Source organism: Sarcophilus harrisii, chromosome 1 (assembly GCF_902635505.1).
Source record: "Sarcophilus harrisii chromosome 1, mSarHar1.11, whole genome shotgun sequence".
Taxonomy (NCBI): Eukaryota; Metazoa; Chordata; class Mammalia; order Dasyuromorphia; family Dasyuridae; genus Sarcophilus; species Sarcophilus harrisii.
In genome coordinates, this window is record NC_045426.1 from 234,066,223 (window position 1) to 234,354,580 (window position 288,358).

General features: G+C 34.6%; 3 protein-coding genes and 1 pseudogene across 6 annotated transcripts; 1 reads left to right on the forward strand and 3 right to left on the reverse strand.

Annotated features, from left to right (window-relative positions):
* Positions 1 to 40,483: 40,483 nt before the first annotated feature.
* On the reverse strand, positions 40,484 to 41,713 carry LOC100924367 (annotated as a pseudogene).
* Positions 41,714 to 65,647: 23,934 nt separating this feature from the next.
* CDO1 (cysteine dioxygenase type 1) lies at positions 65,648 to 80,373 on the reverse strand. 2 transcript variants are annotated; one of them, XM_003761273.4, is made up of 5 exons: positions 79,859 to 80,373; positions 73,749 to 73,826; positions 70,399 to 70,553; positions 68,423 to 68,592; positions 65,648 to 66,776 (listed from the first exon to the last, which is right to left on the reverse strand). In XM_003761273.4, exons 1-5 carry the CDS (start codon positions 80,026 to 80,028, stop codon positions 66,747 to 66,749), a joined length of 603 nt encoding a protein of 200 aa, XP_003761321.1. In that variant the 5' UTR covers positions 80,029 to 80,373; the 3' UTR covers positions 65,648 to 66,746. The 2 variants fall into 2 exon arrangements, with proteins under 2 accessions (XP_003761321.1, XP_031794538.1); XM_031938678.1 differs by lacking the exon at positions 79,859 to 80,373 and adding an exon at positions 76,578 to 76,600.
* An 18,737-nt stretch (positions 80,374 to 99,110) lies between these two features.
* Positions 99,111 to 106,724, reverse strand: ATG12 (autophagy related 12). Its single transcript, XM_031938702.1, has 5 exons — positions 106,587 to 106,724; positions 106,087 to 106,350; positions 103,509 to 103,645; positions 102,818 to 102,880; positions 99,111 to 99,377 (listed from the first exon to the last, which is right to left on the reverse strand). Exons 2-5 carry the CDS (start codon positions 106,235 to 106,237, stop codon positions 99,318 to 99,320), a joined length of 411 nt encoding a protein of 136 aa, XP_031794562.1. The 5' UTR covers positions 106,238 to 106,350; positions 106,587 to 106,724; the 3' UTR covers positions 99,111 to 99,317.
* A 184-nt stretch (positions 106,725 to 106,908) lies between these two features.
* AP3S1 (adaptor related protein complex 3 subunit sigma 1) lies at positions 106,909 to 190,635 on the forward strand. 3 transcript variants are annotated; one of them, XM_031938692.1, is made up of 7 exons: positions 106,926 to 107,131; positions 146,650 to 146,741; positions 152,547 to 152,658; positions 161,042 to 161,113; positions 180,211 to 180,318; positions 183,692 to 183,732; positions 190,033 to 190,155. In XM_031938692.1, the coding sequence occupies exons 1-6, from the start codon at positions 107,063 to 107,065 to the stop codon at positions 183,725 to 183,727; spliced, it is 489 nt and encodes a 162-aa protein (XP_031794552.1). In that variant the 5' UTR covers positions 106,926 to 107,062; the 3' UTR covers positions 183,728 to 183,732; positions 190,033 to 190,155. The 3 variants fall into 3 exon arrangements, with proteins under 3 accessions (XP_031794557.1, XP_031794552.1, XP_031794545.1); XM_031938685.1 differs by lacking the exon at positions 183,692 to 183,732 and having other exon boundaries at positions 106,931 to 107,131; positions 190,033 to 190,635; XM_031938697.1 differs by lacking the exons at positions 180,211 to 180,318; positions 183,692 to 183,732 and having other exon boundaries at positions 106,909 to 107,131; positions 190,033 to 190,635.
* The last annotated feature ends 97,723 nt before the right edge of the window (positions 190,636 to 288,358 follow it).

Consider the following 288,358-nt stretch of genomic DNA (forward strand, 5'->3'; position numbering starts at 1 on the left):
AGAGTTTGAGATGACTATAAAATATCTAGTTCAAAATGTTCAATAGGTAGTTCATGATATAAACCTGGAACTTAAGAGACAAGGACTAGATATATAGATCTGAGAATTATCGGCATAGAGATGATACTTGAAACCATTGGAGCTGATGAAATTACCAGGCGAGATAATGTATATAGAGAAGAGAAGGTTCAGGATAGAGATTTAGGAGACACCTATTGTTAATGGGTATAACATGAACAAAAATCCAACAAATCAACTAGAAAGAAGAACTCTGAGAAAGCAATGTCACCAAAATAAAAAAATGAAAGAATAGGAAGAAAATGTCATTGATAGTATTAATGCTGCAGAGAGGTCAAGAAGGATGAAGATTGAGAAAAGGCCATAAAATCTGGCAATTAAGAGATCAATAGTAACTTTAGCAAGACCAGTTTCAGTTGAATAATGAGGTTGGAAATCAAATTGAAAAGAGTTCAAAAGAGAGTAAGAGAAGAAAAAGAGTAGAAACTAAGCATGGATAGCTTTCCCAAGATGTTTAGACAATAAGAGGAGGAGAAATATAGGAAGATAGCTAGAAGGGATAGAAGGATCAAATGAAGATGGATTTTTATTTTTGATGATAGATGACACTTGGGCAAATGTATAGGCAGTAGAGAAGGATCCAGTAGATTAAGAGAAAGTAAAGATTGGAGACAGTATGGCAATGATAGTGGAAACAATCTGCTTTTGGGAATTTGGAAGGAGGTAGACTCAGAAATTCATTCCATTGGCAAAGAATAGGCCACTTCTTCATCAGAGACTGGAAAACCAGAACATAGTGGGGGTTGATATCAGTACAATATGAGAAGGGGAGAAGAGGGTTCTTCGGTTTTGTTTGTTTTGAGTGAAGAATAAGGTTCTTAGAAGTGAGTGCAAGGGATAATGTTGTAAAAAATTACCCTGGCATGGGTTCTGTCAATAAAAAGTTATTAAAAAAAAAAGAAGAATAAGATTCTTAGCTGAGATGGTAAGGGAGTGCACATGCTACTAGAGGCTTGGAAAAAGAAGAGATTAGTTAGAGTTTGGTGTAAATGGGACAAAGAATGAATTAGGAGGAGTGTAAGGTTCTTTTGCAGAAATAAAGACCCCAGTGGGGAATTCTTTCAGTAAGCAAAGAATTATTTAAGTGAGTTAGGAATTAAGTCTGAGTCCTGCTGACGTAAAGGCTCAGTTGTGAATTAATTCTATCAGTAAGTAAAGAATTATCGCAGAGATTTGGAGGCTAGTTATGAAGGAGTTAATAACTGGCACCATCTGAGTTGACTTCTGGGACAAATAGCTCAGCCAGCACTGACTTTATTTCTGAGCATATTTGAGGTTGGTCCAAGGTGACCCAGGGAGCTATGGCTCAATAATAAGTCTCATCCTTCATCTGTAGGATCTCAAAATAGCCAAGTAGATCTGAAATGCTGTAACAAACAGAAACCTTTTGGTTTACATTAGGGCTCACTCAGTCTGCTTTACTCTCAGATACTCACAAGGTCAATCATGAAGCTGTCCCAGCTGCCTCCAATAACCTGAGGCCAGGCTGGAATTTATCCAGGCATTCCTCTATCAAAAAATGTTACAGTTCTCTGTGAGAAGATAGTACAATACAAAGTCCCAAATAATACTGGTTACTATATTGTTACTTTCCCTGTAGCACAATAAAATACCAAATGAACTCCTATACTTTGTGTCAAAAAGTGCCAAAGCAATAAATATGTTATCTGTTACTTTCCTCCTTTAAAAAAAAGAGAGAAAAAATATTTTTTTTACAAATATGCCTATGTGTGTATCATAAACTTAAAATGTTTTTTTTAAATAGATACATTTTGTTTTGATACAACCAATATTTTTGTGAAATCGTGAAACATTGACTTTGGAAGATAGGGCTCCATCTAATCAGAATGGTGGAGCTGAAAAAAATGAGATGATTTTTATTATACTGTGGTATTTTGATGGATTTGTAGTTTTCATCTGTGTCCTTATCTGTTCCATGAATGCACATTATGTGAAACCTGGCTTGCCTTCTTATCCTGTATATTTCTTTTTAATGTCTTTGTATAAATCCTCTATAAAGAATTCACCAGATGTGCTGGAGGCCTTTATCTAGTTCATTTAACACCTCTGCAGGACCGTGAAATTGAAAAGCTTATTCAGATAATATATTATAAGAACTTAAATTTTGCTTTCTTCACCTACTGAATTCCTTTCCATCTTTTAAAGCTCAAAAAAGCCACATTTTCATGATACCTTCCCTGCTAACCCATGGCAGTAAAAACTTTTCCTTTTAAGACTTCTGGAGTCATTTGTTTAGCAATTTTCTTTTCTTTTTTTTTTTCTTTTTTTTATTTAATAGCCTTTTATTTACAGGTTATATGTATGGGTAACTTTACAGCATTAACAATTTGTTTAGCAATTTTCTAATGCACTTATTGTACATTGTTGCATAGTTCGTTATCTCTGTATGCCCATATATATGCCAGATTGGAAATTGTACAAGGGAAAGGATTATTCTGTCTTATTTTCCCTAATTTTCATATAGTAGACATTTAGTAAATGATTACAGAAAATTTTCTTGATGTAATGTCATAAAGCTTCCAAGTAGTCTACAATCATTTAACAAATATTAAACTCCTACTATATGCCAAGCACTGTGCTAAGCACTAGCCTATGATGAAAAAAGCAAAAATAATTTTTGCCTTCAAAGAGCTTATAAATTAGAACATACAAGATAAATATAATATAGATGGAAGTTAACCTTAGAGAACAAGGTTCTAGCACCAAGGTGACCATGAATGCTTTTTCTTACTTTCTTTTTTTTTTCTTTCTTTCTTTCTTTCTTTCTTTCTTTCTTTCTTTCTTTCTTTCTTTCTTTTTCTTTCTTTCTTTCTTTTTTCTTTCTTTCTTTCTTTCTTTCTTTCTTTCTTTCTTTCTTTCTTTCTTTCTTTCTTTCTTTCTTTCTTTCTTTCTTTTTCTTTCTTTCTCTCTCTCTCTCTTTCTTTTTCTTCTTTCTTTCTTTTTAAATCTGTTTTTGAATTTTACTTTTTTCCTAAAGAAAATAAGAACCACGGAGAAAAGAAAATGAAGTTTCTAGCTCAAATGCTAAGTTATACTTTTGTGTTCTTTCCTTCTTGATTTTTCATAGCCATACTTCAATATTTCAAGGATTTGTGATGTTATTGAGGTATGCAGTCCCTCCAATGAAATATATTACAACTCCTTTACAACTTAACTCTCTGTCTGAGAGTTGCTGTAGTCAAAAAACTCGTGATTCCATAACCAATGTGATGAGCCTTTCCAAACTTAGGGTGAACTTGATAACACACACAGTCCATTCTCATGCTCAGGCTCATAGCCTTTCCAGCTTGGTAGAATCTGCTAAATCTTTGGTTCTGTCATCAGTCTTTCAGATAGGCAATGTTGCCTCCATAAGTTGGTGGCTGTTGTATAGCATGTCAGAAACAAGGTTGTTTTCATCTTCTTCTATGTAGATGGTAGTGTTGTTGAGATTATGGGAATGCAGTCAGACTGCTCTGCTCCTCAGACAGGGCCACCAAAATGATGAGGTATGTGAAGTAATATCCCAAAAATATATTGGGATTACAGGCTGGTGTTGCAGATTGTCTCAAAAATAATTTGTAAACTTAGGCTTTCTCCAAATCAAGAAGCAAAGCTTTATTATGCTACTAACAGCAGCCTGGATCCATAAGTTTAAAGTAGACTAGTCTCAAAAAGGAATTAGCAGGGAAAGGTGATGATACTATTATCTGGTAGGTTAATCCTAACAGGAATTTAGCACCCTAAAATGAGTTAGTCCAAGTATGTTTTCTTGTAGAAGATGGCACTTGAACTGAATCTTAGATGAAGCCAGAGCTTCTAAGAGATGGAGGTTAGAAGGGAGAGCTATGGGATAGTCAGTCCAGGAGCATAGAGATGGGAATGTGGGATATAAGCAACATTAAATAAACCAGTATGGCTGAATAGTGGAATGCATGGAGGGAAATCATGAATAAGGAGACTGGAAAGGTAGGAGGGGTCCCTGTTGTAAAGAATTATACATGGCAGAAGACTATATTTGATCCTGGAAGTTAGAGGAAATTAATGGAGTTTATCGAGCAAGGGAGTAACATGGTCAAAACTAGGCTTAGGAAAATCACTTTGCAAATGAATGGAGGATGGATTAGATGGGTAGAAACAAAGTATAATTTTTTTATACCTTCTGATTTCAATAATGATATAAATCTTCTTTTGCCACAGCTCAAGATCAAATATCAAGTATCAATATTAAATTAATATTTGTAGCTAGTAGCTAGTATAAAAAAGTTATGATTTTTAGCATCTTCATCTCCCTTCCTAACCCTTAGTCCCACTTCCATTGTCATTGAGGAAATAGATGAGCCTTGCATAGAACTGAGAGGCATTTTGAATTTTTTTTTCTATTTGGTTGATCACTATGACTAATATGATTATGAGGAAAGAGATGGCCCTGGGCTCTCAAAGGCTATGAGAATAGAAGACAGACTTTGACATGTTCTACCAAGCTGTAAAAGCTTTGAGCTTGAAGCAAAAACCAGAATATGTGTGTGTCTTGTCTCAGAGCTAACACTGATGAGCAACCTTCTGATACTGATGAAAGCAAGGCCAACTTTAGGATAAGAAACATTCAATGTTTCATTTGATTCATGCTGAAAATCTTTCTAGTTTGCCTTCTATGGCATAACATTGGGGAACAGAGAGGGTCACCTTTGTACAACACTGAAGATACTGGAGAATGATTTTTGTGGAAGGACTTCATTGTATTTGTATATTTATCAGCAAAGATAGATCTAACATAATCATACTGTATCCTAAAATGGTTTATTTTCCTAGACATTAATTTTTTCTTACTATACAATCTAAGACTTGATAATCACGTTGTCATTTTATGCACATTGTCCTTCCTTACCTAGAATCTAAGCTTTTTGAGAGAAGCATTCATTTTTTGTCATATTTTAAAAAAATCTTCTCACAATGCCTAAACAGTGTTATCTCAATGAAATGCATTTATGTAATCTTTACTCCCTCTCCCAGCATAGTGAAATGTGAAATGCATACAACACCATAATTAACTAGAAGTTTAACAGCCATTCTTAAAATAAATAGACAAAGAATATGAGTAGTTTTCAAAAGAATTGTAAATTTTTCATAATCACAAGAAAAACACAATTCCCTATTATTGTTCTATATGAAATGATTAGCAGGATGATTTCAGAAAAGTTTGGAAAGACTTACATGAACTGATGCTAATTGAAGTACAAAAGAACATAGCACACAGCAACAACAAGATAGGCCAATTCCAATAGACTTGTGATGGAGAGAACTATCTGCATCCAGAAAGAAGATTATGTGGGGACTAAATATGGATCACAATATAGTATTTTCACTTTTTGTTGTTTGTTTGTCTTTTCCTCTTATTTTTTCCCCTTTTTGATCTGATTTTTCTTGTGCAGCATTATAAATGTGGAACATGTTTAGAAGAATTGCACATGTTTAATCTTTATTACATTACTTGCTATCTAGGGGAGTGGGGAGGAAGGGAGGAAGGGAGAAAAATTTGTAGCACAAGGTTTTGAAAGGATGAATGTTGACAACTATCTTTCTATGTATTTTGAAAATAAAAACAATTATTTTAAAAACCGTGGTTCCCTCCCCTTAACTCTTTCTGAAAGCTATAATATATAAGAAATAGTATTTTCTTAGGAAAACAATTCAGCACAACTGATCTATTGATTGCTTAAATAGTCTGAAGACATGTGCATTATCTAGTTCTTGTGGACTTCTCACTTTATAAAGGGGTAAACTGGGAATGTCTTCTCATATCTCTTTTTTCAAATCCTTTTTGATCTTTGCAGTTTTGCTATATTTACTTTTGACTTTTTGGTGTGTTATTTCCATTTACGTTATTGTGATTCCCGTGTATATTGTTTTCTGGGCTCTTCTTACTTCACTCTACATCTGGTCATATAAATCTTTCCATGCTTCTCTATATTCCTCATACACATAATTTCTTACAATATAGTAACATTTCTTTACATTCACATCCTACAATTTGTTTAGTCATCCAGTGATAACTTAGTCTGCTTAGTTTTCAATTCTTGACTATTACAAAAAGCTGCTATAAATATTTTGGGGGCATGTGGGGATTTTTTTCTTATTGATGATTTCTTTGGGATATAAATCTAGTAATGGAGTTTCAGATTCAAAGAGTATGGACATTTTAATTATTTTATTTTCTTTTTTTTTTATTTTTATTTTTTTTATTTAATAGCCTTTAATTTACAGGATATATACATGGGTAACTTTACAGCATTAACAATTGCCAAACCTCTTGTTCCAATTTTCACCTCTTACCCCCCACCCCTCCCTAAATGGCAGGATGACCAGTAGATGTTAAATATATTAAAATATAACTTAGATACACAATAAGTATACATGACCAAAACATTATTTTGCTGTACAAAAAGAATCAGACTCTGAATTATTGTACAATTAGCTTGTGAAGGAAATCAAAGATGCAGGTGTGCATAAATATAGGGACTGGGAATTCAATGTAATGGTTTTTAGTCATCTCCCAGAGTTCTTTTCTGGGTATAGCTAGTTCAGTTCATTACTGCTCCATTAGAAATGATTTGGTTGATCTCGTTGCTGAGGATGGCCTGATCCATCAGGACTGGTCATCATCTAGTATTGTTGAAGTATATAATGATCTCCTGGTCCTGCTCATTTCACTTAGCATCAGTTCGTGTAAGTCTCTCCAGGCCTTTCTGAAATCATCCTGTTGGTCATTTCTTACAGAACAGTAATATTCCATTAATTATTTTATTTTCATAATTCCAAATTGCTTTCCAAAATTATTGTACCATTTCACAGCTCTCCAGCAAGATACCCATCTTTCCATAATCTTTTCAACATTGAGTGTTGCCAAGTTGTGGTCATTTTTATGATTTTTCAGGGCATGAGATAAAACCTCAGAGTTATTTTGATTTGTATTTCTCTTATTATTTGTGATTTAGAACATTTTTTCATTCTTTTGAGAACTGTTCATATTCTTTATTTACTTATTTATGAGGAATGATTATTAGTTTTATATATATTTGTTAGTTGTTTATATGCCTTGGATACCAAACTTTTATCAGAGAAATTTAATACAAAGATTTTCTTCCATTTGACCATTTCCCTAGATGCATTAAAATTTTCAAGTAATCAGCTTGTAGATGGTAAATTGCATTTAGCTATCCACCCATCTTCCACAATTATCTTTATTTCTTGTTTTGGTTAAGAAAACATCTTCTATCCATAGTTGTATGAAGTGTATAATCTGGTTCTCTTCTAATTTTTTAAATAGTATGATTTTTAATATTAAGGTTGTGTATCCATTTAGAATGTATTGTGGAGTGGAGTGTAAAGTGTGGTTCTAAGCCCAATTTCTGTTATAGTAGGTTCTTAATAACTATTTGTTGAATAGATGAATGAATAAATAGTTACTTTCACCTCATGCCAAAAGATCTCAACTACCATTCATCTTTTGACCTGAAGAAGGAACTGCAGGGATTACAGTTGTTATAGGAATCTTTCAACACTATTTTGGTTTTATTTATATGTATATTTTTTCTTTTTCTTTTTTAGGGAAACATCTTAGCATCTATTTTTTTTTTAAATAAATAAGCCTAATCAAACAAAACAAATTCATATGTAATAGAGACTACCATGACCCTCACTATCTAGAAGACTAAGTAGGGTAGATTTCAGGATTCTCTAGTTATCTTTAAGAGGGTTGAGGGCATCTGGACTCTCTGCAATAGTGTTCTACTGATTTTTTCAGGTGTAAAGCACAATTCCTGCACTCTAGTTCCATTTAACCACCCACAGTTGGATTAGCTTTTAAAAAGAAACATTTACCTCAAAAAACTTAATTACAAACACATAAACTAACTCTACCAAACATGGGAGACATTATTCTCCTCCCTTCTTGCACCATCTCAGTTTCTGGGGAGGAGAAGGACAATAGGTTCATAGTTTAGCTCTGTTCCTATAGAGCAAAGTCCCAGTTCCAAGTACAAAATCCCATTAGGTCCAATCCCAGGCACTCTGGCTTCTCAGAGCATTTATTCTGGGCTGACAGGCTGCACTTTTCTACCTGCTATTCTGACTCTAAGGTCACTATAGCTCAAAGCTTCAGACATTGTGGGTATAATCTCTGGCACCTGAAACTGAGGAGGATAAAAAACACAGAACAAAAAAATCTCTAGTCCTATTTCTCAGAGCTAGGATAAAAGAATGAACAGAGGAAGCCACGAAGTTCTTTCTCTTTTTAATGGTTCAATTAACAGTCTGATTTGTACATGAAATGGGATCTTCATCTTCTGGACACAACAGATAAGAGTAGCCAAAAAAAGAGTAGAAAAGTGAAACTGGATCACTATCACCAGTTTTAAAGATGTCAATAGTCAGTCAAAGGACACTACTCTCATTTACATGGTAGTGGAGGCAGAGGCCTCCATATTAGCTAAGCTGGACAAATTCCAAAGGCTTCTCCATGTTAGGAGAATTGGGCCTGCCTAGAAAAACTTGGATTATGCACACATTTGCCATTTCAAAAAAATATATGCCTCAAATGACTTTATCAGGAGGTGGGTAGCACACTTTGTTGTTAGTCCTCTTGAGTTGTGATCAGCCATTACAATAATCAGAGTTCCAGAATCTTTTTTTAAAAAGATAGCATTCCCCTCAATTGCATGTCAAGACAATTTTTTAGCATTAATTTTAACAAAATCTTGAGTTACCAATTGTTCTCTCTCTCTTCTTTCTCTCTTCCCTCTTTCTAAAATGGTAGACAATTTGACATAGGGTATACATACATTTGCTATGGTGTAGATCATATTTCCATATTAGTCACAATTGTGAAAAAGAAATAGATCAAAAGGAAAAAAAACACAAAAAAGAATGAGGTGAATAAACTTTGCTTTAGTTTGCATTCAGAGTCCATAATGTTCTTTAACTACATGAGGATAGCATTTTCTCTCATGAGTCCTTTGCACTTATCTTGAATAGTTGTATGGCTGAGAACTAAGTTGTTCATAGTTGATTTTCACACAATGTTGCTGATACTATATACAATGTTTTCCTGGTTCTTTTCATTTTACTTTGCATCAGTTCATATAGATTTCTCTTCCAGATTTTTCTGAAATCTGCCTGTTCATCATTTCTTATTGCAAGATAGTATTCCATTGCATTCATCTGCCACAGCTTGTTCAGCCATTCCCCAATTGATGGGCATACTTTTAATTTCCAATATTTTGCCACCACAAAAAGGGTTGCTACAAATATTTTTGCACATATAGGCCCTTTTCTCTCTTTTTTTTATGATCTCTTTGGGATATAGACCTAGTAATAGGATTACTGAATTAATGGATACACAGAGTTTTATAACTTTCTGTGCATAGTTCCAAATTGTCTTAATTTTACCACTTCCTCTCCAACATTTATCATTTTTCTTTTTCTTTCATATTAGTCATTCTGGCAGGGTTGCGGTAGTGATTTATTTATTAGAAGAGAAAAAAACATTCTAATCATTAAATGGTACAGGATTTGAACTCAGGTCTTCAAAGTCCAGTCTTAGATATTTATTAGTTGTGTGTTGGCCTCAGTTTTCTCATCTGTAAAATTGGGATAATATAAATTTTGTGATATATTTCCTACTAATCTGCTATCCCATGTTTCATGATCTCCAGAAATTCATCAAGCTTCAAAATGATGTTAATTCTGAAATGAATGTCTCTTCAATACCTTTAGCCCTTCAAGCTCTTGTTTCCTGTGACTAGAGAGGGCAAATAGTGAACCTCAGAGAGATTTTCCATGATCAGGAGGAGACAGTGTAATCCACCTCATGATTGCTCATCCTGAATGTAGTATTTACCAGTGTCTTGCCCTTATTAAGTGCTTAATAAATGTTAATGTACTGTTAATATAATTGTTAACTATTATTATCATAGTCATGTTTTTAAAGTGATTTGAATATCCAGAAGAATTTTTAGGGCTGAAAGGAATCTCCTCAGTGCAATTCCATCAAGATCAGATATGTTTTAATTTGCATTCTCTAATCAAAAGTGATTTAGAGCACTTCTTCATATGCCTGTAGATTGTTTTGATTTTTTTCACTTAAAAATGTCTGTTCAAATCCTTTGACCATTTATCAAAAAGAGAATGGCTTATATTCTTATAAATTCAATTCTCTATATACTGAAAAATGAGGACTTTATCAGGGACAATTGCTGTTTCCCTGATTGTTTACCAGCTTTCTTTTTTTTTTTTTTTTTTTATTTAATAGCCTTTTATTTACAGGATATATACATGGGTAACTTTACAGCATTAACAATTGCCAAACCTCTTGTTCCAATTTTTCACCTCTTACCCCCCCCACCCCCTCCCCTAAATGGCAGGATGACCAGTAGATGTTAAATATATTAAAATATAACTTAGATACATAATAAGTATACATGACCAAAACATTATTTTGCTGTACAAAAAGAATCAGACTCTGAATTATTGTACATTTAGCTTGTGAAGGAAATCAAAAATGCAGGTGTGCATAAATATAGGGATTGGGAATTCAATGTAATGGTTTTTAGTCATCTCCCAGAGTTCTTTTTCGTTTACCAGCTTTCTCATTTCCTTCTAAACTTGGTTGAATTTGTTTTGTTTGTGCAAAAACTTTTAAATTTAATATGATAAAAATGATCTATTTTATATTTTATAATGTTTTCTATCTCTTGTTTGGTCATGAATGTGTAACTCACTTAACTTGTCTTTTAAGAATTTAGATACCACTTTGTTCATATATATTGAGTATTCATATTACTTCTTTGTTTCTGGTCCCTTTTAGCAAGATGTAGTTTCATTCTCTTTTATCTCTTTTAATTAGTTCTAGTTTTGTTTTTGCTTTTTCTGAGATCAGGATTGCTACCCCGTTGTTGTTGTTGTTGTTTTTTATTTATTTCAGCAGGAGCATAATACATTCTGCTCCAGCCCCTAACCTTTACTCTCTCTGTGTGTCTGCTCCAAGTGAATTTCTTGTAAATGATATATTGTAGGATTCTGTTTTGGATCCACTCTGCTCTCTGCTTCCATTTTATGAGAGCCTTCATCCCATTAACATTCACAGTTACTATGTATTTCCTTCCATCCTATTTTTCCTCCTGTTTGTCCTCTCTCTTTGATCCTTTCCCTCTTCACTGTGTTTTGCTTCTAACAACTCCTCCAATCTGCCTTCCCTTCGGGCTGTCCCCTTTCCCCTTTTACTTAATATGCTTCCTTCCTACTTCTCTCTTGGGTAAGATAGATTTCTATATCCAATTGATTGTGTATATTATTCCCTCTATGAACCAATACTGATGAGGCTTCAACTAATGCCATTATCCACCCTTACAACTTCCCCTCCACTATAATAGGCTTTTTTTCACCTTTTCATGTGAAATAATTTATCCCATTCTACCTCTTCCTTTCTTCTGCATCCAATGTATTCTTCTTTATCATCCTTTAGACATTTTATGTCCCTTTCCTCAGTCTTATACCTTTACCCTCTGTCTCTATGTATATTCCTTCAAGTTGTATATACTAATGTTACAATTTTTAAGAATTACAAGAATCAGCTTCCCATATAGGAATTTAATAGTTTAGTTCCATTGGATCCCTCATGTTTTCTTCCCCCTTTTTCCTTTTTAGGCTTCTCTTGGATCTTGATTTTGGATACCAAATGTCATGTTCAATCCTGGTTTCCTTAAGAAAGCTTAAAATCCTGCTACTTCATTGGATGACCATTTCCCCTTGAAATGTTATGCTTAATTTTGCTGAGTAGATGATTCTTGGTTGTAGTCCTAGCTCCTTTGCCTTCTGGAATATCATGTTCCATGATGTTCAGTCCTTTAATGTTGCAGCTGCTAAGATCTATGCAATCATGATTGTGGCTCCCAATATTTGAATTGTTTCTTTCTGGCCTCTTGCCATAATTTTTTCCTTGACCTGATAGTTCTGTATTTTGACTATAATATTCCTTTGAGTTTTTTATTTTGGGATCTCTTTCATGAAGTGATCAGTGTATTCTTTCAATGACTATTTTGGCATCTGGTTTCAGGATATCAGGACAGTTTTCTTGATTATTTCTTGAAAGATACTGTCCAGGTGCTCCTTTTGATTATGGCTTTCAGTTGGGCCAATTCTGACATTGTCTTTCTTGGATCTTTCTTCCAGGTCAGTTGTTTTTTCAATGAATTATTTGGTATTTTCTTCTATTTTTTTCATTTAAAAAATTGATTGCTTATATAGATATTTGCTTCCACTTGCCCATTTCTAATTTTTAAGGAGTTGTTTTCTTCAGTTATCTCTTTTTCTTTCTTTTCTATTAGGCCAATTGTACTTTTTAAAGAGTTGTTTTCTTCAGTGGATTTTTGTATTTTCTTTTCCATTTGTTCAATTCTACTTTTTAAGCAGTTTTCTTTTTCTAAGCTGTTGACTCTTATTTATAATTCTTTTATATCACTCTCATTTCTTTTTCCAATTTTCTTCTACCTCTCATATGACTTTTAAGTTTCTTTTTAAGCTCTTCCATGAGTTCTTTGGAGTTTTGACTATAAGCTTTCTGAGCTTTGTTTTGATCTTTCCTCTCATCCTAATAACTTTTATGATTGGATTCTTTTGTTGTTGTTGTTTGCTCATCTTTTTCCCCCTTTTTCTTTTTCTTTTTTTTTTTAATTTGAGTCCTGCTTCTGGGATGAAAGGGGTGCTTTCTCAGGCTTCTTGTGTCAAAGGCTGTAGACCTTGGATGTTGCATTGATGTTTCCCTGAGGCCCATAGGGATCCCTTATGTCTAGTGCTTCATTGAGGGGTGAGGTGTTTGGTGACTGGTGTTTCTGGAAGCTTACCTGCTTTTCTGTATTTCCCTGGAGTTACACTGAAGAACATAGTTGTCTGATCACTTGTCCAGGGTTATGCTGAAGTATATGAAGGTCTGGCTGATAGAAATTGCCTGTTTGCCTTGACTATTGAAACAAGTAGTCATCTGGCCATTGAAGGTTGCCTGTTTGTCTAAGACTACACTAAAACACATTTTGTAGTCTTTTAAAGATATTTTTCTTTACAATTATTTATTCTCCTGATTCTTCTTGCTTTGCTGTTTCACGTCATATAAATCTATCCAGGTTTTCCTGAAACCTATTTTGTCCTTTCTTGTGATAAAACAATAGTCCATTACTATATTTACTTTTTAATGTGAGTGATTTTTTATTAACCATTGCTTTCTACAAAAACGAAAGATGCTCTTAAAAAATCTAATCTTTAATTCCCATCTCAACCCTTAATGGGGAGTAAGTGTTCCCAAAAAGAATGTATCATGGTTTACATGAAAACCAAGATTGCCAAGTCCATTTGCATGAAAATTAGATTGAGGTATTCCTATTTGTTACTCCTGGTTGAATCCAAAGTCCAAAGTTTCACTACCCTATAATCAACAGGGTTTTTTTTTTCCCTTATAGAAACAAAAATCAGAAGTAACTATTAATATTAAAATAATTATCTCAGTCCTTTCACTATTCTTTAATCCTTAACCTATCCAATTTTACTTTAGGTTTGGGGTAGGGAGTTCTATTGTTAAACTAAAAATGAGCTTGGAGAAGAGTTTGAAAATAGCACATAGAGGTTCTTATTTCTTCAATCCAATCTAAATTTTAAATTTATTCAAGTTTATCCAAGTGGTATGCTACATTATATATATGTATATCTATTCTGAAAAAAAAACTTGCTATGAATACATACATTTTATCCAATTATTGTCAATTATTGATGGGAAAATTTTATAATCTAACTACAATAATATTGGGGCAGTTAGGTGGTACAGAGGATAGAATGCTGGCTGTGGAGTCAGAAAGACTTGAGTTCAAATCCAGCCTCAGACACTTACCAGTTGTGTGATCCTGAGCAAGTAATTTGACTTTTTCACCTCCATTTCCTCATTTGTAAAATGAGCTGGAGAAGGAAATGGCAAACTACTCTAGTATCTTTGTTAAGAAAACCCTAATTGGGGCCATGAAGATTTAGACATGACTTCTTGATAAAATAACGAACAATATTATTATTGACAATAATATTAACATTAATAATTATTTTTAATGGTTTGGTACAGTAGACAAATGGAGAAAAGACTTATGCCAAAAGTGTCTGAGTAGTTCTAAAAGGAGTTGAAAGTCCATATTGTACTGGACTAAAAAGGGCCTGGGGCCACATTGGTTTTGTTTGTAGAAAATATCCATAGGGAAGATGTTTCTAGGTTGGGAGACCATTCTGTAGAGAGAGAGTGGAGTGAGCATGCAATTTTCTTACTTTGCTCTGCCCTTGACTTCCAACTTCTGACTTTTCTCTGCAAATTGTCAGCATTCATCTGACAGACTCTGATGTTACCCATTGCACCATTCTGTAGAGAGAGAGTAGAACAATGGCTGCTGCTAGATCCACACAGATCCATCAAAAGTAAAGATGACTGAATGATAGGAACTCTGGATCCCCAGGACAGTGAACTTTTGCTTTGGAAATATGGTACTGTGAGTCTACAGTGATTGTGAATACAATTAAACAGTTCAGGGGAAGGAAAATAAGATCTTCAGAGAATGGTAGGTCTTTGCTAAAGAGACTTGGATATAAGTACATTCTTTGTTCTTTACAAGCCTTCAGTAAATCTGTTTTCTGTCAAGCTCTGGAAACGTAATGCTTGGGACTGGGAGCAGGGGAAAGACATTAAAGACATGAGCTAGGTTCTGATGTTACAAGGGGAAACTTCAGAGTAGAAGTTTTAAATCACTGAAACTATTATTAGAGAGAATTCTTCTTCTTCTAGAGAATTATTATTATTATTATATTATTAGTATTATTATTAAGAGGTCTCCAAGATTGAACTCTGTCCATCTGTCAGAAGAGAAGAGCCAAAAGGCTCTATTGGCAATACATTATACATACAATTGGTTTTAATACATTTAGTAAATTAACACATTTAGTAAACATTAAGTAATAGCCCAAGAATCAAAAATTCCTTTACTGGAACTTATAATACTTAAAAAAATATGCATTGAAAAAAGCTTAGCAATTCTAAGTTGAGAATTATCTGAATATTTTACCAGTGGAAATCTTTCCCCTTTGAAGCTGGAGAGGTAGTGGTGCAGAATCTACCACTATTTTCAAAGGAGTATATCTCTGTTAATTAAGTTCATTGCGACAAGTTTGCCTAATTGGTCTTTGTTACATGGTTTTATATAAGATAATCAGATAATTATTGTTTATGTTATATATTAATATTAAATCTGATTTTATATCATAAATATTATATAGAATAATCAGAATCTAAAACTATTCTATACATTTAACGATTTTAATTTATAACATCAGATGTTAAAGGATTTGAAAATATATGGGACTGACCTACTGGATTAATCAAACTAAAATTACAATTCTTGGGTAGTGCCCCTGTGATATCTTTGGGTGCACTATGGTGTTGTCTGTTAACCCAGACTGTGGGTTGAATGTAGAGGAATATTGGTTTCAAAAGCACCTTAAGTAAGGCCATGTATCATAATATTGACTATACTTTGGGGAGAGCTCAGTTGTAAAAGTATCTGAAAATTTGCCTCAAAGCATCAATTTTTCTTTTTCTTTTTTTTCATAATTATAGCTTTTTATTGACAGAACCCATGCCTGGGTAATTTTTTACAACATTATCCCTTGCACTCACTTCTGTTCAGATTTCCCCTCCCTTCCTCCGCCTCCTCCCCCAGATGGCAAGCAGTCCTATACATGTTAAATATGTCACAGTATATCCTAGATACAATATATGTGTGCAGAACTGAACAGTTCTCTTGTTGCACGGGAAGAATTGGATTCAGAAGGCAACAAATAGTCTGAGAAGAAAAACAAAAATGCAAACAGTTTACATTCATTTTCCAGTGTTCTTTCCTTGGGTGTAGCTGCTTCTGTCCATCATTGATCAATAGGAACTGAGTTAGATCTTCTCTTTGTTGAAGAAATCCAATTCCTTCAGAATACATCCTCATACAGTATTGTTGTTGAAATATATAATGATCTCCTGTTTCTGCTCATTTCACTCAGCATGAGTTCATGTAAGTCTCTTCAAGCCTCTCTGTATTTATCCTGCTGGTCATTTCTTACAGAACAATAATATTCCATAACATTCATATACCACAATTTACTCAAGCATTCTCCAATTGATGGGCATCCATTCATTTTCCAGTTTCTAGCCACTACAAACAGGGCTGCCACAAACATTTTGGCACATACAGGTCCCTTTCCCTTTTTTAGTATCACTTTGGGATATAAGCCCAGTAGTAGCACTGCTGGATCAAAGGGTATGCACAGTTTGATAATTTTTTGAGCATAGTTCCAAATTGCTCTCCAGAATGGCTGGATGTATTCACAATTCCACCAACAGTGTATTAGTGTTACTGTTTTCCCACATCCCCTCCAACATTCCGCATTATCTTTCCCTGTCATTCTAGCCAATCTGAAGGTGTGTAGTGGTATCTCAGAGTTGTCTTAATTTGCATTTCTCTGATTAATAATGACTTGGAGTATCTTTTCATAAAAACATTGATTTTTCATTGAAAGTTTTTTCAAAAATATATTTCATTCTTTTCCTGCATTTATAGCTTTCTCTCAATTAATTGTTAATTGAGTCTATATTTTAATGGTTTCATTAGTTTGTGAATTCCTTCAACTCTAGATATTATAAAATGGGAATAGAAAATAAAATTGATCTATAAGACTTCCTATAGAAGTCTTAGAAAAATAGGAGAAAAGGGAGAAGAAAAGGGATATATTCTACATATAACTTGAAATTTAATGTTGAAATATAAGATTGTTATTAGATAAATGAGATTTCTCCTTTTAATAATTTATATCAATTTTATTTCAGTTATTTTAAAAATGGATAATTGTTAATTTTTCAAAAGTGCCATGATATATATTTAAAAATCATTAAGTATTGAATGTGTCCAATATTTAGTTTTATATTTGCTACTATGAGATACTACATAGAAGTAGAATAAAATATGGTTCCTAATTTTAAGGGAATTGCAATTTAATCAGAGGCAAGAGCTTCCCCGCAAGATAGTTAGGAAGGTTTATTTTTTAAAAAGAAAAGAATAGAAAAAGAGAAAAAGGAAGGAAGGAAGAAAATGAATGAAAGAAGAACTAAAGGAAGGTAAGGAGGGAAAAAAGAGAAAGAAAGGAAAAAAGAGGGAAGGAAAGAAAAGAGAAAAGAAGGAAAGAAGAAAGAGAAAAAGAAAAGGTTAGTAGATCAAGAGAACACTTTTTGTCAACTAGGGAAAGTAAGAAATAATGTTGCATGAAGGAAAGGGGACTGAAATTGGAATTGAACCCTAGATTTAAATCCTGGATCTGATACTTAGAAGTTACATGATCTCAAGTAAGTGACTTAATAGTCAAAGCCTCAGTTTTCTCAACCATAAAATAGGATTAACAATTTTTGTATTATTTACTTTATAAGGCTCATAGAATAGCAAAATTTCAGAGTTAGAAAGCGCCCACGTGGTTACTCTACTCCAACCTCTATCTGAAAAAAATCCCTTCTAAACCCTAACTGGTGGTCTGGTCATACAGTCTTTGCATGAAGATGTTCAAAGAAGGAGAAATCCCTGCCTTCTGAGGCATTCCAGTCTATTTTTTGTAAGCTCTGTTGGAGAATTTTTCCTGACATCAAGCCTAAATCTGCCTTTTTGAAATGTCTACATATTGCTCCTTATTCTATCTGCTGAGGCCAAATACAATAAATCTAATGTCTCTTCCAATGACAACTTTTCAAACACCTGGCAATTATGTCTGCCCTTTCTTCCCCCCCACATCTTTTCTTCAGGTTAAACATCCCTAGTTCTTTTAAATAATTCTCATATGGCACAAACTCAAGGTATGTACTACACCTTAATCCCTTTTCTAGGGATGCAGAGACAAAAAGGGAAACAATCCTTGCTCTCAAGGAGTTTATATAACATTGAAGGAAATAGCACACACATATGTGAATATAAGCTATGTGCAAAGCAAAAACAAAGCAATCTTAAGGATGTAACAATTAGGGGATCAGGAAAGGCCTCATGTTCATACTATGTTTGGTGTTTGAATTAAGCTTTCTAGGAAGCTAGAGCTTTTTTAAAGTTGGAGGCAATGTGCAATGTGTTCCAGGATTGAGAGAAATTTTGTGTAAAAACATAGAGATGGGAATTAAAATGTGGTAAATGAGAAATAGTAAGTAGGCCATTCTAAGGAATAAGAAGTAGCAATATAAGCCTAAAAAAGATAGGAGCCATATCATGAAGGGCTTTAAATTAAAAAGGAGTTTGCATTTTTCTTAGAAGCAATAGGGAATCAATGAAATTTTTTGAGCAATGGTGTGACATGGTCATACATATGCTTAAAAATAACAATTTACTGGTTGTGTGGAGAATGGACTGGAGAAGAGGGAAATTTAAGGCAGGGAGATCAATGGGGAGGATATTTCAATGGTTCCATTTAGAGGTTTCATCAAGAGAATCTGAGGCAGAGACATGGTCATTTGAAAAGAGGGAAGGGGACAGATGTAAGAATTGATAAGACTGAGCATCTGATTTGGTATGGAGTGAGACTGAAAGAGATGATGAGAGATGTCTCTGAGACTGAAAGCCTGTGTTGCTGAAAGGATAGGGGAATCATCAATAAAAAGAGGGAAAAGTAGATATTATGGGAGAAATAACAAATTCTCTTTTGGCATGTTGGCTTTGAGATGCCTTCAGGATAATAAGCAGTTGTAAATGTACAATGAATAGTCGATGATTTTGGACCAAAGCTCGGGAGACAGGCTAGAACTAGATCTGAGAGTCATAAATATGGAGATTATAATTGAACACATGTTATGTGGGACCTGATAAGATCACAGAGGGAGGATACAGAGAGATAGAAGAGAATAAGTCTCAGGGCAGAGGCTGGTGGGGGGGACACTCACAGTTAAAGGGTGTGTGTGAAACATGAGTGAAGAGCCATATAAGAAAACTGAGACAGAGTGGCAAGGCAGGTAAAAGGAGAACCAAGAAATATATAATAATGTGTCACAGTAACACATGGAAGAGAAAGTATACAGAAGGAGGTCAAATGCTGCAGTCAAGAAGGATGAAGAATGAGAAAAGGCCACCAGAGGTAAGAAATCAATTTGTAGAGCTGAAAACTGAGTGAGACTGTGAAGGGGTGGGGATATATAGAATAATATTTTAAGGAGTCAGCAGGAACAAGTTAAAAGGTTATTTTTTTTAAAGAATAGCAGAGACCTGAACATGTTTGTAGGAAGAAGAGAAAAAGTCATTGAAGATAGAGAAATTGAAAATGAGAAAGAAAAAGGGAAAGTAAGAAAGCACTGACATGATGTCTGTTATGTGTAAGGCACTAAAAGCTTTGTACAGTTATCTTATTTAATACTCCTATTTATCTCGGGAAGTAGGTGCAATTGTTACTCCTATTTTACAGTTGAGGAAACTGAGGCAAACAGAAGCTAAAACTTGCCTAAGTCACATAGCTACTATGTATCTGAGACTGGATTTGAATAATGTCTCAGAGGTCTTCACATATTCCAGCTTGGGATCAGTCTTTTACTTGGGGAAAAAATGAAAATTTCTGAGGCAGAGAAATGGTAATGTTGGTATTGGAGGAGAAAGTGGAGTAGATAAAGACCAAGAGTCGGAGACAGAGTCAACAAGACAGAACCAGAGATAGACAGAGGTAGAAAGTCACAGAGATACAGCAGCCAAGAAACAGGTTGGGGAAGAAGAGCGGGAGAGAGATGAAGAGAGAGAAAGAGAGAGAGAGAGAGACAAAAGGAGAGAGAGAGAGAGAGAGACAAAAGGAGAGAGAGAAAGGGGATAGGTAGATGGGAAAAGGAGGGAGAGATTTCTGGGTCAGGATCTCATTTCAGCAAGCAACAATAGGCTTTTAAAAATCTCACCTGCCTACTGGCATGTATTAATGACATGGATTTTCCATTTGAGAAAATTGCAGAAGAGTCCTGTGATGCCAGAGCCCATTCTAGGCAAACAGACTGAGCAGTCACCGTATAGACAAAGAAATCCCAAGTTGTGTTTCTATGGCAACTGTCACCTTACACAGGTCTCACATGCAGTAAAGTTATTTCCTGAAACCTTTTGCATGAATGAGCCAAAAAAAAAAAAAAAGTTGTTTTTAAACTGGTCAAGGACTGAGAAGCCACAAATTAGGTTTCCTAGCTTACATGTTAAAAAAAAAAAATCAAGCTTGAATTAGAATTGTTTCTTTTGTTGTAGTTAAGAAGCTAGCTTTGACATTGACATTGAAGTAAACATGCTCTGAGAGTTTGTTTGACAAATGATGTGGAAATATGGATGCATTTCAATTAGATAATCACATTTAGGATAAGTCTGAAAGGCCCAAAGTCTGTCCAGACTACAGAGCACATCATGTCCCCTGTTTTATTTTGCAACCGTTTCATTTCATTTTAAAAGGCACTCCTTCCAATGCCAAATAGGATATCGGAAACTGGACTTTCATATTATTATAGGATGAAAGTTACAACAGAGTTTGAAATTACCTTCAAAGTGCCCTTCCAAATAGCTAATAAACCACTCACATAGTTTAAATAATGATTCATACACACTGATCAAAAATACTAATTGAATTTGCTTATTATTACAGCTGATGCTTGAAAAAAAGTGAGGTGTTTAGTGCCTATAATTTCCATTTTTAAAAAAGTCATTCTATTATTTCCTCTCCAACACACCTGTAATTCTTTGAATTATATCCTTTCTCTCATAATACCTGCTGTTGGGAAAGGATCCAGTATCAGCTTTTACATTGTAGTAAACATTTGTTAATGACTTTTCTCAGAATATCTGCATCTGAAGCTTCTGCTTTAATTATAGAATGAAATATTTTGTCCTTATTAAAAGAAATTTAGATACATGTGAGGCAGATTACTATCAAAAAGATAGTTTTTGGTTATATTTCTCCAACCATAGCCTCTGAAATTTTCTTTCTTCCAGTTTCATTTTATTTTCAACTCCAGATTTTCTCTCTCCAACCCTCCCTACTGGCCCTCAGAAATCTTCCTATATACTCTGCTTATGTATCTGATTTATTGCTCATTACATATTTACAAGTGGGATGATAGATAGATAATCTTTTATCTATTCACTTCATTTATATACTGCATATATTAAGATCCTAGCATAAGTACCACACAGAATAGTAGAATTTCTACCTTCAAGAAGTTTGCAATAAGTGTATAAAAGGAGATAAATAACCTTCCTTTATTTGCTAACATACTCTCTACTGTGTTCTCTTTCTCTCCTGGATCATATATTGTTCTTATTACTAAGATTAACTATTCCATTTGCCCTCCAGCTTCCTCTAAAAACTTGTTCTCTTTCATATATCTTCAATCTTTCCTTCTCCACTGACTTCTTTCCCTCCATTTACCAGCATGTTCCTTTCCTGAAGAAAAATAAAAGAAAAGCCTATCTCCATACTTCCCTTCCAGCACAGGTGTCTTTCCTGACCAATGACTTCAATAGACTGGATCATGATTTTACTCTTTCTTAGTCTTTCTATTTCTCCTATACTCTGCTACAAGCAGATTATACTTTCTAAAGCACTGTTTTGATTGTATAATTCTCATGTTCAATATTTTCCCACTGTTTACAGAATAAAGACCAAATCCTTAGTCTGGCATTTTAGTCCCACCATAACTACCTTTCTAGTTTGATCTTTTGATGCTTCTCTATTTTAATATGTTCAGTCCACATTGGACTGCTTACTATTTCTAAGAAACTTCTAATTTTTTTTATTTCTATGCCTTTAAAATTTTTATGTACCACAAATCTCTTCTTTCTCTTTCTATTCCCCGCCCTCCCTCCCCCACATCTGAAAAATCTTATCCACCCTTTGAAATCTACTTTATCCACAAAGGTATATGGGGTACTCAGGGAGGATTACCACTTCTGGTGTGAGGGCTTGCTGAATTCTTTTCAGAGCTGCTCATCTATCTTTGATGTCCACCTCTCACTCAACTCTCACCTGAGGCTCCAAGTGTGTGCACTTGGGGCTAAACCAGACTGAAGTTAACTGATAGGCCTCAACCCTGTTGGTGAGTTAAGGGTATGTCTATTCCAAGCATGTGAAAGACTTCCCCTGGTGGAATGGATGGATAAGAACAAGTTATTCCAACAGTCATGAAGGTGGCTAAAGCAGTGACTGTGCAAACCAGGCCATTGCCAGTCACCTTGACTTTTGTCCTGCTACTGGACTTCAGTGATAACCCTGGAAAAGAGAGTAAAAATGAAGACATCATGCAATTCTATTTCACTTAAATCCAGTTCATTTACAAGTCAAGATATCATCCCAGGATGTCACTGGTCCTCTATAAAAATGAAGGATGGATGAACAACAATGCTTCATTCATAAACTTCCTATTATGTAATTATTTTGGTACCTTGAGCAAGCATCATATGACTTTGGGCAAGGAGGAGGAATAGAAACTGCAGGGTACCAACCCATGTGGGGGAAGAAATTAAAACAGTATATGATTAGAGAGACTTTCCACTCATGAAGAACAAGGAGAGATGATATCCTAGGACAAAATTTCAGCATCCTAGGACAAAGCCACCCTTGGACCAGTAGTGGCTGTAGGTCTGTCTTGTCTATTAGATTGTGATCTCCTTTATCTCTTAGCATATTGCCTTGTACGCAGTACATATTTAATGTTTTTATTTTGAATGGGATCTACGATTTCATATACATAGGAAGGTCTGAGGGAGGAACTCCCTCTATCAATGCAGGTCTCTGAAATTTCTAGTCTTAAAAAGTTCCCTGAGGATATTGAAAAATTACATGACTCGCTCCAGTCAAAGCTAGGCTATATTGGAGATAGAACTGAAGTCCTGAGACCAGTTTTTTTTTTATTTATTTATCAACTGTGGTGCCATATTGCTTCTCTGTTCAAAAAATGTGGTAAGTAATTTTTTTTTGTTATCCTGTGATTTAATAAGTTTGGGGATTCTCAGTGTAGAAATTCTCCATTAATGGAAAGTAGGAATTTGACTGTAATATATAATCTTAGACATTTGTCATGGGAACTAAGAGGTTAAGGTTATGGGACATTATCATGTGTTTAGTATATGTTAGCACCAGGACTTAAATTCAAGTCTTCCCAACTCCAAAGTTAGTTTTTTTCATTATATAATATTATCTTTGAATAAACAGTAAATAAAATAGGGAGCAGACCTGTAATGAGAGGCTTCCCTCTACCGACTCAGGTTGGCACCTGTTCTGCAATTTGTGGTCAAGGTTAGATGACTTGCCAAAGGTCACATAGCTAATATGTATCAGAGGCAGGCTGTGGATCCAGGTCTGTCACTCTTTATCCATTATGCTCTTCTGGGCCTCAAAAAAAGCTAAAAATAAATAAAGGATTAGAAATCACATAGTGTTTGTTGATTCTTGCAGTTATATTTAAAACTGGCTGCCAAAGTGTTCTGAACATTGAATGAGGTTGACTGAGAAAACATTTTCAGTGTTCCAATAAGTCAGAAATTGTCAAATAAAGGAAAGAGCCTAGACCAAATATTTTTGATGCTCATAGTTGGCCCATTACATAACCTACCACATCATAATGATGGATAGTGGAAAGAGCACTGGATTCAGAGAGAACAGGATGCCTACTACTTGAAATTCCTTGACTTGTTTTTCCCAGTTTTCAATTTCTTCAGTGTTTATTTTCCATCTTTCTCCCTTATTGAGCTCCCTTCAAGAGTTACCTCCAAGTTCACAAAATTCTTAGGTTTAGCATCCACTCAAAAATCATAGCTCTGAGCCCCTACTACAGTTCTTTCACCAGACTGACCAGAATAATCCTCTAATATAGAGTAAAAGACATTTGAATAATAAATAATATAGCAAGAGACATCTAAGTGACAAGTGAGTATAGTTGGGTCTATATCAAAAAGATCTGAGGTCAAATCTGTCTTCAGACACTTAAAACTAGCAGTATAAGTCTGGGCAAATATCATTAAAAAACTCCCCAAAACTCCTGTTAGCCTCAGTTGTAAAAAGGAGATGATAATAATAGTATCTACTTCTCAGGGTTTTTGCAAAGATCAAATGAAATAAATTTTTGCAAAATGCTTGGCACAGTGCTTAGTACTAGTAGGATATATGTGTATATATAAATATATATGCTATAAATGCTAGCTATTATTATAAGTAACAAAGAAAAGTTTCTAATAATCTAGAAGCATGATCTCCCACACTCATGGTAATCATTTCCCTATTTCTTCGCTGTAAGTCCAATCTCTGTCCCCTCACATTTACTACTTTTACTATGGAAGAGAAACCCCCAAAGAAGTTAAGGATAGAGTTAAGTGGGCTGATAGACTTGAACCTCTGGTTGGGATACTTTCAGAATCCTTCTAAGAATTGTGTTATCCATTATCTTAGTAGTCTACACCATGCTGTATTTGCTAACCATTACCATTGTACAATTGAAATTCATCACTTTGACACCAATTTATCAGTTAAACATCAATCCTAAATAAAGATTTAAATATTTTCAAACCTTAAAATGAGTGCCTTTCAGTATGACCTACTAACTGGAGTAAAACTTTTTTCTTGGAATGAATTGCACATTTTTATAGCTATGAAGGTGAGCAACAATTTCTAAATCTTTGGACTAATAGTATTAAATTTTTTAATTTAACATGATTTTCATTTCTTTTCCTTTTTGAAGAACTCAACAATTCTGTCTGGTTTGTGAATACACTTTTCATGAGTCAGACTTTACTCTGATACTTGTTTAAGTAAGAAGCAGAAAGAATCTAAATGTCCACTTGAACTTTAGCCTCCTCAACTACCAGGCCTCCTTTCTGCCCTGAATACTCATGGTTTTCCTAGTTAATGGACAAATCTGTTAGATGTTGCAGTGAGATGCAAATAATTTTTTCCCTTGGAAGATGTAGTTTCCAATTGGTAAGAAACCTAATAAAACATCTACTATTTCAAAGGCAATTTGATATGGTAGATGATGATAAATTGCAATTATAATAGTCAAAGAGCTTACAACTACCAAGGCTGCTTTTATTTATTTATTTTTTTTGGTTGAGGCAAATGGAGTTAAATGACTTATCCAGGGTCACACAGCTAGGAAGTGTTAAGTATCTGAGGTCAAATTTGAACTCAGCTCCTCCTGACTTCAGGGCTGATGCTCCACCTAGCTGCCATGGTTGCTTTTTTTCATTGAAAGAGAATTTATTTAGTTTTATTTTGATTCCCTCTGAAACTTTTATGTACATCAGGTTCATCTATCAAGAATGGAGGGAATGGGCCTCACTGTATCAGGCCTAAAATTGGATTATAAAATGGAAGTCATCAAATCATATAGTATGGCTAAGAAATAGAATGGTGGCTCAATGGAATAGGTTAGATACACAAGACACAGAAGTCAATGACTATAGTAATCTACTGTTTGATAAACCCAATCACTCCAGCTTCTGGAATAAGAACTCACTGTTTGACAAAAACTGCTGGAAAAACTGGAAAATACTATGGCAGAAACAAGAAATAGACCAACATCTCAGACACTATCCCAAGATAAGATTGAAATGGTTTCATTATTTAGACATAAAAAGTAATAATATAAGCAAATTAGGAGAGCAAGGATAGTTTACTCTTTTATGAAATAGAGAACATTATGTAATGTACATTTTGATTACATTAAATTTAAGAGGTTTTGTACAAATTAAAATCAATGGAGACAAGATTAGAAGGGAAGCAGAAATCTGGGGAAGTTTTTTTTTTTTTATTACCAGCGTTTCTGATAAAGGCTTAATTTCTAAAATATATAAAGAACTGTATCAAATTTATTAAAAAAAAAACAAGTCATTCCCCAATTGATAAATGGTCAAAGGATATGAAAAGATAATTTTCAGATGAGAAAATTAAAGTTATCTATAGTATTCTGAAAAAAAAATGCTCTAAATCATGATTGATTAGAGAAAATACACATTGAAACAACAGATACCATCTCACATCTATCGGATTGGCTAAGATGAAAGGAAATAATAATGATAAATATTAGAGGGGATGTGGGAAAACTGGGACACATGCATTGCTGGTGGAGTTGTGAACTCATCCGACTATTCTGGAGAGCAATTAGGAAATATTCCCAGAGGTCCATAAAACTGGGCATATCCTTTTATTCTAACAGTGCCACTTCTGGATCTGTATCCCATAGATCACAAAAGGGGCAGGGGGCCACATTTGTAAAAATGTTTGTAGAAGTTCTTTTTGTGGTGGCAAGGATTTGTAAAATGAGTGGATGCCCATCTTTTGGGAAATGCCTAAGTTATGGTATATGAATGTAAATGGAACACTATTGTTCTGTAGGAAATAATGAACAAGTTGATTTCAGAAAAGTTTGGGAAGACTTACATGAACTGATGTTGAATGAAGTGAGCAGAACCAGGAGAACATTGGACACAGTATCAGCAAGATTGTCTGATGATCAACTATGATAGACTTAGCTCTTCTCAGCAATACAGTGATCCAAGACAATTCCAGTAGTCTTTGGATGGAAAATGCCATCTGCATGCAGAGCAAGAACTATGGAGACTGAGTGTGGATGGAAGCATACTATTTTCGCCTTTGTTGGTATTATTGTTTTCTTATAAAGAGGTTTTCCCTTTTTGTTGTGATTTTTCTTTCCCAACATATGGAAATACGTTTTAAAAAATGATTGTACTTGTAGAGCCTATATCAGTTTGCTTGCTGTCTTGGGGAGGGGAGAGGTAAAGGAGAGAGGAAGAAAAAATTAGACCTTAAAATCTTATAAAAATGATTGCTAAAAACCATCTTTACTTGTAATTGGAAAAATAATATAGCATTAAAAGAAAACAATTTTTTTAAAAAGAATGTAGAGAAGAAAGGACTCTAATGAAACATTCTTTTGTTTGGCATTTAAACTCTCATAATCTGTCCCCTTTCCACTTTTCCATTATTTACACTTTGATTCTCCAAATACTTTACAACCAGTTATAGTAGCGTATCTTTATTTCACTCATGCTGCTCCATTTTTTCCCTCCAATTCTTTTTTACTCATGACCCTCCAATTCCCATCTTCATGTCTTGACATTGGCTGTCTTTCATTCATGGAATGATTTTTCTTCTTGCCTCCACATCCTAGAATCCTTGGCTTCCTTTAAGACTCAGTTCAAATATTCCTATATGCAAAAGGCTTTTCCATTCTCTTCTATCTGTTAATGCCTTTTTGTTTAAAGCTACCATTTATCTTTTTTGCATGTATCTTGTGTGTACACATTGTCTCTCCCAAAATGAACTTCCACAAAAGAAGGAATAAAGAGATATTTAATGTATGTAGAACAAGTATAGGATCGTTATTTACTCCTTATACATAAAAGCAATGTTTAACTCACACAAGACCCACAAGTACATATTTACAGAAAATTAAACAACCAGTATCAATATTATAATTGTTGTTATACTATACTTAAAGGTTAATATTTGAGATATTAAAATATGAAGCATTTTGTGGTACTGCTGAATTACCATTTCACCTTCACCTTAACTCTGCACTGTCTAAATAATTTTCTCCATGTCCATGCCTTCTGACAAGCCTGGCTAGAAGTCTGGCTCTTTCCCTATTTATTAATTGCCTTTCTGATAGAGAAATCACCTACTGCTACCAATCAGACCCAAAATTTAGACCTAGGAATGTCAAACTTCTAGAACTCAACAAGGTTGCTTCAAAAACCGGATACATCAGTCTCAGGATTGCAGTTCAGTAAGCTATATATAGGAAAGGAATACAAAATGTAAAGGGGCATCATAAGCCCCAGGATACATGCTCAGATTGCTTAGCTTGCTTTAGCTGCCTGCTCCTTTATCACCTTTGATGAGAAGTCCCAGTGTTATATCATCTTACTTGAGAGTCGAAGGGGAAGAATAACACCTGAAGAGGTGTGGTTTGTTCTTCATTTCTGAGGTTCAATGACATGCATTAATGTCCTGACTTCTTCATGAAATGGATTTAAGTGAAGCAGAGTTGTACAAAGCATCAGCCTCATTCTCAGCCAGAATTATTGAACTTCAGGGGCAAGAAAAAAGTCAATACAACTGGTGATGGTTTTGCTGTCTTCAATGCTTGATCAAGATCTAGGTACTCCACAGCCCCTGCTTTAGCTGCCTCCATGGTTGTCAAAAAAATTTGTTCTCAACTGCCTGTTTTTCTGGGGAAGTCTTCACATGCTTGGGATATACATTTCTCTAATTCACTGATGGGGTTTGAGGCCTGTCGCCTGAGAGGGTGGGGTAACCTGAGAGAGTGGAAAAGAGAGAGAGGTAAGGAAAGGAGAGGAGAGGAGAGGAGAGGAGAAGAGAGGAGAGGACAGGAAAGGAGAGGGGAGGAGAGGGGAAGGGAGGGGAGGGGAGGGGGAGGGAGGAGAGGGAAGGGGAGAGGGGAGGAGAGGGGAGGGGAGGGGAGAGGAGAGGAGAGGAGAGACACAGAGAGGCAGAGACACAGAGAGAGAGACACAGAGAGAAAGAGAAAGACAGAGAGACAGACACACACACACAGAGACAGAGAGAGAGAGAGAGAGAGAGACAGAGACAGAGAGAGACAGAGAGAGACAGAGAGACAGAGAAAGGAGACAGAAAAGGGAGAAAAGGGAAGAAAGGTGAGAAGGTATCTCCTTTTTAACTGATGCAGTCACTCTCCCACTGCCATCATAGGACTAATGAACCAATTAAAGGGATTGTTTTACTATCCCAAAGCTCCTGAGTCCTTTAGTGCTAAGCCAATCTACTTGGTTGTCTGGAAGCAGACATAGCATATCCCCCAGGGGTGCAATCCCCATTGATATTGAAAACACAGAAGGCTCATAAATATGCATGAACAATTCTATATAATTAAAATATAAACCTATAACCAATCATACACTTGGATACTTTTCTGAAAGGCAAAGGCACATTTTGGGAATACCAAATAGATATTTTACTTCCTCCTTTGTCACGTGCTGTCCTATACAGATTCCAAGTACAGAGCTCTTGGCAAATGAGAGAATGGATTGAGCTTTCTTAACCTTTCCAACTTCAATATCCTTTTGGCAGTTTCTCCTGGAGGTGGTGCCTCCTCTCCCCAGAAACAGTATTACTTCATCATTTCCTATTGGACAGCTAGCACAGATTCAGAAACTCTTGACCTCTCAAATTCACAAGGTTATTACTAAGATTATAAACATCCATTTCCCAGAATATACGGCCCTGACTCAGAAAAAGAAACTCCAAAGAGAAGAGGTATCTTGGCACTTTAGGAATGGTCTCAGGTTTGCCCAGCATTCTGGAGGAAATAGGTTTGGCTCATATTGAGGGTCTTCAAAAGGAAGAAGTAGAAAGTCATTTATTGGTACAGTGTAAGTCGGGTAAAAAATAGTTTTGTCCTGTGTACAGAGTACACATTATCTTAAAAATTTTAAAATTTTAATAGCATTTTATTTTTCCAAATACATGCAAAGATAGTTTTCAACATTCACCTTTGCAAAACCTTGTGTTTCAAACTTTTCTCCTTTTTCTTCCCCTCCCCAAGACAGCAAGCAATCCAATATAGGTTAAACATGTGCAATTCTTCTAAATGTATTTCTATATTTGTCATGCTAAAGCACACACTGTCATAGCCATGTGTTCACCACCATGGCTCCAAGGTAGCCATGACAACCATGATAGCCTCCATGACTGCTGGGGTGGGACAAAAGGAGAGAAATTTCCTCCCCCAACTACCCAGAAGTCCCAAGGAAAGCTGGCACAGTTCCAAAAAGAGGCGGAGAGAAACAGAGCCTTTCTCCTTTTCTTTAAGCAATACTGAGTGGATTCTTCTTTTGACCCAATCTTTGCCACAGCCTCATCAACTCTCCCCAGGCATGGAGACCAGTAAAGGATTCTTGTGTCATCCCAAAACACAAGTTGTTCCACACAGAACCAAAGTACGTGTCCATTCTTGCAGAACCAAAAGGCATCCATATCTCTTTGGGAAGTGTCCTAGTTCAGCAAATCAGGGGGTCTTTTGATTGATTATCCTCCATTTCAGAAGTAATTAGAGAGGAAAGGAGCCCTAGGACATTTTGTTCAAATCTCTCATTTTTACAAAAAAAGAAAACAACATACAAGCAAGCAAACAAACGAGACAGGCACACAGGTGAAATGATTTGTTCAAGTTTAAAGAGAAAGTAAATGGCAGAACTGTCTAGAAAATTCAGACATTTTCTAGCTGTGTGACTCTAGGCAAGTCATTTATCCCTTTTTTGCCTCAGTTTCCTCATCTGTAAAATGAGCAGGAGAAGGAGCTTACTCCAGTTATCTTTGCCAAGAACATCCCAAATGGGTCATGAAGAATTGAACATAACTCAACACATAGATATATAGATATAGATATAGCTAGCTAGCTAGAGATATCTATATCTACACACTCACACACACACACACACACACACACACACTCAAATGTTTATTTGTCCCTTTCCTTCCACCAAAACAATCTTAGGATCTCTTACGTTCAATGTTGCTCAGGTGAAGACTTTCAGTCCAATAGATGTGGGAGGAGTTGCAACTTTAGATTTGTGTCTTGGCAAACAATGTTGGGTGGCATTTTCCGCTCCCTTTTTTTTCTTTTTGTTGAGGCAATTGGGGTTAAATGACTTGCCCAGAGTCACATAGCTAGGAAGTGTTAAATATCTGAGGTCAAAATTTGAACTCAGGTCCTCCTGATTTCAAGACTGCTTTATCCACTTTGCCATCTAGCTGCTTCTAGGACAAGAGTTCTTTTTTATTAAAGTTTTTTATTTACAAAATATATGCATGGGTAATTTTTCAACATTGACCCTTGCAAAACCTTGTGTTCCAAATTTTCCCCTTCTTCCCCCTACTCCCTCCTCTAGCTGGCAGGTAGTCCAAAACATGTTAAAATATATGTAGAACAAGAGTTCTTAACCCTTTTTATGTCATGGACCACTGTGACAATCTGGTGAAACCTATGGACTTCGTTATTTCCGGTGGTCCTGTAGCCAGAATGCCAAGTCTGGCCCCTTTTCAGATACTTACCAGCTCTATGGCCTTAGGCAAGCACTCTGCCTCAATTCAACTGTAAAATGGAGATCAAAATAGTATTTACCTCCCAGGGCTGTTGTGAGTATCAAATGAAATAATCTTTATAAAGTGTTTAGCACAGGGCCTGGCACATAGTAGATGCCTTATTTCCTTTCTTCCTTTAAAAAAATCATAATGGAAGAAAATGCCAGATTTCACTTAGAATTGAGTAACAACAAAGAGGTATGTTTTCCCAATCTAAATTCATTAGACCCCTTGAACTCTATCAATAGACTCCAGGTATAGAACACCTGACCTAGTGTTTCTTACTGACTTTGCTGATTAAAAAAAAGAATGAAATCTAGTCTATGAGGAACATAGCTGACAGATAAAACCTAAAGTTATGACTTAATAGAGAGTTAGAATAAATCCTAAAGGGAAGCATGGGAATCATGAAAAGGTGTCTGAGAGCCCTTCCTGAAATATAGATAAGTAAGGAACATGTCAGAAAGGAGAAATTATATATGATGTGACAAGCATATGATTTCTTCTCCTTTGTTATCTTTCCTAGGAAAGTTACAAGTTGGCAGTAGATATGAATAATTCTTTTGGACTTGGGAGAGGCAGGTTTTTTTTAAGTAGACAAACTAGATATCTTTTGCAATCTTGCCATTCTGGAACAGTTTTTAGTAACACTATGAGGTGCTCAGAACCATATATCCTGAAAGGCTCTGCTATTATTGGTTTACTCAGCAGTGCTGGAAAACAAACTCTGTGTGAGTAGGAGATAAATCTATTCTGTTCTTCAAACAGCTTAAAAGGGAATTCAAACCAGGTAAGGGAACAAGTGAAAAAGTCAATAACATAGGAATGTAGACACAAATATATTATGTAAGAATTGATACCTAAGAAAAAAAAGTGTTTTATGATACTCAGTGGTATATTGGTGAATTAACAACCAGCTCTCTGGGGTGGTAGAGAATATAGATATGATACACTTTTATGTTTAAGCTGCATTATCAATATTTTCTTCATCGTTTTCTTTAATCTAGATAAACAATAAAACAATGTCAAGTTCTAATTTGTAGCATTTGAGGCTTTCAATATTTCAACAAATATTTAACAACCAGCTCTAACAAGCCAGTATGATTCCAGCACATTACTGGTTGTGCTCCTCAAAGAACTGATATAATACAAGTATACATTAATTATATGTTACGTGTTAATTAATATTACATATCATTTAGGTACTTGTTAGACTGATAGATGTATACTTCAAAAGAAAGCCACAGAAGTATATATTCAACAGGTCAGGTGAACGTTGTTGGCCTTGAACACTATCTAATTTTTTAATTAATCAATTTTCAAATTAATACTGACTTGTAATTTTTTAATTTAATTTTTTCAACTATTAAACATTCATAGCTTCTTCCTTTTACCTCCTTCTATACTCACTGAAAAGGAAAAAAGAGGAAAAGAAGCAAGGAGAGAGAGAGAAATGAAGAAAAATTTATTAGATACCTACTATGTGCCAGGCACTGTATTATGTGCTTTGTAAACATTATTTTATATGATCCTCACAACAACCCTGTGAAGCAGGAATTTTTTTATAGCTGAGGAAACTGAGGTAGACAGAAGTTAATTGTTTTATCCAGGATCATACAGAAAGTACATGAGGCTGTATTTGAATTTAGGTCTTCCTAATGGCCCAGTCCTATCTCTATCTATTGTGCAACCTAGCTATCAACCTAGATAAAGGAAGGAAGGAAGGAAAGAGGGAAGGAAAAAAGGAAAGAAGGAAGAATGAAAAAGGAAGGAAAGGAAACAAAGGAAGAAAGACAAAGAAAAGAAAAAGAAGCAAAGTGGAAGAGAGAAAGGATAAGGCGAAAGGGAAGAAGAAATAAAAGAAAGATGAAGGAAGGAAGAAAAATGTATGTATGTATGTATGTATCACATGCATAGTCAAGGAAAACAAATTCCAATTTGGTCACATTCAAAAAGGTATCCCTTATTCAGCATGTTAGGCCACCTTTTTTTCTGTTATGAGATGAATTGCTTTCTTCTTTACTAATTCTCTGGATTCATGGTTAGTCATTTAGTTGATCAAAGTTCTTAAATCTTTCAAATGTGTTTATTTTTAAAATAGTGATTATATAGTATAAATTATTCTTCTGGTTCTGCTCACTTCCCTCTGCGTCAGTTTGTACAAATCTCTCCCTGTCACTCTAAAATCATCTTTTTTCCTTTCTCTTTATAGCATAATAGTACCCCATTATATTCATATATCACAATTTATTAAGCCATTCCCTAACTGATAAGCATTCTCTAAGTTTCTAGTGTTGGTTATTTTTGCCACCACAAAGAGTTACTCTAAATATTTTTGTGTGTTCAAGATCTTTTCCTCTTTTTTTGATTTCCATATTGATTAACAGAGGCAGAACTAGGATTAGTAGCTGTGGTATAATAAGGCTGGTGTGTGAGAGAGATGAAATTCAGGATACTTTTTTGTTTTATTTTTTATAAATATGAATATTTTAAAAATTACTTCACTCTGTGTGGGACATAGGTATTTCACCTTATGGTTTCTAAAAGCAGGGATATGTTGGAGTCAGCTTGAAAGAGATCAAGAGATCTCTTAACACTAGAGATTAGAGAAAATGCTTCCCTTCTCAAATCACTTGATAATTTATAGATGTTCCTTGGAGCCTGGCCAAATTTCCTGTGCCTTTTTGAACACAATTCTCCATGCATCCTTCTAGTTCTAGGGGCCTTTTTACACTTAGTTTAAGGTCTTTTGCTTGACTAATTGAGATGTGCTCTCACTTACTTAAGTATTCTTTCCTTTCCAATCAGCAAACCAGGCCTGGAAACAAAGGTGTTTTTATAAAGAAAGAAAAAAGCAATTCAGCAAAACATATTAACAGATCGATCATGTATGACAGTATATGCAGTATTCTATATGATAGTCCCCCTCCTTTGACAAAAGAGGGGGAGGTGCATTTTCTCAACTTTTCTCTGGGGCCAAGATCTTCAAAATGTATTTTAAATGGTAGAGTCCATGATTCACATGAAATTTAGTTTCAGCATCCCTGTTTTCACTGTGAGCATTTTCATCTCAAAAATCAGCTTTATTTATATTATGATGTCATTGGTCCTCTGAGAACAAAATATGAGTAACAATAGCTGAAACAATAGATGTAGGAAAATGAGAGAAAACATGTTAAATGATGCTAAGATGTTAATAATGTTAATAAATGTTAATATAAAATTTAAGTGTTGTGCTTACAATTTTTTTCCTTCAGAGAGTCAGTTGTTACAATATCTATCAATATACCCTCTGCCTAAAAGAATAAATTCTGAGAGTTTGAGAGCTCTCAAGGATTATCTACTCAAATTATGCTTACTACTTATAGCAACCCTGACAAGTGATGATACAGCTCCTACTGAAGCCCTCTAGCATTAGGGAGCTCACTCCCCATCCATGACAACCAAGCCATTTTTGGACAGTTGTATTGGAAATTTTTTCTTTATGTTGGACCAGTCTGCTTCCTTGTTATGTCAACCCTTTGGTCTTAGGCCTGTTTTCCAGGGCCAAGAAAAATAAGTCTAATTTATGTTAGAATATCAGCCTCCAATGAAGTCACACAAAGAGAACATTTTTAACAAATACCTTGTTCTGGCTCTGTTAATTATGGTTCTCTACACTTCAACCAGAGCAAACATGATATGACTGCTCTCCCTGGTACATCTTCTTCCAAACCCCTATTTAGTGTCAAACCATTTTTGGCCCCTAAATGTCTCATCTCTTCTTGACTTTCACTCACCAATCCCATCATTTAGGTTCTTCCTTAGTTGCCCATCTAACTCCAGAACCTCCATTCCTGGTCCAGTGTATCAGCATTATTCTTCTCTCTTTAGAGCAGTCAAAAAATGTATCAGTGAATTAGACTGTAGCAAACTCTTCTTCTTTGAAAGCAGGGCTTGTGTGTAGAACCTGACATTGATATTTCACCAAGTAGGGAGCTGTCTAAACCATGCATGCAAGCATACTTCCAAGGGTGTAGTGGAACCAGCTCACACTGGCTTGCAAGAGCTGGTGTTGAGTTTTTAGGGAACACCATAAATCAAAGTCTGATTTATTGTTTTGTTGACTCTCTAGTGTTAAGAAAGTGATGGAGAAAATGTTAATGATATATGTCAAATTTAAAAGTGTTTTTTATGTGGGTAGCTAGTTGATGCAGTGGATAGAGCACCAGCCCTGAAATCAGGATAACCTGAGTTCAAATCTGACCTCAGACACTTAACACATCCTAGCTGTGTGACTCTGGGCAAGTCACTTAACCCCATTTCCTCAACAACAAAAAAAGTGTTTTGTTGTGTCCAGTTTTCCAGAGAGCCTGCTTTTAAACATCTATGAACACATCCCTGCGCATATTCCCTGCCTTCCAAATTCAGAACTAACAGAAATTTAAGATATGCAACATTGTTTTAACCAAATAACATGGTTAAAAAAAGGTCCTACCTTTTGAAAAGAAAGCAACACATAATCTTTGCTTTACAGTGACTTTCCCTCCCTCTACTTTCATAATCCCAAATCATGTAAATGGTGATAATTATTGGCTTTAATGACAAATAACTAATAGAACTGTTAAGAGTGGGTGATCTGATTCTAATACTAGAATCCCCCAAATCTATGAATGTCACTGGCATCCCCTAATCAGGGAATCTCAGGTTTAGGGCCAGACCAAAAACAGGGATGCTGAAACTAAATTTCATGTGAATCATGGACTCTACCATTTAAAATACATTTTGAAGATCTTGGCCCCAGAGAAAAGTTGAGAAAATGCACCTCCCCCTCTTTTGTCAAAGGAGGGGGACTATCATATAGAATACTGCATATACTGTCATACATGATCGATCTGTTAATATGTTTTGCTGAATTGCTTTTTTCTTTCTTTATAAAAACACCTTTGTTTCCAGGCCTGGTTTGCTGATTGGAAAGGAAAGAATACTTAAGTAAGTGAGAGCACATCTCAATTAGTCAAGCAAAAGACCTTAAACTAAGTGTAAAAAGGCCCCTAGAACTAGAAGGATGCATGGAGAATTGTGTTCAAAAAGGCACAGGAAATTTGGCCAGGCTCCAAGGAACATCTATAAATTATCAAGTGATTTGAGAAGGGAAGCATTTTTCCAGAAATTGGAGTACTGATGTTCTAGTACATTCCTGGAAGGGGATTGATGGGAGGGGGTGGAACCTCAGTTTCAGCCTTGTCCAAGTTTTCTTCCCATCCCCACACCTGCATCTCTGATCAGAGGAGGACCATAGAACTCCAGAGTATCTAGAAAATCAGACTCAACCATTATATTCTAAACAGTATTCTAAGATCAATTTATGGTAGTGACTGTATCATCAGGAGCCAAGGACACGAAAGCCAGGATAGAGATTATACCATGCTTAAAGAGAACTTTTTAAGCACCTCATAAATAGGAGAATACTTCTGTCAAACAGTAACTGCTGATTACCTCTTGGTCAGATGTATACTCTAAACTTGAGCTCACTTTCTCTTAGATTTTGTGTGTACCTGTGGGGGAATGTCAAATTTTGGGAGTCTGTTTTTATACTAACTGCTCTTATTGTCCCACCTTAATAAATGCCCCTTCTAAAAGCCACTTAACATTGGCTGACTAAATGATTCTCAATTGACACTCTTTCAGGGAAGCACACATATTGGGGCTCAAGCCAATAGCATTAGACAATGCTTATCATACTATCAGTTGAAGATTTCATTCATTGTGAGAGAACTACAAAAAAAATTTAACATTTCACAATACAGGTATCTTGAGTCTAAAGGGAGAGAATGAATTGATAGGGTTAAAAACTTATATGGTTAGGCTGAAATCTTTCCATAAGCCTTAGAGAGATATTTTTGTATTTTAGCTCCTTGTAGGCATAAGGTTCATGAATAAAAAAGCTTGCTGTTTTCAACCACACCTAAAATTATGAAATCATTCTTGATTTTCTAGTCCACTACCTCATTAGTATATTTTAAATTGTCCTTTAAAGACACAGACCTTAATGACTAAAGTAGTCAAATGAATAGAATTTGTAACAAAGTAAAATTACTCTATATTATCCTATGCTTCCATCAGGTTTTTCATTTGTTTGCAAACATTTAAAGAAGGAAAGAAAGAAAGAAAGAAAGGAAGGCAAAAAGAAAAAAAGGAAAAAAGAAAGAAAGAAAAGGAAGAAAGAAAAATCCCAAAAGGCTTCTTTCCAATTCAACCACACCATAATAGCCAAGGCTGGGACAACATTCTAAATACAGTAGAATCCAGATTCTCTGGGGGGCTGGGTGTAACTGGTTTAAAGGGTGGCTACAGTTCAAGTGAAAGAAACTTGAGAATAATCTTTCCATAGACTTAAGGCTAACCACAATGAAGGCATCTCTTCATAGAGGAGCATAATAATTAGAGCCAGACACTAAAAATAAATCTAAATTAGTTTTTAACTCCATCATTTTATAGACAAGAAAACAGATGTCCAGAGATGTCCTTAAATGTCTTGACCAACATCACAAAGGGAGGGCAAAACAGCTGGATTTTGAATTATTTTATCTCCAAATCTAATTGTCTCTCAAAAGAGATGTTTTTTCTCAGTTTACAGGGATGCAAGTGAAAAGATAGATATCTTAGGTGGGTAGCTCCTACTCATTATATGCTCTACTTAAAGAAATTGTTAATTTAGAGAGGACTTTGGGAATATGGCAGACTAAGTCAGAAAACTTTTGGCTCTCCAAATTTCCTCCACAAAAAAGAAGATAGAACATCACCTCAGGAGCAGAAGAAAAAATTCACAACCGTTGGGCAAATCAGTTGTCCTAAGAAAACTTGAGAAGACTCCAGAAAAGATCTTACCTCCAGGGGTGGAGATGGGGCCTGAGTGAAGTGCAAATTCCTCCAGCATGAGTCTATGTATTCAACGAAGAACAAGCCTTAAGCAGCTGGGCTGGGAGACAGCTTCAGCCTCATGAACTTTTACTGCAAGAGCTGTGTGGTAGTTAGAAAGCTGAATAAAAAATGGAAGGACCTTCCACTGTTGAGGGATCCCAAACACAGCTATGTAGATCAGATGTGTCCCAGGTTGTGGTTGTGAGGAGATGCTGCTAGCACATGCCTGGTGAGAGCAAGAGCAGAAGGGCAGAGACCCTGATGACTGTGGGAACTTGAAGGAGAGTAGAGTCCCTGGCTTCAGTTCTAGGTTGGAACTAACATCTTGGTCCATAGAGACCAAGCAATGTGCTCCTCTCTTTCCATTCCCTAGGATGAGGGCTCTAGTAGGGCCTGCTTCTAATAAGAAGGATTAAGCTCCTTTTTTTACTCATTGGTTCATTAAGTCCCCAACCCTGGCACTCTGGCAATGATTTTCCTTATGGCATAAACCAGGGATTCCTCCAAAGGGGAAAAGTTAAAACAAATATACAATATGAATTTGGATTTTAATTTATTTGGATTTAATTTATTCACATATCACAAAAACTAACACCAGAAAAAAAAAGACTCAAAGGATACATTAACTGGAGTCAATAACTTAATAGGATTTAGTTAGTTAACTTGTAACTGCTATTAAAATAGTTACAATCTATACTAGCACCAAGCAGAAAGCTCTACACACTTTAAAACTTCAAAGATTTGTGATACCAGGGTACAAAAATTACACTTTTTCATAATGAAAAGGAGTTTTGCAAGACTGCAATCAGGTATTTAACTTTCACTTAGGTTCCTGCAATACAATTCCCTGCAAACCTCTACATGCTTCTGAATTTTGTGTTTACTTGTTGCTTATGACAACTAGCTGTTCCAGGGACCACCACCAAGGTCATTCTGCTTGATACTACATGCAGACTTTTGGACCTTTCAAACTCGTAAGATTGCTTCCAAGCCAGGACATAACCATCCTAGGGGTACTTATTTACCAAGAAAGAAAAACTCACTCCTTATCATTATGATACCTAATCTGTTGCCATGTCTTTCATTTCTACCTTTAAACTGTCTCCTAGAGTAATGGTCAAATGGATAGGATTTGCAATAAAATAAAACTAGCCTACAATCTTTTGTGTTTCTACCAGATTTTTCATCCAATCATTTCCAAACATTTATAGAAGAAAGGAAAAAAAAATCGAAGCTTCCTTCCAATTCAATCACATCACAATAGCAAAGATCAGGGGACAATGCTATAATCATGCTATAGTAGAATCTGTTCTCTCCACTTATATGTACAGCCACAACTCTAGTTCAAGCCTTCATCACTTGTCTAGACTGTTACATTCACATTCTAACTGATCCCCTTGCCTCAAATCTCTCCCTACTCCAATCCTTCATTAAGCTACTAAGGTAAAATTTTTTAGCATGTTTAGCGTGACCATATGCCCTCCCTGATCAATAAACTCCAGTGGCTTCCCATTGCTACTAGTAGCAAATACAAAATACTCTTGTCATTCAAAATCTTTTATAACTTAGCCTCCTTATTTTCCCATCTTTTTATAACATTTTCCAGAGCACACTCTTTGATTCAGTGACCTCCTAGTTTATCCCCTGGTGTCCTTTTGGATCTGGACATTTTCCCTAATTATCCCCCGTGCCTGGAATACTTTTTCTTCCTTTTCTCTGACTACTGATCTTCTGGTTTTCTTCCCTAACTCCTCTTAATTCTAGTGTCTTCTCTCTGCTAATTATTTCCAATTTATCCTGCATATTTTTTTGTATATATTTGGTTGTATGTTCTTTTCTCTGTTAGATAGTAAGCTCTTTGAGGGCAATGACTGCCTCTTGCTCCTTTTTTGGTAACCTCAGTGCTTATAGTAACTGCTTAATAATGCCATGATTGAGAGTAATCAAAGCAGTGACAATTGATATGAAAGAAGTCAGAAAAACTATAAAAAGGCAACAGAAATTCAAAAAGTTTATCAGTGTGAGGTCATTTAAAACAGGGTCAAACAATACAGCACAATCCTTATTCTTTTTTTAATTTAAATTTTTAGGTTATATATCTATATTCATTTCTTACATATTTACATGTGAGTTATGTCTGAAGAGAATAATCATCTCTGGCATCATTGGAGAGGGGAAAACCATGAAAAAAAAACAGAAGAAAATAAAAAGGTGAAAATAGTATGTGTTGATCCACATTTAGTCTCCATAGTTCTCTCTGGATGTGGATGGCATTCCTCCCCCCCCCCTTTTTTTTAAAATGAGCACTTGTTTCACAATATAACCTGGCTGAAATATCATCTCCTGTGGACTAATCAAACAGACCAAATCCCATGTCTTCATCAGACTCCTCCAATTCTTCTTTGGCTTCCATGTTGGCTGGTTCAGCAACAGCAGATGTGCAGCAGCTGGAGTGGCAGCCTCAGGGGGCTGAGGAGTAGGCCGGAAAGGCCTTCACCTTTTCAGTAAATGGGATGGTATACTCAGTCTCCATAGCTACTTGTAGCTCCACTTGTAGCCATTGATGATTGAGTGGGGTACTGATGCAGCAGTTGAGTAGCTAATCTGTAGAGAGACACTGACAATGTTATGGACCCTCTAAGAGCTGAAGGTGCCAAGTCCCCTCCATGATGTCCAACACTTCAGGGCTGTAGATGCTGCCATTGTCAAAGACCTGTAGAATGATCAGCCTGAAGGAAAATGGGGAGATGTTCAGCATATTTAACAATATAGCCTTGCTTCTACCCACAGTAGCAGCCTTAATCAGCTGCCCATCACTCAGGATTTCAACGGTGTCCCTGGAAATCTTAATGGTGAGACTCAATGCTTGGAAGAAGGAAATCTTCTCAGGTGCCAGACCAGTGCTGGCACAATGATATCATATTGGCAATTGCAATGGCACCAGCATGGGCAGCAACTGGCACTTTATTGACCAGAAGCATATCCCTAATCTCGGTCAGATCTTCCTTGGGGAATACAAAACTCACTTTCTTCCGAACATGAGGAAGCAGTTTCTGCAGGGCAGGGTTGTTTTCCAGATGTTCTCTGGTTTGTGCATCATGGTATTTTTTCTTATCAACATTACAGTCTTCCCGCAGAGGGACATTTGAATCTGCTGCATCTACTTGGAACCCACATTGTCTGCTCCTACAACGAAGCATTTGGGATAGTCATCCAGAAGCTGGGTGATCTTGAGGAAGTAATTAGATTTCCAGGTAGCCCTGGACATCTCTAAGGTACTTCAGAGATTGCCATGCAGGGTATAAAGATGATATTACTTGCACAAGGAAAGCTGGGGAGAAGTGGATGGCATTTTCTATGCAAAGTTTGTTGGAATTGCCTTGGATCACTGAACTGCTGAGAAGAAACAAGTCTATCATAGCTGATCTTCTTACAATCTTGTGGTACACAATGTTTTCCTGGTTCTGCTGGCTTCACTCAGCAGCAGTTCATGTTTTCCAGGCTTTTCTAAAATCAGCCTGTACGTTTTTCTATAGAACAATAATATTCTATTACTTTCATACACTATAACTTATTTAACCTTCCCTAATTGATGGCCATCTACTCATTTTACAAGTTTTTACCTCCACAAAAAGAGCTGCTACAAACATTTTTGCACAAGAGTTCTTTCCCCTCTTTTATAACAATCCTTGTTCTTGATTATGACCTAGGGTCACAAAAAAGGTTAAATCAATAAAGAAATCAGGAAAGATTTAATTTTGAAAGATTCCCTGTAGAAATGATTAAATTTAAAAAAAGGTTTTATAATAAATTTTAGAGTGATAAATTTTCAGCTATTTAGAAAACTTTGCTATAATCCAGTCTGAATTATTTCCCCAAAAGATCTGATTTGATTATATTATACTAGGCTTCTCATATTCATCCAATCTATACGCCTGTTTTGTATATGCGTAACACAATGAAACAATTGTCTCCAGAATATTTTTAATAGTTATGACAGCATTTAGATTGACTACATTGAGTTTTCATCCCAAGTTTTAGAAAAGACCTAGCCTATGACCTATGACTTCTGAAATCAGTCTTGGCAAGTCTTTAGAACAATTAGATCAGGCTGGTATTCTTGCTCTGTTTTTAGGTTTGTTAATTCAAGTTTTTCAGTGATTCGTTCCATTTCCAAATCTGCTGTTCAGATGAATTACATTCTCTGGAGGTTCTCTGCCCCCTCCTCAACAATATATGTTCTACTAATATATAGCAAAAATAAATGTTAAAGGTGTTGTCTTTGCTACTTGATAAAGAACTGTGAGACTCAATTTTTTCCCCAGTTCTATAACTGATTTAAGGGAAGTCTCTCTCTCTAGTCAGGTTCTGATTCCATATCTACTGTACACTGAAAGGAGAGGATTATGTTTTTCATTCTCAGTTTTCTGAAGTTAGAATGAATCTTTGCATTGATCTGAAATCTGATCTCCTTTCCAGGTCATTGTTTGTTGGTTATTTTTCTTTTCTTTTCCTTTTTTTCTTTTTGTTCTTTTTTTTTTTCTTTTACAAAATTGTGTTTCCTCATTGGTTTTGCTTATTTTAGTCTGTGTGAATTCATAAAGATCTTCTGGAGTTTTTTTTTTGTCTAGATTTAATCATGTTTTTTATTTCTTAGGGCACAACAGGAGGAAGTAGATAGATAATAAGCATTTATTACTTTGTTCTAAAGTTTCATAAGTTATTTTAATTGATACTTACAATAATCCTGGAAGGAAAGTACTATTTTTTCCATTTAATAGAACAGAGTAAACAGAAGTAAAATGATTTGCCCAGGGTTACAGTGTCTGAGGCTGTTGGATTTGAATTCAGGTTTCCCTGACTTCAGATCCTACATTCTATCCATTATATCACAACTGCTTCTGGCATTCATAATAGCATTCCATTATCTTCATATTTCACACTTTATTTTTCAGTCATTTTCTAATTATCAGGTGCTCACTCCCCCAACCTTCAGTTTTCTTGCCATTACAAAATGTACTGTTACAGATTTTTGGCCAACCTTTATGTGTTTCTCACAAAGGTAAAAACCTGAATTTTATGTGGAAGATTTTGGATGGAATTTCTATATTGTGTTGACTGAAAATATAATAGCTCAGGCCAGACTCAAAAGCTTAAATCCTTGGATCTATTCAGGGACCTTATTTTAAAAAAGACACAGTGTTGTTAGTGTATTCCCCACTGTGTCCCTTTATCACTCAGAGCTTTCAGCCTACATAGAAAGATGGTCTCTTTCAGGATGGTGGCCCTGTAGTTAGCTCAAAACAGCAGCCTCAGAGACTAATAAAATTGTTCCAACTATATGGGTGTTGCTAGTTGGCTAATCTTTCTGGCATCTGGCTATGTTCCCAGACTCTGTAGCTCAGTCTTTTTTTTTTTCTTTCTTTTAAAGAATATTTTTGGTTTATTATTTTTATTTTCCCCAGTTAACATGTAAAAACAAATTTTTGGCTATATATGTACATTTAATTTTTCACATATTTCCATATGGATCATGTTTGGGGAGAAAAATCCGAGCAAAGGGGAAAAATCAAGAGGGAAAAAAATAGAAGAAAAAAAAAAGTGAAAATAGTATGTGTTGATCCACATTTAGTCTACATAGTTCTCCCTCTGGATTCAGATGGCATTTTCCATCCAAAGTTTATTGGAATTACCTTGGAACCAAGTGTATCACATGAACAGCTGAGAAGAACCAAGTCTATCATTGATCATTGCACAATCCTGCTGTTGCTGTGCATAATATTTTCCCGTTTCTGCTTGTTCCACTCAGCATCAGTTCATCTAAATCTTTTAAGGCCTTTGTAAAATCAGCCTCTTTGTTATTTTTAATAGAACAATAATATTCCATTACTTACCATAACTTATTCAGCCATTCCCCAATTGAGGTGGGTACATTTTTCAATTTTTTGCCACAATAAGAAGAGTTACCTATAGCTCAATCTTCTTTTTTTTTTTTTTGCTAAGGCAATTGGAGTTAAGTAACTTGCCTAGGATTACACAGCTAGGAAGTGTTAAGTGTCTGAGGTCAAATTTGAACTCAGGTCCTCCTGACTCCAGGGCTGGTGCTCTATCCACTGTACCACCTAGCTGCCCCTATAGCTCAGTCTTAAAGCGCCCATTCAAGGCAAAGCAGTTACAGAAATCAATCAAAACATGTTTAATTCATAGTTAAAACTATCAAAACATATGCAGTTTTTTTTTGGAGAGGAGGAAAAGAGTATCACAAAGGAAAACCGGATGCTACCATCTTTTCTTTGGAAAAACATTCATTCATACAATCTTAGACATGAGAGGGTCCTTGGAGATCATCTTATCCAGTCTTCTCATTTAACAAATAAGGAAACTGAATGCTGGAAAGGAATTTGTCTTAAATCAGTTATCTAAGAACCAGGGCTTCTAATTCAATATCCAATAGACCAATGCTATCAAATTCAAGTTGAAAGGAGAAGAAGCAACTAAACTGCATGTAAAAATCTCTGTTTGGTTGCATATTGTCTTTTTTTTTCTTTAATTTATTTAATAGCCTTTTATTTACAGGTTATATGCATGGGTAACTTTACAGCATTAACAATTGCCAAACCTCTTGTTCCAATTTTTCACCTCTTACCCTCCACCCCCTCCCCCAAATGTCAGGATGACCAGTAGATGTTAAATATATTAAAATATAAATTAGATACACAATAAGTATACATGACCAAACTGTTATTTTGCTGTACAAAAAGAATCAGACTCTGAAATATTGTACAATTAGCTTGTGAAGGAAATCAAAAATGCAGGTGGGCATAAATATAGGGATTGGGAGGGTTGCATATTGTCTTAGAAAATCACATATTAATATTATCTACATTCTATTATGTTTTATTAATTTTAAAAAGTATTTCCTAATTATATTTTTAATCTGTTTCAGAGACACTCAACACTATTTATTATTGCTGAAATGAGGCTCTGTTTGAACTTCTCTGTACTAGAGAACATTTGTTCTCCTGCATTTTGTTTTTCTGCAGTGAAGACGTGACAGCCAGTCAGAAACAGTTAGAACTAGAATCTGGGCTTTCTTTCATTTAGAGGCCTGTGGTCTTTTCCACTAAGCCAAAATGTATATCTAGACCTTATTATTTTGCATCCTTATATCATAAAAACACTTTTAGAATCAGCCTCATGATTCCCATGAGAACCAACTCTTCAATTTTTTATGTGAGCATTTAAATCTTTTTTCAATCATGTCTGACTCTTTGTGAGCTTATAAATTATCATGGCCCTTTAGTTTTCATGAATTAAAACTTAATAGCAGCCCCTCCATTTTTAAAGCAGGACTGATGAATAAAATAATAGTTTGGCAGTATGGAGGTATGGGCTAGTAGTCAAGAAGAGCTGAGTTAAAATCTGATCCTAGATGCTTACTAGCCATGTGTTCTTGGGCAACACACTTCTACTTGCCTCAGTTGCCTCAACTGTAAAATGGGGACAATAATAGTACCTGTTTCCTAAGGCTATAGATGCTACATAAATACTTGCCATTATTATTATTATTATTATACTTCTGTATTCCTTTGCAAAACCATAACTAAAGACATCATTATTTATGTTGCCTAGTGCATGTTATCTAAGGACCCATCAATAAATACCTTCTCAAACTCAGTGCCAGGAAGTTTAATTCTCCAGATGAACTTGTGTTTCATCAGATAATGGGAAACATACAGCATAATGTGAAGATCAAAGATCTTAATTGTATAGGAATTAGCAGTGTCTGACATAGTAAGGACTATATAAATGTTTGCTATTATTAACAGTTTTCACTCTGGAGTCTAAGCAGCCAAGACATTCAGAATTAAATTCAGTGCTACAGAAGCCCCATCTATTCTACACTGATGACTAAGTTTCCTTAAAAGCTATTGAAACTGCTCTTGAAACTTAACTGATCCAGGAAACCAAGGGGCAGACCACAGACATAGATTCCTAGTGGCCTATGTAATATCAAATGAGATGATATTTATATAGCATAGAGTCTGGCACATAATAAATGCTATATAAATTATAATATATAATCAATATATAATATTGGGTTCTATATAAATTATAATTATATTATTAATATGTAATTATAATTACTATTAGCCTAAGTACAAAAGCTAGGTGATACAGAGTAGCCTAGAGAGTGCCAGGCCTGGATTCAAGAGGACCTGGGTTCAAATCTGACCTCAGATACTTATTAGCTGAGTAAATCACTTTACCCTTATTTGTCTTAATTCCTCATCTGTAACTGGGGAAACACTGGAGAAGGAAATGGCAAAGCCTTCCAACATCTTTGCCAAGATAACTCCATGAACAAAGTCCATGGGGTCACATAAAACTGGACACGACTGAATGACTGTACAACAACAAGTACAAAAGCTGGCCCACGAGGATTCCAGGAGCTCTCCTCTCAGACTTGACCAGAGCTTTTTTTTAATCTCTTGTGCAAATATGACCAGACCAGAGCTCAGGAATCTCTTCCCAACTGAATGTGCCCAAGTACATCCTTGTTGGATATACTTCTAGGCTTTGGATAAGTAAACTTCCTTAGTTAATTGTTAGATGTTCTACCAGTATCTCTAATCACATTGCTGAATTTGAGCCAATTGAGAAATCTGAGGACTAGCCTACAACAGCTGGCATTGATGGGATTCGATTGGCCTGATTGATCTGAAGGAGAAGAAAAGAGAAGTAGGAAGGTGAACTGTGGGTGATTGGAGACTCTGCTACGGGAGAACTGACCCCACGGGGAGCTGTGGTTCTAGTGGGACTGGCTTCATACTGTGAGATATCTATCCCCCACTGATCTAAGGAGGTTCCTGAGTCCAAATTATCTTCAGATGAATGATCTGTGAGTCAAAAAGCTCAGCCAGGTCGGGGGGGGTAGGGAGAGGTGGAAGCTATAAGGACCTTTTAAGCTCTCTGGTTTCAGCACCTGGAATTGCTGGGGGTAGCACTCAACCTTGGCATTGAGGTCAAAAAGGGTCACAAATTATTGCTATTTTATTATTATTGTTTTCAGCAACCTCAGACTCCCCATGACCCCATTTGGGATTTTCTTGGCTAAGATACTAGAACAATTTGCCATTTCTTTCTCCAATTCACTTTTTACAAATGAGGAAACTGAGACAAACAGAGTTAAATAACTTCTCAGGATCACACAGCTAGTAAATGTCTGAGACCAAATTTGTACTCAAGAACATAAATCTTCCTGAGCACAGGTCCTGCATTCTATCATACTACTTAGCTGTTTGTATTGTTGCTCAGGTTCCAGCAAAAAGGGGCAACCCTAGTACAGTATGCAGTGTTCCAGAACCTGGCAAGAGTGGGCAGGACCACTGCCAGATATAACAGAATAGGCAACAAGGAGGACTCCAGCAGCAGCAGACAACAATGCAGATCCAAGCAGCATTGACATGGTCCACAGCAGCAGTGGAAAGATACAGCAGAATATGAATTCTAGCAGAATGAACACTTGCATGGGGAAATCAAATCAACAAGCATTTATTTATTTTTATTTTTTTGATCTCCTTTTTAAATTCTATTTTCCCCAAATACATGCAAAGAGTGTTTTCAACATTTATCTTTGCAAAACCTTTTATTCCAAAATTTTCTCCCTTTCCTCTCTCTTGCCCCCTCCCCAAGATAGAAAGCAATCTGATATAGGTTAAATATGTGCAATTCTTCTAAACATACTTCCATATTCATCATGCTGAACAAAAAAATTCAGATCAAAAAGAAATAAGCAAGCACCAAATAAACACTTACTATGTGCCAGATATCTTACAAAGTACTGGAGATAGAAAAAAAGGCAAACAAAACAAAACAAAACAACAGTCCCAGATCTCAAGGAGCTTACAATCTAATAGGAGAGAAAACATGTAAACTGTCAATCAATAAACAACAATAACACTGGTTATACAAAGAAAGCAAAATACAGTCCCTATTCTTAAGGAGCTTGATGTCTGGGATTAAAATATGTAAAGAACTATGTTTTATTTTTTAAAACATTCATTAAGCACCCTGTATGAGACATTATACTAAGCATTAGGAGATACAAAAAAGGCAAAAGACACAGTCTCTATGTCTTTCAAGAAATTCACAATTAATGACAACATACAAACAAATATGAACAAGCTATTTATAGGATAAACTGGAAATAACCAAGAGAGGGAAGATACTGTCATTAAGGGGAATCAGAAAAGGCTTCCTTTATACCAGGGCTTCTAAAACCTTTTCTACTCATAACCCCTTTTTGCTCGAGAAATTTTTTATGTGACCTTGGGTATATGAAATAGAAATCAAATATTTACTGATAATAAATCATAATTTTACCACCCCCACATTCATTTATGAGACCCCACATAGAATTGTGAACTACAGTTTAAGAAGCTGGGCTCTATAAGGTGGGAAGGAAGCCAGGGAAGGCAAGAGGCAAGGATGACAAGAGATGAAAATGAAGAGGTGTGAGGAACAGTTAATGAAAATTCCCAGTTGAGAGATGATAAAGTGTCTTGTTCAAGGAGCAGCAGGGTAGCCAGGGTTACTAGATCACAGAGTATTTGGAGTAGGGTGGGATATAAGGTAAAAAAAATATTGTAAATTGGGGAGAAGGTTTTGAAGGTTTTGAATGCTAAACAGAAGGTTTTATATTTATTCTAAAGGTAATAGGGAGCCACTAAAATTTATTGAGCAGGAGGGAGGGAGTGTGACAAAGTCAGACCAATACTTTAGGAAGATCACTCTGGAGTAGAGGATGAATTGTAGAGGGGATAATCTCATGGCAAGATCATCCTGCAGGCTATTGCAATAGTCCAGCATAAAATGACGAGGGCCTGCACTGGGGTGCTGCCAGTGTCAGAGAAGAGAAGGGGGCATATGTAAGAGGTAGGGCTTGGCAGCAGGTTGGTTGTGGAAGGGGTAAAAGAGAATGACACTTCTATTGCCAGTCTTTGAGATTGGGAGGATGAGTACTTCAACAGTCATAGGGGAGTTAGAAAGTAGAGGAAGTAGGATCAGGAAAAGATAATTAGCTTAATTTTAGATAAATTGAATAAGATCTCTCCTAGACATTGTTTAATATGCACAATAGGAAGTTAGAAATTTGGGACTGTAGATCAGCAGAGAGTTTAGGACAGGATGATTAGATTTATGAATCATAAACAAAGAGATAATATTTGATTCCAAGGGAGCTGATGACATCACCAAGTCAAATAGTATAGAAGGAGCAAGAAAATGAATTGAGGACAAAGTTCCAAGTGGGTCACCCAATGGCTTATCTCATATATATACATATATATGTATATATATGAGATTATCAGTTATATATATATTTAACTGATAATTAGTACAAAGATCTAGCAAAGGAGATTAAGAAGTAGCAGTCAAATAGAACCAAAAGAAAGTAATGTCACAAAAATCTGGAGAATAGAGTAAAAAGAACAGGGAAATCCATAGGCTACAGAGAGGTCAAGGCAGATGAAAACTGAGAAAAGGCCACCTGATTCAGCAGTGAAGAGATTGTTAGTAACTTTGAAGAAGGCAGTTTTAGTTGAATAACAGGCTGAAATTCAGACCCTAGAGAGTTAAGAAAGTGATATGAAAGGAAATGGAACCACCTATTGTACATTTCCTTCCTTTACGAAAAAGAGGGCAAATATGGGACATTGGTTAGAAGAGAGAATTTCAGTTTATTTGAAAATTGGGAATACCCAGACACGGCAGCCTCTAGAGCAGGAGAGAGTGAAGAAAAAGATATATAAGAAAGCCAGAATGATATCTGCTAGAGAAGATGGGAGTGATTTGGGGTCATTGTGAATGTGGAGGAGTTTGCCTTGACAAAGTTAAGGGCTACTTCTTTATATGAAATGGATGAAGGAAGAGAAAATGAGTGCTGTATGATGATGAGGAAGCTCTTAGTGAATAGTCTCAATTTTTTCAACAAGTACATACATAATACACACTAAAGCTTCTTAAATTATGGTTTGTGACCCCATATGGGATCAGTGACTGAATGCTGGTCACAAAAATCAACATATTGATCAACTCTGAAAAATGTTGAAAATGCTCTAAACATCCTACAATATTAAATATTCCACAAGATGTAATTCTTTATGTAAAAATAAATAAACACATCCATCTGATTAGTATGCAAATTTGCTTTCATCTTTAATAAATTAAAAAAATTAGATATACACTAAAGAATTGTTTTAAAATAAATTTATTATTTATTATTAGTAAATGTTTAGTTTTTATGCCTATTTTATATACTTATATACCTGAGCACATAAAAATTTCTCATGAGAAAAAAGGTGGAGAAAAATTTAAGAAGCTCTGATATACAGTTTATATATATATGTATATATATATATGTAAAGTTAATAAAAGGTAATTTGGGAGGGAAGACTTTACCATTTGGGGAGAGGTACAGTAAGGAAAGATTTGATGCAAAATATAATTTGGAACTGAATCATAAAGAAAGAAAAAAAATGCTATGAAGTGGATAAAGGATTGTTCCAGACACGAGTGATGGTCAGTACAAAGTTATGAATGATGGAGGAACAAGGAGGGGGCCATTTTGTCTGGTTTAATAATGAGGAGAATAATGATAAAGCTGACATTTGTATAGTTTACTCTGTGCCAGGTACTTTACAAATATTGTCTCATTTGATCCTCAAAACCCTAAGAAGTAGGTGATATTATTTTCCCCATCTTATAGTTGAGGAAACTGAAGCAAACAGAGGATAAGTGACTTGCCTAGATTTATACCGCAATCAAGTGTTTGAGGCCAGTTTTGAACTCAGGACTTTCTGACTATAGGTCAGAATTCTATCCACTACACCACTAGCTAGTGTTTCAAGGGAAATAATGTCCCAAAGGACTGGAAAAAATAGCTTAGGGCAATATAGTAAAGAGAGGTGTAAGACAACTGATCTCTACCAGGGATCCGTACCCCCTCAACATAATTTAAGCTAGTTTTTTTCTACATGGCATCAAAGCTAGGTCATGATTTGGTCAGAAATGGAGCAAGGCTGAAGCTATACCTCCCTAGTAGCCTCTGGCTCTCTTGATGTGGCTTTGGGGTTACTGGGGGCATAAAAGTGCCTCTCGTGTGGGATTGGGACTCCTTCACACTTAGTACTCTTGAGGCTATGAGAATCATCATGCTTTGTCTCAGGACCAGACTTGTTTCTTTGGAGTGTTTGGAGACATCTCCCTGAGCCAAGTGTTCCTGTAAATTTATTGATTGTCTTTTCTAAGTTAGGACTAAATAAACATCTTTTTATTTACTTCAGTAACCTAAGAGTGTCTCATTCTGTCCCAATGGGTACTGGCCATAGTCAGGTCAACAGCCGTAAAAAACAGAGGGGTTTATATTTTATCCTGAAGACATTAGGAATTCATTGGATTCAACAGAAAAAGGAGGAGTGTCATATAATCAGATCTGGGCTTAAGAAAAATTACCTTGGGAGCAGCATGTAGAATGGACTGGAATTGTCAGAGATGTGAAGAAAAATCAGTTAGGAGGCTGGGGCCTCCTCTAGGAGGGAGATGAGGAGGACCTGAACTAAAGGGGCAGCTATGTGAATGAAAGGAAGGCATGAAATATGAGAGATGTAGTGGGGTAGAAATGACAAGATCTGGTAATGTTATATAGAGTAAAGAGATGAAAATAACATGAAGAGATGAAAATTATGTAGAGTGAGAAACTAGAAAGATGGTAACATCAAAAAAATAAGGGAAAATTTAGAAGAAGAGAAGATTTTGGGAGAAAGAGCATGAGTTGTTTTGAAAATATTCAACTTGGGATGTCTCTGAAATAGTCAGTTTGGAATGTTGGAGATGTGGGACCAAAATCTAGGGAAGGGAATTATGCTGGATATAAATAGAATATACATATATATGTGCTCCATAGAAGTATATCAACAATATACTTATATAGTATATAAAACCACATATAAATAGAATATACACATATATGTGCTCCATATAAATATATCAACAATATGCTTATATAGTATATAAAACCACATATGTAAATATATATATATATATATATATAAAATTATATATTTATATATGTAGATATATGAGTTCATACAATTAGGAGAAGAATAAGGAAAGATCAATTATAAAATTGCAGAGATGAGCATCTCATAGGAAAGAGAGGTCAAAGGTGTCAAATATAGCAGACAGATTAAGAAGGGGGAGAATTGAAAAAGAACCATCAGAGAGATTATGTTCTCTAGATGCTCCTAATCTGTATGACATTAACCTATTTTCACTAAGCCCTAGGACAAAGCAGAAACTCCTAATTAAAATCCATAATAATGCAAACTATCCAATTAAGATATAAATCTACTATACAATTAAGAAAGATCAAATAGATTACAAATGCCTATTGTTCAGACTATGAAATCCAGTGAGATGACCAATCTAAAGAGCCAATACATCAGAATATAGATCATGTATATAAGACTGTGTTAGTAAACATTTTTAATAACCAGCTCTCTGAAAAAAAAATATGTAAGCATGACAAAATTCTAAGTTTAATTTATATAAATAACAATTTATATAAATAAAATATAAATAAATCACTTTCTTAAGTATAGACAATCAACAAAGTAACAAATAAAGCCCTGATTTGTAGAATTTGCTGATTTTTTGATATATAAATGCTGACACTGAAAATTTAACCAATGGCTTTCAAAAATTGGTATGAGCAAGCTTCAGCACATTGTTGCATATATAGATACTTCTGATAGACAAAAAGACATTCTAATTGAAATAGAAGAAGAAAACAAGCTGAATGGTTCTGGGGAAATTGAACAGTGATTTTAAGAACCTCAAATTTTTCCCTGAAATGAAGACCTATCTTTTTAAAAAACCAATATTTTTCTAGGGATGTTAGGAGCTTGTCAGTCATATGAGAGTGACTATTATGGTTTCTCAAATTCTGGGTAACCCAAAACTGCATCATGGTCATGAGTAGGTCATAGGGTATTAATAAATTATATTAATATAATGCTCTAAAGTTTACAAAACTCTTTATAAATATTGTTACGTTTTATATCCACAACAACCCTGAGAGGTAGGTGCTGTTATGCCCATTTTACAGTTCAGGAAATTGAAGTAGTCAGCAGTTAAGTGACTTGTCTATGATCATACATCTAGGAAGTGTCTGAGGCTGAATTTAAACTTGGATCTTCCTGGGTTTTTACATGCCTCTACCAAATTATATACTTATATAAATATACATGTGAATATATTGTATATAAAATAATATAAAAATATATGGAATATTTTCATACAGAGGAATGCATATATCTGGGAATCAACTGCAAAGAGATCATAAAAACATAAAACTTATAGATGAAGACAAGCAAGAAAAGAGATGTTTTGCTATTATTTATCCTTTGTTTTCAAAGAGGACCAAAGATATCAGTGGATACATAGTTAATTAGAAAATGAGGTAGGAGAAACATATATCAAAAATCAAAGTAACCAGTAGAAAAGTTTCTTGCCTCATTAGTATCCATGCAGTATCAAGAAATCTAGAGTAAGGGACTAAGATTGTGGGGGAACACCTCATGAGTCTTTGCAGAACACGGGCAGAAGTCACAAAATATGAGAAGATGTGTATAGGTTTGCCACTGGAAATCTGCTTTGATAGGATAGATCAAATATATGGATCAAACTACGGGTGGGATTAACTCTATACTTAGGAACACTGACTCCCAGATCTGTGGCTTTGTTTTGTTGGATTTCATAGGATCCTTCCTAACAAACTTGACTTAACTTTGGCTCAGGTAGCTCAGGTGGCCAGAGCATGATGTCACTGAGGACTTTACCTCATAGTCTTGTTGCCATTCACTAAAAGGATAATCCTGTCATTATGGATTGTCTCATAAGTAGGAATTGTGGGTTGCAAAAACAATGGAGTAAGTGTTTAACAAAAGCCCACATAATATCTGGCCAAGTCCCTTCATTCTTCTGGCCTTTAGTTTTCTTAAATACAAAATGAGGGAGTTGGACATAATGCCATTTAATCACTAATTAAGATTTATTATGACTTGTTAATTTTGTGTCCAGAAATTCAACACTCAATTATGCTACTATAATGATGGAAAAGTATGATCCCCACTAAAGGGATGTATTTTGTCACAGTTTCCAGGAACATAATGGGAACCAAAAAACAAAGGAGAAGGTATGTGTGGCAAAGGTGGAAAGGACTTGCTTATTGTGTATGTAAAATTCTTCTCTTTTTTGAGAAATATTTAGGGGGAGTCAAAGAAAGTTGAAACAGATTCTTAAAGGAAGAAGGGACTTTTGCAATCATCCATCTACGCAGCAAGGATAGCACCCCTGACAGGTGGCCATAAAGTCTCTGAAAGGCTACATAGAGATACTTTATGGGGTTTTGTAAAAGGACTGGACTCAGACTCATGAAAGATACAGAACTAACCCTTTCTTTTTTTTTTTTTTTTTTTTTTAATTTAATAGCCTTTTATTTACAGGATATATACATGGGTAACTTTACAGCATTAACAATTGCCAAACCTCTTGTTCCATTTTCACCTCTTACCCAACCTCCCTAAATGGCAGGATGACCAGTAGATGTTAAATATATTAAAATATAACTTAGATACATAATAAGTATACATGACCAAAACATTATTTTGCTGTACAAAAAGAATCAGACTCTGAATTATTGTACAATTAGCTTGTGAAGGAAATCAAAAATGCAGGTGTGCATAATATAGGGATTGAGGAATTCAATGTAATGGTTTTTAGTCATCCCCAGAGTTCTTTTTCTGGGTATAGCTGATTCAGTTCATTACTGCTCCATTAGAAATGATTTGGTTGATCTTGTTTGCTAGGATGGCCTGATCCATCAGAACTGGTCATCATCTAAGTATTTTGTTAGAAGTATATAATGATCTCCTGGTCCTGCTCATTTCACTCAGCATCAGATGTCGTAAGTCTCTCCAGGCCTTCTGAAATCATCCTGTTGGTCATTTCTTACAGAACAGTAATATTCCATAATTTTCTATATACACAATTTATTCAGCCATTCTCCAACTGATGGACATCCATTCAGTTTCAGTTTCTACCACTACAAAGGGCTGCCACAAACATTCGTGCACTACAGGTCCCTTTCCTTCTTTATAATCTCTTTGGGATATAATCCCAGTAGTAACACTGCTGGATCAAAGGGTATGCACAGTTTGATAACTTTTTGAGCATAGTTCCAAACTACTCTCCAAAATGGTTGGATTCGTTCACAACTCCACCAACAATGAATCAATGTCCCGAACTAACCCTTTCTAGTTATGAAATAAGGAAAGTCATTGAACCTTCCTGTAAGGCTCATTTTCCTTTTTTAAAAGAGTAGTAGTGATAATTAAAATTTATATGGTGCTCACATATGTTTTCATTTGGTCCTCACAACAATGCTGTGTTGAATAAATAATCCAATACTCTGCTTTAGGTGCTAAAAATATTTTAAGGATATAAGAGATTCATCTTGACTTCAGAGTAGAAGTTCTATACAGTTTCTCTCACCAAGCTGTAGAAAGCAAAGTATTTTTTTTTAATCTTTTGGGAAACAAAATTAAGCAAAGGCAGATGGTTCAAGGTAGATGAGGCAAAGTTGGATGGTATACAAGAAGAGTACCTTCCTTTCTTTGACTGGTTCCCAGCCTCTTTTCTCCCTTTTTATCCCATTTCATTTATGAGACATTTCCATCAGGGCCAATTTTTTTCTCTGGTAGTTTCCTTTAACTGTGTTTGATGTGAGATTCACTAGAGGAAACAAGTCCATTTAGCAAAGAATAAATTTCAATGACAGTGACCACAACAGAAGCAAGCAAAATAATCCTAACCTAATCCAAATAGTCAGCCCTCCCAATAACCCCAGCTCATTCCAGTGACCTACCACAGTCAGAGAAGCTTAAATATCTACTGTGCAATAGAATATTCTCTTGAACCATTTACAGTGATTGAAGAAATTGTTTTCAATTTTTAAAAATATGTAGTAAAATTTATAATAAAAAAGCTAGAAGCCAATCTTAGCTTGAGTTTTCTATTCTGAGACAACTTGATCCATTAGAAATATGATAAATAAATAAAACTGGCACAGACTGAGTTGACTGTTGCTAGGCTTACCTTCTATCTATAATGCTTCTCAGAAATGATGGACTTGAATACTGATATGCAGGAACATGAATGAATGAAAAAAAGGATTTTATCAAATACTTACTTTTTGTGCTGAGTAGAGAAAAGGTTAGACACCCTACCCTCCTGTAATTCACACTTTAATTCATGGCTCTATTCTTTTGGGTAATTCTTGCCCCACAGTTTCACCATTCATCTATAACTTCTTTGTTTTGAATACAGTTCCATAGTTAGGAGATTCCAACTATACTTTCTATAGCTTCATTTTCTTGTGTGAAATGTTTTGGACCATTCACAAACAGGCCAGGATCTGTTTTATATGTACCTCATCAAGTAGTTAATATATTTACAGCATAACATAATCTGGAGCAGTGAAGATTACTATGCTTGTTTGTTGATCATAACACGGTGGCAATAAAGTTGAAGAGCCTTCCCACCACAGAGATAGTATGTATTGCTGGAAAAGATAGTTACTAACCATATGTATTTTCTTATCTTGTCCTTAGAGAAAACTAGACCTATAGTGACCTTTGGAATATATTACCTCTTTTGACATGATGTTTTTGAGGTATATTGAGTGAATTATAATAATGCAAAAGAAATAGAAGGGAAATACTAAAGGAAGAGGAAAGGAAAAGCAGTTGGTTTATAGCCTCAGCTAAGACCAATGAACCAATATATTGCCTTTATCAGAATCTTTTTATAAAGTCACTGCAATCTATCAGAAGATTATTAATTTGAGGCTAGCAAGTACCTTAGGGGCCAATGCCAGCTCTTTCACTAAACAGATGAGGAAATCACGTCCCAAAGAGATTATCTGACTTGCCCAAAGTTATAGAAGTAATAAATGTCTGAGGCAGGATATGAACTCAAATTTTTTTATTTTACTCCTTCATCTAGTTGCCTGCCCAGGGAACCAATAGGGTAAGAAGGTATTCTGAAAAGTTGAAGTATAGAAATAAGTAAGAGAGGGGCTCAATAACCAGTAGGCAATAACCAAAGGTTCAATAACTAATAGGCAATAACTAGGGGTTCAATAATCAGTAGGCAACAACCAGGAGCTCAATAACCAAGCGATCAGTTGAATCATGGGATGCATGGTAGAGAAACCATTTACAATGGGGAGCAGAGATTATATGGCAAATAAGTAAGCCCAGTAGAGAACAGTGCCCAAAGAGAGCAGGACAATAACATTAGCAGAAGATATCAGCAGCCCTGGAGCATCAGAGACAAGAACCTCCTCTCCACATGTATGCACTGGATACATGTATTCCTTAACTATGTGCCTTTTGTTAGTGATCTTTATGTGTGTCCACTTTTCACATTGGTAGTATATTTGTGGGGCAGTGTGTCTCAAGTTTATGGGAAGAATATTGTATTACTACTAAACTTACTATGCTATTTTGTCAAAAACTTTTCTTTAAATTAATTGTATTCTGACTTGTAAAAGTAAATACATTTTAGGGTTATGATTTTAATCAGATCTAAATCTATAGCATATCTTGAGTATATACAGTGTTTTTTAACATTCTCTCATATGAGAAGGAATGTTCCATATACTCTCTCGATTGGAGTTTGAGCATTGGTGGTGATGGTAGTGGTCATTTGATTTGCTTGGTACATAATATCTCCTGCCTATGGCTGAAGCAGTGTTCCATGGCAAAAATTATCTTGGTTCCTAAATATGTTGTTCAGTTCTATTCCCTGCACAGTACTTGGCATATAGTAAACAATGCTTGTTCCTCTCCTGTTCCCCCACTGGTCACGTCCTTTTGTCTCTATGTTTATCCCCTTCCCCTGTTTCTGCACCAGTTGCCTCTATGAATTCACATTTGCCTTCTAGGCAGGATATTGTGCATAGAAGAACAATACTTTCTCAGAGAAGATTCTTCAATAAATGAATTTCTCCTATTAAACATATAGTGATGTCCTTATGTCAACATTACAGGCATACAGTGCTTTCTTAAGGGAACAATCTTCAAATGGAACCCTTACTCACTTCCCTTTGGGGAAAACCCACTTCCATTCCTTCAATTTCTATCTTTCCCTTTTGCCACCTCTCCCATTCTCCTGTAGCCTCTTTCATTGCTGAGAGACTGCAGGGGTCATCATCTCTTCCAATAGTTATCATCCATCATCTATACCCCTTTATATTCCACCTACCATCTCTATGTACCTTCTTACTCTGTAATTCTGTCCTGCAGAACAAGGGGAAAGAAAAGAGAATAAGCATTTATTAAATACCTACTATGTGCCAGGCATTATGATAAGCACTATATAGATATTTTCTGTTTTCCTCATTATGATAAGCACTATATAGATATTTTCTGTTTTCCTCATAAGTACTCTGTGAAGTAGATGCTATTATGACAGTTGAGAAAATTGAAGCAGAAAGTAAATGACTTAGCCTTAATCAGATGTTAGTAAGTATCTGAGGTCAGATCTCCCTAACTCTTGATTCAGTGTTCCATCCACTGTACAATTTAGCTAACACAAAATATGATGATTCGCTTTTGAGAGATCATGAGATTTAGTCCATGATGCTTTACTACTGCTTCCCTATATTCACTTTTCCCACTTCTTTAAATTCTACTTGCATCTTTTCCCCTTTCTATGTATTTTTTTAAAAAAGAATCTCTTGAGCATCTTTATCATTTCCTTTTTATCTTGTCCTTTCTCTTTTTTAAATATAAATTTACTTTCCTTGGTAATTGCATTTAATTATTTTCTTGTATTTCTGTTTTTCAGAAAAGTTGCAAGTTGAATATTTTGCTTTGGTGCATTTCTTTTTCAGGTGCCTCAAATGACTCTCTTTTGTTGAACTTCCATCTTTTTTCATTGATGATTAGATTTTTGTTTCCAGGGGATGCTATTTGGGAACATTGATTAAGTTCCTCTACTTTTCAAAATATATGTTTTCGTTCCTTTCTAAGTCTTCTAATGGGTACCAAATGATCTTGGGCTATTCAAATTTTCTTTCCTTTATATTTTAAGATCTGTTTTCCAGTTATTTGTTTTTGGAATTGCTAAATATTAACACTGTGTGTTTTGAAGTCTGAAGCATACTTTTTCTTCTTCTGGAGATCATCAGTGAATTTTTTCAATTGGTATTTTGCTTTCTGTATTCAAAAGTTCTGAATACACTACTACGTGTATTCAGTGCCTACTATGTAGCAGGGATCATACTAAGCACTGATTTGGAGAAACTCTGTACCATTCAATTTTTTAATAGTCTTCTGAGTTTTTTAATAATTGCATTGAGAGTTAAATCTCTGGCATGTATTAATTCTTTATTTCTTCTCATCAATTTTATTTCTCTTTTGACCATTCCAGAATTCCTTGTTTCATATGATTCTATAGTATTTTGTATTTAGTCAAGAATTTGGTTTTCCTTTGTCATGCATTATTTGTTACAATAACTTTATAATCTCTTTAGTAACTTACTAATTTAGGTCCCTCTCTGTTGATTTATGTGCTGTTCCTCTGAATTTTTATTGATTTTTCTTCCTCTTGAAATGCATATTTTTGGCCTTTTTTCTTGAGTTTTGATTGAAGAATATCTCAGTCATTCCCTTTCTGACTCCCCTCTTCTACTTTTGCTGGTGAGTAAACACTTTGGAGTTGCATTTCAAAGCTCTCTCAGCCTCTACCCATGATGGAGAGTTTACACTAGCCTTGATCCCTGCCCTTGTCTCTGGGTGGACAGGATGGTATCCATGACTGCATTTCAGTCCTTATCTTTAGACCTGGTCAACTACTCACACTGGTCCTCCGCTCCAGTTTCTTTTTTGGCTTCCTTTATCAGGTTGATTTGAACTGATGTCTTTTACTTTTTGTGGTGAGAAAGTTACAAGAAGAATCTCTGAAGTCTTCTTGGTGGTGGTGATGGGGGGGTCCAAGCATCAGTATAAGTAGAAAATAGCATTCTCCTTGTTCCTCCTAAAGCCCTGGGTTGCCTTAAAATTTATCCAAAGGTTTTATTCCATTTTTATATAGACCACCTTGGATTAGAAATCCCAGAGGTGCCTCTGTCCCTTCTAAATCTCTTAAGATTCCACAGCTTCTCTTTTCTTCCCCAAATCCTAAAGCTTTTAATCAAGGTCATACACCACTCTCCCTTCATCAGTTCCATGATTAAAGCAAAACTTCCCTTAATGGGACATCGATGAGGAAAAGACTGGAAGATTTCTACCCTTCTAGCTGGCAACAGGAAATTCCTGATTTGATTCTTGGAGTGATCATATCCATAACAGGGCAGCTAAGTAGCTCAGTGGATAGCTCTCTGGGAAGGGAGTCAGGCACTTACTATCTATGTGACCATGAGCAAGTCATTTAACCCTATTGTCCTTAGTTTCCTCATCTGTAAAATGAGCTGAAGAAAGAAATGACAAACCATGTCAGTATCTTTGCCCAGAAAACTCCAAATGGGATCAGAAAGAGTCAAATACAACTGAAAAACAACTATACTCATGACGACATTATATTCATGCAAACTCCTTAAAAAAGCTTTTTTTGTCTTTCTAGTTTCAACAGCACACTGACTTGTACACAGTAGATTTGTTATAGTTATTTGTATTATACATATTACATAATATGTTACATAATCTTACTTTTCTTGAGGTCAAGGGACTATGTTATCTTTCTTTTTTCTTTGTATCTCCAATATTTAGTACATATATTGAACATGGCAGTTAATTAAATAAATATTTGTTAAATTGAATTTTTGTTTGTTGGGACATTACCCTGTGGGACTCAGCAGATATTTAAGCTATTGAGAACAATGAGAATCAATGATTTGACAGGAAGAAATATATGTGGCTATTTCTTTCACTGAAAAAAAAAAGTTTAGAGTTTAAGTTGTTCAAGGGGCATTTATTTATCTCCTTTTAGGTACAAATCACTGTGGTAAATCCAGAAGATACAAAAAATAAGAGAGAGCACAATCTATGTCCTCAAGAAGGAAATCCATAATATGTGAGCATATATGGGTCAGGGGAAAGGGTAGTGATAGAATGTCCACAAAGAATTCATACATGTTAGGATATAATTGAGTAAACAGAAAAGATGGGGAATAAAACCAATTGCACTAAGAATTTAAGTTTGAAGGAATTATTTCTAGCTAAGTGATCCAGGAAAAGCATATTGGAAGGCATGGTGCCTGCACTAGACTTTACAGAGAAGAAATGACTTCAAAAATTCAAAATGTGATGGGAGGAATTAATTTACAAGGATGGATGGGGGGGATGATCATGGAGGTAGTAAAACTACCATGGGAGACAGAAAGCAATCCAGGTTGAATGAGGTTAGTAGTTGGAGTGGTTTAGTGGATAGGTTGAGGGTCCTAGAGTTAGGAAGACCTAAATCAAATCTGACACATACTGGTAGCTTCCCATGACTATTTGTTGTAGAGAAGGTGCTGAGTTGCCTTGGTAGAGGGAGAGCCTTCTTCTGGATTTCCTAAGTCAATGTAATCACAGATCAAGTTCCTTTCTCTAAAGAGAGCTTGCATGTCATTTGTTGCATGATGAATTGGATAAATGACTCATTAAGTTATCCAAATGTATTGCATAAATAAAGTTGTAAAAAGCTCATAAAACAATAAGAAAATTTTAGACTTGCAAACTGAAAGGAAAGTTTGTTTTCTTACTCCTCATATATACTTCTGAAAACATAGCTAACAACTAGAATAATTTAAAAATCTAAAGAATAATCTAAATAATATATTCATATCCTTGAAGAAGTTATTTGTTTCTATGAAAGTTAGTGACCTACCAATTTTCTAACTTCAAATATGAAGTTAGAAAATAACTATTGGTAACAATAAAAATGGGTTAGTTATAGGGTAGTTCAGAGTTCATACTTTTTCTTTGTTTAGACCTGTGGTGTCCAACTCAAATATTGAGAACAGTAATATATATATATAAGACTATCTTCAGATAACATATTAATTTAGTTGTAAAATTTAATGTTATTTATGTTTTGTTATATTTTGATATTGTTTGTTCTTTGTTCTCAAAGACCATGACATCAGGGAGGTGCTGCCATGACATGCAAGTGAGTTGGATTTAAATGAGGGAGGGCTGGGAAAAGTCACCTGCCTCACTTTCCCCTCCAGAGCCATCTGTGTCCAGTGGCAAGAGATGGCCCTATTCATTCTGTTAAATATTTCCAAATTATATTTTAATCTGCTTCAGGCATCAAACACTTGGCTGGATATTTGATACCTCTGCTCTAAACAATACTTAAAATGTGCAGTTTTCAAGAATAATAGGATTATCTAGCTACATAAACACTGAATTTGCACCTAATTTAGATAACATGCTAAAAAGTTAGTATATATCAGGTCTAAAATAAGTTTCCTTCACTGAATTCAAGACACTGAAAATACTTGTGAATGATAAATCATGGAAAATGGAAGATATGATATTGGGCTAGAGGAAGGCAATTAGTTTTTAGAAGATGGATTCTTCCAACTATAGTGCCATCCAATAGAATTGTAGAATGGAATACTAGGAGGAAGGAAAGTTTTATGGGTTCATACATAGAAGGACCATAAAATCCAAACACTTCATTTCATAAACGGGGTAAATGCAGCCCAGAGAGGTTAATTGATATAACAGCCATTCAAATAAAGCATCAGACAGGGGTTAAGTTGCTAAAGAACCCAGTAATTGCAGTCTTTTCCCAGTCCAGGAAAAGACAGAACTGAGTGGTTTTGTTTGGACTAGTTGGAGTTATGCCAGCCTGGGAACTTTTTTGAATGAGTTGGCAGGATAATAAAAGAGTGAGAAGGTGGCAGCAGTGACAAGGATTGAACAGCAGCAGATGGAGGGTGCTTTCCAGGAGGCTGACTCTGAGTCTTGTAGTGACGGGAACCTTTTCTTTTCTCTTTCTCTGGCTTATTAATTAACACTGCCTATGAAGAGAACTTATCATAAAATAAAAGAATTAAGCCTAAAAAAAGTAGTTGAAATGATGGAGGGTCTGTTTCCCCCTTGTTTCTCCACTGTTTTATTGCCACATAGAAATGAGTATTGTTTCTCTCTAAATATTTTAAAATTTTGCTTATGGTTGATCATATTTTAGTAATACCGAGGTAAGATGCTTTTTATTTTGTCTTGATGTCTTTGCAAGAGAGTGTGGATAAGGGGGAAAGTCTGTGGAAAATTGATTGCCCTGAAGGTAATTGGCTAAAAATGCCTCATTTGCAAGTTGGCAATCAAAGGACTGTCTGGAAGCTTAGAGCTTTTATATGTTTTATTAATGATCTCTATTTTTAAACTCTCTAACTTTGCAGAGAAAAGAAGGCATGTGGAATAGAGACCTTTGCCTTACACTGAAACCCTGATGTGCTAATAATCTCTTTATCTTCCACCTAACAGGCAACTTTGAATAAAAGACTTTCAAAAGTGTTCCCCACTCTCATGAAAAAGTAGAAGTGTGGGAGTAGAGGTGGGAACCTTGAGAATTCATACCCTAAGTCTGTCCTAACCAGTTGAGACATATGTGATTAAGGAGAATTAGTCCTTTCTCTCTTCCCAACCATTATCCATAATAATATTTGCTATGAAAAGTAATATAAAGTAGTTTCAAGAGGTAGAGAGCACAGTACCTGGGGACATTCAGGAAAGGAGTGTGACAGTATCTGAGTTGTATTTTAAAAGAAGTTAGGGATTTTTAAAGGAGAAACTACATTTTCTACATGTGGGAGTAATCTGTGCAAAGGCATAAAGACAGGAGATGATGGAAAGTCATGTATGGGAAATGGGTAAGAGGCCAATTTGACCCATGTAGAATGCATGTGAAATGATGTAATGTGACATAAGTCTAGAAAAGTAGGCTGTAAACAGCCTGAAAAAAATTTTAAATGCCAAATGGAGAAGTTTATTTTTTAGTCCAGAGGGAAAAGGAAGTGTAGGGGAATGCTGAGATTGTGTTTTAGGAATACCAATTTGATCTTTAGATGGAAGCTGAATTGGGAAAGGAGTGTTTAGAAGTAGGGTAAACAATCAGAAGGCTGCGGAAATATTCCTGGTGACAGATGATGGAGGCCTCAATGAAAGTGGAGTTTATATGAATAAAAAAAGGGAGTAGATGTGAGAGAGGTGTTGCAGGTAGAATTGCAAAGATGTAGTAATTGATCGGATGTGGGAGTAAGGATAGATGAGAACCTTGAGGTTGCAAACACAGGTGACTCAAGGGAAGTCTGTAGAAGGGATGGAGTTCTGAGACAATATAAGTCCCATCTTTAAAGATGTTGCATTTATGGTGCCTAAAGGACATCCAGATGGTGATGTCCATTGGACAGTTGATAATGTAGTAGTGGAGTGCAGAAGGAAGATTACAGTTAGATCCCTGAATGGAGATAACCAAACCCAATTCATCAAATTGGGAAAATAAAATTGTATCTAAAGCTTGATTGACTGAACTGGGGAGGCATCTCATCACCTCAAGGTGAGAATGTGCAACACTAGCAGCCACTATGACAGTTGAGGGATCAGTTTCTCTGAGGCAGCTTGTATTTTGCCTCCTATTCCAGAACTAGCCTCTTGGGCTGAATTTCTGCTTCTATAAAAGTTTCCATTTTTTTACACTCTTCATATTTTCAAAACTTAGCATAGAATCTGCCACAAAGTAAGCACTTAATAAGGGCATGTTGACTGTCAACTTTTTACTTGTATTTTGGAATTCCAAAGGACCCCTTGTATCAATCAAGTACTGGGTAAATTAGGTACCAGTAACCAAAAAGTATTGTAAAAATTTTGATTTGTCAATTCTTTCTTCTCTATTTAAACTCTTTCTACTCCTAGGAGTTGTCCTCTTCCCATCCCTAAATTTGCTATTCCCAACTTATTCGGGTAGGGGATGGGAGTTATGAGGAAATGGGGACACTCTTTTTTGAACTGGCTTCCTTCTCAGGATAGAGTAGGACCTGAAACTTAGGAATGAGGTGCATAAAATTCTTGAGTTCAAAACTATCTTTATTGCAATCTATTTAAGTAAGAATTAGTAACAACATAAAAGTAAGCAGGACCTTGCTTCAAGATTGAGTAATAAAATTCTAATAATGTTCTAATCTTAGTAAACAAATTCTAGTTGAATTTTGGGCTTGTCAAAGATATTTTTAGCCATATTAGATGTAATGATGGTAGTAAATTGAGGATAGAATTTCAGGTGAGAACTTCTTTTTGGACTCTATGTCGGGGGGGGGGGGGTAGAGTTGTGGAGAGGACTATCTCTTTAACTTTAACCTTGCATGAAGACAAGACCAAAGTTAACTTTCTCTTGTAAAACTGATGACAGTATGTTTGTGCTGAGTAATCAATAAATCCTTGGAAAGAATTTAGAGTATCTTTATATATAGCCTCTTGCCAGAATAACTAACAAGAATCCTGAAAATCTAGTGTAATACTCAAAAGGTGTGTGTATTTGTTGGACTCCTAAATAGAGAAAACTATTCTAGGAGGAGGGGAGAAAAGTATAACTTATAATCGTAAGTGATAAGTAGAAGATAACCTGGTTGATAAGGTTCCTTTTTGGAATAGTTGGAAAGGCATGGGACCATTCCAAATTATGTTCAAATTCAGTTTTATTCAAGTTAACATGACAATTTTGGTAGCAATACAAAAAGTATTTTACATAGGTATTTGGTCACATTAAAACATGCTTGTGATTTCTTTTTGCTGTGAACTTCATCTCCATCCTTGTCATTAATTTCACAACCAAAGGAAAAATTGACTTAGGTGTCTCTGTACACAGTGATCTATGCACAGAAAAGGAATTTGTGAAGATGAAAACCCAACAAAATCTACATTCAAAAAACAATTCTCTTGAAAACATTTTAGAGAACATAAAATGTGATGAAAATCTGTATTCTTAATTCTCAAGATAATAAAGGTAGGGTTATGAGGTCTTAGGCTTGGTTTTATTGCTAATCACTGCTAATTATGATGGACAAAAACTGTTGTCAGGACTTCACTGCCTTTCCTAATTAGGAACCATGAAAATAAGAGACATGCCTAAGAGAGCAACTGATTAAGCCTTCCAACTATAAAGACCATAGCAATAGGATTTCTCCTCTCCAGTATAGCCTGGCATTGTTTACTTAGAGTCCCCTGTCATTAGCATTCATTCAAGATAACTACAAGCAGCCAGAAGTCTGCCCTAAAATATCTCTAAGCATCTTATTCAAAGGTACTATTGGACAATAAGTGATTGGTGGTTCTTTGTCCACAATTAAGATTTCAGTGTACTTTTAAAAGAAAAAAAAATAAAAGGAAAAATACTCTAGTAACTGGATCTCTTTAGTTGTTCTCCAAGGAACTTGAAGTTGCCTAGAAAAGAAAAAAAAAAGATACTTTCACTAGATATCCTCAACTTTTTTTTTTTTTTTTTAAAGATAGTCTACCTAAGAGACAGAGAGAAGAAACTTCAATCTATCAATACAGCAATAATGTTTTTCTTCAACTAATGATCAAAGTACAGAAGACATCCTTTCAAGATTGTGACAATGTGGCGAGACAGATCAGCATAATTTTTCTACTTAATAAAGGGTAGTCTCAAGATAACTATGTCTTATAGCAGTCCTTGTTCATATACTATCTAGCAGTTAACACCCCTACCTTAGAATATAAGCTAGTTTTAAAACTAGAACTAAAAACTATTCTTATAAGTCACCAGTTATTTCAATAGACAAGAGATGTGTCATAATATATTAGTGTAGGTTGCCATTGGAAAGTTAGGTGGTAGGTCTTGTTCCTCATATTTCTGGTCAGTCTAATAGCCTAAACAATAGATCTATTCTGGGAAGTTTTCAGTCAATAAAGTATTTCATTGAGATTTTTTCATTCCTTATCTTTTTTGACCTCCCTGCAGCATTGTCTAGAGATAGGGTTTCTCTCTCAAGAAATTTAGAGGATTTGAATTAACTCTTTTATTCTACTTCTGAATTGACAGATTTAAAGTTTCCATCCTTCTCCAGCAAAACTTGTTTATGGAAGGTTTGAAAGCCTTTTTTTCTAATATAGGTCAGAGTTGTGAAGTCAACAGGAATTAAATAACAAGGATGAACCAGGTGATTAATCTAGACAGTTCAAGGAAATGTTCCCCTAGAAACAAGAGCTTAAAAAAAAATTTGCAAACTTAGAAGTGATTATTTACCAGGAATCTTCAACACTGTAAAAAGTTTGAAAATGTTCTCTCCTAAATACTGTAAAGTTTAAAAATATTCTCTAATACTAAAAACTGAATGAAATACAAACACTAAGTCTGGAACGCAAGGTAATCATTTCTACCACTAATGATTTTGAAGCTTTGGGACAGATTTTCTCACTACTATGTAGAACAAATGTGAATGGCAAATATTGAAGAGAATATATTTCTTTAGAACCACTATGGTGATATGAGGGCAGTGAGGTAGTGGTTAGAGATAACAGGGTCCCTGGAATCAGGAAGACTTGAATTTAAATATAGCCTCCAACACTTACTAATTGTGAGTCTCTGAGCTTAATTTAACCTATTGGCAAGAGTTTCTCCTTGTAAAATGGGGATAATAGCACCTACTTTCCGGATCTCTTTTGAGGATAAATGAGACAATATCTGTAAAATGCTTTGTAAAATCTAAAGCATTATATAAATGCTAACTATTATTATGATCATTATTTTTATTATTATATAGTATTGATTGTATTTTAAAAACAATTCTTCTCACATATAAATAGACTTATGGCTAAGCTCTCAGTGCTATTGAGAAAACATGAGAAAAAGAACAAATGTGGAACTTTTAAAAAAAATTCTATAGTTAAAGACAATTTTAATCAATTTAAGAAAATCTAAATTCCTTCCCAACATGCTAAATAAAGCAATCTTTAAATCCAAGGTACAAAGTTTTGGTAATACTTGGTGTTATCATATTCACCCTAATTCAGGATTAGTCAAGGAATTTAAACTGAGAGACTAATTTCTTCAATTTCATACTTACAAATGGAGTCCTTGCTCCAAATTTGCTATAAAATGTCATCGTGACTTTATTCTTATGTCCTGTTCTTTGGTCAAAGGCATGGCAAGTGTCAAAGGGTGGACTATACAAATGAAGGCTAACAGCAGGTTCTGTATGACTTATGTTCTCCACCCGATGTAGACCAATAGAATCTAAAGAGGAGACAAGAAGAGAGATTAAATTAAGCATTCCGATCTAGTCTAAAGGTTCAAATCACATGCATTTCAATGAAAGTTAGAATCATTCAGAAAGATTCTTAAACCATGAATGTCTAGGAAATTTCAATTAACTTCATGATCTGGTATAACCTAAGAAACTAAAGTTATAATCATATATAGTCTTTGTCTAATTGGTGATTTTTTTTCCTTCGAAGAAGTTGCTTAAAAAAATTAAAATGCATACATACATACCTTTTTAAGGTGAAAAGCAATATTCCAGTTTCTACTGTTATTATGTAGAATTAAATTTATAGGCCAGTGAAAAGTATTATTTGTCATGACATATACCTAAAAATAACTATCATTAAAATCTATCTTTGGTTTTAAAATCCAACATCTAGCATCCATTAGGCTGCTATCATCTTTTATCAAAAGCTACCAAAGGACAGCTAAAGGAGACACTATGGAGTCTATTTGGTCAAGTATCAATCTGTTCATTGGCACTAAGGGAAATAGTTTTCATCATGTCATATAATGCCTTCTCTCTGCCTCCAAAAATATTACAAACACAAGCTGGTGACAGAAGTTGGAAAGACATTCAAAAGCCATTGTTTTGGACCTCATGTTTATTTCATCATCTTAGAGAAATAATCCACACTCCTTCAACATGCACCAATCTGAATGTAATTATAACTGGCTTACTAACATCTTATTTCTCTAACTGCAGGAATGTAAAGAAAATAGTCAATGCAAAAGTAGTAGAAGATAAGTTACTGGTATCTGTGGAGGAGAAGCCCAAGACAACATTGCTATTATTCATAGCACAGTTTTATTTTTAACTTTTCCTTCCCCCCAAATTTAGTCAATTGTTAATTAAGGTCTGTTGATTCTATCCCTCCATAATTTTTTGTTGCTGTTTAGTTGCTTTAGTCATGTTCAACTCTTCATGACTCTATTTGAAGTTTTCTTTTTTTTGGTAAAGATACTGAAGTAGTCTCATTTCCTTTTCTAGCTAATTTGATAGATGAGGAAACTGAGTCAAATAGGATTATGACTTGCTGACAGTCACTACGGCAAGTGTCTAAAGTCAAATTTGAACCCAGGAGAAAAGTGTTTTCTGGTCTTCAGAGCCAGCACTCCATCTATTGCACCACTTACTACCCCTTGAAAATATCTTAAATTCTCTCAATAGATAGCATAGTTGGGGCAGGTAGGTGACATAGTGGATAGAGCACCAGCCCTAAAGGCAGGAGGACCTGAGTTCAAATATGACCTCAGACATTTAATGCTTCCTAGCTGTGTGAGGCTGGGTAATTCGCTTAACCCCAATTGCCTCAGGGGGAAAAAAGATAGCATAGGTCTCTTTAAACAGTTGTAGCTGAAAAAAGAAGTGCGGTCACTTTCAAAGTGGGAAGTGTGTATCTTCGTGGCAGTGTGAATTCTGCCAAACCTCAGGAGTACCAACTCTCCATGGACTGGGTTTTTTTTCCTCCCTCAGGCATCCAGGAAATTAAGCCAAAGTTTCCAAATATTTTCCCAAGGACAGCTTCCTTGTCCCCTTTTCAAGGAAAATTAGCTTCATTTATATAAAGTAGATGTCATTCCTACTATAATAGATATACCTGAATTCACAATTTCTCTAAAATAATTTTAAGTTGTTTTCTAAATGCTTGGAATTCTAGGAAAAAAATATGTCTAAATAACCTTCATGATAGATTATAGTGATAGTATTTCAGGACTAACATTATAGAGAATATCCTGAGTATAGGGATAGTAGGGAAGGCAAGTGAGTAAGTTTACCATTGATATAGGCACACTGGTTTTCCCTCAAAATTCTTTCGGATTTCTTCACCATCTCATTGGATTTCTTGTCTGGCCATGCAAAGAGGGTCTCCTTGAGATTTCCTTGAAGCATCTTCAGAAAACAGTGGGAGTCTGTATGATCATGGATACTGCTATATATACACACAGAGAATGACAAACTCAGCATATTGCTTGCTACACAAAAGTATTTAAAATAGGAAACAATGGTGTATAACAGGAGGTTTGAAAAGCAAAAACTCTTCTTCAGAGTATAGCCAACAATAAACTTATTCCCCATTAAGCTACATTATCTTGAATTTTTTACATTGTTTTTATGTTTTTGTATGGCTTAACCAACATTATTCAGATTAGACTAAGCATGCATGATATTAAACCACAGAAATCAGAAAAAATGGAACCTGGTATTTTAGATGCAAACCCAGGCTAAATAGCAATACAAACTAGTTTTAGAGAATTTCTGAAAGAACGTTTCTCCATTTACTTGGTGAGAGAAAACTAAAATTGAATATCAGAATAAATACTTTAGGATTGTTCAAATTAACTTTTCAAGGAAATAATTAGGTATATATAGTAATAGATCTTTGAGTTTAGAGGTAAGGCCATTTTTGGTACTGATTTTATATTGTGAGACCCTGAACTGGATCTAGAACTAAGGTCAAGAATGCAGAGGGATACAAGCCCCTCTCTATAAACTAAATCTTTCTATTAGGCAAGATGAAACTAGAATATATCTTCTATATGATTTAAGACATCATTTCTCTTCTCCCAAGTGAAAGGAAGAAATTCAAACTAGCTTTAAGTTATTCACTATTTTCCCTCAAATTAAAAAACTTTTAAATGTGTTTAAAGGGATATTCCTTTAAAAAAATATGAATAGTTGGTGATATCTTCATACAGAAAGGTTATACACAGCAGAAAAGAATAACTAGCAAAGTCACTGATTATCTTACTGCTATTTATTTCTAGGGGGTAAAACATTAATTAGCTTGTCAGACTTTAAGTCTTGTTTAGGGTTGTTTCCATAAAAAATATTGAATTCAGACCTTTACTTAAGACAAAGAATGAGAAGACGGTTTTCATCCAGTAGAAACAATATTGGACTGGGAATTGGGGGAATCTGGATTCTAGATTTATCTAGAAATTCTGGGTTACTATCCTGGGGCATTATCACTGGCAAACTTTTTGGAATTTGTTTACTTATCTAAAAGATGAAAGGAGTTAGACCAGATGATGTATAAATATTTATCTATAAATATTTCATGTAATTCTATGAAAGTTTTGATTTCCTAGTGTGAAATGTAGACCTACTTATGAAAAAAAAGGAAATGGTTTCTTTTGATTAAGGATCATGAAGTCAGGATGTATTAAAGATGAATAGTGAATCTTGGCTTTCCTAACTTGCCTGGCTCTCTATCTACTATGCAACTCTCTTAAAATGTCTTAATATTTAAAAAACACAACATATTAGATAAAGAAATAAAAAATTTAGATGGAAAAGAGAAGATTTATGAGAGATGATAGGTTTTTCCCCCTTGCTTTACACAGTCTTTTTATCCAATTTTCTAGTTTGTAGGTTGCCTGCATATAATTCTAAGAAACAAACAGGTTAAAACTAGAGTGGCTCCCATTTGAATAGAAATTCTGAGTCTACAGGAGGAAATAGTTAAGTTAGTCTTTTATCACATTTGATGTACAACTGATATCTCAGTTGATGCTTTTATTATGGCAAATGGATTTATGATATTTACACATTTATGCTCCATGCTGAAACTTTCTGTGTTGACTTTTATGAGAAGTTTTGGCTATGGCACCTTTATAAGGTCACACTACCCAACTAATCATACAGTAGCTTTACTGGAATGGCTAAGCAAGTTGGAGTGTGTGAGTTTAATGGAATATTATGGTGCTTTAAGAATCAACAGAAAAAATGGGAAGAATTATATGAAGTGATACAGAGTGAAGTAAAAACAATCAGAAAAAAACACATGACAACATCAAAAGAAACAAAAAAACAAAACAATTGAATTCTGCATAATTATAATGATCAAGTTTACTCTTGTAGAAGAGTGCAGAAAATATCCATCTTCTCTTCATTGTAAAAGTAAGGAACTATGGGATGTGGGACACTGAATACATTATTAGACAAAAAAAAAATGTATTGGTTAGAGCATTGTCCTGAGATTTCATAGAGAGCCTGTAGATTTAGTGGTCCAAATTTTGGGGGGTAGGAATGGGGTAGAGGGGAAAAGGGGGAATGGAAGTGAGATGGGAAGTGGGGAGGAAGATGGAGTAAGGCAATTCCTGGCAGGTAAAGGTCAACTTAGAAACCTAAGTGATTTTTATATGGTGAGATCAAGCAAGACCAACAATCTTTCCAAACGTGAAACAAAATATGGGGCCTAGCCCTGGCACAAAATCCTGATTTAAGAACTAAGGCTCGGAAATACGAGTAAACTGAAGATATTATCCAATATTTAAAAAAAAATCACTGTAGATAACTACTTCCACCCCCCCCCCCAATCTAACCAATCTAACTACATATTGAAACACTTAAAAGAAATTAAATGAGATTTTTTAAAAAATGAAATAAAAACGGGCAGAAAAGAATTAGAAAGAAAATTAATAGCTTAGAACAGAAAGCATGAAACCTTTTGCAAATAATCCTCTAACTGAACAGGATACACTAAACAGAAACCAATGACTTTATAAGGTGCCAATAAATATTAAACTTAAATTAAAGCACTGAAAAAAATGAGGTTAAATGAAAGATAAATTAGGTATTAATGAAAATGTAAGGTACTGTGCTACTAAAAACAACTGATTTGGAAGAAAAGGAAAAACAATCAGTGGACTCCTAGGAAAAAAATCCTGAAAACTATATTTCAAGTAAAAAATGAAAAGTAACTAGCTCTATTAGAGTCAGAGGACAAAGTAAAAATAATTAAAAAAAAAAAAAAAAAAAAGAAAAAATGACTCTACCAATCCCCTCCTGAAAGAAACTCCTAGAGGGAAAAAAATATCTCAGGAATGTCATAGTTAAAATTCAAAGCAAAAATTGTTTCTCAGAAAAAAGGCATATAGGGGCAGCTAGGTGTCACAGTGGATAGAGCATCAGCCTGAAGTCAAGAGGACCTGAGTTCAAATCCGCCCTCAGACACTTAATACTTCAGAGCTGTGTAACCCTGGGCAAGTCACTTAACCCCAAATTGCCTCAGCTAAAAGAAAAAAGAAAAAAAAAAGGCATACATATCCAAAGCTTCAAATGTACCTTGCTCAGCTCCTTGAATCAAAATATACTTATTAATAAGCTTTTTCAGATTTATTACCTGCCATGTCCTTCACCCCAACACAGAATCATCAGGTTAAACTTTCCATTTCCTTGATCCACAAGATTTCGGGTGTACCTAAGAAAGAAATGTCATTAGTTTAATATACTTTACTAAAGAGACAATGGAACTAAAATAAATGTTTTGGAACCAAACCTCAGAAGTACGAGGGAACTTTAGATTTTTCACTTCAATTTTTCAGATTAGGAATCTGAGAGACATTAATTAATTTAAGGTCATATGGCTTCTAACTGGCCTATTAGGGACATGAATTTGTCCCTTGAGTACAAGTTCAGAGCTCTTATATTTTATTAACCCTGTGCCATTAGTCTCTTCTCTTTCTCTCCTTTCTCCCATTTTGCCATCACTCTTAAAGTTAGAAAATTTTAAATATTTTAAGTGAAAATCACTTAGTTTTTATTTCCAATATGGTACAGTTATAGTACAGAAAAAAATTCTTTGTATCTCATTCTTAGATATTTAAGAACTTTCTCTGAGATACCGAATTTCTGGAATCCAGTTTTACTCCAAGGAGAAGGGAATGAAAGGAGAAGGGGAAGGAGGTAAATTCCAGAAGTCTGCACTTGATTTCTTTGACCTGATAAAGAATAGAATGGAGCGGTAAAGAACTTTGGGAATATAAATTCCCAAAGTTCTTTACCGTTCCAAGCAAAAGTGTTGCAACTGTTCTATGTAGTAGAACAAGGATTTAAGAAACAATATATCATCAAAAAGTTCTTTTAGTATTTAATTTTATAGAATAATCGATCATTGTGTCCTAACAAAACTAAGTGTCCTTAATCAGAGTTGTGTTTATTTAGTGAACTGATACAAGTTGGGGATGGGGTGGGGAGTTAAAAGGAAAACACTTAACATATGGGCCAAATTGTCATGGAAATGACAGGATCACAAAATAGTTTATTTAGGCTTATGACAGAGTAAAAAAGAAAAACATAAACACACACCAAATTCTACAAATTTTCGCTGCCCCAAGAACTGTTTTTAAAATTCTAATTCAGGAAAATTTTATTATAAAAAAATTCTTTTAACTTCCCGAGTTTCAGTTTAGAATGGAAATAGATTGTCCATAGTGATAGAGGCTTGAGCTATGCCATTCAACTTTGATGTCACTTCTGCTTTAATATTATTTAAAAGCTACAAGAAAAGTGGGTCTTTGTTCATAATTTGACAATGTTAAGTGTTGAGTTCTTTTTTTAAAAGACCTGTTTCAATGATACTATGCACAGCTCCATGTAATGTCATTTAGGAGAACTAACACTTTTTCCAAAAAAGGCATTTATTAAGCAGTTAGCCTATATCATATGTTAGCTAATGTAAAATAGCCTCCTTGGAGAGTTCATTATTTCTGTCCAGATATTTAAAAGGACATTTACAAATCTATTTTTGTAAACAAAATAGAAAAAGCATGACAGAATCCGTTTCCTTAGAATTTATCATTAAGAATTTTTTTAAACCTAACTCAGAGTTGTAGTTAGGATCAAGGATAATGTAAACAAAAGTACATTGCAATTTTAATTACCTATTTGTATCTTTAATTACAACCTAGCTCTTAATTATATGATCTCAAGTTCTAATTGTTTCCCAGATGTTAGTCATGTTTTCTCTACTGGGAAGTAAATACCTCAAGGGCAGGAACTGGGCTTATGTAGAATCCTTCCCAGCATAAGACATCTAGATCAAAATGCCCAGACCAGAATTTTCAAGCAACTATTTCATAGAATCCAAGGATTTCACTTAGACTGGAAGAAACCTTAGAGGCCACATAGTCCATTTTATAGATGAGGAAAATATTCTTGAAGAGGTTAATGTACTTGCCCCTTCATAGGGATGCTTCAGATTATTAATGAACCATTAATTATTGAATTGTTACCTATGTCAAGTATTTAGAAAGTACTTGATTGCTGAACCAAGTTAAGTACTATGGGTATTCATATGACCTTGAGAGCTATTAATCTTTTCAACTGTTGCACTTGGCTAAACCATATTAAATGAACTTAACAAGAAAAGAAAGTCAAAAGACTATCAATAAGTAATTTGTAAATACCTCTAGTTCAAATATAAATACTACCACAATATACTTATGAATGTAAGGCAGGCTCTAGGGGGTAACTTCAAGATGTCATTTCAATGAAAGCATTTATAGAGTGCCTATTATAAACCAGACATTGTTAGGAACTAAGGAAACAAAAATAGAAAATTAAATAGTTTCTGACCTTAAGTCACTTACATTTCATTGGTGTGGGTCTCTGTGTGTGAGAGAGAGAAAGATATACATAGATAAATAAAATTCTTTTTTTTTTGGGGGGGGGGGAGTAGAAGGAAAATACAACAGACCAATTACCTAGGGGGAAAAATTAGGAAAGATTGTCATAAGAGATGGTCACTAGTAATGAGGTGAGACCTAAAGGGAGTCAAGATTCTAGCATTCGAGAAAGCCTTCCTTCAAAGTAAGATATTAATTATATACAACCTAATTTTTATCTTTCTAGAAATTAGTGAATATTTTAAAAACGGCTTTGAACACTAGCAACAATTATACCAATTAGATAGAATTTGCTTTAGGGTTGTGGTGGTGGTGGTAAGATGGAAATGGTACTAAACTACTCTAAATACATGTGTACAAGTTCACAGGACAGTGCTGGCTGTTTAAATATATAAAACTGGAAGAGAACCTTCCTGTGGATCAGTGATTTTACCAATGAATTCTGACCCCTCCCTATCCTCTATCAAAAAAGGAGTTTCTGATGGACAATCTTCTATGTCAGGGCTCCAAAATAACCACCGTAGATCTTCATCCATTCTGCCTACCTTTCACCAACACCACCACATTACTTCCGTCTCATCCATCAGGTCTATATGCCTTAGATACTGAGCAGCTCACTGACTCCAAAGTGGCCGGTTTGGCCAAGGCCTGGGAGTGTCAGGCTCTAGAACTGCTTGATTGGTTGTTGCTGCCCCACCCTCTCAGTTCCGCTAAGAGCCCTGGGGGAGAAAAGAAAAGGCACCCTTTTGGAATCTAGTGGCTGCTGACTTAAGCTGCTTACTGCTTCCACAAAACAAGAGGTACCCAGAAAACTCTTAGAAAAATAAAGATGATGTACAGACACTCTCTTTAATTTAGCAATCCTACCACCAGACATAATCCCCAAGGAGATAAAGAACAAGGAAAAGTCTCACATATATAAAAACCACTTAAAACAGTACCTTTTCAAGATAATGGTGGTGTTTAGAACCACCCCATTAGGCTTCAGTACCCAGTCTAGGTCAAACAGTTTTTGATTGAATCAAATAATCAGAACCCAGTGTGGACAGGGTCTGGATTGAGAAACTAAAGGAAGCATGAAGCAAAGGAAGTACTTGTGTTGTGGCAGACATAGGAGATGTCAGTTGTCCATTGACTCAAGAAGAGATTAAGAAATTGGGGCATCTGAATGTAGGTAAGAGTATTGTGCCATAAGAATAATGAGTCTTAAGAATTCAGAGAAATTTGGGAAGTCTCATCCAAATTGATGCAGAAATAAGCAAGCAGAATCAAGAGAAAGTATGTAATGAACACAACAGTAAAGGGGAAGATAACTCTGAAAGACCTCATAATTCTAATCTTTGCAATGCCCAATCATGATTTCAGAAGACTGACATTGAAGTGTAGCACTGTCTGTAGGCAAAAATGGTAGATCATGGGTGTTGAAGGAAGCAAAAATTGCCAGGAATGGTGAGTGCATCCATCTGTTTTTCCTGATTCTGCTGCAAAGGCCCTTAAAAGTCATGCAAAGTCCAACCTGCTCATTTTAAAAGCAGAGGAAACTGAGGCACAGAGAGCTCAAATGACTCACCCAGAGTAACAAAGCTAGCAAAGTATTTGAGTCAAAATTTGAATTCAAGAGGCAGCTAAATGGCAGTGCACAGAGCATTGTTCCAGTAGTCAGGAAGACTTGAATTTAAATTCATCCTCAGACATTTAATACTTACTACTCTGTAACCCTGGGAAAGTCACTTAATCCCAATTGCCTTTGTTTAAAAAAAAAAAAAAAAAGCCTGAATTTGGATTTCTCTGATTCTAAATTAACTCCTCTATTCTGAAAACCATGTTGTTTACTTTTACTTCCTCGTTATAAGATAGGAGCGGGGTATGGAGATGGGTGAGAGAAAAATCCAGGGGAAGCAACAGTGAAAAAAAAAAAAAAGAAAAAAATCATTAATAGAGACATAGAGAAAGACACACATACACAGAGACAGAGGAGGGAGATATATACAGAGACAGACAGAGGAGGGAGACAGAGACACAGAGAGAGACAGAGGAGACAGACACAGAGAGAAACACAGAGGAGACAGACAGACACACACACACACACACAGAAGAGACTCACAGAGAGACAGAGGAGAGAAACACACATACAGTCAGAGGAGGAGACACAGAGGAGACAAACACACAGAGAGAGCCAGAGGAGAGACACACAGAGAGAGCCAGAGGAGGAGACAGAGAGAGAGAGAGAGACAGAGGAGACAGACACACAGAGACAGAGGAGAGACACACAGAGAGAGACATAGGAGGGAAATACAGAGATAGACACACACACACAGAGACAGACAGACAGACAGAGGAGCCAGACACTCAGAGACAGAAGAGGGAGACACACACACAGAGCCAGAGGAGGGATTCACACACACAGAGAGACAGAGAAGGGAGACACATAGAGCTAGAGGAAGGAGACAGAGAGAGACATACACACACAGAGAGAGAGAGAGAGACAGAGGAGACAGACACTCAGAGACAGAGGAGAGAGACACACACACAGAGGAACAGAGGACGGAAAGAAACATACAGAGAAAGCATGAGGAGAGAGACACACAGAGAGAGAAAGAGACAAAGAGATAGAAGAAACAGACACACAGAGGGACAGAGGAGGAAGACAGAGACAGAGACAGACAATGAGAGCCAGAGGAGGGACACACACAGACACACACACACACACAGACACACACACACACACACACACACACACACACACACACACAGAGAGAGAGACAGAGAGACAGAGAGACACACACACACACAGAGAAGACAGAGGAGGGAAGCACACACACAGAGGGACAGAGGAGAAAGAGACATAAAAAGAAAGGATGAGGAGAGAGACACATAGAGCCAGAGGAGGGAGACACACCAAGATAGAGAAAGAATGAGTGAAGGGAGGAAGAGTGTGTATTTTGTTCTGATAGTTCAGATTCCACCTCATCCAATAGGTGGATACTGCACGTTTGTATAGGTCTAAAGGGGTACTGATCTAAGAAGTTTCTGGAGCCGTTTAGCGGCCCTCCCGGGAGCCCTCTTCAGTGGTCCCACCCCAAAAGAAAGCTTCGTGCCAAGCCCAAGCTCTCAGAAGTAAGCCTTGAGCAGCCTGGAAAAGTTGGCAGAGAATTTTCTTCATCCCAGACTCTGTGGTGAAGTATAGCACTGCCCTAAAGAGCAGAGACCCTGCTTATAGCTCCTAAAGTAACTAGAGAAACTGAACAGAAGCCTGGGCTTTGGCACAGTCCAGAAAACAGTAATGGAATAAGGGGAGAGACTCCCTCCCTTCCCCCATCCCCACCCTCCAAAAAAATCCAATCCGGGATACATTTTCTCTCATTCCTCTATAACCAAAGATATGGGATGAAGTCAAAATCATTGCTCCTTACAAGACCTGGCTTCCTAATATTTGCCATAGTTATTACCAATCTAATCTGAGCGCAAATCACTTCATCCTATGGCCTCAGTCTCTTTATCTGTCATCTGTCTTGATATCTGACGGATTTGAACTAAACGATCTCCAAGTTCCCGGCCAGATCTACAGTTCGGGAGGATATTGCCTGAAAATAGCCGAAATCCAAAAGCATTTGCGCTGCACTAAACGTTGAGATGGAGACCCGGAGACCCCGCTTCTCCAAACAGTCCAGAATCTCTAGCGGGGGCTCGGGCGCTGGGAAGGGGTCAGAAGACACTGCCCAGTGTCCTGCCCAGGCTAAGCGCCCCTGCCAGTCCCATCAGGCCAAGAGGCAGCAGGCTGGGGCACGAGCCAAGCAGCAGGAAGCGGCGCTTGCCCGGCGCTCACCTGTACTGGTCGAATTTCGCGTACGCTGCCCACTCCGTGGGGTTGCTCTCGTAAGCTTCCATGATGGACTGCACCTCTTCCACGTTGATGCTATCCCCGGAGAAGATTTCGTGCAAGATCCGGATCAGCTCTTCCAAGGTCCGTGGCTTCAGAACCTCAGTATGCTCCATCCTGTCCTTCAGCTCGACAGCCAACCCGCTTGGTCTCCTTTAGGAGCAACTGAAGATTGCAGTCCGCAAGGAGGTAAAGGACGCGAGCCGGTGCTTGGGGGAGGGGAAAGGACCCGAAACGCCCCCTCCCCCGTCCAACCAGTAAGGAAGCAAACAAGCAAGCAACAAAATGCCCAGGCAACAATAAACCAAAACCAGTAACAGTGGGGAAAAAAAAATACTGCACACAAAAGCCCAAAGTGCAGGGTCGTTGACTAATCGAGAGGGTTCGATTACAAGCGCAGAAAAGAAACGACCCTCCCTTTGCAGCCCAACTCAGTTACTTCCAGCCTCACGCTCCCCTTTTAAGCTCCGGGTGTTACTGTGGGATGTACCAATGCCCACGGGGGGGTGGAAAGAAGGAGGAGGGATGTTTGTGGAGATGGGACAATCAGCAGCGGGCTCCAGAATTTATCGAGCAACCTCAAAAGAGATATTCTCGATCCAGGTGCAGTTTATTGTTGTTGTTTTAAATTAAGCATTATTTCTCTCTCTATTTCGCCCGGAGTGCATTTAAAGCATCTGTTTCCTAATCCTGCATCCCATCCCCCTTTCCTGTTCTCCACCTTTGAGCTGCCCCGCTCTGCCCCAAACACACCCTCAAAGCCAAGTCTCAAGTGGGACTAAGGAATCTAGTGGTGAATATTGAGTCTAGAAAACAAAAACTTGATATTTCTCTTAAATTTCTCCCACTCTGAGGCGGAATTGTTTCTTAATTAAGAGACTCGGTAGCTTTATGCACAGTCGGGAGAAAAGTGTGAATCGACTCGTTCTCTAAAAAAGGAAAAGTTTAAACGTAAAAAATATGTAATGAATACTTTTTTTTTTGGACTAAAGAAGAAACAGCGCCAAGAGAATATGAATGAAGAAACATTCATTAAAATAAACTTTTAAATTATTTACCTACTTTGATTACTGTTTTATAATGAAAGATAATGTACACATCTACACAAGAGATTGAGGGTTTATAAAACACTTTCTTTACAACTATCTTGTTTGATACTTTATATACATTTTACATTTTATATACATCATATACTTTATATACAGAAATTGAGGCTGAGATATTAAATAATGTATCCAAGAGCAAAGAAAGCGCAGTGTCAAGTCAAAATTCAAACCCACTTCCTTTTCCTTTCAAATCTAATACAATCCAATATCTCCTCAAATTAAATAACATCTAAGAAATGGTGTTATTCAATAAGATAATAAAAAGGCTAATGGAGTAATTATTAACTATAAGGTGTTTTCTTTTTTCCTAGCATTTCAACAGTAATTTATAGGGTTCTATTTAAGCAGGTGCTTCAGGATACTTCAGAAATTCTTTAAAATTTGTCGCCTGAATTGAAGAAACATTTTGGTGACAAATATGATAAAGAAATGCAGTTTTATTTTAGAGATATATTTCAGAGTACTTGTCAAGCTAACTATTAGAACTATAAAGAAAATATTAGTGGTGAATGAAATTTAATTAGAGATTCTTTCTGACACAAAAGATAGGAGCACTAGAGATTTATCAAGATTTATTATCTCAGTTATTCATTTGGTACAGAATAATTCTTGAATGTTATAATGCATATTTTCTGGAATATAGGTTCATAATCAGTTCAGAATTTTTAAAAAATATATTTTGTTCTGACAAAGAAACTTTTCAATATTCAAAAGTCCCTACAAAGTACATTGCTCCCATACATTTGGTTTTATCTAAATGATAACAGAAAGAAGGGATGGGTCTTTTACCTTTGACAATGTGATATTAACACTGACCATTGTACCTACCAAAATTGTGCTGCCTGTCAATGTTGACCTTATTTGTAATCATTGTATATTATTGTTTGCTCATTTGATTCTGATTCTTCATTCTTTATTATCACCTTATACTATCTCACCTCAGTTTACCATACCTTACCATTAATATTCAATTATATTTACATTTAAGACTTTGTTCAGTCATTTTCTGATCATTAAGGATATTTTTTTTCTTCCAGGTTTTACTAACTACAAATAATAGTGAGAGGAAAACTTTTGTACATATGAATCTTTTCTTTCTGCCAATTATCATCTTGTAGTATATTGTTATTATTCAGTTGTGTATGACTTTTTGAGACCCCATTTGCAACTTTCTTGGCAAAGATACTGGAGTAGTTTGCCATTTCTTTTTCCAGGTTATTTTACAGATGGGGAAACTGAGGCAAACAATTAAGTGGCTTGTCTAGGGTCACAATAGGTGTCTAATATGAAGAGGAGCCTTTCTTACTCCAGACCTGGTACTCTATACACTCCCATTCTTAGTACATATTTCTCCACAATTCAGAACTAAATTTTACAAAACAGTTGAACCAATTGCCACTTTCCACCCCTACTAACAATGAATTAGGGAGACTGAGATTTCTTAACCTTCTAAACCCTCCAAAAACAAATCCTCCAATTTTTTTTTACTACCTTTGTTAGTTTGATGTATATGAGAGAATACCTTAGATTTATTTTAGTATTGAATATTTTTAAGGTGGTTATAGTTTGTTTATACTTCTTTTGAAAACTGTCCATGTTCTTTGACCACTTGTCTGTTGGGGTATGACTTTTAATCCCATAGATCTATGTTAGTTCACTATATATTTTGTATGTAAGATTTTTATCATGAGTATTTAATGTATAGATTTCCCCTAATTTGTATCTTTTTTCCACCCTTTTAATTCTAGATGTATTGATTTTCTTTGTGCAAGAGTTTTTAAAAGCTTATATAACTGAGATTGTGATTTCTTCTATACTGTCTGGTTGTTCACATTCTTTCCTTTCATAAAATTGTGAAAGATATAACCTATAATTTCTATTTTTTAAATGTGATATTTAACTTTTGATATTTGTATAGGCCTTTGTCTCTTGGCTAGCTAAGTAGTGAATGATGTTACAGGGACTCAGCATTCTGGAGATGACTTCAGCAGATAAAAAGCAAACTTTTTATTTAGGGTTCACAGGTTCAGTAATATCTTGAATTTGGCTTGAAGAATTCTGGGAAAGAGACAAGAAAGATCCATCTTGCTAAGACATGTGGGAGGAAGTACAGTGGGCAGCATCAGTAGCACCTCTTTCCTTGCTCCTTCCTCTGGAACTCTCATGGGCTACTGCTAAGGACAATAGTGAGTCGAGCTTAAAGTTGAGGGAGAGAGACTGCTCAGTGAGTGGGTTGCTGAGATAAATCCAAATACCAAGCCTGCTGTTTTCCTCTCCCCATGTCCATATCTAGGTGAAGGGTTTGTTCCCTCTTTATTTAACTCATTCAATTTCTATTTCTCCTTCTTGCCAGAGAAAAGGATTCAAAAGAAAAAGAAGCTGATTCTGCCCTGACAGCTAGCAATTCTCTCTCTCTTTTTCTCTCTTTCTTTCTTCCAGGCAGTTGGGGTTAAGTGACTTGCCCATGGCTAGGAAGTGTTAAAGTCTGAGACCAGATTTGAACTCAGGTCCTCCTGAATTCAGGGCTGGTGCTTTATCCACTTAGCCACCTAGTTGCCCTAGTAATTCAGATTTCACTATCTACTCTAGCAAACAAAAAAAAACTCCCTAAAATAGCACCAAACCAGATAATGATGAAGAAATCTGAAAAGAAAATACATTAAATAGTTTTATTCCATCCAGAACTCCTAAAGAAGACAGCCAGAAATTTACAAGCAGGAGAAAAAGGGGACTATCAGATATGCCAGTGCCAGCACCAGCTAACAAGATCTTCCAGTTTGGACTAGCGAAACCTATTCAAGTTTCTGTGTCTAGAGGCATAAAGAGTAAAAGACTGATAAAAGAATGCAATAGGTCTGAAATATACAACACTAAGAACTTGGAAACAGCCAGGAGCTAGCAATGACTAGTCTGGGATGGTAATGCTCACACCAAGATACCTTAAAGGTATCAGAAGTTTTTGTACTATGAACTGAAGTACCAAAGATGCTGGAGGCCCTGAAACCTATTATTACTTTTAGGGCAGACATACTGTAAGAGGTCAAGATTGATACAGAACCCCAGTTATTTCTGGTAACTAAGGTAAATTGATATCCCTCTACCCAATAGCCCAACACAGGATGGAAGCTAATCCTAGGTGTAGAAAACATACTATTAGACAAAATCAATGATATCTGTCCTAAGGAGCTGAAGTAGGCCCTAAAGATCTAGCTTTCTAATTTAAAAATTCTGAGGGGGAGGAGGAGACCTATTCCTAGGAGATGAAAGTCAGCAAAAGAACTTGGGTGAGTCAAAACAAGACAAAGCAAAGCCACCTAACTTATCTAAAAGTAGAGCAGGAGGCAGAGTCAGGCCCTGGCACAAATCCCCAGTTCAAGAACTAAGCCTATGTGTGAGTGAATAGAAAATGTCAATCACTATAAAGAATTATTATGGATCCAGAGGCACTCCAAAGTCCAATCCAGAAGAAGACAATAATTGCATGGCAACTATAAGCAGAGACTCAGTGAAAAGAATAGACTAGTTATAATGACAAGGATGCTTGGAAGAAATAACACAAGACAACAAAATGAGAATTCTGAAGGAAAGAATCAGAAGGAAAATAGATTAGAACAGAAAGTAGTAAATCTTAAACAAATAAAAGATTCTCTAACAAATAGCAATCAAGAACTCCATGAAATAAAAAGAAATATCTAAAACAAAATCAAAAGACAGAAAAAAGTGTAAAGTATCTCCTATTAAAAATAATTAACTTAAAAAAAGAAGAGGAGGAAGAGAAGGAAAAGGAGGAAAAGAAGATGGTATCAAGTAGTGGCAGTGGCCTAGATACTTTGTTTCAAATAATATTAAATGAAAACTTTGGTTCTAGTTGAGTCAGAGGACAAAGTGAAAATAGAAAGAAGCCACACGTCACCTTCTGAAGCCTCTCAAAGGAGGATAACTCCCAGAAAGATTATAACCAAATCCAGACCTCCTAGGTCAAAGAAAAAAAAATACTGCACTAAATAGAGTTGAAGTACCAAGGAATCACTTTTAGGTTCATTCCAGACTTAACATGTTCTACAATAAATGGGAGATAATCTTGGAATACAACATTCCAAAAGGCAGCTTATGAAAATATCTTACTCTGTAAAACTGAATAAAAAGTGGGAAAATGGATCTCCAATGGTATAGAGAACTTTCAAGTATTCCAGAGCTGAGCAGAAACTTTGAAATACAAAAACACAGGGGACAAGAGATATCTAGAAAGGTAGATATATTCGAACAATTGGAAAGGGGCAAAATGACTAAATTTTAAGGAGACAGAAGAAAACAATGTCCCTTCAGAACTATAATTTTTTAAAAAGATCACAAAGGGATTTAAATGAAACAAACTGAAAACCTGGGGTGGTAATAGTTTTTTTTAAAAAATATTTTTAATAGAGCAAATAAAAGGGAGGGAAAAGAAATACACTAGGGAATAAAAGAGAACTTTTTTCATAATTGAGATATGTGAAAGAGTATGTAAAATATGGAGGAAAAAATGGAGAGAGTAGGCAATCAGGACACCCTTCCTAGTATCTGAACCAGATAATGGGAGGTTGAATCCACACACAGTCTGATGTAGAAACACATCAAATTCAAGAGGAAAATAGGCAGATATAGGAAGAGAGGAGGAGGAAAAGGAGGTAAAGATGAAAAATAATATCAGAGAAGAGATCATCACAAACAAAATGAGCTTCAACTTTAGGGGTTGGATTATTTAGTGTGGTTTAAAAAGGAAGACAAAGGATAAGAATCAATTATTGGGTCTAGATGAAGAGAAGAGAAAAAGGGTAGTGAAGAAAAAATTATTTAGTTACAAATCTCTGGTGTTAATCATATTCATTTTCTTTCATCATCTTATTTTTAAGTCAAGGGCATGAAGTAGAGTAGAGAAGAAAAAGTAAGAGGATATGATGGAGGAAAACATATTAATCATTATAATTGGAAAGCAATGTGACAGAAATTAGGTTTAGACTATCATTTCACACCATATGTCATGGTAAACTCCATTTGGACACATGCCTTGGATATAAAAGCCATATCATAAATATTTTAGAAGCTAGGAAGGAGTTATCATTTGCAACTATGTATAGGGAAATAGTTCTTGATCAAACAAGGAATAGAGAAGATTATAGGAGAAAAAAATGAACAATTTCAATGACATAAAATTAAAAATTTCTCTGGGATGGAAAATCATCAAAGAATGTTTCTCTGATAAAAGTCTAAAATCCAAGATATAAAGGAAATTGATTCAAATATATAAGAATAAGTGCCATTCCTTTATACATAAAGGGTGAAATGATATGAAGAAGCATTTCTCGAAGGATGAAAATCAAGTCATCAAGCCATATTTTAAAATGGTCCAAAGAAGCATGCATAAGAGAAAACTAAAATGATATGGTTCTGCCTCACTCATAAGATTGATAAAGTTGATTGAAAGGCATAATATAAAGAACTAATGTAGACATTTAAGGATAAAAGTCATTCTCCAATAAATAAGTGGTCAAAGGATATGAATAGACAGTTTCCAAATGAAGAAAAAATCCAAGATTCCTTCTCATATACATCAGATTGGAAAAGATAACAAACAAGAAAAATGACAGTTATTGGAGAGGTTGAAGGAAGACAGGCACACAAACTATTTGTTTTCTTATAAAAGTTTTTATCTTTGCATAGTGAAATATTTATGTTTTTGTTAAGTTCACAAAAAAGAAAGAATCTATATTTTTAACTTAAAAATTTTGCTATGAGATCGTTATCTTATTTGAGAGAATCAAAGATTTAAAAAATTCTATCTCCTCTATGAAGCCTTCCCTCATCCTCCATCTGAAACAATCTTTTACTCTTCGATCTCAAATAAGAATTTTGTTTTTTGTCTAATGAACTTATAGTTATGTATATTATTGTATGTTAGTTATCTGCTTATCTTATCCTCCTACTTGATTGTGAGCTCCTTGAGGTAGGGATTACGTTTTACATAAATTTTGAATCAATCCTAGTTCCTAATACTGGCAAAGTGTGAATTGGTTTATCCATTGTGGAAAACATTTTGGAACTATTCCCAAATAGTCATAAACTGTATATAACACTTTGATCCAATGATACTACTATTAAGCATATCTCACAAGGTAAAGATAGAGTGAAAAGACCTATATGTATAAGATTATAGCAATATTTTCTGTATTGGCAAAGAAATGTAAACAAAATAGGTGCCCAATTGGGGGATAATTGCACAAAATTGTGATATATGAATGTAATTGAGTAATATTGTATCATAAAAAATAATATATGATAAGAGATACAGGGGAAGACTTACACAAACTAATGTATACTGAAATGAACCAGAACAATTTATATAACAAAGAAATCCCTCCCTCACCTTACCCCAAATGAGGAAAAACAACTTTGAAAGCCTTTAGAAACTTGTGACAAAAATAATGGCTTCAAAAGACTGATGATGAAACATATCTCTCAACTCTTGACCGAAAGGTAATGGATTGGAGATACAAAATAAGATACATTCTCAGACATGGCCATTGGGTTGATTTGTTTTGCTGGAGTGGACATATTTGTTACCAGGGCAGCAGTTTCCTTCTCTAGCTCATTGTACAGGTGCAAATGGGTTAAATGACTTGCTCAGGTCACACAGCTAAGAAGTGTCTGATGCCACATTTAAATTCAGGAATATGACTTTCTAATTCCAGATCCTACACTCTTACCTGGTTGCCCCCTGGACTGCCTAAATTAAAAACACACAATTCTTACAAAATAAACATGTAAGTTTTTTCGTACAAGCTTTTTTCTTGTTCTTTACATGTTGAAATATTTATGCTTGTTATATTCACAATAAAAAAGAAAATTTTATTTTAAAAAGTTAATTTTTAAAAAACTTTGCTATTAGATATGCCATTATGGTATTTGTTAGAATCAAGTTCAATGACTTAAAAAATTCTAACTCCTCCATGATCATCTTCTATCCACAACAATTTTTTTCTCTTGAATTCTCACATTTTAGGTTTTTTCTTTAGAATCTCACAATTTATTTTTTTATCTTTCTAGTGAACTTATAGAAAATATACTTTAGATTAGTTATCTACTTATTTTATACCCCTACTTGACTATAAACTGCTTGAAGGTAGGGATTATTTTTTACCTAAATTTTGTTATCAACCCCAGTACTTGATATACTTCTCTACTCCCAATTAGTTCTTAAAAATATTTATTGAATTGAATTGTGAAAGATTTTGATAGTCTGGGCCCAAACCATTAAGATGAAATATAACAGAGATCAATAGGAAGTCCTGTATTTAGGTTCAAAAGTCCAATTGCATAAGTGCAGAATCAGGAAGAACTGGCTTGAAAGCAGATCATATGAAAAAGACCTGGGAGGTTTAGTTAACCATAAGCCCAATATGAGCCAACAGCATGATGAGGCTACTTAAAAAAAGGTTAACACAATATTAGGCTTTGTAAACAGAAGCATTATGTCTAGGTCATGAGAGGTAAATCCCACTGTCCTCTGCAATTAAGTACAACTTAAGTGCTGTTTTCAATTTTGGGTATTTCATTTTAAAATTATTGACAAATTAGTGTGTCCAAACGAATACTATCAGAATTTTAAGAATCTACAAAGCATCTTATGTGAGAAATGTTGGGAAAAAAGTAATTGAGTACATTTGTACTTGAGAGAAAAAAAAAGAGACAAAGGCATGTTATGGCCATTTTCAAATATTTTAAATGCTATCATGTGGAAGAGAGACCAGACAACTTGGGACCAAAGGAGAGAAAAGGTATATAGAATTAAAGAAGAAACTTCTGACAGTCAGAGCTATGCAACAGTCGAAAGTAAAAGCTAGATGTTAAAGATCATCAGATAATTGAGGGTGTTCAGAAGATAATAGTTGTTTTCGAGTATATAAAGAGATGCATAAAGAAGAAAAAGGTATTAGACTTGGCCCTATATAATAAAACTAGGAGCAATGGATCATAGTCATAAAGAGGAAGATTTTGGCTTGATGTCAATTAGAGCTTTCCAAAATTGAAGTGAGTTGCATAGCATGGCAATGTTTTCTTTTACTAGAGATCTTCTAGAAAAGGCTGGGCAACCTCTTTTCAGAGAAGAGATTTTTGATTAGGAATAATTGGGATTAGATGGCTTCCAAGTTTTCTTCCTAGTATCTGACTCTGTGACTTGTAATTTTATATAGATTTTCCTATATTGGGTGAGAGGTTTGACTAAATGACCTTGAAGGCCTCTTCCAACTCTAGAAATCTATTCTATGATTTCACTTGATCTGCATAGTCTTTTTTCTTCTTTTCTTAGAATTCCTTTTATTTTTATACCATTTTATTGTTTTCATATCATCTTTTTCATCACTAGATTTTTTTTAATTTTATTTTTTTCAGGTTATGTATATGTACATTCTTCTTCTTTATTTTTTAAACATATTTCCATTTGAGTTCACATTGGGAGAGAAAAATCAGAACAAAAGGGAAAAACCACAAGAAAGAGAAAAAAAAGGTGAAGATAATATGCTTTGATCCACCTTCAGTCTTCATAGTTCTCTTTCTGGATACAAATGGCATTTTCTATCCAAAGTTTATTGGAATTGCCTTGGATCATGAATTGCTGAGAAGACCCGAATCTATCAAAGTGATCATCATATAATCTTGCTGTTAGTATGTACAATGTTTTCCTGATTCTCCTCACTTGACTCGGCATCATTGTTAAGTCTTTCCAGGTTTTTCTGAAATCAACCTGTTCATTATTTCTTACAGAGCAATAATATTCTATTACTTTAATATATCATTACCTATTCAGTCATTCCCCAATTGATAGATACCTACCAATTTTCCAATTCTTTGCCACCGCAAAAAGCTGCTACAAACATTTTTGCACTTGTGGAAAATGATCTTTTATGATCTTTCTGGGATAGAGACCCAGTAGTGGAACTTCTGAATCAAAGGATATGCAGAGTTTTATAGCTCTCTGGGAACAATTCCAAATTACTGTCCAGAATGGTTGGATTGGTTCACAACTCCATAGCAATACATTACTGACTCAGTTTCCCCACATCATCTCCAACATTTATCATTTTTTCCTGTCAACTCAGTCAATCTGATAGGTATAAGGTGATACCATACAGTTGTTTTAATGTGCATTTCTCTAAATCAAAAGTAATTTAAAGTAATTTTTATATGACTATAGATGGCCTTAATTTCTTCATATGAAAATTGTTCATACAAGAATTTTAGTAAGAAAAAAGTTCTGCAAACATCTGCATAAAATATATATTTTAAAATCAACCCATTTAAAGACTAAAGTTTATATCAGTTTTTTAAAGTACATAAAATATACATCAGTTCTTTGTTGTAATTGAAAATCCCAAATGTTTCAAAATGTAGTTTGATGATATCTGAATGGTTTCAAATTCATAATTTCTGATCCAATTTTCCTTTCTTCATCCTCTATTCGCTCCATTTCAGTGTATTTTCTATCCTAAGCTATATTATCCTCTCATACCATAAAATTAGTGATCAGGAGGTAAATGTTTTTTCCCAGAACAACACATTAAAAAATAGAGTAGATAATGGAGACCCTGACTAGGCTATTGAAATAAATCTTGGGAAGGTATGGAAATCATTCTCCTTTCCCTCTTTAATCACTCATTTCATTCATTTTGAGCAATATAATGAAGCACAGATCTTAGGACTAGAATTTTCTTCTGCTCACTCTTCTCCATTTCTGCCTGAATAGCTAGCTCATCCCAGTAAGTTTTTGTCAGCTATCTGTTGTCTTATGGGACTTAGTCTGTAAACAGATTTGTCTATTTGCAAAGCACTTTGTACATGTTGATCCTTTCAAGTTTGGAACGCAGGTGCTATTTTTCCCATTTACAACTGCAGAAAAGATAAGTTACACAGTCCAGTCACAGTTAATAAATTTTCTGAAACAAGACCTGAATTCAAGTCTTCCTGATTTATTTTCACCATATGTTTTCACTCCAACCTCAACCCTAGTGTCTTTATGTGCTAAACTATTTCCAATACAACTGTATAGCAGTTCTTGCAGAATAATCTTCCCAGCTCCTAAACAGTGATGATTGCAGGGGTGTGTGATAACTCAAAAGCTTCATGATAACAGTTTTATTCATTACTTGGTTTATAGCACATTGGGATGCTTACTTATGTGACCCAAACTAGTCAAGCTTCTTAAGCCCTCATTTTCCTTATCTGTTAAATAAGGACTTGCAATACATGGATTCTGAGGTACCTCCAGATCTAGATCTATGATCTTATGATTACTGGAGCAATGGTGTTATTAGTTATTTATATGTAGATTCAAAAGGTCCTCAAATTTTTCTCCTTCTCTTACTGCACTTATGAAAGTGCAGTTATCATCTTCTATCATCATCTTCTTTTTCTTTTCTCCTTTGTCCCACTTACTATCTAGTTAGATAGAACTAGTTCCCCAAACTGTGACCTTAAGGTCTAAGTCTTTTGCAAAAATGGGAATTCTAGTCAATAAGTGAACACTCCCTATCTATATAATCCTTAAGATTAAGCTGTCCAGTAAAGAGGCAGGGAAGACAGTAATGAAAACACTGCTTATCTGTTGCCTTGTTTGACAAGCTTAATGATTGAAGATCAATCCCTTTTCTGCCCCATCTTCATATCCCTTTAAGTTTGTCAGTCTAATTCTAAAATAATCTATATGGAACTAAAAGTTGTCCCTGTTCTTCTGTGGAAAGACATTCAGGAAAATTCTTACTTCATTCTTCCCTTTAGGCACTGGATAGCCCCAAGTTTCTGCTCTTCACTTTGTGTAGATTCTTATGGGAAGCATCATGTATATAAATATTTCTTCATGAGCACTTTATCAATTTGGTCAATTTTATGAGAATGTGGCCATCTTGTGCCATCCAGTGCCATTCATATTATGTAGACAAAGATGGTGATCAAGGTACACCTGGTACAATCTCTCTTCAATCTCTGAGCTATGTTCATATATTATATAGCTCCTGTTATGTATGAGGCATTCTGGGGATACAAAAGTAAGTAAAGCATAACTTCTGATTTTTAATGAGCTTACAATCTAATTGGAGGAAAACAAGTATATAAAAAAGAATTGTTGCAAATAATTACTCAAGGTGCCATAGAAGAGTTCGGAGAAGGGAGAACACACTTTTGTTTGGGATAATCAGGACTGTGGAGGGAGATAGCATTTGATCTGGACCTTTAAGGAAGGTAGAATTTTTGTGGGAAAAAGGTGATGTTTGGAGGCATGGAGGAGTTGGGAGCACTGAGAGGACATTCTAGGAGAGGAAATGGTTGGAGAAAAGGTGAGGAGGCAAAAAAAGAAAAAAAAGCTCAAATCATATTTGTAGATCAAAGATAAAAGACTGAACCTATGATTTCACTCATATAACAAACTCCTAGATGAAGAAACTCCCTTTACCCATGCTGGTTACCATCTTCTCTGTAATTTATTCTCATAGAAGGGATCTTGCCCTTTTAAAGTGTTGTAACCTCCTTGTGTGGTCTGGTGAATATCATAGACTTGTTCTGAGAATTATGTTTTTATAAGCATAAAACAAAATACAAATGATTACAAAAGAAACCTTATGTTGAAATAGTAATCAAAAAAAAATTTTTAATAAGTTCACAGACCCAAGATTAAGAACTTGTGTCAAAGATTGCCCAGAACATCGAGAGGTTAAATGACTTAATAGGTCACACAGGTGACCTGTCAGATGACAGCCAGTAAGTATATGTACTTTTTAATGTTCCCAACATACTTTCCTCACAATTCTGAGATAGAAGCAGATAAGGAAACTGAGCCTAAGAGATGAAGTTATTTGTCCAGGGGCCACATGGCTAATAAGTATTGAAGCCAGGATTCAATAAGGGCATATTTAGTGAATGGCCAGTGGCCAATTTTGGCCAAACCTTTGGTCAAACCTTTATCAGCAGTGTGTTGTAGAGGAAAGAACATGGACTAGGAGACCTATTTCAGTCTATTTTTGAATGCCAAATACGATTTTGCAATATTTGGATAGACCATATTCCAAATGAAAATAATGGTAAACAACGGATCATTTTGTAAATTAATTGTATGAACTTTCAATTAGGTGATTCATGTGCTTATAGGAAAAAAAAGCTTTGTAATCTTATATTTTGTATGGAAAGACCAAAAGAGAAGGCCTTGTTTAGGAAAGTCATTCTATTAGATTGTTCAGTTGTATCCAGTTCTTTGATAATTTTCTTGAGTGCAACAAGAAGAAATCATTGCTAGAATTTACACTAAAACAAGACTGTTTTGAGAGACCTAAATCTTAATTTGCCCCCAGAATATTCACCATGCTTCATTTAAACAAATAATTCATTGCTATCTTTTTTCTTTAATCATTTTAATCAGCTCAAAATATTGGAGACATTAAATAGTGCATGTACAAATCTGATAATGTAATAATAATAATAGTTCATCTTTATAGAGTGTTTGAAGTTCACAAAGCACAACCCTGTGCTAACATTTCTATTTGGAGAGAAATCAAGTGATTTCATGTCCAGAGTCACATAGCTAGAACTGAGGCAGTTTGAACTCAGATATTCCTAAATCTAACACTCTATGCATTACATTAAAGAGTTAAACAGTAGTGAGTCTATAAGTTTATTGTATGAATAATCTAAGGTGGGGATATTCCATTTAGCAATGCAGCCAAGTTGGCATTTTGTCTACAACCTCTGGATATGCCATGTTGCCATGGACATTGACAAAATGTCCACTAAATGTTATGCAGAAGTAGCTCTTTTGATGGGAGAATGGAGCTATCTTCTTAACTCTTTACTTTCCTTGGTTTTTCTATTACTTATAGTCACCTTCCTTTTAGTGACTGTTTCATTTTCATTGTTGTAGTTACTGTGAATGTTGTGCTTTTGGTTCTGCATAAATGCAAACAGAACTTTGTATATTTCCCTAATTATTTGCTTGTAACTTCTTATTCCACAATAATTTTCAATAAAATTTATATCCCATAGTTTTTCAGTTATTTCCCAGATGACAGTAATCCACTTTGGTGTTTAATTTTTTGCTACCCCAAAGAATGCTTCAATGACTATTTTGGGAAATACTGGGTCTGTTTCTGCCTTTAATCTTGGTAGGCTGTAAAGGAGAAGAGCAAGTAGAATTTAATCACCTCTTTTGGGAACAATTACAAACAGAAATCTAGTATGACTAGATTTTACCAACTCTAACCACAAGGTGTCGGTTATACCTATTTTCCAATAATCTAACACTAACTGGTCTCACAATTTTATATTTATCTGCCTGGTGTGTGTTAAAATCTCTGCTATTCTAACACACCTTTCTTGTATGAGTTAGTGATTTAGAATATGTTTTCATGTAGTCATTTATAGTATGCAATGCTTCATTTAAGTCTTCCTTTCTTAAAGATATCAGTTTGTGGCTCACTATTTTTCTCCAGTCCAACCTTTTTTTCCCTATGTTTATGTGTGTGTGTAGGTATGTGTACATATTCTCAAATACTTGGATGTTCACTTCACATGTATCTCTGTGCAGTATGTAACACTGTTGATCACGCTTCCCTTCTGAATATTTTCTTTTCTAGGTTTTCATGACAAAACCTATTCTTCATCCATGTCATATTCATTGTAGGCACTGTCCAAGACTTTGTCCTGGATTATCTTCTTTTTTTTATTCTATACTATTTCACATGATCTCATCAGCTTTTACTGGTTTAGTTATCATCTCTATGATGATGATTCCCCAAAACACATAACATACAGTCTTCCAGTCCTAGTCTCATCTTAAGCTCTTATCCCATAGCTCCAATTGTTATGTAAACTTTATGTTCCATAAGTATATTAAATTCAGCACATCTAAACTCATTATCATTCCTTCCAAACTTCCCCATTAGCAAGAGCACCTCTATCCTTCCAGTTACCAAGGTTCAAAATCTCAGTGTCATCTTGGACAAATTCACTTAGTTACCCTCATGTATCCTATCTGTTGACAAATCTTGTCATTTCTACTTTCAGAATGTCTCATATAACATCCTCTTCCCTTCAATCATAGCAAGAACACTAATTCAGGTCCTCATTACCTTTTACCTGGAGTACGGTAGCAGCCTTCTAGATCTTTTTCCTGAAATCATCCTCTATTTCAATCCATTTTCCATTTAGCTACTAAGGCAATTTTCCCTAAAGCCTCTGACTATATTACCTTGTTCCTTAAAGAGCAGCAATAGCTATTAGTTTCAAGACCAAATAAAAAGTTTTTTTTTTTTTTTTGGCCCTTAAAGCTCTTCATAATTACATCTATTCCTACCTTCCCAGTCATATTCAATCCAGCTACACCAGCCTATCTGCTTATTATTTTATTTATTTATTTATTAAACACTGAACATGCCATCTTTCATTTATGTCTTTGTACTGGTTTGTTCCCTGTGCTTGGAAAGCTCTGGTCTCTCTGTTTTCCTAGCTTCCTTCAAATCTCAGCTCAAATCCATTTCTACAAAGCTCCCAGTCTCTCCTTACCACCCATATCCCCAGCTGCTAATACTTTTCATATTAACTTCACAGTCTACATGTTATTTTAAATGAGTCATTATTTACATGTTTTCCCCTCATTAGAATATATGCTTCTTCACATCTGAGATTACTTTTTTGCTTTTCTTTGTATCCCCAGAGCCTAGGAAAATTCTTGGTGCATGATAGATGTTTAATAAATGCTCATTTGATTATGGATCATTTCCTTTTCCTAAATCCTCTCTTAAATTTTGGTAAGACTGCTCTTTCTTTTCCGATTTTCCATTTCTTCTTCATGTACCTTGCTAAATAATCATTTATTTACCTCCTCCTCTGCATGGATATACCCCCTAATTCTGCTGTAGCACTATTTTTCTCTCTGTACTTTTTTTGTGATCCTGTCAGTTGTCAAGGATTGAATGATCATTTCTATGTCCACCAGGTCTACATATCAAATCATTTTCTTTTCCCAGTTTTCCTGAGTCTCCACCAAATGCCTTCTAGATGCCCTAAACAAAGCTCTCCAAAAACCTTCCCTTTTCTGTTAAGAATGTCAACATTCTTCTAGTTACTCAGATCTGTAAATCAGAAGTCATCTTTGATTTTTCTTCACTCTCCCTCAATGCCAAATCCTGTCAAATCAATTTCAAATGTCTTATAATTATCACTTCATTTTCTCTCATACAACAACCAATATAAAGATCTTAACATCAATTATTAGCTTCCTAAATCTCCTTGCTTCCAGTCTCTTACTCTAATTTATCCTCTATGGAAACCACATTGATGTTCCTAAGGCACAGGTTTGACAATGTTATTAAGAATGTTCAGTTGCTCACCCTTGCCTATAAGAAAAAATTAGAAATTTGTTTGGCTCTTAAAACTTGTCAAAATATGACCCCATCCTACCTTACTAGGCTTATTTTGGATCTTTTTCTCCTCACTCACACACCGGATTTCAAAGTGGCTTACCTGCTGTTCTTTGAAGAGTCCTCATGCTTAAAATGACCTCTTCTTATCTCCATCTACTATAATCCTTAGATTTCTTCAAAGAATAACTCAAGAGGACTTACTTGATCTTCCCAATTAATGCCCCCCTCTGAAATTACTTTTATATTTTTCTTCATGATTTAGATGTACTCATTGTGTAGATTTTGTCTCTTACTTTCCCCAGCAGAATGCTAGCTCTCTAGCCAAGAACAATTTCACTTTTGTCTTTATAGCCCTAGCAAAAGAATAGTGTCTGGCATGTTATTAGGCTCTTAATAAACAGTTATTAAAATGAGAGTTCTCTATAAATTACTAAAAATAAAAGTATAAAAACTGATCAAGTTCAATATGAAATTAAGATTGTGGCTGAAAATACACAGGAAAAATACTGTATTTTTATTGATGGTATTCTAAAAATTCTATTAAAGTTATTAGGAGCATTGTTATTACTAGACAATGGTATAGTGGAGCTTTCATAACCTTAAAACTAGTTTTAAGAGCCAAGACAACTTGGGCTCCAGTTAGGCCTTAGATATATACTGGATGACCCTGGACAGGTCACTCTTCCTCTCAGATACCAGGCAACTGTGATCATAAATTACAGAACTGTGCCTTTTTATATTGGTAGGAGTTTCTCCACTTAAATCAATAAGAATATTAAAATTGACATTAAATGCTGTTTAGTTGTATTTGACTCTGTGACCTCATTTAGGGTTTTCTTGGCAAAAGATACTGGAGTGGTTTGCCATTTCCTTCTCCAAATAATTTATAGATGAGAAAACTGAGGGAGACAGGGTTAAGTGACTTGCTCAGGATAACATAGCTAGTAAATGTCTGAGGCCGGATTTGAACTCAGGAAGATGGTCTCCCTGACTTCAAACCTGGCATAATCCACTGAGCCATCTTGCTGTATTTATACAGCAGTTACTTGTGCCAGAAAATGTGCTAAATGATACACAATTATTGTCTTATTTGTTCCTCACATAATCTTATGAGGAAGGTGCTACTATTATACCCACTATACAGATAAGGAAACTGAAGCAAGGAGATTAAGCAACTTGTCCAGGGTCAGAGAGGTAGAAAAGGTTGGCAGTGAGATATGAATTCAAGTCCTCCTGGCTCTAAGTCGAGCTCCCTATTAAAAAATATTGCAGTTAGTTATCAACAAAAATTTACAATAAAGACTACAGCAGCAGCAGCAGCAGCAGCAAAAAAAAAAAAAAAAAAAAAAAAAAGTCCTCATGGAAAGTGAGATAGTTAAACAAATTGTCTAATTTCTATAACTGAAGTTTTTTCTAACTTAAGCTATGTAATGTGTAACTTCCTCGACTATATGCTTATAATTATCACAATGTAATGGATTATTTTAACTTTAGTGCTAAATTTTAGTGAATGAATGCATGAAATAGGGTCCTTAGTGTGGAAAAAACAGAAAACGTCATCCTTAGGCAAATAGAATTAGATAGAAAAAAGGTCAGAGAACAAAGATTTCAGTTTTTAAAAAAGGAAACACAATATATTGTTGTTCTATAGCACCCCCTAATGTTCATATGACATTACTATAATGGCCCTGAAATCATACAGAACTTAAAAAGAAAATTGGAAAACAATATGAAGTTGAAACATAAAGTTTATGAACATTTTTTTCTTTTATGATTCCAGTGGACATTTTAAAGATGATATATAATTTCATTCAACTTTCTGGAATAGTAGTTGAAAAAACCATGACAAAAGCAGTTAAGAAAATAATTATTTCTAATGTATAACTTAATATAAAAATTAAATTTTCAGTAGTAGCATGAAATCTACATGACAAAGAATGATTTTTAGAGAAACCTCAAGAATCAAATTTCACAAAAACTCTATAAGTTTAACATAGATATGTTGCCATAATTATATACAAAATATTTTTGATGTACAATAATAAAGCACAATAATAAAGTACAATAAATGTACAGTTATTTTTTACTGAAAAACTATTAAATGATTTGGCTAAAAAATCTGAATGATGTACCTATCCCAAACAATGTTTAATAAAAGAGAATAATGAGAGAAATTAGCAAAGCCCTATAATGACTAGTGTTTCTGTTACACAATAAATATTTTAAAGTAGTCTTGCAGGTATCCAAATTGTTTGCTCCACTCATTGGCTAAACGCCTATTATTATTATTAATAGATTATTTAAAACAATCTCAGTGTAACTGTGGCAATGAAGACATTAAACACCTCAACTTCCTTGTCTGCCTGTTGGGCTACCCTCTCCAGGCTTATATAAGCAAAATAGAGAGTGTAAGCTAAGATGATTTTATTCTACCTGCACACGTTTTAAAAGAAAACTGCCCAGGAAATGCAATATAAGAAAGAATATCTTAGTTAAAGCACACTATCCAAACAAGTATTTTTAAAAATCTCTCTTATCAAAAAGAAATTAAGAGTTCATGTTTGTCATCATGAAAACAGTAGCCAAGACATTTTGCAACACTAGCAAGATGGATATATTCTGTGTCAACTTTCTAATGATGATTTATTTGCATGACAAATAGTTTAAGTTATATTTAGCAGGACTCCATTCTCTGTTTACAGATGCTTCTCATACATAAACAGTGTTTTGTAAATAACTGGAGAGAAGACGATCACATTCATCTCTTTACAACATGTTTTTGGACACAAAGTCTCTCAGTGCTCTGCTTCTTTTTTGGAGGTTAGTGCTAAGCAGCAAGTGGTTCTTACTGTCTATAGATCATCCCCATGCCTGAGATTTGCAGTAATGCAGGACCAGCTTACCATCACTGCCAAAACACTACAAAAAGGGAAAAAAAAAAGAAAAGAAAAAAAGAAAATATAACAAAGAATTAAGCTCCACTATACTTAAAAGTTTCAATGTGTAATCTATTCCTCAAAATGAAATCAACACTATTAAATGTCACATGCCATAAATATAGTAAATTATGACTATTACAACCCTAATCTATCAGGGAATAAGTGTTTTCCTTTTTCACAATTAGGAACATTTAATGAATTTAGTCTTTTCAGCCATGAACAGAAATATACTTTTAAATCCTGCTCAATGTTACTAACTAGTGGTAAAGTGGTATATGCTCGAGTTTGTCAGTGGTAATGAATTTATGCATATTTCCTCTCCTCGTAATGGTTATTATTCTAATTAGTAATAATAATCTAAACTCACATTTATCAAGTGTTTTTCTTACAACTCTGTGGTAGAGTAAGTACAAGTATTATCACAATTATTTTACAGATTAGAGAACATGTTCCTAATAGAGGTTATTTATGTAATGGCAAACCTGAAGGTCTCTCAAAATTGGGTCTCTTTTTAATTCAAGTCCAGTACTTCTTCCTTCTCCCTCTCCCCTCACTTACAGATACTGTTCAGCTGAAAGAAGCTGATAATCTTGACTGGCCCCTGAATCATGCAGGGAATGTCAGACAAGTGACTAGGAAACAGGAAGAAGAATTGGAGCTAGTTAAGGAACAGGATAAAGAAGGTGAATAAGGAATCCCAACAAAAACATGACTTCAAAAGATATACTGAAATTTGATGGGTTGGGACCATTACCTGTAAATATGGTTCTGAAGAGATACATTCTACAGAAATGGAACAAGATGGGTACAAAAGGAAAAGAGTGAGTAACATTTTGTATGAAGAAGGAAGCCAGCGAATCAGAAGGGGAAAAGATGGAGATGATCTAGGTGAATATTTGTAATGGAAGAAAGTGAAGTGCTACTGTCACTGAACAAATTGAACAGATGAGGAATTAGTGAAGATTACAAGCACAATATAGTAATGGTGAAAGTTTCAGTTATCTGGACACCTAATAAGAGTTCCATCTTTCTCTGATAAAAACATAGCAGTCAGTAAGTTCTGGGTTTGTGTTGAAAATAATTTTATCCTTCAAAAGATAGAGGGAAAGTAACCAAAAGGCAAAATATTCAACTGGACTGAATTCTTACCAAGATGACAAGATGGTTACTATCTCTTAAAATAATTATTTGTGTACATAGAGAACTTAAATTGAGCAATTGAAAATTTTTTTAAAAGACATGAATAGAAAAGGAGTAAGAGGATAATTACCAAAACATGGTATGGTCCTAAATGAATTATGTTAGGTGTTCTATAGTGAAAAACAAACTGAGACAAAAAGAAATAAAAAGGACCACAAAAGATTTTTTTTAAACTAAATTGGGGGGTGGTGAAGTATTGAAAAAAAAGAGATAGGATTACTATTTATGATAGATGAGATGATGAAAATGATGAAAGAGAAGGTAGAGATAAAGTCTACTTTTATTTTCCTTCTGCTAACTCTGCTGAGAATAATCTTGGGACTGGCATGAGACCAAAAATTTAGCTAGTTTGTAAATGAAACTTAAGTAAGGAGGGAAAAAAAAAAGAAGTAAGGGGAGAGGAATAAAGCACCTTGCCACTTTTGATGAATTCCATCGCCAGGTCCAACATCCCACAGTACTACAGAACTGACAGATTTTATTGCAGAGACTCTGCTTACTGATATTTGAAAGATTTCAGAGAACAGGAGAGTCACTATAGGTTTGGAGAAGGGAGAATATTAACTTAGTTTTCAAAAAGGGAAGAGAATATAATCTACAAACCTCAAAAAGATAACTTCAAATTTTGACAAAATCTTACTTTTTGTTAATGGGATAGAGAGTCAACACCTAGGGAAAAACTCAAAATGTTAATACAACTCCAGCAAAAACACGCCATTTAAGATAAATCTCATTTTCTTTTTGGGCAAATTATTTAACTGGTAGAGATGAGGGATAAACCAGAGCCAGCTACCTTGGATTATAATAAAATATGTGACATAATCTCTCATGTGATGGTCACGGACAAGATGATAACAAGGGCTATGCCACAGAGGAAGGTTAGAGAAGTGAATTAAAAAGTGGCTGAATGACCAAATCTCATTAATGGTTCAATGTCAACTTGGAGAGTGCCCTGACCTTCTCTTGTGTATATGTATATATGTGTGTATGTATGTGTGTGTGTGTATATATATATATATAGAGAGAGAGAGAGAGAGAGAGAACAATATATATATATAAATACAAATACACACACACATATACACACATATTATCAGTGGCTTGGATAAAACAGTATATGGTATCCTAATTAAATCTGCAGATCACAGGTTTACAGTAGAGGCCACTAAGTCTAATAATTTAATTTTTGAGGCAGTTGGGGCCTAGGTGGAATAGAACAGCTTATAGAACATCACACAGGTAATATTAGTACAAAGTTAACACATCATATGACAAAGCTATGATCCAAAACAATCTTGACAAGCTAGGATGCTGGTGAAAATCTAATTATGAAATTTATTATGAATAAAGTCTTACATTTGGATTTTAAAAAGTCAGCTACACAAATATAAGATAGGAAAAGAATAATATAGCTAGAGAGTACTTTATTTGAAAAAAATCTTAGAAGATTTAGCATATCTGAAAGCTCAATATGTGAAAATAGTCAATAAAACAATTTTTGTGTGAGATAGTAACTAAAAAACTAATGTGAAAAATTTAACAAAGATGCAGTATCCAAGCATAGGAAGGAACCATTCCCAACATAATCAGAACATATATAGATCACTATGTTTGGTTCTAGGCAAGATATTTTTTGAAGAATACTGCTGAGTTGGAAGATGTCCAGAAAAGTCGAAGGATCAAAAGTTCATGGTATAAGAGATTCAGGCAAAGGAACTGAGAATGTTTAGTATGGAAAAGAGATATAAGGGGGTAGAAGTATGTATGGTTGTGTGTGCATCATGTGCTCTTAATTTGTATATGTGGAGAGAAAAATACTATTTTTGAGTATTTGAAAGACCTACCATATTCAAGAGTGATTAAATTTGCACTTCTTAGTCCCAAAGTCCTGGAGTGCAAAGAAGCAGATTCTGATTTGATTTAATCAGAGCTTTCCAACAGTGAAATGGGTTGTAGTGGGAGGTTTTTCTCATTAGAAGTCTTCTAGCAAAGGCAGGATGGCCAAAAATTGGGTTTGTTGCAAAAAGGAATATGGTCTAGGTAGAGATTAGCCTCAATGGTCTCTGCAGAACTTTTGAAACCTGATACCCTGTGAATCTGAATATTGGTTTTCCTCTGAATATAGTTCAAAGTTACATATACAAAATTAGTAAAATATCAAAAATATAATCAGAAATATAATTTATCTATATTTGTTATGTAAAGGTAGAAATTAATTACCTCATAGAGTGTTCCAACTTCTTGATCTGGTGAAGGAGCAAAAGACTGATTCACATATATAAACTATAAAGAAAGAAATAAACCATCATTATTATCCAATGCCATAATTATTCACTCTTCTTTCAAAGCTCAGCATTTTGAGTAAATTAGTGTTCTTATTCCTGATCACTAGTCAAAACTAGTGTATCATTTTAGTTACAAAATAATCTGGATAGAGACATACTGATACATATGGAAGAAAAAGAACCAAGAGAACAATTAACAATAACATTATAAACACAATTAATTTTTAAAGACTTAAGAACTCTAAGATACTCAATGCCTAATCATATTTCCTGGGGACCAATTATGAAGTATACCACTCACTTCATGATAGAAATAATAGACTTCAGAGTACAGAAAGAGACATTTTTTGGGGAGGGGAAGTAGAGGTAGACCATGTGGAAATTTGTTTTGCTTGACAATGCATATTTGTTATAAGTGTTTTATCTTTCTTATTCCTTCCTTTCCAATGGAGAGGGAAAAGTGAAAGACAGAAAAAATAGATTCTTTAATTAGCAACATATTATTTTTAAAAGAAAACATATTTATCTAGTTTCATACCTTTCCTATCTAAGATTATTAGCTCATTTTTGCTGCTCTAAGATGTTATAAACATTATGTAAGGAAAAGACCAATGTTTATCACATACCAACTGTTCAGAAGCCATAAGTTTAAGAAATTTTTTGATAAAATCAATGAGACCCTGAATAGTTCGGGTTCGTTCCACAGCCCACTTCTTTGTTTTCATTATAGGGGTGTCTCCAACAGCCTTTAGTAAAACATCAACTGTAAAAAACAATGTAAATGACAATTAGATGGAAATAGAGAATGAGATATTAATATTTAGAAAACTAAAAAAAAAAAATCACCAACTATCCTGGAGCTGACCGCTGATAAATATTTTAAATATTCCTTTTCTTCTTGTTAATTCAAAAGTCTCTCTGAATTGAAGGAAATAATATGTCATCTTCCAGAGATAATCTCCTTCCCATATCTTCTTTGTACCTATGGCCAAAAGCTGGTAGGTGAATTTGAGTGAACTGGCCCATTTTCAGACTTTTAGTCTCACTGCAGGATAACTCAAGCTAGAATTCATTCCTTCTAACACTTTTCTTCTCCCCACTTCCTCCATCACAATCCTTTTACTTCATTCCATTCAGAGGTTAAAAGTTAAGCCTCCTGATGAAGGGAAAAAAACAACAATTTAACAATCCATTGAATACGAATTTTGGAAGCAATGGTGGATTCAGAAGTGGCAGTGGTATTTACTAATATGGCTTTCTTGCATTAGGCCTTCTCCTGGAACTGGGAAAAGTTTTCTTACATATTAATCCTAATCCCATACTCTTCAAACTAGTGACACTGGACTTCTTGCAGTTACATAAACATGATATTCTATCTCTTGGCTCTGGGTACTTTCTCATGGAAAAGTGAGTTCAAATAAAATCCCTTGTTCTATAGGAAACCTCTCCCTATCTCTCCTAATTTTTTATTTATCCTGTGTATAGCTTGTTGGTACATATTTGCTTGTTTGTTTTCTCCCCTTCTAGACAGTAAGCTCCTTGAGGGTAGAGTTTTTTGGTTTTTTTTTTTGCTTCTTTTTATATCCCCAGCATTTAGCACAATGGCTAAGTGATTAATGAATATTTACTATCAGCAGATTCCAGAAATTAATATACAGAGGTAATGAAGAGTTCTAGTGAAAGCAAACTCCTGATAGAAAATATAACATACTAAATATTATATAGTTATTAGAGGCACTGAGTTTTATCAATTTTCCTTTCTCTTCCTACAAGCATTATCTTAGCTCAAACTTTAAATTGATGTTGTTCAGTCGTGTCCAACTCTTTCTTAGAAAAGAAACTGGAGTAGCTTTGCCATTTTCTTGTCTAACTCATTTTACATGAGGAAACCAAGTCAAATAAGTTTAAGTGATTTGCCCATGGTCACACAACTAGGAAGTGTGTCAGGCCAAATCTAAACTCAGGAATAGGATACACTACCCAAATAAGCCACCTAAGTGCCCCAAATCCAAATTTGTGTCCAACCAGCAGAATTCTATTTACCAAGTTACTAAAGTATTGTTTTAATCACATCATTCCTATATTTAAAAACCTTCAATACTTCTTCCACTGCCTTCAGAATAAGGATGACTCTTAAGCAGGGGTTATCTTTGTCCTTTGTTCTGGAAGAGGGCTATGACAGCAGGAAGATGATGCCATGACATACAAGTGAATCGAATTTAAGTGAGGGTGGGCTATATAGTCCCTCTAAAAGTTGACTAGAACTTACTTTTTCCAGTCTTAACACTGTTCCTCGCTGAGCATCCTTCTCTTCTCCTCCCTGCAAAGGACCTGTACAATTCTATCCCTTCCCTTTCATATGCCTTCAGTTAGTGTCTTTCTTGAGACCTGGAATGCTCTCACATGATATTTTCATCTATTTAAATTCAGTCGGCTGTTCAACCAATCATTTCACAAATTTATAGGCTGCTATTTGCCATACATCGTGGCAGATGCTGGGATACAAAGCGAAAAAGCAAACAGCCTAAACCCTTCAGAAGCTTGAAGTCTATCAAGGCGAATGACAGTTACACAAATACATTAAAATATATACAAGATGAGTTTTTTTTTTTTTTGGGGGGGGGGAATGAAGGTATGTAGATTCAGGAAAACTGAATGTAAAAAATAACTTTCAGGCTCTGTCCCAAAGCCCTTTCCTCCCAAAGCCTTCCTCATACTCTCTGCCTCTCCTGTGTTATTTTTAGATCTACCATCCTCAGATTCTCAGCAGGAATCCTCTATTTAGCACAGCCTCAACCAGTGGCTTTCCAGACAATATCTAGAATTTCGGCTAGTTGTGCATTTATCTATTCCCTATGTGCATGTCCTCGAGGACATGAACCAGTTTTTGTTCGTTCCCACTCCCACGCGGATAAAGAGGAGGTGGCCTCAAAAACTGTTTTAAGTCCAAATCGAGGATGCTGAGGAAGGAAAATGAGGGGAAATGAGTCCGTCAGTAGGTGTACATCCCTCCATTGCCAGCCAATTGAGCAGCCCATGTCGGCTTTCCGTTTAAATCTCCACACTTAACAACCCCTTCTCCTCCCTGGGTTGGTCGGGTGGACTAGGCCCATTGAGTGGTTCAATCTTTTTTTGCCCTTTCTCAGTCACACACTTCGTTTGAAACTCGGCCTATCGCAGGCGTAGAGAAATCAGTTTCATTACTTTTTTTCTTGGCGTCGCCAGTCGGTTCCTCCGTTCCAGGAGAGACGGCGGCAGAGGGCGCGGGCTCCGTGTCTGGGACCAACTCGTTGGCTCCCTCCCCTCCCGCAGGGCCCCCTGGGAGGGACATCGTCGGCCGTTCCGGCTCGGCCATGCCGCTCCTCGACCTCCGCCTCCAACCACGTGCAGCGGGCGGGGTGTGCGTCAGGAAGTGGGAGGCTACACCTCCCCCAATCTCGGGTTTGTTTTTCCGGGAGCGTATAATTCCTGCAATCAGAAACGCGGAGTCAACAGCCGACCTTCTACTTAAGTCACCTTCTGCCCTGAGGGGCAGGCGGCAAGTAATAACAAAAGTCTACGAGGCGGGTTAATGCGGTAGGTGGGCGAGGAAGGGGAGACAATGTCCCTTACACTCTGCCGTCTGCGCATGCGTCCTCCGAACCGGGGCATCGGATGAGGCAAAGTTAGTGTACATTCACCAAGACTTCACAATCAACACTCACCTTTTCTCTCTAACCTCGAAAGCCGGCGGGCAGGTGCGGAGGAAGGACGAGTGAAGAAAATGCCCTCTCACTTTCTTGCCTAAGTCCTCGCACCCTTACATCGGCATCTGCGCAGGCGCGTCCCATGCTCTCGTATCCGCTTCCTGCCTTCGGCGACGGCGCAGGCGCTCCCAGAGCTCACGCTCCCACACCCGCAGCCGGCGCAGGCGCCGTTCTCGCTTCTAGACCTCTGCTTCTGCGCAGGCGCTCCCTGGAGCCGCGAGGCGTATCCGCTTCCAGCTGATCCAGCCTCCGCCGGGTTTGCCCTCCCCTCCCCTCCCCTCCCTCTCCGGGAGCGCGCGGAGGGGGCGGGCGGGGAAACGACTTGAAGCAGAAGAGGAGGGCTGTGCTGGCTCAGCGCGCGTCGTCCGGGACCTAGCGCCCACCCGGCTGCCCCTTCCCTCCTCCCAGACCCTTCCCCCGCCGCGGGCTCCACCATGATCAAGGCGATCCTTATCTTCAACAACCACGGGAAACCACGGCTCTCCAAGTTTTACCAGCCCTACGTGAGTATTCCTCCGAGCCGTGCCTGCCTTATGCTGCCCGTCTTCTCTTGAGAGCGGCAGCGGCAGCCCCCACGCCCCTCGCAGCCCCCACTTCTCCCGGCGGCCGCGCCGCTCCGCTTTCCACTAGTGCCCAACGGCCGCCCTGCCCATCAATCCGCAGGCTGTCTCCCGAAGGTGGGTCTTCTCCGCCCATCCCTGCTGACCGCCAGCGTGGTCCTTTCCCCCTCCCGGACACCTCCTGTTGCCTGGGCGCGCCTTTCTTTTGCATCTTCACCCCTCCCTCTTTTTTTGCCTCCCTCCCCCCATCATGCTGAGCGCACCTCGCTCGTGCAGTTTGGTTGCATCTATCTCCGTGCCAGCTCCTTGAGCATATGTCTCACCCGGTTAGGGAGAAGTCACTTCCCTTAGCTCCCCACGGAGATGGCCCTGTCCGTGTCCGCGGCGGCGCGCGCAGCGCTTGGGTTTGGCCACACTTCGCGAGCGTTTTGTTCATTCAGCGCGCATTTATTAAGTGCCTGCTGTGTGTTGGGTGCTGGAGATACAGAAACGGAACAAGAAAGTTCCTACCCTCCTGGGGCTTACCTTTCCTATTGTAGGGAGCGACACGCCCACAGAAAAAAATATTGATTATAGGCACAAAATGATTTCGGGGAACCGGGCATCGGTTTATATATATATATGTGGAGTATATACTCAAGTCGAGCTTTGAAGGAAGGGAGGGAATCTGTAGAGCATGTTTTGAGGTGGGGAGGGCAATCAAACTATGGGGACAGACAACCCGTACAAAGGCAGAAGATGCAATGCTTGGTAGAGGCGAGCAGCGGCTGGAATTCAGACTATGAAGAGGGAAGTACTGAGCAACGAGGGCGGAAAAATGGATTGGAAACAAATTAAAAAGCTAAAGTGAACAATTCATTTTTTTATCCTAGAGGCAAGATGGAGTCACTGGAACTTCTTGGGCAGGGGAGTAACATCTTTTCCTTTTTGGACCCCAGGTTCCTTACGGACTTTATCCTGCCACTTTCTTAATGTTAACTGCAGTCCTCATTTCATGGCTTGATTTTCTGATGCGTCTTATTTTTGTGTGCGTGGCTAGTATGATTTTGGCCATACTTAGTAAAAGTGACTCTATAACAGTTTCTGTTTGGTTGGTTGTTTTGCGGCTGTTAACTATTTCTGTTTAACTAGCTTGTGAAGTTTGTAATGAGGTTAATTAGAATTATGCTTTTCTATTTGAAATCTAGACTTCAGCTTTTTTGAGGAAGCTTGAACCTGTTTAGCAATCACAGTCTGTTAGGGTGAGATATTTGTAGAAAATGGTAGTATTTTCTAAGACAGAACGGCTTGAGTTCGAATTAATTCATTATCACTAGCTTTTAGTTGTGACTTTGGACTTTTCTCAGAACCTCAGTTTCTTCATTCATACAAATAAGCTAATAATACTGCCTTGCCCATCTCTGGAATTTGAGAATGTCTGGTGAGCTAATAAATATATAAAAGCGCTGTCTAAATGTAAAGTATTATCATCACTCTTCATTGTCTTTTAAGTGAGAATGTAGAACTATTACAGTATTTGTCAAACATTTGACTGTTTAGCAGAGAGCACAAACATTGATAAAAACAAGTGCTTGTTTCCTTATCCTGGTTCGAGAGGAATACATTAAAAATTGATATGCTGTGGAGTTTATATATTATGAATACAGAATGGAAGTTCCTTGAGAGTGGAACTATTTTCACTTCTATCTTAATATCCACAGTCCCTGACACAAACCACATTTATTATTGGGGAAGGCACAAAGGGCTGGGCCTTCAGTGGAAAATATGTAGAGAAAAGAGATCGCATCATTGAAAATGATTGGGGGTGGGGGGGCGCTGAGGCTATTGGGGTTAAGTGACTTGCCCAAGGTCACACAGCTAGGAAGTGTTAAGTGTCTGAGGCCAGATATGAACTCAAGTCTTCCTGATTCTGAAATCAGCTGGCACTCCATCCACTGCACCATCTAGTTGCCCCTAGCAATTCATTTTCAACTAAAAAATAAAATAATGCCTAAGTTGACACTTCTCTGCAGTTTTGAATTCCATATAGAAGTCTTGTTAGCCTTTAAAAATTATTAGTGAAAGTGCCAGTTTACATGAAATGATACTGTAGCCTTTGTCAAATAGGCTTCATTAAAACTAGAAGTGTTTAAATTTACTTATTTCTTTTAGTGATTTAGCCAGAGAGTAGTATTTTTAACATTCTTTTTTGTCTTCAGTTTATCCTCTGTTTTAGAAAACAAAGCAGAGTTTAAATAGAGTAACAGTTACTAATCCTCTAGTAAATTATTTCACTTTGTTCTATAGTCCAAGAAAGTTCTTAGTCTCATTTGGTGTTTTCTTGACAAAGATACTGGAGTGGTTTGCCATTTCCTTGTCCTGCTCATTTCACAGATGAGGAAACTGAGTTAACTAAGGTTAAGTGACTTGCCCGCGGTCATACTGCTAGTAAGTATCTGAGGTCAGTTTTGAACTTATGAAGATGAGTTTTTCCTGACTCAGTATTGCATCCACTGTTTCACTTGTATCTATCAAGCTGTCTCTATATTTTATATATAGTGTGTCTTCTAGATAAGTAAATGCAGATACTTTGAAGGGAAGGAAAGAACTATGAACTGGAAGGAATGTAAGTTAAGAAATAATAACTGGAATCTCTATAGTCCCATAAATTTTGCAAAGAGTTTTATCTAGATTCCACCTCACAAAAACCCAGTGAAGCAGCTTCTACTGTTGTTATTATCCTCATTTTAGAGTGAAAGAAACAGGTTCAGAAGTTGGGATTCCTAACACACAACTTTATATCAGAAGTGGGACTTGAATTGAGATCTCTGCCTAATGTTGAATCTCTCTCTATGATACAAAGATGCTTCAATAGTCTCATCAACAATTTTTAATCTCAAGGAATCCAATGATCCTGCTGGTTTTCAAGTCCTAGAATTAGTCCAAAAGGAATCTATTGTCCATTAGTTCATGTGCCAGGAATCCAATAATTCCTGCAAGCTTTGAAGTCCTGCAATAGTCTCATCAACAATTTTTCATCTCAAGGAATCCAATGATTCCTGCAGGTTTTCAAGAACTGAAACAGTCTCATCTTGTGTTAGGGAATCCAATGATGCCTGAAGATTTTAAAGTTCTTTTAACAGTCTCATTGTCATCCATGCTCTTTCAGTGTCAGATGTTTCTTAAATCTTTGTTTTGAGGTTTTTCTCCTTTTCTGTCTCTCTCTCCAAATGCTCATTGCCACCCATCTGTTTCCTTCTCTATCTGTAGGAACACAAGCAAACCTTCTTTCCCAGCCAGTTAAACTATCTAGTTCCCTTCTATTTACCACTTTCTAAATCTCTCCTCATCATCTGGTTATTACATTGGAGCTGTTTACACTGGACACTGCCCTGTTGGGTTAACAGGCCTGTTCTCCCCAACTGTAATCCCTTTCTGCCATGTGATTACTTTTAGGCTGATTGGTCACATCAGAGTCCTGAACTTCTAAAGACTCTCTGGGTGTAACCTCAGCTGCCATCATGCTCCACCTGTCTTTTGATTGGTATCTTAGAGCTGGGCTCTGCCTCTCATTTCTCTGCGTCAATCTGCATTCCTAGGCCCAATGGAAGTCTCGGTTGCATTTTGACAGAGAGTTTTGGGTTTTCTTCCACCCTGTCTTCTCATTCTATCTCTGTATGTCTCTCTTATGTCCTTTGGACTATACCTATTAAAGAATAGCATTTGCTTTTTTTTTTTTTTTTTTTTTTTTAACAGGGAGTCCAATAGATTTCAAGCTGTTAAAGTTTTGTTAAGGCTAAGACCCTATATATTTCTGCTAGTTAGCTGTACATTTGGATATCAGACTCTTCTCAGAAATATTTGATACAGAGGTTTTTCTTTGTTGTCCTCTTAGTCTAGTTTCATTAATTTTATTCATGTAAAACCTTTTCAGTTTTCTGTAATCAAAATTTAGTTTTGGTAATTGCTTCTATATAGGAAGCTGGATAAAGTACCAGGCATGGAGTCAGGAATTCAACTCCAACCTTAGATATTTATTAGTGATGTGACCCCGGACTTCAACCTGTTTGCTCCAATTTCTTCATCTAAAAAATGAATTGGAGAAGGAAATGACCAATTACTCCAGTATCTTCGCCAAAAAACCCCCCAAAAATGGGGTCATGAAGAATAGGATACTACTGAAATGACTGTACAAGAACAACAAATTGCCTCTCCCTCATCTGATTAAGAATTCACTCTATAGTCATGGTTATGAAAACTAAGTAGTCAATCTATTACTCTTCCAATTTTTTGTAGTTATTAATTAGGGTTTTAGTTTATTCTAACTCAGTAGGGCTTATAGAACAATAATGTGGTCAGTGAGAATTCTGTGAAATCTATAAAATCTTGTAATTTTCCTTTTTTAATTTGTTGTGTGAAGTGGGTGCCTCTTTCACTTCTAATAGAGGGATAAGAATCAGTATTCCAGTTCCTTTAGTCACTGTCACGATATCTGCTGTCTTAAAGAGCAAGTTTCATTGAATCCAAAATATTAGCAAACAATTACAACTACACATGAAAAAGAACATTTGACAATAGAAAAAATCTGCCTTCAAAGGTCTGTTTTTCCAGGACACAAGTGCATCAGCAGCAAAAGGGCAATTATTATAGCTTAGACATACATATAGAGAATGTAGTTTCTTTAATTTTTTTTTTTTTTTTTTTTTAAGCAGAATATGAGTGGCCCTGTGAGACACATTTGGGAAGCCTGAATTAGTGAACTACTTTGTTGTTGGTGCATTTGTGTTTTGAAAACACTATAGGCTTTTAAGGTCCTTTGAACAGATTCATGGACTAAGACAGGGGTCCTCAAACTTGTTAAATAGGGGGCCAGTTCACTGTGCCTCAAGACTGTTGGAGGGCTGTATTATAGTAAAAACAAAAACTTTGTTTTGTGGGCCTTTAAATAAAGAAACTTCATAGCCGTGGGTGAGGGGGATAATCGTCCTCAACTGCCGCATCTGGCCCTCAGGCCGTAGTTAGAGGACCCTTGGATAAGATCTACCTACCATATTCTTTCAGCTGATTCCATCAGCATTTTTTTTTTTTTTAAAGCACAAAGGATCTTATAGACGGTGGATTCTAAATCTAAATTATATCTGAACTAAATTTTTGTGTGGTCTGGACCTCTTGGCTGTCTAATGAAGCCCATAGATCCTTTATCAGAATATTTCTAAATGCATAAAATAACACACATAAAATTACAGAGAAAAGCAATAGAAATACAGTTGTAAAAATTATTTAAAATAAGTTTACAGATCTCACGTTAAGAACCCCTGATTTGAACCTTGTTACACATGACAGTTTGAGAATGGCCAACTCTCATGAGGAAATTATTCTACACTATTGTGTCACCACAGTGATGAGAGTTATTGATGAAGAGTGATACTGAAACTTACAAGACATTTCCTAATTAAAAGTATTTACTTTAAGAATAGAAAAAGGGGCATAATTGTGACAATATTGAATGTTCTGTTAAGTTGGGGTCTGGAAATCACAAACTCATTTTTCATGGATGTATAGGACAAAATAACATTAACATTTTTGGTAAAAATCAGATGCCTTTTTTGGTTTAGCCAATTTGTAACAACATTTCCATGTTATTCAAGAAATAGAATAGACAGATCTGTGGATAATAAGTCAGGAAACATTCCCATCCAAAGGACAAGCAGAATTATAGGGAGATAAGTTCAGAAGATCTTACCACATTATCTTTGTAAAGCCATCTATCCAAAATCTTTTACATTCTTTATTTACCTGAAACTGACTATCAAGTAGTTGGAGATGCTAGCCAGCATATAATGATTCTGAATCCCTTGAGAGGTGGATCTTTACCTTTTTGTGTCTCTAGTGCCAGGTACTGTATCAGTGTTTATGGGCTGATTGATTATAGGAGTTGTTGCCATTTTCCCTTGATTTGAGGATTGCTGATTCATTAGCATACTCTTATTGTTATCAAAGTGGCTTACCTGGGGTAAGCTAAATTATTCCCAAAGATTTCCATCTCACACTGTAAGTTCTCCTATTTATAACTAAAGCAGAATATAATTGTTATACCAGTCATTAATAATTCAAGACATTTAGGTTGTCTTATAGCTGTCAAACACACAATACGACTTTGAAACATCTTTGGTACTCAAATGAATTTATGTAAGATATTTAAATGTCTTTACCTGCATTTCTTTCCATGCTACTATCATAAATTACATATCATTTGTATAAAAATTGATAGCCATGCTCTTAGAATCATAGTATTGTAAGATTTCATAAGAAGTGTTATCAGAAAGCCAATTGTTAAAATGAACAAAAGCTGTTTAGTTTTCTGAAGTTGTAGGGGCAGAGTTTTTATCCTTTTTTGGATCCTATATTGGATAATAAAACAAGCATACTGTCCTTACATTTTAATATTAACCTCCTGAGAGTTTTTAAAGTGTAATCTATGGATCTAGGTTTAGCAGCAGTGCTGTTGATCTAGGTCAAAATTTCTTAAACTGTGGATTGCAACCCCATATGGGGTCATGTAACTGAATGTAGGAGTTGTGAAAAATTTGGGAACAGTAAGGTAGCAAATATTCTGCCAAGATTTAATTATTTATGTAAAAATAAATGAGCGTATCCATTTCAATGGTATGTAAATTTGCTTTCATCTTTAATAAATGGTAAAATTATATGAATACCAAAGAATTGTTTTAAAGCAAATTTCTTTATAACTCATTATTAGCTAATGTTTGATTTGTATACTTATTTTATATATGTATATACCTGGGATCACATAAAAATTTCTCAGGTGAAAACAGGATTGTAAGTGGAAAAAGTTTTAACAAGTCCTGATCTAGGTTACTTGATGAGCTCTTTTCCAAACAAATTTCTGAGTGTTCCCTTTCTTTAGTGATAGGGAGGAAGAACTCTAGGATGGAATGAAAGTCTTTAAGACTCAACATCCATATCTTACAACTGTTGAAAAACTTACAAGAATGTAAAAAGGAGCTTTCTGTTGCAAAGATTTTACTCATTTGTCAGTATTATATATTAAGACATTGCATACTGGGCAAGATTGAAACTAGTAGATTTGTCAAGTCAGAGACTTTGAAGTATATCATTCAGTTTACAATATGTACTATAGTATAAAGAAGATAATTACAAGGAAAAAGGAATATCCAATATTAAGTATCCAACTATTGTGCAGAATTAATCACAATCCAAAACCAGTACTCCAAATTTGAGAATGGACAACTGATAATTTATAGCTATCCATGACCTACATGTTGATTAATTCATAATTGGTAATCAATAACTAATACCCAGTAATTGGTAATCTCTTCTTCTTCCTTTTTGGTTAGTGAATAAAGCATTTGAGCAGATAGAAAGAGTTGAATTTCTGAGATAATCACTTAGAATTTCTAGATGAGTACTTGATGTTACAAATGTTAGATATGAGATCTAAGACTCTTTAAACCTCCAGGTGCATCTTCTTCCTAATTTCTATTTCCTCACATTCTTTATTTTTTAAGAACTCCATTGCAGATGTTATTTGCTTTTTCCCTTGTTGTGGAAAGAAGGTTACACTGTACAGTTGTCACTAATATACAAATTTCAAGTAGTTCAGCAAATGGCTAGGGCATCTAGGTGGAATGGTAGATAGGTTGTACCACACCTGGAGTCCGGAGGACTTGAGTTCAAATTTGATCTCATACACTTACTTATTAGCTGTATGGTTCTGGACAAGTCATTTAACTCCGTTTGCTTTTGTTCCTCATCTGTAAAATGAGCTGGAGAAGGAAATGCTAAACCACTCCATTTTTTTTTTTTTTTTTGTCAAGAAAACCCAAATGGGGTCATGTGAAGAGTAGCCTAGCTATTCAATAGAACCAGATGATGTCACAATAAAAATAAGCCAAGATACAAAAACCCTTTCAACATTCTCATGAAGTTAAATTAACTTATTTTTCTCTAGTATGCTTTGTGAAATAAAGGGTATTTGTCAGGTTGATTGGGGATGTAGGTACATTACTTCTTGTTAGTCAGGACATATAATCTCACATTTTAGAAGAACAACACTGAATATAAACTAATCTTGATTAAAAGTAGGCCATTTAAGTAAGTAAAATTAAAAATGTAGTCCTAATTAATCATTGTAAGTTTCAGCAGAATTTGCCAAATTAATGAAAAACCACTTATTAAACTGCTTAGATGTACTCAGTTGTAAAGAACAGTTTGTTATATCATATTGTAGTTTACATTTAATAGTCATGTTTTAGTGCTAATTTGAGTTCAAGCTGTATTCCACATTATAGTTTAATTCATAAATTTCAAACTGTAAATAATAAATCCTAATTAAAGAAAACTCCTAACAATATAGGTAAACTAGAATAAGACCATACAGAGTAAACTGCATAGCCTATATTTGGTAGGTCTTATAAAATAAGATTATTTTCATAATTGTTTATGATCAAGCACAGCTCTAAGAATATAAGAATAAGAAAAGGCAACTATTGATTTATCAGAGACTAAGATCTAGACATTTATTTTTTAACAGGACAAAAATATGTCAATTTTTATAACTATATTAATGTGAAACTTTAAATTTTCTTTCATGGTCTTGGTTTTCAGATAAAATATTTACAAAAAGCTTTTTCATTCCAATAAACATTCCTAGAGAAGCTGATGATTTTTTTCCTTTCAGAAAACAATTTCACATGCATTTCTCCACACAGTCACAACTTGATTGAAAAGCTGCCCAGCTTTCAGGGACTTTTTTGGTAGATGGGGATATGGGGAGGACACACCAAGGTGTACCAAACACTTAAATACTCATTTTTAGAGAATGTATCTTGTTCCAAGTAAATTTTTCTCCTGAAAGTTGTCTTGCCTTTCATTTTAGAATGACACCAGCATTTAAAACAATAGCACTCAAGATTTTTCCAAATGATAATATGCAATTTGTATTCTTATAAAGGGAAAAACTTGAAACAAAGTGGTACAAACTTTTCTAAATGCCACACACATAGGTGAGAAGGAAACTTCAGTACTCATCTTGGACATATTTTACCTTATACACAGTAATATGAAGAAGTGGATAGAACTTTGACTTTCAAATCAGGAATATTGGAGTTCAAATTCTACCTGACACACTCAGTAGCTATGTAATCTTGAGCAAATCATCCAACCTCAATCTGCCTTAAATTTCCTCATCTGTAAAATGTAGATAATAATAGGACCTACTTCACAGTGTTGTTTTAAGGAACAAATGCATTTATATTTGTAAAGCACTTTGTAAACCTTAAAGTGCTATACAGAGGTTATTATTTTTGTTGTTTTTATTGTTGCAACAAATAATGAACTAGCAAACACTCTTTTCTAAGGTTCAGTTTCTACTAGGTCTGATTAAAAACATTCAAATCTGTAACATCCTAATCTAACAGTCTATAGTAAGTTCATTATGAAAATTCAGCATATAGAGAAATAAATACCTGGCATGCAGAAATTATTTTACTTGCCTTATTACTTTGGGATATTTTCCCGTTTTCTGAGAAAAGTATTATTTGATAAATCTTGGAAGGGGAGAGAGGCTCTCCCTATTTAATTATTTATTTACCACTTTTGTTCAGAATGATAGTATCAGGGTAAAGGTATCATCTAACTGCTTAAGTATTTCTTACTGAAAAGTCTCCCTCTTTACAAAATTGATCACAGCGAAGTTAAAGGTTATTTATTTGGTCCCAAGGGACCTCCCCAAATTGATTATAATCATCCAGTTGGATACAGATAAGACATAGAACTATGCTCCCCCCCTCCCCCCAGCTAAAGAAAACAAAACCCAAATTCATCTGCATAGAAAGCATTCCTTTCCTGAGGTGCATGCCAGGTGTTGAGTTTTTTCCCTCATTCTAATCTGACTAAAGGCTAATTTAAAATGTAAAAAGTAGAACTGTTAAACTTCATGTATAAGTTTTCTTTAATGCACTGACTGGGGAATCATAGTTCATCTCGGTTTCAGATTCTCTTGGAAGTTTAGAAAGAAAATTCTAAACATGAACGGGGGAGGGGCGTATATTTTATCTTCCGCCTTTCAATTAGTTTTAGGTTTTTTTTTAAAAAAATCTTAAATGAATGCTCCAAGCCACTATAACAAGAGCACAATTGTAAGCATGAGGAAAGAAAATAAAATCTGTCAAAATGAGAATTTCTTTCTAAGCTCACAGAATTAAGTACTTACATGGGAATGTGTTCCAAAACAGCCCATAGTTAACTTATTCAGGGGGTGGAAAAAAGTCTACTGAACCTGTCTCATTTCACATTGTGATATCACAGAAGTGATAAAGAAAAGCTAAATTTTCCTTGTCAAGTAGAAATGGGAGAAGGAATAGACAACACAGAACAAAGTAGGTGTAAAGGTTTTACTGACTTTTTAGAGGAAGAAATTCCCTACATTTTATTTCTAGGATCCTATGGGTGGCTTTAATGTTGAGGCCTTCTCTTCAAAAGGAAGTGGGCCACCTCACCTGTCTTGGAGTTATTGCACCAAAACTATCATGGTAAAAGGACCACATCATACTTTATGTAGGCTGTTTAAGAAAAAATGAAAAGAACATGCAGAAACAGAACATTGGTGATCTTGGGGAGATTCTTTTTGGAAAGCCTCATCAGGATTTATAAAAGTCTTATATACTCCTTTAGAATAATGGCAACTTTCTTTTATCATTAATTAACCCAGCACTCATATGCATTACTGGAAATAGAACGTTTTTTTATCAATGGAGAAACAGTGACAGGGTTGGTGAGATATTCGGGAACCGAGACTAGGAAAACATTACTATTTACTTTAACTGAGTTTCAAAATGGTGTTCTGTGTGTTCAGAGAAGGAAGTATAGGACTCCTTTTTCTTTGCACCTCAGCATATTTAGTCTATCCAATGAGGTGATGAAGTGGATGTCATACTGGTCAGGCTTGGAGTCAGAAAGTCTCTTTTGCATGAATTTATATCTGGCCTTACTAACTTTGTGATGCTGGGTAAGTCACTTAACCATGTTTGCCTCAGTTTTCTTATCTATAAAGTGAGCTGATCAAGGAATGACAAACAAATATTCCAGTATCTTTGCCGAGAAAAACTCAAATTGGGTCATGAAGAGTCAGACATAATTGAAATGACTGAACAGCAGCAATAGTAGTTAGCCTAGAGAGGAGGCTGCCATGTACAAGAGAAATTAGATTTTTTTGTGCTTGATTCCAGGAGAAAATTTCATTAGAGAAATGAGTGGGAATTGCAGGGTAAAAGGTTTTAACTTTCTCTAAAGAAACACTTATTAATAATTAGAGCTGTCCAAAAGAGGTATGGGTTCTTGGAAGGAAATAGCTTCCTCCTTCATGCAGTTCTTTAAAGGCTAATTGATTATCAGGAATGTTGTAGTTGCTGTTTATGTTAAAGTATAGGTTGAAGTAAAGCATTTCAGAGATTCCTCTCCATTCTGAGATTCTGTCATTCTAGGCCTGGCAAATGAGCTGCAGAGAGCAGGGAAAGATGCTTCAGGAAGTTTAGAGAAAGATTAATATAATTTGGATGGCATTTACAGTGTGTGGAGGAGAAAAATGTAAAATAAAACTTGGGGGCTTTTGTAAGCTCAAGAATAAAACAATGGGACTATTGTCTTTCATTTTGGACTAATGTTCCCTGATGTTGCAATTTGCCTTTCTTGGCAGCTCTATAGCAGCTTTGTGACTTATTGAGATTGTCAACTGATACCTCTCAATTATTTCTATATGAACTGTTATCCAGATATATTTTTAATGTGCAGATCTATTTCTACTACACAGAACATTGCTACTTTACAGATACATTTCTATTATACAGATAAATTTCTACTATAAAGATACATTTCTTTTATAGAGAGATATTGCTACTACCTAGATCCGTTACTGCTACACAAATACATTTCTGCTTTCCAGATATCTGTTTTACCAGGGTTCTTAATTTTTTGTGTCCTGGATCCCTTTGGCAATCAGGTGAAGCCGATAAACAGAATAAAAGAATAGCATTATTAATAGTATAAGGTAAAATATTTAGCTTTACAGAGGCAACCGATTATATTGAAATACAGTTAATTGTCAAAATGTTAAAACCCAATCAGAAACAAGAAATTCATGGACTAGATTCTCTATTCTCTATAGTTGGTTTTTTTCTTTTTTTTAAAGGCCAGTTCCAGGATTTGACATTTTTGTCTTAACATTTTTAAATCGTTTATTTTTTGTATCTGTTTTCATTGTGAAACAATTTTGCATCATAAATGTTTATTTAATCAATTAAGCATTTAATAATTATATACTATTTATGTACTAGCTAGTCTCCTAATTTTGTTTTGATAAGTATATATATTTAAAACATTCCTTTTTAAAAAAAAATTATGAACTTGACACTACCAAATATACATATTTGTATTTTTCCATATACAAAAACAGAAAGAGGATTAAAACCATAAATATTATGTATAGCTTAGGGGTTTTTTAATGAAATTTTTATTTTCAAAACATGGAAGTTGATATTCTTTTCTTTCTCTTTGGGGGGGAGAATATCCTTTCTTTCTTTTTATTTTTTTTGGTGGGGTGTCACTTTAACCCTCTCACTGCTTCAGTGGCCCAAAATAAAAGTCTTTACTTATAATAAAGTCCCACAGAACAAATTCACACATTGACTGTGTTTGAAAAGGTTTATGATCCTGCAGCTCTAGTCCCACTTCTCAGGTGGGAAGGCTAATTTAACATTTGTGTTCTGGAGTTTTAGTTGATCATTGCATGGATTGTTCTTCAGTCCTTCAGAATTATTTTATTTTATAATGTAGTCATTTACAAATTGTTCTCTTGATTCTATACATCTTCATTTATGTCAGTTGCTAAAAGGTCCTCCTAGGTTTCTCTGAATCCATCATATACCATCATTTGTTTAGCCCAGAACGTCTTAAACTTTTATTTTTAAAATTTTCAGTAGTTTATTTTTCCAAATACATGTAAAGATAGTTTTCAGCATTAATTTTTGTAAGATTTTGTTTTAGATTTTTCTCCCTCCCTCCTTTACTTTCCCCTTTCCTAAGGCAGCAAGAATCTTACATAGATTAAATATGTGCAGTTCTTTTAAACATTTTTCCATATTTGTCATGTTGTGCAAGAAAAATCTGACCAAAAGGGAGAAAAGCCACGAGAAAGAAAAAAGAAACAAGCAAAAAGGTGAAAATACCATGCTTCAAGCCACATTCAACCTCCATAGTTCTCACTCTGGATTTGGATATTTTCCATCCCTAGTTATTGGAATTATCTTGAATCACCACATTGTTGAGACTTTCTTAAATTTTTTCCACTTGTAAAACCTTTTCGCCTAAGAAATTTTTTACATGACCCTGGTAGGTATATAAAATGAGTATACAAATTAAACATTTAATGATAATAAATTATAAATTTGCAATCCCCACATTCAATTATGAAACTTCCTATAGGATCATGAGCCACAGTTTAAAAAGCTGGGGTTTAGCTATTTTCTAATTGATACACAGTCCCTTTTCTTCCAGATCTTTTATACAATAATTTAAAAGAAATATGGCTATATCTTCTCTAGAGAACTTATTCATTTATCAGTTGGGGAATGGTTTTTCTTTTAATTTTGGATCAATTTTATTGTGTCTTGGAAATTACCTTTATTAGAGAAATTTGCAGCAACCGTTTTCCTACCAGTTGTTTCCCTTTTAATCTTGCCTTTATTAAATTTGCTATTGCAAAATATTTTAATGGTATGTAATCACAATTATACACATATATATGTGTATATACACATACATATGTGAACCTCTCTGTGTCTTGTTTAATCATGAATTTGTTACCTATCCATAAATCTGACAGGTAAATTTACCCCCATCCCCAATTTCTCTAAATTGCTTATGATTTGATCTTTTATATCTAGATTATGTGTGAGGTATTGGTCTAAGTATGATTGCTTCCATTTTGTTGTCCAATTTCTCCAGTAATATTTGGCAATTTGGTGGAGCTTGTGGACTTCTGCTCAGAATGTTTTCAAATACATAAAATACTTAGGCTTACAATTTGTTATGATGTTGAACTAGTTGTAAAAATATAATTTAAAAGTTATGGTCCCTAGGTTAAGAATCTTTTTGTTGTTGCTGTTTAGTCAATGTTCTATTTTTTGTGATTTTGGAATTTTCTTAGAAAAGATATTAGAGTCATTTGCCATTTTCTTCTCTAGCTCATTTTCTAGATGAGGAAACTGAGGCAAATGGGGTTAAGTGACTTGCCCAGGATCACATAGCTAGTAATCTGTGGCTGAATTTATACTCAAGAAAAATATGTATGTGTGTATTTTTTATTTTTTGATTAGGAAAAGGTTGAAGTTCTTATCATTTTTAATCTCCCATGGTAAGTGGCCACCTAATTCATTGTTCTTTTTTTTCCCCCCTCTGTGCTCCATTTTTCCTTGGATTATTCTGGATTAATATTTGGTTTTCTTAACCAGAGTATTTATATCTCCAGACTTAAGTTTGGAACTGGAACTTTGTTTAACAGCCAAACTCTGATTTTTTTTATATTCTTGAATGGTCCTCTTTGTTTTTGTTCCCTCTAATTTAGATGCCTCTATACTTCTGGAGAGAGCTATCTGGTAGTAGACCGAACTCTCTCGTATTCCCTAGTTCTAACTCTTCTCTGTGACTTAATGTGCCTGTTTATTAACTTTGGCCCTTCTGTTTCCTTTTCCTTTTACAATTTTCAATTGGGAGTTGGTACCAAATCCACAGTGTACCTGATAGGCTCTAGTCAGATATGGGAAATAGGCTGGTTTCAGGACTCCTGTTGTGTGTCTGGTTTGTAACAAGGTAATTGTCTTTATTTCCTGCTGTGGCTCTGGGAGATTTAAAGTGTGAAGTTCTTCTAGGCTAAGCTCTGCCTTCTTTTTCTCCCTGATTACTAGAGCCCTTGATGGTTTATGCCTCCCCGGAGTGATCCTGCTCAGAGTGGCCTTTATGATATTCGACAAATACTCATTTTAATAAAGCAAAAAGCAAAATTCATAGCTGTAAATTCTAATGAAATGTTCTGTGCGCATCGATGGCAGAGAATATAAGATATCTGACCATACTTCTTTTGCTAATTATATGAGAAAAGCATCCAGAAGTATACTTAAAGATGCTGAATTTTGGTCCTGTGCAGTTAGGCTGTGATCAGATCCACTTTCTTCCAACTGCCTATTAGTAGTAGTTTGATAATTTTTTATCCCAGTGGGTACAAGTGTTAAATAGTAAAGAGCTAAGGACAGACCTGTATAGCTCACCATTAGATGCTTCCAGATAGATGTTTATTGGTAGGCCCTTATTACGGTTCTAAGGCTAACTCATTAAAGCTTATTTAAATCCACAATGTAATTAAATTATAGGAAATTATGATACTATCAATCTTAACTACTATGTTTTCTTTTTTTTTCTATTGGGAAAGTATATACTGAATTTATAAGCACAGAGATAAGGAATGTAATTGATAGTGGTTTGGACTTTGAGTCAAGAAGACCTGATTTTGAAATCCTCTTTTGACATTATTTGCTTAATATATCCTCTTCAATCTTCAGTTTTCTCATCTATAAAATGGGGGGCATAACATCTAAAGTGCTTAACAAGATTGAATGTATAATGAAATTAATGTATAATGTATATAAAGTAATCTTTAGTTTGTAAACTTAAAAGAAATACTATTACTGTTATTATTACCAAAGAGCATTTTCTCCTTATTCTTAGCAGCAGAAGGAAGAGAAGGGCTTTCCCAGATTCCCACTATCTGTGCTTATGTGATTTAAGGCAGATTAGAGGGAAAGAGGAGTAGGAAAACTGGTACTGTGGGGGTAAGGATGTTATGAGCCATGCTGAAGCATGAGGGGTAGAGGCAGGCACAGAGGGCTCTAGAGAGGGACTATGAGATAACCCCAAACAGAAAGATGCCCAGAGGAAGGGGCTTAATATTATTATAAGTTTTGCTTAAATTAAGGAGTGTCTATCTTAATTTAAGCCAGACAAGAATAATTATATTTTAGCATACATGAGATCTTATTGTGTAGCACGTTTCAACTTTATTTCATTTTAATCTCATGACATCTCTGGGAGGTAGATGTGAGGGCCAGAATGTTATGTACTTCAGCTGAGAAAACAAGTAAGTATTTTGTCCAAAATCGGACAGTTTTTGTGCTGGAGGTAGAATCTAATGAAGAACCATGATAAAAAGACTTGGATTTATTTGTCACAGTTAGTATAATTTAGTATAACAGAGTAGTCAGATTTTCTCTGGATTTGCTCAAGATTTCATTGTAGTCTTATTTTAATTATGGAGGAAGAATTGTGTATGGGGAGGGAATATCAGCAGTGGAGTCAGAAGAATCCAGAATCTTGACTCTTTTGTGTTATTGGTTGATTTTGCTTAAATGACTTCCCCTTTCACGGCTTCTAGTGTCTTCATTTGTTTGAAAAAGAAGCAATAACAAAAACGAGAGGATTGGGAGTAGATTTTACCGTCTTAAATTGTGATTTGTGACCTCATGAGGGGTCTTGTAACTAAATGTGAGGGGTGTGAAATTATGATTTATTATCAGTAAATGTTTGATTTGTATACCTATTTTATATATCCATATACTTGGATCACCTAAAAATTTTTCAGGTGAAAAGGAGTCTCAGGGTTCATCTGAGAAAAAGGGTCCTTAGTGGAAAAAGTTTAAGAAGCTCTAAATCTGAGGTTCTTAACAGCTTTTAAATCCTGTAATCCTAAGTGAGGTGTTGAACATCTGTCCCCTGGGCCAAGAATAGAATTGTGAAAATGCTGTTATCTCAGCTCCTGTTATTTTTAGTGAAAGTGGTGAGTAAGTGAAGAAATGGCTGACCATTATGTTGAAGATGAGATGGAGGGTTCTGCTTATTCAGTTTCATTCAAACACTTTGTTAAACTGGTAGGAAACACTGGGAATTGTTTGTTTCCTTGAATACAAAATTAAAATTTCACTATTGTACTTTAGCACGGGCTAAGTTTGACCAGCTTGTGGCCAGCCCTAAGCTTTTCAAATTTCAAGTTTGTCTATAATGCACACTGTATATACCAATGCATCTCTCCTCTGGTTGGTGAACTTTCTGGGGGGCTTTAACAGAACTGATTTATCTCTGATTGTGCTACATTAATGCTTCCTGTCAGCTGACATCACATGCTGAAGCATCAAGAACTGTGGCTTAGGCTGCAAGTTATTTTCTTGCTTAAAGAGCCAGGAATTGTCCATTTGAAGGAATTTGCTCAGTTCCCATTGCAGAAATAGCGACTACTCAAAAATATTTTCCTTTGCCTGGATATCTTTGACAAAATGAATAGTCATTGGGAGCCTTGATATTTATTTGGTGATTGTTATACAGAAAGATCCTACATTTTAAAAAAAAATTATACACTTGTTACAAAGCATATTTTACAGTTGTTTGACCAATTATTCTATTCTCTGATGAGTCATTTTAAAAGATACAAATATTGTGTGTATCTAGGGTGTGAAGTATATCTCCATCACTCTTGCAGGCATAATAGACAAAAAAAAATCATAGCAGAGATTAAGAGAAAATAGGAACACATAACATCTTTAATATTTGAAATGTGATTCCCATACTTATATTTTATAAATTATATCTGGGTGACTGCAAAGCAATATATAATCTCTACTAGAAATATAAAATACTTTAATTTTAAAGTTTGTTTTTGTGTACTGCTGGTTTTTTACATACTTCAAAATTATTTTCATGTTCATTAAAGTATGAATTAAGTCATATTCACCAATTGCTAATGTTAAAATTTTTTAAATGACAAAAAGTCAATAATATAGAGAAGTGGATAACTGTTTACCCCAAGGAAGCAGTATCTGTTATCTCTGTGGCTTGTAGGAAACTAAAACTGGGAGAATAGTGAGGGTCCTGTGAATTAGTTTCTTTAAAAGTGTATAGAGAGAACATTACATTTCTTGGGCCTTATATGATTTTTTTCTATGTGGCATACCTTTTAATACTGAAAATTGCAACCCAAACATATTATGTCTTTAAATATTCTCCTTCTCCATGTCATTCTGTATATTGTCCATGGGTGAGTCTATCTGATGTCCTGGGAGCTTGTAATAATAACAGTTTAAAACAGCTGATATATGTGTGTTTTGTACAACAGATATAACTACATATCTATATCTATAAATCTTTTAAAGTTTGTAGAATACATACATTCTCATTTGAACTTCATTGTGACCCTACAGGGTTGAGATAAGCTACTAAGTACCATTATCCCCAGAATCAATTGAAATTACACAAGTAAAAGGTTTTGGAAACCTTAAAGCACTATCTAAGTGCTATATTTTGTTGTTATTATTTTATACATGAGGAATCTGAGGTAAGGTGTTTTTTTTTTTTTTTTTTTTTTTAATGTTTAAGTACCTTGCTGATAGTCACATAGCCAGCAGTGTCAGTAGTGAGATTTGAACTTAGGTTGACCTAGCTTAATGCTGACTCTCCTCTAGGACAAGGTACTTAAACTATAGGTCTGGACCCCCTGGACCTTCAGGACTTACATAATTGAATGTAGGGATCCTGAAAAATTTGGCAACAGTAAAAGATTTCTGAATGCAATGACCAAAAATTAATTCAAAATTAAATGCATAATGAATTTGAGGTGTTTCTGGCAATGCTTGCTTGTGTTGCATCACAATAACTTCATTGCAATCTTAGTTATGAACATACAACATGCACTCTTTACACTGTACATGTACTAGTGCTGCCAGAAATATCTCAGTTCAGATTTGAGATGAAATTATATAATAATTTTCACAAGTGAAAAGTGTTCTTCCATGGTAAAAGTTTAAGAAGCACTTCTAGGGTGCTTAACATCTTGACATTTGACAGTTGCACTCAAATTGTTCATCTTTATCACTTTTTCTAGTATATGTTTTTTATGTTACTACTGTGCAGTTCATTCTTGAAAATGTACTGTAGCTTATTTGTGCCTACTGTGAATTTCTCTTTTTTGTCCTTTGGCACTTTTGAGTCTTTGGAGATACTGTTATTCTATGGCTCTTACAACCCTATATAATACCAAGAGCAGAATATAAGTAGATTTTTGTTTCAGGATGAAACATTTGTTGTAAGCATTGAGCACATTTCCAAGTGCAACCTGGCATACTATTTTTCTCCCAATCCATTTGAAATCTTCTCATTGTTCATCCACTGTAACTGTCAAAAGTATATGTATTGAGCTTTCTTTCTAACTTCATTTCCTAGTCTGAACTTTTTTTTTTCCCCTGAGTTATGTGTTAGCCTTCACTCTAGTGCCTTGTTGATAATTGGCACTTACTAAATGCTGGTAAAACTGAATTGTACTCAAGTAATTTTGAGCTTTTTTTTTTTTTTTTTTTTTTTTTAATATTTAAGGACTTGTAGTCAACATAGTGTCATCTGCAAGCTCTTTACCAGATATAGGGAATTTCTCTTCCATTTCAATTGTGTTTGATCTTCTTTTTGACAATGGCAGACATGTTTATCAAATATCTCTCCCAATTTTACATTCCAGTGGGGAGCTGTGACTTCCAGAACTTTACTCATAGATATAACAACAGGCTAAATGACAATATGTAGTTTTTGTCACCCTGGTCAGCATAGGGAGATGGAGAACCTGGAGCTGGGGTCTATTCAGGAGTGTTCCTCACATGGAGCATTCTGATACAGGGAAAAGTTATGTACCAGGATAAGTAGATATCCCAGACCCATATTGAGGAGCCTCTAGATCCATAAAGCACCCATACTGGGTTCTGGTGCCAATTAGCAGGTTTGTTGTCAACCCGATTCACAGTGTGGGCTGAGGAGGGAACCCTTTAAACTGACTCCCTCCCTCCTATAAGTCTTAAGTTTTAGGCTTGATGAAAGAGGAACAGTATCAGCAGCAGACAGTATAAAGGAGCTCAAATCCCAGGATCAGATTTGGGTTTGTTTCAGTTTAACATCTAGCCCAGTCTGAATTTTGCAGAGGAGCTAACCAAGGTAGGATTATTAGATCCAAAGTTCTATTACTCTGAACTAACAAGACTTTCTTGAGGCTCATAGTGACTGAATTCAGCCCAATCTACTGTTGCTCAGACCCAAACCCAGGTTAGGAATTTGCAGAGTTCAGATTTCATTCTGCATCAAATGACTTTTGGAACTCTGACAGCTTGCAAATCCCCAGCCTGAGTTGTTCCTGAGAATTTAGAACAATACAAAGATTATTACCCCAAGAAAGCAGCAGCATGACCAGCCTAGACCTTGTCAAAAGTGTTCAGAGCCTGACCTTATTACACGAAGTCTGAGGTCAGGATGTCAGCTGGAAGAGTGAACAAACAAATCAAAAAGAATCCCACTATAAAAAACTATTATTAGTAGCAAAAATAAACAGACTAACTAACTTAAGAAATCAGAAGAAAAGAATGACTCCAAAATATTTAGAAGCAAATTTTCAAAGGAAACCATAACTTGGACATAAGTTCAATTAGGATTCCTAGCAAGATGAAACAAGAATTTTAAAAAGCTGTATCAGTGAAGTGAGAGTGATGAGGAAAATATTGGAAAAGAAATGAGACTTGTGGGGAAAAAATTGAAAAGGGAATTAGCAATTTGGCATACCAGGCAATATCCTCCTTGAAAATAAGAATGAAACAAAGAGAAGCCAATGACTCCCTGAAACAAGAAGTATTAAAAGAATCAAAAGACTGAAAAAATGGAGGAAAATGTAAGATACATCATAACAAAAACTACTGACCTGGGAAAACAGATTGAGGAGAAAAAAAATAATTAAGGGTCACCAGATTATATAAATTCCTTGACTAAAAAAAACTTTAGACATATATCAAGAAATCTTAAAGTTGACCAAATCTCTTAGGAGCAAAGGACAAAATAGAAATAGAAGAAATTCACTGATCACCTCTATAAAGAAACCCCCAAATGAAGACTCATAGGAACATGATAGTCAAAATTCAGGAGTTTGAGATAAAAGGAGAAATATTATAAGCAGCCAGAAAGAATTGAAGTGTGGAGGAGCTGCAGGATTAGTTAAGGAATAGAGAACTTGGAATATGATAATTCTAGGAGGCAAAGGATATAGAAATACACCAGGAATAACTAACTCAGCAAAACTGCATGCAATCCCACAGGGGAAAAATGGATCTCTAATGAAATAGAGGAATTCTCAAGTATTGCTTCCCTTCCTCCCCCCAAGTATTCCTTTTTTTTTTTTTTTTTTGATTATAACTTTTTATTAACAAAACCCATACCTGGGTAATTTTTTTTTTTTTTTACAACATTATCCCTTGCACTCACTTCTGTTCCGACTTTTCCCCTCCCTCCCTTCACCCCCTCTCCCAGATGGCAAGCAGTCCTATACATATTGAATATGTCACCGGATATCCTAGATACAATATATGTGTGCAGAACCTAATAGTTCTCTTGTTGCACAGGAAGAATTGGATTCAGAAGGTAAAAAATAACTTGGGAAGAAAAACAAAAATGCAAACAGTTTACATTCATTTCCCAGTGTTCTTTCTTTGGGTGTAGCTGCTTCTGTCCATCCTTGATCATTTGAAACTGAATTAGGTCTCTTTGTCGAGGAAATCCACTTCCATCAGAATACATCGTCATACAGTATCGTTGTTGAGGTATATAATAATCTCAGAGTTGGTATCTCAGAGTTGTCTTAATTTGCATTTCTCTGATTAATAATGACTTGGAGCATATTTTCTTTTTTTTTTTTTATTTTTATTTAATAGCCTTTTATTTACAGGATATATACATGGGTAACTTTACAGCATTAACAATTGCCAAACCTCTTGTTCCAATTTTTCACCTCTTACTCCTCACCCCTCCCTAGATGGCAGGATGACCAGTAGATGTTAAATATATTAAAATATAACTTAGATACACAATAAGTATACATGACAAACATTATTTTTGCTGTACAAAAAGAATCAGGCTCTGAATTATTGTACAATTAGCTTGTGAAGGAAATCAAAAATGCATGTGTGCATAAATATAGGGATTGGGAATTTAATGTAATGGTTTTAGTCATCTCCCAGAGTTATTTTTCTGGGCATAGCTGGTTCAGTTCATTACTGCTCCATTAGAAATGATTTGGTTGATCTCGTTGATGAGGATGGCCTGATCCATCAGAACTGGTCATCATCTAGTATTGTTGTTGAAGTATATAATGATCTCCTGGTCCTGCTCATTTCACTCAGCATCAGATCGTAAGTCTCTCCAGGCCTTTCTGAAATCATCCTGTTGGTCATTTCTTACAGAACAGTAATATTCCATAATTTTCATATACCACAATTTATTCAGCCATTCTCCAACTGATGGACATCCATTCAGTTTCCAGTTTCTAGCCACTACAAAAAGGGCTGCCACAAACATTCGTGACATACAGGTCCCTTTCCTTCTTTATAATCTCTTTGGGATATAATCCCAGTAGTAACACTGCTGGATCAAAGGGTATGCACAGTTTGATAACTTTTTGAGCATAGTTCCAAACTACTCTCCAAAATGGTTGGATTCGTTCACAACTCCACCAACAATGCATCAATGTCCCAGTTTTCCCGCATCCCTGGAGCATATTTTCATATGGCTAGAAATAGTTTCAATTTCTTTGAGAATTGTCTGTTCATATCCTTTGACCATTTATCAATTGGAGAATGGCTTGATTTCTTATGAATTAGAGTCAGTTCTCTATATATTTTGGAAATGAGGCCTTTATCAGAACCTTTGACTGTAAAAATGTTTTCCCAGTTTATTGTTTCCCTTCTAATCTTGTCTGCATTAGTTTTGTTTGTACAAAAACTTTTCAATTTGATATAATCAAAATTTTCTATTTTGTAGTCAATAATCATCTCTAGTTTTTCTTTGGTCATAAATTCCTTTCTCTTTCTCAGGTCTGAGAGGTAAACTATCCTCTGCTCTTCCAATTTATTTATAATCTCATTCTTTATGCCTTGGTCATGAACCCATTTTGACCTTATCTTGGTGTACGGTGTTAAGTGTGGGCCAATGCCTAGTTTCTGCCATACTAATTTCCAATTTTCCCAGCAATTTTTGTCAAATAATGAGTTCTTATCCCAAAAATTGGGGTCTTTGGGTTTGTCAAACACTAGATTATTAAAGTTATTGGCTGTTTTGTGCCTAACCTATTCCATTGATCAACTAGTCTATTTCTTAGCCAATACCAAATGGTTTTGGTAACTGCTGCTTTATAATATAATTTTAGATCTGGTACAGCTAGGACAACTTTATTTGATTTTTTTTTTTCATTAATTCCCTTGAAATTCTTGACCTTTTGTTTTTCCATATGAACTTTGTTGTTATTTTTTTCTAGGTCATCAAAGTTTTTTGGGAGTCTGATTGGTATAGCGCTAAATAAATAGATTAGTTTAGGTAGTATTGTCATCTTTATTATATTTGCTCGCCTAATCCAAGAGCATTTAATATTTTTCCAGTTGGTTAGATCGGACTTAATTTGTGTAGAAAGTGTTTTGTAGTTTTGCTCATAAAGTTTCTGATTTTCCCTTCGTGAATAGATTCCTAAATATTTTATACAATCAGTAGTTACTTTAAATGGAATTTCTCTTTGTAACTCTGTTGGGTTTTGTTAGTGATATATAAGAATGCTGATGACTTATTAATCAAGCATTCCCTCCATTGGATACCATTCTCATATATATTTTGCCTCCTTGTATTGAAAGGAGTTCTTTTAGTGCACTTCAAACTCTCATATCTTTGTTGCTTTGTTCCAAGTGTCTTAAATCTTTTTTCGTTCACTGATCCTCCTAGAGCCAAAGGGTTTCCTGAGCTATACCATCTGAGTACTTTCCTTCCTTCTATACAAAGGTCTCTTCCCACCAAGATAGAACCATTATTTGAAGCCCTATTTTTCTATCACTTATACCACTGGCATTGACATTGGTCCTTCTCTTTTGCCATTCAAAGATATTTAACTAAATGAGTGAAAGAGAAATCAACACCTGAAATAAATTCAAATAACTTGGGTGGGGAATAGACAGGTTGAATGGGAAGAGAACTTCAGTGGGAATAGGCTGGCTATCAAAGTAATATAAACAAAACTAATTACAGGGACAAAATAGTGATTTAAAACAGGGGACAAAAAAATAAGCACTACAAAAGAAATAGAGGAAAACACAAAGCTTATAATTATATTTTTAAATGAGCCTGGGTTAATTAGACTAGAAAAATTAAGAAGTAACAGTGAATAAAACAAAAGCCAACAAGTTGTCCTTGTGCTGGATCAAACTCAGGTCAACATTTGCATCTCCAATGTTGGAATGAAATGTGATACTTGTAGGCCAGTCAATAATTAAAAAAAATATATTTAGGGATAACATGGGAACAATAGTCAGCGGGGGTATGCATCAGGGTCACTTAGCAGTGCAACTTTCCCCTGCTTGTGGTGATTCATCCAGCCAAGTATCAGAGTAACTAGAATTCCTAGTGCTGGTTTGTACTTGAGCAACCAGGAAGGGATATCAACAGCTAGATTATTAGTCCCACAACCATTTAAAGCCATTTTAAAGATGGCTACCTCACTTACCTGCTAAGGTGATTTTTCTAAAGTGTAGATTTAACCACATTATCTCTTTGATGACTGAGTTCTCTTTCCTTTGATATCAAATATAAAGTTATCCATTTGGTGATTAAAGCTCTTCATAATCTGGTACCTCCCTACTTTCTAATCGTTTTACACCAACTTCTCTCCACATTTTCTTAATGTACATCCACAGTGGCTTGTTGTTTCTCAAAAAGGCCACATCATTTGCTGTCTCCCTACTTTGGATGTCTTATCGGTTCTAGAATGTTTTACCCTCTCATGTCCATCTCTATCAAAACTCGGTTCAAATCCTACATTTATGCATGCAAGAGGTCTTTCCTTATTCTTCCATCTGCCAATACTTTCCCCTTTTAGATTATTTCCCATTTATATATCTTACATGAATTTTGATATTTTACACATCCCCTTAGAATGTATACTAATACATTCAGGTACCTTTTACTATTAAAGAAAAATTACTTTTAATATCCCCCAGTGCTAAATATTGTCTCTGGCACAAAGTGACTATTTTTTACTTTTTATTCTATCTCCAGCAGTTTTTGGTATCTTGGTATTAAGTCAACACTTTTATTAATATTTATTAATGTTTATTTATTGATTGCTTGCCTGAAACCTCTAGTTAACATTTAGATATTTAATTTATAATACTAGGTATACTATCTCAGCAGGACAATGAACTTGTTAAGTAGACTGGAAGTTAAATGAACCAGGGGCTAAATGAACAGAATTTTTTCTTCTAATAAGAGTTACTTGTTTGGGACTACCTGCCATCTAGGGGAGGGAGTAGAGGAAAGGAGGGGAAAAGTTGAAACAGAAGTTTTTGGGAGGGTTAGTGTTGAAAAATTACCCGTGCATATGTTTTGTCAATAAAAAGCTATAATAATAATAAAGTTTTAGCAAAATGGTGTTAGCATGGGTTTTTGGCTAGGATAGAGGAATAATCTCATTATTTAGAACTAGTTATTAAAATGGGATTTAGCCTGTACAGGTGTTCTATCATATTTTGAATGTTAAATGTAATTGATGACAGATTTTCTATCAGTTAATTTGAATTTGTAAAAAATTCAGATGCTTTGGATTCGTTTATCTGTTGGAAAATAAAATAAATCTTAAGTATCCAGAATACTGAAAATTAGCTGTAAAATTAGTTTTCTGTGATTCTTCTAGTAGTTGTAGGTTTCCTAGGAGAGTTTATAAAATTTCCAATACTTATATTATTATTATTGAAAATTATATAACTATATATACTTAATATGTATAGTAGTATTTTAAAAAATGATACATAAGATAGAAATACTTGCTACAGTAGATAATTATTTTGTGACCATGGGTGATTACACCAGTAATTTTTCAAGATGTTCTTTACTACTTGGAGTCAGATAAATATACATATGTTGGTATTATAAGACATTAGATCTAAAGTTTTAAGAAAATATTGGCAGATGTTATATATGAATACTGCTGTGGCTTTTGGAGGCCCTCTTCCATTTCCTTATTATTATTCTTAGTACAAGCTTTAGCTGTAAATGAGGATGTGACAGTTTGGTGAATATTGGGACAAAATATCCCTTAATGAACTGATACTGTGAAGTGATTTTATTAACTTCTTTCCAGTTAACATCTTAGATTCCAAGTTTTATACTGATCACTCTATAAGTACTGGAATTAGCAAATTCTCTAATTCCTCTCCTTTTTTACTCCTCTTTCTCTTCTCCTCTTTTCTTCCCCTTAGTCATTGTCATCATTATCATAAATTACAAAGAGCATTTATTAAGCATTTACTATGTTCCAGGCACTATGGTACATTCTGAGATTATTATTCTCAAGGTGTTCACATTCTAATGGAGCTCTAAAATGTTTATATTTTCTTTGTTTATACTATTTGGAAGATCCTGTTTTATTTAGGTAGTGTCTTAGGTGGAGGGTAGAGAGAACTACTCAATATAGATGTGATAAGTTTGCCACTAATAGTCGTAGCTATAGTAGGTAAAAATTATAGTTTTAAATATTGTTTTGCAAGACTCTTAACAATCTAGGCTTTGTAATAGAGAATGGAGTGAACTAGATGATTCAGTTAAGCTGAAAAATTACTTTTTTTTTTTGACCATTGTGATGACATTGTGAAAGGAAATCTGATCTGCCTGAGGCAAGATGAGGGCCATTTTAGCAGAAGCTGTTAAATTAAGATGTGGTTTAAGAAGGGGAAGTCTTGTGCCAGCAAGTAGATATAATTGATTGAATTTTAGCCTGCCTTTCTTTCTATTTCATTAAAAATTTAAGGGATTATTTGATTTAAAAAATTGTCTATTGCCAACATTTAAAAGAAAGCATTTTCTATATAGCAATCTGGAGGGATACAAAAGAAGTATTTTTACTCTTATGAATCTTAAAATAAAATTTAATCATAATTTGTTTAAACACTTTTAAAATCAACAATAGGTTTTAAGGGAAAATATATTTTTTCATTGATATGAGTTTCTTTAGGAACAAGAAGTCAATACCCAGTCATAATAAAAAGGTCATTTTTAGTTTTCCTATTTAACTACTACAATTATGATCTATATGTCAATAAGTTTTACATTTTGTAACTTTAATAGTATGATGAAATTGTTAAGCAACTATATGATTCTTCACTTAGAAAGAAATGGAAGATAGAGATTAGAAGGGACAAATTTGAATTAAAATTAGGTAGAAGTTTTCCGTTTGAAATATGAATTTGTTTTTATATTTTTATCCTAACCCCAAATCTGGTTTAGGATAGGAGAATATAATGATGAACATTTCCAACAATAAAGATTTTTTAAAATATTCGGATCATATTGATCTTCATTTGGCAATGGGTTCTAGTACTGTAGTTTTTCCTATCTTCTATACATATTAAGTACAATTAAATGTATTTGGGGATCTGTCCTTTAGGAAATCATATCTCATTCTTTCTATATCTCTCTGTCTCTTTATATATATATATATATGCACACATACATATATACATACATCCACAATCCACATATATGTACATATGCATACACACATTTGGAAGGAGCCTTGGAAATCTTTTAGATGAGTTCTCATTTTCTGAGAAGGAAACAGTACTAGGGAAATTTGACTTTTTGAGATCATTTATGTAAGTAGCAGAGCTAGGATTCAAACCTGGGTCTTTTTATTCAGAAATCCAGGTTCTTTCTTCCATATTCTTTTGTAATATGAATAATTACATCCCAGTATGATCAGTTTTAAAGTTGAATTTTCTTGATGTTCCTTTGCTTAGTAGAAGAGTTTTTGAAAAGTCATGTGTAAATACTTGTTGATAAATATTTCCTCGTCAATTTCCATTATCATTTGGAGATATACTCTCAAAAAAGTCTGGATTCCTTAAAAATGACATCTAATTTAGTCCTAGCATTCATCTAAAGCAGTGTTATTTATTTCTTCCTTTCACTTATAGAAACTAGTGAAATAAACCATGTTAGAAGCAAATATCTACTATTATCTACTAAGTGCTATGATTTATTCCTAGCTAATAATAGCTAGCATTTATATTGCGCAGAATGGTTTGAACAGCACTTTACAGGTGTTATCTCATTTTATCTTCACAACAACCCTGGAAGATAGTTGCTATTATTATCCACAGTTTAAAGCTGAGGAAACAGACACACAGAAGTATGATTTGTCCAGGATCACACAACTAGTAAGTATCTAAGACTGGTGAACTCATGTTTTCCTGACTCAGGTGCAGTTCTCTATCTAATATAGATGCCAAAAATAAAGTGAGAAAGGCCCTGACAAATAGATCTTTTTTTTAGTTCCGAGTATTCTGGTAGTATTGAGAAAGAAAGGTGCTGTCAGATACTGAATTGAGAAAGGAAGGGGAGTGTGTAGGAGGTCTGTTAGATTTTGATTGGATGATAGGTATGGATTGCAGGAACTTCGAAGAAGTCAGTGAGTGATAGTAGTAGGAAGAGAACCTTGAAAATTAATGGGAAATAAGGATTTGTCAACTTGGAGAATGAGTGAAAATATAGCCTTTGCTAGAAAGGATAGCATGGAAGACTCTTTCATCTGGAGGGAGCTTAGTGTCTATGAGAACTAAAAATGGAAGGAATGGGAAAGGAAAAGATTTTAAATGATGATTGTTGGAGGAGATGTGGGAAAACTGGGACATTGATGCATTGTTGGTGGAGTTGTGAACGAATCCAACCATTTTGGAGAGTAGTTTGGAATTATGCTCAAAAAGTTATCAAACTGTGCATACCCTTTGATCCAGCAGTGTTACTACTGGGCTTATATCCCAAAGAGATTATAAAGAAGGGAAAGGGACCTGTATGTGCACGAATGTTTGTGGCAGCCCTTTTTGTAGTGGCTAGAAACTGGAAACTGAATGGATGTCCATCAGTTGGAGAATGGCTGAATAAATTGTGGTATATGAATATTATGGAATATTACTGTTCTGTAAGAAATGACCAACAGGATGATTTCAGAAAGGCCTGGAGAGACTTACACGAACTGATGCTGAGTGAAATGAGCAGGACCAGGAGATCATTATATACTTCAACAACAATACTATATGATGACCAGTTCTGATGGACCTGGCCATCCTCAGCAAGGAGATCAACCAAATCATTTCCAATGGAGCAGTAATGAACTGAACCAGCTACGCCCAGAGAAAGAACTCTGGGAGATGACTAAAAACCATTACATTGAATTCCCAATCCCTTTATTTATGCCCACCTGCATTTTTGATTTCCTTCACAAGCTAATTGTACAATATTTCAGAGTCTGATTCTTTTTATAAAGCAAAATAATGTTTTGGTCATGTATACTTATTGTGTATCTAATTTATATTTTAATGTATTTAACATCTACTGGTCATCCTGCCATCTAGGGGAGGGGGTGGGGGGGTAAGAGGTGAAAAATTGGAACAAGAGGTTTGGCAGTTGTTAATGCTGTAAAGTTACCCATACATAGAACCTGTAAATAAAAGGCTATTAAATTAAAAAAAAAAAAAAAAAAAAAAAAAAAAAAAAAGGAAAAGATTTTAGATGAAAACAGCTTGTTGCCTATGTAATAGGCATTCCAGAGGACACAGACTATGAATGTATTTTGGTTGTAATTTTGGGGGTAGTTGGGTTGTGGGGAATGGAAATAAAGAGTTGGGCAGAATGAGATTTGCAGGATGATTTATGGGGCTTCATAATCACAATCACTGGGATTGGAAGATTATTATGAGCAGGGTGGTAGTGTTTGTTAATCATTAAGTGAAACATTTGGAGATATTTTCAAAGTCAATAGTATTTTGACCTCTGAGGTGAGTTGTTTCAGAATCTTGAGAAAGTCAGGCAAGAGATCAAGAACTCAAAACAAAGGGAGTAGAGATGCTTTTCTTTTCCAAAGGTAGAAGACCAGGCTGGAAACTTAATGTAATGATGCTTTCTCCATTCATCTAGGGAGCAGGAGTCTGGTATATGTAGTGATTTTTTACCTCTTGCCTTGGAGATTGGCCATTATGGAGGAAGTACACGGGGCTGTGGTAATACTCTTTTAAGCCCTTTTAGGATTTTTTTTGGGGGGGTGAAACTGCCTAGTTTTGCTGATTACTCATTTAGGCAGATGAAAACTGACTATTTAAGAAAAAGGCTAAATCTGTCAAACACACAGAGATATTTGTGCTTGTTTGTTTTTCATGTTGGTACCAAGCTATTTAAGTATATATGGACTTTATATTTTTGTGTGTATATGTATGTATGTATAGTAGACAATTATAAGATTGTCAAGCAAAGAATTGGAAGGATTTCTAAAATGTAGGGCAATCATAAGGGCTGTGGAAATAAGACCAGATACCCTACTATATGGGTGAAGCTTAAAAGCAGTTCTTTTAGTCATTAAGATGTAAAGCCAGGGTCCTTAATTGGGTAGAGCTGGAATCAGACTCTTGCAAGGTCTGAGGGCTTTGAGGACAGATCCCCCACTATGTACATCAGTTCAGAACTGGATGTCTAATTTTGAAAGGGATTGGCAGGAACAGAATGAAAAGTATCTCTATCCCATGAAAGGCCAGCATTTATATTTCATCCAGTATTATCATTACTGGATAAATGAAATGTGGAAATTCTTAAGAGAAATTAAATGGCGTATCAAGAGTGCTATGCTAATATTAAGAGCATACTTAATAGATATTTGGTTGTGTGAATGTATGTTGGTAGAAGTTGTGTTTTATATTTGTGTGATTTTAGTTTTAGTTTTTTCTCTCCAATGAATCCAAAACTAAAGAAAAAAGTCCTAAAGTCTTATCTGGCCCTTAGAAAAAGAGGTATGGTCCAAGGGGCTGGGGGGGAAATCAACTAATACTTTTTTTTTTTTTTTTGAGAAGGTAATATTTTAATCTTTTTTTTTTTTTTTTTTTTTGGTAGGGAGCCTTTAGTTTGCTAAACTTTAGTGGTCTTTTCTGAATGAATTGTCAAGTTTTAATTGCCAATTAAATTAGAATAAAAATCAGCTAAAAGGAATTAAAAGGTACTATTCAGATTCATCAGGAAAAAGAGAAGCCAAACCAGTAAACCAAATTAATCACCTAGTAACAAAATTATGCATTGAGTTTGAGAGACATTAAAATGTTATCTCATTTTGCAAAAAGGATATTGAATGGAGAAAAAAGTAAGCCATATCTCACAAGTCAGTTGGAAATTTGAAATAGGATGAGAAATCAGAGAATTACAAGGTTAATATATGAGGAAAAAAGTGAAAATGGAATCATCTGTAATTCTGTGATTTTTAACAGTTGGGGTATCAGTCAGCCACTTAGAAAAAAGAATTAAAGGTCATTCACATTAACCCAGTGTAGATTTACTTTTAAGCTCAATTTTAAAAAATCCATTAAAAAAATTTTTTTAAGCTAGTCATTGGGAAGAGAATATAAAAAAAAACTTATTAAAAAATGTCGCAGTCATGCAAAACAAATTTTCACAATAGCTATGTTTCAAAGACAAAATGCTTTAAATTGTACACTGAATCCATTTGCCCTATCTGAAGGCAAATAACTTATCATAAGTCTTTTGAAATTGTAGTTGGTTATTGTGTTGATCAGTTACTAAGTCTTTCAAAATTGATTATCTTTCCAGTACTGCTTTTAGTGTAGAACAATTGTAGTTTCTTTTTCTTGACATTACCATAGCTATCATTTCTAATATAATATTAACTACTAATCGTGATAATGGACACTCTTGCTTCACCCTTTTTCTTACTGGAAAAACTAGGTTATCCCAATTACACAGATAATGTTTGATCTTAGTTTTAGATAGATACTACTTACTATTTTAAGGAAAATTCCACTTATTCCTACACTTTCTAGTGTTATGGTTTTTTGAACCTGGAATGGGTGTTGTGTTTTGTCGGTCTTTTTATTGCATTTTTTAAATATGATGATTTTTTGATGTTTTTAATTATTAACATGGTCGATTATGTTCATAGTTTTTCTAATATTGAACAAGTTCTTCATTTCTCAGAAGTATAGTGTTTGAGCTTTGTGATATATTAATGTAATCTCTGTGCTAATATTTTAACATTTTTTCATCAGTATTCATTAGAGAAAATGATTTAGTTTTCTTTCTCTGTTTTGACTCTCCTTGGTGTAGGTATCAAGAACATATTTGTATCATAGAAGAAATTCAGTAAGATCTATCTTTACTTATTTTTAAAAACAGCTTATGTAATCTTCGAATGAATTATTCTTTAGATGTTGATAGAATTCAGTTGTGAATCCATCTGGTCCTGGTCTCCCTAACCCTCACTTTGGTTTTCCCTTATGTTTTGCTTAATTTCTTTTTCTAAGATAGGGTTATTTAAGTATGCTATTTTCTGTTCTATTAATCATGTTGACCATAATTGCTTCTGCTCCACCACTTTAGATTTTTTTTTCCAATTTTGCTGATTAGAATTTGTAGATTGTGTTTTGTAAATTGTTTCCAAGAAAGTGTGCTGAGTAAGCCTAGCAAAATTGCTTCCTCTCACTGTCATTTTGCCTAAAACTTCAGTTGATAATGATGTACTGAGATTTTAAGCTCAATTAAAATATAGTTAGAGGAATGTAGATGTTTTTGACGCTGAAAATTGTTAAAGTACAAAATGCATAAACCAATCAATCAACAAACAAAATGGCCAAAAAGAAAAGATCAGTTTGCAGAAACTGATGTATATTTAAGGAATTTTTTTTTTTTTAAAGATTTCATTAAGGTGAAAAGAAAATAATAATGGAACTGAAGATTGTCATGTTTCTAGGACTGCAAACTAACTGTATGTAAAGAAATACCCAATTGAAAAAAATAAACAGTTCTTACCATTTGTCAAAAGCTCATGCTGAATTTAAGGAGATTTTATATAATTTTTTTAGGGCCCAATAAGCAGTGGAAAATTTTATGAAAAAATAGAAAAGATTAGATCAGGAAAAGACAATTTGCCTTAAAGGAAAATATATTGTTCATTTATGAGGTCTGAAGAGACAATTCCTTCCAAAGGAAGTGAGATTAAATTCGAGAATTCTAAGGATTTCTAAGATTATTTTAATAGAACCTGATAATCTTGTAAATTTGAAAAAGTAGCTTAAATCACCAAGAAAAAAATTAGAGTTGAATAGTTTAAAGTTTAGATTTTTGTTTGGTAAATTGGGGACAATTGATATTCACAGCATAGTTGATCTGTGCTTTGGGTGATAATTTCCGATGTTACATCTTTATGGAAATGATATTCAAAGTGATAATTTTACTAGTTTCTGAATACAAGCAATATAGAATGCCAAAATTGGCAGATAATAGAATTTTTTTCCCTATATAAATAATCTGGAGAGGCATTTAATTGGATTAATGTTAATTTCAATTTTTATATTTTAAATACATAAGATACTTTTATTAGTGCCATATTTAAGTACCTTGCATTGTAATTTTGGAAAATATGCTTAGAGAAATGTTGTTAATTTTTAGGAATGATACCAGGGTATAATGCATTTGTAACATGAAGAAATCAAATCTTTGATTTGAATGCTATGATGATTTATGAATAAGAATCATCTTGTAATAGTGGCATTTATCTAGTAGGCATTATGTCGTTCCTCTGGTTAATGTATGTCTTAAGTGTTAAAATAGATAAAATCCAATATGCTGATTTAGGTTTTTATAAGTAATACAGTCAACATTGTGAAATTGCACAAATGCATATAGTAAACAAAAAAAGGCAGAAATGCTATGATGGAGAAATTGTGATCTAAGTATGATAAGAGCTATGAGGGTATGTAATAGGTAGCATGGGAATGTTGTATAATTTGAAGGGAGTTGACATCTCTAGCTTATTTTTCCCCCTTCTCTTCTCCAAGGAAGACTTTAATTCTTTTCAGGAGAAAGAAGAGGATATTAGTCATCTTGGTTTGACCACTCTCCTCTCCTCTCCTCTCCTCAGAGAGGATACTGTGCTACATTCATACCTGTCTACTCCTTTAACTTGTTAATCTAGAGAATCTCGTTTTCAGGTTCAGTTTAACAGTTGATTGCTGTTTTGTTAGGGAAGGAAGATTTAAGCTACTTTTTCAAATTTACAAGATTATCAGCTTTTATTCAAGGCTTGACTTCTTTCTGATTGCACAGTGAATACTTGTGGTAGTTAGCCAAGAAGCTCATTTATTCAAATAGTAAAATGGCCATGAGAGAAAATATATTTAGGAGAATATATGTGTTTTTATTACAATGTATGTATTTTCAGGATGAGCTAATATTTATGCTACTTCTAAAGCAGATTCAAAAGCAGTCACAAAGAAACTGCTGAAAGATTGTAACCAGATACTCACTGTTAACTATTCAAGCTGCTGCTACAAGTAGAAGTCTTCAAGAATAAAAATGAATTTTTGCTCCTGTATCATTTGAAATAAAAGTATAGGGTGATTGTAATAGTGCCTGCCTCCCTGTCCTAAAGAGGAGGGCTTGTCATTCCAAAGCAAAGATTGTGCCTTATAATAGTGTCTATACTTTAAGGACAAAAGGACTCTATATTGAACCCTGCCACTTATCCTTATGAGTGTCTTTTTGGAGGGAATTGAGGGAAACTTCTGGGAATGTGAGATGTATATATTATAACCTAAATTTAGGAGCAGCTAACTGTCCTTATTTTTTTGTATTTTCTCCTGCCACGTACAAATGTATTCTTGAAGAAGGTGTGTACAGCTAACTGAACTTACTTTTTTGTATTTTCTCCTGTCACATACAAATGTATTCTTGAAGAAGGTGTGTATTGGTATACAAAATATCTATAATGATTGCAATACAGCTGTTACTATTGATGACTAGACTGTTCTGCTAGTGTTGCTATTTTTTTTCTAAGGAAATAAGCATAGACATAGTCTTTGGGACTGATGTTTTGATTGATTAGAACTATTTTGATAATTTGTTAGATAATCTAAAATAAAGAGAGAACGTGGATGGTGGAAATTATATGCTAGAGATTCTTTAATAGCCTTTCTTCCAATATGCTCATCTTTCTAAGGAGATAGCTTTCTAATTGTCAAAACTTAGAGCCTCATCTATATTAGCACCTCAATGTCCTCACTGCCTAAGAAAGGTAAGAAAGATTTAATTGGACTCTTTTAGAATAAATTAAAACTGCAGTTCTAGACCATTATGTGTGTACACACATTTTCCCTCTTCCCCTCTTCCTCTTTCTCTTCTCCTTCCTCTTCTTTTTTCTCTTCCTCTTCCTTTCCTTTTCCCTTTTCTTCTCTTTTTCCCTCTTGCCCTCTCCCTTCCCTCCTCTCCTCTTCCTCTTTTCTAAGACTAAGATACTCCAAATAATAGAGTTGTACTCCGAGATTCAGGATTTGAGTGATTAGCCATGGGCTTTGATGACTTCTCCCATTATCACTGAACTGACGGTTTTAAGTAACAGATCAGGAATCCCTTGTGACCTACTGTCATAGTTACGTAATAGTCCCAATAAGATGGAGTGAGATATTGAGCTAAGATGATGACTAAGTAAAAAGCAGGAAATGGATGTAAGATGTTCTGGAGGAAGAATCAAAAGTCTTTAGAAAATAATGATGAAAGGGGGCAGCTAGGTGGTATAGTGGATAGAGCACCAGCCCTAAAGTCAGGAGGACCTGAGTTCAAATTTGGCCTCAGACACTTAACATTTCCTAGCTGTGTGACCCTGGGCAAGTCACTTAACCCCAATTGCTTCAGCAAAAAAGAAAAGAAAAGAAAAAAAGAAAATGAGAATAGAGGGAAGAATTGAGTGTAACTCTTTAGGTTGTGAATGGGGTTGACTAGAAAGTGGAACCTTTTAGGTTTAGGGGGAAAGATGAGTCATTAGGTAGTGTATCCCTGAACAGACATAAGGGTTCAAAGAAAAGTCTAGAGAAAGCATGAATATCTGAAAGTTCTTTAGTAAGCATTTTTTGGGACCTCCTGAAACAGACTTGATTCCTTTTTCTCTACTTTCAGTCCTGTATTGATAATTTCATCAAATCCCATGAGTTGAATGAAGATGATCCCTATTTGGTTTTCCCTGTATCCAACCTCTTTCCTTTGTCTCTACTCCAAAACATAAATGATTATATCGTACTTCCTGTCAGGAATCTTTAGTGCTCCCCTATTGCCTTTCAGATAAAATGTAAACTTGTCTGTCTGACATTTAAAGTATTGTAACATTCTTACTGTAACATTCTTACTCTAACTTATCTCTCCCAAATTAATTTCACATAAGTATCCCTCAATATATTCTATGTTTCAGCCAAACTTTTGGGCCTGCTTACAGTTCCCATATGTGACATTATTTTTTTCCTACTTATTATGTGTTTACACAGACTAAGGATACAATTCTTAATCGGTCTCATAGAATCCTTTCCTTCTTTAAGTCTTATGCTCAAAGGTTCTCTCTTATATAAAGGCTTTCCTCACTCCCCACTCTCATGTATCTTCCCCCTCCACAGTCCAATTGCTTTGTATTTCCTTAATATATCTTTCATATCAACTTACTGGTGTACATGTTGCTTCATTTATCTATCTATTGTTTTTAGTTTTCTTTTAGTAAGAAATTTTCATGTGATTATTTATCCACAGTCACACATACATATACACATCTTGCTATCCTGGGGGTGCTCAAAAACCTTCTCTATCACTACGATTTGGTCTTTTAAAAATTTCAAGAGTATTTTATTTTACCAATTACATGTAAATATAGTTTTCCACATTAATTTTTGTAAGATTTTGAATTCCAAATTTTTATCTCCCTTCCTTTCCTCTTTCCCAAGGCGGCAAGCAATATACTATAGGTTATACAGTTCATATTGCTTTGTGCTCCAATAAAATGATTATATACTTGTTGAATGAACAGTTGAAACCCTGCATCTCTTTTCTTTGGGCTATTTTCTCTATGACTAAATTCTCTTAGAAAGGATGATTTTTAACATGAATTTGATGCAAAACTTGTTGATTTTTCTGTCTTTTGTGAAAGAACAAGGATATAAGTGACTTCCCCTAACTACTGTGTGAATGGAAGGGAATGGGGGAACAACAGAGCTTGTCTGCCTTTTGTGTACTAATACCATGAGGCCAATTTTGGGATGGCTTATTCCTTCCCGATATATTTAAAGCAAATATAGTTTGCTGAAAAGCAGCTGTGCCTCACAGCTGCTTCAGGAAAATAGGTTGTGCAGAGAGAGAGACATGAGATCATGAGATCATGAAGCAGAGAGCTTTAGCCAGAGAAAAAGAGTGGGTGGAGTGTTAATATTAACATGGAGTGGAAATGGGGTTAGAATATACATTTGCCCTTCTTTGTGGTTGTAGTTGGAGTGATATAGATTCAGATCTCTGATTTTTGGGAGGATGAAGTGGAAAGATTCCTGATAAGGGAATTCTTTCCACCAATTCATTTTGGCAATTCTTTCAATTTATACTCTTAGAGAATTGCCTTATTTATGCCCAAGGCAATTCTCAGAGAGTATAAATTGAAAGACTCATTCACTATGCCAGACTACCTCTCAGAATATTTATTATGTTGTCAAAATGAAGCTTCAGTACTCCATGGTATCTTTCTAAGATTAATTTTTTTGAAGGGGTAATTTGCTTATATCATATTCTTTAATTTGCAGATCTAACCTTCTGGAGGCTCTTTCACCATTTTATAACTTTAAACTTACTATCAATAAGGCAAGTGCTGAGGGTTCCAGTCTTATGGTCCCAAGGCCTGTGTTATCTTATAAGTGGATCGCAGCCGTGAATTCTACTGTTTTGTTTGTATGTGTGTTTTTGAAAAAAAGATCAATTACAAGACTGAAAACAAATACTTACCAAACAATATATTTGAAGATGAAACACAGAAAAGTTTTTAATAAATCAATTATTGGTACAATATATCTTTTTCTTTGTCTTCACTATTAGTAATTTATTCCATTCTTAATCTCATACCTCAATTCTGGATTAGAATACACTTTTTGATTTACTCCTGAATCAGAGCTGGTAATCAGAAGTTCATATCATTCTTAATATTCTTGGCCTAAAACCCAAGATCATCCAGTTATTCCAGCAAGAGGCTTTTTTTTTTTTTTTTTTTTTAAACTCCTGCAAAATTAAACAAAGGTAATTTGCTTTTTTTCCCCCCTAATGCTTTGCCCATGTTAAAAGCTGTTAAAAGTGAAAGAAAAATTACTATAGACAGAATATATCTGCTTCGAAATGTGAGATTGTCTTGGACTTTTTTTTTTTTTTCTAAAACACTAATGTTCCTTTACCTTTTTACCTTCTTCTGTGTTCATTTTGTTTTAACCTTTACCCTTCCTTGAGAGATTTTATCTCTTTCTTAGGGATTTTAATTATATTTTATGTAATAATAAGTGTTTGGTATAACTTCCTTTGCAGTTGGTTCCCGAGTAATAGCTAATTTCATAAGCTGTCTCTGGACACAAACAGATGCTGCTTTTGAAACTGGTTGTCTTATGGAGAGAACACTGCATTCATGGGGCAGGAAAGCTGGATTCTCGTATATTAGTATGGCAACAATAGAAAGTGCTGTACCTTGTATTCAGAAGCCTTGACTTGATCTCTTGCCTCAACTCATTCAAACATTTACTAAACATTCATGACCTTGTATATAATGGTGAAGATACAGAGATAAAAGCATAGCAGTTCCTGCTCTTGAAGAGCATTCTACTGAGGCCTAGGAAGCTTTCAATATTCCCTAGCTGTGTTTCTATAAGTGATTTCACATATCTGAGTCTTAGTTTCCTCATCTTTAAAATGGAGATGATTTAATATTTGCACTGCCTATCTTACAGAGTTGTGAAGTTCGAATAAGAAGATAGAAATAAAATATTTTATACATTTTAAAATATTATAATGTTACTATTTTTGCCTTTAGTTTGTCTTTGGTTTTGGTTTCCTTATCAATAAAGTGAAGGAGTTAGATGACCTCTAAAAATTTGCCAACTCTAATATTCTATTAATCTTCCAAGCATATATTTAAATTTATTAAAAAGAGTTTTGAACACAAAAAATTTTGCTGCTGTTGTATTTCTTCACTAAAAAGCTTCATCTTTGCCTTCATCAAGTATCATTTTAAGATAAGATCCATAATAAAATTTTCTTTCCACAGAATCATTTCTAGGGAAGTAGGGATTTTATTGCTAATTAATGTCACAGGTTAACATTGATAGTAGTGGCTAGAAATGTTTACAATACAAAAAAAATGTTGCTAATTATTAATCTTATTTCAACATATATAAAATATTTTTCCCCAGAGTGAAGATACACAGCAACAAATCATCAGGGAAACTTTCCATTTGGTGTCTAAACGAGATGAAAATGTCTGTAATTTCCTAGAAGGAGGATTGTAAGTAAAATATTTAATTAAAATATTTACTGTTTTTGAATAGATGAGTCAGTCACCATTTATAGTTTGTGTATATGTATAGGCATTATATTAAGCACTGAGTATAATTAGAAGAACAAAAATGCAATTGCCCTAAAGGAAGGATTTTATCTTATGAAAGTGTAAATACAAGGTAAATTTTTTGGCTGGAAGGCATTAGGAGCCTAGGAAAGGGAATCAAGAAAAGATTCACATAGAGTTCTGAAAGGAAAGAAAGCATCCTAAGGGTTGCTTAGGAGGGGGTGTGTTCTGGGTCTGTGGAAAACCGGTGAAAAGATGGATGGAATGTCCTGTGAGAAGGATCGAGGTCAGTTTATCTGATCTGTGCAGTATGGAGAAGTGAGTGATGTACATACAACCTAGGCTGTTTTGCAGAGGGGAGAGACTTGATATAGAGAAACAAGTTGGGAGAATATTGCAGTAGTTTAGGCAAGAGATAATGAAAACCTGAGCTAGGTTGATATGCCAGGTAAGTTAAGCAAAGGGTAAGATGAGAAAGGAGAGAAAGTATGAGATTTGGCAGTAAATTATTAGGATACTATACCTCTCCAATTTGGACTAATTGAGGAAGAGAATAATAATAATAATAATAATAATAATAATAATAATAATAATAATAATAATAACAACAATAAAGTAATAATAGCTAGCATTCACAGTTATCCCTTCCACATCTTGAGTTTCCCCATTGCGGTTTTGATATGTTGCGGGTTGGAATAAGTTAAATGGCAATTTTGAGGGAGTTTTTCCAGAAGCCACAGATGACTTGTGAATGCCAGCAGATGATATAGAAAAAAAGTTTAGAAACTCAGAAATGTATAAAATATATGTATAGTCTTGTATAATATCAACATATTTTTTAATGCCACAGTAATTTAGACTTTTTCTCTGATACAAAAGGAGGTTCAAAATTGCATAGTTGTCATCTTTCTAACTTCCATCATGTGCAAAACCCTTACCATATATTATTTTATTTGATCATTACAAGAACCCTGTGATTTAGGTAAGATTAGTCTCTCCATTTTATAGAGGGAAAATCTAAAACCAAGAGAGATTTAGTAACTCTCACAGAGTCAAACAGTTATTAGGTGTCTAAGGAATTTAGGTCTTCTTCACTCCAGATCTCACCTTTTATACAATAATTTACCGTGCTTAAAAAGTCTTGAGTTTAAAAAAAAATAAAGCAAAGGCATGTAGTTTATTGTTTTAAGTTTCACACAATAAACTGGTATTTAGAAAATTCCAACTGAGATCTCGATGATCTATTTTAAAAAGAATAGATGAGAATGGTTTGTAATCAGCCTAATTAGTTGGTACAGACAGATGATCAAAGGTTTCTAGCTTATGTGGAGCTTGGCTTCAGTGACCTCCAAAGACCCAGACAGTGCTAGTTATTGTGGATACTTGTTTTTCCTTTTCAACAGTTTCTTCACAGGCAGTTAATTAAACATACTTCTCTGTTATCTTGATTGTACTTGAAAAATTTATTTATTAAGCTGTTTTGTTATAGACAAGATGAAAAGATAGGTTTAGGTGAAACCCTTGATTAATTAATAGAAATTCTAAATTTGTGGACTTGGGAAAATAACTTTACAGTTATTTTATGAAAAAGTTACATAAATTTTGTTAACATAAGGCAATCTTACCTGACAATCAGTTTTGCTTATGGAGGAAGTTTAATTTCTTATGTGGCACTTTTTTTATGCATGGATAGATAAATGGTTAATCTTGCTACTATTGCTATTAACTTGTGATTAAAAAAACTTGGTACTTTCTCATGAACCTTGAACAGTTAATTCACTTCATTTTTCTGGGCATTAGATTCTCCAACTCAGATATTAAACTAGGTGAGCCTCTTAAATTCCCTCTAGCTCTAAATCTTATAACAGTTTAAACAAGTATACAACTATTCTCTCCAGAGAGAACTGTTCTCATTCAATCCGATTGTGCCACCTGGATTCCTGTCTTTAAAAATATACTTTGCCTCTTTTTCTCTTAATAACAAGAGAGATGCAATTTGCTATAAAAGAAAGAGTATTGAAATTAGAGTGAAGGATTGTTCTTATTCAGTCATTCTTTTTGACCTTATTTGAGGTTTTCTTGGTTGAGATAATGAAGTGGTTTGCCATTTCCTTCTCTAGCTGACTTTACAGATGAGGAAACTGAAGCAAACTGGGATAAGTAACTTGCCCAGGGTCATAGAGCTAGTAAGTTTTTGAGGTTGAATTTGAACTCGGGCCTTGATTTCTAACCAACACTGTCCACTGTGCCATGTACCAGTCCCTATAGAGAAGCAACTTGACTTTGCTGCCTGTGTAACCTTTATAGGACTCAGTCTATTTTTCTGGACCTCTGTTTGCTTCTTTCTCATGAATGAGTGAGGATTCTAGATGATATCTAAGATTCCTTTCTGCTCTAAATATATGTTCTTAAAACCAGCTTGGATTATACATGACCTGGAATCATTCTTTAGAAACTGGAATGTGTTTTTGTAGAACACTAAACTAGATGTCAAGAAACAAGCTCTGGTTTTGAATCTGCCATAAATGAGATGGTTGGTGAGTCACTTAAATTCACTAGATTTCAATTACTTTGTCTGTAACTAGGAAGTTAGACTAACTTCTCCGTCAGCTCCAAAATTCTGTTAAAATTGATTTAATATTACTTTCATGTAATCATTTTACATCTTAGCCATTTCAAAGCTGAAGGCTAGATCTTATTTGAATTAAAATATGTATGTGCCTCAAAATTTGTAAAAATTACTAACTTTAAGTAGAAAGCTATTCATTTAAATTTCCCCCCCTAATGTTTAACCTTTTAGTGAGGAAGAAGTGTTATAATCCTATTGTCAATGTATCTTTAGAAAGTTTTTCAAGTGTCAGTGTATCTTCAGAAAGTTTTTCAAGTGCATATTCCTTTTATTTTTTTCTTTTTATAGAAAATGATTATTTTGTGAAGTAGGAATAGTAATAGGTATAGTTAATTGATGCTGAAGTGTAAAGTCCAGGCTAGCTTCCTGGAGGCCTCAGGATCAGCCAGAGTCAGGATAAGCAAAAATCCTTGGTCTTTAAGGGGAGAAGTGAAGGAGATGGACAAAACTGCCAGGAGTTTTGCCAAGGATCCCTCCTTGATCCTAGAGTTCAAAATCTCCACACTTTTCTTCTCCTCATCCTGTGGCCAATGCAGTTCTCTTGCCTCTCTCACCCACTCCCTAATCCTTACCTACAATTCTCTCTCTCTCTCTCTTTTTTTAAAATAGCTTTTTATTTACAAGTTAAATGCATAGGTAATTTTAGTCTTGACAATTGCCATAAATATACATGACCAAACCGTTATTTTGCTGTACAAAAAGAATTGGACTTTAAAATATTGTACAATTAGCTTGTGAAGAAAATCAAAAATGCAAGCAGACAAAAATATAGGGATTGGGAATTCAATGTAATGGTTCTTAGTCATCTCCCAGAGTTTTTTCACTGGGTGTAGCTGGTTCAGTTCATTACTGCTCCATTGGAACTGATTGAGTTCATCTTATTGCTGAAAATGGCCAGGTCCATCAGAATTGATCATCATATAGTATTGTTGTTGAAGTATCTGTCTAATGATCTCCTGGCCCTGCTCATTTCACTCAGCATCAGTTTGTGTAAGTCTCTCCAGGCCTTTCTGAAATCGTCCTGCTGGTCATTTCTTACAGAACAATAATATTCCATAATATTCATATACCACAATTTATTCAGCCATTTTCCAATTGATGGGCATCTACTCAGTTTCCAGTTTCTGGCCACTACAAAGAGAGCTGCCACAAACGTTCTTGCACATACAGGTCCCTTTCCCTTCTTTAAGATTTCTTTGGGATATAAGCCCAGTAGTAACACTGCTGGATCAAAGGGTATGCCAGTTTGATAACTTTTTGAGCATAGTTCCAAATTACTCTCCAGAATGGTTGGATGTATTCACAATTTCACCAAGAATGTATTAATGTCCCTGTTTTCCCACATCCCCTCCAACATTCTTTCTCTTTCCCTGTCATTCTAGCCAGTCTGACAGGTGACCTACAATTCTCTTAACCCCAAATATTGAACCAGCATTAACTGTGAGAAGAGCAATTCCAAACATATGCTAATAGACTCATTGTCCAATAGGTAATTAGCCTTAAGTGCTAGGTTGTCTGATTCAAGCACACCTTTTAAGAGTTTTAGCCCTTTACACTGAAGGTTAACAGATTTCAGAGGACACAAAAGAAATGTTTATGAGAAACAGCCTTATCTAATGGATAGAAAGCTAAATTGGGTTCAAGTTCCACCTAAAATTTAGACATTTAGCTAGTATAGCAGGTAGAGTTCTAAGTTTGAAGTCAGTAAGACCTGAGTTCCAGTCTGGCCTCTGCCACTTAGTAGTTAGCCAAGTCATTTAACTTCTGTTTACTTAAGTTGCCTCATCTGTAAAATGAGCTAGAGAAGAAGATATCAAACTATTCTTGTATTTTTGGGGATAATAATGACACTTGCCTACCAGGTAGTGAAGATCAAATGAGATCATAATTTTGTAAAATGCTTTGTATTATGCCTGATATATAGCAGTTGCTAAATGAGTACTAATTGCTGCTATTGTTGTTAGCCTGGCTTTCCTTGTCTCAGAACATTCTCTAAGACTCCAAGTTGAAGGATGATTGCTGACTTTCATTGGGAAAGGAAGTTGCTCAGAGGTGCTCCCCATACCCATGAAATCACAGTTTGGGGGTGAGGAGGAGGGAAAAAAATCTAACCTGAGAAGTCTAATTTGACTGATTACCACTTGTTTATTTTCAGTGCTTTCTTCTGCTCTTTTAAAAAAACTGTTTTTTTGACTAAACTGTTGTTTAGTCAGCTGATTTTGATTAGCCTTAATTTTCACAAATACTGGAAATACTGAAAATTCTTTTGAAAAAGTATTTTTTATTATATTTATGAGAATCACATTCCCAGCGTTTGACATGACATTTAGAGAGGCTCAACTCATAAATGAAGATTAAATTCAGCACCTGGGACAGGGACTCAATATTTCCAGAGGTAGTGTATTCTTTTTGGACAGTTCTTATTGTTAAAAACTGAGCCAAAATTTGATTGCCCATTACTCCTACCCATTTTCTCTTGAAGTCCAAAGACAAGAAGTTAAACTTTTATTCATCATTACAACCCTTCAGAAATTTGAAGACAGCAGTCATCTACCTAGCAAAGTGGCAAAATCTTTATAGAAGATGGGTCAGAAATGTTATAAGAAGATAACTTTACTAAAAACATTTTTAAAAGTAATATTTTGATGTTACTGTGTGCTAAAAGAATAATTCCAGAGACCTATTATTCCATTTTTGTTATGATGAAAATCACTATATATTGAATTTTAAAGAGGTTATTGCAAGAAATATGTCCTGCATTAAGAAATATTGTATAGTTTTCTTTAATTGGTAATTAGCTTTTAAGATTTCTAATGGAAACAATTTATCATTCATATTCTTGTCACTGGAATGCCTATAAATCTCTTTCTATACAGTGAACTTTAATTTCCCTTATAGTTTTCTAAGCAAAAGAAAATCTATTCTTTATTGTATTATTTTATGAACTGAGTATTATTTTATGAAATGAGACTATACTTAAGTAGAAGCATACATGATATCTTTATTACTGAGAATGTTTTTACATAACAGTATTTTACTGTAAGCTTTAAAATTGCTTGAACTAATGAATATATGTCTTGTATTTCCTCTGACATTTTTTTGCCTTTGTTGTTTAGGCTAATAGGTGGCTCTGACAACAAACTGATTTACAGACATTATGCCACATTGTATTTTGTCTTCTGTGTGGATTCTTCAGAAAGTGAGCTTGGCATTTTAGACCTAATACAAGTAAGTTACTAATGATGTCCCAAACTTTCATTTTGTTTCATAATTTTCTTGAACATGATTTTTTATAAATGAATAAAATTTATATAATAATTGTTCATTACTTTTTAGTCATAATAGCAAATGTGAATCCACATTGATTTTTAAAAGTAAGCTATCTGAATTACCTAGATTTGAGCCAGTGTGTCCTTATCAAGTGTGATACTTTACTTAGAATGTGTTCCTTTTAAGTGTTTGTAAGCTTATTTTTGAGATTATTTTTTAAAATGATAAAAATCACTTGATTTTTGGATAAGTGTGAAGAAAAACTACTGTGTAAATGTTTTACAAAAGTATTTTTTAATGTTCAATTTGTGTTTCTAAGGTTTATTAGGGAAAAAAGCACTTATCCACTTAAATTCTCAGAAACATAAGTCAAATTGAGGGGGGGTAAATTCAAGACCTGAATTTGATGAGACTATTTTATACCTTTTTTTTTTGTTTGTTTGTTTTTAGAAATAGCTGCAAAATATCTTTAGCATCAGAATTATTAGGTTAGTAGTAGTATTGAGGAAGATTGCTTAACAAAGAGGCTTGTCACATTCTTTCTGAAACAACATTTTTTTTTCAAAAGAAATTCTATAATTTTAATCTGAACTTAATACCAAATAAAACAAGCATTTCTATAGACAAAGTAGAACAGATAAGGAGGATTTATTGTATAAGAAAATAATACTTTTTACTTAGCTTGCTTTTTCTTTTAAGTATCCAATAGATTTAGTACGCAATTTTCAAAGTTGTCCTGTTTGTGCTTTTTCCTATTTTCTTTTGTGCATCTGGAGAAAAAAAAATGCTTCAATATCCTTTTCTTTCTTTTGTTGTCAGGAAAAGGGGTTGGTCATTATTAAGTTCCATTCCTTTCCTTTTCTTTTTTCTTTCCCATTTCCCTAATACCCTAAAGAACAAAAGAAAAACAAAATCCTTATAATAAATATGCATGTTGAAGGAAAACAACTTCTCACATTGGCCATGTTTAAATACTTATGTCTTGGTTTATTTTTTGTCAGGAGGTGGGAAGTGTGCTTCTTCATCAAGGGAAGGGAGATTTGCAATTGAGGAAACTGAGGCAAATAAAGGTTAAGTGAAATGTCCAGGATCATACAACTTGTAAGTGTCTTTAGTTGCATTTGAAATCAGATCTTCCTTACTCCAGGCCCAGTGCTCTATCTACTGCACCAACAACTGCTTTATCATGTTTGAGGCACTGTTGGTTATTACTTTAATCATCCTTAAGTCTTTCAAAATTGTTTTTCTTTAGTGTTGTTAGTTTGAGAAGTGTCTAGGTGGCACTGGGGATAGAGTGCTGAGCCTAGAGGCAGGAACATCTGAGTTCAAATCCAGCCTTAGATACTAGCTGTGTGACTCCAGGCAAGACACTCAACCTCTATTTGCCTCAGTTTCCTTAACTGTAAAATGGGGTAGTAATAGCTTCTACTCTGTAGGGTTGTGTGAAGATCAAAAGAATAATATTTATAAAGCACTTAGTCCAAAGCGTAGCACAAAAGAGGCACTATATGAATGCTTATTCCTTTCCCTTTCCTTATATATAAATTGTTCTGGTTCTGCTTTCTTCTGAATCTATTCATATAATTCTTCTCAGGTTTCTCTGAAACTGTTCCTTTCATCATTTCTTAAAATGCCATAAAATTCCACTGCATATATATATATATATAATTTGTGCAGCTGTTCCCCAGGTGATGGCAATTCTCCCAGCCCTATTCCTCCTGTTTTACAGGTCTTTGCTACTGAAAATATCTGGGAAAGTTATTTTTGTACAACAAATCCTTTTCATTTTTTATTTTTTTATAGATACAGTGCTAATACTGGCAGTATCAAACCAAAGGTCATACTTTATCTTCCCCAGTAAATTTTAGGTTGAAGTCTACTACAGACAGAAATCGATTTCTGTATTTTGCTTTACCAACAAAATTATATCTAAGGCTTCCTTTTACTTAGAGAAGAAGGCAGAAAAATCTTTTTTTGGTCATACTGTGTGTTATTTTAGTCTTGCAAGTTAATGAATGACATAAAAACAATGAATGTCATAGTTGATAGCTTTAGAACTGTTATGCTTGTCTTAATTGGAAGTGATAAAATATTTACTAAGTGGGGGGAAAAAAAGAACTACATCAATATTTAATGTTTGGTTTGGATATTTATAAGCCTTCATACTGACCTCAATTTATCTGTTATCTTAAGCCAAGAGTAGTTCAGTGGATAATTTTGTTTTCTTAATTATACTTTTCTTTCCCATTTTAAAATATTTTTATTTTCCCCAGTTACATTTAAAACATTTTTTAAACATTTGATTTAAAAACTTTTTTGAGATTTTCTCTTTCCAGATTCTCTCTCTCTGAAGACACATGTGAAGTTATGTAAAACATTTCCATGTCATATTGTGAAACAAAACATAGATTCACACCATCACTATCAAAAAAATCCTCAAGAAAAAAAAGTTTAAATAAAGTATATTTAAGCCTTTATTCAGACACAAATCAGTTCTTTTTCAGGGTATGGAAAACATTTTTCATCATAATTCCTTTAAAATAATCTTGAATCATTGTATTGCTGAAAATAGCAAAATCATTCATAGCTTATCATCTTAGAACATTACTATTATTTTGTGCCGTACATTTCACTTTGAGTTCTCATGGTGGTCTTACTTTCCAGGTTTTTCTGAGAGCATTTTTTTTAATAGAACAAAAGTATTCCCTCATAATCATATACCACAGTTTATTCAGTTATGCCCCAATTGATAGGTTTCCCTTCAATTTCCTATTATACATTTTGTTAGTGTATTGTAGTCATGATGCCAAGATTATTCCCATTAATCTACAAGCTTAATTACAGTTGGAAAAAAAAAATCAAGAACTAACCCCATAAGTCTTACATGGCTTAAGAAAATGATATTTGTGCTGTGTAATAGATATATAATCAGAATATGATTTTATAGTATATACAAGACTGGGGTGCAGTGTACTATTTTTGAGGATGTTGTTTACTTGTGATACTATAGTCAGGAGGATGGAGCAGACTAGGAATCTTAGATTTTCTCTGCCTGGATTTCTATCCATAGCACCTATCTTATGGAGTTCTTATGAGAAGTAGATGAGATAATGTAAAAAATGCTTTGTAAAATATAAAACACCACATAAACAGTATTTTATATTGCAAATAGTAAAATATTATTTAAATGTCATTGTTGCTTTATCAGGGACAGTTTAATTAACTGGATCCAGAGGCAGCAGGATGTAGGGGAAAAGCCTTTGCCTTGGCATTAGAAAGCCAGTTGTTTCAAGATCACAATGCCTGAAATAACCATCATTAAATTTACTTTGGTAAATTTAATGATCCCAGTGTCCCAGTCCTCTCATAAGAAAGCAGAAGACTGAGCACCAAAGGAATAGGACACAAATTTGAAGGCAGAGAAGGGGAAATGAGGTTCATGGTGTGGAGGTACTTCCTGTGGGGCAGGCCTAGGTAGGATCATCATGTGAGCCCTGTGACAGAAAGGCTTCCAAGGTTCCAAAACCTGAAGAGAAACTTATATTTCATAATTTATGCTGCAGGCAAGAAATGTGCAGGATTTCTTTCTTCTTTTGTTACCAGTCGTTTCTGAATTCAAAGATATTTCATTCTAGTGGTGGGGCAGCCATATCGGAAGTATTCCTTAAATTTTTTAAAATGGTATCAGGTCAGTTCTTAACTTCAGCTTAACTTTCTAAAAGTATTTTGGTAACTATATTTTAATATGATTAATTGTCTTTTGTAATTGTATGTGTGGGCGTTCCTTTCAGCAGATTAATCACCAGGAGAATAGCCAGTTGTTAAAAGTCCAGAGTCTTTATTTTCTCCTTCACAATCCAGTTTCCTTGCCTGGGGCCCAGACTAGCTTTTTTAGAGCCTTCCGGAATCTTGGTTTCAGTGGGGGGAGCAGGAGGACAGGCCACCACCACGAGGCTGATGAAGATGGAATGAATTTGAGTCTGAGGGCTTATGCTTCAGCCTCCAGTCACCACAAAGGTGGACGATGAAATGAATGTGTCTCTGGGTCCCTTCTGAGTCTGTGTCTGGCCCTTCTGAGTCTCTGGCTCTCGCTTTGGCTGAGTTTGTCACAGTTTTATATGCTCTATTTTGAGTATAAACCAATTATATCACTAGGAAACTGTGGTGTTCTTTTCTTTAAAATATAGTGGTTCTTTCTGAGCAGGTTTCTTGGGGAGGTTTTCTGGAGGCAGCCTTAGTTTCAGTTAAGAGTAATAATCACTTCAAATGCAGCCAGCTGATAAAATCCAAACGTTTATTTTCTCCTTCTTTGGGTACGGGTAGCTTTCTTAGAGGCCTCAGCTTTCCTTGGTTCCGAGAGCTCTTGTTGCTAGTCTTTTGCCTCTAGCTCAACTCCGAATGTCTCCAGCCAGCACCAAGGTGAAAGTTGGAATGAATCTGTCTTGCTTCTGAGAGGGCTTCTGGCTCTCAATCTCCCAGAGTGCTCTTTGGCCCTAAGAGCTTCTTGCTTATATGAGCTCTCTAAAAGTGTGAACACAAGCATTGTTTCTATCAGTTGTACTTAAGTACCTTGTTTCAAATTCTGGCCCATAACATCTCCTTGTAGGATCAGATCAATCATACTGAACCATGCTAAATTAGATAATTATTGTCTCTATCAACTCTAATGAGTTAACACTTTGTAAGGATTCCAACAGGAAACATTATTTGTTGTAAGATTAAATCAATCATACTGAACTTAGAGAACTATTAATCACTATGCTAAACTAGATAACCATTGTCTTTATCAATTCCACTGACTTAACATCTTGTAAGAATCCTTATTTTAGAGTTCTGGTCCATAAACATATATATATATGCATTTATATTTATTGACTGTCTCTATCTATCTATCTATCTATCTCTTATACATTTAAAAACATTTCCTAGAAAGAATTCATAGGATTCATCAGACTTCTTTTTCTTCTTCTTCTTCTGTGTGTGTGTGTGTGTGTGTGTGTGTGTGTGTGTGTGTGTGTGTGTGGCAATTGGGGTTAAGTGACTTGTCCAAGTCACATAGCTAGTAAGTGTCTGAAGCTGGATTTGGACTCGGGTCTTCCTGACTTCAAAATTGTTGTTCTCTCCATTCATCGCACTATTTAGCCGTCCCCTGCCTCAGACTTTCAAAGAAGTCCATGAAGCCTTTTTTTTTTTTTTTTAATAAACATAGAAATATGTTTATTTTTTAAAATTTTAATAGCTTTTTACTTACAAGTTATATGCATGGGTAATTTGAAGTCCATGAAACCTTAAAAAGTTTGAGTCTCTGTATCAGATATTGTTTTTAACTATGTTTGCTTCTGTAATAGAAAAAAAAAAGTTTTGAGATCTTATATTTCCAAGACTGTGTGGTATAATAGAAAGATGGCTAGATTTGGAGACAAGTTTCTCCTTTGCTATTTTATACCCCTATGCTTGGGAAAATCACTCAATCTCTGTGCACCTCAGTTAATTCATTAGTAAATTGAAAAGGTATTTCAAAAATGAAACACTAGAGGGTGCTATTATCATGTCACTTATTTGTAGACTAGAAAAAGTTTCAGTTTTTAATTATTGATTTCTTTTCATTCCTTTTGATGATTTTGATTGCATGGTAATAGAGCAAAACCTTACTTATGTTCCTTGAGTGAAGCCTCAAGGGCTTCAGATTCTCACATTTTTGTTGGCCTTTGGGTTGTTTGTTTTGTGGTAGCTTTAAGCTTAGGCCAGAACTGATGTTCCTTATCTTAAACAGTGAACCAAATATAAAAAAAATTAATTACAAAAAAAGTCTTTTGCAAACATTCTGTTTTCATTTAGTAAAATACTGTTAAGAATTTTGAGGAGGAGGCTTCTATTTTTGTATACTATGGCTATTTTTGGATAGCTACAGTGTTATTTGTAATTTATTGGTTTACTAAAATGTTTTATTGTGATGACAGCGTTAGCACCCAGGATACCTTAGAATCAGCCAGAGTCAGGATAAGCAAAAGTCCTTGATCTTTATTCTTTGTGGATATGAACCAAATGGCGACAAGAAGTGAAAGCAATGGCAACACAAATCCCGCCAGGAGTCACTCTGGCTTTCTCACTCCACCCCTTTTTCCCCACCTCCTCATCTTCCTATACCCCAAGAGATCAAGTTGGCACATAGAATGGTGGGACAGGCCATTTTTCAAGCAAATGCTAATAGGGTATTGTCCAATTGGTAATTAGCCTTAAGTGCTTGGACCTCAGTGCATCTGCTCAGTTTCAGCCCATTACATCTTATCTTATAAATTCATTATTTTTATAATTAATTTTCTTACTTAATATAACATTTTAAAATAAATGTGTTACAGACTATTTGACAGTATGATCTTCTAGTTGTTTCCTTAGATGTTTATCTTCAGTCTCTTTTTATTTCTTTTTATACAAGTATAGACCCTCTGATATCAAAGATACATAGACATCTTACAGAAATCTACCAACCAGATGAAAGAATATTCTAAATTACTAATTTACTATTACTAATTTAATTTAGTTTAATTTAATTTAATAGTAATCTAAATTACTAATAAGAGAAATGTTAAATCAAAACAACTCTTGAGGCTTCATCTCATACGTAAAAAATTGGCAGAGATGACAAAGGATGGAAATACTGTTGAAGGGGTACGGGAAAGATGAACACTCTAATGCATTGTTGTTAGAGCTGCAAATTTGCACAGTCATTCTAGAATTGGAATTATGCAAAGAAAGTAGCCAAAATATGTATACCATTAAACTCGTGTATTCCTTAGCTGCAATTACCATTTTATTAGGAGCCCCAAACAAGAACACTTAAATCCTGACTCAATTGCTTCTCTAGACATCCTCTTCACTTCTTCAGGAGCTTTTCCCCTGTAGGAGTACCCATCCTCCTATATACTTTGTAATTCCCCTCTATGCATTATCTTCCCTATTAGAATTGAGGATAGCATTGTATTGTTTGCTTTTATTTGTAAACCCCAGAATTCAAACTTGCTTTGCATGCAGTAAGTGCTTGATAAATGCTTGCTCTACTTACCTATCCAAAAATATTTTGATGTTGGGGATCTTTTATCTTTTATCTTTTTTTTTGGGGGGGGGGGTTTCTACCAAGTACAAAAGCATTCATAATACAGACTGAAACATGAATGAGTTACAAAAAGCTACAATCTCATGGGAGGAGTAGAAGGCAATTTCTCAAATGGGTGTCACATGGGAAAAGGAAAATAACTGTAGAGAAGGGGAAAGGTGAAGAAAGGAAGGAGGAGTAGGAGTAAATAGGAGAGCAAAAGCAGTATTCTTTTCCCATGTGAATTGCTAGATTAGGAGGATATGATGGTCTGCTTGTCTACAAGTATCTCAGCTGTGCAAACAGTTTATTAATATGGTGCAGACTAACTAGTACCTGTCTTACATGTAGTTGATTTGACTCTTAAGGACACAGTGAAAGTCCAAGTAGGAGTGCTATTATCAGATGTCAGCTCAGAGCAAGGCTTAATCTTTAATTCGTTCAAGGCCTTATGGATATTGAGTCCAGTGTTTCTGGAAAATGTGACTACTCAAGACAACAGTTTAAGTTGGCTTCAGGGTAACAGTATGCATCTTGTATATACCATAGATGTATATGTTGTCTTGTCCATTGGATGGTACGCTTCTCGACGGCAGAAACTGTTTTGCTTTTGGCAGTGCATGGCACATAACAGATGTTTAATAAATACCTTTTGCTTTATTAACAATTTACCAAATAAGTTAATGGAAAGTGGTTGGGCTCTGCTCTGGTTATTGTATTTCCCATTGTATATTGATGGGCAAGGGCTCACAAATACGTTTTTATAACAGGGAAAATTAAGAGTTTTATAGGTTCTAGTAGATTTAGTTTGTCCCCAAACAGGGAATTTTACATATATTAGTATTTAACTGCATATTGTCTGAAGATTTTTCAGGGTTATACATTTACATTCAATTATATAAACAATAAAAATTTGATATAAATCATAAAAGGGGGACATAGATGTATTTCACTTCAGCCAATATTGAAAATGTTTCCTTTGAAATTTGGATTTATGTAAAGTTTGGTAGAATGCCATTTTCTTTTGTTTTTCATCACTGCGCTGCTAAATTGTGCTAAATTTGTTTGATTAAAGCTTTTTGACATATATATATATATTTCCTATGCAGAATTGCATGTAGATGAATTCTTATTATACCATTATTTATAAATGTTCTCTCTTTAGGCCCTTAAATGTTAAAACATTAACAGAATGAATGGATTGACTGAAGTGTTTTAAAATTCTAAATCTTTTTTTTTCCTCTGTAGGTATTCGTGGAAACACTAGACAAGTGTTTTGAAAATGTCTGTGAACTGGATTTAATTTTCCATGTAGACAAGGTATTTTTGAACTTCTACAGTATCAGTTGAACCAAGTACTCTCTTTTATAATAAATATTTCATCCTAACTTTGTCAGCTTAAGGTGATACTCATTATTAATCCCATTCTGGTGGTCAACAAAAATCATGTGATCCATCAACCAATTATATTCAATAATTTGTGCAGAGGATAAAAAGGGGGAAAATGAACTTGCTGAATTAGATTTTCATTGCTAATAAAAAATCCTCTCCAGAAGAAATTTTCCCTCAGAAACAAAATATTTTGGGTAAGAAATTCATAAGGCTGAAATTGTTGTTTCTCATAATTATTCTATAGTCTCAATGATTTTGTGAGCCCTATTTAAAAATTTACTTACTGAAGGTCAATAATTCTTATAATAACTCAAAACATATTTACAGAAAATGGGAAATGAAACAACTTCGTCATTGACTTAGAAAATTAAAGAAAAATATAATAACAAAGTCCTTATAATTGTTCCTAAGTAGTAAAGGATTAATAAAGAAATTAAACTGTAGTTTTTTTATATGGCAATATAGATAGTTACTGAGATACTTTTTGAGAGTCTGAGCTTGCTTCAACTTTTTCATGATTATGTATTTCAAGCCTCAAAAAATGTGGATATGTATATATACACACACACACACACACATATATATGCATATACACACATTTATACTTAAATGTATATTCAAATATGTATCTATATATAGAGAGAAATGTGATTTCATTGGTTTAAGGAACTATCAGAGAAGGAAACTTATTCTATCAGTGTAAGTTATAATCTTCTCTGTAACTTAGAGCTGTCTAAAGCACTGAGAAGTTAAATCATAAACAAGAACAAATTATGTGTGTGTGTATATATACACATACAAACATAAATTTGTTCCAAAACATGAGTCCTATATATCTGTGTGTGTGTGTGTGTATCCATATCTGAATTTATAGTTTATGAAAAATTGTGTATAGACAGATATACATATGCATATGAAGATTCTAAGAGGTATACATATGAGGTGTGTGTCTGTGTGTATATAGTTAATGTGTGTGTTTGTATATACATGTGTTTATACATGTATGGCAGTGGTATGCTAATTAACTTGAACAAAATAGTTAAATATCTGCATGCAAGAAGCTTAATAAATTTTCACATCTTAAAGAAATGTTTAAGATGCAGTATTTCACCCTTTCCCTTTATTCACTTGGTTTATATGATTTGGCATTAAGTTCATAAGATATCATCACACGTTTTTTAATTAAATTTTTTTTAATGAGTAAAAATCTGCTTTCTCTTCCTCCCATATTTTCCCTGCCCAACTAAGAAAAAAAGAAAAACAAAAAAAGATAATCCCTATTGTAAATATATGTAGTCAGACAAAACATTTTTACATTGGCCAGTAAAAAAAGAAAATCACTTTTTGTACTCTCTTAGTCTTTCACCATTGTATCAGGAGGTGAATAGCTTCTTTCATCACTAGTCCTCTGGAATAAAGGTTGGTCATTATTCTGATCAGAAGTTGTTTGATATTATAATATTAATATCTTTTCTGCTTACTTCACCTTGTATCAGTTCATTCAAGTCTCTCTAGGTTTCTTTGAAACTACCCCTTTCATAATTTCTTTTAGTTCAATAGAATTCCATCACATTTTTAAAAGTTATAAGTTTTAAAGAGTTATGAATATTTTTGACTTTTATTAGTAAGAGTTTCTAATCTCTTGCCCTCCTTCTAATACTTTCTTTTCCCCTTTTTCTTCTTTCTTTTCTGTTCCCTGTTGAATAAAATGAATTTCTGAACCAAACTTTGTGCATGATTGTATGTGTGTGTATTTATATCCTTCCTTTCACCAGTTAAACTAACAGTGAGGTTCTAGTGAAGCCACTCCCCAAAACTTCTTTCTCTTCTTGTTTGTCTAGACTTCTATTTATGCAGCTTGACATTGCTGCATATGTAGGAGAAAATTTCCCCTAACCTTTCCTTTTCTTAATGTACCTTCTTCCCTTTTCCATTCTTCTTTTAAGAACCATTCCTAAGCCTTTAGTCTAATTAGACTAACTCTGTGGCCTTTATTGATCATAAAGTAGAGAAATTGCTTGATCAAAAAGTACAGAAATTGCTTGTCTCTCCATATTAGAATATAAGTAATTTATTCTCATTTAGTTCTTTTTGATTGTTCTTTCATAGTTACATTTTTATGCCTTTTTTTTTTTTTTTTTTTTTTGACTCCCTGTGTTTGCACTTCAAAATTTCTTTATAGCTTCCTCTTCAGGAATGCTTGGCAGCTCTCTGTGCTGCAGAGATCCATGTTTTTGCCTATAGGATTATACTCAGGTTTGCTGAATAAGTTATTCTTGGCCTTTATCTTCTGTCTAGAACATTCTATTCCAAGATCTCTATCTGTTTATTGTAATAGCTGCTAAATCATGTGTGATCCTTACTGGGTTGTCTTGATTCTTAAAGTCTTTCTGAAGTAGAAATAATTCTGTTAATTCCCTTTCTAATTCTTTATTCCATATCTCCTATTTTTACTCTGATTTTTAACCTTTAATTTAACTTTTGCTTCTTCTCTTCATGAATTCTAGGTGAATTTGTGCTAAAGTTCTTTTTTTTTTTTTTGTTTTTTGTGGCTTTGCTTGTATATATTCTCTTTTTGGTTTATGTCTTGAATGTTCCTGTCATAATAGCTCTTTATGTTGGAATTCCTTTTTGTTTGCTCATCCTTCCAGATTTCTTCCTGAAATTTATTTTATGTTAGGAACAGGCTCAAGGCTCTTCTGGAGGAAGATTTGCACTGATCCTGCTGCTTTCTTGAAATATTTAGCGTTGTCTTATTCAGGATCTTAGAGATAGGCCAAAGGGCCTGTAAGCTTTTGGTATTCCCAAAGTGATCTCATCTTGGGCAAAGTCTGATCATTGTTCCTCTCGTTTGAGCTTTGTAAGTTCCTGACATGGATTTGGGGCTGAGCAACAGAACTGTGGATTAGCCCCAATTGTAATTTCAATATACTGCTATTGCTGCACTCAGCCACTGTCAGCCATCGAGGAAGTTTTGTTGGTTCACAGTGGTGGAGCTGTATAGTTCCTACTGTAGTCTGGAATTCCTGCACTAGTTATCTCTCTGATCTGATTCTGCCCTGAGCTCTTCCCATACAGTTGCTGCTTGCTTCTGAACTTGTTCCTTGTTCTGTCCATAGCTTTGGGCCTATGACTTCTCTTTACCATGGAGATCCCCAACCCAAACTCAGATCTTCTCAGTTCAGCTGTAGATTCGTGGCCTGGAATAGCTGGTGATGATGGAATTGCCAGCTGACAACTATCTGTTCCTGGGTCTTGAATGAGATTAAGGTGATCTGGTACGAGTCAGGAATCTTATTTTTCCTCTAGAAAGTAAAAAAAAAAAAAAAATCCCCAACATTTTGGATAGATGTTTTACAGATCAATATTGGGCTTTCTGGAACTTCTTGGTATAATCTTGAATGAAAAGGGGAGTTTCATCAGTAAAAATCACCTTTATCCTAATCTATAACATTCTTGTCTTTGTATAATGTGACACAGGACAAATGTTTTTTCTTCACAGAAGGTGTTAGCAGAAGTTGTTTGTTTTTAGTGGTTTTACTACTGTTTTTTCAACATAAGGAAACATTATAGAGAGTAGTTAACAACCCCACCAGGTATATTAGGTTTCCCTGAAGGTCTGAGCTTGTTTTCTGAGGTTTAGGTTGTTTTGCAGCAATTATCTGGTGGTTCTTGGCAATGCCTTTTGTTTCTGTTCATGCTGAGGTCACAGAATTAAAAACACAACAAAAAAGTAATGAAACGTGTATGATGGGGTAGCCAGATCAACTTCATTTCATCTGCTCAAGGTCAGATCTTCTGAGTTAGTTTATTGTCAGTGGACAGTGTTTAGTGTCAGTGGAAGCACATAAATGATCACTGATGACCCAAAATAAAATGAAGTCAAAACTATTGCTTATTTCTGTAATTCTAGCATTCTTTGAAAGTTTACATTCATTCCTAGAATTCATTGTTCTTTTCCTCCCTCCCTGTTTCCTACTTCAAATTGCTTCAAGATTATATATTTGCTGAATTGAATGTTGTAATTGGGGGTAGCTGTAGCTAAAATCAAAACAATAGGTTTTAAAATGCTACTTTTTCAAACAACTGGGCTTTAAGATTGAGCTTCTCCCAATTTTCTCTTCTTGAGTTTTCAGAACTCTTAACCTGGGTGATAGTAATTGACTAAAATTACTATTTAAATCAAGTTTTTATGATCCTATATTAGAATGATCTTTTGCTTACTAGGAATAATGTAACAGTCAATGGAGCAAACCATTGAACTTATAGAAACCAAAAACATTCCAAAAATGGTAATTTTTTTCTAGTATTTTTCTCATTTTCTTTTGAAAAGTGGCTGGTGATCTTTAACTTTGTGGCTCCTAGTGAGAGCTTTAAACCAGCAGGAATGACCAGTTAAAATTGATGGGTTCATATTTTTAAAATGTTATTTGTTAATCACTTTAAATATTCTGATCTTAACAATCTTTATTTCAGCCTTCAAATAAAATGGCAGGGAAAAAACCTCATCAGACCATTTATGTATGTCAAGTTTTGTGCTTTGGAATCACATAGAATAAGTCTTATTATCTCTTGCTATTAAGTCAACAAGTTATGTAATTTTTTTTTTTTTTGTTTTTGTTTTTTATTAAGCATTTACTATGTGTTAGGCACTCTGAGCACTGGGAATATATCAAAAAAGACAAAAAACAGCTACTATTCTCAAGGAGCTCATAATCTAACAGGGAAAATCACATGCACAAAACTCTGTACAGACAAGCTATATGCAGGGTTAATTGAAGATAATCTCAAGGGGAAGACACTAAAATTAAGGAAGATCAGTTAAAGATTTTTATAGAAGTTAGGATTTTAGTTTAAACTTGAGGGAAACTAGGGAAGTCAGATTTAACATAACAACTTTTCATATCTTTGAATATGTCTCTTTTTAAAAATTAGCTTCCTCAAAATATACCCATGAAATATAATTTCTTTAATGTAACATAACCTGTTCTTTAGCCATTTTTCATATGCTATAATTTTGAATTATTTTACCATTCCAGTTATATTCTTTTGGATATGATCTAGCCTATTAATATCCCTTTTAAAATGTGTCCGGAAATGAACACAATATTGCAGCAAACTGTGAACTATCATGGAATGTAGTAAGACATTCTTCATGCTTTAAATGTAAAGCTGTAAATTAGTCCTTAATTTCATTAGTTGTTTTGTTTATTTTGGTCAATCATGTCAACTATTAATACATTTTGAACTTGCCCTCAGTTTAAAATCCCAAACTTTTCTGATAATTACTTTTGCACATGGACCACTTCACTCTGCTAAAAATTGTTTTTTTCAACCAGATTCTCTTATCCAGTATATTTAATTAAGTTTAATATTTCTCTTGGATTTTGTCATGTGCAAATTTGTTGAGTTTGCTATTATTAATATATTTCTTTACGTCACTAATAAATATGAACAGAATCATAACCAAAAGTAGAGCTCTGAAACCTACCTTTAGAATTCTCTCTCCAGGTTAACATCAGTATGTTATTTGATATTCTCCAGGCATAGTTCTCAGACTAATTCTGAATTCAAATGGACTTGACTGTGATTCAGATCATGCTCCTCCATCTTGTGCACAAGAATATCATATAAGGATTTGGCAAATAACTACCGAAATTCAGATGTATTATTTCTCACAAGTATAATAATTCTAGGAGATGAAGTTAATCTGGTATGACTTTTTGGGGGGGATATTCATATTATTTCCAAGTTGTTTTTGCCCTTCCCTGCTTTATTTCTTTCAGAGTCTTGAATTGAATTAAGATTTACTTGGTATTAAAACCAGTTTGTAGTCTATAAAATGTTCTCCTATTTGAAAACTAGAGTATTTTTCTATCTTTAGTCTTTTGCACCTCTTTCCTTCTCTTTGATTTCTGAAATAGTATTGATTTTGGTATAGTGATTATATATTTACCCTTTTTTTTGCAACCTGTAGTATAATTTATGCAGATTTATGTTGCCTCTTCAGACCTACTTATTTTTGCTCTTATTTGTTCTATCTTTTTTAGTGCTTTATATTTCTTACAATCAAATGACATTACTGTAGTCTTTCTTGGGTATATGCCCCTGCTCTTTTCTGAGTGTCTTTTCTCTGAGATTATTTTTTGTCTCTTCTGTATCTGTCTTATATGTGTATAGTTTTTTGCATGTCATATTGAAGGCCGGGACTATGCATTTGCCTTGCTTTGTGCATGGTATATAATAAGCATATAACAAACGTTTGAGTAACTGAATTCCATTTGGTACGTGTCCTTTTTGAATCCAAGCCCATCACAGAATTTTATTTGAAACCACATAGACCAATCTCATTGAATGTCCCTATTAATTTCTTTTCTCATTGGAATAATTCACCACAATAGCTTAAAATTTTGATTTTGAAAAAGAGGGAGAAAAAGAAGAAGAGAAAGATGCCAGTTCTCACAATTTCCTTTCTTTCTTTCTTTTTCTCTGAACTTGTAGAAATCTCTCCTAGGACACGTGTCTGGCAATATTTGTTGTCTTCCCTCAAATATCAGGAATTTTGGCCAATCATAGTCATTTTCCTCCAATTGTTTGTTACTTTTGTATCCCTAAATAATTCTCCTTGTTGTTTATGATAGCAGTTGTTCCCTTTCTCCTATCTTTTTGCTTTGACTAATTGACAAGAGATGAAATTGCCAACAAGACAAGTTAATTTCCCTGCTTTTAGTGTGATGAAACTTCCAGTAAATGTATAGGTAATTTAAATATGCTATCTCTGTCATATCTTTCCTTTTGTCAGTTTTGTGATTTATTTATAGTATTAATTGATTTTTCCTGTTTGATCAGGCAGTCTATTTTACATAGTTCACAGTGACATTACTTTTTATCCCAATGACTTTCACCTCTTAGAATTAAAATGGTTTTTGCTTATTTCTGCTTGTTTAGTTATTACTGGGAACACACATTTATTTTCCTTTTTTTCCCACTTAAACTTTAAGCCATTTCTAATTACATTTTAAACTGTCAAGATTTTTAGGCAAGGTTGAAAGTTAATTATGAATCAGATATTTGTGAGTCTTGCTGGAGTTGTTTGAGAGAGTTAGACAAGCATAGGATGTTTAGTCTATTTAAAGCACAGGTAGTACAATATTATGCCAGCAGTAATTAAAAGAAAACTTATGAATTTTATTGATTGGGGTGGGACTAGGGTAAAAGATAAAAATAAGATTGAATAATTAATTTCAGTTTAATACCTTTTATTTTTGCCAGTCACAGAGTAGAATTCATTTTTCCTAGGTACTTTATCAAATGGCTGTGAACAACAAATGTTTTGTCCAAGTCTCCTCATGAAAACTGTGTGACATTCTTTTGTCAGGGACTAATTGAAGGGAATGGAGAAAAACATTTTAAGGGAGACAGGAATAGTTGGTAATTAATGCCATTCTATTATATATCAAATGGAACATTAACAGTGATGTCATTTAATATTTTTTCTACTTAATAGTATTTTATTTTTTCTAATTACATGTAAAGATAGTCTTCTTTTTTCTCCCACTCAAGTGTTTTTTCTCACAATTACATATAAAGATAATTTTCAACATTTATTTTTTTTAAGATTTTGAGTTCCAAATTTTTCTTTCTCACTCTGCCCTTTCCCCATCCCCAAGCTAGCAAGCAATTCAGGATAAGCTATACATGTATAATCATGTTAAATATATTCCCATATTAGTCATATTGTAAAAGAAGGATCAAAAAGGGAAAATAATACAAGAAAGAAAAACAAAATATGAAAATAGTATGCTTTGATTTGCATTCAGATTCTATTCTATATATTCAGATTCTATAGTTCATTCTCTGGGTGTGGATAGCATTTTCCATCACAAATCTTTTGGAATTGTCTTGGGTCATTGTATTGATGAGAAGAGCTAAGGCTATCATAGTTGGATATTATTTAATATTATAAAGAGTTAGCCCTTGCTGCTACTTAGCATCATATTCTTCACACTTACTTATCTTGGAAATAACTAATGTTAAACTTTAATTTTTGTTTTATTTATCTTTTTATATTGTAGACATATCTCAATGTACCCCTTGCCTTGTTCAATACTCCCTTGTGAAAAACAATTATGTCTCATGGTAAACATAACATTCTTTACTCATAGTCTGCAAGTCTCTTCTGGAAATAGGAAGCTGTTTTATTATCTAAGAAGATATTGTAAGGTAGGGGAAAATTTGGAATTGAAGTATAATTATAAAGATTATAATCTTTTAAAATTTCAACTTTGCTCTTTGGAACAATGAACAATGGAAATACAATTGTGTTAGTAAATAATTTCCAGAGGAGAAAGCAAGGCCTTATTGAATCAAGGGCAGATTATTTATTATTAAGACTGTGGAGAAAGCAAAGAAATGAAGATTTGTGAAGTGACATTGATGGGAAAACAGGATTTCTAGAAAAGGTAATTGAGAGATACAACTAAAAGGTAAGATACTCTCTGGAATTTCTGAGATACTAAACAGTGCCAGAAAGCATTGTTTTAGAAGGCATGTTAATTTGATCAGTGGTATTGTTTTCATCACTGAGAATAAATATATAATTCAAAAAGATTTTTAAAAATTATTTTAAAAATAAATAAAATTAAAAAAAAGCCAAGAAAAAGTTCTGAAAACTAAGATATTGTAGTTGTTGGCACTCTGTTCCTCTAAATATTTGCTTGAATATTGTATTTTTCACAGATAGTAAGCTACTTGAGGTTTGGGACTGCTTTTTGTTTTTGTATTCCCCTATTGCCTAGCCATGTTCATAATTCATAGAGCTTTAAAAATCACCAATTTTTCTTGAGGATACCACTGTGTTACCATTATATATCCAGTTCCATGAGTAATATATGATTCTTCACTGTCACCTTTAAGATATTGTGGGTTCTATTCCAGATCATCATAATAGAGCAAATCATGTGAATTTTTTGACATATAAATTATATTTATATTATACAGTAGATTATTAAGTATACAGTAGTATTTTGCTTAAAAAAATGAACTTACCACAGTTAAAAGGTATTTTAGTGCTAAAAATGCTAACCACAAATTAAGTCATAATCTTTTTGCCTTGATGTTGATGGCTGCTTGACTGATTGGTGTGGGGGTTGCTGAAAGTTGGGGTATCTTTGGAAATTTCTTAAAATAAGACAGCGATGAAGTTTGCTGTACCAACTGACTCTTTTATTCACAAAAGATTTATCTGTATCATCTGTATCATATTAGAACTTTCAGAATTGGAATCAATCTTCTCAAATGTTGCTGCTATTGTATCACCTAAGTATGTGTAATATTATTTAATATTGTTGTGTCTCAGAGAATAGGGAGGCTCAAAGAGAGGAAGAAAGATGGGGGAATGGTTGGTTGGTAGAGCAATCAATGCTTCCTTTCTTTTAATTTGATTTTGTTCTTTTCTACTTACAAAACACCCCTTCCCCCCAAGTTCTGGGCTGTACCACTTTTTGGTTTCCTTGTTTCTTCTTCAAATCAACTTCTATACTGCTGCCAGAATAATCATCTTAAGGCACAGGACTGAGTATTACTACTCCTTGCTTAACAATTCTTCGTGGCTCTCTACTGCCTCTGGGAAAAAATAAAAACCTCTACTTGGCATTTCATAGTTTGGCTCCAATTTATACCTTTCAATTTTTATTTCACGTTTCTTCCCTTTTTGTATTGTCAAGTTCTGGGGTATCATATTGTACTTAATAGGCATGTAAAAAGCCCCAGTTTGAGTTCAGGCTTAATTGAATTATTGAATGAATGGAATGAACAGAGGCAATTAAATGTGGTGGTACAGTTAAGGATTAAAAACTACAAAGATGATGAGAAATTATTGATTAGCACGAGTAAGATTTTTTTAAAGCCCTAGATTAAAATTTGATTATTATGAATGTTTATCTTTTTTTTTTTTTAAACAGTTGTTTAAAAAGATTAGTATGCTATTGAACTGTATTAAAAGAAGCTTGACATACAAAGCCAGGAGGTAATCCTTTCCTGTACTCAACATTAGTTAGGCTCTCAGATGGATAATATACTCCATTCAACTTCTGCATTTTAAGAGGCTGTCAAGAAACTAAAAAGGGATTAGGGAAGAAAAACACAAATGATGAAAGCATTGGTAAGTCCTTTAAGGAACTGAAAAAGTTATTTATTCTGTCTAAGAGAGTGATTGGCAGGTAACTTAGCAACTATCATCTGGCATATGTAGTTGATCATTAAATATTTATTAAATGCTTATTGTGTCCTGAGCTCTGTGCTAATCATGAGGCAAAGAAATACAGAAAACAAACCTTGATCTCAAGGAGTACAAACAATCTATATACAAGATAATTTGTAAATACTGAACTAAATGTAGGCAACCCAAGTGCTTTTTAAAATTCTAAGAAAGTAGAATATATGAAGATAGTCTTAAATTGCAGTGTTTAAATTTAAGTTGGACCTAAGTATATTATTAATTCTTGAATCTTGGAACAGACTCTCACAAAAGGTTATAGAAATCAAGTTTCCTTCCCTAAATATCTTTTAAGATTAGAGTAAAGGATTAAGAACTTTACTCTATTGTTGTATTCTGGTACCTAGTTTTTATATAGAAGAAACCGTGTTACCAAGCTGGAAAAGTTCTAAGTATAGATGACCTTGGCTATTGTCATCCAAAGATCAAACTAGGTGAGTTTGGAAAAACTCATCACTGGATGATTAGACTTTGGGTAAAAATTTTTTTCCTGCTTTAACAACTCAAAAAAGTCCATATAACAAGGATAAGAGACTAGGAAGACATCTGTGCCAGTAGAAATCACAGATCTCTGAATGCAAGTGATTGGAGTTAGGAGATTAACTGAGTAACCCTTTAAAATATTCCCCAAAATTCTATATTTATAAGGAAAACCATGTATGTGGGGTTCAGGCTACCAGCCATCTGAGTGCCTGATAAAATGCAAATACATGAGTTATTATTTCTCATCCTGATATACTCATTTTTCCTTGTGTATTTGCATTTTATCAGTTGACAGTCTGAGTCCCTCTATAACATTTCTGTGAACCTGAAAATTAGCTGCAAGAAACTCTTAGAACAGTGAGAGAGAAGAAGTGTAAAAATGCTATATATAGAAAAGGAGTAATCTTGCAATTATATATTCTAGCTTAAACTTTCCTAAACCTATTGGTTTAATATTGCATTTACAATTACAGTTAATTACTGTATGATTACAGTACAGTTGCCGATTTATCTAGATTGATTAAATAGTTTCTCATAACTCCAAGTTACAGTCAAATAAAAATTTGACTTAGAATCAGACAATAAGAAAAGACAGTAGGTGATAATAAGGAAAGTGACAGAAGAATTTTGGAAGTAAAACAGGTTAGTCTTGGCCTTTGTACTGTTACAACATTATATAATAATTAATGTTTGTATAATCACTTTAAATTATCAATAAAAGGTGAAATTGTCTTCATTGTACTCTGTTCACTAAGGAAAGTATGTTTATGTATTGTTGTTTGTCCTTTGTTCTTAGAGAGGACCAGTGTCAGCAAGAAAGTGATGTCTTGACATGCAAGTGAATTGTATTTAAATGAGGCAGTTAATATTTCTGACTTTACGAAGGTGTGACTTTTTAGCAACCTCATTTTCACTTTTGCATTGACAACTGTGAACATGCATAGTTGTGTATGGTAGAGAAAAAATGAGAAACACAATGCCCACAAGTGGAGCTGCTGCCATTGTTGTTCATTTGTTTTCAGTTGTATCTGATTCTTTGTGACTCTGTTTGGGCTTTTCTTGCAAAGTGGAGTGGTTTGCCATTTCCTTCTTCAGCTCATTTTACAAATAAAGAAACTGAGGCAAACAGAGTTAACTGACTTGTCCAGGCTTATATAACTAGTAAATGTCTGAATCCAGATTTGAACTCGGGTCTTTCTGACTCCAGAGCCTGCACTCTATTCACTGCAACACCTCATTACCTCAAAGGGAGACTAATGTGATGTGTATTTCAAGCTTGGTGCTTCCTTCCCGATATCCAGTGCCATCCAAAAGCTATGGTCAGAATGTGATGTTGGGACTTTGCCAGTCTTAGAGTCTTCCTTGTGCAGCAACTGAAGTTTTAGTAACTTTTCTCATGGTTTTGGTTGGCTAAGGTAGAGAGGTTTATAGCAATATAGCAGTATATTTATACAGTACAATGTCCTACCATTACCATTTGACATAGACAAAGGCAAGATTTAGGTTTAAAAATGTTCTAGTTTTGAGAATTTTATTTGCTGTATGATATTTATGGTACTATAGATTTCATGTGTTATGAAAAATGAATATTGTGTGAAATTAATGTTTTTTATTTTTATTTCTTGATCACATAAGTCTTCTTTATTGGTGTTAAGATGTTACATTTAAGAGCTGGGAAACATGGTTTTAAAATATATTTAGTGGCATATAATCAGTCTTGATTAATTTTTTCTTTTCTCTCCCACTTAATAGTATTTTTTAAAATGATAACTTTTTTATTTTCAAAATATATGCATCAATATTCACCCTTGCAAACCTTGTTTTCCAAATTTTACTCCCTCCCTTAGACAGCAAGTAATCCAATATATGTTAAATTCAGTTTGTTTTTTAATTGATCTGTTAGCACAAAAGATCACAGAATTCTAGGGAATTATTAGTGAGAAAAAAAAGTTTTGTATGTTAGTTTTATTTTTGTAAACTACATTTTATGAATTATTTCATGGCTACTTTGTTAGGAAGAGTGCATATTATCAGAATTAATGTTTTGTTATAAAAAATTATATGCAGATGAACTAAGACTGAGTGAAGTGAGCAGAACCAGGAGAGCATTGTACACAGTAATAGCAAGATTATGTGATGATCAGTTATGATAAACTTATCTCTTCTTAGCAATGAGATGATCTAAGACAATTCCAATAGACTTAGGTAAAATGCCATCTGTAGTTAGAGAATTATAGAAACTGAAGATGGATTGATACATAGTATTTTCACCTTTTTAGCTTTTTTCCTTCCTCATAGTTTTCCCCCCCATTTTGGTCTGATTTTTCTTGTACAACATGAGAAATATGGAAATATGTAATTGTATGCAGAAAAAGTGAATTTTCAGCAATCTGTAGTGAAAGATTATAATTTTTGGTGGTTGGGGGAATCTAATCTCCTATTTCCCATAGGTTTAGTATATCAGATTTGAATTTTTGATATTCACATAATTTTCCAGGAATGTTATCCTGCAAAAGTTGAGGATTGACTGTACATGTACATATACATTTATTTGGAATATATCTTTATATACGTATAATGATATATTTGTACATATATGTACATATATAAATGTAATTCATTAAATATATCCTACTTAATGTTTTAAATGTTTAGCATTCCTTTAAAAAATTTTTTGAATTCCAAATTCTCTCCTTCCCTTTCCTCCTTGTCCTTTGCAAGGCAAAGTACGTCAATTATACATGTGAACTCATGCAAAATTGATTTCCATATTAATCATGTTACAAAAGAAAACACATAAAAACAGACAGGCAGATACACACACACCCCAAGAAAAATAAGGAAGCTAAAAAGAGTGCTCCAATCTCAACTCAGAGTTCAGTTCATCTTTCTCTGGAGGTAGATAGCAGGTTTCATCATGGGTCCTTTGGAATTGTCTTGGATCAGAGTAACTTAAGTCTTTCACAGTTGTTCATCCTTCCAATACTGCTGTTATTTTATACAATGTTCTTCTGGGTTCTCCTCACTTTATGTTGCATCAGTTCACATAAGCCTTTTTAAATTTTTATGAAACCATTCTTCTTGTCATTTCTTTGTAACACAATAGTGGTTCATCACAATCATCACAATCACAATCACTACATCCCCAATTGATGAGCATCTATCTCTTCATTGTCTTAATTCTTTGCAGCCACAAAAATATCTGCTACAAATGTTCTCATACAAATAGGCCCTTTTGCCTTTTCTTAGATCTCTTTAGAATACAGACCTAGTTAGTGATACTATTTGATCAAAGGATGTAATTTTATAGCCTTTTGGGTATAGTTCCAAATTGTTCTCCAGAGTGGGTTTACTAATACAACTCTACCAGCAGTGCATTGATATGGTATCCCAATTTTTTTATATTCCCTTTAGCATTTGTCATTTTCTTTTTCTGTCATCCTAGCCAATCTGATAAGTGTATGCTGGTACTTCAGAGTCCTTTTCATTTATATTTCTCTAATTAGTAGTGATTTAGAAAATTTTTCATGTTATATTAATAGTTTTGATTTCTTCTTCTGAAAACTAACTTTTCAAATACTTTGATCATTTATCAGCTGGAAAATAGCTAGTATTTTTATAAATTTGGCCCGGTTTCATACATATTTGTTAAATGAAGCCTTTATCAGAAATTTGCTATAAAATTTGCTGTATTTCCAGTTTCCTATTTCCCTTTTAAATTTGGCTACATTAGTTTTATTTGTGTAAAAACTTAATTAATTTCATGTAATCAGAATTATCCATTATATTTTCCATGGGTCTCTCTATTTCTCATTTTTTCATAAAATCTTGCCTTATCAATAGTACATTTTTTCAAGAAAGAATTTTCCAAAGAATAAGTGAACTCCATTATTTGAAAAAAAAATTTTTTTTGTTATTTATTAGGTCTATTCAATTGTCTTATGCTTTCTCTCTCAACAGCTTATTTGTAAATACCTTAATTAAACTGAAGAACTCTACAGAAAGGATTTCTATAATCTCACCTGTTTTTTAATTTAAATTGAAGAATTATATTTTTAACTTATGTGTACAAGAAATATAAATAAAAATATGAAATGTATTAGCTAAAAATATTTGGAATTAACGTACAGGTTATTCATTGTTTTTATACTAATGCGACACACTTCATTTTTTACCCCCCCCCCCCAAAATAGCTCTTTTCAGTTGTATAACTAAATTTTAGAGTTTAATAAGACTTGATTTAATTTGTTCCTCATAATTTGAGATTATTATATTTTCTGAGTACTTCTAATTTGCTTTCAACATAAACCTTTGGGGAGAAAAGATAAGGGCATATAGCCCTCTTCCGTTTAGAGTAGAGCTATTATGACTTACATCAAGCATTGGATAAACATATTAATTGCTCAGCCAATTTTGTGAAATCTCAACGTCAGATTCAGCTGAGAGTACAATAATTTGGTCTGTAAAGATGTGCTTACCAAAGGTAAACTTAACAACAAAAAAGACTTCAAAAGAAAGACCTCTGAATCAGTGTGTTAAGATATTAGGTTGACTTTGTCTGTTGAAAGACAAATATGTCCTGAATTCTGCGACCTTGGTGTAATTATTCCTTCACTTGATATATTGTAATACAACAATTCAGGAAAATATGGTTAGTTAAGAAATTTATATAATATGTTATTATATCAGTTGCATTAAATGCAGTTTTCTGAGATTAGCCAATAGTCAGTCAGTAGGAATCTATTAAATACTATATGCCAGCAAGAATAGTGGAAATGAAAAAAAAAAAGGCAAAAAAATTTTTGTTCCTTTCCTCCAGGCATTTATATTTTAATGGAAGAGACAGCATGCAAAAATTGTACATAATATATTCAGTGTAAATGAAAGATAATTTCAGAGGGAAAATACTAGCAGTGGAGAAGACTGGAAAAGACCCCCTGCATAAGTGGAATTTGAGCTGTGGGTCGAAGGAAGTTAGGAAGGCATTGTGCTAACCTCTGAGATTAGCAAGAAAGGCAAAAGTTGTTTGGTACACTTGATAGTGTAGGCAGTTAATAAATGCGCATTCTTTTCTCTTTCCCCTTATAGTTTAATGGATGTCAATATTTATGTAGGAAGAAGATACATACATATATATATATATATATGTATGTATGTATATATATATATATATATATGAGAGAGAGAGAGAAGTTAGAAAGTAATTTTGGAGGAAAGACTGGCGGTGAAAATGTATGGAAAGGAAGAAACTGAGAAAGGCCTTTAGAAGATAGGATTTGAACTGAGTCCTGAATGATTGTAATTTCCTGCTACATTTATTTACTTTTAAAAACCTATAAAGGGAGCGGCTAGGTGGCATAGTGGATAGAGCACCAGCCCTAAAGTCAGAAGGACCCGAGTTCAAAGCTGGCCTCAGACACTTAAAACACTTGTAGCTGTGTGATCCTGCTGTTTTGTCTCAGCAAAAACAAAACAAAACAAAAAATCCTATATAGTTATATGATATAACCCATCCTTGCATTGCTTTATGTACAATAAAATTAATCTTAATGTCTTTTCTTGGAATTGGAATTAGTACAGTAATGGTCTAATTCCATCTTTAAACAATAGATCAGCTACAAAAAGATTTCTTTTTTGGCAGAAAAATGTATAGAAGATATACTTTATAAATTTGGAAAGATTCATTTCTGGCAGCTTGGTCATCAGAAAGATGTTGGATTTAGGATGGAGAGAGGCATGACATAAGTCATGAATATCACCCTTTAATTTGTAGCAGGGCAGTGATTTTCACTGGTGAGAGTATATCTTCACATCTAAAGAATTATGGTCCTTGAAGTATTCTTAAATAGCAAGCTTGGAGCATTTAAAATGCTTTTTTTTTTTTGACATATAATTTACAGGAACACTTTAATGCTTTTTATTGTTTGTTTCAAAGATATAGCTATACTTCCAGTGATATAAATCACAGTCCTATGTCTTCTCAACCTATAGGTCTTTTGGCTGTCTTCCTAGATCCTCCATAAACTCCTTAAGAAACTGGAAGCTTCTCCCACACCTCCCAAGTTTTGTTTTCTTTATATATCAGGAATATAAATTTGCCATTTAGCCTATTTATACGCATTCCTCACTATACCACTGACTCTGTCATCTTTGCTGGTCATCATTTCCTCAATAAGTCTTTCAGATTTTTTCTGATGTACATGTTAGGCTGCAGTCTATTTGCACCCACCTTATCACACCCTTTCTTGTTATAATTTAGAGATTATGGTGCCCCATGATTTGCAGCTGGTGGAAAGGGGCACTGTGGAGTACTGTGGCTAGACTGCGTGGAAGGCCATCGGAACTCGGGAAGGCCTAAATTAAAATCTGGCCTCAGACACTTACTAGCTGTGTGACCTTGGACAAATCACTTAACCATTTGCCTAAACTTCCTTGTCTGTAAAATAAGCTGGAGAAGAAAACAGCAAACCACTTCTTGGCCAAGCAAATCCCAGATAGGGTCCTGCAGAGTTAGACTCTGCTGAACCACAAAAACAACTGATATGAAAAGCCTGAGCTTCTTTATGGCAACAGGTAATTTGGTATCAGACAATTTCCATAATGTCTCAATGCCATCTACAGAATTTATTTCCTGATTTTGCACATGAGAAAAATAAGAGAGACCTAGAGAAAATAAGTGACCTTGGGTAACCAAATAGCTCCATTTGAATTGGTTAGACAAGAGTGTGGGGCTAGGAGTGAGCAAGATCTAGGTTTACTCTCTGGGGCTTTGGAGAAATCACTTAACCCATCTAAAGCTACAGTTTCCTCATCTATGGATGGGTTCTGAAGGCCCTCCTAGCTCTGAATCTTTTTGATCCTGTGATTTGAACCAAGGTTCTCTGGGTCTAAATCAGTGCTCTTTCATATAAATAAAATGTGACATTTGTGGAGCTAAATAAAATTGTTGAAAAGTAAAATGAGAGAATATCTCTGAAAGTACATTGAATTCTTAAAATAAAAGTACTAGAATAAAACCTCATTAATTCAGACAATAAAATCAAGGTAACATAAACAAAAATGGGAGGGATTTGTATGAAATATGCTTTTCATATATCTTCAAGCCATTTAAAAGTATACATTTACATACAAAAATTATGTTAAGTTCTTATCAATTCATTAAAACAAATCCCCTTAGGATTTTTATTTACAACATTATAGATTTATTTTTTAGATTTATCCTTTATTGCTGGGTATATTGCATGCATGCACTCATGTGTGCACATATACCCCCCTCCCCCCCAAGTTATCATCTAAATATGCATATGTATGTTGTTGTTTGGGAGTTTCTCAGTTGTGTCCAAGACTTCATGACACCATTTTGGGTTTTCTTGACCAAGACTCGGGAATGCTTTGCCACTTCCTTAAGTGGCTCATTTTACAGATGAGGAACTGAAGCAAATAGGGGTCTTATGAATGCATCCTTTAAAACAAACAAAAGAGAGCCTCCAGTAAAAGATAGTTGTCATACTGAATAAATCTCAGTATTTTCTAGGAGGGTAACTTGACGCCTCCAGAATGCTCATTTTTCTTAACAAGTTATTATGTGATAACAGTAACATCATCATAATCTTTAACTTATATGACACATTTTGATGCATAATCTACCTTTGTGGAAAATATTGTATAAGTTTAATTTGCTTATTTTAAATTTATCTTGTGTTCTTGTTTTAATGAGATTGATTGATAGTTTTCGATATGGAATTATTGCTATTTCTGTCCTTGCCTATGATTTAATAATTCATGTTCTTAGATTGCTCTCAGGTTTTTAGAAAATACTTTCATCATAACAACTATGTGATAGAAATGGAGCAAATATAATGCCTGTCTTAGAAATTAGGAAACAGAATCTTGGAGAGATTGGTCTAAGGTCACCTGAGGAATGCAAAAGTTCTCTCTGTTTTGTTGGGGAGAAGGACTGATGTCTTAGTTACACTCTTTTCAAATCCTTGTAGAAGGATTTCCTCCTCCCCCCCTTATTTTCTTACCCCCCTTTTTTTGTTTTCATGTTTTAGTTTGTGTTTATTCTCATTATGTATCAATAACACTAGGCTAGTTGAATGGAAGTCTTCTCTACATTTACTCAGAAAGACATTAAGCTCTTTCCATATGAATAATATGGAATGATAACTAATCATTGTTTCAGTAAGCTTAACACTCCAAAAACAGACTACCAGATATGACAAAAGTACATTTTCTTAATTAGTCTGCATTTCCCCCCCTTTAGGTCCACAATATTCTGGCAGAAATGGTGATGGGGGGAATGGTTTTGGAGACCAATATGAATGAAATTGTTACTCAAATTGATGCACAAAATAAACTGGAGAAATCTGAGGTAAGTTTTATAAGTACTCTAGTGAAATAAGGTTTCCAGAGCATGATCATAAATAATGCATCATCTGCAGCTTTCACTGTCTGTCCTTCAGCCTCACCCTTAAGTACAGCTGGCTTGCTTGCTCTGCTAGAAAATGGACCATGTACATTTATAGCTTATTTAGTGTTCTGGCACCATGTAATAGTCAGATATAGGCTTTCTTTAACTAAAACATCTGTTTTAAGATTTTTAAATCCTGAGCCTTGTTGCTCAAGTCTTTGAAGTACTCCTTGCCATAATGGAATCCAATATCTTTTCTAAAACGTTTTAAACAGTAATTGCAGCTTCCTTATTAAAGAAATCCTAGAAGTAAGCTTTATATCCATAATTAAATCTGTGTAATAAAGATTGTTTTGGAAGAAAAGGGGCAGGTAGGGTTTGTGTGAAGAGAAATGTTTCAAACTAAAATAGATTATTAATAAACTTGATCATATAGTGAAAGAAAGCTGCCTCTAGTTATTTGAATTACTTCATGACTTATATTGGATTTTTTGGAAAGATTTAATTTAATATTGTTGACCCATCTAGTAGAGTTTGTGTTCATTTATAAATGTCAGATTGATTGAAGCCAACTTGATCTTTATCAATAATTTGCTGGCTCTGTTTTATCTCCTGCCTTACACCCATGGGCCAGCATATCTGCAGCATGAATTCTCAGGATCCAAGTGGATACTCACCCTCTGAGGCTTTATTCTAGATTACTATGGAGAATACAGCTTTGAACATTGGTCACTATTTGGAGATGTTCATTGCTGTCGATCTTTAAAACTATATTCATATTGGCAAAATGATTTGAAAAATATCTTGTAGTTCCTAATGAAATCTCAAACATTTACAGCTTTTAAATTTTAAACTTACTACTAAACTGGTAATTTCAAATGAAAATAAGTAGACTTGTTATTTAGTAGGAAATTATGAAGTTAATGTAAATCTTTTTCAGCATTACTAAAGTCAATTGAATATCCTTTTACTTTGAACGAATAAAGCCATTGACAGATAAGTATGAACTTTAGGGAGATTCTAAATTCTGTTTAAAAAAAATGTTTCCTTTCCTCTGGGATTTAATTTAAAATAGAATTATAGTTTTTATATTCTTTTTTCCTTTCTGTAAAACATGCTTTCTTTTCATTCTTATTAGAAATTATGTTTATGCTCTATAGAGAAGATATATTTGTTATTGTTTGAAGGAATAGTATGTTTTGTCTCAGTTAGAGAAGAACTGAAAACATGCATTTTTGAAATGAAAAAACTCCATAAACAGGAATTGTGTAGACAAAAGTAACCAGAAACAGTATCTTAAATGATCTAATGCTGGTGACCAGTATATTTACATGTAACAAGGCTAAAATAAAGAATTTAGAAAGTTTGTTTATAGAAATATGTGAAATATTTATTATCCATTAACATTGTTTTTGAATCTATGTAGCCAAGGATCTGAAGAAGCAAGAAATAAAACTTTAAACAAATTGTAATCTTCTTAAAATGAATTTATGGTAATTTTTGAATCTTATGCTATTGTTAAAAAAAAAAAAGGAAAAAAATTTTGAATGCTTGTATAGAATTTTCAAATCACAGAAATAATAACTGTTTTTAAGGTACTAAGCTCTCTTCATTGGAATTGACTTGATTTTCTTTTCTTTCTGATACGATATTTTGTTAGTTTTTTTTAACATTTATACCCTACTTACTTTCAAATACTTGAGGTAGAATTTAGTATGTTTCTCTGTATCTGTACACATGTAATGCTAAATTTAAGTTGCAAAGGTGGCAGTCTGGTGGTACAGTGGTTAGAACACCATCCCTGAAGTCGGGAGAACTTGAGTTCAAATGCAGCTTCAGACACTAGCTGTGTGACCCTGATCAAATCCTGATTGCCTTGAAAAAAAAATTAAGTAACAAAGTACCAAAAATAATTATGTAATGGATTATGTTTATAATTTACATGAATTCTTTTTTGGGGGGATGCCCTACTTCACTATAGAAAGCAGTAAATACAAGAGAAAAACCAATTGAATACATGTAAAGTGGTAGGTGAAATTATTGTATAAGAACATAATAACTAAATTTCTGTTTATTTTTTTTAAACCATTCACAGATATACTTTTAAAGATAGTCTGTAATTGTGCTTAAGGCATATAGAATTGATTCATCAATAATCTGTTATGTGTTTACCATTTATTAACTGCTACCAAATAAACTTTTTTTTTTTTGTATGTTATGCTTAGGAATAAATGAACATTTTTTATTAAAAGATGTACCATAAAATTAAAAACTTTAAATAGTTTCTCTAATTGCAATAGCTCTTTAAATAAGTTATAGCATAGCATTTTAAGTTATAGAATTATTGATGTTTTTTTTTTTTGTTTTGTTTTTTTTTTTTTTTAGATTGTGTGCTTTTACCTATGAATGTTAAAAGTTATATTGGCCTTGTACATACTAGTTTTCAGTAATATATTTTTCTTTATGTTAGTTATGAGTACTCACATTTGGCTTCAGAAAAATGAAAACAAAATCTTTCAAAGTATTTCTCATTTTCATGTGAAACTAAAGCATTTTAAATTCAGAAATTATCTTTAGACAGTAATCTGTATTTATTTTAATAAAAATACAATCCTTAATCATTTGAATTAAAAATGGAATTTGCTTTGTGAGTGAAAATATATTGAGAGATTAAATTGAAATTCAATAAGATTTTTAATTTTATCAAGATTGGTTACCATGATTTTAAAAAATATTTGTAATGTTATATTTTTAGAGACTAATTTTTAATCTTTTAAAAATTATCTAATGTATGACTGAAATGTAGCTTGAAAATTGTTTAAAATCTACTTAGGCTATTTTATATTTTCTGAAATTAAAGGTTTTGCTACATATCCTAACCATTGTAACAGTTCTTATAGTGCTGGGCCAAAATAAGCCTATTTTCTGTTATTTAGCTGAGTGATATAGAAAGTACTGTTGAGTTTTAGGCACCTAAAAGAAAGAAATCCTTCTTTGCTCAATATTGTCCCCAGTCGAGGAGGAGCAAAAATAGTCCCTGAATGAGTTTCTTTCCAGCCATTCTGTTTTGGCTAGAAGAATGCTTTAAGCTACCTTTGAAACTGAAGAGAGGAGGGTTTAAGATGGGGACTTGGGAATCTAAAGGACTTCTCTTGGAGAGGGATGGGGGTGGAGGTAGGCGGGTGGGGAAGGGGAGATTTGGTTAGCTGTTGTATGTGTATATGGTCTTATTGTTAAGAGGGTAAATTGGATATGAATTAGTCTCTACTAAGTCAGTCCTCGTTTTTCCGAACCTCCTGATCTTTCTAGCTCTTTCCATTCTTCTCTCTTACAGACCTTTATCTTTCAGTCTCCCAGACAGGACAGGTAGACAAGGTATTGCTGACTTTGAGAAAAATGTGCTTTTAACAAAGGGAAAGCAAAATGATGTCAAAAGGCAATAAATTATTTAGGCCAGACTCAAAAATTCTTTATGTTAATGAACCCATACCAGTCCCTGTAGCCTATTTTTCATGCTAGTTCCTTCTTGTAGTTCCTCATTTTTTATTGGACTTAGTATATTTTACTAGCACATCGTTGTTGTCATGTTCTGTTTTGTCTGCCTGTGTTGTAGAATGAAACAGTTTAATTTTTTTTAACATTGTCATTTAACTGGCACATCTGTATAATGACAATCTAATTTGTGTGTAAATGTTTGGGGACTTGGGGGAAAGGCATTATATGGCAGAACCAGTCTAATAATTTACCTATCACAGACATTTTCATTTCTCAGTCTCCAAATCAGGCATTTCATTGTTTAAAAAAATATCTTGCTGAATTTGGAAGTTAATAAATCAGAAAATAGAAACCAGTCCTTTGGGTTCTTGTGTGTGAAACAAGAAGCAGAGAAGTTTTAGGGTAGATGGCAGGTGAACAGTAAGCATTTTTTCCAAATAGTTTTCAAACCTGGAAGTTTTAACAGTTATGAATAAATTCATATTAAAAGCTTATTTACAAATGTCAGAGTTAGAAACCCTTCAAATTTTTTAATTATTTGGTGGTGATACTACTTCACATTTCTTTGTATTTTATAGTGCTCTCATCACATCTGTGAGATAAAGTAGTACAAATATTCTTATCCTAGCTTTGTTTTACTGACTAGCAAATTGAAGTTCAGAGAGATTCTGCCTTGTCTAAATTCATACAGTAAGTGACACAATAATCACTCAGAACCAAATCTTCTCTACTGAGTGTAGTATTCTTTTTACCATATCATTGCCTGTATGATAGAGATTTCTACCATTTCAAATGGGTATTCCTACTAAATAGTGGTACTCCTTACATCCAAACAACATAAATAATGGAGGATGAGTCCAAGAGATGTCTTGTTTTGTACTAGCCAATCCTTTGTAGATATCTACAAAGAAGGACAGTATGGTCTATACAAAATCACTGCTTATTTGGCAGTTTTCTCTCACTTAAAAAGAATCTAATTTTATACAGTATGTCTTAAAACTCTTAATGCAATTTAAAATGGCTACCTTTTACAATTGCATTAAAGAGTTTTGGGACACCCTGAAAATAAATTATATTTAGCATTTATATTACATTGTATAGTTACAGAGATCATTAGGCTAGTTATTCAGTAAAAATTTGAAGAAAGTTAATTAATTCTAATGTGAATGTTTATAGGTGAAATATTAAACACTGGCCCCAAAGAGCATTCCACTGACCTAGGAGTAGAGCTTCTGGGTTTCTAGGCTGCTTCCTGTTCCTTGGAATTCATTACTTCAATGGGTAATTCATATTCAAAAGCAAAAATATTGCAAATGTTCACCTTGCTTAAAATATATATTTTCAAAATCTGCAGATATTTTGTTAATGATTTGGGGTCTGAAACCATTTAATAGTATGTTTGATAAGGCTGGTATTTCCCATGCCAGTCTTTTAAATCAAAATTATGATATGATATCACATTACCAGAATTTATTTAGAAAGGTGGAGAAAAAAATTTTAAATATATAAAATATTTGCAACTACCATCTTTATTTTGCAATATTTTCAAGTTGGAAGAAAATTTTTAAGATGGTAAGAAAATATTTTACTACTTTAAAAAATAGCTAATGTAACACTCTTCCTTTCCTTCCAGTAAATACTTCTTATTTATTGCATAAGGAAAGGGGACTTGCAGGATCTTTGAAATCTTAGTAATGCTGCTTTTTGAGTTATGCTTGCACATATTCTGTTTATTTTTGGGTCTGGCACTTTAAAAACAAAACCAAAAACAAATCATACCCATCCATTACTATCTTTGTGATTCAGGTGCTTGAAATTTCTAAGAGTATGTCTGTATAAGTCTTCTATCTGTTTGGCCTCATTTTGATATACTTGCAGACTTCATTTTGTTTTCTTTCTCTTAATTCTGTTCCTTCATTTAATCTCATGGGAGAGAAAACGTGGTCATCCTTTTATATCCTATACATCATTCTTTCATCCAATTCATAATCTTATTGCTTCAAATTCATATATTTATTTTGGGAAGTGAAAATGGTAAAGTATGCCAGCCTTAGCAGTACTCAAGTACAATACGGATGGAAACAAGTTATTTCTCCAGTACTTTCTCATTCTCCATTATTGTATTTCACATAAATTATATTTTCTTGAATCTTTTGAATGCTAACTTGTATTGTTAGAGGCAAGCCTAATTTCCATCAGCTATTTTAAAATATACAAATCACATTTGTTTGATTCTTGAAAACTTTTAATGTCTTAAAAAAAAGGATTGGGTGTGGGTTTTTTGTTTTGTGTTGTTTTGTTTTAAAATGTTAATCGCCTTTGTGCATCAATAGGATCTTCCTTTTCTGGAAGAAAATTATTCTGATAAGAGTGAAAATTATTTTAAATTTTTATTTTATTAAATTATATTATTTTCTATTTAGCATATTTCTTTTCCTTGGATTCAGTGAATTGTTGAATTCCTGAGGCTCCTTCCTCTTGCGGAGGATTTGTCCAAAGAGTTTTTGTTTATGTGGGTTATATTTATCATGTTAAAAATAAAAATTAATTTTGAATTTGTAGACCCTCTAAAAGAATTTCAGAGACTTTCTAGGATTCTCTAGACCATATTTTGAGAACCACTACTCTAGATCAATGATTCTGTCATCCAATTTTTTCACTTTTAATAGGGAAACTAAGAGAAAATTTTATTTCACCATTTCTTGTCTCATGTGAATGATATTCTTTTGTAAAGTAAGATTTTATATTTATATTTACATACATGTATGGCTACCAATAGTTTATTTTAAGAACCTGGCTAAAAATACTGGCTGCCTTAGAACAATTTTTGTCACCATAGAATTTTTTCCAACATTTTTATTCTCTCCCCTACTTGCCAAGTTTCCCAAACAGTAATGCTAGTTCAATTAATCAGTGGGGTGAACAATTTTAATTCGATTCCTTTAATCCTTTATATTGTTTGATTTTATATTATATATTACAAAAATATTGAACATACTTGAGAAATAATTTGTATTCTGTTAATTCATTTGTGTGTTTTAAGTAGTTGTCATCCTCTGCATGTTTATGGGCTTGTTGCTTATGTTTAGAAGGATTATAGTTCCTTGGGCTTCATAACTTTTTTAGCAGTTTTGCACATTGAGGGCTATGTATGACACAACTATGTTATTTGAAATTAATTATATTGAATTGATTATATTCTCATTAGCAGCTAACAGCAGTCATTAGCAAGATATCATCTTTGAGACCATGTTTGCAAAGAAACAATTTAATGCAAGTTACAAAAATATAATTTAGTACTCATCTATTATTTGCCAAAATTCAGATTTAAATTCTTGAAGGCTTGATAACCATTTATTTTAATGTTGAAGGAAATACTTTACAGTTTATAAAAATTGAAGCATGCCATCCAATAAAAATATCCTATGGGTAACATTTTTTTAGAGGGTCACTATTACTTTAGTGTCGAAACTTTTTAAAAAAATTTATTAGCTTTTTAAAATTAAGATTGTTCATCTTTTGTTGGAATATTATACAACTCAGTCTTGAGAACTGTTGAGAATTTGGAAACATGGAAAACTGTTATTACAGAAGTCTATGGGAAATCAGCATGACAATTTGAAAAGTTACAGATTTTTTTCAACTTGGAAAAAGGATCATAGTTCCAGGAAGTCTGTACAGTTTTGTAAAATAAACTGCATCTCCCTTTGCAATCAACATACTTCCCGTCACAAAAAAAAGGAAGTTTGAAAAGAAGTTATATCAGCTCTTATTCTGGGATCTCTTTTAACTGAAACCATCTAAATTGTGCTAGATGGAAGATGAACTAAAAAGCGTGTCTCCGTGTAAAATGTAGTATGCTAAACAACATTCATTTGTGTTTCCACTGTCTTGGGGGCGGGAGAAAGTACAGTTATCAATATAAAAAGGATAGCTTCAGGTAGGTAAAATGCATAGTTTTATTTCAGTTTTTAGTTGTTCATTAACAAAAACAATTAACCTACATTGAGATATTTGAATGCCTCAACCCAAATATTCCCTTAATTGGGGTTAGAGGGTTTTCATCCATGTCATCCAGGTGATCTTTCTGTTTAAAATCTCACCCATGGTTGTTTAGGTGGGCCATTTATCATTGATGATATTTTGCTGGTCCTCCTATTATTTTCATTTTATAATTGATAATCCATTACTTTTTTCGTTTCTTAATAGTGAGTTCATCCTTTATTCAAAAAATACCTTACACCTTCCTGTTTTGTGTTGGTCAAGATTTTTTTCAGATGAAATATCTTTAAGAGAGGATTAGATTCATATAAGAAGACAATTTCTCTTGCTGTTCAAGCTCTTAGCAGACTATTTAAAGGAACTTTAAATTATGTATTTCTATAAAATTGACATTATAGTTGGCATTTCCTACCTATATTTTTCATTGCACTACTGGAAAATTTGATGGGTGTTGCTTTTTTTGTTGTTGCTTTCATCAGCTTTCATGCAAATTGATACCAAATTCAGATGTTTTCATTTTAATTATAAGGCATTTTTCAAGAAATATTGGTCAACAAATTAAGCTTCCAAACTTAAGGATAGTTGAATTTTTTTTAAGGGAAAATAGATATTCTTTTCATGTTTCTCTTATACTAATAACTTATTTTAAAATATACAGGGGCAGCTAGGTGGCACAATGAATAGAGCACCAGCCCTGAAGTCAGGAAGACTTGAGTTCAAATGTGGCCTCAGATACTTAACACTTCCTAGCTGTGTGACCCTGGGCAAGTCATTTAACCCCAATTGCCTCAGCAAAAATAAATATATATATATATATATATCTGATATGATGAGAGCAAAGAATTTTACATACGCTTTAATTCATTTACCTATCCCTCTATTTGCCAGTAGTGCTCTGCAATGGAAAAAAAAAATCAAACTGAAATTATCATGAGCACATTTATGAAGGAACTACTAATGAAGTCTTTCATTTAGGTGACTGCCTCTGAACTTATGCTTATTAAAGTGAACTTATGTGTTGAATCTTTGCATCCTATAATGTCTAAATTTTTTTTGTTTTTGTTTTTATAGTCTCAGGGATTACAGATTATCCTTTTGCCTGCTAACTAAGAAAATATTTTCAGGCACACCTCTTTTCAGATTAAAATAATTTGTGTAAAAGATTAATTGGAAAGCATTGAAGCTTCTCTATTCAAGCTTGGACAGATTCTTCCAATTTTAGAAAATAAATTTCAGAATTTAATTATTTTGAAATGGTTTAGAGATTGAATTTTACAAATCAGTATCATACACAAGCTTGATCAAGATTTCAGTTTTGACACTGTCATAAAACACATTCATTGCTTTTATAGTAAAAACTTAGAAAAAATAGTAACTGAATACAACTTTCTATGAGACCTTACTGTGTCTCACATTTGAAAGGATTAGGGACAAGACTGGGGATTTTCCTGCTATAGGAAACTCCTTGGTGAGAAAACTGCCTCTCCCAATGCAGGACTTTGTCTGCAGCTTGTCATTTTAGAAAAGTTACATGTCCAAGATCGTATTTCCTGCCTGTATGTATGTGTATATGTAACACACAGACATGCACATATATGTATATATAGACACATACATACATATACATACACACATACCCATATCAGAGATGGGACACCGTTATGTCTTTCCTCATGATTCTAAAGATTTCATTATAAAAGTTGGTAGTAAATAGTGATATAAGTTATATACCCCCATTAAATAAAAATAATTGTATAGACAGAATTCTTGGCTAACTTAAGAGATCCAGGTGACTAAAATGAATGATCTTATCTATAATGGCAAGAAGTAATGTGATTTAAGCCATTTTTAATTCTGCTTTAAAATTTCTCACTAGTATTTATCAGTTAACATATACTTTAGATTTTCCCCTTTCTTCTCCCATTTATATTCCGTTACCATTGCATGTAATTCACTATATTTTAAAATGTGTGAATTGTTTTCTCTAGTTTAGTACTTCAAAGTAACTCATCCCATACAAACCAAAACTACCATCTGGTCTTTTAATCTTGTTATTTGAAATACCTTGTCACTGTCTTCCATTGTGTACACCAGTTTTGTGATGAATTATACCTGAGTTGGACATTTTCTTTTTTTTTTTTTTTTTTTTTTTTTTCTTTTATTTACCTCTATATACAGGCTGGCTTAGCAGGAGCTCCAGCCCGTGCAGTATCCGCTGTAAAGAATATGAATCTTCCTGAGATCCCAAGAAATATTAACATTGGTGACATCAGTATAAAAGTGCCAAACCTGCCCTCTTTTAAATAAAAAAGGCTACTCCCAGGTAAAATCCAGGAGAGAAAAAAGTCATCTAGGTTTACCATGCAATTGTTTACCAAAAAAGAGTCTTAATTTTTGCTGTTGGATTGATTTAAGAAAAGGTATTGTATAGAATTGTGTATAAAATCAGTATATAAAGATGAATATTGCTTTTGTCTTGGCTCAGTGATTTTTAAGGAAATGAATAGTTCCTGTGTGATTTTTTTTTTCCTAAATTACATTCCTATGCCCTCATGAGGCGTGTCATCTTGGTTGCTACAGTATTTTAACAATGTATTTAAGGTATTCCTTTATTATGTAGAACCCAAAATATTGGGGCATTTTGTATATTTCATGGAATTCTATAAGTGCAGCATTCCTTAACTCTTCCTGCTAATTGTCATGATTATTTAAAAACTACATGTGTTGCATGAAAATATTCTGTTCTTTTTTTAAAAAAAAATAAACTATAAATGAACTGGATTTCTAAAGCATCTGTTTCTTTGAAATCGCATTTGGCAATCATGGTTTTTTTTTTTTTTTCCTCAGCAAAATTATATTTTATCATTATTATAAAATAAATTGAGGTGATATTGATTGCTACCAAAATTGCAAATATCTTAAAACTCTAGTAAGAAATCCACTGAGCTATTTTATGTTGTTCAGAAATAGAATATACTCTTTAGTATAGAGTATATTATTTAGTTTAGCGTATATGTTGCACTATGCTAACCAAAATCTCATCCTTTTACATTTCAGAAAGAAAATTGTAAGATTAAGGTTAATTTTATATACTATATTTGAAACCATCTAACTTTTGACTTATTTCTTGTTCAGATAAGGAAAAGTAATTTCAAAATGCTTAATTTGGGTGAATGGTAGTGAATGGTGAGCTGGTGAATGGATAGAGTGCCATCCCTGAAGTCCGGAGAACCTGAGTTCAAATCTGGCCTCAGAAACTTAACACTTCCTGGCTGTGTGATCCTGGGAAGGTCCCTTAACACCAGCTGCCTCAGCAAAAAATAAATAAATAAATAAAATAAATGCTTAATTTGATTGGTGTCCACACTTATCCGTTCCCACAGATGCAACTGTCTTTTTTCTTTTTCTTTTTCTTTTTTGTATTTGTATTTGTATCTATAGTGTTTAGTGAACTGCTTAGCACATAGTAGGTACTTAATAAATATCTGTTAATTGACAACTTCCTGTAAATGTTTGTAAGGTTATAGTAAGTTGCATTAAGAGAATTTCCATCCAAAAATTATGAAATTATTTTAATTCTGAGAACATTCAGGGCTTGGACCAGATATTTCACCTAAGTTTGGGTAAATATTAGTTGAGTTAATATCATGAGCGTTTGGGAATTGGAAAAAAAAAGCATCTAGATTGTATTTTGGAGAAGAGGAACATTAGGTAAGGGTATTATAAATATGGATTTAGAAAGAAATTTTTTTCTTGTTGAACTTTCTAAATGAAACATAAGTTTTTCTTTTATATGTATGTAACAGGATCAAAAAAAGTAGCTTTTTTGTTGTTGAGGTTTTTTTAAAATTTGTTTTGGCTACTAAGTTTGGAAATCCCAGTCAGAATTTATTTATTTATTTACTGCTTTATAATTTATAAAGTATTTTTACATGTGTTACTTCATGGGATCCTTATAAAACTTCTAGGAGTTGGACAGTTGTAAGATGGCGCAGTAGATAGCATAATGAACCTGGAGTCAAAAAGACTTCTCTTACCAAGCTAAGTCTGAGCTCAGATGTTTACTAGCTGTGTGATTCTGGCTTAAGTCATTTAACTCTGTTTGCCTCAGTTTCTTCATCTGTAATATGAGTTGGAGAAGAAAATGACAAACCACTCCATTGTCTTTGTCTAGAAAATCCCAAATGGGGTCACAAAGAGTCAGGCATGATCAAAAAATGACTGAACAACAACAATAAGACATTAAGACTAGAGGATGTTAGTCACTCTGCTCAAGATCAAGGCAGGTTAGCATAGGTGTAATTTTCATATAGATCTTGCAGTATTGTATCGGGTCCCTTTTCCCCTTTCATTTTGCTATTGGAATATCTGTATAAACTCTACAAAGAGAGACTGAAGGAGAAATGATTTTTGAGCTTCCAACATGGAAAATGTAAACTATAAGGCTAAACTTATTCCTTGATACTGATTTTAATACTGAATTATATTTCATCATTATTAAATGAATAGATAGAACTTTGCATTTTATTTAGGTTGTTGAATATCAAAATTACCCCCAAAATTGTGTATTAAAAAAGGAACGAAAAACTAAATCTTTCCAAGAATACATTATGTTGATTACTATTGATAAGGAAAATGTCTCACTTTTTTTTTTTAAAAGTAGTGGACTTAATAGTCATTTAAGAATTAGATTTGTTTTTCTTGGCACCAGAAAGAATGAGGAGTAGGGGGTAGAAGTTGTAGAGAATCAGATTTAGGCTTGATGTAAGGAAAAACTTCCTAATTCGAGCTGTGGTAAAGTGACACAGTAAAAAGGCTGTGACAAGATCCCTTTCATTTAGGTGACTCTGGGCAAATCATCTTCTGAGGGCTCAGGCAACCCTGGAATCTGCAGACCATTTGGTGACTGAATTATTTAGAAGGAATTTCTTTGCTAAGAGTTGCCTATAATGGTAAAATCACAAGTCCAAGTTTAAGAAGAAAGTTAATTAAATAAGGTTTATCTATATTACTAAAACCAGTCCTAAGATTGTGATTTGGACAACATAGTAAAAAAAAGAAATGAGTTTCTAACTCATATGTGTGTATATGGGGGTGTGTATGTGTATTTCATCAGCCCCTTTGGCAGGCCTGGGGAAACCTGTGCACTCCTTTTTAGAAGAAAGTTTTTAAATGCATGAAATAAAAAAAGTTACAAAGGAAACCAAGTATAGTAAAGTAAAATTATAGAAATTTTTATTTAAAAAGACAAGTTTGCAGAACCCTACATATTGTAAACTAAAATAAACCGGAAATAATTGTGTCTAGACATTAAAAAATTTAGAAAGAGAATTGAAATGTACTTTAACTCTTAATTAAACTTAGTACTCTAAAAATTCTGAAACATAAGAATCCTTTATAGAGCTGTGAAATAGCCAACACAGCCTGAACAGTAAGAGAACCTCATCAATTCTGCTGCTTCTGATAATTTTCTTCATATGCATATAAATATAAAGTCGTTAAATACAAGGCAGTTTCAAAGGAGGTACCCAGTAGTTAAGATTATTGGGAAGGACTTCATATACAAGATGATGCTTGAAGTGTCTTGAAAAAGAAAAGGTTTTATGAAGCAGAGATTTAAAAGAGAATCAGGACCTGGGTTCAAATCCCATTCCTGACACTTATTACTTGTATTTACTTGTGTAAGATCTTGGGCAGGGGCAACTACATAGTGTAGTGGACAAAGTGCCAGATCTGGAGTCAGGAAGCATGAAGAAAAGGAAGATCTTTCTGAGGTCACATCTAGCTTTAGACGCTTAATAGCTATGTGATCCTGGGCAAGTCACTTAACTATTTGCCTCAGTTTCCTCATCTGTAAAATAGCTGGGAGAAGGAAATAGCAAATCACTCCTGTATCTTTGCCAAGAAATCTCCAAATGGGTCTGCAAAAGAGTCAGAAATGGCTGAAAGATGACTGAATAATAAGATCTTGGATAAGACACTTAATCCTTTGGGCCTCGGTTTCTTTATATGAAAATATCTGGGCTCCTTCTTCTAGCTGGTGATACCATTAATATGTCACTATCCCTAACATGACACAAAATCTATTCATAATTTTTCATCTTGTGCAACTTCTGTTTTTGTACATAGGAAGCTCTGCCCAACGTGCTTGGGGATCTTTCTTTAGCTCTTCTCATATTATGAAAATCATTTAGGGCCATCTCCTGTCATCCTGATCTGTATCTTGCCACTGAATCCAGATAGTTCTGAAGGAGAAAGTGAGACTGGTGACTTAGCACAGCCCTTCCTCACATAAATCCAACTCACTTGTGTGTCATGGTGTCACTTTCCTTGTGTCATGGTCCTCTTTGAGAACGAAGGACAAATAACAAGTATTAGTGCAGATGACTCATCTGTCATTCTTCACGTCTCCGTTTCTTATCATTTTTCTAAGTTTTCTTAGCAGTCCTCCATACAGTTGTGAGCATCAACACTCAACTGAAACCACCCTCTTCAGAGTTATTAATGATCTCTTCATGGTAAAATCTAACAGCCTTGATCAACCTTCTTGACTTTTCTCTAACATTTAGCACTTGATCACCTCCTCTTGGGGATTCCTTCCTTTCTCCATTTTTGTAATCTCACATTTCTCCTCCCTGTTTAACTGCTCCTCAGTCAAATCTTCATCTGTGTCGCGCTTTGGAGGAAAAGAGAGCGCAATAACCCAACCTCTCCCTTGTACAAGTTAAGCTAGTTTTTTTTCCTTACAATGTATGGAAACCATTCCTGAGATTTGATTGACTCAGAAGACTTAAGTTTCAGACTGTTAAAATCATTTCCTGATCAACCAAGCAAAAAGAATTCCAGCCACATTCAGATGCTTGGCTATGAGACCCTATTGAACAACTCAGGCAGAGAAGTTTCACTCAGCTGAATTAACGTGGATGACTTGGAGTATATTCTTGTTGAATGCTATGGCTAAATAAATCTTCTTTTGTTTATTGTTGAAATGACTTATGTGTGTCTCATTTTGTTCCAGTCTCAAAGAAACTACTAGAGGACTGGCTTAAGGGCAGGCCCTGTCCAGAATAAAAAGTGATAATCCCATTCAAGTGGTGGATTGGAGATGCCTCTCCTTATCCATCTCTGCTCCTATGAGACTTGAAAAGTTGTTTCTCTAAAGCAAATTGCTTATTCAGATCAATATTATTTTATAATATGTTTTATAATTATGTTCACCCAAATCTATTTCATATTAGCATTTCTGGTGCCTTTATTAAAACCTCTTAATTGTGTTAAGAGGAGGCCTGCTGAAAGAAGAACGAATGAAAAGTAACGTAGAAACTCCAATAGCAAACGAAGATTTATCCCTGGGAATTTTAAGAACTGTATTATAAGAGTCTCTGATTTTATTTAGGTCAGTTTTGCAGGATCTGACATTATTTATAAAAGGAGTATTTGCTTTGTATTTTAATACTTCATTCAACTTTAATAACCTTATTAAATTGTGGTGGGGACTTAATTGATTGATAATGTAGTGGTTCAGCAGGAAGAACCTAAAATAATGAAGAATTTTGGAATCATGCTGTCATCTGAGTCACATTTTTCTGTTTCTGATTAACCTTGCTTGTTAATATGAAAAAGAAGAACACTGGCTGATTAAATCGCATGTTCTTCATTTTTTCTTCTCTAAAGAGGAATTTTTCCCTTAAGTATATAGTTTTTCATTGATATTGTTCCTTTGTATGCATACCTAAAAACTAAAAAGAAAACAAAACAACCACCAAAAAACCCAAACTTGTTCCCCTCTCTTTCCCTTCATGTTAGCTTTTTTCCCTTGGCTATTGAAGTTTTTTGTAAGATGGATACAGACAGATAGATTTAAGTTTCCATAATTTTCTTCTCAGTCCTTATTAATTTATTATTTTAAACTAATTTTAAAACTGACTTAAATTGGTTAAACATCTAAGGATTTTATTTCAATGGCTGATCATGTAAGAAGTATATGATTTTAGAAGATTAAAAAAATTGGTTAGATAGATTTGTAAGGGGTAGTGTCAATTCTAAAGCTCTCCTCTTCTCTAAATTCTGGCCTGTTCTAAGGTTTAGTCTTCTGGTTTTCTCCATACTTATCTCTGAAATCTCATCCAGACCTAAAATTTTAATTATTACCTCTTTGATGGATGACTACAAGAGTGAGGCTGACAACTGTGCAACTTTTATCTCAAATCTAATTCATCTGAGTCAAGATGTCACCTGTAATATTGGTCCTCTTTGAAAATGAAGGATCAACTATAATAACCAAATCTAGTTGAGTAAACAAAAAGCCTTACCTCTCTCTTTGCTGAATATTCCCTTTAAGTTTTGTCTAAAAACTAAGCTCATTATCTTCTCTCTAACACTTGATGATCCCTTCCTGACAACTTTGTTTCAGTGAGTGGGTGCAATTTTTTCTCCTGATGGTAGTGTAGGGCTCAAAACGCTTCTTTTTAGATATCAGTGGCTTGTATTTATATAGTTTTCTCTGTCTTCATTAATCATTTTTTCTCTGAGGAAACAAGTGTACAAGAGCAAATTGAATTGATGGTTAAATCCTAAAATTTCTCTCTTCACTGCATCTCTTATATATACATGCCAAGTCATTTTATACATGCCAAGTCATTTTACTATGTGTCCATCATAAAACAAGATTTTTAGTGATAGTAGATACTGTGTATAGAAAATCTTATGGTTTACAAAACACTACATGCAATCTCATTCCATCTTCAAACAATCCTGTTATATGAATACTACCATTATCCTCATTTTGTAGTTAAGAAACTGGAACTGATGAAATTAAATGGCTTGCCCCAGGTTACACAGCTGCTAGATTTGTCCCAGGTAAAAATTTGAATTCAGGTCTTTGGTATCTTGTCTATACACTATACAATCCATGCCTAGTTATTAATGCTATTATTCATGAAGCCTTAGAAGAATTTTTTTGAGGGATAGGAGGGACGAGGGTACAACTAGAGCTGTAATTTCATCATAGAAAATTCCTGATAAATTAATTCTCTTCACGAGGGTAGTTTCTCAATTTATGATTCTAGGGAGTTGCCTGACACAGACAGCTCTTTCTGACATGAGGTCTCTGTATTAGCACATCAAACCTCATCTTAGATGACTGCTTGAAATACTTCAAAGATCTGTCTTTTCATCAGATGCCAACCTACTAGTGATTGACCTCTTCAGATTTTACTAAGCCACTCCTTGAATAGAAAAGGCATAATCTTTTTATTTAAATAATATTTTTTCCAAATACATGTAAAAGTAGTTTTCAGCATTCACATTTGCAAAACTTTGTATTTCAAATTTTTCTCCTTCCCTCTTTTACTTCCCCCTCCTCAGACAGCAAACAATCTAATATAGGTTAAATATGTGCAATTCTTTTAAACATATTTCTATATTTGTCATGTTGTGCAAAAAAAAAAAAAAAAATCAGATTACAAGGGGAAAAACCCTAAGAAAAAAACCCCCCAGCAAACAACCAACAGTAACCAAAAAAAGGTGAAAATACTATGCTTCAGTCCACATTTTAATCTCCATAATTCTCTCTCTGCATATGGATGGCATTTTCCATCCCAAATCTTTTGAAATTGCTTTGAATCATCTCATTATTGAAAAGAGCCAAATCCATCATACTTAATCATTACATAAGATTATTGTTACTATATACAATATTCTCTTGGTTCTGCTCAGTTTATTCAGCTGTCATGTCATGAACAAAAGGTTTGTGTAAGTCTCTCCAGGCTTCTCTGAAATCATCCTCCTGATCTTTTCTTACAGAACAATAATATTCCATTATATTCACAAACCATAGCTTATTCAGCCATTCTCCCAACTGATGGGCATCCACTCAGTTTCCAGTTCCTTGCCACTTTACAAAAAGGGCTGCTCAAACATTTTTGCACATTTGGGTCCTTTTCCCTCTTTTATGATCTTTATGACCACTGGGTCAAAGGGTATGCACTGTTTGATAGACTTTGGGTATAGTTTCAAATTAAAAGAGGCATAATCTGTCTCTGATTCTATAAGATTTTTGTATTTGCCAGAGTTTATACCCCATTGACATACCATTTGAGAACCCAACCTTCATGCTAATGTTGAGTGTGAAGACTGCGTTAGCAACCTGGATACTTTAGAATCAGCCAAAGTCAGGACAAGCAATCTTTATTCTTTTTCAAACCCAGAGCAGAGAGTGTAGAGACAGGAATCTCCTCTTTCTTCTCCTGAGGAGCCACCTCCCTGGTACTACTCCACCCTCTAAATCCTCCACCCAATGTCTCTATACACCCATAGATCAAGCCTACACAGAATGGTGGGCAGGGCCATTCTTTCTCCAAGCATATGCTAATAGAGTATTGTCCAATTGGTAATTAGCCTTAAGTGCTGGGACCTCAGTGCTTCAACTCAGTTTCAGCCCATTACATCTCCCGCTTTCTTTTGTTTTAGAACACAGGTGGTCACACCATCCCTGACTTCTCAAGGAGGTGAGAGCCCCCAAGGGGAGGTGATCACACCCTCCCTGACATCTCAGGAAGGGAGATGAAAAGCACCAAAGGCAAAGTGGGGATTGCTAGCGGGTTTCTGGACTGAAGGGTCTTATTAGAAACAGGTATGCACAAACCCATCAGCATGGGAGGTATTACACGAGCACATAGCAATAACGCACAGGCTATTTATTAGTGATGACTCTCCCCACAGTCAGTGCAGGCTCAATGTGGTGTAACAAACATGAATTGTACATGCAATTAGTGATATAACAATATGAATCAACATGGTGGTGTAAAAGATTTCCAGAAGTCCTAGAAGGAGGCTTTGTAAACAACAGTCACACATACGCCTTCAGCAGCCAATAGATAGTCCAAAACCAATCTATTGTCCATTGCTTCACATGTCAGGGAATCCAATGACCCCCCCAAGTTTTTGAAGTCCTGCAACAGTCTTATCATATCTTGGGGAATCCAATGATTCCTGCAGATTTTGAAGTCTTATAACAGTCTTATGTCTCAGAGAATCCAATGATTCCTGAGGGTTTTCAAGTCTTACAACAATCTTATCATATCTCAGAGAATCCAATGATTCCTGAGGGTTTTGAAGTCCAACAATTTTTGATGTCCATGAGTCAAATGCCATAACTGCCAGGCTCTTTCAGTGGTGGGCACAATCAGCAACGGAACCATCCGATGTTTCTTGGGTCTTCTCTCCTTCATTTCAAGGGTCTGCTCCATATCTCTCTGATGGATAAGAGTCCCACTCTTTGTATCAGAGGGATTGAGGAGTGGGGGCTGGGAAGTCTCAAGATCTGGTTCAGGAGATAAGGGGGATAGAGTCAAATATGGTCGGACTGTCTTTGGTAAGAAAGTAGTTCTGAAAGGGATTCAGAGGAATCTTGTGTCTCTAGAGGAGTGGAAAAGAGGGAGTTATTTAAAAGGTAAGTATCTAATTTTGATTTCGTTCCAGCAAAATGAAGCAGCATCCTGCAGTGCTTTTTAATTTTGAGATCTTTTAAGCAGAATTTGTCTCTGTTTAAGAAACAGCCTAAGGGAAAATCCTTAGGAATAGAGATAGAGGTAGATTGTCCCATTTTGCCACAAGTCTTAGATTTCCCGGGTTCTATAATGCTCAATCCTTCTAGGCATCCCTATAGAGGGAGAGGTGACAGAAGTTCCCTGATTAAGGGGACTCTTGTCAGAAATGCAAGAATTCCAAGTTCAGGCGTCCCCAATCAGGGAATTCTGCTGGAGCGTGGAGCTCCCAACAGCCCAAATCTTCCTGGGTATTTGGGTGTCCCAGCTATAGAATAGACAATAGCAAGCGAAGGCTTACCTAGGCCAGAATTTCAGGGATTCCCATAATGGACCACCAAATATTGAGGTGTGAGAAATAAGGGTTTGTGGCAAAAATGGGTTTTTTATACTGAGAAGAAAAAGTCTTCATCAGCGGGCAGAATACTTTTAGGATTATTTGCAAAGGTCTGGGTACATAGCGTTTGATTTTATTGAGTTTCTTTGGCCCTGAACTGGGGACCTTTCAATAGAGAGTAATGATTATGCCTCTGGCCAAGATCTCCAATTGAATAGGAGATTGCTATCAGGGAGTTTCTCCTATAAATAGGAATGTGGGGTCAGGAGGGGTTTTGATTCAGGGCCTTTCTCCCTTTCCAACCCTTCCCCCACAAAGATCAGGGGATAGTTTGCTTCACTATGATGAATAAGTCAACAAGAAAGGAGTTTAGTGGAGGATTTGGAGGAATTCTAGGTACAAATAATTTGCATGGGTTTATACCCTAAGACACAGAGAACCAATATGATGCAATATTATATAAACATGTTATGATGTTAGGGATGCACCTGGTTTAGGATAGTCTTTTAGTTCAGATTTGTAATCATTTAAAATACTCTCCAGGGGTCCTCAAACTACGGCCCACGGGCCAGATGGAGCAGCTAAAGACCTTTATCCCCCTCACCCAGGCCTATGAAGTTTCTTTATTTAAAAGCCCACAAAACAAAGTTTTTGTTTTTACTATAGTCTGGCCCTCCCAACAGTCTGAGGGACAGTGAACTGGCCCCCTATTTAAAAAGTTTGCGGACCCCTGCATGTAGGCTATGGTTAATAAAAATGAGTTTGCTCAAACAAAGCAAAAAAAGGATATTTAACAATAATACTCATTTTCCATATGGAAACTTATCTGGTTACAAGCAATTGAGAAGGACACTGATTCCACATAGGAATGATGAAGTCCCAAGTAGTTAGGTAGGAGTATGCTATTGACTGGCAGGCTAAATCCAGAGAGGAATTTAGCAAACTAACCCCAAAAGGGGGTTAGCAGAGGAAAAGGATTGTACCATTGATTGATGAGCTAACCTTAAAAAAGGTTTAAAAGGACAGCTAGGTGGCTCAGTGGATAGAGTCCTGAAGTCAGGAGGACGTAAGTTCAAATCTGACCTCAGACACTTAACACTTCATAGCTTTGTGACCCTGGGCAAGTCACTTAATCTCAATTGCCTCAGAAAAAAAAAAGTTTAGCATCCTAAAAAAGTTAACTATGAAAAGGAGAAAGACACTAGGAGGTAGGATGCCAGATGGGCTAACCCTAAAAGTAATTTAGGAAGATTTACACCATGAGTGGATCTGTTATAGGGAAGATATAATGGAGAAGAGAGAATGGGTTTGGACATCATAACTTGGTTTTTTGATTGGATAAATTAAGTGGAATTTCTACTGACCTCCACCTGGGGTGGGACTGTAATAAAACTCCACTTGAACAAAAGACTTGTTTAAGAATAAAAGACTCATTTAATGGTTCCAGTGTCCTTCCTGCTTGCCTCTAGGAGTATTATAATCCTATCTGTGCTTCAGGCTTTCTCTTCTAATTCCTAGCTATCCAGAACCTTATCAGGAGGACCTTTGGCACATCAATATATCCAAAAGTTACCAGCAAGCTACCTCAAGGGGAGTAAAGCTTCAGCTTTGACTTCCCAAGCTAATCAATTCCCAAGGTTGGTCTGAGTGCTTTTCAGGGGAAAATTTAGTGTCAGAATGAGGAGGGGGGCAGAATCTGGTCCTATTCCAAATGATTTAAAGGATGGCTCAATCAACATTTATTTATTTTATGCCTAATGCCTTTGAGGGACTGTGATAAGTACTTAAGATTCCAAACACAAAAATGAAATACTCTAAAGGAGCATAGACTGCTAGACAGATGAATGAACAAATTCTGTGAAAAAGTATTATTAAGCACAAAACACTGAGAATAAAAGTATAAAAGTATACCTTTTGCAATCTACATAATTTTTTTTGGGAGAATAATTTGTTCAAGTCACTCTAGATGTGTATATCATTATTGTTAGTGTTAGCAGGGAACAAAGCAGATTGTCCGTAGTAGACTATTTCTGCCATCATGCCTTTGATTGAAGTATGTGTGTGTGTGTGTGTGTGTATACAGAGAGAGAATGAGAGAGAATACTATGATTATTATCACCAGGAGCAAGTGACTTTGAATACCAAGAAACATAAGAAGATGCAAATGAACTGATGCAAAATGAAATAATTATATGCATTAATTATAACAATGTAAATGCTATGATTTCAGAAAACCCATGATGAAGAATATTCTATTACCTAACAGAGAGGTAATAGATTAAATCTGTAGAATAAGATACACATTTTTGGACATAGTCAAAATTGTTGCTTTGATTGACTTTTGAACATTTGTTATGAGGGTTTTATCTTGGAAAGGAGGAAAAAACAAAATCAATGCTTATTAATTGAAAAAATGTCTTTAAAAGCCATCTATAGAAATATGAAAAATTGCTCTAAATTATTATTAGAGGAATGCAAATGAAAACAAATCTGAGATACCACCTCATACCTATCAGATTGGCTAAGATGACAGGAAAAGATAATAATAAATGTTGGAGGGGATGTGAGAAACAGGTACTAATGCATTATTGATGGAGGTGTGAAGTAATCCAACCATTCTGGAGAGTAATTTGGTACTGCAGGTCTGTAGCCCCCCCAAAAAAAGAAGGGAAAGGAACTATATGTGCAAAAATGTTTGAAGCAACTTTTTGTGGTGACAAAGAATTGAAAAATAAGTGCATGCCCATCAATTAGGGAATGGCTGAAAAAATTCTGGTATAGGAAATTAAGGAGTATTTTTGTTCTAGAAAAAATGATCAACAGGCTGATATTTTAAAAGTTTGGAAAAATTTACATAAACTGAGTGAAACAAAGAACACCAGAAAAACATTATACATAGCAGCAAGATTATATAACGATCAACTATCATAGTCTTGGTTCTTCTCAGTAATTCAATGATCCAATTCAAGGCAATTTCAATAAACTTTGGATGGAAAATGCCATCCGCATCTGTAGAGAGAATTATAAAGACCAAATGTCGATCAATACCTTTTTTTTTTCTCATGGTTTTTCCCTTTTGTTCTGATTTTTCTTTCTCAACATGACTCATATGGAAATGTTTTAAAAAATGAATGTGTATAACCTAAAAAGAAAGAAAATATTTTTAAAAGTGACAATATAGAAAAACAAAACAAAATTTTGTAATTTGAATGACCAAAGCTGATCCCCCCAAAATGTATTTCACTTCTTGGAAAAGGGATGAGGAATGGGGCAGGGAATGACCATGGTTGTGAAATATTACATGTGCAAATACAAAGAATGAGAAAATCCTTTATCTCAAGGAATTTGCATTCTAATGGAGAAGGCAGGTTTGTAATAAATGTAAACAATATATGTGGACAAATCAAAATAAAATATATTTGTTAAATGCTTAGTGTGTGCCAGGACCACCAGAGACAAACATGCAACTCCTCTCCCCTGGAAAAATCCCAATTCCTACCCTTAAGGAACTTACATTCTAGTGGGGAGTGACAGCACAACATAAGAGACTGAAAAAAGGGTAAAGGAAAAAGGGAGATTAATGAAGATACCCATGTGGGGCAGGCATTGAAGTTTAGAATGTCAGATACATAGCTTGGAGAAAAATGAAGGCTTTGTGCCAAATGCTATCATTAAAAACATAAACAGGAAGAAAGTCAGTGCCCTCAAGGACCTTATATTCCATTAGAGGAAGATAACACTTAGAGGAAGCTAAAAAGGAGGGAGAGAAGGTCCCTCCTAAGAGAATGTCTGGGCATCCCAGTAGGAAACCTGGACATTTTCCTTAAAAAAGAGGTTCTAGGAGGACTCAAGCAATCAGACAAAGGGGATATAGGGGGAGAATGTATTTCTAGTGTGAGAAGTCAAGGGTTGTGTGAACTTCTAGAATGAAAAGGCTCCTTGGTAGAAAAAGTTCAGAATGCATCCTGGAGAGAATAAATTAAACAAGTTCAAAATAGTTAAATTCAAGCTAATTTGAGAAAGGAGACACCAGAAGTTGGGGGAGGATCAAGAATAGCAGTAGAAGGTGGTACCTGAGTAGCATTTTGAAGGAATAGAGATTCTAGGAGGCAGGTAGGGATTGGAAGTATTCCAGGTATGAAATGGCTTGGAGACAGGTGATAGAGACCTTTGTTACTTGCTTTCTGGGAAGGCAGAATATTTGGAAATTGAAAATATTTGGAAAAAAAAATTATTTGGATATGAGAAGGCTGCAGCACAATCTGGAACTATGCCCAAAGGGCTATAAAACTGCATACCCTTTGACCCAACTGTGCCATTACTGGGTCTGTATCCCAAGGAAATCTTAAAGAAGAGAAAAGTACCCACATGTGCAAAAATGTTTGTAGCAGCTTTTTTGTGGTTACAAAGAATTGGAAAATGAATAGATGCCCATTAATTGGGAAATGGCCGAATAAACTGTGATAGATGAAAGTAATGGAATATTATTGCTCTATAAAAAATTATCAACAAACTGTTTTTAGAAAGGCCTGGAAAGATTCACATGAACTCATGCTGAATGAAACAAGCAGAACTGGGAATACAGCATTGTACACAATAACAGCAAGAATGTGCTATGATCAATTATGAAAGACTTGGTTCTTCTCAGTGGTCCAGTGACCCAAAGCAACCCCAATAGACTTTGGACAGAAAACGCCATCTGCATCCTGAAAAAGAACTAAAGAGACTGAATGTAAATCACCACATGCTTTAATCATTTGTTTTTTCTTTTTTTTTTTTTTTTTTAATCTCTCCCATGGTTTTTCCCTTTTGCTCTTATTTTTTTCTCCCAGCATAATTCATAAACCAATGTGTATTAAAAATAAATAAACTTAAAAAAAAAAAAAAAAAAAAGGATGCAGCACATAACAAATAAGGAACTACAAAGACCTGGAGTAAAAAGTATGATGAGACTGGACTTGGACTCCATTGAACTTGGGAGGGGTGAAGTTAAGTCTTTACACAACTGCAGAAGGGGGTGACTATAGAATGACCATACTTGGAATCAGTAGACATGTCTTTTTATGTCCTGTCACCCAAAATTCAAGTCCCTCCCCTAATTCTCCATTCATTGAGTATCACAAAGATCACAGCCTGTCTGCCTCTCCAGAGTATCTCACACATGAGTGTGAATCTCTCATTATATCATTACATCTTCCCTTAGTATTCACCTTATTTGGACATAGTTTAGTCCTTCCCCCATTCCCTATTGGCTGAGTACTACAAAGATTACAGCCTTTCTAGAAAATCTGATTCCCCTAATTATATCATTACTTTTTTCTCCTTACAGAGTAAGTCTGTAATTATATCTTCCCTTCCACTTGTAAGCCTCCACCTTTGGTTATAGTTTACAATCTGTTTCGGTTTTTTTTTTTTTTTTTTGCCTTAAAAAATTTATTATAAATTAATTTTTATTTTACCCTCCCCCTCCTCTGCTGAAAATAAAGAAAAACAAAACTCTTGAAATAAATAAACATTGTGAGGCAAATCAAATTCATACATTTGTTTGTTAAGAATTATCTCATTCTGCATTTTGAATCCCTCATCTCTTGGAGAGGAGGTGGGTAGTATACTTCAGCACTGGTCCTTTAGATGTATGGTTAATCATTGCTCTGTTTCTTATGCTAAGTCTCCACTTCTGATTCATTTTATTAGTTTTTTGTTCCCTTTTTTTTTTTTTTTTTTTGCCTTAGCCTCCATTTCTTAGATTTCAATTTGATTTTTCTGATTTATATTTCATAACTATAGAAACTAAACTGTTATCTAGTTTTCCCAAAGAGTATCATAAATGGTGGGATGGGGAAGGATGGGGAATGGGCTGGTCATATGACCAGAGCAAAATATGGTGGACAGCTTATCTGCTCTGCTGGTGTCCACATAATGTCAGGAGAATTGGAAAATGTTGTATGGGTCTCTACTCAATTTACAAGAAGACTCAAAGTATTTTTTGTAGATCAGCAAAGCAGTACAAAAAGAATGCTTTCTTTTCTCTTTTCTATCAGGACTGTCTCAGTTCTCCACAAATTCTCCAGAACAAATGCAGTCACTTAAAAAAAAAATCCAAATAACTAGTTGGTTTTAATCTTAAATGTTTTAGTAAGTCACTTTTAAAGGGTAACCTCTAGATAGCTAGGTGCCACAGTGGATAGATCTGGGGGCTTGGTGTTAGAAAAACTCCTCTCATGAGTTCAAATGTGGTTTCAGATACTTATTAGGTGAGTTAATCCTATTTGCCTCAGTTTCCTGAGTTGAAGAAGGAAATGGCAAATCTCTCTAGTATCTCTGCCAAGAAAAACCCAAATGAGGTCAAGAAGAGTTGGACATGATGCAAACAACTGAACAACAAAAGTAACTCATCATTCTGAGAGATTGCATCAACTTTTGTACTAATACCTTAACACTATCCTCAAATGCCCTCAGCTTTTCTGATAGAAGGACTTGAGTGGAGCAAAACAACAAACAAATCCCCAAATCTTCATTTAAAAAGGGCTCCCAAATCATCAATTCTTCATTTCCTATCAGCTTGTATTCCTTAGATTGCACTCCCTTAACCCCTGCACCAAGGACCTTCTTCCTTTCTCAGACCCTTTTCATTTCCTTTTGTCTGTTATCCTCACTCATTAGAATGTGAGCTTGAAGACAAGAACTGTCTTAATAGTATTTGTATCCCAAGCACTTAGCACAGTATTTGGCATATAGTAGTGTTTAATAAGACTTTATTGACAAATAATAGACAGAAAACTTGCTAACATCCTTGAAAGTGATTCTTAAATACCATTTTCTCCCAAATACATTCAAAAATAGTTTTCAACATTCATCTTTGCAAAACTTTTGTGTTCCAAATTTTTCTCTCATCTTCCCCTTCCTCCAAGAGAGCAAGCAATGCAATACAGGTTAAACACATGCAATTCTGAAAGTGATTCTTATAAGAAGCATCATTTGGTAACTTTGCACTTTATATAAAAATAAGGAAATATTTAAAGGACTGGCAGAATATGGAAGATCTCCAAGGTGACAGGATAGAGATAATTTAGAAGGGACTATTATTTCTGTTGCTTTAGAGTCTTCTATGAGACAAACTACACTAAAGGCCATCTTCTAGGTATTATTGAAGTTGTAAACCATATTCAGAACATTATAACTGCTCGTGACACTTTTTATAAGAATATTAATCCCCCATCCACATACCCACATAAGCACATGTAGTTATTTCTGGTCACATAAAACTCCCTGCTGACTATGTGTAGTCATGCTAGGGTCACTCCCCACCAACTCACACTCACAGGTTGAAGTCTCACTGGATTTGAGGAATAACTTTTGTTGACTATATTCCAGTGTTTCCAATTAGTAATCAGTCAGGTCAATTAACTTTTAACAAGACATTTTGCTCAAATGATACAGCAAGAAGAATCATTATAAAACATCCCAGTAATAAACTAGGGAGGAGGGACACTCATCCATCAGTACATACTTATTGAGGAAGGAGTAGGCATAAAGTTTGATAATAATGAGGCACATGTATAGGGAATTCACTTGGCAAAGGACAGTCAGTACTGACACTGAGGGCTTCAGTATCCTTCCTTTCTTAGAAACTGGTCCCATAGAGAATTTCTGGGCTAACTGGGCAGACTGGGCTGCATCGGACAGGGAGTAGCTCTCAAAAGGTAAGACTGGATGAGTTACTCCTCTTAACTCTTCCACTGCAAGGCTGGACTGGTTTTCCATTAAGCTGGGCTTGTTGCTCAATGAAGCTGTAATCTCAGTCCCTACTTGGGACTCTTAGTTGATGCTCTCAACTGAGATAATGTTACACCCTTTCCAAAAGGATTAATCTCAGTTTGACAGAAGCTCTCCAATTCTGCTTTCTTGTCTGGTTCTGAGAGTAAAGGTAGCATTGTAGTAATGGATGCCCAAATTGTCATTTCATGAAGATTCCCAGCCATGTTCTCTTTACTCCCAATTCAGCTTATTCTCTAGACTGTCTTATCTCTTTATCAAGAATTTTGCCTTTCTCCTCTATAAGATATCCTACTTTCTCCTGCTTTTCAGCTCCCTTTTATGTTTTGTCTTTTAGAATGTAGCTCTTTGAGAGTAGGGACCATCTTGTTTTATTGACTCTGTATCTCCAGCCTTTGTGGTACAGAAAAAAGCGATATGAATACTTTCCAAGACTCTAAAAAGCTTTGGAATTGGTTGAATTACATAAAAGATGCTGGGAAAGGAGTGTCCAGCATGGCATGCTTGTATCAAAGAAAGTGCTGTGCTCTATGAGCAAAGCAGAATTTCAGTAGCTCAAAAGAAATGAGATGCACAAATTTGGAAACATCTCCATCCCAAATTCCTATATGGACTATTTGTGTCTGTCCTATGGTAGAACATACTGAGTTTGAATGGGTCTGATCAGCCACAGTTGGACATACAATAACTTAACTCCAACATAGTGATGTCATTTTGGCTCTTTTTGAGGAAAAAAGGTGACAACCAACAATTAGCGTGGTAGATCGTATGTACCTAATAAGTTCTCTCTCTTTCTTCCTCCTTCTTTCCCTCTTCCTTCCTAAGTTCTCTTTTTTCTTTCTCAGTCAACAGGTAATTGTACAGAGAGGTATAATCAATCCTTTTCTTTCACAACCATTCCCAGTTCAAAATCCTCATCATAACTTCAGATGGTGTTCCAATATATTTCCCAAATTATATGTTCAAATAACCACCAAACTGCCCTGGAGTTCATCATTCCTCAATTTTAAAATCTGTGTTCCTCTCATTAGCCTTACACAAATGAACAGCTGGAAAACAAGATACAGCTTTATCCTTTTCACAATGTGACTTTTCCCCATCACAGTTTCGATATATCATGAGTCAGAATAGAAAATCAAATGGAATTTGGGGGAATTTTGTGGATGCCACAGACAACATACAGAGACCAGCAGATAATACAAAACCTATGACCAAATACGTAATCCAAATTTTATAAGAAGGTACTAATAAACACCCCATAAAAGAAAAAAAAAATCCAGACTTCTACAGTACAAAGGGAGTGCCCAAAATTTTTATATGGATTTTCCAGACTATAGAGATACTGTAACCCTAACCCCTATGTAATGGAAAGGATAACTGTACTGAATTTGTTTTTAGACAAGTCCATTGTCTCACATATATATCAGGTTCTGCAAACTACGTGTTGTCTCTATCCTTGCCAGAGCCTGAAAGAAGCATACTTGTACAAATATTTGAGTTTGTGTTATAATTAATACTTTAATTAATATAATCTTTATAACTTGCAATTAAATTTGGGCTTTTCACATATAAAATACAATACAAAATAGTTCTATTTTTCTAATGAGGGCTTGGTGCTATTAATTGATTTGAAAATATTATTATTTTTCACTTTAACAACTGCATTTACAACTTCTCCTCTTATGTAATTATTGTCCACGATCCTTCATAGAGGATACTTCAATTGACTATAGTTCTAGTAAGTGTTTTACATTCTGTAATTACCAGTGCAGCTTTCAAGTTATATCAACACGTTATTCTTACATGTCTGTCTTTTAGACAATTCTGAGGTAAGATGATAGAAAAAGATAATGACAAATATTGGATGGAATGCGGGAACACTGGAACACTAATACATTGTTGGTAGAGTTGTGAACTGATTCAAGCATTCTGGAATGCAGTTTGGAACTATACCCAAAGGGTTATCAAACTGTGTTTATCTTTGATCCAGCTTGTATCGCAGAGAGATCATAAAGGAGAGAAAGGGACTCACATGTGCAAAAATGTTTGTAGCAGCCCTTTTTATAGTGGCAAAGAACTGAAAACTGAGTAGATGCTCATTAGTTGGGAAATGGCTGAATAAGTTGTGGTATATGAATGTTATGGGATATTACTGTTCTATAAGAAATGATCAGAAGGATGATTTCAGAGAGGCCTGGAGAAACTTACATGAACTGATGCTAAGTGAAATGAGCAGAACCAGGAGATCATTACACACGGCAACAACAAGACTATACGATGATGAATTCTGATAGTCGTGGCTCTTTTCAACAGTGAGGTGATACAGAACAGTTCCAATGAAATTGTAATGGAGAGAGCCATCTGCATCCAGAGAAAGATTGTGGGAACTAAGTGTGGATCACAACATTATTTTCACTCTTTTTGTTATTTCTTGCTTGCATTTGTTTTCCTTCTCATTTTTTCCTTTTGATTTGATTTTTCTTGTTTGGCATATTTGTGGAAATATGTATAGAAGAATTGTACATATTTAACATATATTGGATTACTTGCTGTCTAAAGGAGGGAGTGGAAGGGAAGGAAGGGAAAATTTGGCACATAAGGTTTTGCAAAGGTGAATGTTGAAAATTATCATATATATATGATAAAATATATATGCATATATTTTGAAAATAAAAAAAACTTTAATTAAAAATTTAAAAAACTATATCCACCTTTTATTTATACTTAAGCAGCCCATCTTCCTTTAAATATCATACATTTTCTGGATGACATCTTTTACTTCTTACACACAACTCATTTTTCATGGCCACCATAAATGTCTCCACTGCCTTTTTGGTAATCTATAATTGTAGTTTTTGAAATTTATGATTTTTTATGATTTTTAGTAATGTGTCACAAATCGGAGAATATTGGTATTCAAAAAGATGGAGTTCTGTGTAGTGAAGAGTTTGGGATCATTGAAGCCCTTGTGTGGTTTTCTATTTGAAATCCAACCTGCTCCTTCATCACATTTAATTCTGGATCCAATTCATTGTCTAGAATATATGTACACTTAATGAGCTGCTATGCCCATCCAACCACATGACATAAAATTAGCAAGGAATAATATATATATCTATTTGGTTTTTCCTTTGTGGATTATTAAGATGATTTATTTTGTATGGTCATGAATCTCAATTAGAAGGCCCTCTAGTATTCTGGGGCTTGTTTCAGTTAGCCCCATGTTACCTTTAAAAAGAATAGTAAAAGGGAGTTAGGGTGGTGGGTGGTGCAGTGAAGCCAGGAAACTGCTCAAATTTTCCTAGTTACCCTTGAAACCAAGTCTCTGAAGAGAATCTGATAGAATAAAACCAATCTCCAGCTCAGGATAGATTTAAAAGGACTTCAATAAAGATCAGTCTCACTGGGATGAAAAGGGTGTACAGCCCAGCTCAGATGGTGATTAGGAAAGGCAATAGGAGGGTTTCAGTCACAGCAGATTAGCAACTGAGACCTTTGGTCTTGATTCAGTAGCAGAGCAGACCAGTGAGGTTCTATCACAGAAGGCAAATTGCCAGTCCTGAGGGGAACTAGAAAGTTGCTTGGAGAGACCATGTAGGGCTATTCCTGCTGCGAGCAACACATCAAACATAAAGAGCCCCTGTGGTGAAAGCCAAGGTTCAGAGCTGCACAAGAAGCTTGGGATAGGTTCCCTGTACCCCAGAATCAGAGATTGACCTTAAAAGTCATAAAATAGGAAAGAAGAAAAAAAAAATGAACAAGAAACAGCCAAGGTGAAGGTCAAAACACCAACTCAGAAGAGAACAAAATGTCCACCTGTGAAATCTCAAAAGGTGATATGAAGTAGTCTCAAGCCCAAAAAGCTCCTTGGAAGTGCTCATAAAAGATTTTAAAAGGCAAATAAGAGAGGTAGAAGAAAATTTGGGAAAATAAATGAGAAGTATGTAAGAGAGAGCCAACATTTTGGAAAAGGAAGGTCAAAAATTCACTAAAGAAAACAATTCCTTAAAAAATACAATTGGCCAATATTAATAACCAAATTAACAAAAACTATATGATCATCTCAATAGATGCAGAAAAATCATTTGACAAAATCCAACATCCATTCCTATTAAAAACACTTGAGAATATAGGAATAAATGGACTTTTCCTTAAAATAATCAGCAGCATCTATTTAAAACCATCAGTAAGCATCATATGTAATGGAGACAAACTGCACCCATTCCCAATAAGATCTGGAGTGAAACAAGGTTGCCCACTATCACCGTTACTATTTAATATTGTATTAGAAATGCTAGCTTTGGCAATAAGAGCTGAGAAAGAGATTAAAGGAATAAGAATAGGCAATGAGGAAACCAAATTATCACTTTTTGCCGATGATATGATGGTATACTTAGAGAACCCCAGAGATTCTACTAAAAAGTTATTAGAAATAATCCACAACTTTAGCAAAGTTGCTGATTATAAAATAAACCCACATAAGTCATCAGCATTCTTATATATCACTAACAAAATCCAACAGTCAGACTTACAAAGAGAAATTCCATTTAAAGTAACTACTGATAATATAAAATATTTAGGAATCTATCTGCCAAGGGAAAATCAGAAACTTTATGAGCAAAATTACAGACCACTTTTCACACAAATTAAGTCTGATCTAACCAACTGGAAAAATATTAAATGCTCTTGGATAGGGCGAGCAAATATAATAAAGATGACAATACTACCTAAACTAATCTATTTATTTAGCGCTATACCAATCAGACTCCCAAAAAACTATTTTAGTGACCTAGAAAAAATAACAACAAAATTCATATGGAAAAACAAAAGGTCAAGAATTTCAAGGGAATTAATGAAAAAAAAAAATCAAATGAAGGTGGCTTAGCTGTACCAGATCTAAAACTATATTATAGAGCAGCAGTTACCAAAACCATTTGGTATTGGCTAAGGAATAGATTAGTTGATCAGTGGAATAGGTTAGGTTCAAGGGACAAAACAGTCAATAACTATAGCAATCTAGTCTTTGACAAACCCAAAGACCCTAGCTTTTGGGATAAGAATTTACTGTTTGACAAAAATTGCTGGGAAAATTGGAAACTAATATGGCAGAAATTAGGTATTGATCCACACTTAACACCGTACACCAAGATAAGGTCAAAATGGGTTCATGACCTAGGCATAAAGAATGAAATTATTAATAAATTAGAGGAACACAGGATAGTTTTACCTCTCAGACCTGTGGAAGGAGAAGGAATTTATGACCAAAGAAGAACTAGAGATCATTACTGATCACAAAATAGAAAATTTCGACTATACCCAACTGAAAAGTTTTTGTACAAACAAAACTAATGCATTAGATTAGAAGGGAAGCAATAAACTGGGAAAATATTTTTACAGTCAAAGGTTCTGATAAAGGCCTCATTTCCAAAATATATAGAGAATTAACTCTAATTTATAAAAAATCAAGCCATTCTCCAATTGAAAATGGTCAAAGGATATGAACAGACAATTCTCAGATGAAGAAATTGAAACTATTTCTAGTCATATGAAAAGATGCTCCAAGTCATTATTAATCAGAGAAATGCAAATTAAGACAACTCTAAGATACTCACACACACCTGTCAGATTGGCTAAGATGACAGGAAAAATAATGATGATTGTTGAGGGGATGCGGAAAACTGGGACATTGATACATTGTTGGTGGAGTTGTGAACTAATCCAACCATTCTGAGAGTAGTTTGAATTATGCTCAAAAGTTATCAAACTGTGCATACCCTTTGATCCAGCAGTGTTACTACTGGGCTTATATCCCAAAGAGATCATAAAGAAGGGAAAGGGACCTGTATGTGCACGAATGTTTGTGGCAGCCCTATTTGTATGGTTAGAAACTGGAAACTGAGTGGATGCCCATCAGTTGGAGAATGGATGAATAAATTGTGGTATATGAATATTATGGAATATTATTTTTCTGTAAGAAATGACCAACAGGATGATTTCAGAAAGGTCTGGAGAGACTTACACGAACTGATGCTGAGTGAAATGAGCAGGACCAGGAGATCATTATATACTTCAACAACAATACTATATGATGACCAGTTCTGATGGACCTGGCCATCCTCAGCAACGAGATCAACCAAATCATTTCCAATGGAGCAGTAATGAACTGAACCAGCTATGCCCAGAGAAAGAACTCTGGGAGATGACTAAAACCATTACATTGAATTCTAATTCCATATTTATGCCTACCTGCATTTTGATTTCCTCACAAGCTAATTGTACAATATTTCAGAGTCTGATTCTTTTGTACAGCAAAATAACGGTTTGGTCATGTATACTTATTATGTATCTAATTTATATTTTAATATATTTAACATCTACTGGTCATCCTGCCATCTGGGGGAGGGGGTGGGGGAGTAAGAGGTGAAAAATTGGAACAAGAGGTTTGGCAATTGTTAATGCTGTAAAGTTACCCATACATATAACCCGTAAATAAAAGGCTATTAAATAACATTAAAAAAAATACAATTGGCCAAATGCAAAAAAAAAAAAAAAAATCCACTGAAGAAAACACTTTGAAAAGTAGAATTAATCAAATGGAAAAAGAGATGCAAAAGCTAACTGAAGAAAATCATAAATCAAAAACAAGAACTGGGCAAATGGAAGCTAATGACTTTATGAGACATCAAACAAACTTTTTAAAAAGAAAGGAAGAAAATGTAAAATACCTCATTGGAAAAACAGCTGACTTGGAAAATAAGTCCAGGAGAAACAATTTTAAAATTATTGGTTTACCTGAAGACCAGGCTCAAAAAAAAAAAAAAAAAAAAAGATCCTGGATAGCATTCTTCAAGCAATCATCAAGGAGAACTGCCTCAATATACTAGAACCAGAGAGTAAAATAGTCATTGAAAGAATCCATTAATCATCTCTGGAAAGAGATCTTATAAAGAAAACAAAGTTTCTTAACATTGCAAAACCCCAGAACTATAATCTTTTTTTAATTGAAATTTTTAATTTTCAAAACACATGCAAGTATAATTTTTCAACATTGACCCTTGAGAAACCTTGTGTTCCAATTTCCCTCCTTTCCTTTCACCTCCTCCCCTAGATGGCATGTAATCTAATATATGTTAAATATGCTAAAATATATATTAAATTTAATATAGGCATACATATTTATACAATTATCTTGCTATACAAAAAAAAATCAGATCAAAAAGAAAAAAATGAGAAAGAAAATAAAATTCAAGCAAACCACAACAAAAAGAGTGAAAATGCTTATGTTGTAATCCACTCTCAATTCCCACAGCCTTCTGTCTGGGGGTAGATGGTTCTCATCATCACAAGATCATTGGAACTGATCTGAATCAACTCATTACAGAACTATAATCTCAAGGAAAAAATGCTGCAAGCTACTTGGGGAAAAAAAAGCCAACCAAACAATTTAAGTATTGAGTCACAGTCAGGATTATCCAGCATCTGGAAGCTTCTACAATAAAGGATCAGAGAAATTGGACTATCATATTTCTGAAGGAAAAGGCCCTGGGATTATAACCAAGAATCAACAACATTTAGTGAGACTGAGTATCATCTTTGAGGGGAGGAGATGAATTTTCAATGAAATAAGAGAATTTAAATCATTTCTATTGAAAAGACCAGAATGAAACAGAAAAATTTGATCTTCAAAAAGAGGAACCCAAAGATGCATAGAAAGTTTCTGCTCCCTACTGATAATCCATATGGCAAAATCACAAGCATGGTCAAAGGGAAGCTATTTTCAGAATTGTAACTCATTTTCACCAGTCATTAAAGCCATCCTTCTGCTGAAGACATGTCAGATCATCATAGAAGTACTGAGTGTCATAAGTAAAATACTATTCTTGTTTGCTAAGTGCCAGGTTAATGGATGTATTTTCTTCCCCTGAGGTGTTCTATGTATGAAGTCATCAGTGATTGTGACATGCTTTGCAAAAACAGAATGTTCTATGAAAGCAATGATAATTAAAGATCAATTTTCTCTTTGGGTCACCTTGTGCTTTCTCAGATTACTGAAGCATTCAAATTGAATCATTAAGAAACTAATAATAAATTATAAAGATGCAGAGAAATAAAATCAATTAGACTCTGAGTTAGGGAGAAAAATATCCAATAATATTTTTGTGCATGTGATGGTGAATTTCTCCTATGGATGATGCAGATAATTTAATGATACAATCACAGCAAAAAATCATTACCAGGATAACTTCAATTAGTGCCTGAGAGTGCAAATCTGTAAGCATAATAAAGTCCATGGATCATATGCTTATTTGAATGACATATTTAATGACATATTTGATTCTATGCTTTGCCAGTATATTGGATTTTAATTTTTTTTGCAATCTATAAATAATGATAATCACATAAAAGGTCAGGAGGAAATAGACTGTCTTTTAATCATTGAATTACTATATACTAAAAGAGCTGCACTTATCAAACACTGATTATTTCTTTTTTTTTTTAATTTAATAGCCTTTTATTTACAGGATATATGCATGGGTAACTTTACAGCATTAACAATTGCCAAACCTCTTGTTCCAATTTTTCACCTCTTACCCCCCACCCCCTCCCCCAGATGGCAGGATGACCAGTAGATGTTAAATATATTAAAATATAAATTAGATCCACAATAAGTATACATGACCAAAACGTTATTTTGCTGTACAAAAAGAATCAGACTCTGAAATATTGTACAATTAGCTTGTGAAGGAAATCAAAAATGCAGGTGTGCATAAATATAGGGATTGGGAATTCAATGTAATGTTTTTTAGTCATCTCCCAGAGTTCTTTCTCTGGGCATAGCTGGTTCAGTTCATTACTGCTCCATTGGAAATGATTTGGTTGATCTCGTTGCTGAGGATGGCCTGGTCCATCAGAACTGGTCATCATATAGTATTGTTGTTGAAGTATATAATGATCTCCTGGTCCTGCTCATTTCACTCAGCATCAGTTCGTGTCTCTCCAGGCCTTTCTGAAATCATCCTGTTGGTCATTTCTTACAGAACAGTAATATTCCATAATATTCATATACCATAATTTATTCAGCCATTCTCCAACTGATGGACATCCATTCAGTTTCCAGTTTTTAGCCACTACAAAAAGGGCTGCCACAAACATTCGTGCACATACAGGTCCCTTTCCCTTCTTTATAATCTCTTTGGGATATAATCCCAGTAGTAACACTGCTGGATCAAAGGGTATGCACAGTTTGATAACTTTTTGAGCATAGTTCCAAACTACTCTCCAAAATGGTTGGATTCGTTCACAACTCCACCAACAATGCATCAATGTCCCAGTTTTCCCACATCCCCTCCAACAATCATCATTATTTTTTCCTGTCATCTTAGCCAATCTGACAGGTGTGTAGAAACACTGATTATTTCAAGACCTACTGGGGGACTTGTTCTTGTCTTTTTAATGACCAAGTAGCAAAAAATGACTAAGGTTTCCATGTTATTTTTGACATTTTGAAACTTTTGAGGATGTAAGAACAGCAACTCCGTTAACAGCAGAAAAATGGAATCTCTACTGGCCAAAATATTACTGAAGAAGGATATCATACAAAGGGGAAAGATAATTTTCAAGTGAAATTTATCACTACATTGAGTTAACTACTAAGGATAACCATTACCCTATATATGTTGCCTGTGTTTTGTTGAAGCAACTTCCTGAAAGGAAAAACTTGCTTTGAGACACTGCCCAGTGTAGTTGATAGAGCTTGATTCACTGGGTCCAGATGGGAGTTGATAGTTCAACATCTCTTGATTTTTCTTTCTTCACTTGTGAAAAAGAAAGGGCTTGACTCTATGATTTTTAAAAGAAGATCCATTGGAGCTCCAGATCTCTGTTGTTATGGACATCTCATTTTGTATTTGAACCTCTAATATTTAGCACACCTCTTAAAATATGGCAAGCCCTTAATAAATGCTTTTTTATTCATTCAAAAAAAAAAGAATGGAAAACCCTACTATTTAAAAGGAATACATCTTATATTTTTGACTGTCAAGTTGACACCTTCGATGTCAATTGCAAATACCTTTTGTGATCATATCTTTATTTGAGCATTGTATAATCTTGTTGTTGTCGTGTATAATGATCTCCTGGTTCTGCTCATTTCACTTAGCATCAGTTCATGTAAGTCTCTCCAGCTGTCTCTGTATTCATCCTGCTGGTCATTTCTTACAGAACAATAATATTCCATAACATTCATATGCCATAATTTATTCAGCCATTCTCCAATTGATGGACATCCAGACAGTTTCCAGTTTCTTGCCACTACAAAAAGGGATGTTACAAACATTTTTATGTGCATTTCTTCTAAATATATTTCCATATTCATCATGGTGTGCAAAAAAAAAATCAAATCAAAAGAAGAAAAAAAAAAACCAAGCAAACAAAAAACCACTATAAAAGGTGAAAATACTATGCTTTGATACACATTCGGTTTCCATAGTTCTTTCTCTGGTTACAATTGGCATTTTCCATTCTATATGTATTGAAATTGTCTTGAATCACCTCATTGTTGAAAAGAGCCAAGTCCATCACAATTGATCATCACATAATCTTGTATCTGTCTACAATGTTCTCTTGGTTCAAGCAGAAGAATTCTTGATATGACAGAAGTATCTTTGCAGAGACCTTAATGCTTTTAGAGCTGCTCCTATTTTCATCACCCACATCAAGAGAAGTGTATAACTATACTGATGTATGATCCTTTGTGCTATGATTCTGACATTTTTGTTGCTTCTCTTTTTTAGTATTACCACTTTGCATTAGGAAACCAATTGTGAACTTCATCACACTTCATATAGATCAAACTTGTGTGATTCTGAGGCTTACTCTTTCTGAAGGAAAATAGATTTCTGGCGTTTGTACTTCTCCATATTTTTATTTTGCTTTTGTTCTGTATGTTTTCATTTCCTCCTTCTTCCCTTTCCTCATGACTGGAAGACTGTCTAGTTATTTAAATGGTGGAAGGTCTTCTGAAAAATCATTAGAATCTTGCCACCAAAGGGTGGTAAATGGTAGGACACCAATTTCCAGAAAGTTCTGATACAGCCTCCTCCTTTATGCAATTTGATTGGCTTCACATTCCTTGATGCATCTTCCTGCATAAACAATCCAAGCTTATGTAGTTGTGGTCTCTGATACTTGGTGGGTACTAAAGACCATATAAGTAATATTATAACTTGACAACTGATCAATCAGAATTAATTTCCAGATTGAGACAGAGGGGTGTGTATGTATGTGTGAGTGTGTGTGTGTATGCATGCACACCTCACCACATCCAGAGAAGTTAAGTGCTACTATATCCTTCATGAATACCCTTGTTGTGTCAAGACAAAGTAAACTTCTTCCTTTGTCAAATGTTCAGTGCCTTGAGAATGCCTCATTTAGTCCATACGTCAAACCTGAACTAAGAAAGTGTTGGTTTCAGAGATGTGCCTATAATAATGGCAAACCTTTCTTAAGAAATGGATTCTCTATTACTGTTCTGTAAGAAATGACCAACAGGATGATTTCAGAAAGGTCTGGAGAGACTTACACGAACTGATGCTGAGTGAAATGAGCAGGACCAGGAGATCATTATATACTTCAACAACAATACTATATGATGACCAGTTCTGATGGACCTGGCCATCCTCAGCAACGAGATCAACCAAATCATTTCCAATGGAGCAGTAATGAACTGAACCAGCTACGCCCAGAGAAAGAACTCTGGGAGATGACTAAAAACCATTACATCGAATTCCCAATCCCTATATTTATGCCCACCTGCATTTTTTATTTCCTTCACAAGCTAATTGTACAATATTTCAGAGTCTGATTCTTTTTGTACAGCAAAATAACGGTTTGGTCATGTATACTTATTGTGGATCTAATTTATATTTTAATATATTTAACATCTACTGGTCATCCTGCCATCTAGGGGAGGGGGTGGGGGGTAAGAGGTGAAAAATTGGAACAAGAGGTTTGGCAATTGTTAATGCTGTAAAGTTACCCATGCATATAACCTGTAAATAAAAGGCTATTAAATTAAAAAAATAAAAAAAATAATAAAAAAAAGAATTCTGTATGACCTGAGTGAGCTCTACAAAATTGTAAAAAAAAAAAAAAAAAAAAAAAAATGGATTCTCTGAAAACCAGAATAGCCAAAAAGAGAAATCAATTACTCCACAAGACAGCTAAAAATATGTTTAAAGTCAAAATTGGAAGAAACAGAAGATATTTTGTATTTTTAAAAACCCTTGGGAAACAGGACAAGGAGAGATAATTTAAGAATCATTGGGCTCCTTTAAAACCATAATGTAAAAAAATCCAAGACTTTATATTTTGAGGGATAATAAGTAAAAACTCTCTAGATATAATACACCAATGGGCAAAATAAATATACAAATCATCTACCAGTTATTTCCCAAAAGACACCCTAAAGATATTTTTCCTTAAAATTTCCAGGAATGTTATAGCCAAAATCCAAAGTTCCCATATCAAAGAAAATATGCTGCAAGCATCCTGGAAGAAGCAATTCACGGACAATCAAGATCACATAAGATTTGGCAGCTTTTACTTTAAATGAAAGAAGGTCTTGGAAAACAATACTCCAAAAGGTGAAATAGATAGGTTTACAATAAAAAAATAACTTGCCCTGCAAAGCTGAGTATGATTTTATAATCCTACAGGAGTAAAAATGTATTTTTAATGGGATAGAGGACATTTGAGCATGCCAATGCCAATGCTGATTAGAAACTTGGATATAAACAAAGTCCTGTGAAACTTAGAAAGGTAAATTTATTTGAGCAATTGAATTTAACTATATGGTGATGTAAAATTAATATTCTAATAGGAGAGAAGCAGCATAACTTTAATGGCTTCAAACTATAGTGAGGGAGTTAAAAATAAAATATAAATAATATAAATAAATAACAAAATAATAAAAGAACAAAGTAATAATATTTTTGACATTTGAAGAAAAAAGAGAAGAGAAAGTAAAAGGAATATGTTATTGTAGATAGATGAAAGAAAACACAATTTACAAGTTCTAATAATTGAGGTATCAAAGAAGACTTTATAGACATGGAGGAAAGGATGGGTGGCAGGCATCAGGTGAAACTCATCTGAAATGAAATGAAAAAAGGAAGGATAAAAGTATTTATTAAGCACCTATTATATGCTATGCATTATGCAAAATCACTTAACAAGTATTATTTCATTTGGACCTTACAATCACCTTGTGAAGTAAGTGCTATTATTATTTCAATTTTACAGATGAGGAATCTGAGAGACAGAGAGATTAAATGACTTGCTCAGGATCTTATAGTTAGTAAATGTTTGAGACAAGGATTTTATCTTAGATCTTCCTGATCCTAAGCCCAACATTCTATCCACTGTGCCATAGGATTAAGGAAGTTTGAACATACATACATGCACACAGAGAGAGAGAGAGATCAGTATGGAAATATATATACTCAACATGGAAGCAAACAGTATTAAGATTAATATATTTTCTACAAGGGAATACAAAGCAAATTTCCCTGAAGCGGAGATTAAAAGGGAAAGAAATAAAATTAGAATCTAAGGAGATGCCATAAATTGCTTCTTAAACAATTGGGGAACAACTGAATCAATTATGCTACATAAATGTCATTGTAAAGAATGACAGATGATTTCAGAGAATCTTGAGTATTATGTATTTATACAGGGCAAAGTGATCAGAACCAGCAGAGCACCATAGGAGAATCTTATGGTATCACCAGATCTTTGGGTCCCCCTATAGAATAATATTTCTATTTGACACATACTCTTCGTTGTCCATGGAGGCAGCTTTACTTGGTTTCTGCTTCAGAAAATCCTCACCCTTCCAGAATGATTCAGTAACCTGAAATTTCATTATTCTGCTGATTATTGGGTTTTTTTTTTATTTCTTTTTTTTTTTTTTTTTGGAGTGGGAGGTAATTGGTTCCACTGTGGATTTCTTGTCAAAGACACTAGAGCGATTTGTCATTTTCTTCAGATGAGGAGCTAAGGAACTCATTAAGTGACCTGACCAAGGTCTCAGAGCTCATGAATGTTTGAAGTCAGATGACTCACAAAGATTATTTTCCTGACTCCAGGTCCAGTGCTCTGCTACTGTGCTACCCACCATGCAAATAACTATGTATAAACAAGATCTCTGTCCCTCCCTTCCTTCCTTCCTTCCTTCCTTCCTTCCTTCCTTCCTTCCTTCCTTCCTTCCTTCCTCCTTCCCTCCCTCCCTTTCTCCTTCCCTTCCTTCCTTCCTTCCTTCCTTTGTTCCTTCCTTCCTTCCTTCCTCCTTCCCTCCCTCCCTTTCTCCTTCCTTTCCTTTCCTTCCTTCCTTCCTTCCTTCCTTCCTTCCTTCCTTCCTTCCTTCCTTCCTTCCTTCCTTCCTTCCTCCTTCCCTCCCTCCCTTTCTCCTTCCTTCCTTCCTTTCTTCCTTCCTTCCTTTCTTCCTTCCTTCCTTCCTTCCTTCCTTCCTTCCTTCCTTCTTCCTTCCTTCCTTTCTCCCTCCTTTCTTTCTTCCTCCCTCCCTTTCTTTCTTCCTCCTTCCCTCCCTCCCTTCCTTCTTTCTTTCCTTCCTTCCTTCTTTCCTTCCTTCCTTCCTTCCTTCCTTCCTTCCTCTCTCCCTTCCTTTTTTCCTCCTTCCCTCCCACCCTTCCTTCCTTTCTTCCTTCTTTCCTCCCTCTTTTCCTTCCTTTCTTCCTTCTCTCCCTCCCTTTTTTCCTTCCTTTCTTCCTTCTCTTCCTTTTTTTCCTTCCTTCCTTCTCTCCCTTCCTCCCTCCCTCCCTCTTTCCTTCCCTTCCTTCCTTCCTTCCTCCCTCCCTCCCTTCCTTTCTTCCTTCTTCCCTCCTTCCCTCTTTCTTTTCCTTCCTCTCTCCATCCCTCCCTCTCTCTCTGTCTTTTTTCTCTCTTTCTCTTTTTTCTTTTTTTCTTTCCATCTTTCTCTCTCTTTCCTTTCTCTTTCTTTCTGTCTTTCTCTCTCTTTCCTTTTTTCTTTCTTTCCATCTTTCTCTTTCTCCTTTTTTCTTTCTTTCTTTCTTTCTTTTTTCTCCATAGATAGATATAGATTGAGATATATGTATATATTGATATATCTCAATAGTTATCTCTATTTATATCTATATTAAGATAGATAGATAGATATTTGTCTTGGAGGGGAGGCACTCAGATTAAACACTATATAATTGGGAAAGGTGGAGAGGAAGACCTGAGCTAAATGAACATGGAAAAGCAATTCTAGGGATACCAGGTGAGGTAAGATACAATAAGCCACAAGGTAAATTCTGTCTTAGAAAATAGATAATTTGCCAAAAACAAATTCTATAATAAGCCTCTGTTATCTAGGCTCTCTCAATTATTGCAGGGTTGTTTACTGTTCGATTCTATTATATTTTGTCTTCATGTCACTGTGACATGCTTTGGCACTATGAGAAGTGCTTGACCTCTAGGAATCTCAAAAGCCAAGATTAGCTAACTATTAAGCATTATTTCTCAATCATATGTCTATCCTTCCACATCAGTATTGTGTTGAAACTAATATAATGTATAGTTACAAATAGCTCACACATGATCTGGGAAATGATTGCTCTTTCTACATTTAGGCTCCTCTCTAGTAGCATACAGTTAGATCTATGAACCTTAGGAATTCTAGTGAAATAATTTTTAAAATAAACAAAGCCCCAGATAGCTTTTTTGATATTTAATTAGAATCTTTATTCCTTCAGTTTTCAACTGAGTCAAAATCTCCTATAAGCTGTTCACCAGTTTTTCAACTCCTCCTTTGGCTCATACAGAAGTAAAGTTTAATCATTCTGTTGAGAGTCATTCCTTTGAAGTATATCTCACTACTGTGGTAGTATAGCATAAGCTTATGGAATTTAGCATTCCCATAAAAGGAACACACACACACACACACACACACACACACACAGGTTTCTGTTTTAAACTTTCTTCTTTATGTCAGTAATGCCACTAGTTACCCAAAATGGTAATCTCAGAGTTATCTTTTTCATTATTAATAATAACATATTTATGTTGTTCTTTTATATATTGCAAATAATGCACTCTCACAAAATATCAAAAAAGCAATTGAGAAACCAAGGTTACAGAGATTTTGATGTGAGATCCAGTTGAGTCAATAATCTTTTTAGTAGTATTTTGTGTATAATAGTATTTAATTATATTTGAGTATTTAATTGTATTTGGACTGGGGCAAAGATGATGGGGAAAAGGCAATACTCCCTTGAGCTCTCTCCCAAACCCTTCCAAACACTAAATAATTCCACAAAACAATTCTTGGAGCAGCAGAATTCATGAAAGGATGGGATGAAATAATTTTCCAGCTAAAGAATTTAGTAGGTCGTCAGGAAAAATCTGTTGAACCTGGGTGAGAGTCAAGCACAGTCCATGCCAACATAGCCTCAGCCTCAACCTTAGCAAAATAAGAATAGGCTTTGGGAGAACTGAATTAACAGTGGCAATGGCTGCTTCTAGAGCTCTCTGCCCACAGATGATAAGGAGTTTTAACTGGTCAGAAGGAAATTATAGTGGTCTCTTTGCATATACTAAGGCAGAGTTCTGTTGTTTTGCTCATATTTGGATCCCAGTTGCAGTCCTGGGTAGTAGTCTCAGGGCAAGAAGGTCCACTAACACACCAGAGCTTGCAGCTGCAATGGAATGGAGACCTGGTTACAATTCCAGGGCAGAAAAGAATGTGGTTGCTCAAAGACTAGAGCACAGATGAGGAGAGTAGTAAACACACTTCTCCTTTTATCATACCACCTTGGGAGAATTAAAAACTTACAGGTCCCTAGAAATATCTCTAAAAAGAGCTGCATAAACCCTCTAAAACTTGAAACAGTGCACCTTCCAGCCTGGAAACAAAGCCTGTTTTAACAAAGAGTTAATAATCAAGACAAAGGCTGGGAAAATAAGCAAATAGCAGAAAAATCTGATCATAGAAAGTTACAATAACAATTAGGAACATCAAAACACACACTCAGAAGAAGATAACAAAGTTAATGCTCCTACATTCTAAGCCTCCAAGAAAATTTTAAATAGGTCTCATGTCATGGAAGAGCACAAAAAAAATTTTTAAAAGTAAGGAGAGGTAGAGGAAAAATTAGGAAGAGAAATAAGAGTGATGCAAGAAAATCAATAAAAAAATGAATCAACAGTGTGGAAAAGGAGATAGAAAAAAAAATTTTTTTGAAAATAACACGTTAAACAACAGACTAGGTCAAATGATAAAAGAGGTACAAAAGGCTAATGAGGAGAAGAATGCCTTAAAAAGCAGAATTGGAGGCAGCCAGGTGGTGCAGTAGATAGAGCACCAGCCCTGAAGTCAGGAGGATCTTAGTTCAAATTTGGTCTCAGACACTCTTAGCATGTGTGACCATGGGCAAGTCACTTAACCCTAATTGCCTTGGGGAGGGAGGGAAACAGAATTGGCCAAATGATAAAATAAGCCAAAAAAAAAATCACTAGGGGAAAAAAATCCTTCTTAAAAAAGAATCGATCAAATGGAAAAAGAGGTACAAAAGCTCACTGAAGAAAATAATTCCTTAAAAATCAGAATTGAGCAAATGCAAGCTTATGACTTTATGAGAATTCAAAAAACAATTAAAGAAAACCAAATGAATGAAAAAAAAGAAGACAATATAAAATATTCCACTGGAAAAAATCAGGATCAGGAAAATAGTTCCAAAGGAGATAATTTTTTAAAATATTGAGCTACCTGATAGCATAATCAAAAAAAGAGCCTCTTAGACATCATCTTTCAAGAAATTATCAAGGAAAACTGTCCTGATAGTCTAGATTCAGAGGGTAAAATAGAAATTGATAGAATCCATTGATCACCCCCTGAAAGAAATCCTAAAATAAAAACTCATAGAAATATTATAGCCAAATTCCAGAACTCCCAGGTCAATGAGAAAATATTGCAAGTAGACAGACAGAAATAATTCAAGTATCACTGAGTCACAGTCAGAATTAACACAAGATTTGACAGCTTCTATATTAAAGGTGACTAAGAATATGATATTCTAGAAACCAAAGGAACTAGGCTTACAACTCTGAGAGAATGGGATTATGGGTTTCTCCCAGAGCTCTCTGGCCCTAAGAGCTTCAAGGGAGATATGAATTCAGATATCTCATACTAAACCCTGAAATCTCCCAAATGTGTGAACTCCAATGAGTACTTAAATACTTCTTGCTGATATCAGCAAGATGCTCTCTAAAGGTGTGAACACAAGCATTATGGTCTATCAGTATTAGCTACTTATCACCTTGTAAGGATTTGCTCCAAGGTGTGAACCAATAAGCACTGTATCAATTCCATTGAGTTAACACCAGGATTCTGACATGTCCCTTGAGTTTTCACCTTGTTTCAAGTTGAGTTGACACTAGGATTCCAACATACAACCAATCACCTACTTAGTAAAACTGAGTGTAATTTTGCAGGGTGGTGGGAAGGATATTTAATTAAATAGAGGACTTGCAAGCATTGTTGATGAAAATACCAAACCTGAATAGAAAACTTGACTTTCAAATACAAGATTCAAAAAAAGCATAAAAAGGTAAAGAGGAAAAGGAAATCATAAGGGACTTAAGAAGGTTGAACTCTTTACAAGATTACATGGAAAAACATAAGAACTTTCTCATTACTAGGGCAGTTAAAAGGAGTACATATAGACAGAGGATACAGGTTTGAGTTGAATATAGAGGGATGATATGTACTTAAGGGATGAGAGAGTAATGTCCTGGGTGATAGGGAAAGGGAGAGGTAGAATGGGGTAAGTTACCTCATATAAAAGAGAGAAGAAAAAGTTTTTACAGTGGAGGGGAAGAAGGGGGAAAGAAGAAAAAAACAAAAGGAAAAACAAAACAAAAAGATGTAACAACTGAAAATAGAATGTTTTGCTCTGCATTTAGGGTCCATCAGTTCTCTCTTGATTGGATAGCATTTACCTTTATGAGTTCCTTTGACTTTTCTTGGATCACTGTATTACTAAAGAGAGCCAAGTCATTCATAGTTGATCATCACACAATGTTAATGTTACCATGTAAAATGTTCTTCTTCAACTCATTTCACTTTATAGCAATTCATGTACGTCTTTTCCAGTTTTTCTGAAATCCACCTGCTTATCATTTATTATAGCACAGTAGTATTCCATTACATTCACATACCACAGCTTGTTCAGCCATTTAAAATTATTTTAAATTTTAAAAAATTTAAATAGTATTATATTTTTCCAAATACATGCAAAGATAGTTTCCAAAACTCACTTTTGCAAAATCTTGTGTTCTGAATTTTTCTCCCTGTCCCCATTTCCCCTTTTGCAAGACAACAAGCAATCCAATATAAGTTAAACATATACAGTTCTTATAAACATATTTCCATATTTATCATGTTGCTCAGATCAGAAGGGGAAAAAACACGAGAAAGAAAAAAACAACAATAAAAAGGTGAAAATACTATTTTTTGATCCACATTCAGTTTTCACTCTTTTCTATCTGGATTTAATGGCACTTTCCATCCCAAGTCTATTGGAATTGCGTCGAATCTCCTCATTGTTGAAAAAAGCTGAGTCTTTCACAGTTGATCATCACATTATCTTGTTGTAATTGTAAATATGCTTGTCTTGATTCTGCTCAATTCACTTAGCATGGTCATATATGACTTTCCAAGCTTTTCTGAAATCAGCCTGCTCATCATTTCTTACAAAACAACAATATTCTATAACATTCATATACTATAACTTACTCAACCATTTCCAAATTGATTCCTCAATTTTCAACTCTTAGTCACCACAAAAGTGCTTCTATTAATATTTTTGTGCATATAGGTCTTTTATTTAATGATCTCTTTGTGATAAAGACTTAGCAAATGGTGTTGCTGTGTCAAAGGGTATACAAAGTTTGATTATCCTTTGAACATAGTTCCAAATTTCTCTCTAGAATGGTTGAATCAGTTCACAATTCCACCAACAGTTGAGCTAAATAATCTTGAGTATATTTGCAGATAAATCTGGAACAAGAAATCAGTTGGAAAAGGACAATGTTTTTGACTGATGACAATGATATACTCGAATTCTATCTCTCAGCACTATACCAACATGATAATAAAACATACATACAAAAAAGAAATCCTAACTGGAGGTAACAAAATCTTAATGGTACCCAGAAGTCAATTTTCAGGATATGTTAAAGAAGAAAATGAATAAATGAAAAACCATTTATTTAGCACTTATAAGACATCAAACATTGGGGAAGCAAATAGTAAAGTAGTCCCTGTTCTCAAAGAGCTCAAAATCTACTTGATACATACATACAACTCCATGGATCAGTAATATGCTGGTAAATGTTTAACAAATAGGTCTCTGAAAAAAAGTATATATGAAACTCCTCAGTTTAATGTGTATTATTATCTTCTCCATCACTTTCTGAAGTCAAAACAATCAAATAAAATCACCAAATTCTGATTTGTAGTGTTTGCTGGCACAAGTGGTCTATTAGAACATTTGGAGTGGAAGTGGCCCTGGATTTTCACAGCTTATGTTTCCTTTGTGCTTTTATGATTCTGCTTTGCTCATAGAGCATAGTGCCTTCTTTGATTTGAGCGTACTATTCTGGATAGTCCAGTGTTAACATTTTCCATGTCTCACAATTAGTATTAAAAGTTCTTTAGAGATACCTTGAGAGTGTCTTCATATCATTTCTTCTGACCACCATATAAGAACTTATCTTGTGAAGTTCTCTATATGTTTTTTGGGTAAGCATTCATACTACAGATCACTGAAGTTGCGCTCTCTGCAATAGGCTTTGAATGCTTGGCAATTCAGCTCTGGTACCTTTTCTTGTTGGGTAATCTTCAGTATCTCCTGGAGACAATTACATGTGGAATTGCTTCAGTTTTCTGGCATGGTTCTGATAGATGTTCCAGGTTTCATAGACATACAGCAATGTCGTCAGCAAGACTGCTCGGTAGCCCTTCAGTTTAGTAAGCACCTGATACCTTTCTTTTCCCACGGTTTCTTTTGGAGCCTCCGAAAAGCTGAACTAGATCTGGCAATAGATGCTTCAACCTCATCATCTATGTAGACAATCCTAGAGAATGTACTGCCATGTACTGTGAATTTATTCATAGCATTCAAAATTTCTCCATTTCCTTTAACTGGTGGTTCCACATATGGGTGGTGGATCAAGAAAATTTCTGTTTTCTTGATGTTAATTATCAAGCCAAAATTATCAGAAGCAGCAGAGAAATCGATACTTACTCTATTGCATCTCAACCTCAGAGGCTGCATTGAGTATGCAATCAATTGCAAATAAAAAATCATATACCAACTCTCCTTCCACTTTAGTATTGGTTTTTAACCTTTTCAATTTTAATAATTTACCAGCAGTGTGGAAGCTGATCTTGATGATATTTTCATCATGGTTGAAGGTGTCTAACAACAAAGTGGAAAACACCATGTTGAAATGCATGGCAGCAAGCACACAAGCTTGCTTCAATCTGTTGATAACCCTGTGAAGTTCTAATTTCTCATTTAGGGGCTTCTAAATTTCCCTTTCATTGAAAAAATCTTGAAATTTATGGGTGTTCTGGCCCCGATGAGTAAGTCATTGTTGCTGACTGTGTGCTGACTCAGTTTTCTCTCCACATCAGCAATAAAATGTTCACACATGGAGAAATGATGTAGCCTGTTAACAATGAGTCTTCTTCATTATACATGGCAACAACAAGATTATAAGATGATAAGTTCTAATGGACTTGGGTTTTTTCAGCACTGAAGTGATTCAGGCCCATTCCAGTGGTCTTGTGATAAAGAGAACAATCTGCACCCAGAGAGGGCTGTGGGGACTGAGTACAGATCACAACATAGCATTTTCGCACTTTTTGTTGTTGTTTGCTTGCATTTTGTTTTTTTTTTTCTCTTTTTTTGCCCTTTTTGATCTGATTTTTCTTCTGAATCATGATAATTGTAGAAATATGTACACAAGAACTGCACATGTTTAACACATATTGGATTACTTTCTGTCTAGAAGAGGAAGGGGGAAGGGAGGGAAAAATTAGGAACACAAGGTTTTGTGAGAGTGAATGTTTAAAATTATCTATGTACTATTTTTAAAATAAAAAAGTTTTAATTAAAATAAAAAAAAAACATTGAGTCTCCTCCATTTATCTTGTCTTGGGGCCACAACTTTTGCTGAATGTGAATGATGAGCTGGGAAAGGCTATCTGTGATTGATCCAGGACTGTGTCACACATTGCCTTCATCACTCTCACACCCTACCTGTCTCTTCTCCTGACAATGATGTAGTCTATTAAACACCAGTGGCTATTATAAGGGTGCATCCATCTTTTATTGTGGTTAGGTAAATGGAAGATCATTGGTGATAAGAAACACCCAAATCCATTCCTCCCAAAGACTCCCTGCTAGGTCTGCCTACTCTGACTTTAAAGTCACCGGCTGAGATCCCTGCTTGCTGTAGTAAAGAGATCAGGGGTGGGTGAGCAGACAATATTAGGGTACCTTTTCTAGTTTTTTTTGCATGCCAGGAAATGAATAGTACGGTCCTTAAAAGTGCTACTTAGAGACCTAGGGGTTTCTGCTTCACTACAATGAGAGGATGATCCAGAGCTTTTGGCCACCTGGGTACAGGTGTAGCTATAGCCCCCAGTGTATCCTTACCTACTGCTTTGTCAGTATCTGTTGTCTCAGGACTTCAAAGTGGATTTAATTGAGACAGGGTTATTCAGGATTGTCAGCCTCATTTTCTCTTCCAGTTACTGAAGTCCAGGAAAAAGACAGAAGTCAAGATGATTTGTGTATGACCTTGGCGACTTCTATGTCGGTCAAGTTCTGGTCATTCCACAGAGCCTTCTTCAGCAACCTTCATGGCCACTGGAACAAAATCACTTTTGCCCCCTCATTCTGCTGAGGGAAATCTTTACTTGCTAGGGTAGACATCTCCCTGAGTCACTGTTCCATTTGAAGCCCGTAAAGCACACTCAATCTGGTTTGACTCATCTGCCAAGACAGTTTGACTAAGATATGGCCATTTTGAATGCTACAGTTTCTTGGAGCCAGAGGTAAGAATAACAGGAAGACACCAAAGGTGAGTGAGCAGCACTGAAAGGACTCAGTAAACCATCTTCCCTCTTATCCATCCTCCCAGAATACCCTATATAGGCTAGATCAGATGTGAATGCCCAAAGCTCTGGGGACATAACATAACATAACAGTGGTACAAAGGTATAGTCCAGTCATCCTCTATCTTGCCATCTCTTGATTCTTCCAAGTGGTGGGACAAACCATTCCTGCTCTACAGGAGAGAGTGAGAAGTAAAGGGATCCAGCACTGGGTAACAGCTGCCAAGGATCTCTGTTCAACTCTTAAGTTCTGTGAGTTTAGAGACGTGATTACATTTAATTTGTTATCATCTTCAAGACTTACCTCAGTGCTGTACACTCAATAGGCTTGTTGTTTGGGAGTTTTTAAATCATGTCCAATTCTTCATGAACCCATTTGGGATTTTCTTGGGAAAGATACTGAAGTAGTTTGCCATTTCCTTTTCCAGCTTATTTTTAAATGAGGAACTGAGGTAAACAGGCTTAAGTGACTTGTCTGGAATCACATGGCTAGTAAGGGTATGAGGACAGATTTGAATTAAGAAGTGGAGTCTTCCTTCCTGCAAGCTCAGCACACTATTCACCAAGCTATTTACCTGTTTCATTTAGAATGGAGATGTACCTGAAAAAAGGAAATCCCTTTTCTCTAGTTTTAAGAGACTTTTGCCCCATTTGTTGTAAAACAATTCTGAAATGTTTATGGCTTGCTTTTTGAATGAACATATTGATTCATTTAGCAAACTTTTACTCAACACCCAAGTGTATACAATGTTGATTTAACAAAAATTGTCCAGGAATACAAAATAGATGATTAAATGCTAAATAAATGACACAATGTATAAGTCACACAGGGTTCAAGTAAAATCAAATATTTGCTAACTAACTACTATGTTCCAGTCTCAGTGGTAGGTACTAAAGTAGGGGAAGATTCTCAAAGCAATCTGAGACAGGGTTTCTGCCTGTAAATTTTTCAGAATTTACCATCTAATCTAGAGGAGGAAGAGATAATTGTGATCTATAGAAGTAAAGGAAGGCTTTATAAAAGAGGAGGGGTTTGTGTGAGCCCTTGTAGGATAGATACAATTTTGCTAGGCAGGGAGAGGACAGCTGAGTGACTCTGGGTGGAGTAGGGGGCTTGGAGTCAGGAGGACCTGAATTCAATTTTGACCTCAGATGTGCAAATGAAGTGCAGAAAGAACAATAAACCACTTCAGATTATTTACCAAGAAAACCCTAAATGGGATCATGAAAAGTCAGACAGACAAGACTGATATAATTGAAAAACAACAAAGTAGGGAGAGCATTTTAGGCTGGGGACCAAATCCAAGAGAAGCTATAGGATGGTGACTGGCTTTTTCCCTCTTGGCTTTTGTATCTTCAGTGCTTTGTACATAGTAGATTTGAAGCCAAGAACAGTTGGAAAGAAACTGCCCCTGGCTGTTCCAAAATTCACCTCCTCCATCTCATAATGAAGGGAAAGCTCCTCTGACTCCACTCACTACATTTGTAATCAGAGAATCTGGGTCTTAATCCCACTGTGACTTTGAGTAAAACATTTCACAGTCTTGGCACTTGAGAGAAAATAATTTTTTGTTAATTGAAAAAATAATAAGTTTAAAGAAGAATGCATATGGCAAGGCTCTCTGGGATGGAAAAGGAAATTGAAACAATTTAAAAATAAAACCCATTATTTTTAAAAATGAGGGAGAAGTAAGATTAGCTCCAAAACTTTGATCCCATTTTGGTTTGTCATAGTAGTTTGTCAAGACTATTGGGACCTAGGCTAATTGCTCAAAGAAACTGCAGACCCTGTTGTGGCTCTGCTTGATTCCATTTTTTCATCATATCTTGGAGCCAAATAATTAAATGGTTATGGAATCACACACAATCAAACTAATTTCATTTATTAGATAGTCTAAATCACAGCAAATGATTTATGAGAATTGCTAGGTTTTTGCCCTAAGTATGTAATTCTGGTTTCAGTAGTTTAATTGATAGTTGCTTTGAGATGTAATAAGAAAAGTTGCAGCTGCAATCTCTTGACACCAAATATACTCAGGAAGAAAGAAATATCAAATGTACACAATCTCTGTATTATGCCAATTCTCTCTACTATTGATAAGTGACATTTTTAGAGTATAGGTACTACATCCTCTCAGGATTCAAAGATTAGATCTAGGGATGTGATGGAATGTTCTTTATTTTTTTAGTCCACAAGTCCCACAAGTATGCTTCCAAACATGATTATCAGTAGATATAAGCTTTCATCAGGTCTATAACTTACAACATCATTTTTCTTTTTTTTTTTTTTTTATTCCTTCAAATGAGCTTAGCCATAAGCCAACCCCTCCTCTTGCTCCCAATTTTACTGTTTTATACAGAGAGCATGAGGATGGTGCCCAACCAACCTGAACAGAATTTCTCTCATGCTTAAAGAGATATCAAGGCTTTTTCTAAACCTAGTGAACAATCAAGACATGTTGAGATATTTATCAGGGAATGACATCTTATCACTTACTTTAGTTGGGGTGGGCTAACCTACCCTTACATTTGGTAGATTTGGGGGTATAAGTCAGAGCTTTTGCATAGTCTATAAGTAAAGCAGTGGAGCTCTCTATAGCAATTAGTTATCTTATTTCTTCTCTTCCAGTACTGAGATGCAGTCTTTGTTTTATTCTCTTTTGAAAAAGTCCCCAAAGAAGACTTACATAAACTGACACAAAATGAAATGGAGTCAGAAAATCATTGCACACAGAACCACCAATTTTGTATGATGATCAACTGTTAATTATTTAGCTATTTTCAACAATAAAATGATCCAAGACAGTTCCAAAGGACTTATAATGAAAAATACTATCTAAAATACTTTCCAACTTCAAATAAAGAACTAATAGAGTATAAATGCAGATCAAAGCTTCCCCCCCCTCCCAGGCAATTGGGGTTAAGTGACTTGCCTAAGGTCACACAGCTAGGAAGAATTAAGTATCTGAGATTAGATTTGAAATCAGGTCCTTCTGATTTCAGGGCTGATGCTCCCCAAAGCATTTTTTTTAAACTTTCTTTATCCTTTTTTTTTTTTTTTTTTTTGGCAGGGGGGCACCTGTGGTCTGACCTTTTACAAGGATAATATGAAAATAGGTTTTGCATGACTGCACATGTATAATCTATATCAAAGTGCTTGCTTTCTCAGAGTGGGAGAGAAGAAATTTGGAAACAAAAATTATAAAAAATGAATGTGAAAATTGTTTTTTACATGTAATTGAGAAAAAATAAAATATTGTTTAAAAAAACAACAAAAAGTTTCCAAGTACTAAAAGCAAAACATGTGCCATTCAGTAAATCCTGACATGTTTTCCTAGAGCATGCCTATTTTAGAAATCCTTTCAATATTTTTCACTTCCAATAAAGACAATATAACCAAGCGCTTGAAGGGAAAAAATCAAAGCTGAATTTGCCAAGCTAATGTAAACACTTGCCATTAAGATTATTTATTGGATATATAAATAAAATATTTCATATTTTATCTTTTCTATAATTTCTATGTATTTATATATTTTAAAATATTTATTTTTAAACATATTTGTGTTTAAAAATGGATTATCAAAAATAATCAGCAATACCAAACAAAAATGAAGGAAAATCTATCTCTTCCCATTCCTTTATAAGAAAACAAAAATTGTCTTCCTTACAACATTGTTAAGCTAAAAAGAATACAGAATCCATGTTGTTGTTGTTGAGCTATTTCAATAATATTTGACTCTCTGTGATTCCATTTTGCGATTTTCTTGGCAAAGGTGCTATTTTCTTTTCCACCTCATTCATAGATAAGGGACTGAGGAATACAGGATCAGATGACTTGCCCAAGGTCATACAGATAGTAATTATCAGAGGCTGGATTTGTTGTTATATCCACTTCACCATCTAACTGCCCCAGACCCTACCTTCCTGAGAGGTTATGATAATCAAATGATATAACATAAGTAAAATGTTTTGCAAGCCTTAGGGTGCTAGATAAATGTGACTATTATCTGTCATTCATATATTGGCAAACTTAGAGGTACAAAGGAGAACCATCTTTTTAGCATTATTTTAAAATCTTTATTATAAATAAATTTTCTTGCATTTTACAATCCACAGATGTTTTGTGTTCCAAGTCTGCCCCCGAGTCACTGATATGACCCAAGTTGCTTTTTGCTGCCCCTAAAAGGAGAAGCTAGTGATGGGGTGCCACTTGTCTATTCGCTTTCCTTGTTCAGGGAGGATCGACTGCATTATGGTGGGACTTGATGCTAATTTCATAATGACATTCTTGAGAAAGATATTGGTTTTGCAGACAGAGAGATGGCTCCAAATCAGGACAACTTGGGCTCATTGCCAACCACAGACATACCTAGGTTATTTAACCCTTCCCTGCTCCAGAAACTGAGCAGATCTGAATCTATAGGGCAGTTTTATTTTTAGGAGTTCCCCATAGCAGGGATTCTTAAACTTTTTCCATTTACAATCCCTTTATACCCAAGACATTTTTGCATGACTCCTTCTTGAATCTGAACCTAGGTATTTCTGGCAATATTATTTATAGAGATTAAATAGCTAGATAGCTAGATGGATGGATGAATAAACTGCTAGACAGATACTTGTTTGTACATTGTTATTTGAATGCTAGGTGGTTCAATGGATAGAGAACTGAATCTGGAGTCAGGAAGACTCATCTTTGTGAATTCAAATCTCACCTGAGATACTTACTAGTCTTGTGACTCACTTTTACTGTGTATCCACAATTAAGAAGACAAGTATGGCACTAGTATAGGTCACTGATAATATAGCAGAATCTGCTCCAGCTTTAGTTTGGATAAGCTCTGTTCCAGCCTCTTGGATCCTTCCTATTTGGATTTTCCATTGATCCACACTGACTTAGGTGTACACTGAAAGATCAGAGTGTTGATGATCTTCCCTTCCTGGCTGCCAATGATGAAGATATTGACCATCTTTGTCTAGGTTCTTGTAGCTATTAAGTGTTTAAAACCAGATTCGAATTCAGGTCTTCTTGACTCCAATCAAAACTCTGTTTACTGTACTAGCAGAAGGATGTAAAGTATTTTTTCCCCATAACTTTCATAACATGGCTAGGCATAGAAAATGATTCATTGTCTACAATACATTACAAGATTTAGAATTAAGAAGGGAGCCTAGTTAGATATCATCTAGGTCAACTTCTTCAAAATTACAAACAAGGAAACTAATGACCAGAATTACCTAAATTCATTCCACAAGTAGTAAATTTAATTTGGAATCTGAACTCCCAATCTACATCCTTTCTTTCTTAAGTAGACTTTTTTGAGGCAATTGAGATTGGTTAAATGACTTGCCTAGACTCACAAAGCTAGTAATCTGAGGTCACAATTGAACTCAGGTCCTAATTCCAGGGCCAGTGTACCAGCTAGCCCTTCCTTGGGTAGTGTTTGGAAAGGATTGGAAAGCTCCCTAACTTCTAGGAGCTAGAAGAGGGGAACTTTTCAATTGAGCAAAAGCCACCTTGATCCTAAAACTAGATTCTTTGAATCTAGTTTTCTATTAAACTAGCTATATTTTTGTTTGAGTGTGACTTCAGTGTTTCAGAATAGAGACAAAAACACTTGTTTTCATGATCATTCAGTACCATGATCCAGGAAGGAAAATCACAACCTTGGTATGGATGGAGAATCCTGAAAAATAAAACAAAGCCTCCAAAAAAGAGAGGGTGGAGGAAGCCCAAAAACCTATGAAGGATGGAAAAAAAGTCAAAATGAATTTAGGTTTCTAAAGATGTTAGCTTTATTTCTGGGCAGTACAAATAAAATATTTTGCCAGCTGGCTTCATGGTAACACCATCTGGGCCCAGACACATATGGAACAAATGGACCTTCTTCCTGGAAATGTAGGGCCCAAACCCATCCTTTAGAACATTGGGGCAGAATTCTTTCAGAGGTTTGAATCTGCTCCCCATCCTTTCTGAAACTCTATCATGCCTTTCTCATTCTACAAGGATGTTGCTCAGAGAGAATGTGACTACAGAGTATTCTTGGCAGTCCCCCAAGAATAATTACACAGTCTTTCCTTTAGCTAATATTCCTTGTTTCTGTCTGCAGGACCCTATTTGCTACTGCTGCTGCAGCTGTAAGCAGCTCCTTCCCCAAGGGCAGCTTGATGTGTTTTCCTTACCTAGAAGAGAATTCTCTAGGATTAGCACATATGTTATATTAGAGATTCACTCACACCCAATATTCCAACTTTATTCAGTTATCTTGTGGGGCTAGCAAGATAATTTGGCAAAATGTCAATGGGCAATCCTAACATTTCCAACGTGAGAACAATTCTGGGCAAGCCAAATATAAAATAAACTCTGATATTACGTCAAAGTGGAGAATTTTTAAAAGAAAATTCTCAGAGAAGCATTGAAATCAGGAAATGTGAGATATAGGACCCAGTTCCAAGACATTTTAGAGGCTATCCACATATGAGAAAGGCTAATGTTTGAGAAACACATCTATATTTAGGTGCTCTGAGAAAGTTGTATAAACTTAGAAGAAATAATGGAGTAAATGCTGCACATGATGAAAGGGAAAAAAACACGAGAAAGAAAAAAATCAACAAGCAACAACAACAAAAAGGTGAAAATATTATCCTTTGATCTACATCCAATCTCCATAGTTCTCTCTCTGGATGCAGATGGCACTTTCCATCCCAAGTCAATTGGAATTGTTTTGAATCACCTTATTATTAAAAAAAAGCCAAGTCCATCACAGTTAATTGTCACATAATTTTGTTACTCTTTGCAGGTTCTGTTCACTTCACTTAGCATTAGTTCATGTAAGTCTTTCCATGATTTTCTGAAATCAGCCAGTTCATTATTTCTTATAGAATAATAATATTCTATTGTATTCATATATCACAACTTATTCAACTATTCTCCAACTAATAGACATCCACTTCTGCATGGTTATTCTCCCAATTAAATTCAAGCTATCTTTATAAATTATATATCATGTGCAGACTCCTGTGTCAGTGTTGTGGATTAGGTTACTGATGGAACTGGAAAGGTATGAGTTAACCTTCTATATTCCCTTGACACCTGGAGCAGTCAGGGTTAACAGTGGCCAGGTGGATTGATCTAGGATCCAGGTTCATATCATAAAAATATTTCCTATTCCTCATCTCATCCTGTGGCACTGATGAAAATGAGAAATGTGAGCACTGTTAACACTTTCCAGAATACTGAAAAAAAAAATCAGTCCTCAACAATGAGATATACAGCAATTGATGTCCTTGCAAAATCATGTTACAATAATGGCATTAACTCACATTTAAATAAATTAAATTAATAGATTATATTATTAATATAATATAATAAATTAAATAAATTATTTTTTATTGTCTTCACAATAGGTCTATTAAAGAGGTAGCAAAAAATGACCTTCCCAGATTTTGGAGGGAGAGGGAGAAGAAACAATGTTGATTATATACTGTTTCAAAGTATTGTTTTTAATAAACAATTGAACCTGCAATCTAGAAGGACACTCCTTAACAAGGATAACCTGACCTGAAGTTAAGCTTTAAGTCAGTTTTCTAACTTTATAGATGCAGAAATTAAGTTTTCTCACTTTGTATATGCTGGTGACTTTCTTCAGGTCACAATGCAAATGGTAGTTCCAGAATTCAACCCAATTGTTTAGTATTGATTTGATTTAAGGAATATCAGTTCCCAAAGTTTTACCAATGACCTAGTCAATTTAATAATTATAACTAACATTTATATAACAGTTTACAAATATTATCTCAATTCATCCATATAGTAACCTTGGGAGGAATAATAATATTCCTATTTTATAGAAATAAATAAAGATGAAGTTACCCATCCAAGATCACAACAGCTAATAAATGGTTGGTCTTTCTCTAAGCATTTTTAATGCTTTATCCACCATGTCAAATAACTGCTTAGACACAAGTAGATCTAAGAAATTTATGGTTTGGAAGTGAAAGAGAACCTCTTAAGAAATAGAACATGTATTGGCCACAGTATCTGAGAAATCAGGAGGCAATAAATTATAGCCTACAGCTATTACCTCCTAGTATCCACATTCCTAAAGCATACAGCTTGGGGGAGATATTTGGAAATACTGGAATGTTTCCATTTGCTCCATTTACAACTCAAACCTATATGAGCCAGGCACTCAGATGTGGTTGCTACATAAGAATTTAGAGTTTTTAAAGAGTCTTAATCACCGAGTCCTTGTTTTATTATGTTCAAAAGGGGAAGTTAAATTATTGAGTTGATAGAGCACCAGCCTTGAAATCAGGAAAAACTGAGTTCAATTTGGGCCTCAAACATTTGATACTTAATAGCTGCGTGGCCCTGAACAAATCACTTAATTCCAGCTGCCTTGTTAAAAACAAAACAAAACAAAACTCCAAAGCTAAAAAAAACAACAACAAATGATTGGAATCCAAAATGATCATGTTAAAAAGTGGTGTGAAATAAAGATTCTACAACTGTTTTATTTTTGTGACTATGCTTTTAGAAAGCTTGGCTTTCCTGATAGATAGATCAATCGTTACTATCCTGAAATTTTCAAAACTGCTTCTCTAATGACTTGAAATTTTGGGAAAGATACTAGGAGTTATATTGATTATATTGATCATTGAACTTTTCTTTAGCTTAATTTACCTTGTTGCCTTATTTCAGTTTAGAAAGGAAAATTTCTTAAACTGCATGTTTTGTTTTCAGTTATGATTGGTTTCTGATGATACAGAATCTTGTTTACCCAAATGTTATTGGGAATAAGCAGATCTTAGGGAATGATAGGTCTTAGATTCTCTGCATGACCAAGACAGAATTACCTAACCCCTTTGTTCTATTAGTGAGTCTCAGATGTATGATTTGCCCAACATTATAGTACATATAGCACAAGTAAAGGGAGACAGTGCTGATACTTGAAGCAAGATCTTCAGATATCAAATTCTGTGCTCCTCCTTGACTGTAAACACATTTAGGAAATCCAGAGCTGTTCCCAGAAGGACAAAGCTGATATATTCATTAAATTAGCTTGGGGTAGCATCCTACTGCTGAAAAAGCATCAATGAATTCTTCTGATCAATCAATTGAAATAAAAAGTTGAATCAAGATGGAATAGCCTACAAGTTCTGCTTGTGTACCCAAGGGGATTTTATCATGAGGGTTATGTTAGCAACTCATGAGAAAGTCAAATTTTCTGGCTGGTCTGCTGTTTCTTTTATAATATGATCATCTCTTTCTGCAGGCAGTACACTCATTCTGTGTAGCTTAGGAACTTGACAATGATTCCACACAGATCCACTTGTTGCTTCATATTTGTCTCAGTCAGGTCAGATCACTGGATTGACAGGTGAAGTGGCTGATGTTTTTCTGGAGCTTTTTTTTTTTAAATAGTTTTTTATTTTCAAAATACATGCAAAGATAGTTTTCAACATTCACTACAACATTCACTTGTGTAAAAACCTGTATTCCAAATTTTTCTCCCTTTTTCCTCCACCCTCTCCCCTAGACAGCAAGCTATCTTAAATTGTACATGTTAAACATGTACAATTCTTCTATAAATATTTCTACCTTTATCAGACTGCACAAGAAAAATTAGATCAAAAAGGGGAAAAAATGAGAATGAAAAGAAAAGCAAACAACAACAAAAGAGATGCAAATACTATATTGTCATCCACATTCAGTCCCTATATTTCTCTCTGAATGTAGGTGGCTCTCTCTATCATAAGTCTATTGGAACTGGCCTGAATCACCTCATTGTTGAAAAGAACCACACCCATCAGAATTGATCATCATATAATCTTATTGATGCTGTGTACTATGTTCTTCTTGGTTCTGTTCACTTCACTTAACCTCAGTTCATATAAGTCTCTCTAGACCTCTCTGAAATCATCCTGCTTGTTGTTTCTTACAGAACAATAATATTCCATAATATTCATATATCATAACTTATTCAGTCATACCTCAGCTGATGGGCAGCCACTCAGTTCTAGAATTTGTTTTTTAAAACAATTTTTAGATAGAGATTATTTCAAGACTTCACTTGTCAATCCAGTGGTCTGACCTGACTGAGACAAATATGAAGCAACAAGTGGATCTGTGTGGAATCATTGTCAAGTTCCTAAGCTACAGAGAATGAGTGTACTGCCTGCAGAAAGAGATGATCATATTATAAAAGTAACAGCAGACCTGCCAGAAAAAAGGAATTTAAAAGACACATTTTCTGAACAGAATATGGTTTCTGAGCATTCCTGTCCTAAAAGATTCTGCCTGAAATCATCTATGACAAGTGACTGTTGATCTTATTTTCACTAATCTTCAGAGATGGAATTTTATAACCCCATTAGATTGTCCTTTGAAATACCCATAAAGAAATTATTTCTTCTATTCAATTAAATTTTTTTGTTTTATAACTAAAGGACAGAATGACTATGCCATTAGAGATAAAAATTAACTTTCTTTGTCTTAATACTTCATATACTTTCAGGGTCACCCTGTAAGATTTTGTTATCCTGGCTAATCAAAACTCATCTTTTTAAAGAACCCTCTAGAGTATACATAGTCTGTACAATAAACACAACAGAAAACTGCACAGTCAATTTCTGCTGGCTAGTAATAGGCAAATGAAGACTTGATTGATTAGTAGATTGTGAAGATTATAAAATAATCTTTTTATAATCACCAGTGTGGGTCAGATCCTTACTGGAGTTTTATACCTACTTTTGAACTCTATACTTTAAGAGAAATGTGGAGAAACTAGAAAGGTTTACATATAAACAATAGAAATGATTAATAGAGTATATAAGAAGAACTAGAAAAGTGCAATCTGATATTCCAAAAGGAAAAGGAATTTGGATTGCAGCCAAGAATCAACTATGCAGCAAAACTGAGCATCATCTTTCAGGAGAAAATTCAGGACATTCAGTGAAACAGATGAATTTCATTGATTTTTGATGAAAAACCAGAGCTGAATAGAAAATTTGATCTTCAAATACAGAACTCAACAGAAACATAAAAAGGTAAAAATGAAAGAAAAAAATAACTTTCGTTTAACTTTGTGGATAACACAGTTATACTAGATGGCAGGAAATACAGAGTTAGTAATTTTATCTGTGAATGTGAACGGGATGAATTCTCCCATAAAATGGAAGTGGATAGCAGACTGAATTAAAAGCCAGAATTCTACAATTTGTTGTTTATAAGAAACACATTTAAAGCAGAGTAAAACATTTAGAGTAAAGTTAAAGGTTTGAGCAAAATCTATTATGCTTCAGCTAAGGTAAAAAAATAAAATAAAAAAAGCAGGAGTAGCAATCCTGATCTTAGATAAAGCAAAGATAGATCTAATTAAAAGAAATAAAAAAGGAAAGTGCATCCTACTTAAAATACCATAGATAATGAAGTAATATCAATGCTAAATATATATGCACCAAGTGATATAGCATCCAAATTCCTAGAGGAGAAATTAAGAGAGCTGCAAGAAGAAATAGACAGCCAAACTATGCTAGTGGGGGATCTTAATCTTGCTCTCTCAGAACTAAGTAGATCAAACTACAAAATAAATAAGAAAGAAGTTAAGGAAGTAAATAGAATCCTAGAAAAGTTAGGGATGATAGACCTTTAGGGAAAATTGAATAGAGACAGAAAGGAATATACTTTTTTCTTGGCAGTACATGGAATCTATACAAAAATTAATCATATATTAGGGCATAAAAATCTCAAAATCAAATGCAGAAAGACAGAAACAGTAAATACATTTTTTTCAGATCATAATGCAATAAAAATTACACGCAATAAAAGGCCAGGGGAAAATAGAACAAAAATTAATTGGAAATTAAATAATCTAATCCTAAAGAATGAGTGGGTAAAATGACAAATCATAGACAGAATTAATAATTTCATCCAAGAGAATGACAACCATGAAACAACATATCAAAATTTGTGGGATGTAGCTAAAGCAATTATTAGGGGAAAATTTATATCTTTAGATGCTTACTTGTATAAAATAGAGAAAGAGAAGATCTATGAATTAGGCTGGCAACTAAAAAAGCTAGAAAAAGAACAAATTAAAAACCCCTAATTAAATACCAAATTTGAAATTCTGAAAATAAAAGGGGAAATTAATAAAATTGAAAGTAAGAAAACTATTGAAATAATAAATAAAACTAAGAGTTGGTTTTATGAAAAAAATCAACAAGATAGATAAACTTTTAGTTAATTTGATTAGAAAAAGGAAAGAAGAAAATTAAATTGTTTGTCTAAAGAATGAAAACTTTTTACCAATGAAGAGAAAATTAGAGCAATTAGGAGTTATTTTGCCCAATTATATGTCAATAAATTTGATAATCTAAGTGAAATGAAAGAATACCTACAAAAATATAGATTGCCCAGATTAATAAAAAAAGAAATAAATCACTTAAATAGTCTCATTTAAAAAAAGAAATAGAACAAGTTATTAATCAGCTCCCTAAGAAAAAAATCTCCAGGGCCAGATGGATTTACATGTGAATTTTACCAAACTTTTAAAGATCAATTAATTCCAATACTATGCAAACTATTGAAAAAATAGGGAAACAAGGAGTCCTACCAAATTCCTTTTATGACACTGATATGGTGCTGATAACTAAAGTAGGTAAGTTGAAAACAGAAAAAGAAAGTTATAGACCAATTTCCCTAATGAATATTGATACAAAAATCTTAAATAAAATATTAGCAAAGAGATTACAGAAAGTTATCCCCAGGATAATACACCATGACCAAGTAGGATTTATACCAGGCTACTCACTATCACCATTACTATTCAGTATTGTATTAGAAATGTTAACTTCATCAATAAAAGAAGAAAAATAGATTAAAGGAATTAGACTAGGTCATGAGGAAACGAAAATATCACTCTTTGCAGATGATATACTTAGAGAATCCTGGGTAATCAATTAAAAAACTACTAGAAACTTTGGCAAAGTTGCAGGATACAAAATAAATTCACATAAATGATCAGTATTTTTATACTATCAACAATGTCCAGCAGCAAAAGATACAAGGAGAAATTCCATTTAAAATAACTATTGATGATAAAAAATATTTGGGAGTCTACCTGCCAAGGCAAAGTCAGGAACTATATGAACATGACTAAAAAACACTTTCCACACAAAATAAAGTCAGCTCTAATCAATTGGAAAAATATCAAGTGCTCATGGGTAGGCTGAACTAATATAATAAAAATGACAACATTACCTAAATTACTCTACTTATTCAGTGCCATAGCAATCAAACTCCCAAGAAAATTTTTTTACATATCTAGAAAAAATAATAACAAAGTTCATCTGGAAGAACAAAAAGTTAAGAATTTCAAGAATTATGAAAAAAATACAAATGAAGGTGGCCTAGTGGTGTGAGACCTAAAACTATATTATAAAGCTGCAGTCATCTATACCATTTGGTACTGACTGAGAAATAGAATAGTTGATCACTGGAATATGTTAGGTTTACAGGACAAAATAGTCAATGACCATAGCAATCTAGTGTTTGATAAACCCAAAGACCCCAGCTTTTGGGATAAGAACTCACTATTTGACAAAAACTGCTAGGAAAATTGGAAACTACTATGGAAAAAACTAGGAAGTGACCCACACCTAACACCACATATCAAGATAAGGTCTAAATGGGTTTGTGACATAGACATAAAGAGTGATAGTATAAGCAAACTAAAAGAACAAAGGATATTTACCTCTCAGATCTATGGAGAAAGAAGTAATTTGTGGCCAAAGAAGAACTGGAGTTCATTATTGGACACAAAATAGATAGTTTTGATTATATTAAATTAAAAAGTTTCTGTATAAACAAAACTTATGCAGACAAGATTAGAAGAGAAGCAATAAACTGGGAAAACATTTTTTACATTCAAAGGTTCTGATAAAGGTCTCATTTCTAAATATATAGAGAATTGACTCAAATTTATAAGAATTCAAGCCATTTTTCAAATGATGAATGGTCAAATGATATGAACTATATTCATATGAAGAAATTGAAACCAATCCTAGTCACATGAAAAGATGTTCTAAATCATTATTGATCAGACAAATGCAAATTAAAACAACTCTGAGGTACTACTACATACCTCTCAGATTGGCTAAGATGACAGGAAAAGATAGTGATGAATGTTGGAGGGGATGTGGGAAAACTGGGACACTGATACATTATTGATAGAGTTGTGAATTGATCCAGCCAATTTGGAGAGCAATTTGGAATTAAGCCCAAAATGTACATGTCCTTTGATCCAGCAGTGTTTGTACTGGACTTATATCCCAAAGAATCTTAGGGGAGGGAAAGGGACCTACTTCTGCAAAAAATGTTTGTGGCAGCCTTTTTTGTAGTGACAAGAAACTGAAGATTGGGTAAATGTCCATCAGTTGGAGAATAGCCAAGAAAGTTGTGGTATATGAATGCTTTGGAATATTATAAGAAGCGATCAGCAAGATGATTTTACAGAGACCTGGAGAGATTTAGATGAACTGACGCTAAGTGAAATGAGCAGAACCAGGAGATCATTGTATACAGCAGCAGCACAATTAGAGGATGATCAGTTCTTACGGACTTGACTCTTTTCAACAATGAGATGATTCAGTCTAGGTTCCAATGATCTAGTGATGAAAAGAGTCATCTACACACAAAGAGAGGACTATGGGAACTGAGTGTGGATCACAACATAGCTTTTTCATTCTTTTTGTTGTTGTTTGCTTGCATTTTACTTTTTTTCTCATTCTTTCCTTTTTGATTTGATTTTTCTTATGCAAGAAGATAATTCTATAAATATGTATGCATATATTGGATTTAACATATGTTTCTACCATGTTTAATATATATTGGATTATTTGCCCTCTAAGGGAGGAGGTGAAGGAAGGGGGAGAACATTGGAACACAAGGTTTTTCAAGGGTTAATGTTGAAAAATTATCCATGCATACATTTTGAAAATAAAAAGCTTTAATTAAAAAAATGAATGTTGAAAACAACAACAAAAAACATTGTGCCATTAGTTCCAACAGCTCTTCTAAGAACTCTACCAGGAGAAAATCAACAAATCTTTATGTAGAGAAAAAAATGTTGGCACATGTAATCTTTTTGGGAATAAAGATTTTCAGAGTTTTTTGTTTGTTTGTTTTAATTGCATTTGCCAAATACATACTTCATAGTGAAGTATTTGTATTTTTACAAAACTTGAGCCTACAGCTCTGCAAAAAAAATTTTTTTTGGCAATATGTTACATACCTTTTTTCAAATCTTAACAAAAAACACATACTATAGTTTATATATATTGAACTGGAAAGGACCTCAGAAGCATATGGAACCAATCCCCCCATTTTATAGATAAGGAAATTAAGTCCCAGTGAGGCCAAGTGATTTAAGGTATTAGGAAAGTGCTAAATATCAGAAGGGAGATTTGAACATAGGTCCTCTGAATACAGGCCCAAATTACTTTCCACTCTATCACACTATTGCTTCCTTCAGCATCTTTCCAGTATCTAACTTGTTTTGTAGATATTGAATTCCAGAAAGTGAATTTCTCAAATATCCAGATGAATTTATGAACTCATCATTTGGAAATGTTCTTCAATGATCACCTAATCAATCAACAAGGATTTATTAAGCACTTATGCTCTGCATTTATCATAAGAATTGTGCTGGGCATAGGTATACAGACAAAACCAAAACTGACCCTACTCTCAAAGAACTTCCACCTTATGAGGGGAGATAATGTTTATTTAATAAGCACATACTAAATATGTAAAATAAATACAAGGTAATGTTGAAATAGAGGGCAATGAGGATCTAGGGGGTTCAGGAAAGGCTTCATATAAGAGTGTATTTGAACTGAGTCTTAAAGAAAACAAAAAAGAAACAAACAAACAAAAAAAGGTGAAAATACTATGTTTTGATCCAGTCTCCATAGTTCTCTCTGTACATGGATGGTATTTCCCATCCCAAATCTATTGGAATTGCCTTGAATCACTGCATTGTTGAGAAGAGCCAAGTCAGTTACACTTGATCATCACATAATCTTGTTGTTACTGTGTACAATGTTCTTACAGTTCTGGTTCTGCTCACTTCACTCAATATCCATTCATGCAAGTATTTCAAGATTTTCTGAAATTAGCCTGCTTATCATTCTTTCTCATGTTTTTTCCCTTTTGGTCTGATTTTTTCTTGCACAAAATGACGATGATGTGTTTAAAAAGAATTGCACATATTTAACCTCTATCAGATTGCACACAGTCTTGGGGAGGGAGGAAATAAGGGAGGGAGGAAGAAAAACCTGGAACACAAAGTCTTACAAAAATGAATGTTGATAACTATCTTTACATGTAATTGGAAAAATAAAATACTATTTAAAAAAAAGAAAGGAAAAAAGAAAACAAGGGATTCTAAGAAGCAGAGATGAGGAGATTAGACATTCTAACCATGGAGACAGGAGATAGAATGAAGTATGAGGAACAGCAAGATAATCAATTTGGTTGGACTGTAGTTTGGAAGAAGGTAAATAATGGAGATAGGATAGTGTCAGACTTTAAAGGGCTTGAAATATCAAAGAACATATATGTTTGATCTAAAAGTCAATAAGGAATCTCTGATTTTTATTGAATAAATGAGGGAAATGGACAGACTACAGTTTAGGAAGATTTTTTTGGCAAATATGTGAAGAATGGATCAGTATGGGAGAAAATGTTGAGACAGAGAGACAACTAGGAGGCTATAGTCTAGGTATAAGCTAATGAGGACCTGTACTTAGGATACAGAAAAAGGGACAAATGCAGAAGATGTTATGAAGTAGAAGCAACAACTATAGGTGGTGAGAGAGTGAGGAATAAAGTATGACACTGTGATTGTGAATCAAAATAGAAAAGTTCAGAAGTGGGGTAGGTTTGGGGTAAAACATGATAACTTCTGTGCTACAAATCATAACCTATTCATATTTGCTCATGCTGTGTGATTCACTTAGATTCACTGAAAACTAAGGGAGGAAAATAGGCCATGAAATGATCTGAGGGGTGGAATGTAGTTATTTTGGGGGAGATGATTTTTCCCAGTGTCATTTCCCAGTCATGGGTACACAGAACTTGGTAAAGTTATAGCTGACTCGTGGTATAGGTTGATAACAAGAGGGAGCTAAGTGACAGAGTGATGAAAAATAATAACTGAACAGGATGGTAAGGCATTTGTTGAAGTTAAGCAACTATTATGGAGAAGGTGGGTGCAACCTATATTTCCATTCTCTGAATAATTGCTAGAACAACCACTAAGTTCATTCCTTGGACCCTTGAGAGCATGTAGCACCCATTTGGGAAACTTTTTTTTAAATTTATAGTGTCACATAAGTAATTTTTTTTCTTTATTAAAACTTTTTATTTGTCAAAACATATGCATGAACAATTCTTCAACAATAGCCCTTGCAAAATCTTGTGTTCCAATTTTTCCTCTCTTCCCCAAATCCTTACCCTCTATGGCAAGTACTCCAATATATGTTAAACATGGTAGAAATATGTTAAATACAACATATGCATACATATCTATACAATTATTTCAGCATTAGAATTATTACAAAGAGTTCTAAATCCATCCATGCACCAAGCATATAATTTGTATTTTATTTAGTTTCTACAATACATATAACATGACAGTATGATAACAGCATATTTTCTTTTTTTATTTGAATTTTTTTAATAATAGCTTTTTATTTTCAAAATATATGCAAAGATGGTTTTCAGCATTCACCCTTGCAAAACCTTGTGTTTCAATTTTTTTCCTCTCCCCCCTCTCTCCTCTTTCCTAGAAACAAGAAATCCAATATATGTTAAAATTGTACAATTCTTCTATGCATATTTTCACATTTATTATGTCACACAAGAAAAAAATCATATCAAAAAGGAAAAAAAAGTTAACAACAAAAAAGATGAAGATACTACATTGTGATTCATATTCAGTCCCCACAGTTCTCTTTCTGAATGCAGATGGCTCTCTCCATCACAAGTCTATTGGAACTGGCCTGAATTATCTCATTGTTGAAAAAAGTCATGTCCATCAGAACTGATAATCACATAATCTTGTTGTTGCTGTGTACAATATTCTTTTGGTTCAGCTCACTTCACTTAGTATCAGTTCATGTAAGTTTCTCCAGGCTTTTCTGAAATCATCCTGCTGATAATTTCTTATAGAACAATATTTTATAACATTCATATGCTATAACTTATTCAGCCATTCCCCACTGGATGGCCATCCACTCAGTTCCTTGTCACTACAAAAGGAAGGTTCCTTGTCACTACAAAAAGGGCTGCTACAAACATTTTTGCACATGTGGGTCCTTTTCTCTTTTTATGATCTCTTTGGGATACAGACTCAGTAGAGATACTGCTGGACCAAAGGGCATGAACAGTTTGATCGCCCTTTGGACATAGGTCCAAATTGCTCTTTAGAATGGTTGGATTAGTTCACAACTCCACTAATAATGGATTATTGTTTCAGTTTTACCACATCCCTTCCAACATTTATCATTATCTTTTCTTGTCATCTTAGCCAGTCTGAGAAGGATAATAGCATATTTTCAACAAACTATGTAAAAAATGTCCATTTGCTCTACTATTTTTAAATGCAAATTGTGATAAATAAAATTGAAAGCCATTTCAAAATATCATAGAAATATCATAATAACTTTTTGTCAACAATTTCTCAAAAGATGAATACTTAATTTGAAGTTGAATATGGGAGTGTTAATAAAAAATTTTAAGTTAAAAAGGGTTCCTAAAATTTGAAAAAGTTAGAAATCCACTGGCATAGTGGAGAGAAGATCTAAAATCAAAGAACTGGCATTTGAATTCTGACTCAACATTTTGCTATCTACGTTACATTCAACAAACCATGGTACTTTTCTAGGGATCTATTTCCTCATTTCTGAAATGAGAAGTTTGTACTAGATCATCTCTGAAGTTAGTTCTGGTTTGAAATACTAGGATTTTTTGATTCCTTAAATGTGCGTGGGGTGGGGTGGGGGATGGTATAGGCAAATTACAGAATTTAAGTTAAGAGAGAAGCCTTTAGAGATCAGGAGAAAAACAAGATAAAGATTATAATAATGATAAATGGATTGAATGCCTTACAGCTTGGATGTAACAGGTTCTGAATTGACCAAAAGATAGTAACTGAGCTGGAGAAGTATCAGAACTGTTGGCCAACACTTGGCAACCTAGAGCTATAACTCTGAAACTAGTAAGCCGTAAGGGAGAAACAGGGATATTAGAAAGAGAATGTAGCAGCTCTGGGGTGGCTAGTTAACAATTATGAATGTCTTGTGAGCAGATGATATTATTTCAGTTTATTCTTTCAATTATAGTGATGGTAATGTTTCTATTAAAATGATTTTTAGGAAAATATGTCTTAAATCTAAATTTTTTTCAATTTAGTTTAATTTCATTACCATCATTAAGTAGATTCACTGACTTTTTTCAGTCAAATTAAAAATGTGTCACTATGTAGAAACAATTCCTTATGTAAATGTTATCATTACAAAGATAATTTAGTTAGCTGAATTTTGAAAAATTAAGTTGCTTAATCCTGGTACTTTTAAAGCCTTATAAAGTCCATGTGCCTCCTCACATGAGTTTTGAAGAAAATAAATCATTATGGTCTAGCAGCTGATTTTGTATTTTACATAAACTATGGACATCCTTCTTTGTTATTTCAAAAGTGTATCGCCTAATGATGCTGGGCGTTTTCCTATTGATGCAACTGAGACCAAAAGCAGAACATCTGGGATTTTAAAGATTTTCTTGTCTTTTGGACTCACTGATGATCTCTTCTCTGGCCCAGGTTTCTAAAGACCCCCATCTCCTCAGATCCCCCTTTTCCATCTTTCCTCCTTCCTATCAGCTATCCCTTTATGAATCTGTTATTGACCCATACAAATGCTCCATGGGACTTTTGTGAACTTTAGGGTGGCCGCTTTAATGACTCAAATCTCATGGGTTCCAATTTTCAAATTGTGAACTCAGTCCTCTTGGAACTGACTCTTGGCATAATTCAGCTTCCTGTTCTAAGGAAGAATTATTCTCCAAAGATTTCTCGACATCAAGTAGCTCTTGCAAAACTTGTTGTTGATGATTTAAGTGTAAGTGAAGTGGGCCATATGGATGAAATTTCCCTATAAATGTACATGGGTTGAAACATGAATGGGATGGGCCAGATGGGATGGCCAAGTTAGGCAAAACCTAACTTGGATTTGGTGAATCCTTTAGTGTTGGAAAAGAAGATCATATTTTGAAATGTTAGCATATCAGGCCTTCACCCAGTGGATATTTATGTGAGAAAACTAAGTGATAGAAAGATTGGTGTAACAGGCACAGAGTCTGGAAGATCTAAATTAAAATCTTATCTCAAATTTTATTAGCTGTGTGACTCTGAGCAAGATATTTCACCTTTCTCAGTCTCACTTTCCTCATTTTTATTTTCAGGATAATATTTTATTTTCCCAATTTCATGTAAAGACAATTTTTAATATTAATTTTTTTTATAAAATTCTGAGTTCAAAATTCTTTCCCCTTCCCTTTTTTCCTCTCTTCCCAAGACAGTAAAGCACTTTGATATAGGTTATACACATATATAGGTATGAATGTTATTCATGAATATAGGCAATCTTGCAAAACATATTTCCTTATTAGTCATTTTGTGAAAGAAGATGCAGATTGCACTCCCTGCAACCCCCTGTCCTAAGAAAAAAGCCCAAAGAGAATGAAAAGTAATTTGCATTGATCTGTCTTCAGATTCCATCAGATCTTTCTTTGGAAGTGGATAGCATTTTTTATCGTAAAGCTTTTGGAATTGTCTTGGATCATAATATTGCTGCAGATAGCTAAGTGATTCACCATTGATCCACTTACAATATTGCTGCTACTGTGTACAATGTTTTCTTAGTTCTTTCACTTCACTTTGCATTGGTTTATACAAGTCTTTCCAGGTTTTTCTGAAATCAGCCTGTCTGTCATTCCTATTGCACAACAGCAATCCATTACAATCATATACACAACTTGTTCAGACTTTCTCAAATTAATGAGCATCCTCTCAATTTTCAATTCTTTTACCACTATTAAATTCTTTTACCACTATTAAAAAGAGCTCTTGTGAACAGTTTTGTACACATTGATCCTTTCTATCCCCACCTGCCTCTTTTAAAATCTTTTTTGGATTTAAATCAAATTGAGATATTGCTAGATCAAAGGGTATGCAGAATTTTATAGCCCTTTGGGTACAGTTCCAAATTGTTCTCCATAATAGATCAGTTCACAACTCCACCAAAAGTGCATTAAAGTTCTGATTTAATTTCTTCTTTTATAAAGTGAGGGTATGGGATTGAATGGTCTTTAAAATCCTTTCCAGATATCAGTCTATGATTTTTTTAACTTCTGTGATTTGAAACAATTAGGATCAGTTCCTAGCTTAATGATTTCAGATACAGAACAGTTACATAGAACTGGTAGACTTTGAGTTTCTTTTCTTATAATACTTTAGAGTTTTTAAAACGCTAATTACAAGTGTTATTATCCCTATTTTACATACAGAGACAATGAAACTTGGAAAGGCTAAATGATTTATCCAAGATCATATTGATAGCAAGTGATGAAGCCGAAATATAAACCTGAGAGTTCTGATTCTTACATCTTACATTCTTACATCTTAGTCTCCCAAGTCATTGCTCTTTTCACTATGCCAGTGGTTCTCAAACTTTTCCAAGGGAGTGGAACCTTCAGTTTAAATAGAACTTAGGCTGAACCTTTGTAGAAAAGTTCTCTAAAATGATTATTTTAATGCCTATTAACAAATAACAGAAAAGTCATAAAAAATTTGGGGTATTTCAAGGTTTCTTGCAGCACATTTTGATAACCATCTGTACTGTGGCATATTGTTGCTTATCTCTCAGGTGCTATGTATGGTCCTCTCTAAGGGATGCAGAAATGTGATATTTAGCACCAAAAGTACTCAACTAGCAAACTCCCAATTTGTACATTAAAAAAATAGCTTTATTCATTCATCAAATATTTATGAACAACTTACCCAAGGGAAAGCACTAGAAGCTGCCTTTAAGGTATTTCTCCTCCTCGTCAAATTCAGCCCTCCATAGTGATATCTGCTCTCTCTCTCTCTCTCTCTCTCTCTTTCTCTTTATATATATATATATATATATATATATATATATATATATATATAACATGTATGTATGTATGGGTGGGTCTATGTATAGACCCACCCATACATACATTTTTTATTTATTTTTAAATTTTTTTTTATTATAATAACTTTTTATTGACAGAACCCATGCCAGGGTAATTTTTTTTACAATATTATCCCTTGCATTCACTTCTGTTCCGATTTTTCCCTCCCATCCTTCACCCCCTCCCCTAGATGGCAAGCAGTCCTATATATGTTGAATATGTCGTAGTATATCCTAGATACAATGTATGTGTGCGGATCCAAACAGTTTTCTTGTTGCACAGGGAGAATTGGATTCAGAAGATAAAAATAACCCGGGAAGAAAAACAAAAATGCAAATAGTTTACATTCATTTCCCAGTGTTTTTTCTTTGGGCGTAGCTGCTTCTGTCCATCATTGATCAATTGAAACTGAATTAGGTCTCTTTGTCGAAGAAATCCACTTCCATCAGATTACATCTTCATACAGTATCATTGTTGAAGTATATAATGCTCTCTTGGTTCTTCTCATTTCACTTAGCATCAGTTCATGTAATTCTCTCCAAGCCCCTCTCTATTCATCCTGCTGGTCATTTCTTACAGAACAATAATATTCCATAACATTCATATACCACAATTTACCCAACCATTCTCCAATTGATGGGCATCCATTCATTTTCCAGTTTCTAGCCACTACAAACAGGGCTGCCACAAACATTTTGGCACATACAGGTCTCTTTCCCTTCTTTAGTATCTCCTTGGGGTATAAGCTCAGTAGTAGCACTGCTGGATCAAAGGGTATGCACAGTTTGATAACTTTTTGGGCATAATTCCAGATTGCTCTCCAGAATGATTGGATTTGTTCACAACTTCACTAACAATGTATCAGTGTCCCAGTTTTCCTGCATCCCTTCCAACAATCATCATTATTTTTCCTGTCATCTTAGCCAATCTGACAGGTGTGTAGTGGTATCTCAGAGTTGTCTTAATTTGCATTTCTCTGATTAATAATGATTTGGAACACTCTTTCATATGAGTGGTAATAATTTCAATTTCATCATCTGAAAATTGTCTGTTCATATCCTTTGACCATTTGTCAATTGGAGAATGGCCCATACATACATTTTATACATATACATATATATGTGTGTATGTATGTGTGTGTGTGTGTATACACATATGGAAAAATGATTCACATTGAGTAATAGTATGTGATCGAGGGACAGGTGGTATAATAGAGAGCTAAAGGATTTCTAAAGCAAAAGAGTCTGGTCTGCCTGTCCCAGCCTGTGGTATAAAAGTTTAAACATAAGAAAAAAATGATATAAAGAGTTTACCAGGTTCAAAATCCCAAACTATCAACTAGTATATTATTTTAGCTTCTCCACTAAAGGAGACGTTAGTTTAGATTAAGAGCACAACTGGGACTTATGCTTTTTTAAGCTTATGGTCTCTCTCTTCACTCTCTTTTTCTCTCCTCTCTCCTCTCTTTTTTTTCTCTCTCTTCTCTCTCTCCTCTCTCTCTTTCTCTCTCTCTTAGCTTTTTATTTTCAAAACACATGCATTGATAGATTCCATCATTCACCCTTGAAAAATTTTTTTGTTCCAAATTTTTTCTCCCTCCCTTCCTCCTACTCTCTCTCTTACACAGCAAGTTATCCAATATATATCAAACATGTGCAATTCTTCTATACATATTTCCACAATTATCATGCTGCATAAGAAAAATCAGATCAAAAAGAAAACAAAAAGCAAGCAAAAAACAACAAAAATAGTGAAAATATTATGTTGTGATCTATACTCAGTCTTCTCTCTGGATGCAGATGACTCTCTCCAACACAAGTCCATTGGAACTGGCCTGATTCACCTCATTGTTGAAAAGAGCTACATCCATTAAAATCGATCATTGTATAATCTTGTTGTTGCTGTATACAAAGAGAACATCATCCTCTTGATTCCACTCATGCCACTTAGCTGAATCACTTCATGTAAGTCTCTCCAAGCCTTTCTGAAATCATCCTGCTGATCGTTTCTTATAGAACAATAACATTCATATACCATAACTTATTCAGCCATTCTCCAACTGATGGGCATCCACTCAGTTTCCAGTTTCTTGCCACTACAAAAAGGGCTGCTACAAATATTTTTGCACGTGTGGGTGCTTTTCCCTCTTTTTTATGATCTCTTTGGGATATAGGCCTAGTAGAGACACTGGTGTATCAAAGGATATGCAAAATTTAGCCTTTTGGGCATAGTTCCGTATTGCTCTCCAGAATGGTTGGATCTCCAAATGGATGGATACCAACAATGTATCAATGTCCCAGTTTTCCCACATCCCTTCCAACATTCATCATTATCTTTTCCTATCATTTTAGCCAATCTGAGAGGTCTATCTTTGAGGTATACCTCAGAGTTGCCTTAATTTGCATTTCTCTGATCAATAGTGATTTAAAACATTTTTCATATGACTAGAAATAGTTTCAATTTCTTTATCTGAAAATTGTCTGTTTATATCTTTTGACCATTTATCAACTGGAGAATGGCTTGTATTCTTATAAATTCAAGTCCATTCTCTATTTATAAATGAGGAATTTATCAGAACCCTTGGATATAATTTTTTTCCAGTTTTCTGCTTCCATCCTAATCTTGCCTGCATTAGTTTTGTTTGTATAAAATTTTTTTTTATCTTAATATAATGAAATTATCTATTTTGCATTTCATAATGTTACTCTAGTTCTTCTTTGGTCACAAATTCCTTCCTTCTCCACAGATCTGATAGACTATCCTTTGTTCTCCTAATTTGGTAATCTAATGCTTTTTTAAGTTCTCTAGAGGCTTATTGAACTTGGTCTGGATCCAAGTTTTACATCCAAATTTGGATATCCCTTGGGAATAAACATCCTCAAATCTTCATGTTATATTAAACACAGCCTGTTCAGATAATGGACTGCTTTATAACATGGTGGATAAAGTGTCAAGCCCTAAGAAGACTCTTCTTCATGAGTTCAAATCTGGTTTCAGACAGTAACTAGCTGTGTATTGCTGGGGAAGTCACTTCACCCTGTATGCCTCAATTCCTCATTTGTAAAATGTAAAAAGAAAGGAAACGACCACTCCAGTATTTTTGCCAAGTAAACTCCAAATGGATTCATGAAGAGTTGAACATGACTGTAAAATGACTGAATAGCTACAACCTGAGACAACATTGAAGTCTTAAATTTGTAAGAGTGACCTTCTTTAGCCAGGAGCATTGACATTTTTGACTGATACAAAAGCTAGGACAAAGAGAACATAGGGCTAGCTTGTAATGGTGAGGGTTTGGGCCTACTGATAGAATGTTGTAGGAATGAGGAGAATGGTGATCTACTGATAAATAGTTCCATACATCTAGGAAAATTAAGATCCGAAGCAAAATTAAGACACTGGTGTACTCATTCCTATTTCTTCTTCTCTGTCAATATTTATAGAAGATAAATAAATAAGCTTAAAATGGAACCTGGAAAGGAAAAAAAAATAAGAACAGGAATTTAAAATATATATAAGGGATTGATGGAGACAATTACAGTATGAGTTTGAAAGTTGTGTATTTGTGTGTGTGTGTGTGTGTGTGTGTGTGTGTGTGTAACCAAAGGGTAACAAGAATCACCATTATTACACATGGGCTTTCACCTAAGTTAAAGCCCAGCTGTCAACAGTGTACCAGATCTGCCTCTATGAATAAGGGTGAGGTTGAGAAGGGAAAGCCAAATAACAATTGCTCAGGGATAGGTCTAGCTAATAAAAATAATGATTCTACCTAAATTAATCTATGTATTCAGTAACATATCAATTAAACTGCCAAAAATAGTTTATTTAAAAATAATCACAAAATTCATCTGGGAGAAGGGAAGTCCAAGATGGAGGGGTTCTGGAAAATGGGAACTACTCCATTCAATATACGTAATTATTGTTGATAAATTCAGTAGAGGAAACAATTTAAATAGTTTTGTTCAGCGTTATCAGATTGCAGAGTTGGAAGAGATCTGAAGAAATATTTGATCCAATCCATACTTAATTGAAAAGCCTGTGTAGCAAGAAATGATTATCCAGACCTCATTGGAAGATCTACAGTGACAGGGAAAACTACTACCTCTCATGCCAGATCATTCTACTTGAGGATATTTCTATCTATAAGGAAGTCTTTCATTACTACTAGTCGTACATCTTTGCAACTTTGATCCATTAGTCCTATCTTGACTTTCTTTTGTATTTTTGTATATGTATATTAGTTTCCCAGTACTTAGTATGTGCTAGACACATACTAAGCAATTAATAAATGCTTGTTGACTTTCTGCTGATCTCTCAATCTTCTGAACCCCCATACCACTTTGTTAGTACCTATCTTGGAACAAAACACATACTAACTTGAAGATGTTTATTTTAGAAATTGATTAGCCCTCTATTAAACAGCAAGTTCCTTGAAGAGACTATGTTTTATTCACTATTGTATCATCAAAAATTAAAATGCCTATATTGGGCTAGGTATTATGGTTGATACAAAAATAAAGCATCAAGGATTTGACTTCATGATTCTTATACTCCAGTAAAATGATATATTTATTATACCTTTGGTCTTTTAACCCATCCCTATTTTCTTATTTTCTTTTTCTTTTTTTATGACTTTAACAATCAAAAACATTTTAATTACAAAGAAAAGAAGGACACTATCTCCTGATCCTGGGTATTTTCACTGCCTTTTAACCATGCCTGGAATTTTCTCCTCATTTCCAACCACTGACTTCCCTCACTTCCTTTAAATCCCAACTAAAATTCCCAGTCTCCTCCAATTTTAATTCTAGTGTCTTCCTTCTTTTTATAAACTCCAATTTATTCTTTATTTAGCTTGTTTGTACATTGTTTCTGTATTGTTCATTTGTACATAGTTATTTATATGTTGTTACCCCCATTTGTACATTGTTTCTGTATTGTTCATTTGTACATAGTTATTTATATGTTGTTACCCCCATTAAATAAACTGTGAGCTCTTTGAGAGCTTCTTTCTTTCTTTCTTTCTTTCTTTCTTTCTTTCTTTCTTTCTTTCTTTCTTTCTTTCTTTCTTTCTTTCTTTCTTTCTTTCTTTCTTTCTTCCTATAACCAGTACTTAGCATAGTGTCTGGATCATAGTAGATGCTTACTAAATGTTTGTTGGCTGAAAAAAATTATAGGGAAAATTGTTGATTTTTATAACACAGATTTTTTAATGTTAAATCTAATTAGTAACAAAGTTGCCCAGTTTATGGTTCATTCTGAAATTTATTGTATTTTATTTTGTATATTTTTAATATTTATTAATGCTCTTTTATTTCTTTTTAAAATATCTCTATCACTTCTTATCTACTTACCCCACCTCTGCCTTGGAGTCCAAGTTTAGGTAATGCTTCAAAACTAAAATCAATCAATACTTTACCATCAGGATTTTTATATATATATATGAATGTATATATGTCCATATATACATACACATATGTACGTATGTGTATACATACACATACATATATAGTTTTCTGTTCCTTTAGTCCATTACCTCTCTCCATAATAGTATGCTTCATTGTCAGTCTTAAGGAGTTTTTATCACTATGTAGCTCCGAGTTCTGGTCTTTCAAACTTTTTTTCTTCATATTTTTGTGGTCATTATATACATTTTCCTTCTGATTCTGTTAATTTCACTCATCATCAGCTCATACAGGTCTTAGCAAGTTTTCCAAAATTCTTCATATTGAAAATTTTTCATGAGATAATAATATTTCTATTATATTAAAATGTTGTTATTCATGGAGGTCCTTCATTTTCTTTTTTCCGCTCAATAGTATTTTATTTTTTCCAAATGCATGTAAAGATAGTTTTCAAATTTGATTTTTATAAGACTTTATGTTCCAAATTTTTTCCCTCCCTCCCTTACCTTCCCCCCCCCCCAAGCTATATGATATAGGTTAAACATGAATATATTGTATACATTTTTACATATTTTTACAAATATTTCCATATTTGTTATGTTGTGCAAGAAAAAAGGAAAACCCACGAAAGAAAAAAAAGGAAACAAACAAAAAAAGCTGAAAATACTATGCTTCGATCACTTATTCAATCTTCATAGTTCTCTCTCTGGATGAGGATGGCATTTCCATCCCAAGTTTATTGGAATCACCACATTGCTGAGAAAAGCCTAGTCCACCACAGTTGATCATCGTATAATCTTGCTACTACTTGTACAATGTTCTCTTGGCTCACTTCATTCAGCATCAGTTCATGTAAGTCTTTCCAGGCTTTTCTGCAATCAGCCTGTTCATCATTTATTATAGAACAACAATATTCCATTACATTCATATGTGGTCCTTCGTTTTCAAAGAGAATCAATGACATCTTGACTTGTGAGTGAATTGGACTTAAGTGAGGAAGAGTTGCACAAAGTCATCAACCTTAATCTTTCTTTGAGAATCATCCAAGTGCACAAGCAAGACAAAAGTCAGGATGATTAGAAACGGTCCAGAATGCAATGGATGACTTTGGTATCTTCAAAATCTGACCAAGTTCTAAATGTATCATAGTGCCTGTTTCATCTTCTTTCATAGCTATTGGAACAAATTGTTCTCATCCATCCATTCTGCCAGAGAGATTTTCACATTTCTGGGGTAGATATTCTCTTAAAACATCTCTAGATTATTATAGCAGTTTATAGTCTCTCTATAGTCTCTCTCCAACCTATTCTTAATATCTACCATCAGAATGAGCTTTCTTCTGCAAAGATATGGTCATGTCGTATCTCTGCTCAAAACTTTTTATTAAAATGAACAGAAATCTAAGGCATCAATAACTTCATAAAAATGATTCAAATAACTAATAATTAATTAACTGAAAATGAAAGAATCTCTGAAGTTTTATCTTATGCTGATCAGATTGGTAAACATAATAAAAGAAGAAAAATTACAATTATTGGAGAGGTTATGAAAAAATAAGCACATTATCAATGCCCATTGTTTGAGCTGTGAATTGATCCAACTCTTCTGGAAAATAATTTAGAACTATTCCCCCAAACTCATTATGTTATGCATTTTCTTTGACTAGGTAATACTATTACTAAACCTAATACCCAAAGAGAATTAAAAAAAAAAAAAGAAAGGACTTATACATAACCCACATATAGAAAAGAATGTATACTCAAAGTCCTTATTATTCGCTAAGTTCAACTTCCTTTGCCTGGTACCAAAAATCTACCTTTGTTTGGCACTCAATCCTAGAGGAGACTGATTTCCATAGAGAGGGGATTTGGCTCTTCATGTATCCACCCCAGGATCCTGAGGGAGAAACACATTTATTCAGATCCAACTTACATCTAAGTTCCCTCCTCAAAGAAAAGTGTATATAGAAAAGTACTCAATGTGCAATGTAAATCAGGTATAGACTAGATATTTTTTTCCTTTATAAAAAAAGAAATTCTTAACACAACAGACTCACAAACATGTATTAATTTAGGCAAACATCAATAATTTTACTATCACACTCTTTTGAGAGGAAACCAGAGAACTATCAAAGCAATTTGTTAGAATGATGAATCAGCATTTTACATTCAGTTTGACTCTCATTATCCAAATAATTCCCTCCAGATTCAATTCTTCTAGCAATCCTCTTTCTTTTGGTCAATTTTTCTTAAAAAACTGTAGTGGCAGAACACTCCTTCTGCTTCTAGTTAGCTCTTACTAAGGGATACAGGAACTTTGGGCTTCAATCTAACAAGCTTGTTTCTAACATTATACACATGCATCTCAGGATTATAATTTGGTCACCTATAATTTGGGGAGACTCAGATCAGCTAGAATGAGGTTTATCTAGGTAAACTGTGTGCATTTCATGATGTGCCCAAAGCCATCATGCTTCCAGAGGAGGAGAGGAAGAAAGGAAAACTTCAGATATATCATATATGCCTATTTATCTATTTATCTATCTATATATTTTGTATGCATCTATTGATACATATATGCCTATATGTAACTATCATCTACCTATCTATCCAACTATCTGTCCAACTCTCTTTCTCTTTCTCTCCAATTATCTGTTTCTATATCGAAGCTTATTTCTGTTTAAAGTCTACTGAGTGGGTAGTTGCTATGGCCATCCTTTTCTTTTGAAAAAGATACCTCTTGTACCATTAAGGAACCGAAAGATCAATGATAGATTATTGATTGTTCAGTCATTCCAAAGTGCCTGAGATCTTCAGTGCTGAGTCTATGTGTAAGCAGCCAGGATGCCTTAGTACATGCATTGGGGCAGCTAGGTGGCACAGTGAATAGAGCACTAGCCCTGAAGTCAGGAGAACTGAGTTCAAATCTGACCTCAGATACTTAACACTTCCTAGCTGTATGACCCTGGGCAAGTCACTTAACCCCAATTGCCTCAGCAAAAAAAAAAAAATATATATATATATATATATATATATATACATATTATATTTATGTATATGTATATATATATATATATATATATATATATATATAAAATCCATTCAATCCATTCTCCAATACATTAATTTATGTCAGTAAAATATGTCCTAAATATAGGACCTTGGACATCATAAATGGTAATAGGATCTGTTAAATGAATGAATGAATTAGTAAGGATACAGATATATTTGCCTCTTCTCATAAAATTGCTTATGGAAGAAGCATGATATAGTAAACAAACCTCTGAAACTTAATATCACTGTGACCACAGGTAAATAACTTAGCCTTTATTGGCCTTAGCTCCCTCCTTTCTAAACAAAAGGGTTAGAGTTAGAAGTCCCTTCTAATACTAGATTCTCTAATTTCTCCATCAATAACTTTACTTATAAAAGCAAAATGATCTTCTTATCAACTTCTTGACCACAAATCTCTTATAGTTTTTTCTGTTATTTGTCTCTATGGTTACTTTCATTAAATCACCATTTATCGATGCATATGGCAAATTTCCTCTCTGCTATGTTTTCCATCATCTAACCTATAAAATAAACTATCCTTTGCCAAACTTTTTGTTGTGTTATTATTATGGTGACTGTGGAAACAACTAATTCATTTCTTTTTTTCCTTTCTCCCACCTCTGCCTGGATTATTAGTGAATATGTATTAGTTTGATTAGCTATCTAATTTTAATCATATCCTTATATTCTTGAAGACACACAATAAAATAATATTACAAACATAAAACTATTAGGAGACACCCTGTTTTCCAGAGCTAAGACCCAACAATAAAACTGTGCTTTGAGCATAGCATAACAACAATCTTTTGCATTCACCCTCTAGATAAATCATGTAATTATTGAATTAATTTGACCAGAACCAGGTGTTCTCTGAGCTCAGACAAACATTGAACAAATACTCATTTTCTGGTCATGAAGACCTGCTATGAATTAAACTTGTCTCATTGTTACTGTTCCCCTCATTGTCAGAGCTGAAGTTCACTGCATAGCCGTTGGTATAAAGATTGAGATCTCTCCACACTTCCTTGGATTTCCCCATTAGGGGAAAGGTCCTGACACATATGTCTAATTTGCCTCCTTGTTTGCCAACTGTTTCCCTTACTTTGAAATTAAAGTTTTGCTTAATTTTTGACTTTCCTGTCTCTAGTTGTTTTGTTTGGCTCTGATCATCTGCAGGTTAGAGACTGGTTTGGTCCAGTTGATGGAATATAGAAGTCTTGATGAGGAGCAAATGAAAGAAGCAGATAGAGGCTGAATTTGCACTTGGCTTGCCTCACTGTTCCCACTTAGAATTTGGCTAAAGTGGGAATATCATGGGATATTCCACATCCCAATAAGAACACTAAAATTCCCATAAACTGAGTTCACTAATGATAGTGACCAAAAACCAACCAACCAACCAAAGAAACAAACAAACACAAAATACCACAACTTTAACAAAATAGAAATAAAATTCAGCTTTCTCTTCCTTCCTTCCTTTCTTCCTTCCTTCCTTCCTTCCTTCCTTCCTTCCTTCCTTCCTTCCTTCCTTCCTTCCTTCCTTCCTTCCTTCCTTCCTTCCTTCCTTTGTTTTTTCTTTCTTTCTTTCTTCCTTGTACTTATTGATTTCAAAAGTTGGGCCTTTTCTAAATATTCTAAGATTTGGGAGCAGTGTGTTTCTTTTTTTAAAGTGCACATTGTTTTTTGAATCATGTTGAAAAAGAAAAATCAGAGCAAAAAGGAAAAACCATGGGAGAAATAATAAAAAAAACCAGAAAAATAAAGTGAATATAGCATATGTGGATTTACATTCAGATTCCTTAGTTCTTTTTCCAGATACAGATGGCATTTTCTATCCAAAGTCTATTGAGATTGCTTTGGCTCATTGAACTACTGAGAAGAACCAAATTTTTCATAGTTTATCATTGCATATTCTTGATGTTATTGTGTACGATATATTCCTGGTTCTGCTTGTTTTACTCAGCATCAGTTCATGTAAATCTTTCCAGGCCTTTCTAAAATCATTTTGTTCATAATTTTTATAGAACAATAATGTTTCATTATCTTCATATACCACATCTTATTCAGCCATTCCCCAAATGATGAGCATCTACTTATTTTCCAATTCTTTGCTACCATAAAAAGAGCTGCTGCAAACATTTTTGTACATGTGGGTCCTTTTTCCTTCTTTATGATTTCCTTGAGAAACAGAGCTAGTAATGGCACTGCTGGGTCAAAGGGTATGCACAGTTTTATAACCCTTTGGGCGGTGTTCCAAGTTGCTCTTCAGAATGGTTGGATCTTTTCACACCTGACAATGGTATGTTTCAATGCTAACAAATAACAAAGTAGTTGAAAAAATACTACATTTGAAATTAGGGAATTTAGATTCTAATGCCAGCTCTCCCAGATGATCTTGGCATTGTGGAAGCAGTGCCTACTAAGGTTCCATCACATAAACTAAACTGATTTTTCCTAGACACCAACTATATATATGAAACTGTTCAGTTATTTTTAAATGGTATCTATTCTTTGTGATCCCACATAAGGTTTTCTTGGCAAGGATACTGGAGTGATTTGTCATTTCCTTCTCCAGTTTATTTTACAGATAAGAATACTAAAGCAAACAGGGGTAAGTGGCTTATTTAGGATCACAGAACTAGTAAGTATCTGAAGTCAGATTTGAACTCAAAAAGATGAGATTTCATAACTCCAGGCCTGACAAGTCTATCCACTGTGTCACCTAGTTTCCCATGTGGGACTAGCTATTGCTAAAGTCCTAATCTGTGAAAGGTAAGTTAGTTTTCCTTGAATGCATTGGAACCACTCCCAACCATCACCATTAATCGGTTCAGGAAGCTAAGGTAAAAACCACTGAATAACTTCTTGGTTGCCTAGGAACAAAAGCCAGTATAAAAAGAGTTAGAAGATTCTCCCTCGACACTAATGCACCACCTTGGTAAAAGCAGAGGATGAAGATGCTGTGCCCAACTGAATCAATACTATATCCTTTCTGAATATCCTTTCCATGCTATGATTAAGTATACTTGCTTTTTAAAAAACTGTTAGATGTTAGTCTCATTTTGTTTCAATCCTGAACCCAATCACTTGGACCAACCTAAGTCAGATCTAGTCCACAACAGTTTGCAAGATGGATGTTTGGTAATATAGTTAGCAAATCTGAATATACATGGTATCTTTAGAAGAGGGGAAGATTAGTGCAGGAAAAAGTAAACCTTGAGTGGTTAGAAGCTTCACTCAGAACACAGTAGGATCTTATATTCTCTTGGCTCAGGCAATTTTATGATGGTAAAGATATAATCTAGTGTAAAATATTCTCATGAAATGTTGCCTGTTGCCTATGAATAAACTCAGTAAGGACAGTTGCAGTTTATATATAGACTATTCTTATAAAGTTTTTTATAGATATTAATGTAGGCATTTAGCTGTTTGATATTCTACCTTACCCTTTTGAGAGGTATTAATAAAGTCCAAGTATTCCCACCCTCACCTTGCCCCATGACCTCAGAATCTCCCCCTTGTTTAGTTTTCTTATGAATTAATCCCTCAATGCCCTCTCAATTATGTAGCATTTCAGCACAGATCTCTTCTATGTATTTTTGGTTTAATCTAGCTGCATCTCCTACTTCAATGCTCTTAGATGCCATTTTTATTTCCTTGATAAGGACATCCAAGATGGTGACATCTAATCCAATTGTAACTCCATTTTCCTAGATGATGAAGAGTTTATAATAAAAATCTTTTTAGATATTTTTTTAAATTTCCAGTTGAATGTAAACACAATTTTAATATTATTTTTTTTAAATTTAGAATTCCAAATTTTCTCCCTCTGTCTCTACCCTTCTCCCACTATCAAGAAAGCAAATACTTTCATATAGGTTATATATGTACAGTCATGCAAAATATATTTCCATATTAGTCATACTATGAAAGAAAACAGACCAAACAAACAAGAATAATAAAGAAAGCCTCCCCCAACGATCTTCAATATACATTCAGATTCTACTTTGTAAATATTTTTCATCTTTCTTTTGTTTGTTGTATTTATTCTTATTACATCCCACAAATAGCCTGGGGATGACTATTTAATTGTGTTTCTCCAATATTTCTTCCAATTTGTTTTATCCTTTATATATATACATATTTGTTTTGATTTGTTTTTTTTTTCTGAGGCAATTGGGGTTAAGTGACTTGCCCAGAGTTATAATTAGGAAGTGTTAAGTGTCTGAGACTAGATTTGAACTCAGGTCTTTCTGACTTCAGGGCTGGTGCTCTATCCACTGTGCCACCTAGCTGGCCCTACCCTTTATATTTTATGAGAGAATACTACTCATACTTCTTCACTGTTTTTCTCCATCAGATTTTACAAACAAATAACTTTTAAGCCAATGTTAGCCTTAATCGATATATCTTTCTGCTTGGCAAAGAAGTTGTTAAGTATTTGCTTACTAATATCCTTTGGGCTCTTTTGTCAATAATTTTATACAAAAGCTTGACCCTCCCCAAAATAATTTCCACAACAAAGAGGACAAAAGAATCTGGAAAGTTTCTTATTCAGTATACATAGGACTTAATTCCAAAATGGAGAGGAATAAACCCCATATTAGAATACACATTCATTGATAAAATCTTATGAAAGATCACATTCCCTTTCAATGTTATATTTCAGGAGAATTATATAAGTTCATTGAAGGTAAGAACAGTTTGGTATTTGTCTTAATATCCCTAGAACCTACCCCATACCATATGTATAATAGGAACTTAATAAATACCTATTCTGTTGAGTTAAGAGGTACAGATGTACTTGGACCCTGACCTGGGCCCTGCCCACATTTCCTCTCACTCAGTTGAGCTCATTTGTAGGATTTATTTAAGGTCATTGAGATCTGGAAATAGCCAAAGAACAGTTAGTTACTTTTTGTCAAATATAGGTTATACATGTACATTCTGTCCAATGTGAGAGCAATACCTGAAAACAGGATCAATCTTGAAACCCAAAGATCTTTTTGACAGTCTCTGTGGATACTGACAAGACAGTGGCTTTGAGAATAAAACATAATATTATGAAATGATAGGATAAACAAATAGAAAATTAATTATATAGGAATTTTCAGAGAAGCAGAGGAAATTATAGACCAATTGATTTTTGTTATGAAAGGTAGACTCAATATGAACTTGAACATTGAAATTATATTTGAAAAATTTATCACTCCCAGCTTGCCAATTTTCTGGAAATTGTCCTTGGCCGCTGCAATAACACTCCTACACCTGATTCTGCACTGAAGGACATGATTCCCATAAAAATTGGGAACAAAGAAACAGGAGAGCTATTTATATTGACTCTGCTCACTGAATTATATTTTCCCTGTTTATACAGAAATGTCTGGATTTTCTAGATATTTGAAATTTATCTCTGCGCAACAAATTTTTCTTTATTACAATAATTTCTTTCTATGTTTAGACAAAACCTATGAGTCATTTTATTTTTAAAATATATTTTGTTATTATATTACAGTAATTAACTACCTACTCCTTTCAAATAGAATACTTTTTGTAACAAAGAAAACAATAATGTGAAAACTAAAATTAAAACTCATTAGATGCAAAGACTATGATGATGTAGATGGATAGAAAGATTGAAAGATGGATGGATGGAGGCATGAATGGATGGAACATTTATTGAGGTTTTACTATGTGCCAAGCACTGGGTTAAAAATGCTGGGAATACATATATAGTAAAAAAGAAAAGAAGTTTACATTCTGTAATGGAATATTACTGTTCTATAAGAAATTATGAGCAGGATTTCATAAAAGCTTAAAAAGATTCACATGAACTGATATTGAGTTAAGTGAATAGACCCAAGAGAACTTCATACACAGTAACAGCAAGATTATGTGATGATCAATTATGATATACTTAGCTCTTCTTAGCAATATAGCTCTTCTCACCCCAATAGATATGGGGTGGGAAATATCATTTACATCCAGAGAGAGAACTATGGAGACTAAATGTGGTTTGAAGCATACATTTTCACCTTTTTTTTGGTTTCCTTTCACTTTCTCATTTTTTTCCCATTTGTTCTGATTTTTCTTGCACAAAATGACTAATATTGAAATATGTTTTAAAAAATCATTGTATTTGTATAATCCATATCAGATTTTTTTTTTTGCTGTCTTGTGGAGGGGGGAAGGAAAGGAGAGATGGAGAAAAAATTTGGAACATGAAATCTTACCAAACATAAATGTTGAAAAATATTTTTGCATGTATTTAGAAAAATATAAAATATTCTTGAGGGAGAGAAAGCAGTTTAGATTCTAGTGGAGGGTGACAATACATAAAAGGGAGCTGAAAAGTTGAGGGGGAAATAACCACTAAAAAAGTAAACTCTGGAGATGAAGAAATACAGCCAAGAACAAGTATGTCTGACTTGGGTTCAAGTGGGGGTTCCGAGGTGAAATTCATCAATGGGAGAAGGATGTAGAGGCATCTTCCATGGTGAGAAGGCTTCAAGGGAAGAAGCATTTCAAATTAAGACAACTCTGTGATACCATTACACACCTCTCAGATTGGCTAAGATGATAGGAAAAGATAATGACGAATGTTGGAGGGGATATGGGAAAACTGGGACACTAATACATTGTTGGTGGAACTGTGAATGCATCCAGCCATTCTGGAGAGTGATTTGGAACTACGTTCAAAAAGTTATCAAACTGCACATACTCTTTGATCCAGCAGTGTTTCTATTGGGCCTATATTCCAAAGAGATCTTTAAAAAAGGAAAGAAATACACATATGCAAAAATGTTTGTGGTAGCCCTTTCCAAAAAACTGGAAACTGAGTGGATGCCCATCAGTTAGAGAATGGCTGAATGAGTTATGGCATATGAATATTATGGAATATTATTGTTCTATAATGATCAGGAGGATGATTTTAGAGAGGCCTGGAGAGACCTACATGAACTATTGCTAAGTGAAATGAGCAGAACCAGGAGATCATTGAATACAGCAAGCGCAAGATCATACAATGATCAATTCTGATGGATGTGACTCTTTCCAACAATGAGATAACTGATGCCATTTCCACTGATCTTGTGATGAAAAGAGCCATCTGCACCCAGAGAGAGGACTGTGGGAACAGAATGTGGACAGCAACATAATATTCTCACTTTTTGTTGTTGTTTGCTTACATTTTGTTTTCTTATCCATTTACTTTCTTTTTTAAAAATCTGATTTATTTTATTCAGCAAGTGAATTGTATAAATATGTTTATACATATTGGATTTAACATATATTTTAACATGTTTAACATATATTGGATTGCTTGCTATCTAGGGGAAGGGGTGGAGGGAAGGAGGAGAAAATCTGAAACACAAGGCTATGCAAGTGTCAATGTTGCCAAATTATCCATGCATATGTTTTGAAAATAAAAAGCTTTAAAAAAATAAAAAAGGAAAAAACATTTTCCACAGTGAGAAGAATGTTGGAATAAAGGTGGAAAAGACTGGAGAGTCAGAAGTAAAGCTGAGAGATGAGTGAGCATAGCTGGCTTGTATATTTTTTCAAATGGAAGTTCTGAAAAATATATTCCAGGATGAAATGGCTGCTGGCAAAAATATCTGAGAGAGTCAATGCTGAGAGGAATTTGTATATACAACATTCTGTCCTTGTATTTCCCCATCTTTTTGCTATGAGGGAAATGTGTTCATTATGTCTTCTCCAGAATTTTCATTTCCCTCCTTCTCAGTACTCAAAAGTTCAATTTCTTTTTAGTAATATTTTCCATTATTGTAATTATCATGGAAATCATCATCTAGCAATATATAAAGATCTTTCTTTCTCATTTTTAATTACAATAATATTTTATAATATTTATATTCCATAATATTTTTAGTGATGTCCATATAAGAGTTACTTACTTTATTTCCACATCCTTTGTTGCCACAAAGAGTGATGTTATTAATATTTTATACTGGTCATTTTAGTTTTTAGCTTCTTCAGAATTATATGACCAATAATAGGATTGTTAAGTCAAATGATATAGAAATTTAATCACTTCTCTTTCATAATTAATTAAATCCATAATGGTGGGACCATTTTTACAACTCTACTTAAACTGAATAAGTTAATGTTTTTATCTTTGTACCTTTTCATCTTTGACAATTTGCATGGCATAAAAATTTTAGAACCTCAGAGTTGTATAAATGTGGATTTATTTTAGTATTAGCAATTTAGAGCCATATTTTTATGTGATCATTTAGAATCTGAAAATCTTTTGAAAGATGTTTGTTAATTTCTTTGATCATTTGTCTAGTGAGGATTGCATTTATATCATATATGTGTTAACTCAATGTTTTGAGTATACTACTCTTTCTCTTCTAATTCTGTTCTCATTGACTTTGTGCAAAAACACTTAAATTTTATGTAGTCAAAACTGTCTGTTTTATTTTTCATTATTTCCTCTTTGACCTGATTGGTTAATAATTTTTTATTTAGCCACAATTGTGAAGAATACTTGATTTCTTATGGTAATGATGATCAACTGTGAAAGAGTTGGCTACTCTGATCAATATGATATCCCAAACAATTACAAAGAACTCAGGATGAATAGAGGATTAATGAACTCTAAGTGCCAATTGAAGTATAATTTTTATCACTTTGTTTTTATTGTTTTTTTTTGAAATATGGCTAATATGGAACAATTTCACATAAATGTCATATAACTTGACTTTCCAATGAATGTGAAAGGCAATGGGAAGGAGGGAAGAAACTTGAAACTCAAAATTTAAAAAGAAAAGGATGTTAAGAAATAAATGATAAATTAAAATAAAAAATTTGATCTCATTTATTTCTTTTCTAATTTCCTCATGGTATGAAATTTTCGTCTCTATTTTAAACATACTATGATATATTATATAATATATTGTATATTATATAAGGCATTAATCTAAACCTAATTTATGCAAACTGCTTTCCAATTTCCCAGCAGTTCTTATGAGAAAAGGAGCCTTTCCTACCAAAATTTAAGTTCTTATGAAAACTAGCAATCATAATTTTTGATAAAAATTCTAGTACGAATTACATTTTTCTCTTTTTTCTTAGTTAGACTGAACAGAACTTCCTGCTTCTTCCTTCACTAACATTTCTTTGATGACTAAGGGTTATTTATAAGAATATAATTCATTCTTATTGTTCAATAAGAAATGATCAGCAGGGAGAGGCCTGGAGAGACTTACATGAATTGATGCTAAATGAAATAAGCAGAATCAGGAGATCATTATATATAGCAACAGCAACGACGATTAATTCTGATGGACATGGCTCTCATCAGCAATGAGGTAAGTCAGACTTCCAATAGTCTTGTGATGAAGAAAGGCATTTGCACCCAGAGAGGACAGTGGGAACTGAATGTGGACCACAACATTGTATTTTCACTCTTTTTATTGTTGTTTGTTTGCATTTTTTTTCTTTCTCATTTTTTTCCTTTTGTGAAAATATGTAAGAGGAATTGCACATGTTTAACATATTGGATCATTAGCCAACTAGGGGAAGGGTTGGGAGGAAAGGAGGGAAAATCAGAACAAAGGATTTTGTAGGGATGAATATTGAAAATTATCCATATTTATATTTTTAAAATAATAATCTATTATTAAAAAAGAATATCATTGATATTGCTATGAATATCAAAATGTAGTAGATATATACTGGGTATAATTGGGTATAATTTAATTCGAGTTTGGTGGTAGCTTGTTGATTATCACCACCTCTTAGCAATAAGTGTTTTCTAAATGGTGATATTTGAAGTGAGTTCATAGCCATAGCAAAGAAAAGAATGATAATAAATATACAAAATATTTAATGAAATAAAAAATGTTGAAGTAATATGTAAAGCAAACTTGAGAAGTCTCCTTTAAATGATTATTTGACAACTAATAGTTTCTCCCTCAAAAAATTTTGTTAGAAAGAAAAAAATACAATTAATAATTTAATGAGAGGGAGGGAGGAAAGAAGAAAAAGAATGTGTGAGAGAAGAAAGGAAAAGATATACAGAGAATCTTGGAAATATTTGGTCATTTTTCTAAATATTTCAATATTTAGATTAATTGGAAGGAATGATAGAAATAAGAATATCAGCCATAATCGTGTTTTTTACTGCTACTTTGGAAAAAAGACATGATTTTGTGGTACCTTTTCTGAGTTATCAAAAAATTTGGAGGGGGGTACCAGAGACTGATTAGCTTGTTAGAACAAAAATTTCCAGAATATTTCAACCAAATGACCTGATGGTTTTGATTTTCTGACTCTCTCTGTCTGTTTATTTATCTGTCTGTCTCTCAAAACTAGGCATCTACATCTGATGCTGCTAGAAAAGATGGGAGATGGGAAATGAGAAGGCAGGAGAGAGAGTCCATTGCTGCTATTGCCACCATTGGTGTCTGAAGAAAAAATTCAAGAAAGAGAATTCTGGGGGCAGCTAGAGTTAAAATCTGACTTTAAACATTCAACACTTAATAGCTGTATGACCCTGAACAAGTCACTTAATCCCAATTTCCTTGCAAAAAGAAATCAAAAAAGAAAAAAAAAGAAATCAAGAAATCAAGAAAAGAAAGGAAAGAGAATTCCAAGATACTAAGACAAAGACTATAGCCAAGCTATGTAAAAGTCACATAGAACTGGTACATTAATTAGAGCCTTCCTGTTGCTGAAGTAGGAGTAGTAAAATCTTGCTTTCCTAAACATTGCCTCACTCTGACTTTCCCAGAAGATTGCAATTCATTAAAGAGAACCTCCCTTGTATTTGTATCACTGGGATATGACACAGTGCCTGGTATATAGTAGGCATTTAATAAATGGTTATTGGCTATCAAAAATAGTTGAATACTCTCCACTTTTGCTAATACACAAAAACTGCCAGATGATTCTTAGAAACAATAGCTAAAGATTACAAAGTCTTAGGCAAGAACCAAAATGCCATACAAACCTTTGTTTCTCAATGCTCTACTTTGAAAGCAAGGGTTGCAAAAGAGAAAATTCACTTTGGAAAGTGAACAAAAGGCTAAGCTACAAATCAGGTTTGCATTTCTGCATCATAGTTTAAGATAGAGGAATGACAGACTCCTAGCAAAAGGCCAACTGTACCCAATAAAAACTGATAAAAAATGTATCTTGCAAATTTAATTAAAGATGCTTTAAACTTAAAAAAAAACAGAAGAGGGAAAAAAAACTATAGCTATCTTAGGAGATATAATGGAGAATAGCTTTAAGTGGTTTTTAAAAAGCCATTGTCTTAATGTATCTAGAAAAAAATTTATGAGAGTTAAGAAACAAATAAAAGGAACTAGGGATCCTAAAGCAAGAAGGCTAACTTGATCTTATAGTTATTATGAAGATTCACTGAACTGAAACTAAAGTAGATCTACCTTATCAAAAGAAACAAGATAGGCTAACAAAAAAAAAAGTTGGCGGCAAGGGGGAATATTAGTATCATATATCAATTAGATATACTTATGAGGAAATCCAGACACTGGGTGAAGAGCATTTGGTTGATGATAATAGTGGGAGAAAAATCTTCAAGCAATTTTTTCATCTATATTATTTAGATCACCATGAGAGAAAGAAGAGATAAATGAGCTGGGGAAACATCTCACAAGATTGGTATAGAAACATAATATTGTAATGGTGAGACACTTTAATTAACTAGGCATCTGCTAGAATTCTTTGCCACAAGCAGAAAAACAAAACTTTTGACAATGTTCTTTTTATCTTTCAAAAGATAGAGGAAGGAAGAAAGAAAGAATAGAAGGAAGGAAGGAAGAAATGAGTCAATGATGCATTTTATTTTTAATGTAGAAAAGAGAACAGAAAGAAGGCTAAAAAGAAGCACAGATGTAATGTTCTTCTCTAAATTATAATGTTCTCTGGGAGCATGTTTCTTGGGGGGCTTCTGGAGGCAGCCTTAATTTCAGTTCAGATCAACAATCACCTCAAATGCAGCCAGGAGTTAAAATCCAAATTCTTTATTGTTTTTTCCAAAATCTTATCTCCTTCACTTGGGGCTCAGCTAGCTTTCTTAGAAGTCTATCTCTCTCCTTGGTTCCAAGAGCTCTTGCTGCTAATCCTTTGTCTCTTCCAGCTTTAGCCTCTACCTCTCTTCGAATCTCCAGCCAGCACAAATGTGGAAGTTGGAATGAATCTGGCTCCTCCTCCCAGAAAGTGGGCTTGTGGGTTTCTGACTTGTGAATCTCCTGAAGTCTCTAGTGGGCTTGTGGGAGCTCCTCCTTATATATGCTCTCTTAAAGGTGTGAACTCTAACGTGTGAATCAATGTTTGAACTCTCTTAAAGGTGTGAACTTTGTCTCTATCATTGTCTCTATCAATTCCAGTGACTTAGCACCTTGTTTCAAGTTCTGGCCAGTAAGTCACAGACAAGCAAAATAGCTTTGAAAGCTACAAGTTGCAGTTATATAATTAATAAAAACAAACTCTATGTAATATAAACCTTCAATTTCATCATCAATCACTTTTTCCTGTCCTACCATATGGAAATGCCCATTTCATTTGACATTTATTAAATTTAGAGTAAAAATAAAACAAAACTGAAATAACAACTATAAAAGATAAATGAAACAACAAGGCAAAATTCATTTCTGGATTTTATCTTTACTCCTATAGAGAGGAACTCACTCCTTCACAATTTGACTTCTGATCTCATCTTTCATATGAAAATACTCTTGCCAAAGATATCAGTGATTTTTTTGATGACCATATTTGATGTTCTTTTCAAAGACTTCATCCCTCTCAATTCATTTCCTGCAATTAACACAGTTGACCACTCTCTGCTCCTGGATATTCTCTCCTTTCTGGTATTCATCATATTTCTGTATTAGTTCTTCTGTCTCCTAGACCACTCTTTCTCTGTCTCCCTTGCTGGTTCATCACCTTACTTCCCCACCCCCAACTATGAGTGTTTATCAAAGTTTGAACTAAACACTCTAGCTCACCCTTAAAAAACTGTGATTAGTTGATAAGTGAGAAGATAGAGCTAAGGTAGGGAGACAGATTAGAGTTAGTGGTTAAGACAAAGAGATGGTAAATATCTTCTGTTCTTTAAATTGGACTGCAAATCCCTGATAACTTTAGTCTAATCTTTCCAACTTTGTTACACATCATTTTCCTTCATGCACTAGTCTAGTTTCTTTTTCTCACACATAAACTTTCATCTAGGTGCTTAGTTCTCATGCCTGGAATTCACTCCCCACTTTCTTTAAACAATCAGTAAGCATTTATTAAACAACTATTAATGTTCTAGTAATTTTTCTAAATATTAGAAACTCAAGTAAAAAGAATGAAATATATTTTACTTGCAAAGAGTTTACAGTCTGATAGGAGTGTCAAGTACCTATGTAAGTATAAGTAGCATAAATATAAATATATAAAAAATACATTATATACTATAAATAAATACATAATACTTATTTTATATGCATTTATTATACTGATTATATCAACATTTATATTTATATAATATTCATATAAAATAAATTAATATATAATAAAAATTAATATAAATAAAATTAATATAAAATAAATATTTGGGATATAACTAGGTTTTCATCCAAGTTTGGGTCACTTTATATGCTTTTGCATATATAGCATAATTAAATTCTAATTGGTGGCTGGAATGCTAATGTAATTCAGAGTAGATTTGATGAGAGAACTGCTTTGGGGGAAGATTCATAGGATTTCAGTCATTATTTGAAAGAAAAAGAAGAACTTTGGAAGCTAAATATATAAGGAAAATAGGGTATTCAATGTGTTCTTGATTTCTAGCTTACCTTCTTAGAGATTTCAGTCTTTCTCCTTGGGTGAGTTGAGCACGCTGAGAACTGAGTTATTTTGAACTTAGCTGAAGAGCTTGTTTACTCTTGTCAATTTCCTGGCATAATTTAAGGTGTAACTTTTCTAATTTTTGTTTGCTAGTTGCTTGGGTAAATGGGTTTATCCAGTATTCACTATCTATGATAGTCTTTTATGTAACCATTGTTGAGGGAAAGTATTAAGCTGGAATAAGTAAACTTAAGGCTAGTGACCAGGGGAGCTGCTTTTTTTCCCAAACCTATTGTGCTCCTAGGCCATCAATATATTTATTTATGGGGGCAGAAAGCTATAACTTAGAGGCAAAGGAAGAAGCAAGTGCCAAGTTACACCTCTTATCCTATTCTCCTAAGAAGAGAATCTGTAATCTTCCTTGGAAAGGGGTAAATCAGATGAAAGCTATATATCTGTGCATTTTTCACAATACATGTGTCTTATATTGACACATATATCTTAAATGGAGTTGTGAAGATCAGGCAAGGCTTCATGTAAAAGCTTTTACTTGAATTGAATTTTAAAACAAAAGACATACTTTGACGAAGTGGAGGTGAGGAAAGAATTGATTCCAGACATACAGCATCACCAGGATATAGGCATCATTAAACAGAAAATGGAGTGTCTCATTTGAGAAGCAGAGAGAAAATGAGTTGGACTGGATCACAGCCAGAGGGAGAGTAATGTCCATTAAGTTGGAAAGATGGGTTGGGGCCAGATTGTGAAGGGCTTTAAAACCTAGACAAAGGAATTTTTCTCAAAGGCAACAGGTAACTATTAGAATTGATTGAAAGAGGCAGTGGTACAGTTACATCTTTACTAAAAGAAAATTACTTTGGCAGAAGCATATGGAACACACTAGAATGCTAAAAGATGAAGCAGAAAGACTAATTAAGAGATTGTTACAATAATATAGACAAAAGTGATAAAGACCTGAATTAAGGTGGTAACTATATGAATGGAGAGAAAAATTCAGATGTGAGAGGTGTGAAGGTAGAAATGGCAAGATTTGGCCACTGATTGTTTATACAGGGAGAGGGAGAAAAGGAATTGAAGAAAATATCAGGGTTATAAACTTAAAAGACTGGGAGGATGGTGGTTACTTTGACAGAAATAAGGAAGTCTGGAAGAAGACATGCCATAGGGGGATAGAGAATGAGTTCTATTTTGGATCTGTTGAGTTTAAGATGTATCTGGGATATACAGTTTTACATGTCCAGTAGGCAATTAATGATGTAGAACTGAAACTTAGGGAAGAAATCAAGGCTTATTATATGCATACATACTTATATAGATATCTGTGCATATGCATGCATATGTGTGTATGCATATATATTCATATTCTGTGAATTTTCTACATAAAAATGAGAGTTTAACTCACAGGAACTGATGAGGTTCTCAAGATACATTGTAGAAGGAGTAGGATCTCAGACAAAATCTTGGGCACATTCATAGCAAATTAGACAGAAAAGGGAAGTTAGTGAAGTGGGTTAAAACCATGAGAGAGCAGTATCATGAAAATCTAGGAAAGGAAGAGTATCCAGGAGAACAGGGGATCAATACAGTCAAATGAAGCATATAGGTTGAGAAGAATGAGGAGAATGAAAAGACAATTAGATGTGTTGATTCAGAGATCATTGATAACTTTGTAGAGAAATTTCATTTGAGTGATGTGGTAAAGTTAGTTGAGAGGAAGTAGAGGCAGTGAGCACAGAGTCCTGGTATCAAACTCAAATGGAAGCAGAGACTCCTAAACTACACATAAGATTCCTGCAGTCTACATATTGACTTTGAAAACTACTTGTTGATATTATGTATGTTTTATTGGATTTTTATTGATTTTGTTATATATTTCCAAATTATATTTTTATTATATATATATGATGATGGCCTGACAGATGGTAATGCCATTTCATAGGAAGAGACAGAGAGAAAGATAAGATAGACAGTCAGAAATAGAGAGAGAAACAAGAGGTGGGGAGAAGGAAGAAAGGGAGGAGAGAGGGATAGAGGAAGAGAGAGAGAGAGAGAGAAAAGAGACAGAGAGAGAAAAGAGACAGAGAGAGAGACAGAGACAGAGAAACAGAGACAGACAAAGACAGAGGCAGAGACAGAGAGAGACACACACAGAGAGAGAGACAGACAGAAAGAGACACAGAGAGAGAGAGAGACAGAGAGAGAGACAGAGAGACAGAGAATAAGAAAGAGACAAAATGAGAGAGCTAGAGGCAGAGAGAGAGAGAGAGAGAGAAAGAGAGAGAGAGAGAGAGAGAGAGAGAGAGAGAGAGAGAGAGAACACAGATGCATTCTGCTAGAGAATGCAATCTATTAGAGAAAATTGGAAAGGATTAAATCAGGTTTAGAATGGTTGACCTTGTCAAGAAGGACCACCATTTTGTCATGACTGGAGGAAATGAGAAGGCAGTGGTAAATTATATCAAAGAGTTTTGAGATGAAGAGAATTGGAGAAGAGGGAGCTCATATGAAATGGTATTAATTTTCTCTATAAGTAAGAGGCAAGTTTTATGAAGCTTGAGGAGGAAAGTGATAGTTTAGACTAGCCTTTGTGAAAATGAAATAGGGAATCAATTGGGCAGAAATGAAAGCACTGCCTGAGGTGGGGGAAAATGAATTTTAATGTATTTAGTCATCATATCTATAAAACTTCCTATAAGCTGCATTCAGTAGTTTTTAAGTAGGAATGGATCAGTCAGATGATGAAAGCAATCCAGTAATATAATCCAATAATACAGATTATCTCATATTTATTTTGTATATGCTCTACTCTGTTTCTGTCTCTGACATCCAAAAATAGATATGCCAATATTTTTGTGACTTTAAAAGATGAAGGATAAATAAGGACAAATTTTTGTATAAATTTAAATCTTAGTAACAAACAGAGCTTGCTAAAGTAAATTGTGGGGAATTCTGGCAGGAAGAAAATCATTTCCTCTTAGAGCTTGTAACAGAAGAGAAGAGGAAATCTGATAGAATCCCATGGGTTAAAATGCTTACAAGGGAAGTAGATCTAGTAGAAATGGGAGATGATCAGGAATGAAATCCTGAAAGCACAAAGGAAAACAATTCCATTGAGAAGAAAAAGTGAGATTTGTCTGAAGAGATTGATATGAATGCACAGGAAATTTATCAACTAATTTTCATTTTAGAAGAAAGTATAAAGTAATCAAAGATGAATAAATATGGCTTAATTCTGATAAAGTAGTGTCATCAGTGTTAAATTTTAGAATAAATTGGAAGAGGGAAGTAAAGGATGACAAAATCATATTGGGACAAAAAGGAGGATCAAAGAAGGAAAAGATCTTTGCTTGGGGTGGGTGAGATAGTAACAATTGACAAAAGAGACAAGGAGGAGGTACTTTTAAAATCTAATTTCTTTTCTGTTTTCTCTCCCAAGGACAAGGACATTTGTATTGGAAATGACAGTTTAAAAATTACCAGTTGGTAGTAAGATAAAGAAGTAGGTGGTAAGAGAGTAAGTAAGGATGTAATCCTTCCATCAGTCCCATATCCATCACTCCTATAAGATCTGGCAGGTATGATTGATGGGCCCACTGTCAATGGTATTTGAAAGAGACTGGAAAACAGGAGAGGTAGCACAAAACTGGAGAAGGCCAAATGTTCCAATTAAAAGAAAAAGAGTGGGGTGAGATGGGGTGGGAGAACAGAGTCTACAAGTTGCAACAAAGGTCAATTACCTTGACTGATTTGAATGGATAATTGAATAAATGCTTGGTGAACTTCTAGAAAAAGAAATAGTGATATTTAAGAAGAGATCTCACCAGACTAATCTCATTTCCAGTTTTGACTGGATTATTAAACATTAAGATGAAAAGACAATCATAGATATACTTTACCTAGATTTTAGTTAAGTTTTTAATAAGGTATTTCAACTTGTTGTGAAGAAGATGGATAAATATGGATTACATAATAATACCATTAGATGAATTCAGAAAAGATTGGCTAACTAATTTCAAAAGGTCATTGTTAATGATTAAATGCCAATATGGTTGGAGGTCTCCTGAGGAGTATTCCAGTGTCTTGTATTTGGCCCTGTTCTGGTTAACATGTATTTGGTTCTGTTCTGGTTAACATATCCACTCAGTGACTTGCATAAAAATATAGATTCATATTCATCAAATCTGCAGATAGCACAAAGCTGAAAGAGGGTACCTAATATAGTGGATTAGAGTCAGCTTTCCAAAATGTCTCAATGGAGCAAAGCATTGGGCTAAAGATGAAATTTAGTAGAGATATATTTAATTGGGGGAAGAGGTAGGAGAATCAAATTCACAAATATAAGATGGCTAATCATGGAGAGAAAGCAGTACAATATTGTAGACGAAAAAATTAATGTAATCGGTACTTGAAGAAAGATGGGGAAACCAGTAGGCAGACATGAAGAGGGAGAGAATTCCAGGCATGGGAGACAGAGAAAATGCCTGGAGTCAAGAGATGGAGTATCTTGTTTGTGGAATGGCAAAGAGAACACTGTTACTGAATTGGAGTCCATAAGGGGAAGAAAAATATAAAAAGACTGAAAAAGTAGGCAGGAAGAGGTGGGAATGTGGGATAGCTACATTTTAATGGGCTTTGAACACCAAACAGAATATTGTATTTGATGCTGGAATGTTATGGGCCAGAAATCTGAACTTGAAACAAAGGATTCTTACAAGGTACTAAATTAGTAGAATTGATAGACAATAGTTATCTAGTTTAGCATGGTTCCATATGACTGATTTAATCCTACAACAAATAATGGTTTCATAGTGATATAATGATTGGTTTATACTTAGTGTGGGGCATATAAACTAGGAATCTCAGCCAGCATTCATTTGGAGAGATTCAGAGGGCAGAGAAGACAGGCAGGAGCTCAAGCTCTAGTAAGAAAACTAGCTGAGCCCCTCAGCTCCAAGAAGGAGATAATAAAGCATCTGGACTCTAAAAAAGCTAACTGGGCACCAGGAAGTAAACAAGAAATAATGTTTGAGACCCCTGGAAGTGATTTGCTGTAAGCATATAGGGACTGCCTTGTGAGTAGGAACTCTGGCCACATTTGAGATTGTTTCATTAATGGAAGGCATCTCCTTCTTTGACTGGCTGTGCGTGTGACCTCATAGACCCTATTTAAGCAGTGGGGAAGAGGAAGTCGCTCTCTTTGACCTGGTGTTCACTTGGGAGTCAGCAGGAGGTCAGGGGCAGGATGTGAACACATGAATAAAAGACCTTGACATGGCTATTCTCTAGCGCACTATTGTGCATTTAAACCATCGTTCCTATGAAACAATGGTCAGAGATCTCTGAAGACCTCAGACAGAGGTAAGTTTGGTAAAATTGGTTTAAGCACTGCAGAAGACAGTGACCAGAGATTTCTCTGAGGTCCTGGGAATTAGGAGAGACTGGCAGTAGTGAATGCAGAGTGGTACAAGGATGTTTGCAAATGAAGTGAATGCCCAGAGTCAAGCATTTACAGGATTGAAGTAGGGAGAGACTTGGAGCATAGAGACTCATCAGTAGGCTATTGTAATAGTCCAGGGATGAGGTAATGGTCTGTACCAGGGTGGTGGCAATGTCAGAGGAGACAATAGGCTGGCATATTGGAGAGATATTGCAAGTACTGATTATGGATTGGATATGCAAAATGAGAGATAGTAAGAAGTTGAAGATAGCATCTAGGTTGCAAGCTTTGGGGAAATATAATGGTGCCTTTAATGGGAACTGATAAGATCACCAAGTAAAGTAGTATAGAGGGAGAAGAGAAGCGGACTCAAGACAGGGTACTGTGAGAGTTCCATGGTTAGCCAGCTTTGGAAAAGGATCATGCAAAGGGGACTGATAAGAAATATGAATAGGAGAACTAGAAGAAGGGTGTGTGGAGGAGATAAAGACTGAGAAAAGTTTGTTGGGTTTGGCAAATAAGAAATCATTGGTAATTCTGGAGAGAGCAGTTTCAGTGGAAAAATTTCATCCCAGAAGGATGGAACCAGAAACAATAGACGGAAACTGCATAAAGGAAGATTTAGGTTTGTTTTCAGGAAAAACTTCCTAACAACTTGAGCAATCCAAAAGTAGAATGAGGCACTGGATTCCACTTTTTCAGTGGTGTTCAAACAGGATAGACAACCACTTGTCAAGTATGTCACAGAGAGAATTCCTTTTATATTTGGTTCAGAGTAGGTGGCCACTTGAGGTCTCTTCCAACTTTCAAATTCTGTGATTCTGTAAAACACAGTTAAAAATGTATCTCTGAATTCCAATGGAAAAAAAAAATCCCTTCTCTATATGAAAATTATTTTTAAAAATTTACATTATAACATGGTCCTCATTTGCATTAAATTTTTTGACACTCCCTATTGTGTGTTTTGGGAAGAGAAAATATTTGAATCTTCCAAGGAAATCTATATTCCAGTATAAAAACACAGGAAATATATATATAACAATCTAGGTCTTTTGATTTATAAGCAACAAAACAAAAAACTGATTAAGAGGAACTCACTCTTATCTGAACATCTAAAGTACAATTAAAAGTGTTGGCAAAATTTGAATCACTTGTAGAGTTTCTATTTCAAAATATTTCCTTAATGTGAACTCTAGGACTGATGTTCTATTTTCTTCTCTTCATAAAGATTCTCCTCATTCTAATTGTACTCCACAGCCCTTTTAGAAAATAACTCTGTTTAGGGAATCAAAGAGTATATCACAAAAAATCTCTTTGGGGAACAAGATTATCAGAGATATATTGTCAGAGGAACTGAGTCCAAATTTCAGCCTTACTACTTCAAATCTGTGTAACTTTAAGCAAGTAACCTAATTACCCTGGGACCTCCATTTCCTCATATGAAAAATAAAGGGGATGGATTAGAAGATTTTCAAATGCCCTTGTCAATTCTATGAATCTATGACTTTTTTGATGCTTCCAGAGTGAAGATTATAGGGCCTGCACCAAGGGTATGCAGAACCTGGTTGAAGAGTTGACTGTTACATTTTCATTGTGAAATGCAAATACTACAAATCAGGGCTTGATTGATTGTTTTTCTGATTGTCTAGATTTAAGAAAATGATGGAGAAAATGAGAATAATGCAGATTAAACTTAAAAGTGTATGTTGTTTAGATTTCTTTTCTCTAAAAACTGACTGTTAAATATTTATCAATACACTACTGTTTTCCACCCCCAATCCCACTTCTTAATACCTCAGAAATAAAGATTTTCAGTTATTTCAAACAGTAGTTTGGGGCTTTTACATCTTTGACATGATCTGGAAGTATTTTTGTAGTCTATTATTAGAACTGAAAAGAGAAGAAAGATAAGACCAGCCATTCAGCCATTCAGCACCAAAAGCACTTATTTAATATACTTAATGGAGTGCTACATAGCTTACCTAGAAATTCCCAAAGTCATGGTAGTGGCCAATGACTTTTCTCTCCGTTACTGGAGTGGAGGAGGTTGCAGGGTCTCAAGTTCAGGAGTTCTATGCCGCAGTGGCCTAAATTAATTGAGTAGCCACACTAAATTTAACATTAATATGGTTACCTCCAAAGAATAAGGGGCCAATAAGTTGTGTAAAGGAGGGATGAACTGCTCTAAGTGAAAAAACAAAGCAGGTCAAATCTTCCATGCTGAATGGTACTGGGTTTATGAGTAGCCCCTGTCTTTTAGCTTGGGAGAGATTAGGAGAATCAGTCTCTAAAATAAAACAAGACACCAACAAAAGCCCTCCCCCAAACCAAAAATCTAATGTTAGATGAACCAAGATAGAGGCAACAAAAGAGATACAATAAGACATTATTAGCCACCCACTTCCTCCCTCAATTAGGATAGTAGTTTATACCTTGATATAGGGCAGCATTTCAAAATAGAATAGGACAGGAAAGGATACTACCAGGGATGTCATCAGAGTTTTAGGATCAATGGCCTTTAGACCATGGAAGAAGGAGAAGGAAAATGACCATGATGTTCTAAACTTCCTAGGATTTGAACAAGTTTTGCCAAACGTTTGCCTTGCCTGTCATTGCTACTTTCATCAAGGCAACTCAGATGTGTTAAGGAGAACCAGGTGTTTTAGAGGATGAGAGAGGGTCTTGCTCAGGTAGTCTGATTGGCTTCCTTTTAATATTTCAGGCAGGGAGGCATAAACCATTGAGGTTGAATGAAAAGTTTCTTATCAGATTCCAGGAAAAAGAGATGTGTCCAGAACAGTCTGTTGCAAGAAAAAAACAGGCATTCCCTGTCCCTCCTTGCAAAACACAAATAAAGAGTGAGAAATTTTTCTGGACTCTAATTTAGCGTACTTCTAAGTTACAAAAAGCGACATAGGCACAGAATGGCATAAAATATTAGAACTGGAAGGAATCTTGGAAAATATCCATTTACATAGGGATAGTGTGGTTCAGTGGATAGATCTTTGGACTCAGAGCAAGGAAAATTTGGGTTTGAATCCAGTTTCTGTCATGTCCTGTGGACCTTCTATCATTTAATCTTCTTGTTTTTCTTAAAATACAACATTCCATTTCCTGACTCTTAACCATTTTCACTAGCTATCCCCAAGCACGCTCTCTCTCTCTGTCTCTCTGTCTCTCTCTCTCTGTTTCTTTCTTTCTCTCTCTCTCTCTCTCTCTCTCTCTCTCTCTCTCTCTCTCTCTCTCTCTCTCTCTCTCTCTCTCTCTCTCTCTCTCTCTCTCTCTCTCTCTCTCTCTCTCTCTCTCTCTCTTTCTCTGTCTCTCTCTCACTCCTCTTTACTTACTAGCTTCTCTGGCTTCTTTTATGACTTAGCTAACACTTCATTTTCTGCAATAAGCCTTTTCTTATCCTCTTTGATACTAGTACCTTCCCTCTTGATTATGTTCAACTCATCCTGTATATAGCTTCTTTGAAACTTCTCCAGGGAAGAATGGATAGATGAGAACAATTTGTTCCAATGGCCATGAAGGCTGAAGGAGGTGTTTAGAGCTTGGTCAGACATCCAAGATGCCAAGGTCACCCACTGCATCCTGGGCCATCACCAGGATGAACTGATTGTTGTTTTGCTCCTGGACTTGGATGACTAGAAGAGAGAGTGTGCTGACAACTTTGCACAACTCTGTCTGGCTAACATCCAATTTATGTCTAAGGATTTAAATGAAAACCAAGGATAAAAAAACCCTCAGGGATTAAAAAAAATCCAATTCATATGCAAATCAAGACATCATCTTTTGATGTCATTGGTCCTCTTTGAAATGAGGGATGAATGGTTGTGCATAGTTATCTGCATGTTGTCTTCTCTATTGGACTGTTTAATTGTATCCCTCGAGCTTAGCAGGGTGCCTAAAACATAGTAGGCATATAAGAAATGCTGGTTGAACTGACTGACAAACTCCATGACCCTTTTCCTCATTACTAAGGAGCCCAGTGATCTCCATTGTCCTTTTCTAAGACTTTGTTCATATGATCTTTTCTGGATGATAATCAAGATGGAGGAGGGGAGAGAGAGAGAGAGACAGACACAGAGACAGAGAGACAGAGGCAGAGACACAGAGAGACAGACAGAGACAAGCAGAGAGAGATGGAGAGACAGAGAAAGATAAAGTGACTTGTGAAAGACATGCCTGATTTTTCCCATACTTAATAATATAATAGGATTATCATCTAGACTGGCTGGTCTCTTAAGTTTCTTTCTAGCTCCAAAATGATCTTAAGAGACAATCTGCTTTTCTTCCAAAGTCCATATTGAAGTTGAATATGTACAATCTGTATAGTATATATTAGCTTTGAGGAACTAGAAGAATGTTTTTTGACAAGCTATATAAAATAGATGTTACCTTTTTCTTTTTAGTCTAGTGCAGATGAATTAAAGCAATAATTTCAAATATATCAAGTTGCAACCAAAGGAAATGGTTCAGTGCACATATCATGAAGTTTATGAACTATAACTTGAAGATGTCATCCTGCTTTCTGATTTTATAATCCTTTGTTTTGCATAGATTAAAAACATATGAGATCTCAACTGTGCTGATGCTTGTAGGTTTTCCGTTCTACTTGGAAACTGATGTCTGAGTTCTCTGATCAATTATCAGATGGACCAAATATCTTAGTTTTGTTCACAGAGCAGTAATTCCAGGCCCTGTGGAAAGGATGTGGCTTTTACCTCCATTTGCCAATGTAAACAAAGCCTCTAGTTTGGTTAGTATCCCAAGTGAAGCAACCATTATAACCTAAAGTAACAATGTGTCTCTGTTTCTCAGAAAAAGTACAAAATGTACATACTTTGATATGTACTCCTTCCCTCAGTGGGAGAGGTGTGTCACACTAATCTCTCTGCCTTCCCCAATATTATTAAACTGATTTGTCCATGAATATTTTATGTTCATGTTTTATGTAGGGAACTAAGAAGAAGGCTACACTCTATATCTATGCTTCGATATAGGACCAGGGTTCATTATTCAATAAATAAATAGTCAAAGAATTTGAACAAACAGTTCTCAAAAAAGTTACAACCTATTAACAACCATATGAAAGATTGTTATAAATCTCTAATAATAAGAGGAATTCAAATTAAAACAACTCTAAGATTTGACTTCACATCAGCAATTTGGTGAAGATTACAAAAGATGGCTATCTATGTCTGTCTCTCTTTATCTATCTACCAATAAAAAAATGTTTAGTCACTCTCCAGTTTATAAGAATCTACTTCATAAGAATCCACAAGGTAGGGGCAGCTATGTGGCACAGTGGATAGTGCACTAGCCCTGACATCAGGAAGAACTGAGTTCAAATCTGGCCTAAGACACTTAACGCTTCCTAGCTGTATGACCCTGGGCAAGTCAACAACTATCTCAGTAAAAAAAGAAAAGAATCCACAAGGTAAATACAAAGTAAAATGACTGAGTTTTTACTTTGTATTCCATGCAAGTTGGTAAGTATAAGAGATAGAAACAATCAATTTGGGAAGACAGGAACTAAACTGTTAATGTAAGTATGAATTGGTCTAACCATTCTGAAAACAATTTTGAAATTATACTTTTAGTTTTTGACCCCACTGCTAGGCATATCCCTCTAGAAGGTCAAAGTTAGAAAGGTCCAATAATATATATTGCAGCACTTTTTGTGGTTGTGAAGACTTCCTTGGGACTATATACTCAGTAATTAGATTGCTAGGACAGAGGATATAGAATAGTACAATTATTTTTCTTTCATATTTTTTCTGTTTTTTTTTAATTTTAAAGCTTTTTATTTTCAAAATATATGCATGGATAATTTTTCAACATTGACTCTTGTATAACCTTGTGTTTCAGATTTTCCCCTCTTTCTCCTCACTCCCTCCTCAGATGGCAAGCAATTCAATATATATTGAATTCAATACATATAAACATAATTATATAGTTCTCTTGCTGCACAATCTTGTAAATCAGATTACAAAGGAAAGTAAATGAGTAAGAAAATAAAATGTAAAACAAATAGAGTGAGAATGTTATGTTGTGATCCACATTCAGTTCCCACAGTCCTCTCTTTAGGTGCAGATGGCTCTCGTCATCACAAGATCTTTGGAACTGGCATCAGTCATTTCATTATTGGAGTCATGTTCATCAGAATTGATCATTATATAATCTTACTGTTGACATGTATAATGATCTCCTGGTTCTTTCTGGCTCATTTCACTTGCCATCAGTTCATGTAAGTCTCTCCAGGCCTCTCTGAACTCATCCTCCTGACCATTTCTTACAGAACAATAATATTCCATAACATTCATATACCATAACTTATTCAGCCATTCTCCATCTGATGGGCATCCATTTAGTTTCCAGTTTCTAGCTACTACAAAAAGGGCTGCCACAAATATTTTTTCTCTCCTTTAAGATCTCTAGGGTATAAGCCCAGTAGAAACACTTCTGGGTCAAAGGGTATGCACAGTTTGATGACTAAATTGCTCTCCAGAATGGCTGGATCCGTTCACAGTTCCACCAACAATGTATTAGTGTCCCAGTTTTCCCACATCTCCTCCAACATTTGTCATTATCTTTTCCTGTCATCTTAGCCAATTTGAGAGGTTCTTACATAATTTTAACTAGCAATGCAGAATGCTTGGGCAATTCTTAACTTCATCAGTAGTGCATTAATGTGTCTATATTTGCATAGCTCCTCCAACATTAATAATTCCCATATTTTGTCATCTTTCTCAACTTGCATGGAGAGAGGTAAAACCTCAAAATTGTATGTACCTTGCATCTAAATTGCATTTACAAAGGTGAACACTAAGAAATGACTAAACACATTTTAGTATATAAATGTAATTGAATAATACTACAGCATAAGAAACCAATAATATGGAAAATTCAGAAGTATAGCAGATGTTCTGATGAGTTTGGATATATTCCCCCTCCCCTCCCCACCATGGGTGAGTGAAATAATTTATATACTCACTAAGAATTCTGGGCCTTGTGGTTCATTCACTTTTCTCTATTTCGCACTGAACAAATAGAAATGTCTTTGCATTTGGACTGGACAGGGGTTGGGATTATACCAGTCACCATGCCTTTAAACTAATCTAAAAGAATGAAAGAAATGGAGCTGAGTAGTTATGTGACTGAGTTCCTACTGGAAGAAACAACAATAGTTGCTCAGTTATGTCCTACTATTTGTGACCCTATCTGGGATTTTCTTTGCAAAGATACCAAAGTGGCTTGCCATTTCCTTCTCCAGCTCATTTTACAGACAAGGAAACTGAAGAAAACAGTTAAGTGACTTGCTTAAGAGTCACATTTGGATCTGAACTCAGCTCTTTGTGATTCTAGGCCTAGCACTCTATCTACAGTACCAACTAACTGCCTCTCAAGCAGCAATAGTGCTATTCATCAAATAATTCAGACAGCCTGTTGAGTGACTACCCTTTTAAGAAATGCAGACAATCTATAAAAAGTTTTTTCTCTCCAACTCCAACTCTCTTCTCATATCTGTGTATTATCTGTAGTCTACTTCTAATTTGTTTCTTCATCATACTGACACCTTTATACTGACTCTATTTTTTCTTCCACAAA

What these genes read in the sequence shown, in the direction of transcription:
- CDO1 (XM_003761273.4), bottom strand. Translation starts at nt 80,028, where the DNA reads ATGGAGCATACTGAGGTTCTGAAGCCACGGACCTTGGAAGAGCTGATC. An exon ending in GCGAAATTCGACCAGTACAG is followed by an intron (nt 73,827 to 79,858) that starts GTGAGCGCCGGG and finishes TTTCTTTCTTAG; the next exon opens with GTACACCCGAAATCTTGTGG. An exon ending in TGGGGTGAAGGACATGGCAG is followed by an intron (nt 70,554 to 73,748) that starts GTAATAAATCTG and finishes GTGTATATATAG; the next exon opens with CAGTATCCATGATCATACAG.
- ATG12 (XM_031938702.1), bottom strand. Translation starts at nt 106,237, where the DNA reads ATGGCCGAGCCGGAACGGCCGACGATGTCCCTCCCAGGGGGCCCTGCG. An exon ending in TTATGGCTTCTGAACAGTTG is followed by an intron (nt 102,881 to 103,508) that starts GTATGTGATAAA and finishes CTTTCTTTATAG; the next exon opens with TTTATATATGTGAATCAGTC. An exon ending in AAGTTGGAACACTCTATGAG is followed by an intron (nt 99,378 to 102,817) that starts GTAATTAATTTC and finishes CCCTTTTTGTAG; the next exon opens with TGTTTTGGCAGTGATGGTAA.
- AP3S1 (XM_031938685.1), top strand. Translation starts at nt 107,063, where the DNA reads ATGATCAAGGCGATCCTTATCTTCAACAACCACGGGAAACCACGGCTC. An exon ending in GCATTTTAGACCTAATACAA is followed by an intron (nt 152,659 to 161,041) that starts GTAAGTTACTAA and finishes TTTCCTCTGTAG; the next exon opens with GTATTCGTGGAAACACTAGA. An exon ending in TAATTTTCCATGTAGACAAG is followed by an intron (nt 161,114 to 180,210) that starts GTATTTTTGAAC and finishes CCCCCCCTTTAG; the next exon opens with GTCCACAATATTCTGGCAGA.